Source organism: Triturus cristatus, chromosome 11 (assembly GCF_964204655.1).
Source record: "Triturus cristatus chromosome 11, aTriCri1.1, whole genome shotgun sequence".
Taxonomy (NCBI): domain Eukaryota; kingdom Metazoa; phylum Chordata; class Amphibia; order Caudata; family Salamandridae; genus Triturus; species Triturus cristatus.
The window spans coordinates 994,990,007-995,278,364 of NC_140594.1; the positions used below are offsets into that span (position 1 = coordinate 994,990,007).

The 288,358-nt window shown below is 45.7% G+C and overlaps 1 protein-coding gene and 1 pseudogene across 3 annotated transcripts; both read right to left on the reverse strand.

The window, feature by feature from the left end:
* Nucleotides 1-8,209: 8,209 nt before the first annotated feature.
* On the reverse strand, nucleotides 8,210-127,496 carry PFN2 (profilin 2). Of its 3 annotated transcripts, none has more exons than XM_085635102.1 (3): nucleotides 127,105-127,496; nucleotides 82,197-82,389; nucleotides 8,210-10,464 (listed from the first exon to the last, which is right to left on the reverse strand). In XM_085635102.1, exons 1-3 carry the CDS (start codon nucleotides 127,234-127,236, stop codon nucleotides 10,367-10,369), a joined length of 423 nt encoding a protein of 140 aa, XP_085491228.1. In that variant the 5' UTR covers nucleotides 127,237-127,496; the 3' UTR covers nucleotides 8,210-10,366. The 3 variants fall into 3 exon arrangements, with proteins under 3 accessions (XP_085491228.1, XP_085491226.1, XP_085491225.1); XM_085635100.1 differs by having other exon boundaries at nucleotides 8,210-10,769; XM_085635099.1 differs by having other exon boundaries at nucleotides 8,210-10,769; nucleotides 127,027-127,450.
* Nucleotides 127,497-241,094: 113,598 nt separating this feature from the next.
* Nucleotides 241,095-241,775, reverse strand: LOC146785809 (homeobox protein CDX-1 pseudogene; annotated as a pseudogene).
* Between the last annotated feature and the right edge of the window lie 46,583 nt (nucleotides 241,776-288,358).

The following is a 288,358-nucleotide window of genomic DNA, read 5'->3' on the forward strand; positions in this document are numbered from 1 at the left end:
TGGTAAGTAGCATATTCAGTTCGAGGCATGTGGGCTGCTGAATTCATATCTGTGCATAGAATACACAGCAGTACCTCCTATTAGCGGCGGCTACCCGTGCCAGCTGCAGCAGTCTGAAAAGGAGTTTTGAGAACAGCCTGTCCTACAGCTGCCTGCTGTTTTGAGTGTACATCTACACAGTAGTGTTTTGTAAATGTATGTATAGTGGACCATGTGGCTGCTCTACATATTTCTTGTAAAGGAATGTTTCCCAGGAAAGCCATGGAGGCCCCTAACTTCCGTGTTGAGTGGGCTCGTGGTGGAATCGTTAATGTGCGTTTAGCTTTTTGATTACAAATTTGGATACATTTAACGATCCATCTGGCTATACCTGCTTTGGAAATGGCGTTGCCTTTGTGTTGTGGAGAGAAGGCAACAAAGAGTTGTTTAGTCTTCCTAAAGTTTTTAGTTCCGTCAATATAGTACATGAGGGCCCTCTTTACATCTAGTGTGTGGAGCATCCTCTCAGCGACATTTTGTGGGTTTTGAAAGAAAACAGGCAGTTCGATGGTTTGGTTCACGTGGAACTGCGATATTACTTTAGGCATGAATTTGGGGTTGGTACGCAGTACGACCCAGTTTGCGTGAACCTGTATAAATGGTTCTTGAATGGTTAGTGCCTGGAGTTCACTAACTCTTCTTAAGGAAGTGATGGCAACCAGGAAAGCCACTTTCCAGGCAAGGAATTGAATCTCACAAGAATGGAGAGGTTCAAAGGGTGGACCCATTAGTCTGGTGAGGACCAAGTTGAGGTTCCACACCGGTGCTGGGGGGTGCCTTGGGGGAATCACCTGTTTAAGTCCTTCCAAGAAGGCTTTGATGGCAGGCACTCTGAATAAATAGAGGTGCTGCCTGTTTTGGAGATAGGCTGCTATTGCGGTTAAATGGAGAGGTGTATGCTTGATTGCATCGGTATAGGTGTAATAGATAGCAGATTATGTTCTGAATAGATGCGTCTAGCGGGTTAATGTCATTGTTGTTGCAATAAATGAAAAACCTCTTCCATTTGGCTGCATAGCAAGCTCTGGTAGTGGGTCTTCTAGCTTCCTTAATGATTTCCATACAGTCAGGTGGCAGGTTTAGGTAGCCAAACTCTAGGACTTCAGGAGCCAGATTGCCAGGTTCAGCTGTTGCGGATCTGGGTGTTTAATTTCTCCATGGTTCTGCGTCAAAAGCGCGGGATTGATCCGCAGCCTTTGATGCGGCACCACGGAAAGTTCCAGAAAGGTGGTGTACCATGGCTTGCGTGCCCATGTTGGAGCAACCAGGATGAGTGTCAGTGAGTGCTGTCGCAGTTTGCGTGCCACCAGCGGTATCAACGGCGCTGGGGGAAAAGCGTACGCAAATCTGCCAGACCAGTTCATCCATATCGCATTGCCCTGCGACTGTGGATGTGGGAACCTGGCGGCAAAGCTTTGGCATTTTGCGTTTTCCCTTGTGGCGAATAGGTCTATCTCTGGATGACCCCACTGCTGGAAGTACAGTTGGAGTACTGATGGGTGTAACTCCCACTCGTGCATCTGGTGGCTGTGTCTGCTGAGCAGATCCGCCATCTGGTTGTCCTTGCCGGGGAGGTGTTCCGCCATGAGGAATATGTTCCTCTGAATGGCCCACTTCCACATGCTCGGAGCCAGATGAGACAACTGTGGAGAGTGTGTTCCTCCCTGCTTCTGTATGTAGTACATGGCAGTCATGTTGTCCGTCCGGATCAACACGACCTTGTTGCACAGGTGTACTTTGAATGCTTTCATTGCCAGGAAGATTGCCATCAGTTCCAGAAGGTTGATGTGCATCTTCTTTTGTTGTGTAGTCCATAGTCCCTGCACTGTGTAATTGAGTACATGAGCTCCCCATCCCTGGAGAGACGCGTCCGCTGTCAGTATTATTTGTGGGACAGGCTCTTGGAACGGTCGGCCCTTGCAAAGGTTTTGTGGATTCCACCAATGCAGAGAGTTGTATGCCCGACCGCTCACCAACACTAGGTCTTTCAACTGTCCTTGAGCCTGATTCCACTGACGTGCTAAGCACTCCTGAAGCGGGCGCATATGTAGTCTCGCGTGTGGGACTATGAAGATGCAGGAGGCCATCATGCCTATCAACTGCATGACCACTCGCGCCGGAAGGGAGTGTTGAGGTTTGAATTTTGAGATCAGCAGTTGCATGCTGTTGATTCTCACTAAAGTTGGCTGAGCTGTGGCAGCCAGAGTGTTGATTGTCGCGCCTAAGTACTGTTGTACGTGCGCAGGTTGGAGACTTGATTTTGGGTAATTTAGTGAGAATCCCAGATCGTGAAGAAGGTGAATGGTGTGGGACATGTGGGTGGCACATTGTCGTGCTGATTTGGCCTGGACTAGCCAGTCGTCCAAAATAAGGGAAGACGTGAATATTTTGTCTTCGCAGATGCGCGGCCACTGTCGCCAGGCACTTGGTAAAGACCCTGGGCGCTGTTGTTACTCCGAAGGGGAGAACTTTGAACTGATAGTGATTCCCCTGAATGGTGAATCTGAGGTATTTCCTATGTGAAGGGTGTATTGGTATGTGGAAGTATGCATCCTTCAGGTCTAGTGTAGCTAGGAAATCCCCCTGAGTGAGTAGTGGGAGAACCTGTTGGAGGGTGAGCATATGGAAATGCTCCGACAGTATATATAGGTTTAGGGGTCGCAGGTCTAGGATAGGTCGGAGCGAGCCGTCCTTTTTTGGGATCAAGAAGTACAGAGAGTACACTCCTGTGCCCTGCTGGGCGGTGGGCACTACTTCTATGGCCCCTTTTGCGAGCATAGCAAGCACTTCTTGCTGGAGTAAATGTAAGTGTTCGGCTGACATAGGACGGTGCTTTGGTGGTATATTGGGTGGAGTGGAAGTTAGTTCCAGACAGTACCCAGGTTGAATGATGTCCCTGACCCACCTGTCCGTGGTGATGTTCTTCCATGCGGGCAGGAACAGCTGGAGTCGTCCCCCGACAGGTGTTAAGTGGTCGGGGTGTAGGGAGAGGGCGTCACTGTTTGTTTTTTGGGGAGGACCTGGTGTTGCCGTATCCACGTCCCCTGCCCTTGGTGCTGGATCCACGATATCCACCCCTGTTGTTTTTGTCGTAGGTGGTTTGTGTGCCACCTTTGGCATACTGTTGTTGTTGGCCTCTTGACGTTCCCCTATTTCCAGTGCGACGAAAGGAGCCACTAGGAAATTGTTGGGTTTGTAGCGCCCCCATAGATTTGGCAGTTTCTCTAGGGCAGTGTCAACGTCTGGGCCAAATAAAAATTCCGTGTTAACCGGTAAGTTGAGGATATTGTTTTGGATCTCGGGTTTGAAGCCTGAGATGCGTAACCAGGCATGGCGTCGTAACATGACACTAGTGTTTATTGCCCTGGCCGCTGTGTCAGCTGCGTCTAGGGCGCATTTTATGGCCGCATTAGTGAGGAGTTGTCCTTCTCTAATGAGGAGCTCCGCTGACTCTTTATACTCCTCTGGTAGGTGTTGGAGCAGTGACTCTAGCGTGTCATAATGTGACCTGTCATAACGTGCCAGGAGTGCTTGTGTATTGGCAATGCGCAGGATATTGGCTGCTTGCGCTGCCACACGTTTGCCAGATGTTTCAAGGACCTTTGACTCTTTGTCTGGGGGAGGAGCATCACCAGTTGTCTGAGTGGGCTCTTTTGCGAGCGTTGGCAACCACCATAGAATCTAATGGCAACTGACCCCTAATGTATTTAGGGTCACCAGGTGCAGGCTTATATTTCTTTTCAATCCTGGGGTTTAAGACACGGGCTCTTGTGGTGTCTTTGAAAATGTCTTTGGCAGGCTTCAGAACCCCTTTAAGCATGGGCAGAGTCTTGACAGTTCTTTCCGAAGATGCGAAAGTGTCAAGCAGGAAGTCCTCCTCAATGGCGTCAGAGTGCAGTTCCACCCCATGATGAGCAGCAGCCCGTTCGATAAGGGCATTAAATGCGGCCGTGTCCTCTGTAGGAGAAGTTTTAATATTGTAGAGTTGCGCGTCCTGAGCATGTGGCGTGAGACACTTGGGTCTGTGGGGTCATCCCATGCCTGATCAGGATCCTGTGTTTCATCGGGATCTGCGTCCCTGGGGTAGATGGTATCGTCCCCACCATATTCCTGCATTGGGTCCGATTCAGAAGGGGTAGGAGAAAAGGACTGCGGATCTAAGTGGAGGGGATGGAAGTGTTCTTGTAGCACTGGTTCCTGCTCCGCCGTCAGCTTGCGTTTAAGAGGAATTTTGTATGGCACCTCTTCCCTGACTGGAGTGATCTTGCGCTTGTGGAGCATGAGCCTGCCAGTGTCGGTGTCGATAAACTGTGGCCCTGAAGGGTCGTGTTCTGTTAGGCCAGAGGTGGTGGACTGTGTGTGGAGGACACGTGTCCGAATTTGAAAGAGTTTCGGTGCAGATGTCGGTGGCAGCCCAAAGGTAATGTTGGTGGGCTCCGAGTACACTGTACCGGGTGAGGTAGTGTGGGGACCCGAGGTAGAGTGGAGGGCTACCTGGTCCCAGATACGTTGGAGAGATGCAGAGACCTGCTGCACAGCAAACTGAGATGGTGGTTTGGTGGGCATCTTGGTAGTAGGTGTGGAGGCCGACCCCGACTTTTTTGTCGGAAGGGGGTCACTGGCCTGAAGGGATGCATCGATAGTCGACGTAGTCGAGGACTTCTTCGGCATCGGTGCTTTAGGCGTCGATGTAGCCGAGGCGGCCATTTTGACTGCGGAAGCGACGGGCTTCGGTGTCGGCGCCGAAGGTGTCGGTGCCTTGTGGTGCACGAGGGCGCGCTTCTTCTGTGCGTCGACCGCGTCTGCTGCGGTGAGCTCGGCGCCGAAGTCTTTTTGTACGCGTTTGGAGCCGACGACTTTCTTCGGCGTCGGCGCCGGGGCAGTGGACTGTTTCGACGCCTTTGATCCGACCACCACCAGTTTCGCTTTCGATCTGGAAGGGACTGGAGCGATGGATGTTTTAGGGTTTAACAACCCGGTCGTCTTGGGTAATATTGGCTCTTGCATAGTGTTCAGTGCCGGGCCGGAAGGCGGGGCCGAGGAACCATGGATTAGGTCTTGGGTAAGGCCCGAAGGCGATCCCTCGACCGGAGCCGGACGACTAATTTCGGCCTCCGTTTCGACGGATTGGCCTAACTCCTCGGGAGAGCTGTCTTCTTCAGCCCCATAGGCTTCGTCGATGTCCCCTACCTCATCGACGGCTTCTTCACGTCGAAAGAGCTCTTCGTCATCGTCGTCCGATCGGGAACCATGTTCCGAAGCGGGGCTAGATAGTATTTCTTCCACGCTCTCGGCGTCCTCGTCCTCGGTGCTGAATATGTTGGTGGGTGCGGGCGCTGCCTGCTGCGCCTCGAGCCTCGCTGCCCGTCGGTTCCGTAGAGTTTTCTTGGATCGGAACCGCGCGCAGGCCATGCATTTTGATTCGTCGTGATCCGGCGAGAGACATTTGTTACAGACCGGGTGGACGTCGATGTGAGGGTACTTGGCGTGGCACAACGGACACCTCTTGAACGGAGTTCTCGATTCAATCGTCGATGGAGCGTCGAAGTTTGGACCAATTCGATTCGAAATTTTGAAAAGGGTGTGGAGCACTAGAACTAGTAGTAGACACCGAACGGTAACTGTACCGACGAAAACTATAGGCCTTTTGGCCTAAAACTAAGTATTCCGAAGTTGAGCTAAGATAGTTGCATCCGAACCCAATGGCGGAAAAAAACAATCTGGGGATGGAGAGGATGCCCATGCGCACTGTGGTCCAGGGGAGGAGTCACCCATCTCAGGATACTTCGAAGACTCTTCCAGGACAACAATGTGCAATCATCCGGACCCAACACTAGGCGGCGATCTATGCACAGATATGAATTCAGCAGCCCACATGCCTCGAACATTAGCCATTTCAGCTTCAAGCCTCTTCCTTTTCTTCTCCATCCCGCCGCGTGTGTTTCGGCATGAAGACTTACGGCTTTCCGCTAGTTGACGCCGATCCGGCGGTTGATGCTTGCTTGGACCTTTTTTTCGACACCAAAGCATCCTTTTCCAGACTGTCTTTGCCGTTACGGAGTCCTTATCCGAGGATCCTACGGTGTGTTTTTGCTTGGATACCGCTGCGGTCCCGCCGAGTGCTTAAAAGGCCGAGGCCCCCTTTGAAAGTCTGGAGTCTGATTTTCGAGACTTCGTCTTTTCAAGGTCGACAACGCTTACCTCCTTCGAAGTCTTCTTCTCAACCAAAACATCTGTCCTAGTCGCCCTCTGGCCCTTCGGCGACGTTATCTTCCTCATCACTGGAGCGGCCCAGGTCTCGCAGCGATGGCGGTGGCCCTTGGCCTTGCATGTTGTATTTGGCTTGTCGTTGCCTTTCTCTCACCCTCAACGTCTTCGGGGCAAAGACGGAGCAAACATTATAGTCCTCGCTTCGATGATCCAGCAGTAGGCAAAGGTTGCAGACCGGATGCTGATCCTTCTGAGCGTACTTGTGGTGACAGTTCTTGCAAAACTTGAACCATGTCTTGTCCATTACCGCGTACAGGGAGCCCCCTGCATGCGCATTCTCACACCGCCGAAGATCTTGTTTTCAACCTTTCGTCGATCTCCGGTCGTTTTGGATTGAAAACGACTAAGTCGAAACGTTCTACCGGGTGTTTTTTCTGAGTTTTTTCCTTATTTTCGCCGATTCTTTTCTCTAATCTTGGGAGCTTCTTCCATATCGATCCAGATCCAACGGCCGGAAAAAAGAATCTGAATATGGCGACCAAAGGAGGAAGCCAGTCGACGTCACAGGAGGCCACCTAATGGAGTTATGTCGACGCCAACCAACAAAAAGACAAAAAAAGGAAAAGAAATACTACAATTCTGGACCCAACCAATAGATGGCAAAATAATGCACAGCATGTGAATTCTAATAAGATTCACGCTGCAAAACTGACGTTATGCATAATTTCTGCCTTATCCGATATACTATTACTACTGCAAGTGTGTGGACCCCTGGTTAATAACTAAAACAAAGAAGAGTTGCGCAGGTTGTAAACAAAGTTGTTCCATCTCCAGTGACTCGGACACTGACTCAGACAGTAGTCAAGAAGATTAAGTAGTACCTGAGCACATACCCTTGATTAGACCCTTAAAATCTATTAGTACGCAGTCTTTTGGAGCATGGACAAAGTCACATCAGAAGATTGCAGATTCTTCTGAATAAGAGGATGAGGACAATGAAAATACTAATAGCAGTGACGAAAATTAAACAAATGTATTGTGGGTCAACCGCAACCAAATACTGAACTGGTTTAAGAGGGTGGAACACAGCTTAGAAACTTGGGAGCAACAATATAATTAAATTCAAAATTATTTCTGGAGCTTCTGCTACCCAAACATGGAAGTCCACAGACAAAATGTATGCATTAAGAAATATATTCTCATCTGCCAGAGTCAACACACTGGAAGCTACTGACGACTAACATTAAACTGGGTTCCTCTATGAAATCTGGATTTCTTCAAATTGAGTAAGATGATCATGAATTAGTCCTCAAAAAATATTATATGTGCTGGTAAACTGAGCGAGTGAAAAGGTTTTGTTTTCCCAAGTAGCTGCAACTGAACTGTTACTACAACTGACTGCTAATGATGCTACCATGAACACGGTCACAGACCTAAAGGTATTCAGTCTGTAAATTAAGCTTTGTCACCCTTTTAAACAAAAACATGTATGCTTGTACCATAAAATATACATTATAGTAAGTAGACCATAAAACTTTGTTTTGCTTAAAATAAGCATTTTGTTGTGGGCAGTGGAATGACAGAGGCAGAACCATTAAACCATGTTGAGCATAGCATTGGGGGGCGATGGGTTGGGAGAATATCCGGTTATAGAGTGTCCAAGTATGATGTCTAGGTTTCAACAGTGCTCAATTTTGTATTCTTTTTACTGAAAATGTCAAAAAGATGTGTGGTGGGCGGGGGTAAGCATGTTGATCCTGGAAGAAGTTTACTAATAAAACTGTTGTGGAATTTTCCACTTAAACAGTTTTGCCAGCCTTTGTTTAGCTGAACTGCAGTAGTTTACTGTGCAATCCTCTATTCACTCTGAATAATCGTGCTTTCAACTTGTGGTTTATTGACGCCAGGAGAATATATCAAAACAATTCACACTCAATGCAAAGAAACACAACAGCCTAGGTTTTTTTTTATATTTGGTTGGAATAAATTTATTTCATCTGTCTGTAAACAAGGTGTTTTAATAGTTTATGGCATTTTTTGAAATGCATATTAAATCAGATGAGTCAGACTGTATCCCAGATGTAACAAAGTGCAGGGAAAGAGACAAATTAACAACAAGAATTTGCTTAAATCTGTACATAATCCACAAGGCCCAAACAATAAAGCAAATACTAGAATGTCCCTAAACGAGTGCCAATGGAAAAAAGACCATCTTTACCTATCAGTTAAAATCCATCTCAGAACAGTAACATAACAGTTCAAGTTCATTTTTATTACTATGGCACAGAATACATTTGAATTATCACAAGACAGCCAAGTCAGTTATTCCAACCAATACCATCTCCCATTTGTTCTTTTGTATAGAATTCTTTAATTTTTAAATGGGCAAGGTTAGTACCGCGATTTAACTGACAGTCTGGATACACATTTCAGATGGCCAGAAAACAGCTTGCTCAAGTTTCTGCAGCAGGGGTCTATCTTGTAGACCAAATGCAATATGGTATTTTGAAATAGACTGTATTTCAACAATTCTGAAAAACTATCAGCCTTCATCCAAACATTGGTATTAAAGCAGCATTTTTTTTACATGACCTACAAATAAGCATTTTAACAGTTTAGTGTCTCGACTACCAGTATACAGCTGAAGGTGGTAGTTACCCTTCTTAAAAGACACCAATGTCGTATAAAATATGAAGCTGCAAATAAAATTGGTCCTATGAAAAACTGAAATTGGACACACTCCAGATGGTTATATTGGGATAAGGAATTCCAGAATGGCAGCATTCATCAATTTATTAATGCAACAGGAGCTCACAAAAGTAACAATGCGCTGAGCTATGCATGATGGAATGTCCCTGGACAATAAAGTTCATAAATGCCAAAAAACGAGTTTAGGGAGGACCGTTTTACAACTGGATCACCCCAAGCTTTATTTTCAGAAAAGGCATCTAACAATTTGAATGTCATCCTTCAGTAATGCTTCAGTACTGCCCATTTTGAAGTGAAAATGAGCCTGTGAGAAATCTCAATTGCTACCCACTGTCAGATGTCTTTTACTCAATCTGACTTGTTCTTTACAATTTTCTCCCAAGTCATACTATATGATAGCTAAAAGCTTTCCACTTTGGAAGTCAACTGTAAACAAAAAGTACTGCGACAACAGTAAATGATTACGGGATTAGTATACTTAGTCACAGTGAGCCCAAGTGCTGAACGTAAAGTTATGTACAGATACATTCTCCTTTGAAACTAGAACAGAAAAGGTGCTTGGGAAAGGGGTAATTGTGCAGACATACATTTGGGATTAATTACAAAATGGAACACCTTTTCTGAAAATGCAATGTACGGGAAAGTAGGTAAATGAAGCATTTCTGCTGCAGTAATATTTTTAAATGAAAAGGTTGTTTGGCATTTGATACTCAAAGTGAAGATAGTTGGGGTACAATCGTAGGAGGAAATGCATTTGCACCTTTTGAAGCAGTTTTACACTTGTACTGACAATCAAGAAGCAGATTTTACAAGCTAAGAAGTTTGCAATACCATATTTAAGCTGAATACGAAAATGAATTTCAAGACATTGCACCTTGTTAAAAAGTAATTCAACATTGGTATTAAATGGTTTAATCAACCAGGCACTGAATGAAAATGTAATTAAAATATCATGGACGAAAACAGGGAGAAAACAAAACAGATATGCATGCATATTTCTCCCAACCATGCTCTGCAAAAGGAAGACTAAATGAGCCTTGTAATTGCTCAAGTGCGGAAAAGGCATGGATCAAATTATAGATTGTACAATCGGCACTTGTAGTGTTTCAAAACTGGTCTTCGTTGTCAGTATTTTATTGATTGCTAAAAGAAAGCATAATTCAGAATTGGCATATTTCCTCCTGAAAATATCATGCAGCTTATCTTTAGTGTTTACTGCAATAATGGTGCAAAACATGAGATTTTGATACATAGAGTGGTTAACGAACAAATGAACGAAAGGGTACTGTTGTGACATTAGAAAAATATGGGTAAATAAAAAAAATGTAACTACCATCTACAGTCTGATAGCATTGCGAACACAACTGGATGATGATGAACAGTTGCTAGGTAGATGGGGAAAGGCTGCTTAGCATCCAAGCTTGCCCAGGTATGTAGCCATTTCAAATGCTTTCTTGTTGAGCAGCCCTCCATGGACACCTTCTTTTGCCATGATAATAACCAATGCTGGAGTACACAAGGAAACAAAAGAACAAACATGAACAAACAAAAAAAAAAACACCTTTCCCCACCAACAAAGGGATACAAAGGAGACACAGGTTCATACCCCATCACCCAGCATTGCTAATAAAATTTCCATAACACTGCAAGTTAAGCCCACTAATAGGAAAGTTTAGTAGCAATTCTCCCCTAGTACATTTGTCTGCCTAACGACTAGAACCCAGAGTCTCTCAAGTATTTTGCCATCGAGTATGCCTTCTTATTCAATCCACCTCCATGGACCCCTTCTTTGCCCATTGCAAAGACCAAGACTGAAAGAAAAGAAAGAAGAGAAGAGAGGTTTTAAAAAAAGCAAGAAAAACAAAGAAAGCAGTGCAAGTTATAGACGACACTGCAACAGATGCTAGTAATTATAGCATATCAGCACATTCGCACGGTAAACTTGTTATGACAGAGGATAAAGCCATCAGGCAAGCATAGCAAACAAACTTGGGAGAATGGTAGGAGCGAACAGTAAAGACAAGAAGCTGAAATTATTCAGAAAGCAAACTCCCCGTTTGTCTCTCGTTTACAAATGATTTGGAAAATCCCTTCAATTGGCTATATTGACTACTTAGCTGTTAGAAATGTGTGACCAACAGTCAGCCAAGTGTAATTAGTAGGTTGGATTGCAAAATAATAAGAGCATCACTGAAGCAAAATATCTTTTTATTTTGAGACTGCTCCAGGAATGTTATTAATTGTCCATATTAATCAATCCTCTAGTTGAAGGACAGGTGAACAACAACGATGACACAAAATATTAAACAAGCATATGCAGTCTTTTGTAAATATTCTGCAAACATTTGTGTTAAGAGGTGAAAGCTCATCCCCGATCATTGGTGACAACCATATGATTGATTAGATGCAATAGTTTCTACATTAGGAACGATTAAGGAACAATATTGAGTTATTGTTGCAACTACACCCCCCCCCCCCCCAAAATAAAGGTAGTCCGGTATGTTCCTAAACTACACAGGTAAACTGGGCACTATGTATAACTCACATACCTGTGAAGGAGTAGTTTCTTTTCTGTAACTCCAGTTCTGTAGTAGGGGTATCTCTGTTATAGTCATAATATAGTGAATAGTCCCGCCCATGTGCGTGGACCCCGGAGCAATAAAAAATAATCTCTAAAGGTGACAAATCATGCAGACCTGCATACACCTTTAAGAGAGAATTTAATTTAAAGACAGATAATGCAGCCTATACCCACAGGCTACACTGTCCAGTACTTCAACTAGAATTCCACCAACATCCACAAACAGCACTGCCTGTCCAGCTTTTCTCCACATAGGAAAAAACCCTGCCTCTACCAGCAAAAGCCTCTGGAGTGATAGAGAGGAAGGAGTGTACAGACAAGCCCCATAGGCTGCCATTATGTGGCTTAAAACAGGATACTATGCCTTTAAGAAAACTTTCCAGGTTTCCAGAACTTTCCCCAGTATCCCAGAATGCTCAGCAGGTCCCATTTACTTTCAGTTCTTTTTGAAGGCGTAGCACAGCACGCCAGACCTGTAGCATTCTACATATGAAAAAATCTCTCTCCACCGGGAAGGAGGGCGGGCGCTTATGACTATAACAGAGATACCCCTACTACAGAACTGGAGTTACAGAAAAGAAACTCCTCCTCCTGTAGTAGGGGATCTCTGTGTATAGTCATAATCTAGTGAATAGAATGGCAAGCCCATCCCCACACAACAAAAGCGGTGGAGAACACACAAGACACTACCACTACTGTGCGAACAAATTTCGCAGCGAAGCCTGCCCAACCTGAGCATCTGCCCTGGCATCCGTGTCCAGACAGTAATGCGCAGCAAAGGTATGGACCGACTTCCAAGTGGCCGCCTTGCAGATTTCCGCAATCGGAACATTACGCAGCAAAGCCGTCGTGGCAGCTTTGCCCCTGGTGGAATGAGCCTTAGGTTTACCCCCTAAGGTCTTATTAGCCTTTTGATAACACAATTGTATGCAGGACACAATCCACCGAGAAATGGACTGCTTAGAGGTCGCAAGACCAGTCCTGACTGAGCCATAATTAACAAACAATTGGTCAGACCTACGAATATCCTTTCTTCAAGCCTTCCAAAAAATCCTTGACCACAGGGATCTGAAAGAAGGAAGTCTGTGAAGGGCATTTCCTGTAAGCAGTCAAAGCAGCCAGATGAACCTTAATGGAATGGAAATTAAGGCCAGACTGCGCCAGATGTAAAAGGTACGGAAGGATGACATCTTCCTTACATGTCGTCGGATCAAAGTTCTTGGACTTACACCAGATACAGAACCTCTTCCACTTGTAAGCATAGGATGTCCTAGTGGAAGGTCGTTTAGACTCCTTCAGTATGTCCATACAATTGTCTGGTAGATTCAGATGGCCATATTGCACTATTTCAGGAGCCATGCCGCCAAACTCAAAGACGAGAGGTTGGGGTGCACCATCCGCCCCCCGAACTTCGTGAGAAGGTCCGGCCTGCACGGCAACCGCATGTGAGGAAGGAGAGACCGGTGAAGTAGGTCCGTGAACCACCACTGCCTGGGCCACTCCGGGGCGATCAGGATCATCCGCGCCCTGGACTGGGACAGCTTGATGAGCACTGCCGGAATCAGGGGAATGGGTGGAAAAGCGTACAGAAAGCTGTTCGACCAATCGATCCATAGCGCATTCCCCAGCGTCCCCCGCTGGTAGTACCTGGATGCGAAGTCTCGGCATTTGCTGTTTTCGGAGGTGGCGAACAGATCTACGTCTGGAGTCCCCCACCTTGCGAAGACTTCTCCTAGTACTTCGTCATTTATGACCCATTCGTGGTTTTCCTGAATCAGCCTGCTCAAGGCGTCCGCCTGAGCATTCTGCACCCCTGGCAGATGCGTGGCCGTAATCGTCAGTCCTCGGGCCAGCAGCCAGCGCCAGATCGCCTGCGCCTCCAGCGACAGAGTGCGCGATCTCGACCCCCCCTGCTTGTTGAGGGAATACATCGTGGTTGTATTGTCCGTCTGTATCAGCAGCGAGTTGGTCTGGAAGGATGGAAGGAAGGCCTTCAGTGCCAGGAAGACCAATCTGAGTTCCAGGAAATTGATGTGGTACGTCGATTCCAAAGCAGACCACTTTCCTTGAATCTGCAAGTCCCCGGAATGCGCTCCCCAGCCCTGGAGAGACGCATCAGTCACGACACTCGTCGTGGGAATGTCCTTGTGGAAGGGAACCCCCTTGAGGAGGTTTTCCGCCGAACACCACCACTTCAGAGACTGAAGAGCATGTAGCGACAGTCGTATCTTGTCGTCCCCAGAGCCTGTCCTCTGATCCCACTGATCCTCCAAGCACTCCTGCAGTGGTCTCATGTGTAGCCGAGCGTGAGGCGTGAGGAAGATACAGGAGGCCATCGATCCCAGTAGAGAAGACACCTTCCTCACTGTCGTCGATGGAGCAGTCCTGAGGTCCTGAGCCTTCCGAAGGAGTGATAACCGTCTCTCCTCCGAAGGAGACACGCTTGCTGACCGCGTATCGATGGAGGCTCCCAGGTACTGTATGCACTGGACCGGGGTCGGGACCGATTTGGACATGTTGACGTGTAACCCCAGCTTGTGCAAGAGAGCGCACGTCCATCGGAAGTGATCTTGCGCTTCCGAGAAGGATGAAGCCTTGATCAGCCAATCGTCCAGATACGGGTAGACAAACGCCTTGTTCCTTCGCAGATGTGCCGCCACCACCGCCATGCACTTCGGGAAGGTCCTGGGCGCAGACTTTAGCCCGAATGGCAGTACTGTGTATTGATAGTGATTGGCGCCGACTTGGAATCGCAGGAACTTCCTGTGCTTCCTTGCTATGGGCACATGGAAGTACGCATCCTGTAGATCTATGGCACAGAGCCAGTCTCCCCGTTGCAGCTGAGGGTAAATCTGGTGCAACGATAGCATGCGAAACTTCTCTCTGCGAATCCATTTGTTTGCCTGTCGCAAATCCAGAATGGGCCTGAACTCGTTCTTGTCCTTCTTGCGAACAAGGAAGAACCGAAAGTACAGACCTCTTCCCCTTTGAGACAGAGGTACCTCTTCTACCGCCTTCTTTCTTAACAAGATGTCTGCCTCCACCTGGAGCTCTCTCAGCTGGAACCGAGAGCTGACCGGCAGAATTCGCTGGAGGCGGGCTGATGAACCGAAGACTGTATCCATTGCAAACAATATTCAGCACCCACTTGTCCTGAGTAATTTTTCTCCACTCTGCCGGAAAAAGTTGAATGCTTCCCCCCACTTGAGTGGGTAACGGTTGAGGGGGAAGTAGCCGCTCAGGGCCGAGACCCGGCAGGGCCCTTGGTAGTGGTAGTCGCCTGCTGGCCTCCTCTACCCCTCTGGCGTTTCTGGAAGGGCTTCCGGAACTGCTGCTGTTGGCGCTGCTGCTGTCCCGAACTCTGCCCACGCCCTCTGCCCGAAGACCCGAACCGCCTCTGGAACGGGCGTTTCTTCTTCTCGGCCTTCTCCAACCCGACGGCCGTCAGGGTTTCCGCCTCCGCCTTCATGCGGGCCATCTCATCCGCATGTTTTCCGAACAGGGTTTCCCCCGAGAAGGGCAGGTTGGCCACTCTGTGCAGCGCCTCTGGTTTGAGGGACGTCAGGCGCAGCCACGAATGCTGCCTCTGGTGGACGCCATGGCAGTAGGCGTGGGCGGCCAACAAGGAGACATCCGCCGCCGCGCCGATCACCTGATTAGAAACCAGCATGCCTTCACGCACTGTTTCCAAGAAGTCCTTCTTCCTGTCCCGGGGCAGCAGGTCCGCATACTGCTGCAGGGACTCCCACAGGGCCCGGTCGTAACGGCCCAACAAAGCCCCTGCACTCGCCGCCTTCATGGTGGTGGCGGCGGTCCCACACACCTTCCTGCCCGCAGAATCCAGCCAGCGGCTTTCTTTGTCAGGCGGGACCGTCGATGGAGCGGTCGCATGTTTCCTCGCCGCCGTCACGATAACCGAATCCGGCTTTGGGTCCACCCTCAAAAAGGTAGGGTCCGACTCCGGGCCCTATACTTTTTTAGGAGCCTGGAGGGGGCGGCTCTCGTCACCGCAGGAGTGAGGAACAGCTCCAACGCGGGCTCCACCAGTCCTGGTACAAGAGGCAGCAGAGGGCGAGACAGATGTTACTTATGAAGTGTCTCGAATATCACGGGCGTCGTGGGTGTTGGAACCGTCACCGTGATACCCAACTTCGCTGCTCCTCTCAACAGCACCTCCTGGAAGGTGACCAAATCGTCCACCGGAGACACTCTAGTCCCCGGCGAGTCCGACAGTCGGGGAAAAATCTCTGGTCGAGGACAGCGTGTGCGACCTAGACCTGTGCCTCCTACGGCGTCGTCCTGAGTCAGACGATGACTGTCCATGGCTCCGTGATCTTCTCCTCCTGAGAGAGCGGGAGCGCGACCTCTTCGGCTTCGGTCTGCCCGCTGGTCTAGCCGGTCCCGGCGACCGCGGACGTCGCGGCTTCGGAGTCCCCTGCGGCGGAGTCGGGTACCTTGGAAGGGAAACCGACCGCGGAGGGACCGCTGGCGGCCCCAACGGAGTGCGTGGCCACGACCGAGGTGGGGGCGGCGGAGGCAGCGGTGCTGGCTGTGGATGTGAAGGCGGTGGTGGTGTTAGCGGTGGAGGAGGCGGCGGCGTAGGCATCCGAGGAGGCGTATACACCACAGAGTACACCGATCCCGATGACTCTCTTCCTCGACGGCGATCCGTGCCTCGACGGCAGTCTGCGCCTCGACGGCGATCCGTGCCTCGACGGCGATCTTCTGGACCTCGAGCGTCTCGATGTTGATCTTCTCTTCGACGGCGACGTCGACCTTCTCCTCTTCACCGACGGCGAACGGCGATCTCCCCCCGATGGCGAGCGCGGACGCCGGGTCCGATCTCGACGCCGACTGCTGGAAGGCGCCGTAGACGGCGTCGTCGCCGAAGACGCCGATGTAGTCGGCGGCGGCCTATTCAGGTCCCTCGACGTCGACCGCTTCTCCCCAGAGCCCTGGGGAGACGGCGAACAGATGGTGGTCATCCTCCTCGACGTCGACGCCCTCGACGGGGAGTGGGAACGCTTACTGGTCTTCCTGCCCCTGGGGAGCCCCCCAGAGGCCTCAGTATGGGCTAAATCAGCCCCTCCAGACCCACCTGGTGCCTTCAGTCTTCTCTCCTTCAGGATTTGAAGCCTGATTTTCATTCTGTCCCTCAGGGTCCTGGCAGAGAACGAGTGGCAGATATCACAGCCTTCAGGCACGTGGGACTGGGGAAGGCAACCTATACACACCTCGTGTGGATCAGTTTTAGCCTTCTTTCTACCATATTCCGGGCACTTGTCGAACAAGCCAGGCATGTTGACAGTACCAGCCACTAGAAAAAGTGACAAAAAACTACAATAAACCCTTGAAAAGGGGAGAGCTCAATGCTCCAGGGTCCTGCTAGCAGGAGCCGGAAAAAAGAACTGAAAGTAAATGGGACCTGCTGGGCATTCTGGGATACTGGGGAAAGTTCTGGAAACCTGGAAAGTTTTCTTAAAGGCACAGTATCCTGTTTTAAGCCACATAATGGCAGCCTATGGGGCTTGTCTGTACACTCCTTCCTCTCTATCATTCCAGAGGCTTTTGCTGGTAGAGGCAGGGTTTTTTCCTATGTGGAGAAAAGCTGGACAGGCAGTGCTGTTTGTGGAATTCTAGTTGAAGTACTGGACAGTGTAGCCTGTGGGTATAGGCTGCATTATCTGTCTTTAAATTAAATTCTCTCTTAAAGGTGTATGCAGGTCTGCATGATTTGTCACCTTTAGAGATTATTTTTTATTGCTCCGGGGTCCACGCACATGGGCGGGACTATTCACTAGATTATGACTATACACAGAGATCCCCTACTACAGAATTACAGTAAAAAGTCATTGACCTATTGCTTCTAACAGTTTACTAATTTCTGTCTGATCCCCCTTTACCAGATGAGACATATTTGCACGAAGTGGGCCAAACATTTTGATAAAGTGGTTTTTGAGTACATTACAACTGACTTTTGGCACACTATTGGTAAACTTTCTCTGCATAACAAAATTGCTCCATCTTATTCATTCAAAATGTTTCACTATTAATCTTTTACACTGGACTCCTGATCGGTTATACAAACTGAAGCTAAGAGATGACAATTGCTGGAACTGCAAACAAACTTGACGCTGGCACAAAACACATTTTTTTTGGGATGCCACCTATTAGGCTCATACTGGACAGCAATACAAACGCAGGTATCCTCTTTTCTCAAGACTCCCATTTCTCTGACCTCCACTATGGTTACGCTAGGCCCTTGGGCTTCCCCGACTGCTCTGACCTTAGATTCTACAGATATGGCCTTGTTAGACTTGCTCTTACCCATTGCAGTTAAAGTCATACTTACAGAATCGAAGTCCTTTAACAATCTATCGTACCACACCTGGTAGGGTTGGGTTTCTCATCTCCGTGGGGTTTATATGTCACTCTTAGGTAAGCATTCCGTACCTCTCTAGTAGGGTTTGGTGGTCCCTTAACCAGGCTCTCAGGGTCCACTGTCCCTTTCCACTAATGATTCCTAGGGATCATGCTGGAATCATGCGACAGACATCCCAACCTATTCCTTGACCCCCTTCCTTACTTTTCCCCCCCGGCTTTCTATGTCGCATAGGCGATACACATACTGTTAATTCGCTTGGTACTGCTTTACATTACACTTAGTTTTCACTGGTTGTACAGCCATTTTAGTGTTCTTAGTGACTGTTTATATTGCAGACGCATCTCTGTTGGGTCCTTGCTCATGTGTTCCACTTCTTTGACTCTGCCTTACCAATTTGTTCTGTGTAATCAATTTTATTCTCATGTGCATTTTGTATTACATGGATTTTACCTGTCGCATGCATCTCTGAATGTATGCCTCTTTTTTATTTCTAACTAATAAAAACTACTCAAACACAAAAAAAACTATTCACAAAGTGGCCACCACATTTTTTGTTCAATATATAATTATAACTGAATCTTAGAGTCCATCTAATATGGGAATTCTAGCGCACATTTTTCAGCTGTTAAACTTTGAAATGATGTATTTTGGAGAAGACCGCGCTAGAAGCCAACTTGCAACTGTAGAAGAGAAGGACAAGTTACTTACCTTCACTAACGCCATATCTGGTAGATCCATGATCTAGCCGCAGATTCCTTTCTTTTGAACTTCCCAAGCATCCGACTGGATCCGAAAGATTTTTCTTGCAGTAACCCATGCGCGCCGGTGGGTAGCGTTAGTCGACTTCGCGTGACAACGTTGACGTCATGTTCATTAGGATGTCTGCATCTTCTATATAGGCACCACCTCGGTGGACTGACACTGGCATTTTTCATGACTTTCCACACCAGAAGCGGAGCCATGAAGGTGACAGACTGTTGGATTTAGACAATTAGGGCCCTGAAGATTAATAGCCCTGACAAAAATACTGATCCGCAGTTCGGAAAGGATGGGTGCGTCGGTAAGGAATCTGCAGCTAGATCATGTCCCTACCAGATAAGGAGTTACCAAAGGTAAGTAACGTGTCCATCTGATAGAGACATCTAGCTGCAGATTCCTTACCTGTGAACAGCTACCCAAGCAATACCATACCGGAGGAGGGACTGCAGAAAAGTTTAAACCAGACTGTCCTGTAGGATCGATCACCCTAAAGAGGCCCTCCATATGGACCAGATTGTCCAGGCAATAATGCTTGGCAAACGTGTGCAGGGAAGCACACGTAGCGGTCTGGCAGATGTCAGTACCAGAACACCACACAGATGAGCCATGGTAGCTGCTTTTGCCCTGGTGGCGAGCTCGGAGGCTTTCAGTAGGTTCCTTCTTTACAAGAGCATAACAGATTTTTATTCAGAGGAGCACCCATCAGGAGAGGATCCTCTTTTGCACAGAATGTCTTTTCTTTGCTCCAACATACCCCACAAAGAGTTTGTCATCAACCGCACTAAAGAGTTCGGGTGACGGTGGAACGAGAACACTTTTTGAGTCCAGACGGTGGAGACGGTCCTCCGTCTTAGTAGGATGCGGAGAAGCATAGAAGGCGGGCAAGGTGACTGATTGCCAAAAGGTGGAAAGGTGTCACAACTACGCAAAAAAGAACCCCTAGTGCAGAGAACTACCTTGTCTGGGAAGATGGTCGGGTTAGAAGGCGGAGAAGAGAGCCTGCAGCATGCTCACCCTCCTGGCATAAGTTATTGCCACTACACAGGCTATCTTGATCGTGCACAGCCAGAGAGGGCAATTGTGCAGTGGCTCGAATGAGGCACACATCAGATAAGGGAGGATCAAATTAAGGTCCCATTGGGGCATGATGAAAGGAAAGGGGTGAACAAATGCGTAAGCCCCTTCAGGAATCTATGTACAATGGGTGATTTGAATAGTGACGGATGATCTGGCAGCAGTAGAAAAGCAGAAAGGGACGAAAAGGTAACCCTTCAGAGTGCCCAGAGCAAAGCACTGCTGGGCAAGGAAGAGGATGAAAAGTAGACTGTCAGAAAGGGAGACAGATAAAGGGTTGGATAGACTTCTGTACAATATTTACGAAATATTTGCCATCGGCAGGCGTATGCCAACTTAATGGAGGGATGCCTGGCTGCCAGAGTAACTTTACATACCTCAAGAGGAAGGTCCAATTCTGTCAACTGTCACCACTCAATCTCCGCGAAGGGAGGCGGAGAGTGAACAGGTTTGGGTGGAGGACCCCCAATGCTGCTGCGACAGAAGATCCTCCCGAAGGAACAGTCTGATCAGAGGATCGGTACTTATTTGTAGAAGCTCAGGATACCAAGCTCTCCATGCCCAGTCTGGAGCCACATGAATGACTTGTGCCTGGTTGCTCCAGATCTTTCGGAGCCCTCTGGACAGGAGCGGTATGGGCAGAAAGTAGGCCTAAGTTCCAGTCGAGACAAAAAGCGTAGCCGAGCGAGAGCAGCGTTGGAAACTCCAACGTGCAAATCACCTGACAGGCATTCCCGATGGAGGCAAACACATCTAACCAAGGGTTTCCCCACTGCTGAAAGTTATTGGACCACCTATGGATGGAGATGCCACTCGTGATCCGCTAGGAACCGACAGTTGTGTTCGTCCGCCCTGGCTTTCAGAATATGCCCTGTTTCATTCAAGTCAAGAGGCGCAGGGCCTCCTGACCGTGTCCACGACCCCACTCTGCCCTGTTCATTGCAATACCACGTGATGGTGATGTCTGTGGACACTTGAACCAGCCTTCCCTTGATAGATGGGAAGAAGGCTTTCAGTTCCAGTCGAATCGCACAAAGCTCCAACAGGCTGTGATGGAGCCCGGCTTCCACCAGAGATCACAGCCCTCTGTTCTCCATCGCTCTCAGATGATGGCCCCATCCCAGGAGTAACATCTGTCACTACTGTGAGATCTGGTTGGGGAAAGGAGAGAGGTCTGCCAGTAACCCATTCACAGTTTGTCAGCCACCACTGCAGATCTCCCGCAGAGATCTGGGCTAGGTAGGTGAGATTTCCCCGATGCTGCGCCCACTGGAACTTCAGGTCCCACTGCAGAGCATGCACGTGCCATCTGGCATGAGTCCCTAGCAGACAGCAGGAGGCTATGAGGCACAGCAGCCTCACAGTCAGTCTCACTGAAATCCAGGACAGAGGCTGAAACATCAGTATCATAGCCTGAATGTCCTGGACTAGTTGTTCGGTGTCCAGAACATGAAAGGGAGCATCTGTGAAGGAGTCAGGTGTGACTGACACGTTGATAGTGAACCCCAGCAAATGCAGGGGCTTGCCGTAGTCTGGAGGTGGGAGACAACCTTCCGGGTCGAGCCCACCTTTAACAGCCAGTTTTCGAGATAGGGAAGACTGGAACCTCCGATGTCTGCAGATGAGCTGCGGCTATCACCTTGGTGAACACCAGAGGGGCGCTGGTGTAGCCAAAGGGGAGAACGGCAAAGTGAAAATGTTCTTAGGTCACCGTAAACCGCAGGTAGCGACGATGGACAGGCAGGATGGGAATATGAAGTACGCGTAATGCAAGTCCAGCTCTACCATCCAGACTCCTGGGTCCAGGGCAGACAGAATCTGAGCCAGAGTGAGCATCTTGAACTTCTCTTTTCTAAGGAAGTTATTGAGGGCTCTGAGGTCGAGGACCGGACCATCCTTTTTGGGGACAGAAAGTAGCGGGAGTAGCAACCACAGCCTACTTCTGGCACCAGAACCCTCTCAAAAGATCCCTTAGCCAAGAGAGTCTCGACTTTCTCTCGAAGTAAAGTAAGGTGATCCTCGGTCAGCCGACTGAATGTACGAGGCATGGAAGGAGAGGTAGTCTGGAAAGGGAGAGTGTAGCCCGTTCTACCTTGAGAACCCACCTGTCCAAGGTGATGTACCGCCAGTGGTGGAGGTGATGGCTTATCTTGCCACCAACGGGACGCCCATGATCCTGGAGGATCGGCCTAGGAGGGTTTGGAGACTGAGAAGGGAGGGGGTTTGTGGTTTGACCCGACTTCAAGCCACCCAACCCACGGGCTTGGGGTGAGCCACGCCCACGCAGAGGTTGCCTAACTTGCGCAGACCTCTGGCTAGGATAGGGCTAGCGTGGCTGGAAGTCCCTTCCGTAGCCACGAAAGGAGCGAAAGACTGACTCAGGCTGGGATGACAGAAAGCCCCAAGGACTTGGCCGTAGCCCCAGACTCCTTGAAGCACTAATGCTGCATCTGCCTTATCTCGAACGAGACGCGAGCCATCGAAAGGAATGTTTATCAGGTTGGCTTGACTTCCCCAGAGAAACCAGACGTTCTCTGTGAGGTTTGGTGACTAACGGCCACAGTCTAGTAAATCGCTCTGCCTAGCGAGTCTGTTGTGTCAAGGCCACAGCGAATAGTAAACTTTGCTGCATTTCTGTAAGCAGCAGCTTGGGAGAAGATAGCCTGGGCCTCCTCCAGGACTTGTGGTAGCACCTGCGTAACCGTCTCCCGTAGGGAATGGGAGTAATGGCCCAATAGACACGTGGGGTTTATTGACCGCAGTCCTAGACTGGTGGAAGAAAACATTTTCTTTCTACGCGATCCAGCCTCTTGGATTTCCCATCTGAGGGTGCTGAAGAGAACTTGACACAGGAGGTAGAGGGTTGGACCGCCAAGCTCTCTGGGGTTGGATGCGATGTAAGGAAGGCTGGGTCACCCAGAGCAGGGCGGCGGCGGCAGACGATAGTTTTATTCACAGGAGCCCCTGTGCTGGGTTTGGACCAAGTCCCCAGAATAACGTCTGTTAAGGCCTTATTGAAAGGCAGCAAGGGTTCCTAGATGGAGATACCAGGCTGCAAGAACTCAGTCAAGACATTGGTCATGACTGCCTCAGTAGGAGGCTGCAGGTCCAAGACCTCTGCAGCCCTATGCACCACAATGGCAAAGTAAGCCTCCTCCTCCGTAGCCAGGTTAGGAGGGGAAGCATGGCAGGCTCTGGAGAGGTATCCAAGCCACTGGCATGCCCAGTTCCTCATACCAGTCCATTTCCTCAGTATGAAGTGGGATTTCTAAGGGATCCTGCAGCCCCTCGCAATCTTTCTCCAATCCTAGGCCTTCAGAATAAGGCTGAGGAAACAACAGAGCCCAGAGGCTCGGTCGGCGCCTGGTCTCAGAGTCGGACGCCCAACTGGCTCTGTCATCGGGGATAAGAATGGTGCTGGTGCCATCGGCTTTGAGAGTCAATGTTGAGAGTCGGGGAGAGGAGTTGGCCTAACGGCTAGGGCGGCCGACCTCGAATCTGGGGAACTGGGTTCCCGTCTCAGCAATAACGCTGAACATCCTGGGATTCTGGGCAAATCACTTAATCGCCGCATGCCTAACAAAAATGATGGTGCATATGGCGTCAAAATGCCTTAATTTGGGCAGGGGTCGCTCCTGGCCCCGGAAAGGGAGTGAAAACAACCCCGGCACTCGTTTCGCAGAACAAAGCCTTGCAAGCCCGGACTCCTCCGTTATGTTAGGCGACGGACAGGGTGAAGTCAAAGCACGCTTTCACATCTTGTGCTTCTTACCCGACCCCTTGGAGTGGGAGAACAAAGACTTTGAGCCCCCGGAGTAGTGCTCAGACCTTTCTCTCACCCGGGAGAGAGACCTCCGAGGTACCCAACGCCGGGCCACAAGCAGCTTTAGGCACTGCTCCGTCAAAGCTTTCTGTGCCATATCAAGGCAGGCAGCGCACACTTCAGGTCATGGTCGTGCAACCAGGCCTCAAAGACACACAAGGTGGGGATCGTGACAGACATGGCGCGGTGACAGGCACCGCACTGTGTGAATCCAGAGGTCCTTTTAGACATACGGAAAACCTACACACCTTGAGAAAAGTTTGACAAAAAGTTCAAAAAAATCTGTCAAAAAATGACAAAGGTTATCTCTCTTCGACGGATCTGTGCAGGCTGGGGCAGAAAGAAAACAACAGACATCAGCGCACCGAGGTGGCGCCTATATAGAGGACGTGGACGTCATAACAGCAAACAGGATGTCACATGAGTCGCCCAACTCGAACTACCGGCGCATCGGTACTGCTCAGAAAAAAATCTTCTGGATCCAGTCTGACGTCTGGGAATTTCAAGGGTAAGGAATCTGCGGCTAGAGGTCTCTATCAGATGAAAATCTTACTTGTCCAGTGCTCATTGGTGTGTAGCTTTTACTGGTGTAGAATCATGTTTTATAGACTTTCACCCCTAGATGTTCCAAGACTAATTTCGCGCTATCTTGTTACTTATACCCAAATCCCACAACGCACCAGGAAAGAGACTACTTTAGACTGCATACCCCTTCCCCAGCCCCCAAATTCGCAATTGCAGCAAGTAAAGTTTACATGTTTATTGTGTACAAAAGCATCTTTCAATTGAAAATGAACACCTTAATGAGCTTGTATCTGGGGAGGTGAACAGCACATATGAATATACAGCACTACAAACTGACCGTTACAAGGTAATATTTTCCTTTAGTAGCATGTGCTGCTGAAAATGTCACTCTGCAAAGACTACAAAACATCGGATACCCCCTAAAGCGATCCTTAGCAAGTCAAGTAAGCCAATGTTTGAAATCAAGTTCTTAGTACCATTTGGCCAACTCTCCTTAAAAAAAAAAAAAAGAAAAAAAAGAAAAGGAAAACTGGATATCAATTGCCAAACCCGGCATCGATATTGGATTTCCCCAAGCGTGGATTTGCAAATACAACAAAAGACGCTTACAAATAAACTTGATTACGTCAACGTAACATGTTAATGCTCTGTTTAAATGTAATGTGTGCATTGCTTTTCTGCAGTTGTCTGAATTCAGAAAGAAAAGTGGTACGTCAGTGGTTCAGTTTACATGAATTTGAGAAATTGACTTAGGAAGATAACTGGGATTTGTTCAAGCCAACTATCCCTGTAAAACTAAATGAAAGGTTATTCTACTGCTGTTGGTACCTACATCTCACTCTTAAGAACAGGCTACTTTGCGTCTGGCTTGACAAATTTTGCAGCCACAAAACTATAAAATTGTATCAAAAAAAGCAAACTGCCATATTTTTGCGACAGGCTCACAATGTGCCTGCCCCCCAAATATTGTAGCCCAACCAGCACCACGCAGCTTGCCAGAGCTATAAAGAGGGATGTCAGACGCCACAGTGTGCAGATAAAAAAATAAAGCATGCACTCAGGCACCATTCTGACAGGTCTCTTCCCAGCGTAAAATACATTCTGCTGGAGGGTGCTGTTAATGTGGCTCTTCAACGCTCCCCCCATTTTAATGTAAGGTTTGAGGACGGGGATGATTACCACCTCCTTGCAGTGCAATGTGTTTCATGCTGCTCTGAGCAGGAGGCTGATGCGGAGGGGCGCAGTGGGCTAGAAAAAGGTGACCAGTGGCAGGGAAGAAAAATTGGGGGTTGGGGGTCATTTGAGATAGGAGGGCTGGCAAAATGTGAGGGGAATGATGACTGCAGGTTTGTTTTCTGCTTCTTGAAGGCTGGCTCTGACTTCAAGAAGTTTGTAGTGCGGTTGCCACACACAACAGGAGGGAGAATGAAAACTACTCTTTCCTTCTCACCCCTTTTTACTGACCCAGCAAAGCAGGGCAATGAAAGGAAGATTTAGTAAACTTTTACAGAATTTATGCAGACAATCACATTTTTTATTATATATATTATATATATATATATATATACACACACATACATATACACACACACACCAAGGAACAATACTAGGTGTTTTATTCAAAGTGAGGAAATATTAATCGATAGTATAGACTAAACCTCATCATTTATTGGTTTGCCTCTATTTACTCTTGGCCAAAAATGAGAATATTACCGTAAATGCATGCTAGTTTGAACCGTTCCTTAGTTGGGCACCATAATAAAAATATCGTTAAATATTGATTTAATCAGTGGAACGATGTTGGTTAGTTTCGCAACACAGGATTGTGTTAGTATGGAGATTACACACGTACTTACCATGATGTTATGTTGAGTTGTTTCATTTCAATTCATTTTAATTTGGTCGTTTGCGAACTACAACTCCCACAATGCTCTTATCTGCACATGACAGAAGTGCCAGGGATTCTAAATACACCGGTATATGTGTGAGCTTCAGTGGGTGAACAGTATCGTGATCAAGGTCTTGAGGCAAGACCGAAACGCATCGATTTATTTTGGATTTTCTTTGTGATCACTAATGGGCTAAATCGAAATAAAAGAATTTAAGTCAACTTGCGGAGTGCGACCCTGATTTTCTCCTTGGGAGAGTTTTGGATATATATATATATATACATTGGAGATTTTGACATAAATTGAGCCCACACTGGTAGTATTTTGTTACTTTCCATTATCACGTGGTGTAAATGCAAAACAAGAAGAAAAAAAGAGTATATATGTTTGAATTGTACCGCTGTTTCGCTATGTGATCAAGGGCACTGGATGCCCGAAACGCGTCGTGAGGAGTGATTTAATGAAGAAATAAAACTTACCTGTGATGGTGAACTTCCGTGTGGGACGTTGTCTTTCGTGTTCGCCGAAAGGAGGCACAGGAAGTGGTGTTGTGTTATATATATATATATATATATATATATATATATATATATATATATATATATATATATATATATATATATATATATATAATTTTTTTTCTTTTATTTATTTATTTATTATTATTTTTTTTTACACAAAAGTCCCAATTTTTGGTTTTTTTTGAGAATCGTGAAATTGTAAATCCTGGAGGATCTGTTTTCTATGACACGTATGTACTGCACACAAATGAACCAGCTAAAAAAAAAATATGGTCCCCATAACCCTTGTGAGTACAACACTGAAGTCCCATGTGGGTACTAGGTGTTCTCTGAGGAACAACTCTTTCATTCCTTCATGATGACTTTAATTTTGAATGGGTGTGTTTTACCTTTTTGGTGTTAAAAGCAGCCGCTGCTAAACGTAACTAAATGGATGTGCAAGTAAGTCCGGCCTTCTAAACAACAACAGGAGTAACAGGTAACAAATGAAGTCTTGCACCAATGCCATTAAAGGATTATGCAATAATGGACAAAACTCTTCAAATCTACCATATAACATGCATATGAATTAGGCTTAAGTGCTTCCCACAGGATTAGCATACACTTCTCAGAAGGTTTGCGCTACCCCCAACTCTTATCGCCCCAGGTGCCAAACAGACAGGTTTGTTTCCTGAAGTTTGTAGGTCTCAGCTTCCCGTGGTGGTGTGTTACAAGATCCTCTCTGGTGGGCAACTTCTTTGTGGCTGAGCCAACATTTCTAGAAGCACTAGGAACCACAGCGGTCTTGTCCTCATTGTTGCAATCAGTAGTCATCAATGCTTGTTTGAGCTTCCTCACTACACATGGAAGCAGAAGAGTGCAAAAAGATCCCTCGCCAGCTCATCTTTAGTGCATTGCCCATGAGCTGCGAGTGTAGGTACTTGGAGGCAACGTTTGGGCATTTTGCACCTGCAATGGCAAACCGATCGCTGGTGGAAGTTTCTGATTTTTAGAAGTATGCCAAAGTACTTAAGGATGGATTGCACCTTTGAGTACTTGCTAATGTGCCCTGCAAAGTCATTGAGCTTCCCGGCAAATGGGCCGCTAGAAGCTGAATCAGATTGCAAATAGCCCAGTGCCCCTGTGTTTTTTTTTTTTTTTTAATGTAATGCATGTTGTCAGGTATCACTAGGACTTTTGTTTTTTCACAGAGGTGTGTGTAAAACACTGTACGAGGCATCTGTGGTAATAGCCATCTATAACCAAAGGCCCAGTAAAGGCTTGGCCAGAGACCTATTTTTGTTGTTTCATTTGAGGCTGTGCTGACCCAGGGCAGTACCAACACTATATATTCGCAGTGACTCTATGCTTCTAACCTCTGCCTGGTCAGACACTCCTGTAGTGGGCGCACATGCTGGTTGCATTCACTAATATTACTATTCAGAAGGCCATCATCTTAAACAGTGTCATTACAGTTCTCACAAAGGTTATGTTTTCTGAAGAAAGAAAAAACGTTTGAAAAAGTGAAACTTCTGCTTCAGTGTGTGTGCTAGGAATTTCTGGCACCAGCTGCTTTTTTATCAACCAGTCATCCAGATACGGAAACACATGCATGGCACTCAGTCAAATATATGGTACACTCACCACTAGGTATTTTGTCATCACCCTTGAAGCGGTTGTGTCCCCCAAATTGTAGAACCTGCACTTGGTAGCTTTGTCCACATATCAACGGTAGTGATGATGTGCCCGATGAATGAAGATGTAGAAGCATGCTTCAAATCTAAGGTCGCCATGCAGTCTCTTATGCAGAGCAGAGGTTTTAGCTCTTTCACTCATCATAGTGAAATGCTGTATTGATTCATTCGCCTGAGGTATAGAATAGGCCAGAGGGTCCCATCCTTTTTGGGAATATCGCAGCGAGTACAATCCTTGGCGCCTCTGGTGTAGGGGTGCAGGCCCCATTGCTGAATGCTTGTACTTGAGCAGTTGTTGATGTTCCAGACTGATTGCGTGATGTTGTGGTGGTATACTTAGTGTGGCACTCCAAACAGTATCCTTGTTGAACCACCAATAAAGGCCCACTTGTCTGAGGTCATTTCCTCCCAGCGTGAAAGGAGTACCACAATCCTCCCTCCGACAGGTGTAATCGGTAAATCATTGTAATGTCACTGTTTTGAGGGGAAGGTCCCTTTTCAAGAGCAACCATTGGCTTTTCCACAACCACTGCCGCTAATTGTACCCTGTGGAAAGGACTTCACTCTCTTGGTAGGGATGGTGCTGTTGGAAGCCTGGCAGCTGTGGTGGTGTGGCAGGCCATGCACTCCCTTGTATCGGTTAATGCTGAAACCCAGACTTAACAAGATTCATCTAAATTGCTCTCACTGGGGCGTGGTCTGGCCACGCAGGAAGATGGCCGCCTGAGCAGTGAGCTCCGCCTCGGGACGGGGCCCCACCGGTCATATCTTACCGCCCATTGCACTTGAGGCTCTTTTCTCCTGTTCCGATATAGTCGGAGGGTATGGAGGTCACTCGGAGTGAGTTTCCTGATGTCGGTCGGCACAGGAGGTCCTGTGCCGGGCGCTGACGAGGTCTCCTCACGGTCCTGCTTTCGCCAGCGCGTCTCGTCTGACGCACCTCCTTGGAACGCGCCTCCTCAAGCCGTGCCTTTACTTCCTTGTGAGGCCGCGCCTTCTCGAATGACGGGAGCGCTGAGTTTATTCGAGACGCGCCTCTTCGTCTAATTGATGCAACGGCACCACCTCCAGGATATTGGTGAAAGAGGAGGGGAGACTTTCAGCGCTGTAAGGTATTCGTGAGACGGTGCCCTTCTCCCTGACAGGGTCGTCTTTATTTATATGACCGCACCAGCGCTTCTGGCCTTTTGCTCTGCTTTATTTTTATATACTAACTTACGATGCTCAGCTTTACATACGGAAATTTTCCCTGGCTGTATGCTGCTTCTTGGTCCTTCCTGTGGTTACGCCTTTGCGCTCCTCAACGTTGCAGGGGCTTGTGCTCCCTGTTTGCTTATGGGCTGCATCTCCTCAACTAATTGACACTGCACTTTCATGGTTGAATATATAATATATGGGAGGCCTCTTCTTCTCCTGACAGGAATGCTCCTCATTAATTTTCTGACAAACATTTTGTACTAATATTTGTTACAGGAACAGTATATTCACACATTATTAAGGCCTCCTCTTTTCTGACAACGCAGCAATTAATTTTTGCTACACTACCTGTATTACATACTAATGTATGAACATCGAATGTAGTTTTTTATTGGAGAAAACCAGGTTGCTGTTATTTCTTGTCTAAATACACTCTTAGTTATACTGCTTTTATGAATTTATTCTTCGCTTATTAGATTGTCTTCGATATTGCAATGTACTAATAATAAGTTTTATTCTATCAGCAGTTCACTACTTTGCACGTTTGTCCCATCACATTGACAGCAGTCTTGATTTTAACAACTTTATTTCACTGCCCTCTGTGTACCTACATACCCATATCCGACGCCAAAGAACGGCCTCCTCACGTTTCTTCAGAGTTTCTTTTAAAAGTCCTTTACAGATGTCTACCACTAAGTACGGCAACAAACATTCTAAACAACTGTTTGCAGAAGCTCTTAAACAATCCACTAATATGCCAACAAAAGGTAGTGCACCTTTACCGTCCAACTTACCGCCAAGCCCTCCTCCTGCCACTGGGCATGCATCTACAGAAGCTATGCAACGTATTCTCCAGGAAATCTCTGGGGTTAGTCGTCGGCTGGAAAGTATGGATATTACAATCACATCCTTGGCTGAAGAGACTAAATCAATTCGAACAGATATGGCGGGCTTTTATGCCAAAGTTGAGGGTCTCGATTCTAGAATTCTTGCAGTGGAGAAACGTCTGGATTCACTTCCTAACAAAGATCAAGATCTTCTCTTTCTTCATAGCAAAATCATCGATTTGGAAGATCGTAGTCGGAGAGATAATATCCGCTTTTTTGGTTTTCCGGAACAAATTGAAGGCCAAAACACAAAATCATTTCTTTATAGCATCCTTCCAAACCTGACTGGTATTTCCTTTGTTCCACCTTTGGAAATCCAAAGAGCTCACAGAATTGGCCCTCCACGTAAAGACCCTGCAGCGCGTCCAAGACCGATTATTGCCTGTTTCCTTCGCTATGAACAAACACGACAATTACTGGCTGCAGCTCGTTCACAAGGTTCCTTCTCTTTCAAGGGTCATACAATTCATTTGGCAGCTGACTTTTCCAAGGAAACAAATGAGCGCAGGAAAGCATTTCTCTCTATGAGGCCTCAATTGCGCCAACTAGATATCAAATATGGCTTATTTGAACCTGCGCGTTTTCGCATCACCAGAAATGGAGATTCCAGAGACTTTTATGATCCAATACATCTTCAAGAATTTTTAGATTCCATCAAACTTCAAGATATGGACGTTCAAGTTCAACCTTCAACAAAGGATTATCCTCAACCAGCTTCTGCTTCTTCTCTTACATTACCAGATCACAGGCGACAAAGTCTTAGTAACCCAAGAGATCGTGGTAGAGACTCTGAAAGACTCCATCGTCTCCAAGAAGATAAGAATTTAGCCCTTCATTCTGTTTCTACTGCTACTTTTACACAACATCCGCATAGGGACAAATCCAGATCTCCTCTTAAATCTCCCTCAGATGCGGATTGAATAATCTTTTGTCTTACAAGCTGTTCTTCCCATGTTTAAGCTGTAGTTGATTGAAGATCTTATATTCACTCATCTTTTTACCCTTTCTTATCATTATCAATACTAAGAATAATTAAGTTGTTCTTATATTCTATTATATCCACACAATGTTAGATGCGTTATAGTTAGATATGTGCTTTATTTTCCATATTTGCAATCTTTATCTTTAGTATGTTTCTCTCCATTATAGTGGTTACTTTCAATTTGTTACTCACTATCAATATTACAACTTATAACATGTTATCATCAGTCATGTAATTATTTAATCATCTCGACACTCACTTATTGGATTATTGTTTTAACATTTTATTCCTATTTTCTATTTTATGTTATTCACATTGTGCTTTATTGCCATTTCCTGTTTATTATAAATATAATGTATATTCTTTAACGTTATCATAAGTAACTTAATTGTTAGTTTTTTCTCCTTTACAATGGAATGTACTATAGCTTTTAGGGCCTACCTTTATTTCTCACTTGCTTTCTCGATTTTCCTTATCGTTTTCCTCACTCTTTATCAAACCACTATCAGGAAATTTATTCTATATTAATATTCACTCGCCTTAACTCCCTTTCTTTTCCGGGGGGGTCCTTTCCCGTGGTGGTGCTCTAGTGCACCCAGACCCGCAGTTGGCAGTTCAGGTCCCCAAATCTCTTTCTTTCTATATATACGTTTGCTTCCACTTATTTTCTTTCTGATTCCCCTTCCTTTTGTCATTTCTCTCCCTTTTCTCTTTGTCTGGTTCACCACGTTGTTTTGTGCTTTATATTATTTTCTTCCTCCTGATTTTTGCTCTATTCTACTATGACACAGGCACATTCTCTTAATGCGATCACTTGGAATGTACATGGCCTCACCCATTACATAAAACGGAAGAAAGTACTCTCCTATCTGCAGACCAAACATGTAGATGTGGCCTTGCTTCAGGAGACCCATTTGGATGCTCTAGAGTCAGATAAACTTTGCAGAGACTGGGTGGGCAAGGTTATCCATAGTAGTGTTCAACAAGACGATTCCTCAGACACAGGCCCTCTCTGCAAATGTGGAGTAGCAATCCTCCATCGCAAATCCCTCCCGGTCACTGTCTCCAAAACATGGTCAGATGTAAATGGCCGCTATGTATTTGCCAAACTTAAAATTGGAGAGTCTCACATCTGTGTAGGGTCTGTTTATGCCCCTACGGGTACCAAAAAAACACTCTCTTCAATTATCCCGTTTGCTGCTTGAAATTAATGCATCACAATATTTGATTGGCGGAGACTGGAATGTAACGCAAGATTCCATTCTAGACAAAACTGGCCCATTAGATAAGGGCAACGCGTCAGACAGAGCCTTGTTGGGGGACATCATATCAGATATTGGCCTGGTTGACCATTGGCGTTTTAGCCATCCAACGGATAAGGAATATACTTTCTTTTCATCGGCTCATGGTACATTTTCTCGTCTTGATTACTTCCTTATTTCTCATAGCACAGTTCAATTAGTTACAGACTCCTGCATCCTGGAAGCGGCTTTGTCTGATCATTCTCCGGTTCTCCTTTCCCTTGATCTGGGTCTCTCTCGGCCTGGACGTAAACCATGGCGAATGAACATCCAACGCCACAGGACTCCCGCTGGTAAGTCCCAACTGCAATCTCACCTTCAACATTATCTTTCAACTAATCAGGGGTCTGTCACCTCCAGCAGGATTCTTTGGGCTGCGGCGAAGGCTACTTTGAGGGGGCAATTAATGCGCGATGCAGCAATTGCTAATAAACAAAATGCAAGGAGACAAAGTGAGCTCGAATCTGACATACAAACTTATTCTCGTTTATACACCATATCTCCGTCTCTACAAAACCGTAAATTGCTTGAGCAAGCTCGAATGGCCTTAAATAGCCTTTTTACATCTAAAGCAGAATACGCTTTACAGAAAATGAAAGGCCGGCATTACGAGCAAGGGGAAAAGGCGGGAAGGTTACTAGCCGCGCAGCTGCGTCAGAGGGAGGCGTCCATGGCCATTCCGGCCATTAGATCTACGCAAGGTCACCTGTGCACGAAACCTCAAGACATTGTTAATGAGTTCGCCTCCTTTTACGAATCTCTTTATACCTCCGATAGTAGAATGGACTCGGATAAAATGACTGCATTTCTTGCAAAGGTGCATCTTCCTTCTCTTTCGGCGGAGGGCAGAGCCATCCTAGAGGGTGAAATAACCAGAGATGAGGTTTCTAGTGCGATTACTGCCCTGCCTTACCACAAGGCCCCTGGTGAAGATGGATTTCCCCCTGAGTTCTATCGCTGGGCAGGTCATAATATTATTGATACCCTGCATGCCGCATTCCAGGAGGCGGATAGTTCATCTTCACTAGGACCTCTTTCTAACAAGGCTATTATTGTTGTGCTTCCAAAGCCAGGTAAGGACCCCCAGCTCTGCAGTAGCTATCGCCCCATCTCTTTATTGAACACTGATATTAAAATCTTGGCCAGCATTCTTGCTTCGCGTTTGCGTAAAGTCTTGCCCTCCTTGATACACCATTCTCAAGTAGGCTTTGTACCGGGTCGATCCTCTCGGAACCATCTGCGTTCTTTGGCCCATGCATTATGGTCGGCTCAACATCTCAAGGATGATGCGTTAGCCCTTTCACTTGACGCAGAAAAGGCGTTCGATCGCATTGAATGGAACTATCTCTTCAAAGTCATGGATAGATTTGGTTTAGGCACGAAATTTATTGATAAGGTACGCTTATTATACGACCATCCTTCTGCTCAGGTAAATTGTGGTGGGTTTCTATCAGACACCTTTACCATTAAGAGAGGGACACGTCAAGGATGTCCACTATCCCCTCTTTTGTTTCTTCTGGCTATGGAGCCCTTGGCCGCCACCATTCGTCAATCGGATGAGGTCTCTGGTGTCCCCCTTCCAATTGGACATTCTAAAATATACCTGTATGCGGATGATATTCTACTCACCCTTACTCGTCTTCCCCGGTCGATTCCTTCTCTTCTTCACATTATTAATGATTTCTCCTCTTTTTCAGGTTATAAGATTAATTGGGACAAGAGTGAGGCTTTGCCCATCTCTAACGGTACCACCAAAGCAGCCATTTTTGGATTCCCTTTTCATTGGCAGCCTTCACGCCTTAAATACCTGGGTGTCCTCGTTAATAAAGGATTGCAAGACATGGTTGCAGATAATTTATCTCCTCTTATATCCCAAATGCAACGGGATTTTGACAAATGGAAGGCTTTGGGCCTCTCTCTTTGGGGCAGAACTCAGGCGGTTAAAATGGTTACCCTTCCGAGATTTATATACATCCTAGGTATGCTTCCTTTGCAGATCCCTCTATCCCTACTTCGATCAATAGATGCCCAGATTAAAACTTTCATCTGGGGTACTATGAAGCCGCGCCTTGCTATCACTAAGTTGAAGGCTCACCAGTTATCTGGCGGAATTGGTCTTCCTTCTATTGAACACTACTCTTTGGCGTTACATATTTCCCAAATCTCATATTTTTTACCTGGCATCAAAGACTTACCACAATGGGTTCAAATAGAAAGACATCTCTTATCCTCAGAATCAAACCTTTCTCCTCTGTATGGTACTGGCTCTAGTCGTTCTGACCCAAAAAAACCCGATACTATCTGCCATGCATAAATCCTGGCAGAGAAGTCATAGATTATTAGGCTCAAACTCCAGAATCCATGCTAAGGCTCCCTTGTGGAATAATTCGGGGATCCGTATTAATGGTCGTATGTTATCCTGGCCTGAATGGCGAGCTGCAGGTATTCTCCATCCGGATCAACTTCTACATGATGGGGATTTTAAGTCATTCTCTCAGCTCAGGGCAGAATTTGATCTTCCCCTTCATCATTCTTCCAAATATCTTCAACTCCAACAATGTTTAAAGACCCATATGGGAACATCACCATGGCTCCTGCAGGATTCCCCTATATTATCCTATTTGCACATTTGGGGGAAATTTAAGGGTGTTACTTCTGGTATATACAAAATTTTTTCATCTCATCTTTTTTCTAAATCTCTTTCACATGATCTCCAGCGTAAATGGCAATCTCGTCTCTCCATTTCCTTTTCCGATGCTGAGTGGGATTTGATTCTAGAGAATTTAAATAAGGGAGCCCGTGAATCAAGGCTTAAATTTTGTCTTTTTAAAATTCTGCATGATTGGCACTGGTCTCCTGTCAAATTACACCAAGCTGGTCTTCTCTCTCATTCTAACTGTTGGAGATGCTTCAATTCAGGTTGTGATATTACTCATATCATTTGTGAATGTCCTAGTATCCAACCCTATTGGACTTTTATCGGTGTTACCTTGAAATCCACCATGCCCCTAAAATTGCCACTTACATCTACTAACATTCTCCTACATGACTTACGTCATTCCCCAAAGCTCACGAAGCCACAACTCTGTCTTTTTCATACTTCAATTGCTACTGCCAAAATATGTATACTGCGTCATTGGAAATCAACTTTGCCTCCATCACAGGAGGACTGGTTGGTGGCAATGATGCAAACTGCTTCCCATGAACGTACAATCTATAATCTTCAAGATCAAAACGACACTTTTCTTCGAATATGGTCTCCATTTCTTAAATCAAATGCTGCTGATTCTCCGGCCTCCACTTCTACTCAAACACACTAATCAACTTTCACTTTTCTGTCCTTTGTTTTTTCTCTTCTCTCTATTCCCTCACAATCCTTTGCTCCCTCCGTTGTGATATTCTTCTGCTTTTATTTAATTATTTTCCCTTTGTTCTATTTCTTTATATTTCCAGCACTTTATATTCTACTATGTTTTTCTTCTCTCTCTTTTCCCTATTGTTCACTCTTATTACATGTCATTCTGGGTTTTGATCTCATCGTTGCATTAATTTGTATTTATCTATTTAAACGTATATTTATATCGTATTTATTTATTAATATCTTATTCCATGATTCCTTCTAACATGTAATTATTCTCTTTTACTTACTATTGCATATGCTCTAATGTATTTGTCTTATAAAATTCAATAAAAAAATTTCAACACAAAAAAAAAAAAAATTGCTCTCACTGCTTTGGAAGCATCTGGATCTTTTTTTTTTCTCCCCAGTACAGCCCTGCCAAGTACTATGCATCAGGCGTTAGACAGATGCATTTCAGTGTGGTGGTCCACATTACTGCACTGAAATGGAGTCACGCACTAAAATGCCTCCTCAGCTGTCAAGTATAGCCAGAGCCCTGTTAATTCACCACTCACTGACTAAGTAAAGCTGAAGTGGCAGCGCACAGTCCGTGCTGCTCTGGGCAGGCGTGGGGGCTGGGCTGCAGCTGCTCGCAGCTCTAGTTAAGCTACTACAAATTATTCTGCTACAATGTAACATAACAACCCTGATTGACAAGACACTGGTGTGGCACTACTGGATATATTCACTCACCTACCGGCGTGGCATTACTGGATACATTCACTGGCGTCATCACAAGGAGTCAGTACCCAGACAGGCAGGACACACTGAAGAGTGTGTCACACACTTCTAGGCGGGTGTGGCCGCACGCGCGGGCAGCAGACAGTTTATGTATGAAGTTTGAGTTGTGGGCCCGCTGCCGCAGTGGTGCCAGGCTCAACAGCCCAGAGCACTGCATTCTACTGTGCAGCCAGCCTTATGAATGCCATGCCCAGCAAAGAGTAGAGTTTGTGGCCCAGACCACAACTGCCCTGGGGGCTGGTGCGGCCAGGCCGGAACCAAATTGGCACTCGGTACACAGACGGAAGTAAATTCTTCCTTCCTACTACAATTTGCATTTTTATAGTCCTGACCATTTTGAGCTATCTGTGTAAGTTACACCTGACCTCTGGAGTCGAAGTCTATACTCACTAAGTTGAGTTCAGTGTAACTTATGGAGTGAGTCTCACCAACTCATTTGGGGGTGAGCCTGGTGCCGGTCAAACTACTATTACTTTCAGCGATGCTTTTCTAAGTTAGCAGAGCCTGAAACTGTGGATAGCGAGGCAGGCTCCGAAATGGGAATTAAAACCTACGATCGTCATTAGGTCGTTTCATAGACGATGACCCTGCCACGCACCAGAAAGTATATGCAAATAAGACCTTTCAACCAGAATGTACTTGAATAAACAAGGTGTAAATAATGAAATATGTCCGACTATTCCACACAAACAAAACAATGAACAGTTGCCACTTGCAGTATTACTAATCTGTGGAAACCACCTTCAACCAAACAATCATCACGAGAATCCCATTATAGTTCTACAGTGATGCAGCGTGAAACCAGAACGTTCATACCATTCAAACCTCTTGGCAGATTAAAGTATGTGCTGCGCAACATAAGCTTCAAGAGATGAAAAACATTGGCTCTACAGAAATGAGTTCAAACTCTACAGATTAAGTATTTGAGAGCCCAGTGTCTATTAATGAGATGTACGTTGTCGCAATGCCTTGTCTATTGAAGAAATGACCAACCTTTGGGTGATAAGGTCTAGAAGTCCCCTCATAAATGAATCTCACTGGTAAATATTAGATTGTCAAAAAAAAAAAAAAAAAAAAAAAAAGGAGCTTTGTACTCCAAGGAGTTGACATGCTTTAGGCTTTGATAAAAAAATGTACTCAGTTACTGGATACTAGGAGTTGGAGCCATTTGAACCTTTTTAGTGCGGCTGTCGGCCAAAGGTCACACTACCTGTACAGTGCAGTCGTTGGGAACGCATCGTCAGCCACACAAGAAAATGCTTCACTGGCCCTTAGCACTGATCTCTGCAGGAGGCCCCTTTGGAGAGCTCTTCCCCCTAGGGGACTACACTGAAAATCATCCCAAGCACGGACCCAAACCACCAGACACCAGGATGGAGTTTTTAGGGAGGGAGACGGCAGAGCTGCACCCCCCCACAACCAACTATGGGCAGTATAGTCCTTCTACCCTCCTATGGAATGGGTCTGAAAACCCACTAGACAAGGGGTGGGGGCAGCCCATCACTTAAGGGGTATATAGTGTCAGTCAGCCCCAAACCCCCCCTTTTTCCCCAACCCTTTTGTCACAGGATTTTGCAACATAGCTTCCTGTTGTGACAGGGATGCCTGCACGGAAGGCTGGATTCAAGCGCTGTGGACTCGGTCACAAACAAACATCAGTGACTGACCCGCTCCATGTCTGTCTCTGGTGTAATGAGCGCAATCACAATGTGAAGACCTCCGTAGATTGTCGCACCATTCACCTTATGGCCTTGAGGGAGCGATCCCACAAGCTCCTTGCCTGCTTGATGCGCCACTATCAATCCTGGTCATGAGGAAGGTCCCAGTCAATGTTGTCCCAATTCAGTAAAACCCACCAGAACAAGTCGAAATGGTCTTCCACTTTGCCTTGTCCTAAGTCATCAGACGAGACGCAACAGAGTAGACACTCGAAGCCTGGCTCCACGGTGGAGTCTGCTCTGCCTCTCCCCAGAGTTTTCAGGAGCAAAAGCAACCACCGACCAACTCCGCAAATTTTATGAGGTCATGCAACTAATATTTGGGCTGCCCATCCCTGCTTGTGAGCCTTCATGAATCTGGGTTCGTAAGGGGTCCCTCCTGTCTTCGGCCAGCACGCTCGCCTCCCCGGTGCAAGTTGGGCCCTGTGGACCAACAGGTGACTCTTGAGCCACCTTGACCTTTCCCAGCCCCACTGTCCACATACCAGCGCTGCCTCCATTCTCATCTTTAACTCAGACACACTGGCTTCGTCCTACTCAGATTCTGGTGCCGTCTGAGGCCTTTACTAGACTTGCACCCTCAATTTCTTCCTGAAAAAGGAAAAATTCAGAATGCTCCCGCTCGCTCAAGTTCGGTCAGCCCTCAACCCTGGAAACTGGATGGTAGCATTGGACTTGCATACTTCCAAATTCCCTTCCTGCCTGTCCACAGATGTTATCTGCGGTTCACGGTGGGCCATGAACTCTTTGTTTACCTGGCTCGGTCATGTGTCCCAGTCAGATCTAGTAGGAAACGTTGCAATTTTTACATAAACATTGCTTCTTCCTAAAATCGCCTTCACATTCTAAATCAACTTTTGACACACATTTGCATTCGTGACATATTGGGTTTGTTTCCTGGATGCACCGGCCTTGCTTACACAAACAATCTTCGCAGTAACACTAACATATTGCCTTGGCATTCGGTACTAGGCATGCACGTACGTTGTGCAAATGTGTTTGTTATGTACGTCCATATGGCGACAGCTATCTGAAGAATACAAACAATGGCAGCCTGATCACAATCTCAGCCCAAGGAAAGGATGCCTTTTTCCCATAAATAAACATATGTTTCCGGGTACAATCAGAGAAAGTACTTTTGCAGACTTAAAGGGGTCTCTACGCCCAACAGCTGACTAACATCCCTGTGAGGGGTGTTCAGTTTATGACAGAGACATGGTCCTACATACTTACCTACCAGGGAATGGGGCTAGGTCATCCAGTAGGTTTTTTTTTGGCATATCATACACCCTAGACATATTGGTTAGGGCCTGCCTGGTAGGAGTACGCTAGATCGTTGCTGGCATTTATACGTGGTTTCAGCACAATGATGGAACTATTTGTTCTGTTCACTGTCCTGGCGCTTATAACTTTCATCTGCTTCGGTCTATTGATCACTGCTGCACATATATTCTACAAAAGAATGCAGTTCCTACTGATTAGTGGAAACTATACGACTGCTCCCTTTTGACCTTAGCAGCGCCCCTCCGGTGTTGACAATGTTGATGGTTGCAGCTGCCGTATGGAGATCAGGGGTGCCAGTATTCCCCTATCTCAATGACTGGCCGTTGAAGGCGGGCTCATATGTCAGGCAGTCGTCTCCCACATCCAGACTACGGCGAACCTTCTGCACTGGCTGGGTTTCACCATCAACTTGCCAAAGTCACACATGAGTCTCTCAGACTACTGGTGCGGTTCTCGACACGGTGCAGTTTGGGGCTTATCCTCCTGACCGGCGAGTCCAGGATATTTAGGCTATGATATTGAAGATTTAGCTTCTATCCTGGGTTTAGGTGAAACTGACCGAGGCTGCTGAGGCTCACGCTTGTGACACATGCTTGTTGGCATATGCGGGGTCTGCAGTGGGACCTGAAATTCCAGTGACCGCAGCCATCGGGGGAATCTCTCGGGCATAATCCAGATCTCGGGGGGTACTGCAAAAGATCTGCAGTGGTGGCGAACGAACCGCGCTTGGGTCAGGGGCAGACCACTCTCCCCTCAACCAGATCTGACAGCAGTGATAGCTGCGTCACTCCTCTGATGTGGCAGTCATTTGGGAGAGGTGGACAGCAGAGGCCTCTGGCCTCCAGAGGAATCTGGACTCCACATCAACCTGCTGGAGCTCCGAAAGATCCAGCTGGCATTGAAAGCCATTCTACCCTCTATTGAGGGAAGTGTAGTGCAGGTATTTACAACCAACACCACCGCCATGTGGGGCTGCAATAAGGCGGGCAGGGTGGGGTCAAGAGGCACTCTGGACATGGCTAGAGCATCAGGGCAGATCCCTTGTGATTTCTCACCCGGCAGGCTTTCTGAACATCAAGATCTCAGCCGAAGATCCACATCCAGAGGTGGTGCAACATCGTTCAGCAAAGGGGTGAGCATTGGTTAGATCGGTTCACCACTGCCAAGAACATGCAATGTCAGAGGTTTTGGCACTAGTTTTTTTAAGGTGGCTCTCGGTCAGAGACTCTTTTCGTCTCGACTGGAGGTCAGGCCTGTACATCTTTCCACCTATACGACTCCTGCGCAGAGTGCTCAAGGAGATCATGAACAACCAGGCCCAAGTTATCCTTGTGGCTCCAGATCAGACTCAGTTTGGTATTCCAAGCTGTTGAGCATGGCCATCGGTCCTTCGATCAGGCTGCTCCTTCAGGAGGATGTTCTGTCGCAGAAACAAGTGAGAGTTTTACACCCAAACCAGTCAACGCTATGCCTTCTTGCATGGGGATTGAGCAGCAACAGTTGACAGCATTGAACCTTCTGCCTAAAGTCTATGATGTCATCTTGAGAGCCAGACATCCCTCCACCAAGAAGTTATTTGCTTGCCATGACATTTACTTTGTAGCATAGTGTGCAGAAAAATCCCCTTTCTGCTCCCCTCTCAGGTACTTCCGTTTATTTTTTCCTCTTCCCCAGCAACGCTGTCTTGGGCACCTCAAAAGGCTATCGTTCTGCCATTTCAGTGGCTGCCAGATCCACCGTCCCTGTTTAAATCCCTATTGCTCACAAGTTATTAAAAGGTCTCCAACACATGTTCCCTCATTTACCCTTTATCATGCTTCAGGGGAACTTAAATTTGGTATTCACTTTTCTCCTGTGCGCTCCCTTCAAGCCACTACACAACTGTTCTATTAGGCTCCTTACCATCAAAAGGTCCTTTCTGGTGGCCATAACATCTGCCCAGAAGGTTAGCGAGCTCCTGGCTTTGCCCTCTAATCCTTTTCACCTCAACATCTTCCTGGACATCCTGGTCCTTCACACTAGGGCTTTCTTTTTTGAGGATTGTCACTCCCTTTCGTGTAGGCCACCTATAACTCTGCCTACCTTTTTCGCTCGGCTGCATCCCTCTAAAGAAGGGGAGCTACCCCACTGACTGAACCCAAAAACAGAGCTGTCATTCTACAATGACCCCTCAAAAGAGATCAAGGGAATGTTCAGCTCTTCGTGGGGTATGTCGAAGCCAAGCAAGGGAAGGTTGTGCTGAAACGGACCATCTCCCGATGGATTGCACTTTAATTTACATCGGCTATGCTTTGGCAAAGAAGCAACCACTAGAAGGGTTGCCTGCTCATTTTACAAGAGCAAAGGATACGACCAGTGCGTTACCACACGGAGTCCCAGACCTGGACATGTGCCAGGTAGCTATGTGGGCTTCTCTGCACACCTACACAAAGCTCTACTGCTTGGACAGTCAGTTTATTCAGGACTGGCAGTTTGCCCGTTCGGTCCTGCAGGACTTTTTGGTGTGATCGTTTCGCACACCTACCTCTGGGGTGGTATTGCTTGGACAAGTAATCTGCGACTAGAAGACAATCAGATGGACAAGTTACTTACCTTCAGTAATGCCTGATCTGGTAGAGACTGTTGAGCCGCTGATTCTTAACGACCCGTCCATCCTCCCTACTCTGCACAGGGATTTTTAGGGACAGGGTTTTATCCCCCTTTTAGGGCTCTTGCTTTACACACCAGCTGTCAAGTGTTATTAGCTTCACACCTAGCTGTGAAAATTGTGCTGGGGTGGCGCCTATATGGGCACCAAGCATGTTGCTTCTGGTGCGGACCGCGCTGTGCGGAGCTGAACGACGCCACCAGCCAGCATGCAAAGGTTCTGCTCCTGAAAAACTTTCACATCCAGTTTGATGCCTGGGGATTATTCGAATGTAAGGAAACTGAGGTTAGATAGTCTCTACCAGATACGGTGTTAGCAACGGTAATTTACATCTTCATCACCCAGCTCCAAAAGAGATCATCATAGGACTTAAGAGTGGTGAGGTTAGTCTACTCTATACAAGAGCTTCAGCTCTGGAGGCAAGAAAAAAACAATGGTTCTCTACAATGCAGAGAACCTTTTCCTCCCCATCACCTTGACGTCGCTACACAGGGCTTGGGCAACTTCTTTTTCCACTCACGGTATGAGAAATGTACACTATTTGCTTTCGTGGAATTATGAAAAAGTTTGGGGAAATTATGCAAAATTCTAATCAGTTATTTAATGCAATACTTTAGCATGAAACTATTCCTTGCAACGGTTGACACAAGGATGCAATTCGCACTGAAAAAAGTGAGAAAACAATTGCAGCAAGCAAAAGCCACTTGTGTTCTGGTTATTCATGTTGCTGCTACTTTCTCATTTTGCTGCAAACTGACTTAAGTGTCATGGCGAAATTTTACATAACAAACGTAAAAAGTTACATTCCTTACTTACTTATGCTAGCGTAATTTCAATTTTGCCCATGCCTAGCATAGCTCTTGGGTAAGGCATCATCGACTCTGCTTTGTTTCCAGATACAGAGTACTGTTGACAAAGCACATTTGTGGCTCTAAAAGCTCCGACAGCACTTGGCCTCAGTTCCACTCACTGGCTCAGGATGCAGCTATGACATCATTTCTTATCTACAACAAAGGACATCAGTCTCCGCTTGCCGTGAGCCACACACTATCATACTGCATGCTACTATGTACCCTGCTGAGGACTGAAAAGGTTTGTATCACTTACATACGCCACAGTTATACACACTATGCCCAGAACAGAAATCTAGCACACAGTGAGGGCTAGTAGGGGCCGTGATATGGGGTTTGACTTAGAAGAGGACAGATGGTCATACTACTAAATGCAACGGATGTCTGCTAATGACAGGCCCAGATTGGTGCACTTTAAAAGCATTTACAGGAAATATCATACCCTGTTCAGTCTTGACAGGAGGGGGATTAGTGACAGAGGCAAGAGTCCGGAGCTAGAGACCCATGCGTTGTCGCATATTAACCTTTATTTGTGACCACTCGTTCAATCCTATCACTTATATCTACGTACCCGCCTGAACTAGGACTGCTGTACGGTTTTATTTCGGTAGGTCTTAAAAGCATAAACAAGCTCTTTAAAAAAAAAATCATGATTGTCTTCTGAAAACCTTTTGCTCACATTCTGGGTGCTCATGGAAAAGTGTTGCCTTCGACGTTTCAAACTGCAGAGAATAACCTCCTGTCCAATACAGTGAACTAGCTTGCCTGTACCATTATTTTCACCCCAGCCTCAAGGATTTCCATCTCTTCGTCTAAACCGTTCACAGGAATAATCAAAATAAATAAAGGCTTTGAATTTAAAATTTTAGCGACTCAATCCTAACGGAATGGCTTAACAAGAATCTAACTACCTTCCTACATTTATGTACAAAATTCCCTTTTTACGTTCATTTGCATAAAATTCTGAAGATGCACCACCACTTCCCTGTTACCTGTTTTGGGAATACAATATAAATTGTATAAATAGCATATTCCAATCCCCTCCTTTATTTCGAGCTTTTTAAAGGTTTTCCTGGTATTTTTCATAGATGTGATCTGAAGTGGAGACAGCGTAGGCATTCTGCTGAATGGAATACTGTACTTTTTAATCTTTATTATGATTTGCAGGATCCATGGGCAAGGACATGGTTACGGCCTTTATGAGCATAATTGAAACGACCGGGATTCAGCATCAGCACCCGTGTCAACTTCTGGAAGTCACTCTCCAAACACAAATAAAATACCAAGGTGAGAAAAATCTGTCATGTACTTGAGGCTCAGCCACTTTTGTATTTTTCATTTGCCAAATCCCCAGAGCGCATCTTATTTCAAGGTGGACTACTCAGGATATTAAGGCCAGAGATTTTTTGCTGCATGGCATCCAGATTAGCCTGCACATGAACGAGATGGACCAGACAGGGTATATGGGGACTTCATTTTCAGCACCTTAGAGCTGGGTTCCTGACTGGGTTATCAGAGGCCTGTTCAATTTTCAACCTGCTCTCTTTCGAGAGCTCAAAAAATGTGGGCGTTCCTCATCTTCAACATTCGAGCCTCATTGATCTGATAATGTCAGGCCCACTATTGCTCTGGAACAGATTTAGAGTCCTTGGCCGCTACCCCTTCAAGCTCTATCTCTTCGCACTAAATACACAATAAAATCTCAAATGACACATGGGAAGAGCTCACAAGGGCATTTATGAAACATGCACAACCTTTAACAAGCTACATTTATATGCACCTCTTTGGTGATTTAAAAGAAACGCGAGTCGAAGTAGAACTGGAGCCTGTTCTTGTACTTCATGCCATCTCCTCTAATGTCACAAAGAACAGAGAGTAGAGTACACTATTTCAAATACATGTGTATGCCCTAGCTTGCAATCAATCCTGGAGAACGCAATAATATTAAAGATGCGGGAACATCAGGTCACAAATAGCAACATATTAAATTGTCAGTCACCTTCCCTCTACCAAACAAATCTAAAGCAAAACAGACTGTTGGGCTTTCCACCACATTTCCTGATCTGAAAAAGTCTTAGACAACTTTTTTCATCGATTGCATTGCTTACATAAGCCTAAGCATTATGAATTTCAAAGATACTATCATCCATTAGGAAGTGTCAACAGGATCCGTGCCTCAATGCAGAATTGTAGCACAGAGGGCCCATTGTTAATTTCTTGAGAGAAACGAGCTTTGTAAGGCGACTAGTTGATATGCTCTCCAAAGATTTAACAAAAACAAAATATTGTTGCAATGGAAAATGCTAGGGCAAAAGCCTCGATTGGAAAAATTAGTGCTTCAGCATAGCTTTGACTATCTTCTCTTCTACAGTTCTCTGATCTACCAACATTTTTAAGGCACTGCAACGAAATCTGCAAAACAATATCCAATGGAAGAATGAGTTGGTGGCATTCTGTAACGTTAATTCTGATAGTGCACGCAGAATTTGTTACCTGCCACCCACTTCCCCTCAATCTTGAGGAGTGATTTTCACTAGGGTCAAAGCATCAGAGACTTTAAAGGGAAGCACAGTCACTAATGTAATTAGTGTTGTCAAATCTAATGTAGTGTGGCATCCTGGTACATTAAGTGCCACCCCAACGCACGGACTATGGAAAAAAAAGCTCTGGATTTGCCCAAGTTAAGGATTCATTGTTTCCACTAGAGAACAATCAACTACCAACTTTATACGCAAGTAATTTAAGCATGGGTAGGTCCTGGACTTTATTGCTTATTCACTAGATTAAGACAATTTACAATATCAATATCTACCGATGAGAGAAGGGGATTATGTAATGGAAGTGGCTGAGATGCTATTGTAGAAGCCCAATCAAACTAAGTATCTGTAGTCACTTGCGTGTTTTAAGCCTAAAACGTTCATTAAAAACAGCACTCCAATGAAATTATCAAAATATACCAGATACAGTTTATTCAACAAACCAATCTCCCTTTCTGGAGAGCTGGGTTGCACTAATCACTTGTAAATACTGCAAAGTACTTAAGTCACTGTTAATTCAAACCTACTTAGTACATGGTGCTTATTGATAAATATGAACTAATAGGACTATGTTGGTGATGAAGTGAAAAAAAACTCCATTAACCCCAAAGTTGAGCTGATTGGAGCAATCCATAGTACCCTAACCATCAGTCTAGATATAAAGGCACCATTTCTCGAAATGAAGTGGGATTTGAGTCTTGCGTGGCAACCATTACTGACCTCCCATTTTAAGATGCAGAAGAGTACCCCTGCCTATTGTGGATGTTTGAATTCAGGCCAGCAAACATTGATAACTGTCTTTTTAACAGTAAAAGACAAGCATTGGCAAAGCAAATAGGTCTCGTCGATGCAAGAGCTATTGCCTTTGGCAATGTGTTTTAGCCATTATGTACACCAGTGTGGCAGCAAATTCTGCAAGGCTAAAGGTTGGCAGAGCGGGGCAGACAACAGGCGACGAGTGGGGCAGGCGACGAGCGGGGCAACAGGCGGGTCAACAGGCAAGATTGATTGGGGTAGATTGGAGTGTAGTGGAGAGACTGGATGGATTACAGAAGGGTACAATGGAATGAGTGGGGTAGATTGGATGGGGTAGACCGAGATGGTGTAGAGTGGAGTGGGGTGGAGTGGACTGCAGTAGATTGGAGTGCATAGGAGTTCACTGGAAAGGAGTTAATTACGGTGGGAGGGGTCAATTGGGTGGATTTGGGGTAGGGAAGACTGGAGTGAACTTGGGTAGATTGATAGGAGTGAGGTAGTTTGGAATGGGGTAGATGGCAGTGGAGTGCGGTAGATTGGGGTAGAGTGGAATAGACTGGAGTCTGGTATTGTTGAGTGTTGTATTGTGGAATGAGTGGTGTAGACTGGAGTGCCGTGGAGTCGAATGGCTTGGCGTAGACTAGTGTCTCAGAGTGGAGGGACCTGGTGTTGCAAGTCACAGAGGAGTGTCTTAAAATGGGGTGGCGTGGCATACAGTGGAAGGGAGTGGAGTGGCGTAGTGTGGTAGCATACTGCCGTTACAGACAACACATTTTCAATTGGAATGACCATTACATTTGCACTAAAATACGGTTTTACTGCACACAAACGATGTGTGCTATGTCATTACCTAGTGTATTGTAGTATTTATTATATTCAAATGTTTCCACCAAACTTCTGAATTGCACAAAAAAAAGTGCTTCATTTGTACCAATTCTGATATATAATTAAATATTAGCTCAGTTAATTTTGTAGGTTTCGGCTAGACAGATTACGCGGTCTCTTCAAGACATTTGTATTTAGTTTGTGGGCTTACAGCCCCCCTAGGCTTCCCATTTGCTGGCTATATAGTCATGCTCATTTTTTCTCCCCATTTGTCCATGGAATGAATTTGCCAAGCCTCTTGGTGCGTTTAGCCCTCCTCGAGAGCAGGGACCAAGTATTATATAAATACATTGGTCATTTTAACACATTGGCTTTAAGAGACCTCCTCAGAAGCGCATGTGTTTTCACTAGCTCCAAAGGCTGTTTAAGTAAACATGGCTGTAAATCATGTACGTATCTCGTCACATTTTCAGGGGTCACAACAATAACTTCAAGTCTAAAATGGACTTGCCAGTCTTCCTCACAGCCATGGATAAAACTAAATGCAAAAAGGGGGAACCACTCAAGACAGTACACATACACCTACCAGCCCATTTCTCATCTGTCTCTTCAGCTAGGCAGCAGGACGAAACGTACCACAGAAGCCGGCACATGGTAGCCAGGGGTGTACATACTGCGACACATGTGGCTCTGGGGGCTCTCCTTCACAGGCCGCTAGCGCAGGTAACACAGACACCTTCAAGTAAAATACCTAACTGATTTTCCTCCTCTGGGGATTTTTCAGTGGCTGTTTTTTGTTTAATATTTATATTTGGCCCCTCCAGACTCCGCCAAAGCACTGACGCGCCTACTCACGAGGGAGCATGGAGCCCTGCTGGATAAGAGAATCACCAGTTTCCTCCTTTGCCACATGCCGTCCGTCCGCTCCGGAGTCAATAACAGAATATGCAATGAGGCCATCCTCCTTGCGTAAATGGCAGGGCTCTGCTGCCCTCGTTACTGCCGATTGGATGTGTGATGTCTGTCCCCACCTTCCTGTAAATAGATTTGTTACCTTGAGTGTTTCCTGCCAAGTAATATGCATTAGTGCTGCCTTCTCCCCAACTAAAGGACTTTCCTGCCAGTAGACTGTGCCAGGTGCAGAGTTGTTGGACTTTGGCGTCACTATGCTACGTACGAATCTGTCACCAGATCCACGTATCAAGCCTCGTTCTGGAACTGAACATTTTTCCTCAAAGCTGCAAGATATAGTTTGCACTATTTATAGAAGGCAGTTTTCATGTTTGTCTGGATTTGTTGCCTACTGGATGATTGAGGTGGCAACGCAAGCCTCAAAAGCACAATTGGTGCTATTGGGAAAAACGAGGGACCGGGAGATGTCCTCTGCAAGCTAATTGGTTAAGAGTGGCCACTATTCCTTTGTGTTGCTGAGCTGTTTGCTCTTCGCGTTTATAGTAATTCAGTGGCCCGCTTAGAAAAGAAATAACTCTTTTTTTATTCCTAAACTCCATATAAATTAGGACTTACTTTTAGCAACGGTGGTATTAATGTTCAGAGCATTTAAACTTCCTGTGACTGTATTTCACCAAGTCACTGCATTATTTAATTTCTGCTAAATTTTTTATATCACTGTAACGCTGCACATATCTAGGCATGCAAATCATATGCTCTACATGGTAAAAACAGACTTTTTTTAAGTTTTCAGAATTTTTTTTTATCTTTAGTGATGTGCGTTGTATGATTGACATAGCAATTATTTAAAGGGGTCAACTGGTGCACGGGTTCTAAGATCTCAACTGCCCTCCACACCCTCCTGTGATGTGTTGCTGGACTTGCCCCCACCACCATTTTATTGGATTTTCTTCTCCCCAACTGCCCTGCACCCCATATAATGTTGTATAGCTTGACTCACCACATGTGTCGCTTGACCCACCTCGCCACCCCCATTGGGATGCTTTGTTTTTTGGTTTTTTTTAACGATGGGCGTATAGATAGTCTTCACAGGACTAGTCTACCCGAAAGGTTTTATAGAGAAGAACTTCTGTACCATACCAAAAACATTCACACACTTAAATTGTGTACTTTTAGCTAAAAGACATTAATATGGACAAAGTTAATAGCTCTAGCATTGCAGACCTAGTAGTTTTGCCAATGCTTGTCTTGTGTGCTACAAAACCAAAATCCTACACCCTCTCCTCTTACAGGGATATTCAGCAGGACTGTCACAAATTCTCTCACTTTGAAGTCAGAGAAAGCAAAGTAAACACCAAGCTCCCTCGGGAAACAAGAGCCTGGCATTTGACCTCGGTCTTTGAACGTACAGCAAATGTGACTAGATAAGATCAATATAAGGTCTTTTTACAGAAGCGAGTTGGTGGAAGAATACAGTAAATAAGTTTTGGACAACAAGAGGAACAAACTCAAGCTGGATAGCCTAAGCAAATAAAGCCAGCGAATAGAAAGCCAGAAAATTAACATTTCGAACCATAAAGTCAATAGTAAGGAACGGGCGGAATACATTCCTAGGTCGGCTTTCTGAATGTCCCCAAAATTTCTTTAGCAAACCAGACAGCTGAGCTGTCTAGTAGGTTGAGACCTAAAAAAAGGTCACGTGACCGGGCCGGATTTCCCCACCTAAATCTGCAAGATACAGACTGGTTGCAGCATTCTATTGTTCTGGGGAAGGTAAACATCAGACATTAGAGGAGTTACTTGATTCCTAGTACTGTATCACAGGAATAAATGACTTAGACAAACAATGAATAGTCCCGCCTATTTGATGGATCCGGGACCACTTTTAGCATGAAAGTAATATAGGCTTTTATAGATCCATTTATATTGTGTAGGTTTTTAGGCTATTCTACCCAGATTTGACTGCTTTTTCTTTTTAAAAGGGGAAAACTGCAAAATAATATAACAAGTGAGATCACACTGGTAACCGATCAAATAGTAACCCTTGTTACAAGAAATACATATCAGGAAAAGTGGAAAAACAAATACTGCAGCTATATCAAGCTGAATATTGGATGCAGCAACTTTAAGGCTGGAAGCATCACCTATGTAACAAAATGCATGGGACCACAATGTCCAGCTATCTGCTTTCTCAGTATTATTTACTGTCCGTAGGCAGTCTGTGGTAAGTCTTGATAACACAACACACAACTGAATGTCTAATCTGCCCGACGTCTTCCGGGATTATTCAGTGCTTTTGAATCACAATTAAGATTTTAGTTGTGAAGGAAGTTACCATAGAAAACTTACAAGATTGCCTCAAAAAGTGAAAACAGCAAAATTGTGGTACATTAAATATTTAACGGGTGGCTACCCCCATTTGTGAAATACAACTGAATACACGCTTACAAAATAATGCAACATACACTGCAATACAAGAAAAAGGCAATGAAATATACGTACAGGAAATACTTTGCATTTGCCAGAATATTTTATTGCTTCAACTCTGGGGAAAGCTTGACAAGTAAGGAAAAAGTTTAAGGATCAGTTAAGGAAGAGCTAGATACCTATTGCTTTAGTCAGTAGGCAAGCCTTTGAATTAGTCTAACCATAAAAAAAAACACTTGCAGATCAAAGCTAGATTGGGTGTTCGTTCATAAATGTACAAGATTTAGTGCTAAACAACATGCTCATGTTTCAACAAGATATGCATGAAAACTCTATTACGGAACTAAGCTAACAACAGAATTAGATCTGTATTCATAATAACCTTAAGAAGCTCCAGGGTACTGCAGTGGAGAAATCAGACTCCCCCCAAAAAACCTTTAGGCCAGAATTGGGTTCAGATCTGCAGTTCACTGGTGCTGGAAACCTTTATTTTCTGGAGTCTCCTCTTAAATAATTTGGCTTCTTGGTCCATAGTGGTCCAAGAGCATCGGGCTTACACGTGCAGCGATGTGGCTTTTCAACAAAACAAAGCAGATAACAGATGTCAGCCAATCGATCATTGACTTATCAGTTAATGCCTTTACCCTTCCATGTATTGTTGTGGCTGTGTACCAATTAAGTCTATTAAAGTGTTCTTCTGGTCAATGTACATTCTCAAATCCTTCATCTGCGCTATGTGTAACAAGGAGGAAGACAATTTATCCTAAGAGGGGAAAAACATTTTGCCAGAAGGAAAGAGACCGATAATCTAGCCTGCAGCACTGATATCCCAGGTAGTCGCCACAGCTAGAGAACTACATGGTCCTCCTAAAATGTACATCCCTTTGATTATATTTACATCCAAATGACTGAAGAGAGACACATACAACCCATGTAGATACTTGCTCCGCTCCACCGGCCTTCCTTCCAAAAAAGGTGTCCTCAGAAAGAGGTGCAATGGGTTAGTAGGAGGTTCCTACTGAATTGCTTTGCAGAGACATTTCAGTTCTTCTGTAGTGCTGCTATTAAGTGCAAAACAGAAAATACCCTTAAGTGGGAAAACACCGGAGTTGATCAATCTTTGTAATTACTTGTCAAGGCCAGACTTGCATACAAGTGTACCTCATGTGTACTACAGACCTGTATTGAAAAGCAGTAATAAAGAGTTGCATTGTCTTCTTCCTAACACTAAAAAGATATCCTACTACCGGAAAGCTGGGCAAGTAATTCACTGAACCTGCCCTCCACATTACTTTATTTATAGGGCAAAGTGTGGTGATATGCAAACTTTATGAAATCCGTGAGCTATGTGCAGCAACAAGGTACTAATAAGGTCAGGTGCTTCCATACGTTATGTTATGTTATTCACTTTTATTAGGCGCACAGCTGCCCCAGCGAAGGGGCGTCCTGGCGCCTGATCAGGTACACAACACAACAGGTCAAGGCCAAGAAAAGAGAAATCAGATAGCAGGGGCAAACAGATGTGTTTTAATGGCGCGTCTAAAAAGAGTCAGGCTGTTTAGGGCGCGAATATGTAAAGGAAGGGAATTCCATTGATCAGCCGCCAGAACACGAAAAGAGCGTCCTCCCATCCTACTCAGCCTGAACCTAGGCTTAGTCGCCAGATGGTAAGATTCAGACCTGAGAGACCGCGTGGGGACGTAAGGAGAAATAAGGCCCGCCAAAGCAGGGGGAGAGGAAAGCTTCAGGATCTTAAATACTCCCCTCTATTCCAGTATCATACGAGAATCATACAACATTCTGGACCCCTTACCTCTCCACACCAGTTGTGTCAGCACAGCCTTATATTTTTAAAAGAAAGTAGGAGGAATGAAAGAATTAATAAGGCAATTGAGCCCAGAAAAGAGGTTATCTTCCTCACTGATTATCTTTGGATGAAGGATGTTAAGGAAAGCTCTGGGAACCTTAGAAGGACAAAATTCATGATCCTAAAATGGAACTATTGGACTCCTGCAAAACTGTTTAAACTTAAACCAATCCAGTCCACACAATGCTGGAACTGCAACTCTCAAACGGACTTACCACATATGCTCCTACTGTGTCCTAAGTTAGAAAACTTCTGGAATAAAGTTTTCAATTACATTACTCAGACACTCAACATTTCACCGGTTACAGAATTATCATACATACTGGCTGGTTTTCTTGACCCAGACCTGTCCGGGGGGGGGGGGGGGGGATGACCGCTTTACGCTCGAGTTACGAACACTGGCGTGTAAGATGCTGTGTAACTGGAAGAGTTTTGAGAAAATCTCATTCAAGAAATGGCAAGAATGGCTAACTTTTTTAAGAGGTGCAGATAATATCGCCTTAAATACTTCTCCTTGGAAACCTAGGCACAGGAAGATATGGGAAGCACTTGACTCTGCATCTAAGGTCTTTAAACCCCCATGATTTACCAACCTCAGAAATAGATATAGTCTCGCTTAACTGTGGTCCACTCACCACATACACTTGAACGACCAAGATTGTGTGATGACTCCTTACCAGAATAAGGTAAATTTGCTAAACCTCCCATCACAAGTCCATAAGTATGCGAACTCATAAGCAGGCCCTTTGACCCCGAGCGTAGTCTTACTCTTCCCCTATTCTTACTCTCTCCTACTTTCTCCTTTACTATCCTTATCTTTTCAGTTAGTAGTATTAGTATTGTTTCTTATCTCTTGACTTTCCCCAGGCTGATAAGAGGATAGGGATATTTAACAGAACTATCTATGTTAGGGTACACGTGTCGGTCTTTCTTCTTTAACGCGGTCTAGTTGGATAAATTGGTCTACTAATCATCGCTCACTACATAAACATATGTGACCTACTGTACACTAGTATGCAACTGTTAAGCCATTACGAGTTCTCATTCCAGGCTATGTACTCTGTAACTGGTGGTTCCAAGGTGACATTAACTATATGCTTGGCTCACCATGCAATATTTGTACCTCCGTCAGATCGATTACCCTATTTATTTAACAGACAGCACTGTAATACTTGTAAAACTACTCGTAGATCTTTATCCAAGGTGCATTGATGGAATCCTGTACTTCTACCCCTCTGTTCTAATTCTTTTATTTATTTTGTCTGAAAAAACAAAGCTTTTGAAATCTAAAAGGACAAGATGCATTTTTCATAGCTTTCAATGTATGCCTATCAAGCTACATTATTTCCTTTATGTTATATAAACTTTCAACCCCTTTTGCAACGAAGATACTGCACTGAAGATTTGAAATTAATAGAAGGTTACACTCTGGAAGCAAAATCAACTTGGATAGGCCCTAAAGGGTGATGTTCCACCTGTTAATCATTTGGATGCTGGCACCCTTTGTTTTATGTATGGAGGTGCACCAGGGTCCACACTCCGAGCTAAATTAGTCAAGCATTTACAACTACCAATGAGGATCCTGTGATACAGAAGAAGGATTACACACAAGTAACTTTTCCATTGTGGGATATTTTATGAGTCGCAACTACTAAGACAAGCCATTCCCTTAAAATTAGTCCATGTTCTAAGACTATTTATCAATTGTTAAATGGGGTGGAAGAAAGCCAACATTAATTTGCTACATCTTACTGATGTTTCAATGCAAATATTGAGGTTTAAGATACTCAAAGTATCCTATATAAAAAATAAAAAGAGACTGCACAATACAATGGCTCATCTCTATCAACCATAAGATGGTAGAGAATTAAAAAAACCCTACTGCCAGTCTACTCTTACATGTAAAGCCAGGAGCCCAAATCTCAACCCTGTCTTAAAGACCCTCCACTGGTAACCACTTTCAAGGTGCTCTGTGTAGACCACAAGGGAATGAATGGTAACAGTCCAATATTCCTCAGAAAGGAAATCACTAAACTCATGCAATCCAGGAAGCAACACCCCAAACTGGCGCCTCATCTCAATCTGCGTACAAGAAAAAAAATATTTACAGCACATCTGTCTATAAGATGCCAATCTTTGACACTTGCAACCAGCAAAAATAAGGTCTACTTAGACCCATCTGAACTTCATAAGGCTAGTTAAGAGCTGGCTCTTTCCTACCTGATCACAAGGTTCACAAACAACTTTCAGCAGTAGAAAGAATATACCATTTAAAAAAAAAACTACAAAAAAACCTTGCAGCATTCATGCCAGACGACTATCAAACCATGTAGTCCAGCAGAAAGGGGCATTTCAGTCACGGAACACCTGCTCTACGACTTCCCCTAAACCAGCTTCATGAAAAGACCACACTTAATTCCCTCTACAGGAATAGAGCTGTGCTTGTGAACCTTTCAGACTTCAATGGACTCTTCTAACTGCATTTTAAACCTTCCTCAATCCTCTACTCATCCAACTAACATGGTCACATTACCCATTCCCACCAACAATTCACATCTTCTCTATTAATCTACTTCTATTAACCTCGTTCTATCATAAAACCAGAGTGAGTATGTGCTCTTAATAGCTCAAACAGACCAACTAACCTACAAGGGAAAAGAAGCAAAACATTTTTATTTATCTATCAAACTACATCTACCTGGGGGTTCCAGAGCGAGCAGAGTGCTACTCACTGTAATGTACTTTTACACCTAGTCAGGGCTAGAATGCACTATAAAAATGCAAAGAGAGACAGACACACTAAATATGTTCAATTAACTGATTTGAGACCAAATGCAAGAACTGGTAACAATTGTCATCCACCACAAATCTGTGCAACGTTTAGGTTTTTGAGCTATTAGGCAATGAAGCACATATCCTGAAGATCTGTTGTGGACATTCGAACTTCCCGATGAGGTTACTGGAAAATCTGATGTAGAAACAGCAACCTGAATAATTCCTTCCTGATAAAAGTTATATTCTGTAATAGAGTATGGGCCTGAACTATTTTCGGTCCTGGTTTCTGAAATAGAAAAGAACAGAAAAAGAGTACTTTTTCCTGTTTTAATGGCCATAGTAGAGTGTTAATTTCTAGAAGATATTCCTCATGAATGTGGGATGACTTTTTGGGTCATATTTGGAGGTAGGGTCATGACTTCGTGCTTCAACATTTTGCACAATATTCAACATACTTTTGTTTTGATTTCTTGCCAAACTGACAGGGGATGTATATCAGACTTTTTCCAGAGTGTGTGCCATTGCCACAGCAGGAGGTCTTTGAGCTGCTGCCTATTGTAGTTGAACTACGCTCCTTCCCACTAGACATGAATGTTATGAAGGCTGCTTCGGTTTATTTTGTTTTGGCAGGCAAGGAGGGGGTTTGAGCCTTCTGTTTATACAAAGGCCAACAAGTGGCAAGTGTATACTTGTAGCGGATCAACAGTGCATCAGGCCCACCATCAAGCACCTTGTTTTTATGATCTTCTATGGTGTGGAGTTTTAGGGAAGCAGTTGTAAGAAGGAGACCTACTCTTCTAGCTAGAGGTGGCTTCTATCTAGCCCATGTCTGGCAAGATTTTACCCTATAAAAAAGGGGCAGTGCTACTGCCGCAGGAACCTTAGAACAGGAGCTTCAAAAGAGAACTTCATCTACACTGCAGGGCATGTTGGGATATTGGGGCTGTTGGCTTCTTTAACCCCTTGTGTGCCCATGACGAGCTGGACTCGTCATGGGCCGCGGTTGCGCTGTGCCCATGACGAGTCCAGCTCGTCATGAACCCCGCCCGCTAATGCAACTGCCGGCACAGGGCGTGGCACACAAGGGGTTAAAGGAGCAATGTCACTTTCAGCCTTAACTACCCCTCTGATCCCTTCCGAGCCAATCATCTAAATCTAAACTTTTAAGATAATTCCCGTCCACAACATTTGAAACCTGCACTTAACGCCTCCATAGAACAGAGCATGGACAATGGCTACTCGTATCCTCAGAAAATCGTATACAGATCACAAAGTTCTAAAAGGTTTCCAGTCCATAATCATGCTGCTAATTGCAGTTGAAGTATTGGACAATTATGCCGACCAATCATTTAAAGACACACATCAACTACTAATTTGAATACACAAATTGAAGCAGGTTTTTATTCTACATGTGGCACTGCATCTGTCCTTAAGACCACATTCAATGACCTCAGATTAGAATTAGACGTTGGCAATGTAAATGCACCAATGTTAGGCTTGTCTACGGCTTTCGGTACATTGGACCACAGCATTTCTATTAGTTTACTAAATATAGCAGTTGTAACAGGGATTGCTTGCGACCTGGCTCACATCTTTCTTGAAAAATCACCCCATTTTAAGCCACTTAAAGTACAGAGTTCTGCACGGCTCTGCACTGCCACTGCAGGTTTTGAAGATGCAAGTGTGCCTTTTAGCAAAATTACTCGACTCTAAAAGGCGGTATCCTATGCATGCCTATCACACATAGATACTTGTCCAGTTGGATGGTGTTCAACTATGCAGCCCTCCAACTTCTGCAACAGATAAGATCTATACAGGAGTGAATGGGCATTATTGACTGTCAAGTTAAGTGTAAATACGAGCATTGGAAAGCCAATAGACCAACAATGCAAGGGCTATTGGCTTTGCCAAGGTCTTTTAGCAATGTTGTAAAGCAGCATCTTAGCACCATTTACCCTGACTGTTAGCCTTGTTGAACAGCTGCCATGCTGCTATATAACATGGCTAAAAGACCAACAAAGCCAATAGCTCGCGCACTGCTGAAGCCTAATGGCTTTGCCAGTGGTTGTTTTTCTCATTGCGGGTGGGGGGCAGGGGAAACAACAGGAGGGGATGGGAGGGAAGAAGCAACACACAAGTGCGTGGGGCAGGGTACAGCCCAAGAGACACACGCTCACATTAACATTGCACAAAGCATGTGAAGTGCAAACTACTCCATGTTTAAAGTATACATGAGTAGGACACTTCCCTGACAGTAGGGTCAAGAAAGAAAAAAAGCCGAACACAAGTAAAAAACAAAAAAGGGGAGGGTTGTTAAAAGAAGAAACCGATGGGGCAGGAGGTAAGAGGGAAAAGAAGCAACAGGGATAAGGTGGGAGGTAAAAAATAAAAGCAACAGGGTTCAGGTGAAAGGAAAAGAGAAGCAACAGGGTTCAGGTGGGAGGAAAAGAGAAGCAACAGGGATCATGTGGGAGGAAAAGAGAAGCAACAGGGATCATGTGGGAGGAAAAAGGAAGCGACACGATGGGGGGGGGGGCAGGTGGGAAGTTAAAGGAACAAATGAAAACAGGAGCACTTATATGGAGTGCTTAAACAAAAACAATGTTGCTCCAAAAACAGGAGCAGTGGATGAACACAAGTATTTGGTCCATGCTCTATGGGGCAGCCAAACACAAAAAGAGGCAGCCAAACACAAAAAGAGGCAGCCAAACACAAAAAGAGGCATGCCACATACATGCCATGACACTGCAAAAAAGGATAAGAGAGTGACGTTTTCACGCTAACAAACTGTACGCCTGTGGGCATGCTGTAGCCCACTAACTATAAACACAATATCTAGAAGAGACCATCAAATAACGGCCAGACTACTGGCTCGATTATTGGTGAGACTCTGAGATGGGTAACCTTCCAGCATAGGTTAAAAATGTAAATAGCTTGGGAATTAGGATTGACAGCACTCGTGAGCTGCAACACTCAATAAGTCTTAAACAAAAGGAACTCCAGGATTTAGAGGAGGAGACGGCCCACCACCATGCATTGGCTACACAGAGGTGACTGTACGACCTAGGGGACAAGGCCAACAAACTCATTGCATGGCTTGAAGGGAGAGCTAGGGAGCGGAACTGGGTCTCTGAAATCCACACAGCAGATGGTACAAGGCGAGTATCGGGAGCAGACATAGCAGAGGCATTTGCGTCTTATTACGAGTTGTTCTATCAATCAGCGACAGTTAGGTCAGGGGACGAAAGCATAGAACTCCTCAGAGACATCTCCCTCCCAACCCTCACAGACTAAGATAGGGAGACGCTCGATAACAACTTAGCAAAAGAGGAGGAGGAAGGGGCCATATGAGACCTACAATCTGGCAAGGTGGCCGGACCAAACTGACTAACTACAGAACTCTTGCCGATGCTAGACAGGTTTCAGGCAGCGCTGAAAGAGGGGTGCCTACCCGAGGCCTTAAGGCTGGCTACGAGTCATTTTCAAAAAAGGCAAACCTGCAGATAAATGCAGTTCATACAGGCCCATATTCCTTCTCAACTACGAAACCAAAGTACTGGCTTACCGACTCATACCTATAATCTCCACCCCAATACATCTCGACCAGTCTGGGTTCATTTCCCAAAGAAGTACCAGACAATCTTAGACGACTATACGGTGTTATCCACACTACGGCGACACATGCACACATACCAGCTGCCCTTATGTTATTAGACGCCCGCATGGCGTTCAACAGCATCGAATGACCCTATCCCAATGCTGTATTGCTCAGGCTGGGCCTCAGACCACACTTCTGTGCCTGGGTTCGTCTTCTGTACCAATGCCCAAAAGCCTTGGTGCGTGTCAATGGGTCGGTCTCGAAAACGTTCACACTCCATCTGTTGGCTCTAGCATTGGAACCACTGGCAGCATGAATCCGAAGGGACCCCTTGATTTGGGGAATAGACATCGGCAGGAGCGTATATCGTTGTTCGCAGAGGACGTGCAGCTTTACGCATACAAACGTTCCATAGACTAATAAACATACTTCGGCTCTTTGGCACCTATTCTGGGTACCAGAAACTAGGATAAATCTCTTATTTTTACTCTTGCGGGCACTCTCCCAACACTCACGACTGACTGCACAGCCCTAAGGCAACACAAAAAATTTAAATACCTAGGCATATGGATCACGAGAACAGCCGAGGAATTCCTAAGCCTTAACATATATTCGCAATTGGCGAGGCTGCGTGGAGACATAAAACACTGGCAGAACCTGCCGATGTCCCTCATGGGCAGGGCGACATTATTCAAGATGATGGCTCTGCCGCGCTTGCTCTACACCCTGCAAAATACCTCATACAGAATCCCAGATTCCATTTTCAGAACTTTAGAGGGAGAACAACGCAATCTCCTGTGGGAGGGAGCCAGGCCTGGAATAGCTGTGCGCAAACTACAGTGTGGAGTGTATGAGGGCGGACTAGCAGTCCCAGACATACGGAGCTACTATCTAGGGTCTCAACTGATCAATACTAATGACTGGGTCTTTGAGCCACAGGCAGAACCGACATACAGGCATGCAATGGGATGCAGAAGGCACTTAGCGTCCCTCTACCGGAAACAGCAGGGGTACCTATTGCCACCACACACACTGTCATAAGAGCGTGGCGATCCACCACTAGGCTGCTGGTGTCATGATCGTGGACAAGACGGAGTGGTCCGCGAGCCGAAGGAGAAGCTCGCGGAAACTACAACTCCCGTCAAGCATAGCGGTTCCGAGTAGCCCCACGTGACCATGAGCGCGGCAGGATTAAAGCCGGAATTAGCAGGGAGGCGGCGCCAATGATTCGCTTCAGAAACCCGATGCAGACCAACGGCCCCTGACCCGCTTCATAGACCTCTGCCGCGCGTTCTGTTCTACGAACGACCCGACTCGCCAGAAGCACCGACCCTCGCCTCCTGAAGCCTAGAAACCTTGTCCCGCGTAGAACCGGCAACCGCTCTGGTGTACTCCGCCACATACGGAGGGGTAACGAGTGCCCTCCGTTCCCCGTCTGGAGCGTTTGCTGTCTCGCCTCACAACAGGAAGTACCCCTCCGGACCGCTACCACGGCGCTCCTCGACCCCACGGATTCCTGGGTCTTGAGTGGCAGCGCTGCCAGTGGTTAGAGGGGGCTCCTACCCGCTCCGTTGTTTCAAACTACTTTCCCAGCCAGTCTAGCACCCTATAGGCGCTCCTCGACCCCTCGGATTCCCGGGTCTGGAGTAGAAGCGCCTACAAAGGGACTTCAGCATCACCTTCTTGATCCTCACGGCCTGTTCGCCGGCACGAGGGCGGAAACACCCCCCGTCCCTCGAGAACAAGCACTCATCCGGACCTCTGATTCAAGCCACACCCAACCCGGGGAGAGTGACAACCAGGCAGGTACACAAGGGACACCGGTGGGGGGAACTAGCGCCTTTGGGAGAAAAGGAGTGGCAACTAAATCTTCTCTCCTTGTCTCCTTTCAGGTATCCATCCTTGCTTACTCCTCCCGTCCCTCGCCCACCTGTCTCCCGAGCCCGAGGGTCATTTTAGCATCCGGGCTGGGGACGGATGGGAGGGGGAACCCTTTAAACGTCAGCGTCATCCCGAGGAGAGGACCGAGTGAGCGCCACGACAGAATCATTGGCCCACGGATTTTCCTCCTCCTGATAACGCTGACATAGAGATGGCCTCGTTAGACGACGTGGTCGCCGCTCTGGCCTTAGTCCAGGTGGAGCTGGCTTCCTCTCGGGCGGAAACGGCAGCGTTACATGCCCGTTTTGACCGCCTCCAGAGAAACCCCTTTGATGCTGGAAACACGCACCCTTCACACCCGTCCCAAGTGGTGGTTGAGATGCCGGCACACGTCCCCTTGGCTCCCCCTGAGCGTTACCACGGGGAACTACAGAAGGTGCAGGTGTTCTTGACCCAGGTACTTCTGCATTTTCAATGCAAGCCTAAACTTTTCCTAACCAACCAAGCAAGGGTAGCCTTCCTCATCTCCTACCTAGCCGGGGACGCAGCACAATGGGCCGTTCCGATAGTCCGGAGAGATGATGCCCTCTTGTACGACTGGGACTCCTTTCGAATGGAGTTCGAAAAAACCTTTGATCGCCGAGCAGACACCTACTCCGCCGACGGCGATCTCCTTGAACTCCGGCAAGGCAACACCGGGTTCCTCTGCTACGTCAACGCCTTTCGACGCCTGGTGGCCGAAACCGACTGGCCCGAAGCCAAGCAAGCCGCGATCTTCTACCGAGGGCTCACGGACGAACTGAAGGATGTGATCGCCCAGATCGACCCCCAACCCCGCACCTGCGTGGCCATGATCGAATTGGCCTCCCGCTTGGAATATCGGATGAAGGTACGTAAAGGGGACCACGGGCGCAAGGACAAACCCCTTGCAGCATACAACACTCCTCGTACCTCCGAACCCGGTACGACTCACCCCGAGCCAATGGACGTAGGGACGGTGAGAGCCTCCCTAACCCTCAGCGAGCGAGACCATCGTCGCAAGCAGGGTCTTTGCCTCTATTGCGGCAAGAAAGGTCACTTCCTCCGAGAATGTCCCGTACGTCCCAAGACCGGTCGCCCACGCCCCAATCAAGCGGCCGCCCTTACCAACGACGAAACGCCGGAAAACCCCAAGGCTTGAAGGTTCAGGAGGGGACCACTTCAAGCCACCTGACGATCCCTTCTACAGAATCCGACGTTACCAACGAGCCTAACCACTTTTTTGTATCCTTATACGTGGAGGTGAACCACGTTCCCCGTCCAGTTCGCGCCATGGTCGACTCCGGAGCCACCGGTTGTTTCATCGACAGAACCGAAGCCGAAAGGCTGGAAATACCGCTGATACTTAAGGACCAACCTGAACTCGTTTATGCGGTGGACGGCAAAGAGTTAGACGCAGGTCCCATTACGCATCAAACCCCTTCTCTATGGGTTACCATAGGGGAAGACCACGGCGAGTGGCTCTCCTGCAACGTTATACACGCTCCACGCTGCAACCTCATCTTGGGGCTGCCCTGGTTGAGAATGCATGAACCCCTCATAAAGTGGGCCACCAACTCGATATGGTTCAACTCCGCCTTCTGTAGTCGACAGTGCAAGACGTCGAGAGGGCGCCTGGAAACCGACGCCACCCCCCCACAACGTGTGGCCACGGCCGCCGAAAAAGATACCACTCTTCCACACTGGTACTCCCCATTCTCGGACGTCTTCGACAAACAACGAGCCGAACAATTGCCTCCCCATCGGCAATATGATTGCCGCATCGACCTGATACCGGGGGCGACCATCCCTTGCAGCAGAATCTACGCCCTCACGGGCCCAGAAACCCAACACCTCCGTGACTACCTGGACGAATTCCTGAAGCTGGGCTTCATCCGACCATCCAGATCCCCAGCGGCGTCCCCCCTCTTCTTTATCCCGAAGACCAACGGCGAACTCCGCTTTTGCATAGACTATCGCGCCCTCAATGCGCTGACCGTGAAAAACCAATACCCACTTCCACTGATTCCGGTGCTCCTGGAACAGGTACAGGGAGCGAACATTTACACCAAATTGGACCTCCGAGGAGCATACCACCTAGTGCGCATAAGAAGTGGGGATGAATGGAAGACAGCCTTCAAAACCCGGTTCGGCCTATATGAATATCTGGTCATGCCCTTCGGGCTTTGTAACGCCCCGGCTGCCTTCCAGTTCTTCCTCAACGAGGTGCTGAGAGACTTCTTGGATAAGTACGTTGTGGTGTATATTGACGACATCCTTGTATTCTCGTCCAACCTCCAAGACCATATACACCACGTGACGTCGGTCCTGCAAGCCCTGAAAGACCATCGTCTATTCTGTAAACTCACGAAATGCGAGTTTCATGTAACATCGGTGGAATTCCTTGGCGTGATGTTGACCCCTGCAGGGCAGGTGATGACCCATCGCAAAGTCCAAGCAGTGGCGGAGTGGCCCCAGCCCAGGTCGGTGAAAGAGGTCCAAAGCTTTCTCGGCTTCTCGAACTTCTACCGCAGATTCATCCACCATTTCTCCCAGTTGGTAACCCCCCTCACCAGGTTGACGCGAAAAGGGGTTCCCTTTGTCTGGTCTCCTGAGGCCCAATCGGCGTTTGAACAGCTCAAGGAAGCCTTCACCTCCGCTCCCGTCCTACGCCATGCTCAACCCGACCTCCCGTTTATCGTGGAAGCAGATGCCTCCGACGTAGCGGTCGGCGCGATCCTATCCCAGCGACAACCCGACACGGGACGGCTGCACCCGGTCGCCTTCATGTCACGGAAGCTGTGCCCGGCCGAACTGAACTACACCATCCCCGAAAAGGAATTACTCGCAATACGAGAAGCGTTCCTTGAGTGGCGGCACTGGTTGCTGGGCGCGCAACACCAAGTGACGGTGTTCACGGATCACCGCAATCTTCAGTTCCTCCGTTCTGCACGTCATCTCACGCCCCGTCAAAAAAGATGGATGCTCTTTTTTGCGGAGTACCACTTTCTCGTTACCTTTCGGCCAGGCGCACAAAACCGGAAGGCGGACGCATTGTCTCGGCAGGACGTCCCTAACCCCACGGCCGAGACCCCCATCCAACCGATATTGTCGCCAGAACAAGTAGTGGGTAGTCTGAAGACCGAGTCATTTCTGCAGAACATCAGGAAAGGGATACAAACGTTTGCCTGGTCGGCATGGTTGAAGCGACACAAAGAATGGCGACTCTACGATGGCCTCCCCATGTGCGGCTCTCGAGTATTGCTCCCTACTCTTCGGCTACGCAAAATCATCTTTGAATGGTGCCATGACGCACCCTGTGCCGGGCACATGGGAGGGGCCAAAACACTGGAGTTAGTGTTAAGACAATGCTGGTGGCCGTCTGTTCGCCCCGATGTCCTGACCTGGGTACGGAAATGCGCTGTCTGCGCCCAAATGAAGGCCGACCATCGCAAACCGCAAGGCCTCCTGATGCCCCTTCCGACCCCGAAGTACCCGTGGGAGAACATCTCCATTGACTTCGTGGTAGGCCTGCCCACAGACCAAGGCTGTACGGCCATAGTCGTCGTCATCGACTACCTCACGAAAATGGGACATTTTATAGCATGCCAGCAAGTGCCCTCAGCCGGAGCTCTGGCTAAGCTCCTATTGGTCCACGTGGTCAGGCTACACGGCCTTCCCCTGGGAATAATATCAGACAGGGGATCGCAATTCACCGCCCGTTTTTGGAGAGTCTGGTGTGAGGAACTGGGCATACACTCCGCTTTGTCCACCAGTTTTCATCCCCAAACGGACGGCCAAACGGAGAGACTGAACCAAACCCTGAAGCAGTATCTACGCTGTTACGTGGATCAGGCTGAGGACTCCTGGGTGGACTGGCTCTGGGTGGCGGAGATAGCGTACAACAACTCTAGGCACTCCTCCACGCACCATTCCCCATTTTTTCTTGCTTCAGGGCACCATCCCCGTTTTCTCCCGTTCCTTCTCCCGAGGGCACGTAGCAACCTTCCCGAGGTACAGGACAGAATCAAAACCATCCACACATCCCTCAAACAAGCTAGGGACCACCTGCACTTAGCTAAAACACGGTACAAGGCTCAGGCTGATAAGCATCGTCGAGCCCCTCCGGAGTACAAAAAGGGGGATAGAGTGTGGTTGTCCACCAGACACATACGATTCAAGAAACCCAGCGCTTTCACACCAAAGTACATCGGTCCGTATCCAGTGGTGCGCCGGGTGAACCCCGTGGCCGTGCAACTGCGACTGCCCAACCACCTGCGCATACACCCCGTGTTTCACGTCTCCCTGCTGAAGCCTTCCTTTTGTCCGGTCCGCAAGGCCCCTGACCCTGTCTGGGTACACCACGAACAGGAATACGTGGTGAAGAAGATCCTCGATTCGAAACTGATCAGGGGCAAGTTGTGGTACCTCCTGTCATGGACTGGGTACGGTCCGGAGGAGAACTCTTGGGAACCCGCGACGGCGGTGCACGCGACTCGCCTTGTGGCGGCCTTCCACCGCCGCTGTCCCGACAAGCCCGGCCCCTCGCCAGTTGGTGGATGCGGTGGGAAGGGGGATGTGCTGTCATGATCGTGGACAAGACGGAGTGGTCCGCGAGCCGAAGGAGAAGCTCGCGGAAACTACAACTCCCGTCAAGCATAGCGGTTCCGAGTAGCCCCACGTGACCATGAGCGCGGCAGGATTAAAGCCGGAATTAGCAGGGAGGCGGCGCCAATGATTCGCTTCAGAAACCCGATGCAGACCAACGGCCCCTGACCCGCTTCATAGACCTCTGCCGCGCGTTCTGTTCTACGAACGACCCGACTCGCCAGAAGCACCGACCCTCGCCTCCTGAAGCCTAGAAACCTTGTCCCGCGTAGAACCGGCAACCGCTCTGGTGTACTCCGCCACATACGGAGGGGTAACGAGTGCCCTCCGTTCCCCGTCTGGAGCGTTTGCTGTCTCGCCTCACAACAGGAAGTACCCCTCCGGACCGCTACCACGGCGCTCCTCGACCCCACGGATTCCTGGGTCTTGAGTGGCAGCGCTGCCAGTGGTTAGAGGGGGCTCCTACCCGCTCCGTTGTTTCAAACTACTTTCCCAGCCAGTCTAGCACCCTATAGGCGCTCCTCGACCCCTCGGATTCCCGGGTCTGGAGTAGAAGCGCCTACAAAGGGACTTCAGCATCACCTTCTTGATCCTCACGGCCTGTTCGCCGGCACGAGGGCGGAAACACCCCCCGTCCCTCGAGAACAAGCACTCATCCGGACCTCTGATTCAAGCCACACCCAACCCGGGGAGAGTGACAACCAGGCAGGTACACAAGGGACACCGGTGGGGGGAACTAGCGCCTTTGGGAGAAAAGGAGTGGCAACTAAATCTTCTCTCCTTGTCTCCTTTCAGGTATCCATCCTTGCTTACTCCTCCCGTCCCTCGCCCACCTGTCTCCCGAGCCCGAGGGTCATTTTAGCATCCGGGCTGGGGACGGATGGGAGGGGGAACCCTTTAAACGTCAGCGTCATGCCGAGGAAAGGACCGAGTGAGCGCCACGACAGCTGGGGCGGGAGTCGAGGCTGACTCAGCAGACACCACTTTGGGAGAGTGATGGGCTGGGCGACGTAGGGCGCCTACAGGGTTTTCGTAAATGGAGCTTGATAGGCTTAGACACCATTGGGGATGTATGGCGGGGCCGGAAAATGCTAATTTTTGCGGAATTCAAGACCGAATATCAACTGGCTGACACAGAAGAACAAGTTACTTACCTTCGGTAACGATGTATCTGTAAGAAACATTAGTTAGTTAGATTCCTCACCTTAGAATATCTCCAGGCGTCAGGCTGGATCCGGAAAGATTTTTGTAGAAATACCCCTTGCGCGTCGGTAGGCGTCGTCTGCGGCTCCGCGTCAGTCGTCGGCGTCGTGCGCCGGAATGACGGAGTACTTAGACGCCGCCCTCGCGCGCTGACGTCCGTTCTTATACATAGCTTTCCAAGCCAGGGACGCTGAGCCATGCAAGAGACCGACACTGGTGCCAAAAAATCTAGGGCCCTGAAAGGGAGAACCTTAACCCTAGATGTCGGTTCACAGAACGGGGAGGCTGGGTGGGTCGGTGAGGAATCTAACTAATGTTTCTTACAGATACATCGTTACCGAAGGTAAGTAACTTGTTCATCTGAAAGAAACACGTTAGTTAGATTCCTCACCTTAGAATAGATACCCCAGCAATACCAACCCCGGAGGTGGGCCTGCGAACCAAGATCACACCAGAAAGTCCTGGAGAACTGAACGGCCAAAGTGGCTATCTCTCCGGACTTGGCTGTCCAGGCAATAGTGCTTGGCAAACGTGTGCAGTGAAGCCCACGTCGCCGCCCGACAGGTGTCCTGCAAGGGAACTCCCCGCCCCAGGGCAGTTGTCGCCGCTGTGGCCCGGGTGGAATGGGCTCTCAGCCCAACAGGACGGACCTTTTCGCCAAGGAATAGCAGATCTTAATACACAAGACCCATCGCGAGATGGTCCGCTTGTGCACAGCTTAACCCTTCCTAGCACCTACATATCCAACAAAAAGTTGGTTGTCCACCCGGAACGGTTTTGTGCGGTACAAATAAAAGGACAGCGCACGTTTTGGGTCCAGACGGTGGAGCCGCTCTTCATCTTTTGAAGGATGCGGAAAGAAGGTGGGCAGCGTGACAGATTGCCCGATGTGAAAGGGAGTCACGACTTTAGGAAGGCAAGAAGGACGTGTCCGGAGGACAACCTTATCCGGATGAACCGAAAGGAAGGGAGGCTTAGCTGACAGAGCCTGGAGCTCACTCACCCGCCTAGCAGAGGTGATAGCCACCAGGAAGGCAGTTTTCAGAGTCAGTAGACGAAGTGGACAGTTGTGAAGGAGCTCAAAGGGAGCGCACATCAGAAAAGTGAGAACAATGTTCAAGTCTCACTGAGGCATTACGAATGGAACAGGAGGGAACATATTAGTAATGCCCTTCAGAAAACGGGAGACAACAGGGGACTTGAAAAGAGAAGGCTGATCAGGAAGCCTTAAGAAAGCAGAGATTGCAGCAAGATAACCCTTCAAGGTGCACAGAGCAGAGCCCTACTGGGACAAAGAAAGAAGAAAGAGTAGAACCTCAGAAAGAGGGGCGGAAAGGGGATCCACAGCCTTTGCTGTGCACCATGCCACAAATTTGTTCCACCGGCAGGGGTATACCGTCTTTGTGGAGGGACACCTGGCTGCCAGAATGACATCACAGACTTCAGGAGGCAAGTCAAATGGCATCAACTGTCGCCGCTCAATCTCCACGCATGGAGGTGGAGGCTGGACAGGTTCGGGTGTAGGACCGTCCCCTGCTGCTGCGACAGAAGGTCCTCCTGAAGAGGTAGACGTATCGGGGGATCGATAGACATACTGAGTAGCTCGGGATACCAGTACCTTCGTGCCCAATCCGGAGCCACCAAGATGACTTGGGCCCGGTCGCGCCTGATCTGCCCAGAGTGCTGAAGAAGTGGTATAGGGGGAAAGGCGTACAACAGACCGCAACTCCACTCGCTACGAAAAGCGTCTCCGAGCGAGTGCCGCCTTGGAAATTCCAACGCGCAGAACTGCTGACATTGCGCGTTCTCTTCGGTGGCGAATAGATCTAACCAAGGCTCTCCCCACTGCAGAAAGAGACCTTGCGCCACGTCCGAGTTCAGACGCCATTCGTGATCCATCATGCACCGGCAGCTGAGTTTGTCTGCTCTGGCGTTCAGAGAGCCTGCCAGATGTTGAACCACCAGGGTGATGCCCTGATGTTCCAGCCATGTCCAGAGGCGCAGAGCCTCCTGACAAAGGGTCCAGGACCCCACCCCGCCCTGTTTGTTGCAATACCACATGGCGGTGGTGTTGTCCGTGAACACCTGCACGACACTTCCCCGGACAGAGGGAAGGAAGGCTTTTAGTGCAAGTCGGATCGCCCTCAGCTCCAAGAGGTTGATATGGAGCCGAGTCTCCGCCGGAGACCAGAGTGCTCTGATCGCCGCCTCTCCCATATGGCCCCCATCCCAGGAGGGACGCATCCGTCACTACGACATGCTCCGGTTGGGGTAGGGAGAGGGAGCTGCCGCTGACCCAATCGCGATTCGTGAGCCACCACTGCAGCTGGTTCGCAGTGCCCTCCGAGATCAAGACGTGGTCACACAGGTTGCCTCGAAGCTGGGCCCACTGAAACTTCAGGTCTCACTGCAGAGCCTGCATCCGCCACCTGGCGTGACGTACCAACAGGATGCAGAAGGCCATCAGCCCCAGAAGCCGCAGCACCAACCTGACCGAAACCCAGGACAGAGGCCGGAAGATGGGAATCAGGGCCTGAATGTCCCAGACCCGCTGTTCCGGCGGATAGACCCGGAACTGCGCCGAATCGAGAACCGCCCCAATGAAAAGGAGCTTTTGGGAGGGACTCCGGTGCGACTTCGGCACATTGATGGAGAACCCCAGCGAGTGCAGGAGGTCAGCCGTAGTCTGGAGGTGGGAGACGACTTGCTGGGGCGAGCCCGCCTTCAACAGCCAGTCGTCGAGATAGGGGAAGACTGGGACCCCTGATCTGCGACCACCGCCATCACTTTCGTGTACACCCGAGGGGCACTGGTGAGGCCGAAGGGGAGCACGATGAACTGAAAGTGCTCCTGACCCACCATGAACCGAAGGTAACGCCGGTGGGCCGGCAGGACAGGGATGTGGAAATAAGCGTCCTGCAAGTCCAACGCTACCATCCAGTCTCCAGGGTCTAGGGCAGCCAGAACCTGAGCTAAGGTGAGCATCTTGAAACGGTCCTTCCGGAGGAACGAGTTGACGCTCCTGAGATCCAAGATCGGGCGTAGGCCCCCTTTGCCCTTCTTTGGAACCAGAAAGTAGTGGGAATAGCAACCACAACCTACTTCCGGACCAGGAACGCGCTCGACGGTCTCTTTGGCCAAGAGGGCCGAAACTTCCTGTCGTAGAAGAAGCAAATGATCCCCCGACATACGGTGGTTCAGCGGTGGCATGGCTGGAGGGGTCGTCTCGAAGGGGAGGGAGTAGCCCCTTCCGACGATTTGCAGCACCCACCTGTCCGACGTGATGGAGCGCCAGTGGAGCAGGTGATGGCGAACCCTGCCGCCCACTGGCGTTGAATGGGCCTGAAAGCTCGGACTAGGAGGGCTTTGAGGCGGATGCTGCCGGGGTAGATGCGGACTGACCGGCACGTTGACCTCCAGTACCGCCTCGGCGGAATCCACGTCCGTGTGCAGGTTGGTTCTGCGGCCAGTGGCTGGGCGGACGTGAGGAGGCGCCCCTTCCTTGGCCACGAAAGGCGGAAGTTATCGGCCACGGGCCGAAAGGCCCAAGGACTTGGCTGTGGCCCGGGAGTCCTTGAACCGAGCCAGCGCACTGTCCGCCTTCTCACAAAAAAGGCGAGTGCCATCAAAAGGCATGTCCATGAGGGAACTCTGGACATCCCCCGAAAATGACGTGGACCTCAGCCAGGCATGGCGCCGAAGCACCGCCGTGGTGGAAATCGCCCGACCCAGCGAGTCCGTGGTGTCAAGTCCGCACCGAATGGCATGCCGTGCTGCATCTCGACCGTCAGCAAGTGCTTGAGCGAGCCGTGCTCGGGCCTCCACCGGGCACAAGGGCAGCACGTCCTCCACTGTATCCCACAGAGAGTGGGAATAACGGTCCAAAAGACAAGTGGTATTTAAAGACCGCAGCCCCAAACTCGGGGACGAGAACAGTTTCTTGCCAAACTGTTCCAACCTCTTGGATTCCCGATCCGGAGGAGCGGACGGGAAGGAGGATTGGGAGGTTGAGGCCTGGATAACTAGACTCTCGGGGGTGGGGTGTTGGGAGAGGAAACTGGGGTTGCCCAGAGCAGGGCGGGGGCACCGGGCAACGTTCCGGTCCACAGGAGGAACTGTGGAGGGCTTGGACCAAGTGCCCTGTAGAACGTCTATGAGGGCCTCATTAAACTGCAGCAGAGGCTCAGTGGAGCTTGCTGTCGGTTGAAGGACCTCTGTGAGGACGTTAGTCCCCACGGCCACAGCAGGCAACTCCAGCCCTAGGGCTTCGGCCGCCTTGCGCAGCACCACTGAAAAAGCTGCACCCTCCTCCGAGGCCACAGTCGGAGGAGAGATGAAGCCAGCGTCCGGCGAAGTGTCCAGACCACTGGCATCCCCCAGTTCGTCTGCCCAGTCCTGTGCAAGTTGACCCTAGAAAGCCATAGGGTCCTCAGACCCATCCCAGTCGCCCCCGTCTTCCGATTCCTGATAAACAGGAGGAACGATGGGAGCCGGACGGTAGATGAAATTGTCATCCATCGACGTCGGGAGCGGCGCCGCACCGGCGTCGGGTCCGGACCGGGGAACGGCATCGTCCGGAGACGGCGCAGGAGGTGGAACCAGTGTCGGAGGCGTCGTGAGGTCGACTGGCGCAGACTGAGATCCAGGCCTGGATCCCTCGGGGACCTGCGGCGTCGAGGCCAGAGCCGTCGACGGCGCCGGGGCTGGAGCCGCCGGCACGCGAGGTCGCCCAGTCGAGCCTGCGGGGCCCAAAGTCGCGCCTGCAGGCATCGACGGCGAAGTCAGGCTCCTCATGGCCGAGAGGAAGGCACTGACCTCCGCCAGAGTCGCGTCAGTCCCAGGGACCGGCGGGTATGGGGACGGACGCGACTCCTGCGGCTCCGACGGAGCTGCGGGGGTGGAACCACCCGGACCCTCAGCAGAGTTGCGCGACCGGCGAGGGGAGTCCGAAGAGCGATGTAGTCTCTTGGACTCCTTAGAGTGCTTCGACTTACCCAAAGACCCCGACGAGCGATGACTATGGCTGCGGCTCCGCGAGCGGTCCTTGGACCTCCTCCTGGACCAGGACCGAGAGCGACGCGGAGCCGAGTGGCGAAGCTCGAGAAGCTTACGGGACCGCTCCTGTCTAGCTTTAGACGTCAAGGCCTTGCAATCGAGGCACGACTCCGCGTCATGGTCGGGCCCCAGGCAATACAGGCACCGGCGATGGTGATCCGTCACCGACATCAGGCGATGACAGGCGTCACAGGCCTTGAAACCAGGCATTCTACCGGCACCAGAGTCGAGTCGATAGACCAAAAGGAGTCAAAATGTTAGTCAAAAAATTACCAGGGGTAAGCTCTTCCCGGATCGGCGCTTACTGGCGCGGAAAAAAGAACTGACGTCAGCGCACGAGGGCGGCGTCTAAGTACTCCGACGCCGTCATTCCGGCGCACAACGCCGACGACTGACGCGAAGCCGCAGACGACGCCTACCGACGCGCAAGGGGTATTGCTACAAAAATCTTTCCGGATCCAGCCTGACGCCTGGGGATATTCTAAGGTGAGGAATCTAACTAACGTGTTTCTTTCAGATCACTATCGTTATTTACAATTAAGACACGCCATACACCGCTACACATCAGAAGGAGAATCCATTCCTGAATACTCTCCTCTAGCGGACAGACTATTACTCAACCCCATGTTAGACAAAGCAACATCCCTAACCGATCGGAAAATAATGAACAATCCTCAAGTTCCCCTGAGAGCCAACTGGGAACCTGACCTGGGACTATTAGAAGAAGACGACTGGCAGGAAGCAATTCAAAGCCCCAGAGAAATTGCCATACGGGCAAGATTTAGACTGGTTCAGCTGAGAATCCTGCATGGATCCTACACCCCTCGGATGCTTCACCATAGACTGGGCTGGTCAGAATCTGACCACTGCATCAGGGAGTGCGGGGAGACGGGTACCTTTTTCCACATTATGGACTCGAATCACTCGAGTGATGTCTGAAGTACTGGTAACACACATACCCCTGGAAGCTCGCTGGCACCTATTGGGCATCACAGGGGAGACCAGATGGCCATCTGACAAGAAAACTTGGCTAGCATTAGCATCCAGGGTGGCAAAGCGCAACATAGCCAGACTGTGGGGGGCACGAGAACCAGAAAAGCTCTTCAACTGGAAACCAGACCTAAATTGGTGTTGCGGACATAAAAAGTTGTTTACCAAAGTAGGGGCTGCCCCCAAAAAAATGCGAGAAAATATGGCGTCCATGGGAGAAGTACAGATCCTAGACACATGTAGACACGATTGTTGGGGAGTGAGGGAGAAACCGTTTTAAAACAATTGGGGGAGCGGTGATCCCTGTCTATGGTGTGTAACACTGTATCCCTGACCCGAAACTGCTGATGGTGTAAAATGTGAACATTATGATCTATGATGATGGGATGTTTGTATGTTTATTTGTTGAATAAAAATACTATTAAAAAAAAAAAAAGATTGACAGCACTCTCACTGATACAATATCTTCTGTTGTATCCTTTTGTCTATACACTAGGACTAGTGACCTGCTTTCTTCCCGAGAATTGGAAAGAGGAACTATATCCACCATTATTACATCAAGACTTGACTATGCTAACTTTCTACATGTAGGGCTTCTGAACTATTTTCTCTAAAGAGATCAGGCCTTCCGGAATGGCGGCAGCTTGATTAGTCCCTAGATATTGCACATATGAGCTGTTCTTCAGAAAATCCACTGGCTCACTATGATAGGATCCATCAGTTTCAAAGTCTTAAGCATTGTCCACAAGGCTATGTATCATCAGGTGCCTCTCTCCTCACTTTGGCCCTCAAAAACGAAAAAACTACTTTGATGGCACATTACTTGCAAACAAAAGGATCTTCAATGGAAACTTCTTTTGCTCCCTATTTTACTATACTGTATGTCCGTGATTTTGAACATAAATTCATCTATATTAGACACTAATCCTCTTCATTAACAAACCAATTTATGGAAGAGTACATACAAGTTAGTTTTATCATTTGGAATGCCGACGAGCATACTCAAGCAATTTTTAGCTTCGATTAATTCAACTGATTTGCACTTCAGTTCCAACTACAGCAAGACCGCCATTGACCCTTGACAGCACGATAATGCCTTTTGAAGGCCAACACGATTCCAAAAACTGATGGAACAATACTTTAATATTGCAGCAACCACCCTAAAGCACAGAGGCAGCCCAGCCCTACCATATGGCCAATAGCTACATATTCACAGAAACTGTAGATGGAAACCGGTCTACTTCTGGGAAGCCCAGCCCCCTCCCCCCCAAAAAAAGTAATAAACTTGACTAGAGGTTATCCCAGAAAACTTAGAAGGCAGGGTACTCCTGGTGTAAATAAGTCATCACTTCTAGGAAAGTATAGAGACTGATTTAATTGTTTGTGTAACCACCGTTTGCTCAAACAGTAATACTGATTAAGTCTATTGGTCTGACTAATGAACTTTCCAAGTTCTCATTGCAAAAAAGCTAGAATTTGATGGACCACTTTCAAGTCAAATTCAAAAAAGTCTTTATTGCGAATATTTCATCATAAAAGACATACTAACATTTCATAATATGCAATTCATTAAAAATAGTAAGAATATAGTTGAGCACAATAAGCTTAATAAAACAAATAAATAAGTAACATACTAAAATCAGTAATAAGAAAATATTAAGTATACAATTTTGCAAACGACTTGACAGTTGATAAAATTGATAATAAAAGAAATAGTAGAAATCCTCCTGCCTGGACCTTAAAATCAAGTAAAGCCTATACCACGTTTGTCTCCGCATTATTTAAGGGCCAGATAATTAGGGACTAATCCTCCGGTACCGTAGGAGCCATGCCCAACTAATAAATTTAGCCACACCAATAACCACAAGTTTTGATGTATCAGACTTTAATATTCGGCTAGCTGCCTGCGCAGATCTAACGCCCAGTTCACGGCATACAGGGCGTAACTACAACCGTCTTGGTTGGAGATACTCTGGGCAGACAAAGAGAAAATGATCGACTGTTTCGATCTTATCCTCACATAGGGGGCATTTATCACTACTAGATGTATTCCAGCTTTTTGTAAAACAACGTAGCGGTAGGGAGCAGAGTCTAAACTGGTGGTAAAGTTTTCGATCCTGCAGCTTTGTTATTATGTCCCAAAACTCTTCAAGAAAGGAATCATCCTTGACAGCCAGATATGTTGTAGTCAAAGAACTACCAGTCAGGGATGCATGACGCTTAACTTTAATCCATTGCCAATAGGTGTCCCTAAAGATTTTTTTCGGGGGGAAAACAGCCATCTCGGGATTGGTCCATAACTCACCCATCCCCATATCAATCAAGATAGTTTTAATTTCAGACAGCCAGCTGATCCTATGAGAGCTCCCTAGAGCTTTAACTTCTAGTAATGCCTTGGCATATAGGGACAGTTCTGGGGTAATCCACAGGCGCCGCCAAAACGCCAGCTGCCTATACCGCACCTAGTCCTCAACAGGCTGACAACCTAGGTCATATAAGAGGTATGCGTGGGGATGATTGTGGTAACCCTACTGCAGACCTAAGAAATTTGTTTTGTGCCACCCTCAGGGAATCCAAATTGCTAAACCCCCATAGTTCAGCACCATTCATTACCGCTGGAAGAATTTTAGACCCATACATTTTAATCAGGGGGGCCATAGGTTTAGTTATGGAGTGCCTATGTTCTTTGAGCAAAGCTCCACCTAGTTGTATATGCTTTAGGGTGAAGAGGTCAATCTGGGACTTCCAGCTTAGATTGTCACTAAAAGTGACCCCCAGATAGGTGAAAGTAGATGTCTGTTCCAGAGTGGCTCCTCCCATTTCAACCCTTGCTTTTACTGGTCTAGCACCACGAAGGACCATAAACTTGGTCTTCCCCACATTTACCTCAAGCTCATGTTCGCGGCAAAACAACTCAAAACGGGACAGTGCTAACTGTAGCCCCTGACGCGTCTTAGAAATTAAAAGAGTGTCATCCGCGAACATGAGCAAGGGGACTTTCATACCAGCTATGGAGGGTGCATCTGTCGGGAAGTTTAAAAAATAATTTATAACCCCGTTAATGAACAAGGAAAAAAAGGTGGGGGCCAGTACACACCCTTGTCTTACCCCTTTGGACACCTCAAATCTTGTTGTCACCTCCAATGGTTTTCCCCAGCGAACCTCGGCGTATGTATGTTCATGCAGGTTAATCAACAGCCTCAACAGTTCTGGCGGCATAGCCATCTCCCGGCGGACTTCCCACAGTTTGGGCCTTGGCACAAAATCGAATGCAGACCTTAGGTCCACAAAGGCTGCAAAAAGCATGCCACCCCCAAGATATACTTCCTTCCAATATAAGAGAATGAACCTGAAAGCTTGGTCGAGGGTTCCGACATGCGTCCGAAAACCCGCCTGTAATGGCGTTAGTATATCAGTTTCGGACATCCAACTCTGAATACGACCCAATAGCAAACAAGCTATAATTTTTTGAACTGCATCTATAAGGCTAATCGGGCGATAGTTGGCCGGGGCAGAGCGATCACCTTTCTTATAGATCAGCAATATCTCTGCCCCGAACCAAGAATCCGGAACCAATGCTCCACTGGCCAGGGCATTAGCAAGGATGGTTAAATAGGGGACCCATAGGTCCTGCTCCTGCTTAAATAAATCTGCGGGAATACAATCGGGTCCCGGGGCTTTACCACTCGGAAGAGATTTCAAAATTGCCTTTACCTCACTGGGAGCAAACTGTAGAACTTCTTCACCACTAAATGACCAAGTTACTGCTTCTAACCTGTCCCTAGACTTAAACTGGTTTTCAAAAAAGCTAACCCAATGTTCAGGTTCAACATGAGTAGTCGAGGTCATATCCTGCGGGTACCTGCCCCATTTAAGGAGGTGCCAAAATTGGCACATATTTCTACCCTCACACGCCTCGTATAGCTCCCTCCAACGAGTTTCATCCCAGTTTTTCTTTGCTTTTGTTTGGGCAATTTTGTATGCAACTCTACAACTCCTAATGGTTTCTGGTAACCTAGATTTAATAGCTGTTAACAAAGCTTTATGGGTCTGTCTACAGCTTACATCGTACCAGGAATTTTCCCTCAGGAGTTTAGTTTTACCATTAACAGGAATGCTTTTAATGAAGAGAGATTTAAGCCCCACAAATAATTCACTATAGATACTCGGGATAATACACTTAATCCCCTCCTCGGACTCACATCTGGTCAGTTTATGCATGGCTATACTAACCAAATTCCCAATAGCAGCCCGTGTATTCACATTAGAAGCTATCTTTGGCCAACGAACCCTTCTCTGGTCATTAGTTAGCATAACTTGCGCAATACTAGCATCATCGATGGGGGAACCAATAAAACTACTATCAGATAAAGACAACGTCAGGGGGTTGTGGTCACTTTCTAACCTATCAGTCACCACCATATCTATGATAGCCGGCCACAACTCCCGATTAACCAGAATATAATCTATTCTACTCCCACTTCTGCCATTGTCGAAAGTCATCTTCCCAGACCTGTCCGATTTCGTTCTGCCATTAGCAGCCCTCAAACCCTTTTCAAGGCACAGTCCCTTCACATGTAAGGCTGCTTGGGTCCATTTCCTTATGGGTTTAAGTTCCAACTGAGGGATTCCCCACACGGAGTCCTCAACCTCAGACAGTTTCCAGTCATCATCGCCCAAAGGCTCAAAACAGGTGTTAAAATAAAATCACCTGCCACCACCCTGTGACCCTCTATGGGCTCAGTACTAAGTAATTGCTCCAGAAGAAAAACTGTTGTGGAACACTTACCTCCTGGAAGACCCCTCACATAGATATTTATGATAAGGATGTTAAGACCCTTTGTGGAGGTAACCCTGATGGCCAGGATATCAGGGTTATCAATCGGAACTTCCACTACTGTAATACCCTCACATTGGCGTACCCATGTAGTCAGGCCTCCCACCGGTCTACCTCTAGGGCCCTTAACGGCTGGTTTAAAGTAATTCAAAAACCCTACACGAAATATAGCATCTACCGCCCAGGTCTCCTGAAAGCACCATATATCCGCCTGGTCGACAAAAACCACCTAAACGGGTACAGCCAACCTGGGTTGTAACACGGCTATATTCCAAGAGGAGATCGTAACATTGTGGCAACCAATTTTTGTATTTACCTCCTGGTTAGCCAGGTTAGAAGGGGAAACAGGACAGACACTGGGTAAACATTCATATGTAGGGCATAAAATAAAAACACATTCCTCTCCTTGGGCCATTGGATTTACATGAACAAGTAACTCCCGTCATGATGGTACTAGACCCCCTATTACCACAGGCCGAGGGAGGACAATGCTATCCCTCAGTCAGTCGTTATCCTCCAAGGTAGATAAGGCGGAAAATCGATTATGTGTCATAATAGGCTGCAGACCCTGCTGGGGAGCACTATGCGGGGCCCAGTGCTGTCTGTTGAACATGGCCGGTGCTGGTCTATAAAAATAACCTAGGGGTAGAATCAATCTCATTGGGGGTGGGAGCATAGTGGGAGGCCATATCTAGAATATGTTCTACCAGTAGCGGGGACCTAAAGCTCAGTACCACACAATCCCCTGCCAATGACTTTTGGGAATGACCAACCAAATTCACCCGCCTAACCATTTTAAATTCCTCAAACAATGTTTTACTGGCCCCAAATGTATTCCCAAGACAGTACAGGGCTTTGTTTTTTAGATTAGACCAGTGCTCCCTAGACCCTTCTGGAAGTGTTGGAACGTTAGCTAGAATAACTGTGTAGGGTGTGGCTTCCGGGGGAAGATGTAAACTTGATATCGCATCAGGGCCCTCTATAACTTGGGCAACAGACCTTAACCTATTCCCTATTGACTGCTGTTCGGTCGACGGCCTACTACCAATATTGGGAGTGGCCATAGACCGATTTGGGAGTTCCCTAATCACTAAGGGATCATGAATGAGGGTTATCTGCTTGAGGTCTTGGGGCATAGTGTCTATTAATAGCCCCTTCACCAGTGTAACTAGCCACTATCTTGGGATTCGACTCGAGTAATGATGCGGCTAAAGATTGTTTACTTATCAAGCTTGCTTCGATGCAGTTGAGCCTTACCACCACAGAGTCTAACTTTTCCAGAACGGGTTGTATGAGGGATACTAACTGTTCCTTAAGTAGAGAACATAATAGCTCGAAGTTATGCTGGGCCATAGGTTGCGATGGTGAGGTGCCTACAGGGGCAATAGGGTTCCCATGGAATTGAGCCTCTATGTTACCGGAAACAGCCTTAGGAGCACTTTTCTTACTAGGACCTCGTCCTTTCCTTTTCTTACAGGGCTGTTCGCTAGCTTTGGCTCCAGTAACTTTTTGTTTCCCCCGTGTGGTTACCATAGCTGGGTTAGAGGGGCTACTTACAATTAAAGAGGGGTCTGTAATCCCAGACCTAGATGTTAAACATACAGGTCCCGTCGGGGAACAATTACCAGACCGATTATTCTTTATGTTATCCTGTACAACAAAAGGCTGTGCACAAGGTAATATTAGGGCTGGTTCCAGGGATAGCCTTCGCTCCATGGCTAATATCTTCTGATTAATTGCTGTTTCTGCCCTAGTTAAATAATCTTCAAGAGTCCCCACCATCCTGCCCTCAGCCTTCTCTTACTCATATCAATAGATTACTTGCCACCTAGGGAACCCGTATTTAAATAAACAAATACCCCACAAATTATACAGAATAGATTTGTAAATCCCTACAACGTCCAATCTAACCACGGGATACAAGGGCCAAGAGAGAGGGCCCAGCCCGGCCTCAACCGGTCACGGACGGACGGGCGCCGCCCGCGCTGCGGGGGGGCGGCGCTTCTGGGGGGGGGGGGTGAGGCGGCACTTCATAGCGCGTTGGTCTCGCCTCCCCCTCAGGTGGTACAGCAGCACCGGGGCTTATGGGATTTGTAGTCCCCTTACTGTACACAGGTGTGCAGGTGAGCGATTACAGGTCGCTGGAGAAGGAAGACAGTCTATCGGCCCCGGGACTCCTGTCCCACCGGGGTAGAAACGTGGCAAGAGGAAAGGGCAAGCCAAGGGTCTATGCTAGTGTCCAACCAAATCTGCTGGCCATGGGGGGACAAAACAATTTGGTGGGTCATTACTGCTTTGCCAGCTGTGCGAAATTAAAGTTAACTGAAAATAATAAAGAATATATGCGCGTCACCATTAGACAAACACTTGGGCACTCCTCAAGCTGCTATTCTAGTCATTTGGTGTACTTGCAACTTTATCTATATAGGACAAACAAACAAACAAACAATATGAGACTCCATATTTGAGCAGAATTAAGAGCAAAACCATATCTACTTTTTTGCTCACACACTTTACAGAACTAAGGGCCATATTTCTCAACATTGGTAATTGAGATTATTACCGAATCGAAATTTGGAAATCGCAATTACTAATGTATAAAACTTTTAATTTTAATTAGAGATTACCAGAGGGTCACAAATCAACCTAGCTCATGAATATTAATGAGGTAGGTCGTAATTTGCAACCCACTAGAGAATCAACACCATCATAGAGATGGTGGCCTGTTGAGGTTAGTAGACAACCATGACTGTGATTGCTTTTAGAGGTCTTTATTTTTATCACAACCCGCTTTCCTTTAAGGAAACAGGTTGCATTTGATTAAAAAAAAAAAAATGCTTTTATTTATTTTGTTGGTTTAAACACCACTGACTGCTCTTAACTTTTTTTTTTCTTTTACATTCACAAAGGGGAAGGGGTCATTTTTCAATTGCATTACCACTACATGTCCGTTAATTATTAATGTTTTGCTGTCAGAATTCAGTCACACAACATTAATACATACCATTCCGATTCGATATTTAGAAAGGATGCCCTTCCAAATATCAAATCTATATTTGTTCGCAAACCAAAATTGCAATTTCTTAACATGCTACACAATCGCAGTATGGGAATGATATATAGCAAAATGGTTGATTCGGAGAATTGGCCCGGTTGCAATAGCATTACAAGCTTGATAACATCTAGACCTAAATCATTCTGAAACTAATACTCACTGGCAGGTCAAACTTGTGGTCCAATCCCCTTGGTGCCCTACAGCTATTACTCAGCAAAGCAGAGTGTAATTGGATTCTGAAGTATGACAGTATCACCAATGGTTTAAATAGAATGGAGGAATACCATATGAAATAGTCTACACTTAAGTAAATGTAACTTTCTCCTGGGCCCTCAAATACACCTACATGGCTACAGCACATCGTTCATGTACACTGCTGTGCTCCCACTACACTAATGTCTCCTAATCATGTTCATGACAAATCTAATCCATTTTCTGTATCCTTTCATTGTCTAATCTACTGACCTATAGGTTTAACATTTACATTTTATGAATCGCTTGTATAACAGCCATTTTATAATTTGTAAAACGTACTACTGTAGTTTCTTCACTCATGTTATTTTATCTACACATCAAAATTTATATTTTATAAACAAGCCCATCAGTGACCCATGAGTTGTCATACACCGATGACACTGTGGTGAATCTCCTTTTCCAAAGGCCCAAATTCTAATCAACCGCCTTTCAAATTATTTTATTTTTCATTGCCCTTTCTCCCAGCATGAGCATAGGCATTTAAACAATCTCTCTCTATAAGGGCCACTCTGTATACAAGTGCAGTCAGCTTTTTGTATTTATGTGAGGTTCATCTGCCCGCGCTCTCTGTATTCATTCTTGAATGATGCACGGACCATGGCGGTGTTCTCATGCTTAATTAGCGTGATGTCAATTGTAGGTGCGGAATCGGATTCGAGATTCCTTTTTACTACACTCTTGAATATCAAGACTATGTTTCTTTTATATATGCTATCTGCAGACGGTTGCAAAGAAGCTCCATTTTTGATCATCAACCAGAACTGTTGTGGCGCAGGACATTTTATTTTTTTTAGGTAATAGAACCCCATTCTGGGCTTCTATATTTTAGTATTTGATCCATTTTGTTTTCTAAAGTGGACTTTGATCTCTGCTAGTTTCTTTATTAGACTAAATTGGAGTTTTTATATTAAAACAATTTAACAACCCTAGTTGAAGACAGGCTAGACAATTGTTGGTTTTCTACTATTCTTTTCGAAAGACTATAGTCCTTTATTTTGAAAAGTGATCAGAATTCCACCCTCACCGAACTATTCAGCCAGTGCTTATGACTGTCAATGTAGACACCGTGATGACATTTTACTATCAAGACACACAGGTTGCTTACCAAAAACACATTCTTTAACAAGATTCAAGTTATTTACCACCCGTTTTTGCTTCATGAAGAACCCAAAACATTTCAACATTTCATATAACAACCCTCTACGATTCCTTAATTCCGATACAGATGTTTCCCATATACGCTTTATCCAAGAACATAACCTATTAATATTTGTTTTCAATAGCAAAAACTACAGGTGAATAGTTGTCAAAATAGATTTCTCTCCCCTATGGGCGTTGAGCACTCAATCCTTGCAGACAGAAACAAAAACACATGCACATAGTTCACAAACTTAAGCTTACCTCTTCCAGCTCTGCCGACAGAAATATTGTATGTTGGTTCACCACCTTGACTCTTCGTCCTGATGTCCATTGTGCAGTCATTGTCAATAAACATACTATCTCTGATCACAGAGCACTTCTTTCCGCCAATAGTCAAACCGCCAGTGAAAAATCCCTCACGGTCTTTTCCTATCAGTACATCTATTTCAGCAGGCTGGCAAAGGGAAAAAAAAAAAAAAAAAAGTGTTTACTATTTAACAACCAGTCTCTTAATTTTTAAAAACATATCACGTTTCAGTATAGGTGTAAAATAGACATAGTGCCCTATATAATCGAAATACGTTAATATCACTGCCCTACTTCAAATGAAACTTTTGTAGCGCACCATGTTTTTAGTGGTACACAACTTATTAACCACTGGATCAAAGGACTAGAAGACCCCGACTGTCATAGCAGATGTTCGTAGCAAGCACTTGATTCTTAAAACATCAATTTGGTAGACCACAAGAAAAAAAGATTAACCCATCCCTTAGATTGATCACGTTTATTAAATATGCAATTAATTTTCCAGAAACAGTTTAAACAAGCATTGGCAAAATCAAAAGGTCTTGCCCTTAGAAAGGAGTGTTGACTTTTTGGCTCTGGTTGCTTCTACTACGGTTAGTAAAAAAAAAACGTTTAAAACCATCATCCACTGCACCAAACATGACACGCCCCAGCCTGAACACATATGCCTGTACATCTTTCACAAAGAATAGGCATGCTTCAGCATCCCAAGGGTAGCAAGCGCTAATAAATGCAAACCTTTTTCCTTCTTCTATCCCTTTACTATCCTTCTCAAGCCAAATAAATAACTTACTAACATATCCACCACTCAAATTACTTTTATATTTTCATTATACTAATTCACCACTAATCCTTTATGGGTTCCGGAATAGCGTGCTACACGCTGAACAAGCACTTTGACCCCTCATCAGGGGCAGTAAGCGCTATATAAATTTAATTACAATACAATCTAGATGCTGCAGTAACGTTTTTTTTGGGTCCAGCCTGCCCCCACCATGTTCACCTATACAGGAATATGTGTCACCAGTATGATGATGTAGCTGGCAGTTTAATTAAAAAATTTTAAGAAAAAGACATACTTTTTTTGGTTCAACAATGTGAACACCCATCTCGGAGTGGTAAATGATAAAGTAAAAAGTGGATTGTGAGAAAGTACATCATCAAGACAAAAGCTGCCCAGTAGCATATTGTAGTTCATCGTGCAGGACGACGTTCCGGTCTGTGAAGCAACTGAACACCATAGAGCGGCTAACAGTCTGCAGCAACGGGCAGTGGAGGAAAAGGAAGGAAGTACTGTGAAAGCCAATAGATCTCCCCTATGAAAGCTACTGGCTTTATCAATGTTTTGCAGCCATGTTCTACAGCAGTGCATCTACTGTGCAGTGTGGCTGAAAAAGCACTGTGACTCAGTCAGTCTGGTCGTTGTCAACTGCTTTTCTTTTATTTCTCAACAAGGAGAGAGGGAGAGCCAGGACGGTGGGTGGCAACACGGAGTGAGGGACGGTAGGAGACAAGGTAAAAAAAACTACTCACAGCCACGGCCTACTGCCACAGAGCTTTTTATTGCACCCCCTCCAAGGCAACTGGGAGGACAGTAGGTAACTATGCAGGTGGGGAAGCACACGGACATCAGAGGGTGCACGGAGGGGCTGGAGCAAGCAGACGAACAAAGGGCAGGAGAAAGAGGATGTGGGCAAGCAAACTAAGAATGGTGGATGGTAGGGGCTGTTGGAAAGCAGATGAGCAACAGAGGGTGGGGCAGGTATTCGGGCAATGGAGGGTCAGAGGGGGTGGGGACTGTGGGAGAAACATGGCGGGGGGAGAAGTACACAAGGAAGACTTGAAAAACACTGAAAAGAGCGGGAGAGCTGAGCGGGGTAAAGGTAGCAATAGACTGCTTGGGAGAGGGGGGAAGGAACAGAGTTGGAGGGGGTAAATGAGAGAGAGCATCATATTGAGGACTTAACAAGACACATGCACTCCCATTAAGTGTTGTAAGCAAAAGAAAAAATGTTTCCTGAACGTAAGCGCTAATGTCATCCAATCAAAAGGATGGTATAGAAGCATTGCTCCTGGGGATGAACAAACAAAAGAAGAGAAAGACCATCTATTGAACAAGCATGCGAGAAAAGACTGACATGAAAGCCAATCAATGATAAGCAGTAGGCTGACTAAAGCACACTAAGCATTGGTACCATCCACAATAGGCATTACAACAACAAACAGCAATATCACATCTAAGCAATGAATTAAACAGAGCTGTGAGAAAAAGAGCTAGTGCGGGTGCCACTGCTCTGGCAATCTTAACAGGGAAATATCTACAGGGTAGCCTAATGACATGAAGTGGAGTTCAACAATCACAGCGGCCTTGGTTGATTGAAGTGAAAGAACCACATAGGGAACTGGATATCAAGAATTGTTGGGGTCACTGCCAACAGTGAGGAGAAGTTTACTATCTTGTTTTGAAAATAATCTGAAAGCAGCTCTTTACTAGGTGTGATATCGAAAAATATGCTGTATGAGCTAGGCTGTTACAGAGAAAAGGAAACAGGATCTCTTTCACAAGGTTGACAGAGAATAGAATATGCTCGTGAGAATAGGTAGCTCTGGCCATTCTTAGTTTTTTTGCATTTGTGTATTATAGGCAGGCCTACTAGAATTATGTGACAGGGGAGCACCAAAGTGTGCGGCAAGTAAAGGCAAATTATGGCGCACATTTTTGGATAGCATTACTTCAATTTTTTACACATGGTAATACTGTCTGGGAAGATGTCAACTCATTAGACCCAATTTGACAATAAAATACATAAATGAGCCACTGAAAAATGGGCAGGTAACCCTTGCGAAGTGTCTTCCAATGCATGTGAACATCTCACCAGGCTTGTATAACTTTTGATCCATTTAAGCTGGAAACAATTTTTTTCCCGCTAATATTTACACATTACGCAGATGAGGATGGATTATGTGGCAAATCCTTAACTATGCGAAATAAAAGTGGCAACAGATCGCATAATTCCAGTGGCCATGAATATATATGGCTTTGTTACCTAGTTTGTATGATTGCCTCTCTAGATAGCGACGTTTGGCTACTGATTGATCTTTGGTACACCTGGGTTTGAAAGAAGAAGCCCAAAGGGATTTAGACGGTTTTGTGGTATTCAGGCTATTGATGAGCGAGTTGTTGAACAATCTGTACAGGTATAAGCAGAGATGCTGTAAATTCAAGGATGTATACAAACTGCTGAACTTTGCGTTTGGACCACAGGGGCGAAATGGGCAGACTGTGGGATTATTATTATTTTTTTTTTTTTAGACAGAGGTGCTTTAAAGATTTTAAATGAGATGGCTTTGTGATCAGACCAGACAACCTCTAAGGCGGTCTGAAATTGAGCTATCGACCAAATAAGAAACTGGTAGTTAATCCAGTTTGTTAAGTGCGCCCAATCACTGATTTTGCAAGATTAAGTACATGGCATGCTCAGACTAACTCGTGTACGGATGTCAGGGTAATCATTAACATGGAGATTAACATCTCCTACACCTAATAACCTCTTAACTTCTGAGGCTTCACAGGAGGGACAAACACATTAAGAGAAGTGAAGACTACTGCACATGCTGACCGAAGAAGAGCCAGCAAATGAGTGACAATATAGCTATGTAAAAATCAGGAAATGGAGGGAGGGAAACTGAGGTTGTGATTCACTTTCCTCTTATACAGTGTCACAATCAAGAGAGATTGGACCTCGAGTTATCTGGGAGGGGGTGGTGGGGGGGGGACTACTGGACAAAGAGGAAAGACATTTTCCTTAAAAAACTCCCACTAACTGAATGTTATCCAGTGCAAGCTTCATCAGAGTCCTTCCCAAAAAGCTGAGGGTCGAGGCATGCTGCAACCGCTTTTCTTGCAAGGTAGTAATTTTTAAGGGAAGAGGGTGTGGGATCTATATGAAGTAATCTCTAAAATTGCCTAGTTGGTGCTGAAATCAGTAGTTATTCATGGTTCCGTCTGGCAAGGTCAAAAACTGGGAGAAAACAGGCTAGTTGGAGTTACCATCACTCCTTGGCCCTCAAGTGGAATCAATTAGTTTTTGCCATGCACCTCAATTTAGTGGCTTTCGTCAGCATCAGTATGTCCCCATTAATACACTTTTTCGATAGGGGGGGATGGCTTTTTATGTAATCATTCATACACCTTACACTGCTGTAACAATCTTTCTTGGAGGTGGGTCAACTTATTTAATGGGTGCCTGGTGCCCCACACGGTCCAAGACCTATTCACTGCCTCCGGAGCCTGCAGGACAATGAAGCTAAGCAATGGTAAGCAGTGGGCAGGCTCAATGCCCCCAGTAAGTAATCCAAATGTCTTGCAAGTGACAGTGCATGTACCATCTAGGGCGTGGCTTAGAAACTACTACAACTGTACAACACCTTCAGGACAACACAAGCCCCAAAGGACAAACATGCGTACTGGCAGCATTTATCTCCCATTTTAAATATTATAAGCTGGCTGAGCTCTTCGCTGAGATCTGCACGACTTGCGTATAGTATCCAATCAGCAAGGTCTTCAAAACGTGAGCTATTCCTGTATGAAAAAAGCAATTAAAATAGTAATTTTTTTTTAAAAGTGCTTACAAAAAAAAAAAAAAGTGTGCGAAGACACTTGAGACGCCGTGAATGTATTAATGTACAAATTTAAGACTACCTTAGATAAAAGAACAAGCATTTGCACTGCAATAGGCCTCGCATTATTAAAGTTTGAGCTATTGGCATTGCTAAATAATGCAACACCAATAGCTCAAACTTTAATAATGCGAGACCTATTGCATTGCAAATGCTTGTTTGAGAATGCGTGTTATATAACTTTGATTCTCAAAGTATGGTCCGGGGGTCACTTTTAGCCCTACTGACGTTAATATGCGAGCCCACTTTGAACAGCAGCACTGGGTTGCTGTTTATTTGACAGAGCGCTAAAATTAAGTAGCAGCACTAAGATGTTCATCCTTCCGAGGTCGATAAAATGAGCACAATTCTTCATCTATAAAAAAAAAAACAGCTACTTTACGTGAAGGTGCGCTTTAAAACTACATGCAATTTACATGTGTGTAGAGAAACACGTATTCAGAGTCGCCCACGCGGGATCTGCAGTAGTTTCTTAAAAGCAGGACAGTTTTCAGTCGCAATAACTTCAAGAGTGCGTACTTATGCTTGCGTTTTTAGCCCTGGTCCGCGCTGTAATAAGTATAAAGACACACACACACTCGAGCGCACACACATGGATACACACTGACAAAGGCACGCAGGCAGGCACACACAGACATGTGCACACATGCACCAGTACCTGTTGGGGATCAGCTGCTTGTGTCCACACGCGGGTCCTGCACGTTCCTCACTGGTGCACACGAGGGTTTGCCCATAAATACCGTGCATCGTGTGCTGACACAGCCTTTTCTCTGCACAGTTTAGTACACAAATGGCCTTGTGCTGGAAGTGTGCTTTCTTCCTTTCAACAATGCGCCGGCCCCGTTCTCTCCAAGGAAACACAGCGTGAGCGCTCCTTTTATTAGCGCCTCGAGGCGTCGGGCCAGCTCTCCAGGGGTCTGTGTGCTGCATACAAATGACACCCCTGCTGCTTGTGCGCTCCCTGACAAAGGGTGAGGCTCACCTTACTGTTCACTGAAGCCTCGAGGCCCTGCGCAAGCTAGCAGCACTAGGATGTTTATCCTTCCGAGGTCGATAAAAGGAGCACAATTCTTTATCTATTAAAACAAGACTTCAGAGAGAAACACCCCATCTCTAAACATTACCCCGAGGAGTAACGTAGCACACCGAATCTTCGCAAGGCTGGTGGGTGTACTTTGGTGAATGGGTCTCGTTGCAACATTTAACAAGTCCACCCTTCCAAACAGCATCTAAAAAACACAGGCCTATTTAAGAAACCAGTTAAGGGATTTGGTCGAGCTAATCAACCAATCGCAGCAAGTATGGTGTGGAGTTATGGGAATTGTAGTGCCTCCATACTTTATAAACATGACTGAAATCCTGGGACTAATCAACCAATCGCAGCAACCATGGAAAGGAATTCTAGGGTATGTAATTCCTCAATACTTCGTATACGTAATTCAGACCAAAAAATAAATACATTGTGCGAAATACATGCACCTCCTCGGAAGTGGTAAACAATTTGCTAACGTACCGTTAAGAAAAGCCCTGAAACCAAATTAAATTATATAAAGCACGATTATTGTAGGCATCGTAAACTGCTTTTCAAGGCTAACAGGGAAAACTCGTAGCCCACGCAACGAGGTAGAAGCGCGTAACATACAGAAATCATTCGGAAGCATGTTATACTCATATAGACGGAAGAAATCAAGTTACGGGCAAGCATACCCAACCGTGTCAGCTTAATAAAAAATGCAAAGAGGGCTTAGCCGCAGCCAGGGACACTAACCAGTTCTTCGGAAAGCAGCAAGAACCTGCGAGCGCTGGAACCAGGAAGAACAAGCAAAAGAGAAAGCAGCTCCACATGCGGGCCGGGGAGAAGACCTGCGAGGGCTGCCCGTGCATGCGCGGTACATGTAACTTTTGCGTGTTCTGCAGCTCATGCCCAGTGGCGGCGTGTGCGGACTTCAACACCGCCGGACTTTTAATTAGTGCTGCGCGGCTCGTACGGCCCAGGGAGGGGGCCGCCAAACAGTACAGGAAGTCCGGCGGGAGCCCACCCCGCCTTCGTGAATAGTGCATGGTGTGGACAAAGCAGGATTTCAGGCGGGGCTCCTGTGAGCAAAACGGAGCCCCGCGTGTTGCTGCAGTGACCTGCAGGAAAAGCAGAGGAGCAGCGCCGAGTCCCAACAAGAGCCGGTTAGTGCTTGGAGCGCGCGTGCGCATTTAAAAAAAAAAAAAAAATGAAATGCACGAGGCGCCTAGGACGTGCGTGTTAACGAAAGTGAAACTGCATGCTGGCTTGCGAGGGAAGGAGGACAGGAGATGTGCACGCCGCGTGGCTGTAGGCGCGTACACCAACTCAAATCCGCCGAGACCATGCGCGTGCCCATCTCCTGTCCCACTTCCGAGGCAAGTCAGCAACAATAGAACTCGCTGGCGACAGCGCTTCGCGCTGCGTTCGCCAGGCGAGACCTAAAAAATGCACTCTCATACTAGCCTCTTTCTTCTGGAAAAACCGGTCTGGTTCATGAGAGTATACTTTCTGCAGAAAAACGTTACGTGCATATATAGATAGCTACTAGGAAAGTAGCCTTCCAAGACAAGTTGCAGGCACGTGGAACTCCTATCGCCTGACGTCACAGACATTTGAGGTGATATTCAAAACGTTTTCATGTAGAATTCTTCCAGTAGACAAGTCGGCCCAACCCCATGCAGCACAAACCTTTTAGCTGCCAGCCTACGGTAACAGTGTAACTTCTACTAAAACCAAGATTTGACTAGTACATAGAAACGGTTTAAACGTGTACATTCGATTAATTCTAAAACCTTTACTATTGGCGCAAGCACTAAGGACATGCAGAGAGTTGAGGGCTTGGCTTGTATTACTAACACTGGTTTGAGCATAAAGATAGTTTGAAACTATTTATAATTCTTCCAGAGCATGCCTTGATTATATTATATTACCTACTGGCGGTCGCCAGTAGGTAGTTATAGTTCGGACCACGTTTCCATAGGAAATCCGCAACATTCTATTTTGAATAACTTTTGCACCGGTTGACGAATCCTCGCGAATTTTTCAAAATAGGTGGGGCGCTACGCTCCGCTCCTACCCTGAAAGTCTCGGGGGGATTCGTCAAGCGGGGGCTGAGATAAAAGGGGGGTCCCAAAACGCGTTTTTCCCATGCATTTTTCCATAGGACGTTTAGACACAGCTACAGCCCGAACGGCTGAACAGAATTACTAGAAATTTGGCAGAGAGGTAGTCCTCAGGTCAAGGAAGTGCCTTTTGTAGGTTTGGTGTAAATCTGTTCAGTAGATTCTGAGAAAATAGCCTTTAAATCAATATATATATCTGAGCCAGCTTACGGTGCGCTTACCGTACGCGTACGGTGGCGTGCGCGAGCGCGATTCTGATTGGCTCTTAGATCTTAGTAAACATTCGAATCGGCCGAAACCAGGAAGCGGCGGCCGCCATTTTCTCTCTCGCACTGAGTGTGGATTAAAAAACCACGGACAAAAACATGTAAAGGGGCTGTTTGGACAGCTCCAAAGCACCTAGCCATGATGAGGGAGTCCTCAAAGATCCCCCAAGGCCAAAAACGGAATTTTTATTTTTTCACTAATTTCGCCGATTACGCTTACCGTACGCGTACGGTAAAAAAATATTAAAAAAAAAAAATTATCCACACTCTCCCCACCCCGTGTGCAAATGGTGCCCGAAGGGCTCCATTTGTGCATGGCTTATAACACGTGTTAAAAATTAAAATATTACCTTTCAAAACGAAGTGCATCATATGTCCTCCATGTGCGCACGGTGCGCGAAGCGCATCGTGCGTACATGGCCCATCTAGCGTAACGTGGGTGCACGGCACTAACTGCGTAAAGTGGGCGCGCACGGAACGAACTGCGTTAAGTGGGCGCGCACGCCACGAATGGCGTAAAGTAACTTAGCATTTAAAAAACCGTACTAATTCACTGAAAAAACCATAGGTTTCACACACGTTATAGTTAGGAATTAGGATTTAAAAAACCTTGCAAATTCACTGAAAAAACCATAGGTTTCACACATGTTATAGTTAGCGGAAATTTTACTGATAAAAAACCAATGAAATTCCCCCGTTATAGTTAGTGCAGGCAACTATAACTCACGCGACCGCAATCTTCTGCTGATGACATATGTGTCTTTATGAAAAAAAACATATTTGTAATATATGTATAGCTAAAAATTTATGGAAGAAGACATGGGCAAATAAGTGTCTAAATACAGTATTAGCATCAGCAGAGGATTGCGGTCGCGTGAGTTATAGTTGCCTCCACTAACTATAACGGGGGAATTTAATTGGTTTTTTATCAGTAAAATTTCCGCTAACTATAACATGTGTGAAACCTATGGTTTTTTCAGTGTATATATATATATACACATACACACACACACACACACACACACACACACACACACACACACGTGGATAAACATGAAAGCAAGATTGGTGGTTGTTGCCTTCAAAATATAATGTATACAAAAATTGCGCCATGAAAACTACTGTGCCACTTTAAATACATTTCTCATGAAGCTTCTAATAAAACGTTTGATGCGTGCCAATATAAAAGCAAAGGTGAATGGTTAATTCGTGTAAAACGATTAAAGGCAGCAAACATGGACAACAAGAAAATAAATCAGAAGCTTGACTCTTTTTATAAAGTCACAAAAGTGCACCCGTAGATGCATGTTGCGTTGGTGCAGATTTACATCTTTCAAAAAAACTAAATCGCAAGTTTGGGGGGGGGAGAGCTTAGAGAGGAGCTGCAGAACACCCGTAAACAGGTTAATGTGTGGCTACGCACAGACTATATACCATGTCCTGGAAAACCCGCTTGCCAGATGCATCCAAACCATCTATGTAAATTAGCGGAAAAAAGGCAAAACCAGATTCTAAATACAATAGAAACCCTGATATGAAATGAATATGAACAGACTATTACCAAAGCGCTGATGTAACAAGGATGACATTTTGTCACCTTAAGACAAGACACCAAAAGGTATTGTTTTTGTTTAACAAGACAAGTAGATTTCGGAAGCATCCTGTCCAGTATGTGGTGTACATATTTTATAAAATTTCACACCAAAGTGTTGCAAGAAAACTTTTGAATTGTCTCGAAACTGACGACCCACAAGCCTAGAAAAAACTACACTGAGCTCCTAAAGCGGAGATGAACGTCTTGGGGCGATGCTAAGAGGGGACGATTTAAGGCTTACTATAAAATACTTGTTCAGAGGCACAGTTAATAAAAATAAAAATGTTTGTAAATGACATATGTCGTAATATTGGTTAAGTGTACCTAAATCGTGGAGAAGATGCAGGCCTGATCTTGGTTGGTACAGCAAGAGCAGCTCTTCCTAAAATATATACAACAATGGTATTTTGTTCTAAAAAGCTGTAACTTGGTGCATGCATGTTACAACAAGCATTGGCATAGCCAATAGATCTCACCTTTGGGACCTCATAAGTGTTTAGCCACGCATCACATTTTTCTGGGTGTTGTGGAGCCAGAAATTGAAGAGCTATACAACTGCTACATACTAGTGCAAGTACTCTGATTTAGAAATATATGCGGACACATTGTAAGGCACTTTAAAGCACAAAGACAAGTGCCTCGATGCAAGTTAACAGAGATATAACATTCTTTATGCTGCTATCGTAAAGCGGTTTGAGAAATGCTATAGCATGCAGGCTGCCCTTTAGGTGTCCCCGCTTGGGGGGTTGCAGTCTTTAGCGCCGGGACACTCTGCCTGAGTAGCTGAGCGCTTAATAAAACCCCAGATAACATAACATAACAGTCTGAGAGATCCAGTCCGTCTTTCAGCGTACCCTAAAAATGCCTCCCAATTAGCCGGCCATTTGCTGCTTCTCTGAGTTCATAGGAAAGGAAGATTAACGGGACGGCTTCCAGCTGTATATTGTGTTTTCGGTACTCTCTGTCCTTGCATTAATTTTGGTAGTTGTTTACACTAAGGCCCTGGACCCAGGCAGTACTCGGACCCTAGCCTCGTTATCTGTGCGTATTGAAGAGGGGCGGGGCATGGACATTATTTGCATACGAGATGCCCGTCCTTGATAAAAAGGATGGAGCCTTACAGCCAGAGCTTGATGGTAAAGAAGTTGCCTCCCCAGAGTTGGGGCGGGAGAGAGGGTGAGCGGGAGTCCCTGCAGCCCCCGGCACAGAGAAGTGGCCCGAACACAGTGCCTTAGAGGCCATTGCGAAGTAAAGCTAGGCGCTTGTTAAAAATGGCAGGCTGCTGTTCTACTGCTGCTAGTGCTGGCCCCTAAATAAGAGAGGTTCCAGCCTGTGCACAAGTGTAAAAAAAGTAAATGCGAGACAGGGCTGTGCTTGGCTATCTGCAGGAAGTTCGAAATGGAGGGCAGTTGTTGAAGGAATCGTGCACATGTACTTGAGGGTAGCCCGCTGACAACACGGGGGCTGCGTTAGCACAAGAGGCCTGAAACGGCAACCTGGGTGTGTGTGGGTGTGTGTGTGTGCGCGTGTGTGTGTGTGGGGGGGGGGGGTTCGCTTGAAACTAGAGCGAGAGAAAGAGGGGGGATGACTAGGGGAGATAGGTGGAATGTAGGAGTTTTACACTAACAGAGCCACGAGTGAGAGGAAAGTCTCAGAAGTGACCTTTGATGGAACTATTTTTGTTTTGCTAAACTTCCATAAACATGTCAAGAAAAAGAAAACTAATTAACAAGCCCACACAAAACAGCAAGCGCGGCTGCTAAAGTGAAAGCGACCGCGCTCTGTTTTAGTAACCTGACCCACGAGGAGAGGAATGCAGCTGCCACCCTGCGCGCCGCTGCTTGCTCCCGAGACCAAAACGCCATGGGAGTGAACATTTTAAGAAGTGGGACATGCATCTGCCTTTGGCCATTTGCGTGCTTTCATTATTGAAAGACACACGCAAAGGCCAATCCAATGTGTGGGTGGAGTGAGACCCACAAGGAGAAGTTTTGAACGATCACAATAAGCCTTCCTTAGAGCAGCGCATTCGCACTGCACTAGGCTCGACCTAAAAACAGATACTGAGCCTTTTCCGAACGTACCACAGGGTCAGTCTAAATCTCTGGGATTAAATTCCTCTCTAACAGACTAAAAAAAATGGAGATATAGGACCCTGGATAGATAAATAAATAAATAAATAAATATTTTTTTAAACCGATCTCACGTAACTTTAACCCCTCCGTCTTCATCCTCCATGGAACTAAAGAAGCACTGGCAAAAAAAAAAAAAGAAAGATTGCTGAATCACAATACAACAGACCTTTCAAAAATCATATTCTCAGATTACTCACCAGCCTTGCTCGACTTAAACCCTGCGCAGACCCCATTGGGCCCGAACCGCCGTCCCTCCCAGTCCACACAACTAGATAACCTGTTTTCTCATGAACTAAAGCTAGACATCGCTGAATTTTACAAACATACTATAGGGTCCATTGACACTGTTTGGGAAGCCTTTAAAGTCCCTATTAGGGGGATATGTAAGGCCAAAGGTGGAGGGGTACTGCGCACCCTCAACCCACCCAACTAGATTGGAAAAGGCACTAAAGTGGCTAGAAAAGCAACAAGTTACTGGGCAGGACCCCAAACTGGCGTGCCGATTAAAACCACCCTGACTGAATACCACTGAATAAAACGAAGTGGCACTCTGGGGAAACTACATTTCATGGAAAATATGCAGTAGCAAGAGCCTATGGTGAGAGGTAAGAGACCTGGGAAGACACTTGCTACCATAGTTAAAAGACCATGGGCTGCAAATGATGTGCTTAGTCTCAGATACGCACATGGATCTGAACACGTAGACACCTGCGATTCTGCAGGAATTTACTGACCTTTATCAATTCCTTTACACCACTCAACGAAAAGAACCCATTGAGGTGAAAAGATATCTGGAAAATGCGACTGGGTTGGTTAGGAGATTCTCGTCACACCTTCCTCGTGTTCACCAAAGATGAAACCCTAGAAGTAATACAGCAGTTCCTATCCGGAAAAGCACCTGGACTACACGGCCTCCAGGAAGAATTTTGTAGACATGCTGTGATATTCCCTACAATACTTCTATCAGCATTTGAAGAGGCAGAGCAACTCCCAAAGACCATGAAGGAGGCTATGATCATTGCCCTGATCAAACCAAGGAAAAACACCAGATCGGTGTGATTAGTACAGTTCTCTTTAGTTAACTGGGATATAAAAATATTAGCGAAACTACTTGATAATAGACTTTTTCTAGGACACATCTGGTGCGACCTGATCAGTCTGGTTACATTCCAGGTAGGCCCACCTCCTATAACTTGAGAACCCTCTTTGCAGTTCTACAAGATATTGACCCAAATTTGAACACAGTGGTGGTCTTTTTAAACTACACCAAAGCATTAGATTCCCTAAAATAGGACTCTTTACGGGCAATGCTTGTCCGAATGGGCTTTCTTAGAATTTTTGACATCGGTTCAATGGCTGTACCTAAATGTCCTAGCTACAGTGCGCATTAATGGAGCGCTAGCAGACCCTTTTGATATAGAGGGGCACCAGGCAAAACTGCCCACTCTCACCCTTGCCATTTGCCTTGGCCATTGAACCCCTAGCTTTAAAACAAAGGCAGCATTTGCGCTGAGATACACTAATCGGCACCTATTAACAGCCCAATATGCTGATGATATCAAGCTTTTATCTCAGGGAGCCCCAACTGAGCATAAAAGGAATCTTGCAGGAATTCATCATATTTGGCGGTTTATGGGGCATTCAAATAAACTAGGAAAAGTCTTAACTATTTCCCCTAACCTCCGCTGTGACTCAGTTCACCCCAAACTTCCCTCAACAGTGGTACACTGATGACCTCAAATATCTAAGTGGAGATCCACTGAGACAAAGATGAGATACTGTGCGTTAATTACAGGGTATCATCACGGGTCAAATCACCCGCTAGATCTCACTCGCACCATCTCTTGCAGGGCGTATAGCCTTAATGAAGATGATGCTCCTCCCGAAACTGCTGTATCTCTTTTTGAACACCCCTATCTCACTTCCACAATCATTCTTTGGTGCATTGAAAGCTCAGTTAATACAACTCATTGGCTGGAGGGCAACCCCAAGTTAAATGGGAAACGCTCACTCATCCATTTCAGAAGGGAGGATTTGAGGCATCTGATATGGCGTTTATTATTTATGTGCTCAGGTGCACTATGCAATTCATTGGCATCATCCCACTACTTTCCTCCCTCATTTAGCTTTTTACCAGGGCTTTATGGTACCTTTTGCCCCTCCTCTTTCATAGGTATCTCCTCAGCAGAAACCACTGTAGGTCCATCCACAGTTGCCTGTACCAATAAAACTTGGAAGCGGCTCTGCCATAGAGTAGACAGGAAGGTATATATTCCCAACTCCTCCCACTTGAGTATCACTCAATATTGCCAGTAACATGAATCCTTGGGGAAGCTGCACCTTAGAAATAGAAAGCTCACTAATTGGGGTGATCGTAATCAGAATGATTCCTTCCTCATGCAGGCAGAGTACCTGGCCAGCATACTTGGAATCCAGTTAGATACGTTCACATACATTCGATTGAAATGTATATCTAGGGCTGCTGTACCGGGTTTCAAAACAGAACCTCCTACTTTTCTTACACTGCATAACCTGTTACTGGGCACAAGTACCAAACATGAGCTCCTCTTTTTATTGATCTGCACAGGCAGAACTACCAGGCCCTTGGGTTAAGGCCCGACAAAAATGGGAGGCAGAACTAGGTACTGACCTAATTGATGAACAGACAGGCAGATATCCTCTAGCAGCAGACTACGAATCATCCAGTGCAAATCCCTTCAGCAAGCTTATTATACCCCTGTCAGCCATTATAAATTTGAACTGAGACCAGACGATAAGTGCATTAGATGTGGGTACTGCGTGCAGATCATTTAGTCTTTGCATGGTCCTGTGGGGCAATACAATCCCATCGGCTCAAAATACAAGCAACAATGGCTATTACAGTGGACGAGACCCTGCAGTTGACACTACTAATGGCTATCATGGGTCGGGTCAAGCAACTGACAACCACATATAGGCGATATGTGGCACTGGCATTGCTGCTAGCGAACGGTGGCATTTCACTGGAGAAGAGGGCATGCGCACAGTTTAAGGACCGAATTGCAGATTTAATATACTGTAACGAGCAACCAACTTTGTATTATGAACTTCTTCCCCCCTCTACCAGACCTGGCAGCCCTTGCTCACTTATTTGCAGACACATTCACCAGACCCCATCTTACATATGCAGCATGATGATTCCCAACCCCAATACAGTAGCACGTAATGGCAACCCCCGCCATGGAAACACACAGCTGGACCTCGAGACAGGACATGAACTTTAACAACTGACACACGTATAGACATCTTCGGTGCATTACCAAGGAGGGTCGTTAGTCTTTACCCAATGTAAATTCTGTAGGGGTGTGGAGATTGGTGGGCCCAGAGAACAACATTGGGTCTACCGCTATCATGCACTGTATTTGTCACAACATTGTTGCACCTTTTGTAAAAAATAAAATCTAATTAAAACAATTATAAAACTAAATAAAGCCCAGTAATCCATCTTCCTTAACACATGAAATTTGAGCTCACTGCAATTGTGCTCATGCAAATTATACTCCACTGACAAAGATTATTCATGCAAATAATCCACCTTTGACCATTACAATTCCACTTCTTCCTTCCCATTCTCCTGGACCTTTACTGTCTTTTATACTGTTCATAACCCCACTGTATCCTTAACCCATACCTTCTTAGGTGTTAAAGGTAAGGAACTGGAATGGGTCCTACCTCTCTAAACCCTCTGTTCGGAGATCCTTTTAAGGTCTTCCTGAGCCAGCGCGCATGCGCTGCTCTGCAAGGCTTATTGTAAGAACTTCCAACTCAGAGCTTTTCCACGTTATTTTTTTTACTGCCACGCATTTGATTGGTCATTGCGTATGGCTTCCACAACAGAAAGCACGCAAATGGCCAAAGGCTCGGGTATGTCCCGCCTTATCTGTAAATGTCCCCTCCTACAGCCTATGTGCCTCGGGAGCAAGCAGCGGCACCATCCGTTTCCAATGATCGCGCCCGCGCTTGTTTACATTTGCCTGTCCGCGGTCACGTTAATTGGAAACAGATGGCGTTCACTTTTGCAGCCGCACGTTTCTTTTAACTTAGAAGCCTATCCCCCCCCCACCCGCTCCTCAGCAAAGTACTTGTTTTTAAAGAGCGCGATGTCGCGCTTTACCTTTAATTTTTTTTTTCTTCAACTGGTGCGCTAGTGCACTAAGTTACTCTGGGGTTCTGGACTGAGCCTAGAAGCCGTGCTGCCGTTCCCCACCACGGCGGTGCCGGCCCCGCTCCACTCAAACCCTGGATTGAGCCTCGAAGCCGCGCCCAGTTTCTCTTGCCTGCCCCCACCTCCCGCCTGTGTACACACTCTGTCCGACACGGTACTTGTTTTAGAAGCGTGTAGTGTAAGGCTGTTTCCTGTTAATAGTCTCCCTGGTTCAGGTCCTCCTCTCACTCCATTTTCAAGAAGTGAAGTATGCTTCTCACATTCAGTGGTATTTCAGTGCAGCGGACTTTTTGTCACCACTTGCAACCAAGTCACTACTGTTAGTCACGTACGTGAAAATGGATGTCCCACTGCAGGCTGCTGTACGTAACTTTATATTAAAAGCTGTCCACAGCCTCACCCTAATGACCTCAGGGGGTGGGCGTCCACATTGGCATCAGGTAATGCGTAATCATGTTGGAGGTAGTCATAGTAGATCATGTTGTACTGTAGACAATGACATCTAATTATTTTCCTAGTTTTGTACTTTATATAGGTCGTCTGGCATTGCTGCTTTTGGCGTTTCAACACTTCACGTTCCCATTGCGGCGAGATATGCTCGCTTTCGTAAAAAGTGCGATATTACCATGGGTGACAGTTTCCCAAACGGTGAGATGTAGCTGATGCGACAGAATTGCCTCCTAGTCCCCCCCCCCCCCCATAACCACTTAAGACACTTAACAGCCTCCAAAGCTGCCATCTATACCAATGCAGTTCTGTCTCACAAAACAATGAGGATCTTTTTGAAGTGTACAATCTATCCTTATCTGTCTTACAATGCATTCCTCTTTTGGCTCGCCTCTTCTACTCCCACTAAATTCTCACACCTCCTCACAGTCCCCGATTCGTCTTTTCTTTGCCATTTGCTGTCTCCTCCCATTTTCCGCCATTCCAGGTGTCTCCTTTTCACTTCACTGTCTAACGCACCCATCGTCGCACCGTCCTGCACCTAGCAATATGTCAATGCTTGTTCTAAATAGTTACACCATTAGTCGGTGTGATAAAAAGGTTCAACCCAAGGCCTTTCTGTTCACCCCAAAGATCACCCCGTTTGGAACAACCTCCTTACACTTTTGCCCATGCACAGTTTTTTAGGTCTTGCCTAGCGTTGTAGCGCATGCGCTGCTCGCTCGGCGAGATTTATTGTCAATGAGTTTGAGAAAAGGGCTTGAAGCCCCGCCCCTTATTTCCATTGGCTGGCGTCCCCGTTTATGGTAAACGGTGGCCTGCCATTGGAAATTAGCTGTTTGGGTTGCCTCCCTTTCGCTTTTTAGGCCGGTCCACCCGGACTGGCTCGTCTGCTTTGAGTCTGTCGCACAGCACTTTCTTATCTTTATGGGGCCATGTGTTTCTAATTAGGATCACATGGCCCCATAAAGACAAGAGATCGATGCTTGTTCTAATTAGCACTTCCTGTCGCTTTCGGACTGTCCTTGCAGATCAGCTCACGCCTTGCGATGCTCTCCCAACACCATAACCTCCTATTGCTGCTTGCTTTACGTATCCAGTCACTTCGCTACAGCCGCCTGCTAAGTAAAACAGGTAACCGGCTGCCGCACGTTCACTTTTCTCCCATTTCGGCCGCGTGTCTTGTTTTTTATAGCGCATACTCGACCCGAGGATATCAGAGCGCTTTACAGACACAATTTTTATTAGGCACGGGGAGATTGGCACAGAGTCACGGGATGTTGAGTTGAGCGTCCCTGCCGAGACTCAAACCAGTTTTCAGAGCTCGACCGCTCTAGCCGTTAGGCCGCATCCTCGCACGAATGTTTGCTTTATTTATGTATTCATTTATTTAGCCGCGGAGTTTGTATGTGCAATTTTTCGGCTGGGTGGTTACTTTTCATCCGATTATATAGCGCATACTCGACCAGAGGGTATCGGAGCGCTTTACAGACACAATCAATTTTTATTAGGCACGGGGAGATTTGCACAGAATTACGGGATGTTGAGTTGAGCGTTCCTGCAGAGACTCGAACCAGTTTCACGAGCTCGACTGCTCTAGCAGTTAGGCCGCATCCTCGCCCAAATGTTTGTTTTATTTATGTATTCATTTATTTAGCCATTTTCTAAACCATCCTCTTTCATTTACATAATAGTGTTTGAGGCACGCCTAAGATCGCGGAGTTTGTATGTGCAGTTTTTCTACTGGGTGGTTACTTTTCATCTGACACATGCCCTTTGGATGAGACACGTTAGCGGGCTGGGAATTACTTAGCTACGTTTCGTTGGGAGCTTGCATGTTTTGAACGTTGTTAAACTAACAAACTGAAATCTCTAAAAGGGGCCGGTGTTGTCCCTACTCTTAGAAGTCCGTTGGTGATCACTTACTGATTATTTGCATATCTCCCAACTCCTGTGGTCATCACATGGTCCATTGCCATTATTTTCCGGAGGACTCTTCTCTTTCCCAAAGAACTCAACAGCTTGTGCGCCTTGCGGTTTTCTACTAGTTTCTAGCGCTTAAATCAGACCGCCGTAAAAAAAAAAAAAAAGACTGGTCCAGGCAGTTAGTTGTTTGGTCTTGTCAGATAGGCACCTGTGACGTAGGTGTGAGGGAAGGGAGGTTGCCAATATCGTTAAATGGATATAAAAATAGCACTCCGTGATAAAGCTATTCTGAGTGTTATACCGCCATCTAGTGGTTGGGCTCAGAAAAGCGTGTTCAATAAACTATTTGAGTCCGCATATGGGCCTAACGAAGGTCTCGGTTGTGCAAGGGGGCCCCCAAATCTTCAGGGGTCCTGAATGTGGCTGAAGTGAGAATGTGCTTGTTTGGTGATTGAAGGAGGGAGTGAATTGAGATATGGGGAGTGTACAAAAACATATCGGCGTCGATCAAAAGAAGATAAACAATGTAAAAGTGTGTATATTAATGTACGATATGTGTTTTGTATATATGTGACTGAAAAATATTTTGAAAAACTCTTAAGAAATCTATATGTATATGGCTAATATGATCACAATTGATGTTGAGTTATGCGGTAGGAGTAACATTAAGATAAACAAACATTTGCAATGCAATAGGTCTCGCATTTACGAGAGTTTAAGCTATTGCCATTGTAAATGACAATGCCTTTTATTTAAGTTTTAAAAACAAAAATAAAAAGGCATTGATATTTGTAATGTGAATAGCTCAAACTCACGTAAATGCGAGACCTATTGCATTGCAAATGCTTGCTTTCTTTTCAACTATAATACCTCTGTATTTGCTAATGCAGACCAGTACAAAGACAAAAATCCACTAATTTTCAAACTGGGGCATCCATATTTCAATTCTTTCATCTCTTTCTCTCTAAGTATCACAACACATACTTTGTATGGAAAATAGATGCAAAAACATTGTTATAAGTGCCAAACAGAGGCACCCATCACATTATCTTCAACAATCATAGCTAAATAAAAATTTAAGGCCAGAAAACAGCTATATTACACAACTCTAGCCAACACGTGTTTCAGGCAGTAGAGCAATGAACTTCTTACAAGGCTTAATTGTTGAAGCAGATGTTTTTCTTGCTTCAGATGTACTTCGAATTATCAGAAGCAGAACCCTTTTGAGTTCTAAACCTAGGGTCAAGGACACGAGCCCAAATAGCTGCATTTTTAGTTTTTAAGTTCCAATGCCAATAACAAAGGGAATCATTCTGGCATTAAGTGCTCATTCATTGTTTAGGCTGAACTTGTAGGGGCAATGTGTGTTGGACAGTAAATTGTATTAGACACAATGCAGAGGAGACACAATGCAGAGGACAGCAAGCTTTAAGTGTTTCATCAGCGATCAATATCCAAGGTCGGAATGATATCCTCCCAATGCATGGGAATCTAAATGACTTAGCAGTCCCTTTTTTGTTTCAATAAAAAGCTGTGATATGCACTAATATCCGCTCCAACAGTGGTTTTGAATGTTTCTCAAACTATTTCTAATGATAAAGAACCATCAGTTTCTTTCATTAAAAAAAAAATAATAATAAATAAACCACACAAACAGCTGTTTAAAATTGTATATGCATTCCTTGTCTAATAAGGTTATGAAATCATATTGGAAGTAGCCTGTCTACTTTCAAACGAGTAGCAACATGACCAAAAAAGTAGTTTGGTAAAAAAAAAAAAAAAAAAAAAACATTTGAGAACTTACTCAAGCATTTTGAGACCAAGAAAAAGATCTATTCTTGAAGCAATTTGATGAATTAAGAAAAAGTAACATATTTGGCACCAGTATTTTGGGTGTTCCAGCTGTGCAAATCCAGCCCCTCTCAAGATCTGTTATTGCCATTGCTACATCGGTCTTTCTCTAAACGTGGGGAACTTCTGAGGAGTTAAAGTTAAATAATCATAATACAGTTAAAACAAAAACATTAAACCACCCGTGTAATAATATTTGTACTAGGAAATTATGCTAATGCAATTATTTGATCACATACTGAGCATGGATCTTACTCTACAGAGCTGTGGCAATATACTATGGAGAATAACTACTGCCTGTATTCAACCGCTAAGGCCACTGAATGTCATGTATCATTCTCAGATGTGTAAAGTTTCTAGTTCAAATAAATCATTAATCCTGGATATGCAGTTGATGCATAAGAGTACACTTGATTATATGGCTAAGTCATCTTATTAACTGATTTGGGATTTTTAGATTACGACTACAGAGAGTCTATGAATGACTAATGGGGGAGGGGAGAGGAGTTACCACTTTTTTCCCCCTGTTGCTCAAGTCAGTTAAAGCTGTAATCTGCTTTACTGTAGCCCATCTGTATCTTGCTCACATACTTTAAGAAATCAATGTTTGTTTTCTGCTGCCAACGCCTCCTTCCCTCACTCTGGCTACCCTTCCACCTTTTTCCAAACTTGAGTAACCCTCCCTTGTAGATCCTGTTGTACTGTGATTGCAACTGTTTAGGAGAAGTCAACACCCAGATTTGTGCTTTTTGCCCATGCCATAAATTACCCCGCTGATTTGATGTCAAAATGTTATGATAACTTTTTAGCTTGTAGATCATTAATACAATCCTGCTCGGAACCAAAAAGAACTGTCAAGGACACTTCAAATCAAATATTCAAACTAAGCTTCAACAGATTCACACTTTTAACTGCTGCGCAAGCAAAAAGGCTACGCAAAAACATACATTAGATTTTATCCAAAAAGATCCTTAATTTGGGCATAACAGTGCGGCTTATTTGATAGATGGATGGGTTGCAGAGAAAATATTAGCATGGCACACAGACTAACAAATACCATTACCCCAGAGACACAGAAACACGTCACCATTTGAACCATTTTCAAAATATATATCTACCAAGCTGAAAAAAATACCTTTTCATAGGAAGCTATAAATGTATTTTATCTGCACTTAAAACCCCTACCATATTATCTAAAGATGCAGCTATATTAATGCACGCTTTTGAAGACTGAATTGCTGAAGTTATACATGGTCAAGAGGATGGTTCTCCACCTCAGTGGTATAAAGTCTTGGTAGATACAGAAAAGGCTTTTGACCTTCAAAACGTGTTTTATCAGTAGAACAACCCGCAGAGATATGTGGGCATGTGTGTGTGCTGGAGAACTGCATGTTCTAAACGAGGGGTCTCCAACAGGCAGCTCGTCATTAAGTAGATCCCTGTAAGCGCATCCCAGCACAGTACATAATTCAGAGGGCATAGCCTACTGTAGCCGGTGCCCCAATATAATGGGCTCATTTCTGGCACAATTAGGTCTATATCTGACAGAATGTTGACAATGGCATAACAATGGAACAACTTGATCATGGTTTGCATGGACGTAGAGGAAGATGCAGGGTGCGGCCGAGGCGATGCGTTGGTTACGATCCCACAGAGCTATGTACCTGGTTTCCCCACGCAAAGGCGGGAATGCATCGATTCAGAGGGAAATGTGCCGGTTCTGCTCTTGTAACAGAGGACGTGTCGACTCCAAGGTTGATGCGCTAGTTTTGAATGCGATGCGCCGGGTCTGCTCCACGCAGCGGTATGCACCGGTACCAACCCACACAAAGGCAAAGATTTGCCAGTTCAGAGGAGGATGCGTGTCTGCTTGAAGAAGCACCTTAGGCCGCAATTCCAGGGGTCCAGGACTGGGGGGGGGGCACAACTTGGCAGGGCAAACTCACAGATGGCAGAGCCCACGTGCAGGTAAGCTGGAAGTATTATGACCCTCAAATTAGGAAGCAAGACCTTGGAGTCCGCTCTGGATTCAAATGATGCAGGTGCAGTCCTTCTCACCCAGGCAGAACAGCAGGGCAGCACAGAAAGGCAGGAGTCTAGCAGAGTGGCAGCCCATTCAGCAGCACAAGCAGTTGTTCTCCCAACAGTCTTTTCATAGGTTCAGAAGTGTACTAAAGTGGTGATGTCAGAGGTCTAGTACTTCTACGGAGTTGTGCCTTGTAAGTAAGGAAAACGTCAAAGTGGCTTCACACTCACTACAGGGGGGGGTATGCAGCCCTTTGTGGGGACAGGACGCAGCATATTCAGGTATAAATGTGAGACTATGTCCAGCTCCTCACTCCCATCCTGCGAAGATGGCCAATCAGGATGTAAATGGCCCATCAGTCACACCTAAGCTCCCTTTGTGTGTGACTGTCTAGAGGGAATGCACGAAGTCCAGCTGTCACCCACCCCAGACGTGTATTGCGAGACAGGCAGCAAGCACCGAATGGCTAAAGTAAGAAAATGTCAACTTTCTAAAAGTGATATTTTTAGACTTTCAATTCAAAACCAGACTTCTCTGTAAGTTAGGATTTTAAATTGGGATTCCAGAGACACCAGACTTGGAGATCCTATATCTTTCTAGTTGAAAATTACACTTATAAAATGCAATATCGTTATCCTGTGTGTGAGATAGGCCTTGCAGTAGTCAAAAACGAATTTAGGAGTTGTTCACTACCAGGATGTGTAGAACTTAAAAGTACAGGTCCTACTTTTAAAATACCCTGCCCATGGGCTGTTCAGGGCCTACCTTCGGGGTGACATGTATTAAAAAGTAAGGTTTAGGCCAGACATGAGGTTTCACTTGCCAGGTCGACATGGCAGTTTAAAACTGCACACAGGCTCTGCACTGCAGGCCCGAGACATGGTTAAGGGGGTACTTAAGTGGTTGGCACAACCAGTGCTGTAGACCCACTTGTAGCATTTAATTTACAGGCCCTGGGCAACTGTAGTGCACTTTGCTTGGGACTCACAAGCAAATTAAATATGCTGAATAGGAATGAGCCACTGTTGCCACGTTTAGAGGAGAGAGTGCATGTACTTTAGCACTAGTTAGCAGTGGGAAGGTGCTCAGAGTCCTGAAGCCAACAAAAACGAGGTTAAAAAAAATAAAAGAGGAGAAGGTAAGTAAACAGTTTGGGATGACTCTTCAGAAAGGGACATTTTACAATACTGATGTTTGAAAACAAAATGACTGAAAATCCAAAACATATTTAAGCTGCTCATTGAACAATAGTTTATACGGAGTTGTGGAGATTTATAGATTTTAGTAATTCCTTTGTACCGGTGGGCACGTGCTGCTGTGGCTGTATTTTCAGTAGTCCTGCGGAGACATTTTATTGTTTGGAAGCTTTTCCAGATGCTGTTAGTAACCCCTTTTTATGCGTTGAGGTGGTTATTGTTCTACTACAATGCCGATTTCTCGCTTAGATACGGCCTCAAAAATTTATGGTAAAACCATAATACTCTATCTTGACAGTTGGGCCTTTGAAGCAGGCATCATTCCTGGAGAGCAGAGAGGTTTGGGGAATATTACTCAACAGTGGACACCTCTCTGGCCCTTGGCTGCAGCAAGCCAGGCGTCCTTTTAGTTAGCAAAACTATGTTGCTGCTTTGTCGACTTTAGAGATGCTTTTGACCTGGTGACCAAGCTAGCCTGTGGCACAAATTAAAAGATAACAATATTCCTCGATATCTTTTGGAATTCAAACAGAGGCTTCATTTGCAAAGCTAGGTTCAAGTTGAGCTGGATGGGAACGGCATTCTATTCAATAGGATTCCTATTAATAATAAACTATGCCAGGATGTGTTCTTTTTATTTCGGACCTCCCTAGCAAATTATTTGCGATAAATGTATTTCCTCTAAAAACTGGATGTCAGGACGTCCCATGCCTAATACATGCAGATGATCTTATCCTTATGGACTATACACCAGTCGGCTTGCAACGAAAACTTAACAGCTAAAACAAAAGCTTTAGTTTTTCCCAAAAGGAACAAAGAAGTTTGTCTCTCCTGTCTGAATGGAGCATGTTAGGGTATACAAGTACTTGGGTCTTTATTTTTCTGATGACGGATGGAACAAGCACCTGAATAAGTTAAAACCTTTCTAATAGTGACAGTAAAGCCTCGACAATAGAGTACGGCGGAGTAATGTGGAAAGAGTGGGGTTGAAGACGTTTTTTATTCCCCAAAATTCTACGATTCAGGCCATACGGCCTGAATTTGGTATTAATCTCTTGAGACTTATTAGCAGAAACTCGTACTCTGAGATTTTTATCTTTTCTAATTAAGAACAATGTTACTCCCAAACAAATAGGGAGTGGCTCTCAATACCGTTGACATCTACTTCACACCTAATGGTTACATTTATTAGCAACTGTTTATTTCAATTTTATGTTTTTAATAATGATTCAATGGCTACGGTGAGAAGGTCAACCTTTGCTTATTGAAAATGCAAAAGCTCTCAGCCTACTGGCAGATAAGGCCTACTTGCTGATCAGAAGAAGTGTAGCATACTCTATTGACCGGCAGAAGAATGAGGCAAAAACTTTTACTCACTACTTGGGCCAGCCCGCTAAGGAGAATCCCTTTTCATTAGATTAGGATTCATCGAAGTCAAGGTCTTTGCTCATGTGCACTTGGTGTGAAATATTCTATAACCCCCACAGGCTCCTTGATTATTTACACTTTAAAGAGCTAAGAAAATGGACTCTTCGCCCCTTTTTAAAACGGTACAGTCTACTCTAGGACAGAGCACTATATTCAAAATGAATAAGTTTGATGTCACGGTTGCACTTTCAAGGTTTATTATTGCTATTCAAAAATACTAGAATTATAAGCAGAAAATATTGTGGTCTTTATTGTTCCCAGCTAGAATTAATACTTTCTGGACGTGGAGTGGATACTTAGTTATATGTTATTGGTCCATGGGGCTCCTGACCTCACGTTTTGAAAGGAATATGACCAACCGCCTAATTTTATGTTGTCATTTTTAGGTCTCGCCTGAGCCAGCACATGCGCTGCCCAGGCGAGACATTTAGTGAGTGGGCTTTAAAAAGCCTACCACAGCTTTTTGTGTGGCATACTGCGTGCGGTTACGCGCACAGGTACGAGCAGAGGCGCCATCTGGCTTTCCTCTTGCTCTCCAAAGCGCGCGCCTCGCTCCGCCTGTCTTGCTCGCTCCTCCCCAACCACAGAGCGCGTCTCACGGCCGCGCATCAGCGCGCACTCCTCCCACTTGTTTACTTCTTCAAGCCTCAAACATTCTTCTTTGAAAGGGTGTGCGTTTCCGGCAATTGAAGGCTTATTAATTTTCAAGCGTGACCCTCTGACCTTCTGTGTTCTTCACTCTGCGTGCGATTGTTATTGTGCACGTTATTGTCTCTGTGTGAATTTGTTTGCGTTTGCGTGTCCCTGTGCGCATTCCTCTATGCACTGGTGCTTTTGTATTTTCGTTACTCTGTGTGGATCTGTCCCTGGGTGTTACCGAGTGCATCCTGGTGTGCGACTGTGTGTGTTCTTGTCCCTGTGTGCAGTTTTTTCCCTGTTTGCATGTCTGTGCTTGCGTTTCTATATGTATTGATCCTTATGTATTTTCTTTCTGTGCATGAGCCTGTCCCTGTGTGTGCATCCCTCTGTGTCGCTCTTATTGTGTGTGTTCTTGTCTGTGTGCATTCATTGCGTGTCTCCTTCGATGCACCGGTCTGTGTTTGTAGGTATGTGCCATTGTCCGATTTCCTGTTTGCTGGTACCCTTATTTGTCCCTGTCCATCCTGTGTGTGGCTGTTTCTTTTTTTGTCCATCCCTATTTGCCTGCCGTGTGTTTGTATATGTACTGATGTCCCTATTATGGTCTCATTTGTTTGTGCTTGCGAGCGTCTCGGCAGTGTTTTTGCCCCTGTGTAAGTGTCCTTGCTTGTTTGTGTGTTTACATCTATGACTTTGTTCCCGATTGTGTGTGGATGTGTCCCTGTTTATGAAGGCAAGTTTATTTTCCTGTGTTCGTTCCCAGTTTGTATCTACATGTGTTCTTGTGTCCGTTCCTGTGTGTCTGTCATTGGGTGTGCTTATTTATACGTTCCACTACCCCCCTGCTTGCTACCTTGTTTCTGTGTGTGCCAGTTTTTGTGTGTGCATTCTTGTGCTTCTGTTTGTGTGACGACGTGAACTTTCTTTTGCTCTGCGTGTGTCCTATATGTGTTGCATTTTTCATCAGAAACTTGGTAAAATTCACAGGGTCCATTCCTTTAAACCTTTTCCACACAAATCTGGGTCGCTTGTGGGAGAATTGCACAATGTACTCTCAGGATCCCTAGCCACAAAGTCAGAATCTGCAGAGGTTTCGGTACAGAGATGTACTCTGCGGCTGCACAGTATCAACTACGTGTTTGAAATGCTGCCAGTAGTGGCACCGAGTGCACAAGAAGTGCCGGTTCCCAGCTGCACTTTTGCTGGTATTCACCAATATGTGCTATGTCTTTCCCACTCTCTCGTGCAGTACTGAGTTCACTCCAATCACAAGTAGGGCAGGAACAAAGCTCACACCTATTGTAAGTTGGTCTGAGAAAAAATAAGTTTTACCATGTAAATTGTGTTCTATTTAAGGAAAAAAGGGGATTTAACTTGAGGCTACACCATAGATTTTCATTGATGACGTTTCACGCTAGCAGTGTTGTGGACTATGTGTATCCAACAGGCAGTCTGTGACAATCACACATTTACTGGGCGTGTGCATGGGGATTCTGGATAGAGTGTAAGGAGGGGGACATCTGCATAAGTTGCAAATGTATGACTAGGTCTGCGGAGATAGTGCTGCGATGCTGAAGCTATCATGACTGGTACCCCTCCTATATGACTCCCGGTGGCTCACACCCGCAGAAAGGAAACCACCAGACTAGAGACGAACAAGTGTAACAAAAAAAAACCAAGATATAGCAAATATCGATAAAAATCACACAGACAGACACAAACCTCATGAAAAGCTAGAAAAAGCATTGGCATAGCCAATTGGTCTCCCCTTTGGGACCTTATAAGTGTTTAGTCATGCAACAGTTGATGTTGCACCAAGGATATTGTGCTGCATAACTAAATACTTATAAGGTCCCAAAAGTGAGACCTATTGGCTATGCCAATGCTTGTTCTAGCTTTTCATGAGGTTCTTGTCTGTCTATATGTGATTTTATCAATATTTGCTATATCTACAAGATGAATTATTGGAAATATATGTATTTGAATACTACTACAACCATGAATTTTAAATAGCTTTCTTCCAAAATATTGTATCTAAACTATAAACTACCACAATACCCTGAAGTTAAGTATACACAGGTAAGTATTTTTGTTTTATTTACATTCTTAACTCCACATCTCTTTAGGGTATGTAGTTGTGGAGTAAGGAATAGTGAATATACACACATACATTCACTAGATAAAAACAGGCTAAAGTAACGTTCTATTAGGTGAAACGTTCAGTAACAACGTAATGTTTTAAACTTTAAAAAAAATAAAAAAAATTCACCAGCTATGGTTATCTCGTGTAACTATAACTCATGCCCCAAGCTATCCAACTCACACCCCACCATGCAGTTCTCATCAATTTCATTGCAAATATTGCAGTGAAATTATCAATGTCAGATTTCATGAGTGATTTAATATGCAGGGTAAGTAGCAGAGCACTGCGATGGTGCGAGTTTATAGTTACGTGAGTTAACTATAACTAATGATTTTTCTTTTAGTTTAAAGTGTTACGCTGCGACTGAACATTTTACCTATGTCACTTTCATCTTTTGTTTCAGTAATATTCTAGTTCTTTTTGGGGTCAATATAAAGTATTATTCTATTGACATGCGTAAAGCGAACCCCCTGCTGCGCACGCCTGGGGGTTTGGCTGCAGCCAAACCCCCTTGGCCCTTCCCGCTCCCCACCTAACACCTTATATATAAAGCAGATCTATCATCTTTCTTCAAAAATTACCAATAATTTTAATCACATCTATATTTCAATAATGCACACAATGCAAGTTATTGAATACTTTTAGTTTAAAAACATTTGTTAAAAAATGTATTTATGGATTTCTTTTTACATTACTGCTACATTTTTGGGGGAAAAAGGGGAAAATAAATAGTACAAGATAAATTTGTTTTTTTTTAATAAAAATTAAATAAAACAAACTAGGTCTGAGTTGATCTTTTAATATTTTACACTCCAAAAAATCCAATCATAAAAATAACCCAAAAAATGCCTTCCATTTTGTGTCCTGAAGATGTATCACACAAAATACAACTATACCATCAGCTCCTAGGTGGAACTGCAGTCCTAGCTGTAGAGCAAAAGCACCAGACTGGGAAAAAATTAGGATCATTATGGGAAGCTCCTTGAGGGGGTAGTGAATAATAAATGGAGCGGCTACGGCTTCACTTTTTCCCCACTGAATGTAACTTTTTTCTGGGTGTCCATGACCCCCAGTTTTTTTTTTTTAAATATATTTTTGTTAATTTTTATATACTGGAGTGGGGGAGTCCCAGAGCCCCTTTGGCCCCATGCTCTTGCAGGAGCCGGCTTTATTTTTGTTTTAATAGGAGTGCGCATCCGAGGTACACCACTGCTGGCTCCTCATTGGGGGCTCCGGGGAAGGCCCAAAGCCCCCCACTAGCTCCCGTGCTTGCACCCATCGCGGGTGCAGGTAGCGGCACTGTCCACCCAGCAACAGCAGTTTACAGGGGTCCTGAAACTGGGGGGTAGGCCCCTTTAGTGGGGCGTCAAGTGAACCGTAGGAGGGAAGGGTTTATAAGCATTACACTGATAAGTGCTTTGTTTTAAGCGTGGAAGAAAAATGAGCGGCAATAAGCCGCTCTGTGATGAGCCATCACTAACATCTTTTGTCATTTATATCCTAGATGGTAGTATGTGTTAAAAGGGAAGAGACTACAAATGGTCTTCAAACCCCCACCCCAATTGCTAATAATCACACTGTGAATACTTCTATACGTTAGTAAGGCCTGTCTGACCAGAATAGTAGTTTGGCAATCATATTTGATTGCATTTGTAAAACTGTAAAAGAACTTAACTGCAATTGTTCTTACCCAAACCTTACCTCACAAAATCAGGGGCCCCTCAAGGCTATATCATCCCACCCATGCTTTTCAACATCTACATGAAGTCATTACCAGCAATGAATGAATTTCAGCTCACTTGCTATAGCTATGCAGATGTGACAAATACTCCTTAAACTGGAAAACCCCAAAGACATTGGAAATTCAAAAATCTTCCGTTGCGTCCGAGCCGTTGATCAGTGGATGACATGGAGCCATCTCAAATCGAATGCTTTCAAAACTGAAATACTCATGTGGCGATTGGAAAATTATGACACTGCACCTGGTTCGACGATCTAGGACCACCTCCTAAAGTATCTAAGGAAGTAAGAAACCCAGGAGTTACCATGGACTCCAAGTTATCAATGAATGCCCAAGTGGACAAATTAGCAAGATCAAGCTTCATTACCATGAAAACTTTGCGACGCATCTTCCCCCACTTGGGATTTCCAAACATGGTCCAGAGTACTATCTCTTGTACTGACTAAAATAGAGTACACCAATGGTCTCTACCACTGATCATCTTTATCAACTATAAAAAGACTACATCAGATTCAGAACTCTGCTGCCAGACTACTCCTATATGTAAAGCCACATGGGCACATCTCCCCCGTTTGGAGGTAACTGGTCTCCAGTTGCCAGAACATCCGCCTTCACGCTGCTTTGCATCACCCACAAAGCAATGCATGGAACAGGACCACTTTTCATCGGGAATAAATTCACCAAATATATTCAAAGGAACCTCCGCTCAAAATTGACACCTTGCCTCAAAACCCTACTATAGAAGAATAAAACCAAGTGATACATCTTTCTCTGTTCAAGCAGCTATGCTATGTATTTCAATTGTCTCCAAGCATAAGATGCACAGATAACTATCTTACCTTCAGAAGACTTCAAGAGTTGGCTCTTTCCTACATACTCAAACACTGATGTACAACATATCCCAGTGTTCACATTCATAATTTGAGTATGTATCTAGATATGTCTATTTCTTTGTACAATTGTGTTAGAAATGGGGGTCTCTAGTTGACAATGGTTTTGCACCTTTGTCCAAGTAGGGACCCTTCTTCCTAGTCAGGATAAGGGGGACACTACTAAAAATAACCCCTGCTCACCCCTTGGTAGCTTGGCACAAGCAGACAGGCTATCTCAGAGGCAGTGTATAAAGCATGTGTGAATACACAGTAAAAACACTACAAATGGACACCACACCAGTTTAGAAAAAAAGCAAAGCTTTATCTAAACCAACAAGACCAAATGCCAAAAAGCCAACATACAATCCTGTAAAAATAGTTCCTTTGCAAGGTAACCTTCAATTTGAAAGAATAGCTGAAAAACACAGTTGCTCCGTCCAGGGCTACTGTGACGCTGAAAACAACAGAGTCTAACAGTTCCAGACAACCACGTCGGTACGGGACAACTAAAGCATCAACAGACTCGTAGACAGTGCCTTTCTCGTTGCAGTCGATCCAAAAAGGTAAGAGTCAGTCAGGGCAACCATCGTGGTTACGATGTGAAGGGGAGGAGGTGCAGCGGCTTAGTGACGGTCGTCCAACAACGTCGGTGAGGCCAAGACTTACGATGCAGACTGAGGTGGTGTTTAATGCGGTGCTGACAGGTCGCGGTGCAGGAGACGGAGACAGTCGGTGTTCGGGTCAGGCAGCGACTGTGCCAGTGGCGTCCGGGCAGAGTGAAGCGTGGCAGTGCAGAGCCCACAGGACGTGGTGCAAGCAACAGCTCGGCGACAGTCGCCCAGCGGCGCTGGTGAGACCACGGATGCAGTGAGAAGTGCGGCGGTGCCTTTTGCACACGGAACCAGCAACTGACTCAGTGACAGATTGGCTGCTCTTTTCTTTTGCGGCGACTAAAACCAGCGGTTCTTGAACGAGGGGCAAGCTCTACCTTAAGCCCTTGGAGATACTTTGTCAAGCAGGATACACTCAAATGCACTACTCTGCCTCACCCTATCCCGCTCTCAATATTTGATCTACAACAACTCTAGGACTTATCCGAAACCTCATTCTACTATTATGATCTACAAAATAACCTTTTCTAGACTCTTCCCTCCTCTATCACCCCTTGGTTTACTACAAACTTCATTTTACTATGATCTTCCAAACAACTTTTTCTAAATTCTTCCCTCCTGTGACTCATTCCAAACCTCATTTCACTACTATGATCCCCCAACTTTTTACAAAATCTTCCCTCAGGTATCCCTCCTGTGACTCATTCCAAACCTCATTTCACTACTATGATCTCCCAGAAAACACTTCCTAGACTCTTACCTAATCGGTTTCTCCATTAGCCCATTCAATCTAACTAACAGACTTGCATGACCACTGCGCAAATGAACTCCTTTACATATACTAATCCACCAATAATTGTTTTTGTGTTCTGGAGTAGCGTGCTACTCACTGAAAAACACTGACGCCTCAACAGGGGTAAGTGCTATATAAAATTCAATTACAATGTTTAAATCCGTATCGACCAATTTGTAAGAATAATTGTGAAAAATACTGTGGGGGCCCAGATTTTTTTGTTCACGGGGCCAGGAGGACTAAAATGTTTGAAGACCACTGGCTTATTGTATACAGTCTTTGCAATTTTTATCGAATTTGTTAACCACCAGACGTCACTATTGCACTGCGAGTGAAAAGCTGAGGAGGTTATATTGGGAGCTACTCTTAAAAAGAATTAGACGTCTTTATAGTCGAAAATTTTGAAATAGAAATGTTTATTGCTTTTGAACCCTTATTTTAAGGAAACAAAGAAGAGGTCACCACAGATGAGGATGGTGCATTTATTTAACAGGAGGGAATGTTTAGAACTAGCGAAAATATCTCTAACTAGTACCCTCCCCTCCCCTCACCTACACGGTCCTTCAACCAATCCTTAGGCTTCGATTCTCACCCAACACTTAAATATCTTCCCCAGATCAAGCAGCGGAGTGCAAACACGGTCAACAGAATCTATAGCCTATCAATCCCAATGAAAATTTCCCAGCAGCTCAATATCCTGAATTTCTTCACAATTGCCTTACTCACCATTGTTGGCTGCTAAATCCACTCTTGCACCATCCAAATCTGTTCACTCTGCTTCTTAGCTCATTGTAGGAACCAAGAATTTCAACCATATCATGCCTGTTCTCATCTACACTAGCCACCGGCTAGAATAATCTTCAAGGATGCCAGCATATCCTAAAAGGCTCTTCGGGGCATCAGCTCGCACATCTTCACAATGAACTTTATCACTGAAGATGTTTGGGCTAAGACGAGCAAATTCGATTTAAAGATAGACATTCTGAAGAGTAAAGAAATCAAAAACATTACAACAGGCCCTTCATGCGCAGCACCGAAACTCAAAATTCATTGTTTACGTTTCTGGGCTATTGTCAGACACCCATGGACTAGTACTTTGATTTAAAGATAAATAAATAGAAAGGCTCTACATAGACAACACAGAGGACAGTACACAGGCACAGTAGCAATATAAACTGCATTGAGATGGAAAATAATGTCCATCCTATATACATATTGGGTGTGAGGGTGAGAATTCAGATTGCAATCACTTAAGAGCAAAGGACAGCAACCTGAAAGTGACATCAGGTATTTGAGGTAATGGAACAGTGCTGTGTTTTGGAGGCCAGAGTACAGTTAGAGGTGCTGGGAGAAATGATTTAGGCTAGGGATGTAGGTTTGAGTCTTAGATATGAATATTTAGAGATGCTAGATGTGTACAGAAACTTGAATACCAAGAGCAGGCCAAATAAATAATTGACGGGGAGGTGCGAGAAGGGGAAAAGGAGAAAAAAAATATTTTCTGTGAAGTTCAGTTATTTACTCCGAGTAGTGTAGGCAAAATCATAGGTTTTCACATTAGTGCAGCTTGACAAGGATAAAGTTGTCGATCAGTTTTATGATAGTTAAATGTAAGGTATGAGCAATGTTGGATTTTGAGGTGGAAAGCTATGCCTGTTAAGGTGACAAAAGACAAGCTGACATGCAACTGTAAAACTATATCTTCTGGGGCAAAATAATATACAAGAGGGCCTAACGCCTTATGTTGTGGATAAAATTATACTATGAATGGCACAACTTAGGGGAGAGGAGTTGGCCCAACGGCTAGGGCGCTCAACTTCGGACCTGAGGAACTGGGTTCGAGTCTCGGTAATGTCGCTAAACATCCTGTGATTCTGGGCACACCACTTAATCTCCCCGTGCCTAACAACGAATGAATGTGTGTCCTAATGTAACTTAACTGGTGCGTTGTGAAGCGCTCTGATACCTGATTGGATTCGGGTCAATTTCACGCTATATAAAAAACTCTGCAAAAAAAAAAAAAACTCAGAAGAATCAATTACAGTGCCATTCAATGCCAAACAGCAATCAAGCAGTTGGCCACATACTGTCGAACATGCATGCTATTGAATGGCAAGTTGACATTTTGGTATCGCCAGCAAATGTGAGGCTGGAATTGCAAAGAACAGGCAAAGACAAGAGGTCTGACTTTATAGTGGTAACGCATGCAAGCACAGCCACGCACAAGTGGCGTTTCCATGCAAAAGACGAATTAAAGCTAGACCGTTAGGCTTTGCCGAGGCAGTTCTGCTTTAAAAAATGAAAGCCAATGCAAACAGTACTGTAGTATAAATAGGTCCGTATTTGGAGACAGGAAATCGCACGCAAATGTCATGCACTTTGCTTTTGGCAGTATATTCTACGTCTTCAATCCTCCTGCATGTGTTTTGCCATGCACCATCAAGAGAACAGAGTTCATCTATTGGCACTAAAATAATGCAATCATTTTAAAGTTAGAAGTTCATATCATGGCAACGGAAACTCAACCTTTCATCCTTCAGTCAGTGAATTAAGTGCGATAAATTAAGAAATATAAATTTTAATTATTTACAGCTCTTACGAATGTCGCAAGTGTGGGATGAAGTGCCACATAAGAACAAGCTGATAGTAAAGAAAATGCCAGGAAAGGCAGCCTACGTAACAATGCATTAAAAATGCAATAGGTCTCGCCTTATATTAAGTTAAAGCCATTGTTTTGCTATACAACAACATTAGCAAAGCAATTGGCTTTAACTTAATCAAAGGCGAGACCTATTGCATTTCCAATGCTTGTTTAATGTATATTCAATCATGAAACACTCGTCCATGTACGCATCTGAAAAATAAACAAACAGCGCCACCATATGGTGGACTGTTATACGTGCCGGCATAGAGAATTAAGTGCCAATGCTGAATACTGGCAAACAAGGGCTCAAATTAAGCACTGTGGTCGAGCCCCAAAACTATGAAGTGTCTCAAATGCAGCGAAGGAAGCCAGGCTGGCAGGCGCGTGCTGTACGGGCTCTCAGAGGGATTAGAAGAGCAGTAACTGCTGCTTAGTTGGCAGATCTCCGTTGCAGTTGCCTGACACCAATCGGGGCTGCACATATAGAAAAATGTCAATTATATACTGCGTTGTGCTTTATTTATCTACTACATAGTTAACGCCCACCCTTGAAATTAGGGCTCAATAAATAGAAGCGGTTTTATGTACAGAGCTGAGTAGCCCTGCTTTGGACACCAAGTATAAGCACATACCCAATATACACAGACACAGCCTCATGGATACGCACACATACATTCCCAAAACACAGACATACCTATGCAGATACGTACGCATGCTCAAAACGCACAGATAAACATACAAACAACTCTGATATGCGCAAACGCACACACTTGCATGAATACACACCTACCAAAAAACAGAGGCAACAGACACGCAGACCGTCACAGATACACAAGCGCGCCCCATACACAGATCTCACTAGGTCAATGCTTTCAACAGCGATTGATTACAATATGTCGCGTCAGCGAGAGAGGGGACAAATGCGAGTGAGGATGACAGAAAGAGACGAGGTCTGGGTAAATGAGCGAATGTTGAGTCGAGGTGTTAAAGAGCATGTGAGAAAATCACTGTGAAGCTGGGTGAGTGAGTAAAGGCATTTGCCTAGTGCTCGTCAGGACACATAGGGTTTGAGCAGTCAGCGGTAGAACACCCATCTTCATATCAGATGATGCCAGGGCATTTTTCTAAGGTAATTTCCATTGCTTTATCGCCTCAAGCTTCAGTTGTCATCTGTAATTAACCCCATTTCTAAACTCACCTTTGTAGAGACGCTCAGGCCACCGTGCAAATCATGCTTTCACTAAACACAACACTCATGGTTTGTAAACCCATTTACTGCTTTGTTTATAGTATTTTAAAGCACGTGTAAAGAATCTTCACTATCTAAATTACTGCAAGCGGGCTCTGGCTCAGAAGGCACAGAGGGTTTTTCATAGTCATTCTGCATGCCAGACGGTGGGAGTGATACTATGGCACTATTTAGGAAGGCCTGGTTCATCTAGCAGAAGGTTGCACAGTTTCCAAGAGCATGAAATGCGCGTAAGATGGAAGTCTCGCTTGCCCCGCATGTGTCGTCGCTCCTCTGATCTGCAGTCTCCGACGCTCTCCCACTAGATGGGGCTTTTGTGTTTTCGATACCACTGACGCCTGATTACTGCTCGGCTGAAGTCGGATTTACAAACACGGCTTTTCAACTTTCGAAACGTTTTATTTTTCTTTCTCCAGAAATGCATAGAGTTAGTCAGTAGCAACCTACAGGATGCTTTTTATGCATTTCAAAGACAGCAGACACGCCAGGGGTCGGGTGCCCATTTCACACGTTTCCGCCATTTTAAATGGGCCACATTATAATGCACGGGATCTAACCTTGCCCGCTAGCGTAATGCTTTCATGTATCTGTTTGAGATCAAGATTCACGGACACCTTTCCGTCATGTGCGCCACAACAGGGAGCCCAAACAGAAAGCTCCATGCACAATTATATAGATGGCTGCCCACGCATCTCAAATAACAAGCACGGTCCGCTTTCACTTTCGCCGTTGTAAAAGCTTTCTTATCTTTATGGGGCCATGTGTTTAAACACATGGCCCCATAAAGATAAGAAAGCTTTCGCGACGCACGGAAGGCAGACGAGCTCGTCCAAATGGGATGGCTCAAAAAGCCGAAGGAAAACGTCATGAACAGCTCTTTTCCAATGGCTGGCCACCGTTTACCATAAACGGTGACGCGGGCCAATGGAAAAGAGGGGCGGGGCTTAAAGCCTTTACAGAAAATACCACAAAACATTAAATCTCGCCAGCGAGACTGCACATGTGCGCAGCCCACGCCAAGCGAGACCTAAAAACAACCCAAAATAGAAAATAAGTAGAACATTTGTTTTAAATTTACACAACTACCATGCAAATGTTTCTTTTTCCTCCTTATGACATTGCATATATTTTGGGAAGGAAAATTTAAAGTAATTGTAGGTAAGCAAAAGCAAACTAGAATATTTTTTTTTTTTTTTTCACATTACATTTCAAGAATCGACTAAAGATGCAATATTCAAAAATGCTCGCCTCTACTTCAAAGGCCGTCTCCTACCTCTGTTGGTAGAGTGTAAACAAATGGCCTCTGGCTTTTGAAAGCCTTATACTCTGTGTGGAAAACCAACTATCCAGAATGAATATATACAAATAAAAGGAATGGAAAGGCCATGCTATTTGTCCTCAGTAGGTAAATGCTGTCAACAAGCGTAATTTGAGCAACATAAAAAGGGAGCTTTCAGGAGTACTATAGAGGGGTTTGATGCCACACATGCTGCTAACCAGGAGCACAGGTTTTTATTGGACAGAAAATGTGTGCTTCCACAGAAAACAAGGATTGGCATAGCCAATAGGTTTCGTCTTTGGGATCTTATAAGTATTTAGCCATGCAGCAAATTATCATAATACCCATGAGAAGAAAAAAACTAAAATAATTAAATGAAAACGGTCTGATAATCATAAACTATCTTCCGGAGAAAGCCTGGAGCAATTAAAGTTTGTGATGCACTTAAAAACAATCGAAAGTGTGTTGCAAGTTATGCTCATGCAATGTGAAAGCAACACCTTGGTCCACAGCCAGTTACTCTGCACAAACACACCACTTACATTTTACTCTTCATGTCAAGCCACCAACAAGAAGCACAGTAAGCTGGACAACAGCACACCATGCAATACTCCGCTACCAAATAAACAGCCCAGAAACCAGCTACCTTTCATATCACTTATTGACTTTGACCATGTGGAGCACTCCGCAGCCCTTTGGCTAGGTATACAAGGTGAAAACGTTCAAATACTAGCGCATGGCCCTTCCAGAATCTCAGACCACGTACAAACGGGTAATACATTCCTCTAAAAAAGGTGACAACCTTCTGCTCCTCCGCCAGAAGTGGTACATTTCCTGACAAGCTCATCTTCCTGCCAGAGTTTGCTATAGCACTTCATATACGCCACACATTATTTACAGATGCTTTAATTTGCCACAATTGTACACTCTGAGCTGTAGTAGTAGGCACTGCATCCAATAGAAATATAGTACAAAGATATAGGAAGCAATACTTCGTTAATGGTAACCTCAAGAACGCTCAAAAGATATTTGAATAAACTAAGCCATCTAAAACTCGTACTTCCCATTCCCACCTATTGTTCTCATCGCCCTCAAAGACGGGACTTCAGGACTGGGAGGCTCGCTGCTCTCTCTGGGTCGGCTACAGCGCTGGGGGGGACAGCAGGCTCCATGCACTCAGAAGCTGGTAATTTAATGATCCTGCTCGTGAGACTCAGACGCTACACCATTAGCACCGGACCGAATTTAGAATGCAAGCGTAGAACGCTACATAGCAGCCATATTGAGTGTGTAAGTAAATAAGGCCTACCTATTATAGATAGAAAGCACAGCAACGGCTATTTCGGTTTTGAACACAACTAGATTCGCTCATTTGCTATTTGGCGGGAAAGTCTAAGACCACAAGATAAAACAATTTTCATAATTTGACAAGTACAAATAAAAGGAAACAAATCAGTATTTACATTATGCTGGCAAGTGTTCAGTTATTTTAATAGATTTCAATTAAACAAATTTTCTAACATTAAAGAACTTAGATTTAATATAGCCGCATTTTTTAAAAAACAAGTTAAATTAAAATGTAATGCAGCAAAATTAGAAGGCAGCATGAAAAGAAGATTGAGCAACTCCTGGCACCAAAAGTGGTTTTCTTTTCTGGCCTAAAGCAGCTTCCAGGGATCCCAGCTCCTGCCATGAACATAATGAGTGTACGCTGAGAGGGACGGGGGCTCAGGGAGAAGCCGATACGGCACTATGGTTTTTTTTTGGGTGATGGTTTTGTTTCAGCCGCCACAACCAGTTGTCCCCGCCCTTCCCATATAGCCACATTAAAATAAAACAAGTTCAAAATGTAACGCGGCTGAAAAAGAAAGGGGCATAAAAAAATTAAAAAAAAGAAGAAGAACAAGCAACACCTGGCACCAAACGTGGCTTGCTTTTCTGACCTACATCTGCTTTCAGTAATCCCGTCACCAGCCGCAAACGTAGGTGGAGGCTGAGAAAGGCCAGAGTTCCGAAGACTGATACGACACTCTTTTTTTTGTGTTTTTTTCTGCCGCCGCTGTGACCCATAGCCCCCGGCCTTGCCCATGCAGGCAATTATGGACAGATGGAATGAAAAGTAGGACGAGACAAATTTTTTATTTTTTTAAATGCACTAAGATGCGGAGCTCAGAAAACTCTAGCAGGCAACGAACAAAAAAAATATAAAAAATAAAAAACAGTGCCCCAAAATGAATATTTAAGCGCTATAATGGAACAATTCCACAAGTTAGGTGCTGCTCCATGGAAGGAAACAAATGAGCACAAGGCGGGACAAAGAGGAAGATTACCCACTAGCAACCAAGCCTTTTTAAAGGACAATTGAAGTAATGACCAAAAAGGCAATAGTTGGGCTATAAGCCCACAGAGTTAATACAGCATGTCTCGAAGAGACAGCGAATGCGCTGCCTCACCTTTTGGTTCCCTGAAACACAGGATTTAATTGGGCCGAAATGTATATGCTTCCACTAAAAAGAGTGATTATATTTTTGTATTGTACTTTGTGGCAAAGCTTCTACTCAATACAGAATGACTGAATTGGTTCTGGCAACAGGCCGATGATCATAGCTATAGGTCTGATCTCTTTATTTTGAAATGTTATGATTAAAGGCACTAGGTCAGATATATTTATTGTGAAAAACAAAGGTTAAAAGTGATAGACATTTAGGTGTGAATTAAACAGGTGGTTAAGTGTGGAGTTTTATTATTCTATGTTAAAGCTTACAGGTAGGTATTTTTCAGATGGTATCCCAGATTACCGTAGTTGGCAAGGGTTTTGGTGTTGATTACACAGTGTGACAAACATCGAATACAGAACATTTCCTCTGTAACAATATATTAAAGGCAATAGTCTTTCAAAGATAAAATATTACACTATGAAACCTGTAGGCAGGTATTTTGTTACATGGAATCTCACAGAATATCTAAACAGACATGGGTTTTGGTGACCCAGACAAAAAAAACAACTTAGAGTTAAACAATTTAAGCTATTAATCTTAATTATACTCCATTTGTTTGTTTTTTTATTGTTTTCACAAATTGTGTACACGTGAATTTATTACAGTACATCTGATTGGTGCCTTGTGAGAAGGCTTTTGATCAACACAGTATGCCTGTGTTGGTTATGGTGACAAGCCAATGATAAAGATTGGATGCCTGATTGCTATAATGAAAAGTTACACTAAAGGCAGTAGTAGGTCAGACATTCATTGTGAAAAGCATAAGTTAATTGTAATGGGCATTTAAGGGTAGATTGTTACTACTCTGCATTAAAGCCTACTACAAACCAAGGGTATAGAAGATGTGCACAGTCAGAATACTTTTAGGCCCTCTTTTGAGAAATAGTACTTTGCCAACTGCACTTTTGTATACTATGACTGTATAGCTGATGGTTGCCCTGTGGGAAAGCTTAACCTCAGTACAGGAGACCCAAGTTGGTTATGGTGGAAAGACAATGATCATGGATATAGACCTTGCTGGTTTATAATATGTTATGATAAAGGCATTAATTATATATATATATATATATATATATATATATATATATATATATATATATATATATATATATATATATATATTAAAGTCAATACTCATTCAAGAGAAGATTGTTATTTCTCTGTATTAAAGCCTAAAGATAGGTATTTTGTTACATGAAATGTCATTACCTTAACAGGTTCATGTTAAGAGTCTTCTTAGCTGTCTGCCAGTATCTTGTAATAAAAAAACATTAAGCACATAATCTATACATCCATCCATCCATCCAGATATATTAGGGGCCTTCAGGTCAGCTCTGTACTGCCATTGGTCTGTTGAGTGCCATTTACACTCACTTTTCATCAATTAAAGCATACTACATAGGGTAATGGTTCAGTTCACAATAGTCATTTGCTCTCTTTACAGCACTTTTTGATCACGTGCATCCACCTGAAAACGAGTGTGCAAGAGTGTCAATGCTGGTTGGCCAGGCCTTTTAATTTCAATTTTCTTGCTTTATATTCAATTTGCTAGCCGCTCCATCTTATTTTTTTGTTTCTTAAGAGAACACTATAGCTCTCCAGGCACAGACAACCGGTTCCTTGCATGCCACTCATTTCAACTGCAACGTGCAAAATCCCATATGGTCAGTTCCTCTAACCTGGGAAACCATTATGGAATCTGTCTGTCCAACGTGCATCGTTTTACCATTTCAATATGGACAACACATTAGTTCTAAATGTGTCAACCATGCTGGAAACAGAATAATATAGACTATTTACAATAACTTTGCAAGACAGACACCCACTGCTATGTTTGTTACTGCAAGCACATGCCTACCACGTTTAGGTGGCATTAGGTTTTCTTTTTTCTAATTGCAATTTTTTTACCTTGTATATGTTGTGTGTGTGTGTATTTTATTTTGGATAGGTCAAAAGGATGAATGCAAGAATGAGTCAGTGGATGGATAAAATGGTGCACGAGAGACCGTGTGCATGCGATGACATCGCGAGGGCTCAAACTCAGTGATATAAGAGGCAATTTTATTCATATTGGCAGTGACCATGCTTGTTTAGATCTATGCACATAATGCAGACATTGGGGAAACATCAGAAAAATAAGTAAGGCAGACTTACTGAAACTATAAAAAAAAAAAAGAAATATTTTATATTTGTCAGATGTGTGAATTTTTTTTTTGTAAACAAAAAATCTCTTCAAAAAGGACACCTGTAAACTATTATAGAGCATTTGCAAACATAAGTAAGCATTTTGTGATAATGCAAAACGTGCAGTGAAAGTTTTTTCTCTCGAATAGAATGGATTCTTAGTTTACCAAGCAGTCACTACCAAATTCTGAAGCCAATGCAGCGAAGGAGTCAGACCAATACAGCCAAGTAGGGTGATGGCGAGACAGAAATATCGGTCTGAGCTCATCCAAGATGACAAGATCTCTAAGCAATGGCAGGAGGAGGCTTTGCCAAACAAGTCAACTGCCGAACGGATCTAAACCAAAGCCGTTTTGTACACAGGAAATTGACTTTGAATGCCTCAAAAATATTATGCTGCGTCGCGGAATTATTGCTGTTATGCTTACGTTTCTCGTGCATCCCATTACTTAAGCGCACTGAGGCACTTTGTTGATGTGCTAGGGCACATTATGTCTGATGAGCGAAGAAGGCAAGGTGGATAGGTTGCAACATACTCCATTTATTGGCTCATTGACCCATTAATTAATCCAGGCCCCTATGCAAAAAGACCTATGAATCAGAATGATCTAATGGATTGCCAAGTCTGCAAAATGCATATGCAGGAAAAATGCGTATGGTAATCTAAGACTGAAATATCTTTCAGGGCATATGTGTGGGGAGGAGCTGGCTGTGATAAGCCATGCCGACAAACTACAAGCATGTGAAAAGCTGTGCCTGGACTGAACATCTGCTCAGCAGTGGGTACCCCTGTTAAAAAGTAGTGCTGGGTCTCTGAAATAATGTGTAACACAATGAAAAGGAAGAAATGTAGCAGCTGGAGAGGAGGGGGGACAGCCCAAGCCACTGGATTGATTGATGACAAAGTGACAGACAAGAAGAATGAAGGATGAGAGATCGCAATTTAGTAGCACTCACAGTTAAGGTAATTGGCAAAGATGTCTAGTTTTATTCAAGACTGATGTCCAAAGTAGGAGCTTGACACCATGTGCAGGTTTTCAAGAAAGCATACAGGTTCTTATGGAACAAATGGCAGGGGTTATCCAAGATTGGACCACATAAAGGTGCAGAGGGAATAAGTCGTATCAAACATAGCAAAGAAGGCCTGCACAAAAGAGGAAAAGTGTAGGTCAGGAAATAAAGTTGCTGTGACTTAGGATCCGATAGGCTTCGTTGATATTTATACTTTAATAGTGTGATGGTAAAGGTACAAAGGTACAGTAGATGTGAATGTTGACCATAGGGATGACAAAGGATCAACTGTTGTGGGGCTCGATGCTCAAGAAAATATTTACAGTTAAGTTTGTACCAGGCAGAACCGATGTGGAAACAGGTGTTAATGAGCGTGGAACTAAAGAATAATTCAGAGGCTTTCTAGTTCCTGGATCCTGCCTGCAACAGAGCCAGGGAACCAAAGCAGAAGTCTTTGTTCTCTTGCAGACACTACACAGGCGGATCTCGCTGACTGACTTGGACCACCTTCTGTGATGACAAGAGACGTGGCAATTGGAAACTGCACATCCCTCTAGTTATTCTGGCAACCGGTTGGTAAACGTTGGGCGAGGGGGGGGGGGGAAGAAATAATCAGCTTCCCTGCATCTGCCCTTTAAATCCTTTTCTGGGGTTTGCAAGACCGTTCATGGGGTAGAGTTAGAGCCCTCTAGCTCAGAGGGTGCAAACACTGCTAACAGATTCATAGCGGTCTACACGTGCACTGGGAGATAAGGAAGTTCATGTCTTGTTTCGATTGGCCTTGAGGTAAGGGTAGTATGAACTGTAGATTGGAGCTCATGTTAACTGCAGTCTTTGGATGAAGAACCCGATGCCACGCCAACAGAATGTTTAATCAGTGGTGCACTTTAATGCCCCTGGCACACCTCGTTTGTGGTATGCTGTCAATTGGTGCTAATAGCGGGACAAGTACCACGTTTACGTAGGCAAAGTAACGACTGTTAACACAATAAGGGGTTTACAGCAGACTTTGGGAAACGTGCATTAACAAGTCGGCCCTACTTTTGACTATATTTGTGTATAGAGTGGCACTGAAATTACAATGAATTAGATTCAATGTTAGGACTCCTTTAAGAAGATTCGCGCGCAATGTGGCGTAAGGCCACGATAGAAAGTAGTAAGGGAAACTAGAATCCAGTGTCATACGGTGTCACGGCACCAGTCAGACAAGTAGTGCGGTTTAATTCCGGCGGACAGTAGCAAGCCGCTTAAATGGTGCTGGCCGCCCAGCGCCGAGGTGGCCAATACGGAAGTGACATGGCTTGAAGGGCAGCAAGTAAAGAACAAAAGCTTGAAATGGCATCATCATGTGATCACGAATTGGAATTATGGGATGCGGCGTGTGGGAAGTCAAGACGAGCTAACAAGGTAGATCCACTAGCAAATATTTAAACGGAGCCATGAAGCCCCAATCCTGACTGCAGTCAGACTGTGGGGGTCGACAGTGTTAAACAGTGGACGACAGTGCGAGATCGACACTGAAAGGAAAATAAAGAATGATCTCCAGGGCTTTGGCAGATGCCCGTTAACGGGTTAAGTGCTGGGAAGGAGAACTGATTATCGTGTTTCATAAAAAATACAATGTTCCCTGCCTTCGGTGGCAATGACTAGGTATGAAAGCAGCAGAGAGCGGCGAGAAAGGGAGCCTGCGCTAAGGCAGGCCTCAGCTTCTGCTCTCTTTGCCTTGCAGCAGAAGGGACATGCCGTGCAGACAATGCAGAGAGTCAGAGGCTGCCGCGCCGTTAGTCACGGAGGCCGCACAGCCTGCAACCACCTTGGAGCAGTACAAGAAGGCTGCGACGGCCACCGCCGGCATTCACGAACCGCAGCTACGCCAGCCACGTAAATCTCTTCCTGGCACTGGAAAGGGGGAGGGGGGCAAAGACGCGTCTCGGGGGGTGTGGCGAGGGGACATCGGGCACCGGCCTCACAGGACACATCGGGATCAGCGCCCATTAGGGTAGAAACCAAACCTAGCCCCTAGGTACAGCCCAAGTTCCCTAAACCCTTCAACCCCCTCAAACGTAGAGGCCGCCGCTACATCAGACTGGAAATCCCCGCAAATCGCAGACTGTACCGCAGACACCTGTCACTGCACAGTCATGGCCTCCTTTTATAACGCCCCCTAACAAACATCCCCCACTCCCGATGTGCGCAGGATACCTGCCCCCTTCCTCCACCACAGTCAGACCTTCCAGAACGTTCTGCGCGCTGCCTGCCGCCGGCCCGTTATTCGGCGCATCGCTAGCCGCTCCCCTTCCCTTCTAACCGTGATGTCTTTGAAGAGGCCCCCGGGCGTTGATGCCCACACGTATTTGGCGTCCACATAACCGACAATGGCGGCCTCCTGGCAGCTGCCGTCCGCCATCAAGTTATCCACGTAGCCCTGCCAGCCTGACATCTTCCCACGGAGAGGGTGCTGCGGGCTGGCCTGTGATTCCCGGGGCGGACGGGCTCCTGCGGCGCTGACGTGGGGGCGGCGCGGGCTGCGGACACAGGAGGCGGTTGGGACAGCACGTCCGGCAGCAGTCTAAGCTCCGGCAGGAAGGATCGGGCAGTGCCCGGCGCAGCAGCCCCCGCCCTCCCCTTTCTCCCAGATCCCTCCGCCTGCCACCGCAACCTCCAACCAGGGCGGAGGGATACAGACCAATCACCGCCTCCACGTGCGCGCACAGCCTGCAGTTCCAAAGGGAAACCGTTAGGTAGACAATAAACGGCCATGATGATAGGCCATGAATAGTCCGCGTCGCGCTGCATGACGGTGGCGGCCGCGCTTAGGACGCAAGCCGGGCGGCTTTCAAGTGGCAAAGGCTGGTGCAAGCGACCTATATAGTCGGACTAAATCTCTTCTGCAAAATAGACCGAACAAAAGACCCGATAATTCTCAAAACCCCCCCTTTCCCGCGGCGCCACCCCCTCTCCAGACAGGTCGATAGCCCTGTTGATCCCGAGGAGTTAGTTCTTGAGCAGCTTTAGACATTCTTTCCAGCAAATCCAAGGCGCTACTGTAAGACGGAAAACTCATTTTTGTATTCCTTTTATTTAATTACTTAGATTGGGGGGCGCGCTCGACCCCTCAAAATCTGCATCACAATGGCGCGCTCAGATGTTGGGTGAATCAGGACGGACGGTATTGATCTCACATTCAAAAGACATTTTGTATCCGACATTATTAAAAAAAAAATACAGTCAATAAGAAAAGGGCTGATTTCAGAAGGGAGCTCAAGATCAGTAAATTAGAATAAACTACAAGGTTTATAAAATAATTTAAAAAGTGCAATGTAGAAATTTTGAAAAACAGCTGCAGTCTCATTTAAAAGCATAACATTATTTATTTATTTATTTATTTTTTGCATTTGTAATGCGCACAGATACCCACAAAGGGTTTCCCGGCGCCAGGGCTAAGAGGTCAAAACATAGAGGCAGTAACTGTCAAGGACCACAATTATTTATTAAAAAGCCAAGTTTTAAAGTTTTTCTTAAAACTGGCAAAATTCTCCTCCTTCCGTAAGGCTAAGGGGAGGGAATTCCAAAGAACTGGTCCCAGATGGGAGAAAGATTTCCCCCCCATTCGGGCCAGTTTGAACCTGGGAACCACGAAATTTGCTCCATTTAAAGAACGGAGATTGCGTGTAGGAACATGGGGCCTAACCAATTTTTGCAGGTATTTTGGTGCAGCTCCTGCCCTGATCTTGAACATGTATGTCAAGGCTTTGAACCGAACTCGGTTCTCTACCCTCAACCAATGCAGGTTCCTCAGATGCTTCGAGATCCTTGCTGTCCTAGGAATCTTGCACAGCAACCTGGCTGCGGAGTTCTGGACCAGCTGCAATCTCCTGATCACGGCTAGATTGGAACCCAGGTATAAGATGTTACCGTAGTCAAGCCTAGATGTAATTAATGCATTGACTACGGTCTTCTGGGTATCCACAGGCAGCATCCAGATAATCTTCCGCAGCCATTTAAGGATCGTGAAGCAGACACCAGCCACTTTGTTGGCCTGCTGTTTCATTGATAATGAATCATCAATGCACACCCCCAAATTTCTAGCTTGGGTAGCCGGGGTGGGGAAGGCGCCCAAAGATGGTGGCCAATGGGTATCCTGCCACAGATCTTTATTTTTCCCCAGGAGAAGAATCTCTGTCTTCTCCCCATTGAGCTTTAGCTGGTTCGTAGACATCCAGCTGAAAATTTCCTGAAGGCCTAGTTTCAGCACAGAGGGGGATGAAGATTCTGAGTTAGTAAGGGAAAAAATAATCTGCGAATCGTCCGCATAGGTCATAAGTTCTAGACCTACCCGCTCTGCCAAATCGGCGAGGGGGCGGAGATACAGATTGAAAAATAGCGGGCTCAAAATTGAGCCCTGAGGCACACCGTGGGGTGACAGAAAAATGTCCGACTGGGCCTGTGAGGACGAGATCTGAAACGTCCTGTTGCTCAAGTAAGATCTAATCCAGTCCAGCGCTGCCCCTCCGACACCATCCTCACTCAGCCTGACAAGCAGTCTGTTGTGTGAGATGGTGTCGAAGGCTGCGCTTAAATCAAGCAGAACAAGAGCAACCGTTTGCCCGTCGTCCAAAAGTCCCCTGATCTTCTCCGTGACTCCCAGGAGGGCAGATTCGGTGGAGTGGCCTGCCCTAAAACCCGATTGGGAAAAATGGAGTAGGTTGTTATTCTCTGTGTAAGTTGAAAGTACACCATGGATGTGCTTCTCCAGTATTTTTGAGAATGCTGGCAGCAGGGAAATCGGACGATAGTTGGCCAGTACCTCTGGATCAGCTGACGGCTTTTTCAGCAGAGGGCTGACCATGGCGCGCTTCCAGGACGCTGGGACGGTTGCCAGATGAATGGAGGCGTTTAATGTCTCGGCAATAATCCCCAAAGCACTGTCGTCCAGTTGGCTCAGAATATTAATTGGGAGAGGGTCACATGGAGAGCCCGACTTGATAGAGGTGGCTAAAGATTTCAAGGTGTCCAGGTATTGTTTACTGGCAATAAAGACTAAGGCACAGGAACAGTAAAACATAATAGATAAAATCAGAAATAGATTAACTGTCAAATATGCAGTAAAATCAGTGAAAAAGTGGGCAGCATTCCTAGAAGTCCAGTAAGGATCTATAACAAGCATTGGCATAGCCAATAGGTCTCGCATTAATTAAGTTTGAGCTATTGGCATTGCTAAATATTGCAACACCAATTGCAACCAAAGTCTATAAATTGTAGGCCCAAAACATTTGTATTTATTTTTGTAGCAATGGTGGTATGCTGCGCTTTAGATGAATATGTTTAAAAGTAAAGTGCACCATACTGCGATAACCACAATATTTGATTGTGGATGCGTTAACAATTGATGTGTGCACTGATGGCTGGTGGTGTGTGTGCCGGTAGAAATTGTGCACTGATAACTGGTGGTGTGTGTGCCTGGTGGAAGTGTGCACTGCCGGCTGGTGGTGTGTGTGCCTGGTGGAAGCAAGCACTGACGACTGGTGGTGTGTGTGTCTTGTGGAAGCGTGCACTGACGGCTGGTGGTGTGTGCCTGGTGAAAACGTGCACTGACGGCTAGTGGTGTGTGTGTGCCTGGTGAAAGCATGCATGCACGGACGGTTGGTGGTGGGTGTGCGGGCCTGGTGAAAGCGTGCACTGATGTCCGTGGTGTGTGCCTGGTGGAATCGAGCACTGATGGCTGGTGGTGTTTGTGCCTGTAGAAATTGTGCACTGATGGCTAGTGGGGTGTGTGCCTGGTGTAAGCGTGCACTGACGGCTGGTGGTGTTTGTGCCCGGTGAAAGCGTGCACTGACGACTGATGGTGTCTGTGCCTGGTGAAAGTGTGCACTGATGGTGTGGTTGTGTGTGTGCTTTTGTGTGTGTGGTTTTGTGTGTGTGGTAGTGTGTGTGTGGTAGTGTGTGTGTTGTGGTAGTGTGTGTGTGTGTGTTGTGGTAGTGTGTGTGTGTGTGTGTTGTGGTAGTGTGTGTGTTGTGGTAGTGTGTGTGTGTTGTGTTAGTGTGTGTGTTGTGGTTGTGTGTGTGGTTGTGTGTGTGGTTGTGTCACAGGGCAGCAAAGGGGACATAAGGAGAAAAAGGCACAGAATCACGGGGGCAGCGAAGGGGACAGGAGAAACAAAGGCACAGAATCACGTGGGCAGCTTAGGGGACAAAAGGAGCAAAAATGCACAGAATCACGGGGTCAGAGAAGGGGACAAAAGGAGAAAAAGGCACAGAATCACGGGGGCAGCGAAGGGGACAGGAGAAAAAAGGCACAGAATCACGGGGGGCAACTAAGGGGACAGAAGGAGAAAAAAGGCACAGAATCACGGGGGCAGCGAGGGGGACAGAAGGAGACAAGAAAAAGCAAGCTAATAAGCGTTACAGTAGCACCAACTAATAATAAGCAGAGGGCTGGCTGCAAGAAACAGTATGTTCTTATGAAGCCCACAACATTGATCACAACCAGGCAGTTTGCTCTGTTTGTTAAGATCGACCTAAATATGCATACCTTGATGTGGGCAACAGAACTACCTATTTGAGAATTGATTACTGCTACAATATCAGTCTGGTAAGGGCCAGATTGCTTGCACAAAACGTGCAGCGAGTGGCTGTTAGTCAGTGGGTGCTGGTAGAGTAAGTGCCTGATTGGGTCTACTCAGTTGCTCACAAACTAGCTAATTATGACATACACCCACAACTATTTGGTTGAAAAATGATTGTGAAGACAGTAACAACTACAGGAATCTGATAGGGTCCTGGTTACTCGCTCATGAATTATTTAATTAGGAATGACTCTCTATTGAGTTGAGGTTACTGGCACAATGAATGTCTGGCCTGTAGGGCAGAGGTATAGTAAGGGTGCGACAGGGATCTTTGTACAGAAGCAAATGTACCCTACTGGGAAGCCTGTTTGCAGTGCAATGGACAACTCACACACCCAAAGCCACTGCGGCCACTGCAATAAAGATAGCTTCATCCCAGCTGATGTGGTCTACTGACTGGCACACAAACTGATCAGTGCATGATTACCAGCACAATAAATAGCTAGTCTGAAGACTTGACACACTACACTGCATTATGACGTCTACTCAGTGCCCCGCAAACTAATTTATTAGGGTGTGGTTACTGGCACACTAACAGTTTAGTGGAGTCTCAATTAGTGCGTTGGAAACTGACTCATGAGCATGATTTTAGTTGTCACATGGCAACATTTCCTGGGCGCAAGATGACAATTCCAGTGGCTCTCTGCTGGGATTTAATTACCATAATGACTTGCGATTCGGGCATATTAATTATGTCATCGGGGTGGGGACTGGGGCATTGCAAAGAAAACTGAACGCTGGTGCACTAATAGTCTAGTGTGGGGCCACGAGGGCAAAGAAATCTGTGTCTGATGGGTCATGATTACTGGTCCAAAGTCTGTAACACATGGGCCCTTTTACGGGCGCAACAATAGCCTGAAATAACGATTTGTGAGGGGGAGTGGTTATTTATGTCGTGGCTGCTGGGTAATGCTATACACTGTTAATGGGACATCTATAAGGTGTGTGCACGTAAATGGAGGTGAACCATTATTCCGTCACTATTATACAGAGTGATTTTTGCAGCAGAAAAAAAACCCATTTAAATGGTTAGTTATAACAAAAATTGTTTTGAAAAAAGGCAGAAGCTCGTGTTGATGACTGCTCTCTTTGAATTAAGTATCCGCGAAGGAAGCTATTCTGTCATTAGGTATGTAAAACACAGACGGAGCAATTTATGACCTCCAATACAGCGACCGTGTCGAGCAAGGAGTCCGAGAAGGCAGAAGTACCGAAAACGAAAAGTGAACAACAGAAATGTAGCTGTGTACATGGTTGGAAGTTTAAGGCCCTTGAAAGGGGTGGGTGAAACTGAAACAGGGGCCAGGTGTGAAAGTAGAAAAAAAGAGAGATATGTTAGACTGTAAAGTGGCAGCAGATGACCAAACGATGAAAGGAAAACAGCAGCGGAGGTGTGTTGCGACAAGTGAAACCAGCAACAGAGGAGCCTGATCAAAGCTGAAGAAAAGGGAGGGGGAGAAGGGAGGAGGGAGTGCGAGCAGCAGCTGTGTTAAAAAAGCCGAGGTGACAAGAAGGGCTGGGCGAGAAGGGAGGGGGGAATGCCAGCAACAGAGGAGCCTGATCAAAGCTGACGAAAAGTGAAGGGGAGAAGGGAGGAGGGAGTGTGAGCAGCAGCTGTGCACGTGCACGCCAACGTGCACTCAAGGTTTAGGCCAGCCAAAACTGTGGGTAGCACTTTGAAAATCCCACATATAAAATGTCTCTTCGAGCCTTTGGCTCGCGAGACCTAAAAAGGGTTTCTTGCTCACCCACAAATCCGGGTGTTACTTGTACAGTTGTCTTGCATCGTTAAGTACAAAATCTGAAAAGTCAGCATGGTATCATAATTGCTCTTAACAAATCACATTCTAAAAGTCGCATAACCCTATCACTTCAGCTCTTGCCCACTACATGAATGTTGATTCAAGCCCATTCTGACTTAATATAGTCCAGAGGTGTCAGAACAAACTAGCTACTTTAATAACATAAACATTCGCGAATTAATGCAATACAATGTGGTAGGAGGAAAGCCTTGTTACAAAAGGTCTCAGCAAAATAAGGCAGTTCTTTGAGAATAATATTGTCAAACAAAATAAACATCTTGAATGCAGGTTGTGTCGATTAAGAAATATAAACAGAGAAGGAGCATTATGATATGGCATCCATCTTAGACAAGATAGCGTAGAGGTGTAAGCCAGGAAGACATATTAAAACTTCATAATAATTGTTTTTTAAAGTGTAATAGCTCCGTGTCGGTATACACATGAATTCAAGTATAGATTAGTTGTTCTGCACACTATTATTAATGCACGTTTTGATTGAAACTAAAACTTCTTGACTTTCCCCCCTCTGATGATTACACCATCACAAAAACCACCAAACTATTTACAATACAGGTTTCTTCACTTTCTGTCTCTTGTGTCCCGATTCTTTCAGCATCTTCAGTTGATCATATAGTTGATCTCTGGTATCTTCCTTCTCCAGCTCACTTGATTTCCTCTAAGATAATGTCATTGCATTCTTTTTGCACTCACAATTTGACCACAGTTTTGACATTTTTTCAGAGAAGTAATAGAAGAGGAACTGCACCTTTGCACAAATTATCACAATAATTATAGGGGTTAACATAATGTTGCGGTCTGACGTATTTCCTCTCTCTTACCTTGCTGTTGTCCAGTTTTCCTTTTCGGTGGCGGGTTGTCCTTTTCCTCTTGCCTGCTCTTTCGCTCCCGAGGGTGGGCTTCCTCTTCTTGTGCTCTGCGGGCTGCGCTATTACCTCTTTCCTGCGCAGTCGCGGTGGGTGAAGGAGGCGGGATGAGGCATAAATGAGTGCCGCCTCCCCGCACTTCCTTGCTTGGGTTTACCTCTGGTTCCTTGCCCTGGAAAGATTTTGGCCGTCGGCGTTCTTGCGCCCGGCTGAAGAAAGAAGACTACGATCCTTGGAGTGGATATCCTCGTTGTTTTGTTCGTACAGTCATTTGGTTTTGTTCCGGCTGGGACAAACGTGAACTCGCCATTGTTCTTGGACATTTTGGGACTTCTACTACTTTCAGGTTAGCAGAGAGCGAACTCCTCGTTATTGTGTATCTTATTTTTTGTGAGTGCACTGATTCTTATTGTTTCTTTTGTATATGAAATCCCTGCTATACTTTTTGCTCTTGGATACACTAAGGATTTAGGGCGTTTTTTTTTTTTACGCTATGCGTTTTTCCCCCGCATTTCATGCATTTTCACTAAGCACATCCTCTGCAGGGGTACTATTTTGGATTCTTTTGGACTGCACGTCCCTCCGTATTATAGTCTAAGGATTACCAGAAAGCCCAGTGACTTGCGGAGGCTCTTTATTAGCATAAAGGGGTGAGCAAGGGTTTTTCTATATTTCTTTTTGCATTCTATTGTCTTGTTCCTCTTTGGGTGCCTTTTCACTTATGTTTGTGTTTTCTTCAAACAGTGAGTCCCTGTTGATGTGTTGCTGGAGCGCCTGCAGTCCTGGCGAAGTCCTAAAGGGAAGCTGTCCAGTGTTATCTCAAACCTCTTTGTGTTTTACCCCATCCTATCTTCCCCCCGGTGCGTTGTCCGCTCATGCTTATTTGATTGGCACAAAGTGTTGAGGCACAGGGTAGGGGTGAATGGGACTCTCTTCGTTTCCGCAGTGCCTTTGATTCAGGTGAGTGGGGCTGGAACACATAACACACAGTATGTCCCAACCCCAAACCATTCCCCAACTTTTCTAAAACCTTTTCCAATCTCATCAAATCAAAACCGGCTTACTCTCATAAGCCATACTCTTCGAAAGCTTTGACTACACAATAAATATTAGTGATCTTATTGACTTGCACATTGATAAGCTTACTGTTATCTAGGATGAAGGTGCAGCAACTTCAAAACTGTGCCAACTCCGTGATCCTTCACAAGAAGGATATCTAGCTCACGGCAGTTTTGCATAATCATTGCATGCATTGCTATTAATTCATTATTCATCTGGGTTAATGCACCAGCAGTATTAGAAGCAAGGCGATCTACAAGCATTTATAACCATCTAATTTTTACATCATTCATAGACACTCCAATCGATGGAATCATAGCTCCCAATACATCTAATACTATTTGTCCAAATTCACATTTCCCTATTTTCAATTAACAGCAATACCCATCTCATTTACATAGTAAACTTTCAGGAATAGTAAATCCAGGTAGCAGCTCTCCACCCAAATACAGGGTTGGTTAAAATGAGCTGTTTTACCACACACCTAAGAAATTACTCTAAATATTGTCTCTTCACCAATCAGAAACTCGCCAATAACATCATAACTCCTTTCACACCCACTCTTTCCAACAAACTCAATTGATCTAATTCCTTTAGGTCAATGATGCACCATACATAATTCACCTTTTTTCTCATGCTCCATTCCTAATCTTGGATGTAAATTAGAATTTTCAAACTTCTCTTCAACTTCATTCTGTTCTCTGATTTCTCTCTCATCTTTGTAATTTCTCAAAATGTTTACCCTTCTCCCATTATATTTCCTAACAAATTTACGCCCCTCTTTACTCCACATACATGCTCCTTTTCAGTTTGGTTAATGTTTCAGTTAGGTTGTGCAATCCTCTTCAAATATTTAGAATAAGTCATACAATTCCCAGAGTCTTCATAAACAGGAAGTACTCATAGTGAAATGTTGAAATCCGAAAGATAGGGCAATACAACTCTTGCTTATGAAAAAATTACAGCATAAGCTATGGAACAATAAAAGTGCAAACAAAACAATTCACTAAACTCATAATCGTAACATGTTAATTTAACAAATTAGTATATATGTTTAGTCTGCACAAATACTCACTAATCTGCCTTCATGTGATAATGTCAGATGTTCTACTTTGTTATGTATTGTAGTTGATTCAATTTGTGAAAGTGAGATATATCCAGCAGGAGAAATTAGACACAGCATCAATCCAATTAAGACTATTAATAACATTTTCAAAGAAATTATACCAAAAAGTCTATTGCAACTGCTGTGTGCCATTGTATATTGAGAAAAAACAAGGGGAACCCAAAAAATGAGGAAACAAATTTAGGAATCAGGCTTCTTTTTTTATTTCTTAAGTGTACAGATTTCTGACACTCTTTTCTTCATCCGGATACTTAGATTTAGAACAAAAAAAGACCAATGATTTCTTGCAAAGTTCAAAATGTTAATGTCAATGACTTATCGGGATTAGCAAGAGTTCAAGGTGATATTTTCCCTTCTGGTATTTTTAAATGAGTCAGGGTGGACATTCACATTACCATCTATCCATGATCCATTCTGGTCTACTTGTAGGACTGCACTAAGCATGCAATTCTCCTCCTCCCCTTAGACACCGACATTGCAAATTTGTCACATTTGGTGGAAACGGAGGGAAATCATTGCTCAGAAATAGGGGATTCTACTGATACCCTGGGTTATATGGCATGTTATTTCACATGTTTTCATGTGACACTGTAGCCACAGGCATATTCATATGGAATTCCACCAGTACTGCATATTTCTTACAGACGTCTATACAATTTTCCTGAGCACCCTTAATTCAAAAATAATGTCCAGTATTTCTTTCAGTTGTTCCTTTATTCTGTTCCAAACATTTCTTCACATAGAAATCTGTTCTCAGATGTAGCCAACACGTGTTAAGTCGACGTGGCAATTTGCCACCGACTTCCTCAGGGCTACAATATAAAACAAACACCATATATCACACTCCTATACAGAGTCATGTAACCCCGTTATTCCACATACCATCATCACCCTATATTAAATGCCTAAAACTCGAGACAATTTCTAAATTTAGTAATACACACAAGAGCTACACTCCACAATATTATGCAATAAAATATCATAGGGTGTCCCATAGTGATGAGGAAGGCCCAAGCGAGTATGAGAGTGCATGTTAACCAATAAATCCAAAGCGCAGACTCCAGTTCCACAATGACATGTATGTGTATTCCAAACCGCATGCATCCTGTAATCCCATTACTCATTCATCCTATTCAGAATAGGTGTACACCTGTGGTTCCTAAGTGGTGTTTCCAAGCATATCAGTACTCAAAAAATATAAGAGGGATTGATTCACTTGTCTTACACTCAGTCAACAAATTAACGATTTAGTATTTCTCCCAGTAGTTGCGATGGAAGACACTGTAATGTCAAAGATTAACAGGTCACCCACTATTATCACATATATACCACATCCTTTCATTAATGTCTAGAAGTAAACCTGAGAACTAAGACCCTGCATCAGCATATCTCCTATTAAGGAATTTCACAATCCCATAGTAAATACCATATATATATATGCGCAAATTCCATCTATTGCAAGGGCCACCAAAGGCCAAACAAATCGAAGCACCAACCAATAAAATTCCTAGCCTCTCAGTTCTTACAGCTGGCGATGTTGGATTACTCAGGGATCTCCAACAATTGCAGCTTGAAAATGAAAGTGCTGAGCAAGTCTGCAGTCAAGACCCATCAGTATATGGGGGGGCTACCTTGACTCACTTCAAACCTAAATCTACTTTTTTTCCGATCATGCTTTGGGACAACATAGACGTTTTTAGTGAAAAGTGTCACAGGAATTGAAATCCCTATACCGGAAACAAGCGGGTATTTAAAAACAGTTTACAAGACAAGACAACGTATACTTTTAATTGATGAAGAAATTGCAAGCAAATGATGATATAATTATCCGCCAATCCGACAAGGGCGGTAATGAGGTGCTGTCGCCACGTGATTTGTACATGGACGAGGCGATGAAACAACTCAATGGTAGGGACTGTTACAGGCGCAGCACAATGTTAGCTGTCAAGGCATCGTGGAATACCTTCTACACCAGTCTCCTGGCATGGAAAAGTGCAGGGTTGCTAACAACAGAGGAATTCAGGTTTCTCAAGAATGACCACCCTGTTATGCCTGTGGTGTACTTTATCCCGAAGATTCACAAAAACATGGCTAAACTGCCTGGAAGGCCAATAATATCGGCCTGCAATAGTCTAATGGAGAATGCATGCAAATATGTGGATTTCTATTTACAGAAACATGTGAAGGGACTTCCTTCCTTCAACCAGGACACTGGTGACCTGCTGAGAAAATTATCTGACATCAAATGGGATCCAGAATATTTGCTCATTTCGTTAGCTGTCTCGTCCCTATATACGAGTATTCATCACAGGGACGGTTTGAAGGCAATTGAGCACTTTTTGAATCCAAGACCTATTTGTTTTTTCCAGCACAACAAAATGTTACTGGCTATGATTACAATGGGCCTTGAAAATAACTTTTTCCTTTTCCAGAACCAGGTGTTCCAGCAGGTCAGGGATGTGGCTATGGGGGCTTGTTTCTCCCCCAGTTATGCCTGTCTGCATATGGGACTGTGGGAGGAACAAGTCCTCAGGCCCACCTGTGGTGGAATAATGTCTACCCATGTGATAAGGTGGTACAGGTACATGGATGATTTGTTGATATTTTGGAGAGGCATGGAGGAAAGTGCTCTCCATTTTATTCAGCAAATCAATGAAAACAACCTCAACTTACACTTTACGGGCCAGGTTAGTAAGGATTCTATTTGTTTTCTTGATGTTGAAATTACAGCCACCAAAACAGGTTAAAAACAAGGTTGTTTAGAAAACCAACCGCGCGGGATAGCTTGTTACATGCCGCCAGCCACCATCCTGCACATCTGATCCGCAGCATCCCCTATGGGGAAATGCTGCGGATTCGGAGGATATGTAGCTCAGACTTTGACTGTCAAATTTCTCAGAAAGAGTGTCGAGAAAGGTTCCTGGCTAGGGGCTATTCTCCAGGTGAGCTTGACAAAGCCATTGACAAAGCTAATAAAACGGGTTGATCACAGGCTTTGGCTGTCAGATCTAACATTGACCAAGAATCACTCTCACAGTCAACACAACCGTCTAGATTGATTCTCACTTACAGTAATCAACATAAAGAACAAGTTACTTACCTTCGGTAACGCTTTTTCTGGTGGATACAGTATCTGCCTATGGATTCCTCACCTTATGAATATCCCCTGCGCCAGGATTCAGCGGAATTGTTTCCTAGCTCTCCATGCCGACGAGGACGTCGGCTCCGCTCGCGACTCCGCATATCATCACCGGAGCCATAAGAGAGCCTCGTTGGCGTGATGATGTCAGTTCCACCCATTTTTTCTGTGCCTCTGAGGCGAACAGATGGACCGACAACAGATTCAAAGTATACACAGTACACAACATTTGAACCAAAATACACAGTACAAAATCAAAAAGGAAAGCTAAATAACATCAGCATTTCCTATAGATGTACCAGATAGAAAGAAGATACAAAGTAAAACAACAAGCCAAATAAGGCATCCTTTAAGGTATACAAAGATGGACAACGGGGAGGAGGGTGGGTCAGTGAGGTATCCACAGGCAGATACTGTATGCACCAGAAAAAGCATTACAGAAGGTAAGTAACTTGTTCTTCTGATGGATACATCTGCCTGTGGATTCATCACCTTATGAATAGATTCCCACAGCAGTCCCACTCCCGGAGAAGGGTGTCCACCTTTCCTATACCAAAAAGTCCTGCAAGACAGAGCGCGCAAAATGGCCCTCCCTCCTCATTTCGGAATCCAAGCAATAATGCTTCGCGAAAGTGTGGAGGGAGGCCCAAGTCGCACCTTACAAATGTCCACTACAGGAACACCTCTGGCCAAAGCAGAGGTGGAAGACTTAGCCCTAGTAGAATGAGCCCTAATACCCTCAGGTGGTTCCTTACCAGCAAGGGCGTAGCAGATCTTGATGCACAAGATGATCCACCTGTATAGAGTGCGCTTGTGCACAGCTTTGCCTTTTGAGTGTCCAACGTAGCCCACAAAGAGCTGATCGTCCAAATGTAAGTCCTTTGTTCTGGCCAAATAAAAGCTCACCGCTCTTTTAGGGTCCAGGCGGTGAAGCCTCTCCTCCTCCTTGGAAGGGTGAGGGGGAGGATAAAACACAGGGAGAGTTATGGACTGCCCCACATGAAAAGGAGTAACTACCTTAGGCAGAAAAGCATCCCTGGTCCTGAGGACCATCCTTTCAGCATGCATGGTCAAAAACGGGGGTTTTGAACTAAGAGCTTGAAGCTCACTCACCCTCCTTGCTGAGGTAATGGCTACAAGAAAGACTGTTTTAAAGGTCAAAAGCCTCAAAGGACAGCTATGAAGGGGTTCAAAAGGGGAAACCATCAAAAAAGTCAAAACAAGATTAAGATCCCACTGGGGCATAATAAAGGGAGTAGTTGGAAACCTATTGGTAAGGCCTCTGATAAATCTCAAAACGATAGGAGACTTAAATAAAGATGGCTGATCAGGAAGACACAGGAAAGCCGATAAGGCCGACAAATAGCCCTTAACCATGGCCACAGCACAACCCTGCTGAACCAAGGAAAGAGCAAACTGAAGAACATTGGACAAGTGGGCCCTTAAAGGGTCAATGGATCTCTCTCCACACCATTTAACACATTTTGACCATCTGTAGGAGGAAATGGACTTGGTGGAGTGTCGCCTGGCCGATAACATTCACCACATCAAGCGGGAGAGAGTAGGAACTCAGGTTGCCCCGTTCAATCTCCAGGCATGAAGGTGCAGGCTCTGGAGGTGGGGGTGTAGAACCTGCCCCTGCGACTGCGAGAGGAGCGGAGGGTGCAATGAGAGGTGAAGTAGATCTGTGTACCACACCCTTCTTGGCCAATCTGGGGCGATCAATATTACTTGGGCCTGGTCTTGGCGAATCTTCCTCAGAACCCGAGGAATCAAGGGTATGGGAGGAAACGTGTAAAGGAGTTGAAAACTCCAACTCAACTGAAACGCGTCCCCCAACACCCCCTGCATCGGAAACTGGAGACTGCAGAATGACGGGCAGTGCGCATTCTCGAGAGTGGCAAACAGGTCCACCGAGGAGTCCCCCACATCCGGAAGACGTGTCGAACTACCTCCGGATGAAGCCTCCACTCGTGGTCGGCCGAGAACTGCCGACTGAGACTTTCTGCACGCACGTTCAACACCCCGGCCAAATGATTCGCCATCAAGCAAATCCGATGGTCCTGAACCCAGGACCAAAGCCGCAACGCCTCTCTGCAGAGGCGGTACGACCCTACTCCTCCCTGCTTGTTGGCATACCACATCGCTGTAGTGTTGTCCGTCAGGACTTGAACCGACTGACCGCAAAGGGAAGGGAGAAAGGCCTTGAGTGCCAAACGTATCGCCCGCAATTCCAGAAGATTGATATGAGACAATCTTTCCTCTGGAGACCAAAGACCCTTGATCTCCAGATCCCCCAGATGAGCACCCCACCCTAGGGTAGAGGCATCCGTTATCACTGTGGCCACCGATGGAGGAACATGAAAGGGCTTTCCTTGAGACAGATTGCCCTCCACGCTCCACTAAGACAGATCCACCGCAGCTTCTCTGGAGATCCTGAATGACTCCCTGAGATCTCCGTTGTGCTGATACCACTGCCTGCGGAGACACCACTGGAGTGCCCTCATGTGCCAGCGTGCATGGTTGACCAACAGAATGCAGGAGGCGAACAGACCGAGCAGGCGAAGGACCTTCAGAACTGGAACAACCACTCCATTGTGGAATAAAGGGATCATCGCCTGAATGTCGAGAATTCTTTGTGGAGGAGGAAATGCTCGACACACAGTAGTGTCCAGTACCGCCCCTATGAACAGGTTGCGCTGAGAGGGCACCAGGTGAGATTTGGGCACATTGATAGAAAAACCCAAGTTGAACAACAGTTGAGATGTTACCCACAGATGATGAAGCACCATCTCTGGCGACTCTGCTTTGAGCAGCCAGTCGTCCAGATAGGGGACAGCAGGAATCCCCTACCTTCTGAGATGAGCTGCCACCACTTCCATCACCTTTGTGAAGACTCGAGCTGCATTAGTAAGACCAAACGGGAGGACCGCAAACTGGTAGTGTTGCGACCCATCCGTAAAATGGAGATACTTCCTGTGCGACTTCAGAATGGAGATGTGAAAATACGCATCCTGCAAGTCGATCGACACCATCCAGTCCTCTTGTTGCAGCGCCAGAAGAACCTGAGCAAGGGTCAGCATCTTGAATTTCTCCTGCTTCAGGTAAAAATTCAAGACCCTGAGGTCCAGGATCGGACGTAACCTGCCGTTCTTTTTGGGAATCAGGAAATACCGGGAGTAGCATCCCTGACCCCTTTCCTGCTCTGGAACCACTTCTATCGCACCTTTCTGTAGAAATGCAAGAACCTCCTTCTGTAGAAGAAGCAAATGGTCCTCTGAGCAAAAACCTTGGCAAGGAGGGTAAGGAGGAGGAAATTCTCGAAAGGGAAGGGCGTACCCATTCTCCATAAGGTTTAAAACCCAAAGGTCTGTCGTGACCAATTTCCAACCTTGCAGAAAGTGAGACAACCGACCCCTTACAGGACCCACATGAACCAGGATGGGGGATCTAGGGCTGCTTTCCTGCGGTACCAGAGGGAGCAGGGGAGGCAGAAGAGGAGGAGGAGGGATTGCGGGCAGAACCACGTTGACGACCTTTGGCTCTTCCTCTATAAGATTTATAGAGCGTATTTTGCTGCTGCTGCGGAGGTTGACGGAAGTTGCGAAAGGAAGACCCTCCAAAACCTCGATATTTCTTGTAGCCGAAACCTCTCGACTGGGTCTGCGACCCCAAGGATTTTGCAGTGGCCCTGCTGTCTTTAAACCTTTGTAAGGCCGAATCTGCATTTTCCCCAAAGAGCTTCAACCCATCAAAGGGCAAATCAACAAGAGTGGCCTGGACATCGGGGGAAAATCCAGAAGAACGAAGCCAAGCCTGCCTTCTTGTAGCTATGGAGGAGCCCATAACTCTGGCTACTGAATCAGCCGTATCCAGGCCTGATTGAATAACCTGTCTAGCCGCAGCCTGAGCGTCTGACAGAACCTCCATAAAGTTTCCCCTCTCTTCATCAGGCAACTTTGGGGCCAATTGCTTTGCCGAGTCCATCAAAGCATGTATGTAGCGGCCCAACAGACAAGTGGCATTAGTTGATTTCAGTGCCATGCTAGAAGAGGAGAAAACCTTTTTAGCTGACTGTTCCATTTTCTTTGAGTCCCTGTCAGCTGGGGCCTGTGGAAAAGCACCTGATGATTGCTTGGAGCAGCATGCTTGTACCACCAAACTCTCTGGCGATGGGTGAGAAGGGAGAAAATCTGGATCCCCTGGAGCAGTCCTATACCTTCTAGCCACAGCCGTAGAAACAGCAGGTGAAGAAAGTGGTTTGCGCCACACTTCGATGATAGGATCCAAAAGGGCTTCATTAAAAGGTAACAGAGGCTCAACTAAGGAGGAAGGTGAATGCAACACCTCTGTCAACAAATTCGGTTTATATTCACCAGTAGGTAACTGCAAATCTAAATGCTCCGCAGCTTTCCTTATCACCAAATGATAGGGAGCTGCCTCTTGAGGAGGTGAAGCCTTTGTAGAAGAGAGCTCCAACTCAGGGGAGGTGTCCAATCCACTCGCCTCCTGAATTCCCTCGAATTCATCCAGAGACTCCTCCAACTCGCCCTCCTCTACATCCTCTCTATGATACTGCTCCTCTGCTAAGAGCCTCTGAGCCTCTCTCCGTGAACGAATCCGTGGACGCGGCATCGGTGGCGCCGTACGCATCGCCGACTGCTCCGGAGCCGGCATCGAGGGAGACTCCGATGGAGGCACAAGATCCACACGAGGCCGAGAGGAAGACTCTCCAGACGGCACCGAAGATTCTATCAACGGCGTCGAGACTCTCAGCGCCGGAAATTGCTATGACGGTGCCATCGGCATGAAGGGTGCCTGGGCATAGTGTTGTGGCACGTCCAAATTGAATGCCAGCGGACCCACGGGACCTGAAGGTGCTCCGGATGGGAAAGCCGCTCTTTGAAAAACTCCGTACATGGCATTTAAAAAATGCGATGGATCTGCCCCTGAGCCAGGAATTGTGGATATGGATTCGAACAAGTATCCAAACAGGGAGTGTTCGATGTCGGAACGATCGGATCCACTGCCGAATCCATCGGTTCAATCTCAGGCACAGGAGAAGATGGAACATCCTGAACCAGCTCGGCGTCAGAAGCTGGTGAATCCCTCAGCGCCGGAGTGCCTCTAAGTGAAGGAGACTTCTCCGGAGTCGCACGAGAAGAAGGAGAGCGTGAAGGAGAAGCAATGTCCTTACGGCGACGTCAAGGGGCAGGCAAAGGCGATCTCGAAGCCTTACCCTTCGTCGAGCGGCGCCGAGATCCATGTCTTCTCTTTTTCTTGTGTTTTCTCGACTTCAACGTATGCGAAGTCGAGGACTTTGACGTATGCGAAGTCGACGACTTCGACTTATCACACTTGCGCCCTCTACCTTCTTTCTTCGCCTTGGCCAGAAATAGCTTTGCTTCCCGTTCCTTAAGTGCTTTGGGGTTCATCTTCCTGCAACAGGAACAGTCCTCCACGTTGTGATCCGACGATAAGCACCACAAACAATCTTCATGGGGGTCAGTGATGGACATGTGACCCCCACATTCCCTAGAGGGCTTAAAACCAGACTCTCGAAGAAGACATCACTTCTAGCAACAGTTAATGCTGAAGAAACAACAAAGTAACTCTATAAATATGGAGAGTGCTAGAAAACCGTTACACGTTGATGGCGCGGAAAAAAGGGAACTGACGTCAACACGCCGACGAGGCTCTCTTATGGCTCCGGTGACATCATGCGGAGTTACGAGCAGAGCAGACATCCTCGTCGGCGTGGAGAGCTAGGATAAAATTCAGCGGAATGCTGGCGCAGGGGATATTCATAAGGTGAGGAATCCACAGGCAGATTTATCCATCAGAAACAATACGCAGGATTGTCAATAGGAATTGGGCGTTGGTGAAAAATGATCCAGTTTTGGGTGCCAACTTGACTAAATCACCTAACATCATGTTCAGAAAGGCTCGCACTATGAGTAATTCCTTAGTCAAAAGCAGTCCTGAAGTGAGAACCAATAGATCCTGGCTAGACTCCAGCAAAGGTTCATCAAATGTGCCACGTGTAAAGCCTGTAAACATGGTGTAAGTAAAACGGAGTACATCACACCATTCAAGACAAAGCCCACTCGCATTGATAAAAAATTGACCTGTAAAACTGAATATGCAGTATATGTGCTGGAGTTTCCCTGTGGCCTGCAGTACGTAGTCAGTACGAAGCTGCAGGTCCACAAGAGGATACTCCAGCAAATCAGGGCAATCAACAATGGTGATGCAAGACACTTTGAAGAGCTCCACGCAAAGAAATCACAAGAGCTCAAATATTTTGTTGTGGACTCGGTCCCCCCTCTGAGAAGGGGAGGTGCCCGTGAGGCTCTTCTAAGGAGGCTCGAGACCAGGTATATATTAGAGATGGATTGCAAAACTCCCCATGGTCTCATTTCTAGTGAGGATTTTTACACGTGTCTTTAACTTTCAGGTTTTAAGCACACATGATATTGTTTAACTTGCCACTGCCTCAGCATTGTTTTTAACTTCATTATATGTATTTTATATGCACATTTGCACATAGAACCTTTCTCGGTTCTTTAGGTGACACTTTAGTTTTGCACTGTCACTTTGTTACTATTAGGCATGGAATATCAGTCTAGGCCCACTTGAGCTCAATCACTCAACCATCTTATAAGAGACATTAGTGGTAAGAGACTAGTCATACTTTTTGCAAACTTATTTATGACTGGATCGCGTTGTTTTACATATGAAAAGTTTACATTTGTTTCACTTTTTAACATGCATTTTATCCAGCGCAATGGTTTTTACAGTCTCGCAGTTCATTCTGGAATTTTTAAAATGTGTTATATTTATTTATTTAAATATTCATTTATTTATTTACATATTTATTGATATTTATATCAAGTACTATTTCAATTGTATTTTACCAGTCTCTCTCGTATTTAAACAGCAATATATTAATGTTGACGTTGAGAATTAGACCAACTTTTCCATGTCTATGAATTTCATAGGTCACGTTAATGAGCACTATCACTTTAAAATGTTGAAGTCGGGGTGCGTGGCTAACTGCCGACGGGAATGGCCGCTCGGTAGTTTTACTCCATAGCACCACTCCCGCAATATCCGAAGAAATATCTCCCGCGCCGGCACACTCTCTGCCCCGATGCCGGAAACCTGCTGTCGGGAGGCCCGAGGATCCCCTGGCTGAGTTTGGTGCATGTAGGAGTTGGTGCGCGGACCGTGCTCCAGAGGCCCGGATGACGGAAAACTCCTGGCCGGCGGTGGTGCTGCGACGCACGGCGGGTGCCTTACGCGAGGTTGGGGCTGCGGCCTGGTCTGGATAAGACTGCGGCGAGGTGAGGGGAGCACGCACTGCGGGGGAATCCTCCTCTGGGGTGCTAGTGGCGACGGCGGAGGAGTGCCCCCATCGCTGGGGAGCAATAGAGGCCGGACTGAAAGTAGGAGGGCCATAATTTGAGAAGAGCCTGCAGGTAGTTGAACGCTCGGCCTGGGAGGTGGCAGTGAGTGGCGGCTGAAGTGGGGTGCAAGTGATGCGGGTACCTAAGACAGTGCAACAAATATAGAGACTAAGGACCCCACGGGGGGGAAAACACTAATGGCTGCCACCTAACCAGGGGTCATCTGACGCTCACCGTGGAGGGATGCGGAGCCGGGGTGATCTCCCCACCACAGGACTGCTACCACGGCGGCTCGGCTTAGGGGGGGGGCCTCGGACTGCAGCCTCCTGTAGAGTGCGGACGGCACGAGCCTGCAGGGGAACTCCTGGGGGTGGAGGCCCTCGGGCCCTGGCAAAGGCAGCCCCATTTGGGTTTTGACTCGAACTGACTGGAGGATGTGGCCCTACGGCTGGAGAGCTCCTGAAGACAAGAGGATGCCCGGCTGGGGAACCCGGGGGCTGCACTCTGCTGTTGCGAAGGGCTCTACATATTGCAGGCACCAGATACGGTGGAAAAGAGACAACAGGGCTCTAGTCGCCCGGACGAAGTGGTGAGATAGCCTGAGGCCCCTTGGGGTGCGGTCCTGCTGCCGTGCCTGCCCCCCAGTGGATGGGGCGATTCTTAATGGAGGAGTGGGAATGATGCACCTGTTGGGAGAGCTGGACCCGATCCCTTAAACAAAAGCCTGCGGTTGGGTCGCCTAGACGCACTCAGGGTCTGAGCAGGCCGGATCTCCCACCGAGTAGGGTGCCTCCTGCGAAAACCGGCAGGCCGAGTGGGGGCTCTCGCTGCTGGCAGCGGTGACTAGCGGGAGCGCCCAGGTCATCGGAAGGTGTATCGGTGACTGAAAAATATGGCGACCGGCAGGGCGAACCAGACTGCGACCCAGTCGAAATTGGATAAATTTACATGGCAGAAGCGACAGGCGGAGGACAAACCAGAGGCCGTAACACCAGGCGACACCTCGGAACCCTCGAACAGGGAGCTTCTGGAGGCGATTATGGGGGTAAGGACATCCCTAGAGGTGAGAATCGACACAGTGGCCACGGATGTGACGCTAATCCGCGAGAATATGAAGAAATTGACAGAGAGAATGGGGACGGTAGAGAGCACAACCAAGGAACTAGTCACCGACACAGCCCTGCTCAAGGAACAGGTCAAGGTGCTCAGCTCCTCCCACGAGGCGATGGCCCTGCAGCTGGACGACTATGAAGGACGAATGCACAGGAATAACATCAGCATTATTGGTGTACCGGAGCGGGTGGAGGGGCAGGCAGTGGACCTATTTGTAGAGGATCTGGTCCTTAAACATCTACAACCCAGGAGACTCTCCAAATGCTTCACAATTGAGAGAGCTCACCGAGTGCCCGGGGGCATTCCAAAGCCGGGGGCACCCCCGCGGCCGCTGCTGGCAAGGGTGTTTAATTTCCGTGATCGTGATGTTATACTGCAGACGGCAAGGGCGGCCCCGCCGCTCACCATGGAGAACAGTCGGATCATGTTCTTTCCGGACTTTACTCTGAGAGTACAGAAGCAACGTCGCGGTTTTCTGGAAGTAAAGCGGGCACTACGGGAGCAGGAAATCAAGTATGCTATGATGTTCCCTGCCAAGCTGCGTGTGGAAGCAAACGGAAAAACTTGGTTTTTCACCCGACCGGAGGAGGCCTGGGAATGGCTGGAGGGCTGGCGCAAAGTTGAGAACAAAAGTCAGAAGACATCCTCGGTAGCAGATGACGATGTGGACTGGCGCCAACACAGGCGCCCCCCGAGTGCACTCTGGCTCGGATTCGCAGGAGCCGGCAGCAGGGCGCTAACCGGGCGCTGGGTGAGACAATTTGGTTCGACTATCTAACCCTTGGGTGCCTGATGGATACTGGGAAATACGACACAGGTGTAAGAAAGCCCTATTAGCAGGGACCTGTATACATGGGGCTGAGCAGGGGTGGTCTAGAGCTGATACTTAGGGGATATCAACGTAATTGACTCATCGGAACTGTTTCATCGCTACCACTAGGTCAAATATGCCAAGGAGGGTAATGCCCACCTAAGGGGACTGAACTGCTCATGATTGGCCTTGGCCCGTAATGGGAGAAATAGACTCAGACATGTAGACCTGTGATGGCATCACATGATTTCGGGGAGGGGATTGTGCCGGGCCCAAATCGGCCTTACAAGATGTTGGGGCGGGGATCGGTGGGGGGGGGATGCTAGTAGTTGACTCATGACTGCACAGGGAGTGGGGTTACTTGCGTTCCCTAGAATTGTTCATGGGTGGGCGACAGGTACTCTGCAGGTTGGGGGTGGCGGGCAGTTTTGGTCCCGCTATGCAGGAAAGCAGGGAGGGGGGTTTGTTTTCAAGGCAAGTGTTCTAGGGGAGTTTCATTGGTTGGGCGGGTAGCGCGGGGAGTTGTTTGTTGGCGGGATCTAGTGACTGTGTATATCGGCACGGATTGAGTGGTTGTTATGTTCAGGTGACAGCAGAAGTGAATCGATGTTTAGGTGCTACCATGGGACGTCCAGTAGGTACGCAATTCTCTTTACGGAGGGGACCCAGCCATCGCGGGCCCCTGATGCAAGTCGATCAGTCACGACCAGGAATTTATGGTGATAAGGCAGGGGCTTAGACTTGTAACCTGGAACGTCAATGGGTTAGGAGACAAGATTAAGAGGGGGTGGTGTTGCAATATGTCCATCGCCAAGGGCTAGACATGGTGCTCTTACAGGAGACCCATCTACATGGAAACTCGTGTAGGGCCCTAGATAGGAAGGGGTACCGTATGTTGGCACACTCAGGTTTCACTACTGGATCTAGAGGGGTAGGCATACTCCTGCGGAAAAACTGTCCCTACGTGCATCACAAGACCTGGACTGATCAGCTGGGGCGGTACGTAGCTTGCACAGGTATGTGGGAAGGTAGAGTTCTTAATGTTGTTTCAATATATGCACCTCCAGGCCTACAACATACGATGCTGTCTGACATAGCGACTCTGCTTCTAAACCTTCCAATGGGCACACTAGTGATGGGGGGCGACTTTAACTTGACGATGGACGGATTAGTGGACAGATCCCCCCCCCAGACGTGACCCAGCACATGGTTCCCATTTGCGTGATTTCGTAGAGGCCCTGGGGATGGTAGACGTCTGGAGGTGGGCGCATTTCAGGGACACACATTTCACATTTCAGTCGGGGGTCCACGGGAGTCAATAAAGAATAGACTACCTATTTACACACGCACAACATATCTATGATTTTTCGGACTCACGGTGTCTGGCGCGGGGAATCTCAGACCATTCCCCTGTGTTTACGGTCCTGGGTATGCAGCACCCACCGCAGCCGGGCCCAATGCGGATTCCACCCTGGGCACTAAATGTCCCTCACATCAGGGACACTTTGAGGACGGAGACGGAGTACTATTTTGCAGAAAACACTGATTCGGTCATATCAGCGGTTACACTATGGGGCGCATACGGTGCGGTTATCAAGGGTAGGGCGTTGTCGGTGATTGCTGGCCATAGAGCCGAGCGCCGAAGAAGAGTTCAGGAGTTGGAGGCGGACATTCTTCGTCTTGAAGGTGGGAACTCCCTAGATCCGGAGGCAGACACTCAACATTTATTAAACACAAAAAAGCAAGACTATAAACAGCAACTACTAAAGGACGTAAATGGGAGAATATTGGCCAGCCGACATCATATATATGAACAAGGGGAACGTACCGGAAAGTTACTAGCCTGGCTGGAGCGGAAGGAGCAGGCAGCACGATGGTTGCGTGCACTCAAGGGGGCTGAGGACACCCAGATCACAGACCCACAGGAGATCGCTGAAACGTTCGCTCAGCACTATAAAACTGTCTATGAGGCCCCGGATGCCTCCCAGGCGGCATGGGCGGCAGACCTTCTTGCCACTATCGAGGTGAGGGGTCTATCTGAGCAGGACAGTATGGCACTAGAGGCTGAGCTGTCCACTGAAGAAGTACATAAGGCCATACAAGATGTCCGTTCCGTAAAAGCGGCGGGCCCCAACGGTCTTCCGATTGAGTTAATTAAGCCTATGGCCTCCAGGCTGGCACCTCACCTTCTTAACCTTTATAACGAAAGCTGCGAGCACGCCCTTCTACCAGATGATATCCGAGAAGCCGCTATAGTGGTAATCCATAAACCCGGCAAGCCTGTGGACAAGTGTCAGTCATATAGACCTATCTCTCTGATTGCGATAGAGGCAAAGACTACTGGCGAATCGGCTACTCCCCTATTTACCGGACTTGATCCATCCGGATCAATCTGGATTCATGCCGGGACGAAATACGGCTCGCAACCTGCGAAGGGTCAACGGGGTTATAGGGCGGGTGCATACCCTGGAGGAGAAGGCAATACTGCTGGCGCTCAATGCACAAATGGCGTTTGACACCGTGGCATGGGAATACCTGTTCGCAGTCCTAGACCGAATGGGTTTCGGCCCCAACTTCAAGAGATGGGTCCAGTTGTTATACTCGCAACCCAGGGCCCACGTCTTACTGAATAACCATCGCTCCACCTCCTTCCCCCTTTGCCGAGGCACTAGGCTGGGCTGCCCACTGTCGCCTCTGCTCTTCGCTCTGGTTCTCGAGCCATTGGCAGTTTGGATAAGGGGGGATCCCGGGATCAGAGGCATGAGATGGACGGAAGAACACTAGGACCGAATATCATTATATGCTGATGATATTTTGCTATACCTTGCCTCCCCAGCTCGTTTACTACGCCGGGTACTCCACATATTTCATATCTTTGGGGCACACTCTGGGTATCAAATAAACTGGTCTAAATCCCAGATGTATTCCCTTTGGGGAGAACCTCCTCGAAGTCCTCGAGGATACTCTATCCCGGTGGCCAGCCAGGGTTTCCTCTACTTGGAGATATTTATCACCACCAATACTACGTTGTTTTTCGAAACGAATCTCCAGGGGGTGTTGCAGCGGTTTCGTACAGATGTGGTATATTGGAAAACTCTCCCTCTGACATTGTTGGGCCGTGCGTCCCTTTACAAGATGCTAGCTCTGCCGCGTTTCCTATATGTGCTACAGAATACACCCAATCCGGTCCCCAACTCCTATTTGTCGCAGATAGAGGCAGTATTACGAGATTTACTGTGGGACAATAAACCGCCCGCATAGTGTTGCCGAATAGACCCACCTGTGTGAGCGAGTAGTCCCAATCCACAGGAGCGACGTGAATATCCCCACACTCCCAAGGCCTGTTCACGGAAGCGTGAGTACAGTACACTCTACCACTAGACAGCCCTTGAGAGATGTGGGGACCCAAAGCTTGGTAGAATATACTTTAGATCCCCCAGCGGATTTCCTCAGAATGTTCAAGGAAGAGGATAACCTATGGAAGGGATAATAAGGACAATATTAGGAAAAGGACTCTTCTCCCCAGAACCAGAAAAACATATCATACACAGTGGTACTTCGGTTAGCGATGACCCTCCACTTCCCTCTTACCCGCTGGACATCTCTGGAGTCAAGAAGGAATGTTGAATGACTCAGCAGGGTAGGCAATAGTCAGGAACGGTGTTGGCAGCGTAGTGAAGGGGGGACTGGCGTCCAGTAGGTGACAGGCAAAGGAGGAGTATCACTGGGACTCTGCAAATTGAGCTCAATGGGATTATCAAAGCGACCTATAGCAGACCTCTCAAGTCTGCTATGCTGTGGAGTATATGGGGCTCACTCCCTGATCAAGAACACCTGTCTCCAACAGCCTCTAGAAACCCTGCTCGTTAATACTGCACTATTTAATATCAAATGTCCCCAAAATGTGGCTTTAAAACGAACTTCACGTGCGAAAGAAATTCAGGTGAGGATCCTCAAATAATTTCAAAAGCGCATCGCGCGTACAACATAATTTTCTACACCAACACACTCCTAGCGTTAGTGAAATGCGTAAGCGCAGACAGGCTACAATGTATCCGCCTGCTGACGGCGTGTGTCAGGGGGAGAGAGAAAATGGGAAAACTAAATAGCTTTTCAGACGCAGCCGCGTCTCTCGTTGTTTTTAACCCGCGGCCGCGTATTAATCACTCGTAATGGGGCGGGATCAGGAGATTTCTCTCAGTGCCTCAGACTCGCTACTGTGGGAATGGGTACTCGGGGGCAGCGAGCGGGAGTCGGGTAAATAAGGGCGTCAAGGTTTACAGGACTCATGGAATAGGAAATCATCAGAAGGGGCGTGGCGTCTGGATACAGGAAACCGAAAGCCAAGCACCGGCTTCTCGGCTAGAAGGGCTATTTAAGGAGGGAATGGGAGTAAACTCCACCTACCGGCCTTCAGTAAGGGAGTGTCTAAAAAGTGTATGTCCTCTAACACTCGTATTCATTTCTCCCCTGCGCCCATGTGACCGTGCAGAGGGCTCGACTTGTAACAGTTCTCCCACCCAAAGGCCTATTCACTGGGCGGGGTTTGTTGGGATGTAGTGCATGAAATCTACGAACAAGAACAGGAGCATGCACGTTTTCAGCCGGTTCCCAAGACCGATCTTCTGGAGCAAACCCTAGCCAATCAATTAAATATTGCAGCTTACCCCGATGTCTACGGGAATCCAGTATTCTCTTGAGACATAAGACAGAATGTTCTTGTTCATCCCATTCCACCAGAACCATCTTTGGCACAACTGAATGGTTTTTTCCCCACCCGGATGACCCGTTAGAGACGTGTCGTGACACCATTTGATTATTTGTTGTTGAAGGTTTATATGGGGAACGTATATCTTATCCTCGTGAAGATATGCCCCATCCTTAATGGTTCGTTTAGGGTCCTTTGTCCACTCCAATGGAGATATCTCCCCATAGGCGTCTGTTAGCTGAGACAAGAAGGTTGCGGTGGGATGGCCCTTAGCAGTGATCCCAACAATCTTATGACACGGAATGAGAGGAGGAGGGTCACTTATTGTTATCTTGTTGTCAACACCCGAACGGGACAAGGCATCAGCTTTTCCCTGTTGCGTTCCAGGGCGATAGGTGATAACGAAATCGAATTCGCTAAAAACAATACCCATCTCATTTGTCTAGGGGTTAAGGCCTTGGCGGATTTAAAAAATTTCAGATTACGATGTTCTGTGTAGATTGTGATCGTATGTGGGGATCCCAGTAGATAATGTCTCCATTCTTAGAACGCAAGCTTTATCGCCAAGAGTTCCCTTTCTCCTATGGTGTAATTCTGTTCAGCGGGGAGCAACGTCTTTGAGAAGTATGCTACAGGATGTAAACACCCCGTGGTGGGATTGCGTTGCGATAACACACCACCCACCGCATATTGAAAGGCATCTGCTTCCACATAATATGGCTGTGTGTTATCCGCGTGACACATGATAGGTGCTGTAGTGAACCTGTGTTTGAGTTGAGAGAATGCGTTTTCTGCCTCGTCTGACCAGGCAAACTGACTTCCCTTTCGTAATAGTCTCGTAATGGGGGTGATAAGATCAGAAAAATGATCGATGAAGCGTCTGTAAAAATTTGCAAACCCGAGAAATGATTGTACCTCTTTCACGGAGGTAGGACTGGGCCATTGGATCTTCTTGGGATCCATAAGAATTCCATCAGGGGATATAACAAACCCTAGAAAGTCCACTCTGTCCGTGTGGAATGTGCTTTTATCTAGTTTAGCGAATAGATGATTATCCATTAGTCTCTTCAGGATCTTCTTTACATGTTCTACATGTTCACTTTCGGATTTGGAGAAGATCAAAATATCGTCGATGTATACGATTACGAAGAGGTCAAGATATTCACGTAAAATGTAGTTAATAAAATATTGAAAAGCGGCAGGGGCATTGCAAAGACCGAAGGGCATGACACAATATTCGAATAAGCCGAATTTCGTACGAAAGGCAGTCTTCCACTCATCGCCCTCTTTGACCCTTATCAAATGGTAGGCTCCTCTAAGATCTAATTTGGTGAATATCTTGGCCCCTCGCACTTGATCCAGAAGTACAGAAATGAGAGGCAATGGGTACTTATTCTTTCTGGTCACCTTGTTTAAGGCGCGGTAATCAAGACAGGCTCTTAGACCCCCCTCGCATTTGGGAATGAAGAAGAGAGGAGAGGACACTGGGGATGTAGAGTGTCGTATGAACCCCTTGTCCAACATCTCAGAGAGATATTGTTGGAGGTATTCAGTTTCAGGCTCCGTCAGAGCATTTACACGACTCACAGGCAATTCGGCCCCCAGGAATCAAATCGATTCTACAGTCGTAACTTCTGTGAGGGGGCAAGACAGAGGCCTTTTCTTCATCAAAGACTTCTGTGAACTCACTATACATAGGAGGGAGCGCCCTTTCCGGCTTCTCTACCATACAACATAATGGGGTCTCCCACTCATGAGCCTCATTGTAACAATGTAGCATACAAAAAGCAGATCTTAGAGTGACCGTACGAGAATTCCAGTCTATAAGGGGGTTATGTACCTGCAACCACGGAACTCCTAAGATAGCCCCAAAATTAGGTGTGTCTATGAGATCGAATACTATTTGCTCCGAATGCCCGTTGCTGCACACCATAGTCAAAGCGGGAGTATGATACGTGATCAACCCTGAAGACAATTCTGTTCCGTCGACTGCTCTAATAGGTTCAGGTTTAGCTTTGGGAACAAAAGGAATTTTTAGAGTTTGTGCCAAATGTATATCTAAAAGGTTACCGGGGGGGGCGTGGCCAAGATGGCGGGGTGAGCAGACGCTTCCTCCCGTAGCTCCTCCGGCCCGGCCAAGCTAGAGCCCTTTTCTTATGCTTTTCTCCCCCCGCTGAGGCTCAGCGCGGGAGAGGAGCGTGGCGGAGCATCAGGGGTGCACATTGGTGCTGTTTTGGTTTGGATCGCCTCGGGGGAACCCCCCAAAAAGTTCGATCGAGACCAAGGAACGACGACGGCGAGCCCGAGGGGCGGAGCGCATTGGAGAGCTGTCCGGGCGCCTCGGCTGGGCCTGGTGCTGAAAGTTGCGATCTGGAGGGGATCTGGCCCGCCGTTCGACGGTGACTGAAGGAGCCTTGCGGGAAGGGACCCGACGGTGTGGAAGGCTTGGGACGGGTGCCCCGGCACTCAGACTGGTGGCGGCGACACCTCGCACTGCGGAGGCCCTAACCCCTAGCCGAGGTACAGCGGACCCCCTGATGGGGATGGACCATCTGGGCCCCTGTGCGTGACAGACGGGGGCCGGTGGTGGAACTTATTTTACTGTGGGGTGCCTCGGGGGCTCCGGTGGTGTCGTTGGGCCTGGTCGTTTTGGCCTGCTCCGCCCGGCCGCCATTTTGTCCCCGAAGGAGCAGTGGTGGCAGCCTTCGCCGGAGTCCTGGCTGCTGGATGCAAGTGACCCCCGCTGCTGCTGGGCTGATTACCGGAGGGATGTGCTGATGAGACCCCTCTGCTGCGGCCCCCTTGGTTGTCTCACACAAGCTCTTGCGGCTGACGGTGACCGGACTGGGCCGCCATTTTGTCACCTGTGACGCAGCGACTTCGCTCGTGGGGGATACCCAGGTCGAGTGCTAGCCGGCGGCTGAGCATCCCTGGAGCGCCTGGATCGGTGCCCGACTGCGGAGCTAGCGATGTCTGGAAGAGGAGGCCCGAAGAAAGGGGACCGTACCCTGCCGGACATGCTTGGCAGGGCCCAGCACTTGCGGGACAGGACGCAGCCCTCACCGGGGCCCTCCCGGGCTCCGGCGGATGTGACTGGAGGGGAGCCACCCGTCACGAGGGCCTTTATGGAGGAACTGTTCAGCTCCCTCAGGGAGGACTTCCAGACACTGAAGCGGGAGGTGGCCAGCGAGGTCCGAGAAGTGCGCAGGGAGGTGGAGGGCCTTGGCGAGCGTGTGGAAGCGGTGGAGACGGAGGGCCAACAGCGAGCGGAGGAGATAGTCCACCTCCAGCAGGACGTTCTTCGCCTCCGGGAACAGTGTGTGGAGCTCCAGGCCCACTCCGAGGACCTTGAGAACAGATCTCGGAGGAACAACATCCGAGTGCGTGGCGTGCCGACTGCGGACGAGGGGTCCGATCTGGGGAGCTACCTGCGGGCCCTGTTCCGAGAGATCCTGGGGGAAGCTGCGGACTTTCCCATCAGCATTGACAGGGCGCATAGGGTTGGCCGGCAGCGCCAGTCATCGGCACCTCCACCGGACATTCTGGCCTTCCTGCCCGACTTTCCACTAAAGGAACGCATCATGGCTGAAGCCCGCAGGAAACAGCCCCTGACTTTCCGGGATCGGCCGGTGGCGCTTTACCAGGACCTCTCCGCCATCACTCTGCAGAAACGCAGGTCCTTTAGGATTGCCACTGACTTTTTGCGCGAGCATGAGACGCCGTACTCTTGGGGTCACCCCTTCCGCCTGATTTTTCGGTGGAACGGAGTGTTACACCAGCTACGCTCCTTGCAAGACATTTATGGTGTCCTGGGGCTCACGGCGGCGGAGGAGGAGGGAGCTACGCCGTCGTGGAGGTCCTCGGAGAGACGGAACCGGCGGAGGTCAACGAGGCGGCTCTCAGCGACCAGTGTGGGGCGCCCGGACTCCCCTACCATCAGAGCGGACATGGCCGACGCCCTGAGGGCGGCGGCCGGGGACTCGACCGGCTCCTCTAGCGTGGCCTTGACGGCCTAACACACACTCCGGGGGGAGATGTCTTTAGCTTCTTTACATGCTTGGTACGGGGCGGGGGGGTTGGGGGGAGCGGTTGGAGGTGAGTGGCTGGACGTCCACTTCGCTCTTTTCTACGGACTTGCCCGTTTTGGGGCTTGACTGAGACTATGGGGTGTTTGAGTTTGTGGGTGGCTAGTTGCCAGGGTTGTGTTTTGGGTGGGGGAGGGGGTTGTTTTGGGGTTGGGAAGGTCCCGTCCGATGTTGTCTATGCCCGCTTTGTTTTGGCTTGTCCTGCGCTGCGGCCCCGCGCGCCCCACCCGCTGATTCCCTGCCCATTGCATGGCGCTCCCGACCCCCGCGAGGAATGCCGGGCCTAAAGGTAGTGACCCTTAATGTTCAGGGTCTGAACAACCCGGTGAAGCGCAGAGCGATCCTGTCGTTGCTGGAGGGGACGCAGGCGGACATTTGCCTTTTGCAGGAGACACACTTATTGCCCCGAGATTGCCATAGGATGCGCTCTGCTAAGTTCCCTACCCAGTTCTTTTCCTCGGCAGCGAACAAGACGGCGGGGGTAGCCATTCTCCTAGCGAGCTCCTTTCGGGGGGAGGTGTTGCATAAGTGTGCTGAACAGAAGGGGAGGCTCCTTGCGTATCGCATGCGCCTGGGAGGCATAGCATTTACGGTCGGCTCCGTTTATAGCCCAAACGATCACCAAGAGCGCTTCCTAGATTCCGCGCTGGTGGATGTCACTGCTTCCCCCGACCGCCACATTATCTTGGGGGGAGATCTCAACATTGTCTTTGACTCTGTGATGGACAGATCGGCGCAGCGCTTCCCGCAGACGGGGGAACTGTCCCAGGCTGGGAGGGCCCGGATTGCGGAAATGGATCTGCACGACCTCTGGCGCTCCATGCACCCCACGGATAGGGACTACTCTTACTTCTCGCACGCACACCGAACCTACTCACGGCTGGACTACCTCCTGGTGAGTGGACCGATGCGTGCCGCTGCCACGGCGGCGGACATCGGGGTCCTGACCCTGTCTGACCACTCCCCGGTCACCGGCGTTTTCCAGTGGCCGGCGGCCTCCCCCTCTCGGGGGGTGTGGCGCCTCCGGGATACACTTCTACACAAAAAGTCGGTGGTGCAACGCATCGGGGAGGTCATACAGGACTATCTCACCCACAATGGCAACACTGACACCTCGCAGGCGACACAGTGGGCGGCATTGAAGGCCGTCCTACGGGGGGAATTCATCTCTATCTCTGCAGCTGAGAATAAGGAGCGGCAACTGAAGAGGGATGAGCTGACAGCTCAAGTCCGGGAGCTTGAGCAGGTCCACCGCCGTACGGGGGCGCCGAGGGTGTGGAGGCAGTTGAAGGCAGCGAGGAAGCTCCTGTCGGCTCTGGATCTTGACAGGGCGGAGTACGCCGCCCTACGCTTGAAACATGCCTACTACACTGGGGGGGACAGATGTGGCAAGCTCCTAGCACACCGGCTCCGGGTCGCGCAACAGCGCAGCGTTGTGAAAGAATTGGTGGGCGCGGACGGGGGGGCTGTCTCCGGGGACGCGGAGGTAGCGGAGTCTTTCCGCGGCTTCTACGAGGCGCTGTATGCTGAGGAGCCCTCCCCGCCACGGGATGCCGACGGCTATTTGGAGTCGGTGACCCTCCCGGTACTGGATCCGGCTCAGGCTGACCACCTGGAGCGGGACATCCATGTTGAGGAAGTGATTTCAGCTATCGCGCGGCTGAAACATGGCAAGGCCCCGGGCCCGGACGGGTACACGTCGCTATTTTACAAGACTTTTTGCACGGCCGTGGCCCCTGTCCTTACTCGGCTCTTTAACTCTTTCTTCGAACCGGGAGCCATCCCTCCGGATCTCCTGAGGGCGACGGTCGCGGTAATCCCGAAACCTGGGAAGGACCGGGCCCTCTGCGGCTCGTACCGACCCATCTCGCTTTTAAATGTCGACCTCAAGTTGTACACGGGGATTCTCGCGTCCAGGCTGAGTCCACACCTCCCCGACCTGGTGGAGGCGGACCAGGCTGGTTTTGTGCCCGGCAGACAGACGGTTGACAACACCAAGAGGGTGACGCATGTTCTGGAGAAGGCCTCAAGGATCTCGGGGGAGCGGATGTTGCTGTCCGTTGATGCGGAGAAGGCCTTCGACAGAGTTCACTGGCCGTATCTTGAGCTGGTCCTCAAGAAACTGGGAATCGGCGATAAGTTCCGCACCATGGTCTTTAACTGCTATAAACATCCTTCAGCGTCGGTGCGGGTCAACGGGTGTAGCTCCGGTGGCTTTGCCATCGAGCGCGGCACGCGGCAGGGCTGCCCTCTTTCGCCGCTCTTGTTTGCCCTCTACATGGAGCCGTTTGCTCAGAGGATTCGTAATAATCCGGATGCTGTCGGGGTCCGGATGGGCCAGTACGTCCACACCGTCAGTCTCTACGCGGACGATGTCCTGCTGACTTTGGACGACCCTAGGAGGTCGCTGCCTGCTTGCCTTCGAGAGCTGGACGCCTTTGCGGGGGTGGCCGGCTTCAAAATGAATATGAGCAAGTCGATGGCATTAGACGTGTCCCTGGCTGCGGAAACCAGGAGGGATCTTCAGCGGCTCTTCCCCATGCAGTGGTCCTCGTCCACGGTGCCGTATCTGGGGATTCTGCTGGCGCCTACATTACCGGAGATGGTTACGGCCAATTATGCCTCCCTCAGCAGGAAGATCAAGGACGAGCTTGGCCGCTGGAACAAAGGCCTGCTGTCCTGGCTGGGGCGAATCGCGGCGGTCAAGATGACGGTGTTGCCCCAGATACTATATCTTTTCCGGGCCCTTCCGCTCCAACCCCCGGTGGGCTGGATACGACAAATGCAGGCTGACATCTCCCGCTTTGTCTGGCAGGGCCGCAGGCCACGCATGAAGAGGGTCCTCTCCACGCTTGCTCCGGAAGCGGGGGGTCTCGGCATTCCGGACCTCCGTAAGTACTTTCAGGCGGCACAGCTCCGCTATCTGGTGGAGTGGAGCAGGTGGGAGTCCGACAAACATTGGCTCTTCCAAGACCAGGCAGTGGCGGGCCGCACCTTACAAGAGGTTCCATTCCTGCGCCGCGCGCATCGCCCCCCTAATCTTTACGCTTCCTTTGTAACGCGGGTCCCCCTGCGTGTGTGGGACGCGGTCTGTGAGGCCCGGGGCCTTACCACCTTCCCTTCGCCGCTCACGCCCATTGCGGGCAACCCGGACTTCTCCCCAGGGATGGAGCCGGGGGTTTTCTCCCACTGGGTGCAGGCGGGCTGCAGGGCACTCTTCCAGATCTATGGCCCGGAAGGAGTGGTTCCTTTTCAGCAACTCCGCCAGGAGTTCGGCCTGACGGAGCTGGACAGATTGCGCTACATGCAAGTTCGGCATTGGGCCCTCCAGCCCCAGGTGCGTGCCACCGCCGCCCGTCCAATTACACCGTATGAGAGGTGGTTGGCTACTCGGACCTCCGACGCTAAACTGATCACCGATCTGTACAAATACCTACAACCCCCGCCGTTTCACTATTACAACCCGGGGAGGGAGCGTTGGCACATGGAATTGGGTAGGACACTCAGCCACAAGGAATGGGACAAAATTGCGTATCGGGCGCGGCACTCTGCATATCACACGGGCCTTACGGAGACCTTTACTAAGGTGTCCACATACTGGTACTACACCCCGGAGAGACTGTATGAAATGCATAAACACACTGACAGGGGGTGCTGGCGGAGCTGCGGGCAGGAAGGTACCCTTACACACATTCTTTGGGATTGCCCAGTGCTGACCGCCTACTGGAAGGAAGTCTTGGACGAGGTGGATAAGCACTTTGGGATAGAGCTGCCGCGACTCCCGGCGTATGTCCTGTTGGGCCTCCCCAATGACCTAATGTACCCACTGAAGTCCCGTAGGGGTAGGCAGATCGCAATCGCGCTGGGGTCTGCGGTTCAGAACATTCTAATCCACTGGCGCACAACCACCGTCCCCTCCATCACCGGTTGGTTGCATAGGCTCTGGCATGTGCTGGGGATGGAGAAGCTGTCGCTTACGGTTGCGGGGGAGATAGACCAATTTGAAGAGCTATGGCAACCCTTTCTAGCGCTGCTGTCCACTGAATTCCGGGAGCTCACCTGCCCGAGGTATCTTAGACTTCTCAGGCTGACGCCGCCGGTGACCCCGGCGGACTAGCTTACATGTGAGACGGGGACCCCCCGGGGAGGGGGGGGGGGTGCGGGGCTTCCTGGTTAGGATTACTCTGATGCGGGACCATAGGACGGGGGGGGGGGGGAGTGTTGTTGTTTCGTTACTGGGAGGATGGGGGATGGGAGGTGGGGGTTTGTGTTCTATTGAGGTGTTGATGGGGGGGGGTTTTATTGCTTAGATTTGGGGTGTCGGATACGCGTGCGGGGATTTCACAGCTTGTATTTCTAGCTTTCATTTACTGTGTTTTTCCCCCTGACCCACCGCGCTACCTATTGCCAACCCTCTGGAGTTGCACCCTTTTTCTTTGACTGTATTCCATGTATCCTGCCCTCCTATCCCCCTCCCCCATGGTTTGTTTTGTCTCAATAAAAACGTTTTAAACATAAAAGGTTACCGGTTGCCCCTGAATCCAGAAGGGTGGATAAATTCTTACGTCCTTGCACGGATACAATGAGTGTAAGGTAAAATGACGGGCCACAGGTGTGTGAATACTAGCTACCTCTGCAGAGACCTTACACACTGCATCACTTGAAGAAACGGTCTCTTCCTTCTTCAAGTTCTTTAGTTTCCCGATGGGACACCATACTCCTGACACATAGCTGCTGTCTTAGGAATTGCGCCTGTTTTGGCAGGACAGCTTCTCGCATAATGTCCCCCCTTTCCGCAATAAAGACAAAGGTTTTGCTTTCTCCGTCTTTCTTTTTCTTCGACAGTTAAAGGATTTCTCATACCCCCTATTTGCATTGGTTCGCTGGTGTCTTTGGTTTCTTTGCTCTCTCTTTTGTCCCCTCGAACTATCAGCAGACGAGCTAGATTTCCACGGGATTTCTCCCCTTTTCGTTCCGTTAATCTGTGATTGAGTCTCACCACTAGATCAATAAAGGCGTGACAATCTTCGGGAGGGTCCACAATATGAGACAAAAGATCTTTCAAATCATCGCTTAATCCTCTATAAAAGAGCGAGGTTCTTTTCTCTTTCGGCCATTGCGTTTCTACTATCAACCTATTGAACTCCGTCACATAAGTCAAAAGGTCTTTGTTTCCTTGTTTCAAGCTTAATAACTCACTGTCACTCGCTTGTACATAGGTATGTTTTGAAAACAAACCTTTCAGTTTGTCCTTAAAGAGCGTAAAATAATATAAAAGGGGATCGTTGCTTTCAACTAAAGGGACCGCCCAACTGGCGGCGTTACCTCCTAAATACGAAATAACAAACGCAACTTTAGCTGCGTCATCAGGAAAGGCAGTAGCCTTACAAAGGAAATGTAATTGGCATTGATTGAGAAAAACACTGAACTTGGCGCTATCTCCATAAAACCTTTCTGGGACTGCTAGAGGAACGCGATTATGTGTATGCACGGACACCTGTATAGCTTGGGGATTGGGGGGGTTACCAGTCGTAGACTCGACCGACGGAGAAGGAACCGTGAAACGGGCAGGTTGTATGTATGTACGTTTGTGCTTATGCGGGGTTTCAGTGACTGTAGTGCTGTCTACATGGTGTTGTCTTTCCAATTCTACATGTAATTGGTGGTTTTCTACTCTGAGCCTCCCTACTTCTCTTTGAAGGTCTAACAGGGCCGCATCCAACTCTTCAACGGTAGGGCTGTGATGGGGGTTCTCATGTGAAGAACTAGCTTCTTCTAAATTCATCGTCGCTCGGGTGGACTTAATTCGTGGGCTTGGCTTTCTGTTGCCGAATAGACCCACCTGTGTGAGCGAGTAGTCCCAATCCACAGGAGCGGCGTGAATATCCCCACACTCCCAAGGCCTGTTCACGGAAGCGTGAGTACAATACACTCTACCACTAGACTGCCCTTGAGAGATGTGGGGACCCAAAGCTTGGTAGAATATACTTTAGATTCCCCAGCGGATTTCCTCAGAATGTTCAAGGAAGAGGATAACCTATGGAAGGGATAATAAGGACAATATTAGGAAAAGGACTCTTCTCCCCAGAACCAGAAAAACATATCATACACAGTGGTACTTCGGTTAGCGATGACCCTCCACTTCCCTCTTACCCGCTGGACATCTCCGGAGTCAAGAAGGAATGTTGAATGACTCAGCAGGGTAGGCAATAGTCAGGAACGGTGTTGGCAGCGTAGTGAAGGGGGGACTGGCGTCCAGTAGGTGACAGGCAAAGGAGGAGTATCACTGGGACTCTGCTTATTGAGCTCAATGGGATTATCAAAGCGACCTATAGCAGACCTCTCAAGTCTGCTATGCTGTGGAGTATATGGGGCTCACTCCCTGATCAAGAACACCTGTCTCCAACAGCCTCTAGAAACCCTGCTCGTTAATACTGCACTATTTAATATCAAATGTCAACAAAATGTGGCTTTAAAGCGCACTTCACGTGCGAAAGAAATTCAGGTGAGGATCCTCAAATAATTTCAAAAGCGCATCGCGCATACAACATATTTTTCTACACCAACACACTCCTAGCGTTAGTGAAATGCGTAAGCGGAGACAGGCTACAATGTATCCGCCTGCTGACGGCGTGTGTCAGGGGGAAAGAGAAAATGGGAAAACTAAATAGCTTTTCAGACGCAGCCGCGTCTCTCGTTGTTTTTAACCCGCGGCCGCGTATTAATCACTCGTAATGGGGCGGGATCGGGAGATTTCTCTCAGTGCCTCAGACTCGCTACTGTGGGAATGGGTACTCGGGGGCAGCGAGCGGGAGTCGGGTAAATAAGGGCGTCAAGGTTTACAGGACTCACGGAATAGGAAATCATCAGAAGGGGCGTGGCGTCTGGATACAGGAAACCGAAAGCCAAGCACCGGCTTCTCGGCTAGAAGGGCTATTTAAGGAGGGAATGGGAGTAAACTCCACCTACCGGCCTTCAGTAAGGGAGTGTCTAAAAAGTGTATGTCCTCTAACACTCGTATTCATTTCTCCCCTGCGCCCATGTGACCGTGCAGAGGGCTCGACGTGTAACACATAGCAATGGCTAAGCTAACAATGGGATGGTATGATGGGGGTATAGGTTTGCCAGACCTTCGCCTTGATTACCAGGCCTCGCAACAGACGGCCATCAACAATTGGGTGTTCGGGAGACATGACGATCCGAGCTTCCGCACGGACCATTGGCTAATGGGGAAAGGGGGCTATAACAGAGCCCTTTACACCAATCATAAGAAATTGGGACTGACCGGCCCGACGGCGCGCACAGTGGAGGTGTGGCATGGAGCGCAGAACCGGATGGGATGGCGGGGATGCCTAACGAAGGCTACCCCACTGTGGGAGCGGACATTTTAGGGAGATTAAGCACATATGCGGGGTTCGATAAGTGGGAACTGATCGGAATTTCCAAGGTGGGCGACCTTTGGGTTAAGAGAAAAAAGGCATCATTCCCGGAACTTCAGGCCAAATATCAGTTAACTCCATCGGAGGGATTTCGTTACCTGCAGATTAGCCATGCCATAGAATCGGCTCGACCTAAAAATGCACCCCTTCCGGACTCCTCTCTCCTGGAGGATAGGCTCCTGCTGGACCCTATGAACCGTAAGGCCATATCACTTACGTACAGGAAACTGATCAACAACCGGGTGGATCCGATGTCGAAGCTCAGGACGGCTTGGGAGGCAGAACTAGGGGATTTGACCGATGAGGGCTGGCATGAGGCATTGTCCTCGCCCAGACAGGTGGCTATTCCAATGCGTCTTCGCCTGGTGCAGCTTAAAATCCTACATCGGGTACACTTTGACGCCATTCTGCTGCACAGACTTAATAGGCAACCAGACTCACTATGCCTTCGGCGTTGCGCTCAGACGGGAACATTCCTACATATCTTATGGGGCTGCCCCCTCATACAGAGATACTGGGTTAATGTTACCAGACAACTGGCTAGGACATGTGGTAAGACAATACACCCGACACCCACGCTGTGTCTTCTCAATATCTGGGAAGCGACGGACCTCACGCAGATTGAGCAAGACTGGGCCACAGTGGGGTGGTGTGTAGCTAAGCGGAACATTGCCCAGCGGTGGGGAGTTGACACCATACCACTAATGACAGATTGGGCTAAGGACATGGATCATGCCATGCTAGCCGAGAAAACAGTATTCAAAGGGAGGGGGTGCCCGCGCAAATGGGATCACAAGTGGGGAAAATGGAATAATTATAGAGGAAACATATGTATCTCTCCAACGACAGAACTCAGGAAGGAGAGGCAACTGGTACATGTGGGGGAGCGCAGGAACAGTTGCACACAGGGTGAGGAGTCCTGAATGACCAGAGAGACACGACGACTCCTAACCCGGGGACACGCAAGTGCATATTGCAGGGAGCGACTGGTGGCGTTTGGATTTAGATACCCTGGACTTCAGTGTGGTGGAGGGGCGCTGAGGATGAGTTGTAATGGTATGGACTGGCATTTCTACATTGTCAAGTTAATTGTCATTTATGCTGTCTTTGTTTCTAATAAAAATTGTTTAAAAAAAAATGTTGAAGTCACTCCACCAGCGTGTCATGTGATCAAGGCCCCATGAGAGCTGAAACGCGTTATGGCGGTGGTGCAGGGCACTAAATAAATGATTTGCACCAAACTTTGGGTCCGCATCGTCTGTTCCTGATCGAAAGGAGTGTATGTGAGACGATACACGAGTTATATATATATATATATATATATATATATATATATATATATATATATATATATATATATATATATATATATATATATATATATATATCGCCGGTAGTGTTTAAGCCCAGTCCTTCCGTATAAATTACCAGCACCAAGGCTGTTCATTAACCCCATTAATTCTAACTGATTCCTAGGTTGGTTTAACTACAGAACATAATGTACATTTTGCATCGCGCAAAGATGTTCTCCAAGTGTACATGCATTCATACTAGTGAATCCGACCATGTAATATTCTTACCTGGTGCCTTCCTTCAGGCATAATGCTCAAATATCCAAGAGTGAGTGAAGTAAACAGAAGTTTACACTTACTCCACTTGCTTCCTATATGCAAGAGAATTACATTCTGTTGCATCATGCACAATTCACAGAACAGCAAAGGACCCAGATATCTGACAGAGAAATGTTTTCCGTACCAGACGAGCAGACCTTTGTGATCCAGGGTGAAATCTCTTCTCACTATGCGCCCATCAGAAAAACATGCTCCGTGGGAAAGCTTTCTCTTATCTGGCCACCTTATATTGGAATCAGCTACCCTCCCATTTACGGAAGTGCACGTACCACCTTCATTTTAGAAAGCTTCTCAAAACTGAGCTTTTCAGATACTAATGCTGCTTGCCTATGGTGCACTTCAGCAGTGAGATACCCCTTCTGGGTTGATTTATGTGCATTATAAATTATATTAACATGAATCTGAGGAAAACAAAGACCCCGCATCAACAAATCTCCTACTCAGTAATATCACAGTCCTGTATCGATTGCCCAATCCTTCGTTATAAATCACCAATATCACATTTTTGATTAACCTGTCATTTCTAACCAATCCCCACGTGGGTTTAACTAAAGCAAATAATCTGTTGGGCTTGGTTAGAAGACTGTGCCTGCATCTGAACTGCATTCTGAAGCATTTGAAAAACAAAATGATTTTGGATTCAATCTGGATTCTGTCTCCTCTCGCTCTTCTAGTGCCCAGTTTTTCTGTAGATGTGAAAAATAGTGCTTTTCTTTAGCAAATTGTTATTCAAATGAATTCCGGAATTGTTCACAAATCTTCAGCAATGACCTTGAGTTTGCATTTGCACCGTCACTGTCATTGTCACTCCTTGCATTCCATTCACATCAGAATTTTCAGGCAGCACAAAATCTGTATTAGAATTCATAATCTAATTGCTATTGTTTCTCTGAATCTGTTTCATCATACAGTCATCAACTTCTCTTTTACGTTGTTGTGTTTTGCTTCAAAGCAGTCGCTGCAGTTGTTGGCATACTTCAGTATCTCATCAGTACTCTTGGTCTGCCAGCACATTACAATCTGCTGACTGTGAGAACTAAGCTCAAGTAACAAACCCAAAACAAAAGCTGATACGAATACAGTAGCCCTTTCTCTATCTGGCTCTTTGACTTCAGTGTACTTAATTTAAATCTGCATGAGCCTCTCATAATAATCATGCACTGACTCTTTTGGCTCTGCGTAGCTCTCATAATCTTTGCCCAATTATGTCTTTCTCCAGCATGTTCTTTTCCAAATGCTCTAACACCACTCTATATTTTCCATAACCAAATAAGCTGCTTCATTATTTGGTGGAACTCTTGCTTGTTCTTGTGTGAGGCAAGTGACAGCCGCTTTGCATTCTGCTCACAAATCGCAATTTTAAACAATGTATCCAAATCAATTCAAAGTGCCTTCAAAATTGTCACCAGTCTGTGAACTTCTTTATACTATTTATCAGGTTACTCTCTCAGATTTGAAAAAATTTGTCTTAAAAACACCCGGACCAAGGAATATGCACATAACTCCTTCCATGTGCTTGTATTAATGGAAATTCTGTCACTGAGCCTGGTTCAGGATCACTCTGCTATGACTCGCAAAGCTTGCACATTCTGTAGCCCCAAGCGATTTCCTACTGCTGTCTCCAAAGACACCATTGACCCCCTGGGCCTGCATCCCATTTACTGTTGAATCTGCTTGGTTCCTTAAATGACCCCTGACCCTTGAAGGAAGTGAACCAATTAGGGCCACCCGGGTCACTCTCGACCTCCTCTAGCCTTCCAATAATGAAGAGTCGATGACGCAGTAGAGAATACAGGCAAACTAGTTTATTCACAAAGCACACTGCAGTGGAGTCCGATCTGACCAGCCTCCTATGTTGGCTGACGAGGGACTGACTCTAGTAAGCATAAAGCTACATTATGTATGTTGCGGAGCCCACAAAGACCCGCCTACTATGGAAAAACACTGGTAGCTGTTGTAATACCATGGGGTACAGAACAGAAGTCTCAATTCCACAGCCTGGTACGAGCTATCTGCTGCTCAAGGTCGTCTGGCTTGTACTCCCCACTAGACAGGTGGGAGAAGGCCTCTATGTAACAGAAAAGGCATGCGCTAATGAGCAAGTTTCAACATTAGAGAAACAAAACTTACCAAGGACCATTTCTCGTAAATGAGCAAGAAACAGTTTCAAATGTAATACAAAATGGCGTCTTTGAGAACTAAAATGGTGGCGCAGATGTCAACCTAACTTACATAACATCTGCATTTACTAGTTGCGTCTACATACAGTATGCAAATATAATGTATTAGCTATATAAATGCTAACATAATATTGGGTAGAATACGAGTAATATGAAAATGTCACTTTCAATTCTAACAGACCCTCCTTTTAGCATTAAATGCTAATACGGACACCTATATTCTTGCTATCAGGTAAGGGTCTTTAAAATTCTAACAGTAAAGAAAAATACAGTCATACAGAGAATAATATGTCAGGTACAAATATGTATATGGCATAGCCAATGTAAAGAAAAGAATGACACGAAACATTAGCAGTACAAGTAACATCAGGAGTAGAACCTGTGAGAGAAGTAGTTGAGCCAAAAACCCCTTCATCCAACTGCATGATAGTATCAGGCTCTTTTTGAAGCATTATAGTTGCATTTGTATCATGAATTGAAATCCTCTTGGGAGTGAGATAAGTAGCACAGTATGAGCAGCATAAGGGAAGACACTGAATCAAAACACAGCAACAAATTAAAAGGACAATGACATATATCACCTTTTCTAGAATCCAACCCCAACCACCAAACAAAGACCCGCTCTAATTCCCGCTCTCCGTCCCTCTAACATTTTCCAAAATATCTAAAATATGCTGTGTAATATTCTTTTCCATATTTGTGATACCGACCACACACTGCTCTCCTATTATTGCACATGCACCACCGTTCTTGGCTAAAATAAAGTCGACTGCATATCTCGTTTGTTCAGAGTATATGCGCATACTTTCCAACTGAGTGGTGATGCCCCTTAAAGCCTGTTACTGAATCGCAAAATGGGTTTGCGATTCGGTATTAGAAAGGGGAGTGTTTAGGGCGTCCCTTCCTAATACCAAATCGCATCTGTATGTATGAATGTTCTGTGACCACAATTGCGGTCGCAAAACATTTGCATTTTACCATTTAGCTCAAGTAGGTGGACCCCTTCCCCTTTGTGAATGTTTGTAAAAGTTTTTCAAGAGGAGGCAGTGGTCCCACAGACCACTGCCTGCTCTTAAAAAATGAAAAGAAAGCTTTTAATTTTTCTTTTTGTAAAGCATCTCGTTTTCCTTCAAGGAAAACGGGCTGCTCTACAAAAAAAAAAAATTGCTTTATAGAAAAACAATCACGGACATGGTGGTCTGCTGATCTCAGCAGGCCACCATCCCCATTATTTTTGCGATTCCTAGGGGGTTGCAAATTGCGACCTACTTCATTAATATTCATGAGGTAGGTCATTTGCGACCCCTTAGGAATCGCAGAAGGTGTACTATATACCTACATACTTTGCATTTTGCGATTTCTTATTTGCGAATCCTTGTGATTAGCAATTAGAGAATCGCAAATTGCTAGCTACATACATCTGGCCCATGATGAGATAACTCCAGAATACTCCAATGCCCAGAAAACCCCTCCTCCTAAAAGGAAAAACAATAATATGACTACCGCCCAAAACATTTTCTTCCTGAACAACCATTCAAAACTGATCTGCCCCGGTCGCATGGCAACAAAAAACTGTTCATCTTCTACAAGGGGACGACCAAAAAGATGCATTTTTACCATGAATTTACAAATGAAATCACCAGAGAAAGAGACGTCTTGTAATGGAACCAACGATGGAAAGGACACAAAAAAAGAAAAAATATAAAAACGTTGAAAAGATCAGGATCTGTCACAAGCCTCCCTGGCAGACTTCTATTGTTCACTCCTCGGTGGTGCTATTGAGCACTTTCGCGTTGGAGCCACACTATAGCAGCCCATCATTAAATGTTCACTGTTCTCAGGCTAGGGCTCTCGCCCTCCTTGGAAGATACCCTCAACTTATCTTATCTTGTGTCACAGACTGTGCACCAATCTTCTGATCCCTAGTCTAATGAGGAAAAGCAGAAACAAGGGGCGTTTTCACTAATCTTATCCACAAAGTCCATCCCTGCTACACTCACTTCTCTTTTAGTGCACTATCCTTCCATCGAGGACACAAATTATACCATTTTACTCCAAGCACTGTCTCATCTTTGAGAAGAATCTGAAATTCAGGGGGTGTTGGAGACCGAGACTGAGGCTCCTGCGTATCAGATGATGAAGAAGCTTGGGCAACCCTAATTTCTAGTGGAACTGCCGCTTTCAAAACTGCCTCGCTTTCTTCCTCCGTCTGCGCCAAGTCAGCTGGGCATCGGAAAATGGACCAAAATGTGGAACCTTCTCCGTTTCATGGCCCCCTATTCCTTCTTTAACCCATCGATCATAGGGGAGGGGGAGCAGCACTCACCGGCAGTGAGAGGTGTGGATCCAATGCTTCCGCCCGTGCACTCTTACAGCCGTCCTTGTCGTGATGAGGACCAGATATGGTAATTTCCACCTGGGTTCCAAGCCGTCTCGTCTCTGGAAGTTTTTCACAAGAATGTAGTCTCCAGGCTGTATAGTATGCCCGGCCCCCTTTGAAGCTGGAGGCAAAGCTTCATGTATCTGTTGATCAATAGAACGTAAACTTTTAGTGAGATCATTTAAATATTCGACTAACAGAGGATAATCAATTTCAGAAAACTTTTTCAGTTTAGGGATGCCCCACACATTTGCTGGTCGGCCAAAGACCACCTCATACGGCGATAATCCAGTTCTAGAATGAGCTGTCATTCTGGTGGACAATAGAGCAAGGGTTAATGCATCTGGCCATTGCAATCCAATTTCCTTAATCTTAGCCAATTTCAGCTTGAGAGTACCATTGTACTTCCCAACTAAACCTGCTGACTGAGGATGATTTGCTGCATGGAATTTTTACTTGATTTGCAGACCATCGCACACCATTTGGATCACTTTTGCATTAAAGTGACTTCCATTGTCACTCCAAATTAAACGGGTCAAACCGTAGCGCGGGAAGAACTCCTTAAGAAGAGCCGTCACCATTGCTGTGTTTTCTTTCGTTGGGTAAGCCTCAATCCATTTGCTAAATGCACAGACCACCACTAACACATATTTCAAATTATTAACTCGTTGCATCTCGATGTAATCCATCTGGAGTACCTCGAAAGGGAGAGAAGGTGGTGCAAATTTACCCGAAGGTGTAGGGGTACCTTTTCCAGGATTGTGCTTCATACAAATCATAGAGTTTTTTACTAATTGCTCAGCAACCATTGGAATATTATCATTTTGCCACACAGGATCCCTTAACTTACCTATTACCCTAGCGCTAATATGAGCTGGACCATGTGCCATGGTAACTACAGGAAATACATATGCATCAGGCAACATCCATCTCTGCTTCTTGGATTTATCAGTCCAACACCCTTCATCGTCTAAACGCCCTGTACTTTCCTGCCACACTGCCAACTCCTCGATTGTTGCCTCACTCTGTATTTCCCTAACACTCTCTAACAAATTTTCAAACATGGTAACATCTGGAACCCATCTAGCAGGTCCTGCCACAAACATTTTTGTCGTTTTTGACCTGGCTGTCTCCTTTGCTACCTGATCTGCAAAGGCATTTCCCCTCCCCGTATAATCAGTAATTGCTTTATGAGCACTACATTTTACTATTGCCAGTCGTTTAGGAAAAGTCAAAGTTGTCAGACGTCTGTCTATCAACCGACCATGCTGTATTTTGGTCCCATATGAAGTCAAGAATCCTCTCTCTGCCCAGAGGCTTCCAAAATTATGGGCCACCCCGAAGGCATACTGGCTGTCAGTATAAATATTGACAATCAGTCCTTCACTTAATTCACATGTTTGCAAAAGAGCTATTAGCTCCACAGCTTGCGCTGATTGGTGAGGGACACACAATGTCTCAACTACGGTGAGCAGCGTGGTAATAGCATACACTGCTGTAGTGGTGCCAACCTGACAATTTGAAACAAGAGCCATCGACATATAGTTCCCCTTGAGGGTCAGGTAAGGGAACATCAGTCAAGTCTACTCGTCCCTTCGTCTCCTCCTCAGTAGGAAATAAACAATCATGGACATCTTTGTCCTCTTCTTCCGAAGGGAGGGGTAGTAATGTGGCTGGATTTAGTGCGGCACATCTTTTGATAGTAATAAGAGGTGCGAATAATGTTAATTCATACCCAGTCAGATGTGCACTGGTAAGGCGCTGCGTCTTGTTTTGTTCAAAAGTACATCCACAGCATGCAGTACCATTACTGTGAGATCGTGATTAAGGACGTGCCCTGCCGATTGTCGAATAGAAACCGCCGCAGCGGCTCCTAAACAACTCAGAGGGGCACTGGTGACAGGGTCAAGCGTAGCAGAAAAATAAGCACACGGCCTCTGCTTGCCTCCAAAGGCTTGTGTTAACACCAAAAGTGCACACCCAGCCGTTTTGTGTACGTACAACACGAAAGCCTTCTAATAATCAGGCGTACCAAGCACAGGTGCAGAGCAAAGCGCAACTTTTAATTGCTCAAAAGCATGCTCACATTCATGTGTCCAGGGCAAGGGTTCATGAACATCTTTAGTTGTTAAGCGAAGCAGAGGCTTTGTTAACCTCTTCAATGCCCATGACGAGCTGGTCTCGTCATGGGCCGCGGTTGCGCTGTGCCCATGACGAGACCAGCTCGTCATAAACCCCGCCCGCTAATGCAACGGCCGGCACAGGGCGGGGAAAGGGGCGGGCACTGAAGGGGTTAATAGAGAATAAACAGGTATCCAGTGCCGACAATATGAGGTGATGCCTATGAAAGCACGCACGTCCCTCTGAGTCACAGGGACAGGCTTCCTACCAATGGCATCAACTCGTTCAGGTGTTAGCCTCCGACCCTCCTTTGACAGCAGGTGACCTAAATAGGTGACCTGCTGTTGACAATATTGGAACTTAGAAAGGGACGCTTTCTGTCCGCTTTTCGCCAAATGCATTAATAATTGTACCGTAGCATCCCAACAACCCTCTTCGGTATCGGAGGCTATCAAAAAATCATCTACGTATTGCAATAATACATTACTTGCGGAAAGAGAGAGAGAATCCAATTGACTTTTCAAAGCTTGGCTATAAATTCTAGGACTTTCAGTATACCCCTGAGGAACTCTACAGAATTAAAAACTCCTGCCGGCCAAAACGAAGCCAAATAAATACCAGCTGTCTGGATGAACAGGAATACTAAAAAAAGCATTTTTCAAATCAATGACAGAAAAGAATTTAGCTGTGGCAGAAATTATTGTTAAAAGGACGGTTATATCAGGGACTACCGGAAACTGAGGGACAACTATTTTGTTTATTTCCCGCAGATCAATCACAAAACATTAGACATCAGGATGTGCATCAGGGGAATCCACAGGTGTCTTTTTAGGAATAGGGAGAATGGAGCTATTGTACACGTTCTCTACTGTCTCCTCAACCACCCCCGATTTGATATGGTCCTGTATAATCTGCATCAAAGTCTGTTCCCCAGCCTGTGATATTTTGTATTGGGGAATATGAGGGCGCACAACATTATCTTTGACCTTTATAGAAACTGGTGGTATCTGCAACAACCCCACATCCGTATCCCCTGCGGCCCACAATGAGAACAGCACATCCTTACATTCAACAGGAAGGGGTGCATCCTTCGCCAAACACTGTTTTGCACTAACCACATTAGGTCAGAAAGCCATATAAACACCATCCGGGAAACAATGAATGGTAGCATGTAACTTCTTCAACAAAAATCCAATCCTAATAAATTTTCCCCACAATGTGGTGTCAACACAAACGGGGCGTCCACAGTAAAAGGACCAAAAGTAAAAGCAAGAGGTCAGGAAACAAGGCACACAACCGGTACGCCTGAAAAACCTACCTAAATATTATTACGGCCAGACAGGGCTGCCCCGGGGACCAGCGAACGAAAAACATTACACCTGTATCCACCAAAAATGTCTGTGCCGAACCATGCTAATCTGCCGTGACATAAGGACCACGCTGATCTACAGGAATTTGGACTGGTCCCTCACCCTGTCCCTTGCTGTCCTAGCTATCGGACATCCCTGTAACTTCATCCTTATCATAATCGTCATGATAGTACTGCCTACCCATCGAAATAATTCTGATCTGAACGACCCCCTGAAGGTGTACCAGCTTGAGCCTCATCCCGACCAACCTTATAACGACCCCTTCCACCTGAACCCCGCCCCCTGGGTACTGCAAGTTTCTGCAACAGATCCGGACACTCGCTTCGCCAATGTTCCTCCTTTTTACAATACGCGCACTGATTCGGCCCCCGGGGCGCACTACCTCTACCAGCACCGTGTGAACTTTGAGCCGGACCAGTGCCTCGGCCCCTTCCAGACCCCCTTGCAACCTGCTGTAGCAACACCCTAGTCTTCAAATCCTTACTCTTTTTGTCCACCTTGTCCTTTTCCTCATTTTCTCAATGCTCATAATACTGAGCCATACTTAATATCACTGAAGGGGAGGAAGTAGTCCAAGTACTCTCAGAAGATTGCAGTCGAGCCGCGATTTCAGGAAGCAAATTTGTAACAAACCTATTAACAAACAAACAAACACCGCCTTCGACTGACAAATCCTGCCACTGAAATCCAAGAACACCCCTTCAAAACGAGTGAAAAAATCAGACACACTCTCCTCTTTCTTCTGACGACATGCCGTTAACTTGTCCCAATCCACTCGTCTAGGTGGGATAAGAGAATGCATATAGGTAATAATGCGGCTTGGCAAAGCCAACATTTCAGCTTTAGGCTTTTCACCAGCCTTTCTCTCCTTATCCTATGTTCTAATCTCATTCCAAGTGCCACCCAGCTCCGCTACCTGATCCTGCGTATGCACCTTCCGCCAAATTTCCACTGGGACAAAAAGCCTAAAAAACATCTCAATGTCTGCTAAAGTCATAACTGACGAGTAGGCAGCCTCTGGTAATTCTTTATAGTATGCCGTAGGATTTTTCCTAGGGTCCGGTAACTGACTCTTAAGAGAAAGCACCTCACTTCTCTTCAATGGGGTTTAGACCCACTGTTCCTAAAACTGAGCCTGTATCCGCTGCTGAACAACATCTCCTCTCTGATTACGCTGCTCTAGGATCTCGGGGTGAAAAACTGGATGCACCTCTCTCATCGGAAATTGGGACACAGTAGTCGGAGTTTGGTGACATGATCTTTTCCGATAACCAAGAAGTATCCCAACATTATTCAAAACTTCTGTAGGGGCCATATCAGCTGAATAAGCACTGTCTCGAATGTCATAAATAATTTGAGGAGCATGATCACCAATACATTGTTCCCACAAACCAATCAGTGTAGCCGACATATGCTGAAGGGCATGCTGCTGCACAAATGGATCGAAATCTTTAATCACACTCCATATATCCTCCACAGTATAAATCTGACTCAGAGCCCATTGCACTGCCTGATTTGCCACCATCTTTTTCGCCTCCTTACCCACACCAGATCTAATCAATACTCGCTCCAGTAGCTCCCGTGCTGCCGCCCAATTCCCTGTGTCCGATCCATGTACCGGTGTCCCAACACTACACAACACTGGAGATTAAATACTCGGGGAAGACACAAGAGGCAGAGACATAGGTGACAAGGTTAACAATGGCTGAGTTGTAGGTGTAAGAGAAAGGGAAGAAACATAAACAGGAACAGCAGACACTACAGGGGTGCCTGCAGTCCCCACACTCGCAGCTTGCGAAACCGGAAAGGAGGCAGACAAAACTGGAGCAGAAGCAGTTGAGTCTGTAGAAAGACCAGAAGAAGGCAGGGAAGCAACAGGGGACTGAGACGACGGAACAACAGGATAGATTTTCTGCGGGGCATAGGGAGGTGGGGGATGGGATTCCAGCAGATTCTTCACAAAAGGACCCTCTTCCTCTCGAACCACATAGGACTTATTACATTGTAATCGAAACTTCCTATCTGCACATTCAATACCTGTCTCTCTTTGTTCTCTGTCATAAGCTGAACCACTGTCTGCATTGCTTTTTTCCTAGACTCCTTCTCAGCCTGTATATGCCTCTGTTTAGCTTCCTTCTTCCATACTTGCAAAGTATCAAACATCGACTGTCTACTTATTCTAGCGAATAATTTGTCCTGTAAATATTATGTATATGTGTGTTTGTCAAAGGTGCCATCCAATGGCCACTGAAGCTCAGTATTGTTCCTCGTATTCTTGTGCCATAAGGTACGAAACATAATAGGGCCAATACCGTGCTTCACATACATCTCAAAACTCGGAGTGCCTTCCAGAGGCGCATGCTGCCTTTCCTTCAGCCGATGCTCAGCAGAACAGCAACAGCACCCCAAGCAGTACACTTTACTTCAACAAGGCATTCTAGCATCAGACACATTCACTGTTCACTCAAACAACAAACACACACATACACACACGCAATAAAAACGCACACAAACAAAGGAGCTCTCAAAAGCAGTCCTCAGACTGAGCTAGACAAGTCAGTCCTCAGACTGCCCCAAGACAAGATAGGCTCTAGCCTCAGGCCTTTTCAAGAATAAACCAAATTCAACAAGTGGCCTGGCAGAACGTTCAAAAACACTCCATATCACAAGGGTCCACAGACCCACCAAGTTAATAAACACGGCACCGCTTTTTACCAAATATCAAGACAAACTCACCTGGTGCACACAGGTCAAACAAGATTATTTCCACTGCTGACTCTTCAGACCAAATGGTCAGATCCAAGGGTTTTGCCTTTTCAGGACCCCAGCCAAGATGACCACTAGACGAGGAGCTGCCCGATCAGACAGGCGGGGCAGCCTCGAGATCCAGGCTCTATCTAGAGGATCAGGTTTTCCACGAGGCAATGGGCACGGCTATCAACCAATGCTTCCAAGATAATGTTAACACAGCAACAAATTCGCTAGTAGAATGGGATGCTTTTAATGCGATTATTTGGTGACGATGCAGCTCAGGAAATGGTGGGAGTGCGAAAGGTGCTATTGCAGGATATACAAGGAGCTGACCAGCGCCTGTGTGAGTTAGAAAGGGAGAGGCTAGAGAGAGCAGACAAACAGGGGGAATTACTGGAGGCCAGAGAGGCAGTAGCAGTGCAGGTTGAACGTCTTCGATGTTTTGACTACAAAAAATATATAACTCGAGCCCACTCTGGGAGAGACAAATCTGGAGCCCTATTGGCTGGGCTGGCCAACTCGGCCAGAAGAGGGTCTGCGATTCTGGAGCTCAGATGGCAGGAAGGAGAGGTGTGCTATGACCAACAAGGTAGCAAAAACGTGTTTTCTGATTATTACACAGACCTGTATAAGAGTAGATTGGACCCAGAAGAAGGAGCTCCGGATACTTTTTTAAGGGATGTAAAACTACCAGCACTGGATGAGAAAATGGCTGACATCTTGGGCAGGGATGTAGCAGTGGATGAGGTGAGAAGGGCTATCAAACACATGGCCAGAAATAAAACACCGGGAACGGATGGTTTACCGACAGAATTTTATCTGACGTATATTGAACTATTAGCACCCAGGCTCGTAAAATTATACAACGAAGCAAAACAGATGGGGCAACCGCCTGAGTCGACATGGGAAGCGGTTATTATCCTGCTGCTTAAACCAGGGAAATCAGCCTGGGACAAGCCGGTGTACCGGCCGCTTTCCATGCTTTATCTGGACTATAAGATCCTGAGTCGTATCCTAGCCAACCGCCTCCTCCCTTTTATGACAACAATAATATTTAAAGATCAAGCAGGGTTTATCCTCACCAGAAACACAGCTCTTAATGTCTGGCGACTCCTGGGGTTTCTGGAGGTGGAATCCTACCAGCGGGGGGAAGCGACTCTTTTTGCAGTGGACATTGAGAAGGCATTTGATAGCCTGGAATGGCCTTATCTATTCCAAGTGATGCACAAATTTGGGCTAGGGGAAGAATTTGTGAGATGGACAGCTCTTCTTTATAAGGATTTCACTGCCAGAGTCAAAACGTGAGGGCTAATATCTGATGCCTAAAGAGTCGGCCGAGACACAAGGCTGGGGTGCCCGCATTCCCCCCTCTTATTTGCCTTGGTCATGGAGCCACTTGCAGCTCAAGCTGGAACGGGTCAACACTATCAGGGCCTTAATGTGGCTGGACAAGAACATCACATTTTATTATATGTAGATGATTTACTTACGTTTCTGGCAGACACAGGGGCAGCGCTCTGTGGTGCCAAGGACTTGCTGCAAGATCTTGGAAGGGAAACGGGGCTCAAGGTAAATTGGGCAAAATCTTGCCTCTTCCCTACGAAGGCGAATAGGGTAGGCCCACAAGCAACTGAAGGAGTGAGGTGGAAAGACCGGTCGGTGACGTACCTAGACACGCAAATTTACCACACTCAGCAAGACCTATTGGAGGGCAACATAGGGAGGACTATAAGGGGAGCAAAAAGTAATTTTGACTTTTCGGGGACTCTCCCGCTATCGGTGGCCGGTCAAGTAGCCCTTCTTAAAATGGTTACATTCCTGAGGCTTTTATATTATTTTGGGACATTACCAGTCTGGATACCAGCAAAATATTTTACCCAGCTTAAAACAATGATCTCGGGATTTCTGTGGGGGTCTAACAGGCAGAGAGTGGCCCTCGGAGTACTTATGAGGCCCAGATTGGAAGGAGGTCTGGCTATGCCTGACTTTGAGGCCTACTATCTGGCGGTCCAGTTACAATGGCTCACACAGTGGGTGGCAGGTCGACTTAGGGGGACAGACAAACTAAGGGGTGACTCCCCGACCCTGAGATTGCTCTCCCAAATTGTATTGAGGCTTCCCATACATGCTTGTACCATTTCTTTGGAGCTGAGAACAGCGCGCCAGTGCTGGAATAGGAGCTTGAGAAGAGCGCGGATTAAACGCCCTTATGCCCCTGAAATTTCATTGCTTATCTGCGAGGCCTTACCTCATGTAGGAAGCTGGCGGGGACTAAAGGTTTGGAGGGAGCGAGGGTTATCCACCATAGGAGATTTGTATGAGGCAGACACTATAATCCCATGCAGCAACCTCCAAGAAAGATACGACTTACCCACCGGAGATTTCTTATTATACTCTGCACTCACCGCAGCCATAAGAAAGAAAGCACTGGGGTGGGGGGGTGGGGGGGCGGTGGAACTTACCGAACCGCAGACTTCAATAGGATGTCAATATGTGGTGACAGCAGCGGGCACCTTTAAAGCAGTCACATGCCTATACAGACGTATGACACAGGAAGCACTAATACCACTGACTGGGCTACAACATAAATTGGAGGAGGATCTAGAGGAGGCTATCCCAGAAAAGCTTGGGGAGAATTAGTGGAGAGGGCTTGAAAGAGCACCAGGAATGCTAGATTCCAACTAGTACGGTACTATGTCTTACATAGAGCATATCTTACCCTGGCTAAGATTAACAAATATTTTTGGATTTAAACAGCAGCCTGCCCACGCTGCAATAAAGGAGCAGCAGATTTTCACCGTATGTTCTGGGAATGCCCACACCTGGGAAGTTTTTGGGAAGATGTAGTGGCATTATTGGCCAGCATAACTGACAGGGAAATAGAAGCTTCTGCTGGAGTATGTCTCTTGCATTGGTTCCCCCAAACAGCCAAGAACAAAGTAATGAGCAAGTTTCTAGACTTGGGCCTACTATTAGCTAAAAGAGACATCACTATGCATTGGAAAGCTAAAAGAGGTCCAAGGGTGATCAGATGGAAGAAAGATTGTGTTAAATGGGCTGAATGTGAGGGGACAATCTGAATGCAAATAGTGAAAAGAACAAGGAGTGAGAGGGCATTGGAAAAAGCAAGGGCGTGGGAAGCGCTGGTCGCACTGTTGCGGGACCCTGAGGATGTGAGGGATGATGATCAAATAGAGGAGGCCCCTGAAGAAGTAGTATAGCCTGTGCACCCCAGAGTGAGGTACAGGACTGCGTAAATAGACCAATGCAGTAATGCATACAACCATCTACTGTGGAGCTGAGATTAGAGCGCTAGCTCTCAGAAGTATGGAAAGCGAGGGGGGGGCAGACCGTCTTCAGCAGATTGGCAATCTGAATAAAAATGGCACGCCTGGAGGGAGGGGGATAGTTGGGGGAGGGTAGAATAGGGTACTGGTTATAAGATTTAACTATTGTGAATGGCATAAAACCAGAATTGTATTACAGTAGCAATTGTAAGAAAAGATGAGTGGGAGGAGACCCATTGTTAAGACATCACTCCTGCATGTAATATGTAAAAGAAATTATGAAGTGAAACCCCGGACTTAGTGTTATTACATTGAATTGATTACAATTGATGGTTCATGTAAAACTCAATAAAGTCTCTTTTAAATTATTGTTTTAAAAAAATCAGTGCTGTAAAGTTGGGTGGATCGCATCAGATCCAGGTTCCAGCTGCTATTTCTGTTCCAGGGAAACATGATACATTTGTCCTGGTGTCATCTGCCTACACTGGGGCATAATTCAGCAGCACCCTCACATCGTCTGCATTCCGTTCGGAGCAGCAGCCTGCAGGCAGAGAGGGGGCTTTATTATATTTTTAATCTCCAAACCGTCCCAAAACAAAGGCCTGAATTAAAGGGCCATCAGCTCTTTTTTTTGTTCAAGTATCATCTTGGCTGAGAGCCACCCAGAACCTAATACCTAGGTGCCAATGCAATGGAAGGAAAAACATGCACACAGCTTGTCACTTGACAAGTACTTTAGAGAAACTATGACTTGGAGGCAGGATTTCGACTTTGTTCATGTAAGAAATGTGCCTCCACTATAAGAATGCCAGACGTATTTCTGTGTATGAGTAATTACACAAATAATGATTTAAATGGCACCTACATTTTTTTTTGTTTCATTTTGTTATAGTCAGTATAGTAAGTATAGGATGTCAGATTGCTTTACATTACACACAGAGGCACAATAAGCCATACAAGTCAGTTATTCAATGTCCAGAATATGTTACATTAGACAGAGAGGGGTATAAGGGGCAGGTTTCACATGTTGTATATAGCTTGTAGACATATGTTAAGAGAGAATGGGCTGGAGAAACACAATGTCAGGATATAAAATGTAATGCAGTTATCTGTTCTAACAAGTCTTTATTAATTCGCAAAATAATTCTTCTTTGCAATCCTAAAATAACACCAGATTGAGAAAAAAACCCAATAAGGATCTAAATCCATGTCTCTTCATGAAGCTCCTTGATGCTGGTAAATAGATCACTGTCCTATATTAGAAGGATTGCAACTTATGAACTGGAAGTAGCAAAATGATCTCAGTATCAAAAGCAGTAGCCCACTTACCTATCCACATAAAATACAAATCTGTGTTCCTCATGTTACATGATGTGCTTTGCAGCAGGCTCATTAACCCTCTGTGCTTCTTTGTGACTTCTGTGTTTTATTTAGACAAAACTGTGACTGGACAAAACACAGAACTGTCCTAGAACTGCTATCATGATCCCCTCAACATTGACGGTCACGCAAAGATATTCGCAGCAAGTGTATTAACCCTGTAAGATTTTTAAAATGCAGCATCTTTGTGAACAATCAAGTATGCTAGAACTGATTTACTGTCACATATGTCTTCGTTTCCAATGTTATTTTTACAGAAATGTATGAGTTGACTGTCAGACACTGTTTTTCAAGCTCCGCTTCTCATGACTCCACTCCCTTTCCTCTGCCACACCTTGACCCCCATTTATGGATTCCTGGAGATAATGTTTTTCAATAATTTCAGCACTGGTAAATATTTAATTGCAACGGAATCCCTCGGTAGACCTTGCGGACCTAGGTTAAGAACTGCTGGCCTAAGGCTAATCTTGCATCCCGGTCCTGGCCTTTACTTAGTTTCCATTTGTTTAGGCTGGCACGTGGTGCAAAGTAAGTGTGAAGTGGCAGGCATTTCAGAGAAAGATGTGGATGCTTGGTAAACAGTCAGTTGAATGTAAGCAGGATATATTTTATATGCTGAAATTGGTAAAATCACTACAGATATTAAAAAAGGAAACAGGAAAAAGGACGTGAAAAGGTACTGATTCAGTGTTATATGTAAGGAGGCATAAAATAATGGAAAATCTGTCATCCCACTGAATAGGTAGGAAGTTCAGGTGTGAGCATTTTTAGATAGATAAATACTGTGTTGAATACATTTACATAAATCATTCACAATGATTGATCATACAAGGAAAAAATAAAACCGCAACTGGAAGATAAAGTTATCTCGAAAATAATGAGGTCACAGAAATAAAAAAAGATGGGCTTTCTTATAGTATTAATTACTAATGGTAAATATATTCTCAATCATATATTCCATAAAATACCTCTATTCAGTTGTTTCCTCAAAAGTAGAATTTGATAACTACATTACTAAGAGCATTTCCTAGCAAGCTTAAAACAGTGAATATAAAAGCAATTGGTTACTCTCATGATGTAGAGAGATTATTATAGATATTTTTTTAATATTTCATTAAACATGAGAAAACGATTTGGTTGTTCTGTAAAAGAACAAAATCTCTATCTCTGACAGTTCTTATGTTAATAGCTTTAAAAAAATGTTGGAACATTTTATTTTGAATTTGGAGTCGTGTGAAAAAATGCTGTGTTCAAGAGTTTAATTTTCCAAAATACAGAGACGAAAACTCGTATGACTTTCCGTTTATCGATCCAGCGGCCATCTATTTGTAAGACTGGGATGTAAAGCAGCCTGAATCTCAAATATAATTTCTTATTCAAGAATTAATATTGGAATCCTTATATAACTGTCTGTGGAGATTGTGAGTGTCTTGAACTAAGTATATATTTTTGTATGCAGTAGAAAATGTTAAATCATTATTAAACATTCTGTCCCTTTTTTTCTTGCGGATTAATTGCTTGCAGCTTCATTTGTTGAGATCTGACAAAGAAGGTAATGAAGGCAGATTATATTTATCAATAACTGAATCAATTGTTTTCTCAATTGGATTTCTGGTAAATTGATCATTAGCTTTAATTTCAGAGAAAATGAGTTTCTTAAGGCTGCCTTCAGTTGCCATATTGCAGTCACAGAAGTAATTCAAGACAGCCATACTGTGTAAAGCATTCAAGGAAGTTAGTCCAAATTCTAATGTGATGCGCTAATGTGAAGTTGATTGTCTTAATTAAAGAGGTGTGACTTTCTAAGGGCTTATGTGTTTAGGCCATATAAGTGATTAATTTTAGGAGGCAAATGGTTAGCCCAGGATCTTTCGCATTGTTTAATGGACGACCCACTTGAAGCTCGTGCAATGCCTGTTGAATGCATTCAGAAAGAAAAAGTATGAATTGGAGACATCAACATATCTAATGAGGGTAGTGAGTCATGAGTACAGGCATAATATGGTAATAGTTATACATGTCTCACTTGTCAGACACTTAGCACCCAAGCACTTTTCAAAGCAAAAGATTGGGGTTTCTTCTTGAAAAACTTTAAAGGCACCAAGCTTACCTCCCCTTTGTTTTATAATATAATTTGTAATCCTTTAGGTCAACTGACCCTTAGTACTTGGAAAATGTGGATGTGATTAACAATAGGTTACATTAATTTTAAATGCTCTTTTTTCACATTTCCATTTATGATAAAATCTACTTTCTTCTTGTTTTAGTCAAGTTCTCACACAGTCAGGAGCCCTCTATAGGGCACTAATAAAACTAAGGCTGGGCGTAGTGAGGCTACGCGGAGCATTACGGAGTGGGTGCAAATCTACGCCCACCCGCACACTCCGCGTAGCCCCACTACGCGCCACCCGCCTCCCTCCCGCCCGCTTTTAAAATACATTACGTCTAATGTTAAACTTTAAAAAAACAATGTTTAAGTAAATAAAATAACTTACCTGAGCTGCGGCGTCCCGGGGCTCCCTCTTCCTTCTCTCGTGACGACTTCCTCACAAATGCGCATGCACGACTGCCCACGCATGCGCATTTGTCGCAAATGCGCATGCGCGGGCAGCCGCGCATGCGCATTTGTGAGGAAGTCGTCGCAAGAGAAGGAAGAGGGAGCCCCGGGACGCAGCAGCTCAGGTAAGTTATTTTATTTACTTAAACATTGTTTTTTTAAAGTTTAACATTAGACTTAATATATTTTAAAAGCGGGCGGGAGGGAGGCGGGTGGCTGGCAACTCGCTCCGCCGTGGGTGTGCGTAGCTTGCATGCCCTACGCCTACTTCGCGGATCGCAAAGTAGGCAAAGCTACGCACACTCCGCGGCCGGAGCCTAGCACTGCGCCCAGGGTTAAATAAAACACAAAATTATCACAAACCTCTCAGATCCCTGTATGTGATTATTATATGAAAAATAAACATTGTAAATCCTATTCACATGCATGTGTAAAATACATTGGGTGTGACTGATCTTCCTATGATGAAAGGGCATGAATGCACATTATTTTTGTTAATTAATCCATCATCTATTTTCTTGTAGGAATTGTTCCATACTTTCACGGTTGAAGAGAGGGCGGCTTGGGTTGCACTGTCAAAAAGTGGGCACTATCTAAAAAAAAAGTTACTGAGTCCCTTAATTATGATTCTGCAGTGGTCGGGTGCGGATTCATTAATTAACCGGGTGTTTTCCATGGAGGGTTGGGAAGGTTAGTCAGTGCATCCTGGAGAATAATTCTTGGCATTTTGCCTTCATGGAGCTGTTCACAAGGGATGGTCCCCACCAATAATTTAGTGATGCTGGCTTCCATGGTAGTTAGAGTCTTTCTTTCAATTTTTATTTATTTATTTTGTATTTAAGGATAAAAAACAAGTATGTATACGACCATTAAGTATCATCCATACTACACCTCCATTATGGATCACTAAAGTCCTTTATAAAGACTAATCATCTTCTCATAATTTATATGTGCAATTGATCTTTTTTCTATTGTTCCAGATTAAATGGAATTTTTCACAGACCTTTTTACCCTTCTGGTCGTTGATGGCACTCTCCGGTTGGAAAATAATCCCACAATCTATCCCACCAATGAATTTGCTAATTTTTTTATTAGAAGAAACTCACTTTAAAAATAAGGTGCAGATGGAACATTGTTAAAATGACCATACTTCCAACATTTCTTTCAGTTTCTATGTATGCAAAGTCCATGGTTTCAGGTGGAAATTCTTGATGTATGAGGATTGTGACGAAGAAGACGGATAAAAGGATCATATGAGGATGAAAACAATAAAAAAACATTTACATGGATTTAATTTCACAATATGGATAGATATCCAGTCTTCAGGTGCACTGAGACAGCCAGGTAGGCGGTGGACATGTGCCAAAAAACAACACCTAAAGTTAGAGCTCTGTATTCTATAATCGCTGCAAGAATGTATGTTGCCTTTTCTTCTAATAAATATGTATTGTTCATCAGGTGAATACGTGCACCCCCCCCCCCCCCCCGCTTCTTGCAAATTAGAAAAAATGTGGAGTGTGCAGATTTCACATTCGCGTTAGAAAGGTTTGAAATTTTAATGTAGTAACATATGGAGGGTTTGAATTTCTGGCACGAGGACAGATACTGTGAGGAGTTTAAATTCTAGCAGGGAACAAATCATAGCCATAACCACCGGAAGGGGACGGGTAGGGCTGTAAATGAGGCGGGGGCTTCTGGGTCTCAGATCCGGCAGTAATTAGAAGCTGGCATTGAAACTGGCCCCTTCTGGAGCCCTATATTCATGTCTCAACTTTATGGACAAAAAACAGAGATTGACTTCACAACAATGACTGGTTTGCTAATCCACATCAGTTTCTGTTTATATGTTACATTTTACTTAATCTTGATTACCCAAGAGTTTTTTTCTTTTTCCAGGATGATTTGTTTCTGTCGTTTTTGTGTGCAGATTATTACTCCTGTTATTGTTGTCTGTGTGGGTTGTGGGCGTTTATGGGCCATGCTTGAGGGCTCTCGAGTTCAGGCTGAAGGCAGTGCAAGCTTCTCACTGGGCTGTAGGTGGGCCATAAATGTGCTCTGAATAAACTCTCATCCAATCATTGGCCTCTCTGAAGGTTGCACAGAATGATGCTCAAGTGAGCCAATTTTATGTATGAGTCCATGCAAAAGTATTTGAAGGAGGTACACAGCTGTCCGTATACTGACAGGGAGAACATTAAAGATAATACAGTGCTTACAGGTGAGTGAGTGTGTTGTGTGCAGGAGGATAGTGAAGTGAAGGATATACAAGGAAATACACCCAGATGAGAGCGAAGAGAGGGTCCTGAAGAGGCAACAGTCCAATTATGTTGTTCCACTTTCACTTTAACTGCATATGAAATACCACACACCTAAAATGAAAATAAATATGCAAGTTAAACTAAACAGTGGGAAATGCACTATTTCACGTTAAGAAGCCTCTACTAGTTAATTCAATAACTGCAAATGCCTGTGTGTGTGTGTGTGTGTGTGTGTAACCAGAGGGCCACAGAATTGAATAGTGACTTTTTACTGCTATGAAGTCTCAGCTTGTGCACTGCGAATATGTAAGATTGTATTATAGATTTTTATAACAAGCAGTCAGACTGTACCTAGTGCAAACATTTTTTTACAGAATTCGGCAGATAACACCCTTACATCACCTGTCAAAAAGAATAAATCTGAGTCATCAAGACGCTTCAAGTGACTCCATCAATTAAAGCCAGTACTGACTCCGAAGCAGATTTTACATTTGCTGATTAACTAAGTACACACATTTAACATTTCTTTTAGGGAGCAGGTATCCTTGTAAGAACACATGGTTCTTCTTACCTCCCTGTTCTTTCCTCGAATCCACAGCACAGGAGACTCCCTCCCTCCTTTTACTTTTCAGCCAAGGCATCTCGACTGATGGCATTAACTGTGCTAGGACCGTTGTTTTTTTTTTTAAAAAGTAAGGGAACTGTTTTTTGTTAATTTTGTTAAATTTAAGTACGGGCATGTCGTTCCCCACCGATCTCGCTCACCTTGACCTCTGAAGAGGAAAGAGAGGACTTGTGAAATATGCAGCTGGAGGATTTCAGATAGATGGGAGAAAAGGGTCATAGGTGTCTAACAGACTGCATAGAGATGTGAGGGGTGGAGTGGCCGTTACTCATTGATGTGGTACTGATATTGAGCATTGGCCAAGCCAGTTGGTTGGGCTTTTTTTTTAGGTGCGTGCTCATTACTGCAATATGTTTGAATGCAATAATATAAAGTTCACAGAGAGGCAATAAAATGCTGGTTAGGTGGTACCTATGGGAAGTACAGGATTGTTGTTTACATGTTTTAAGCCATTCCCTTAAATATATAGGCCATGGCTCTTGGAAAGGATTCCTAGTTACGCTTCTTAGGTCACACCTCTTTTTAGAGTCCTTACTTTTTTTCCTCCCACTTAAAGGTCTGGGGACAGGAGAATTTTGGAAGGTCAGGTTTAATGAACTTTTGAAGGGCTCTCAATAGTTCCCCCTCCAGTCTTGATCTCTTGCGTCAACAATCATTGAATATTACAGCAGTATTTTTATTTATTGGTGGTTTTATATAGCACAAACATATGGTAACAATATAAGATATATATAAATAACCACAAGAAGGTAAAGGTATAAAGAATATCTGATGTAAAACCTTTCCCGTCCATGAAGTGCTACTGCGTAGTAACCTTTACAAGAATGCTCTCTTTGTCCATTTGCAAGGATGTATTAGTCTGACCAGCAGTGCAGGAAATGAGGAGGATTGATTCGGATCCTAGATCCAGCAGCTTTTAGTTAGCTGGGTTCGGGATCTGGCTGGACCCAGTGAAATATGCTCAATTTGTACAGGTGTCATTTGCCAACATGCATGTGTTTGCAGGCTGTCTCTCCCCCACAACCTTCTCCTGATTCCTTGTACCCGCCCACCTCTTGCTGTCTGTTGTACTGCTGCTCCCTCCCTCTGCCCAAAGTGTTTCTAGCCCCTCCTCCCCCTCTTCCGCTGCCACGAACTGTTGCTTGCCACCTCCTGCCTTCTACTGTTGTCCATGTTCACCCGCCCTCACCCGTTTTACCCCAAACTTTATGTAAAAAAAAAGTGCTACTACAAGGCTAGAGTTGACCGCGTCATAGCACTTTTTTTTTTTGCTTTCAGCTACGATGCATGGCATCTGCACTGCAGTATGACATGGCTAAAAAACATTGATTAAGCCAATAGTTCTTGCATAGGTGAGACCTATGGCTTTGCCAATGTTGTTATTCAATTTTAGGCTAGCTGGGAGTATCTGGAGCCTAGGTGCCAATCTGATGGAGGGAAACAAAGATACACAGCTTTTTTTTATCACTTTGCATGCATTTAAGAAAAGCTATGATTTGGAGGCAGGTTTTTGGTTTTGTTCAGTGCCTGTATCTAAGAGATATGCATGCACGGTAAGAATCTCAGATGAATCTGTTGTCAAAGCCCAGCTCACCTGAGTTTCTGTTCAGTTCTGATGGAGGTTGAAGACAGTCCGACCCCACCCTGAAACCGCTTGTTCCAGCACACTAGTGTAAACAGTGCACTAAGAACCAGAAGCTCAAGGGAAGGGGGAAGTGGATAAAATAAAAAAAGAGAGAGACAACACCGTTCTTGCGTTTCCACTGTTGAAGTGCCATTACAAGCTGCGGCCCTCTCTGATTTCTGTAGAAACGGGTGCCTATTGGAATATAAACAAAGAACAGATAAGTGCAACCTATCCCTACATGTGTTCCTGACTAACCCTTAATCTTTTAGAAATTCCCTTCTACAAGTACCTCTTGGATCCTGGTCTTTAGCTTCCAGGTTTGGTATGTGTTACTGTTCTGGGATGTGTTTTCGATTACTGTAAAATTCCTATATTCCTATAAAAATCAAACGAATATCATTATCAGAGTTATCAACATCTAACATTCACCTTAATATAACTAAAGCCGAAGTTCTTAATTGTAAAATCACTTTTCACACATTTCCAGACTTTTATAAAACAAATACTGTACTTTTACATCAAGATAACGCAGGTAATTAGTTCAAGTCCTTGCTTTACTGTTGGCCTTGCTGCCAATGATTTCCTCTGTTCGATTTTCAAAAGTTCCAAGTAAAACAATGTTTATTTCACTAAGTTCCACAAAGTATTCTTCCACAAGTTCGTGGGAGCTATCTTGTTCCAAATTGTCTATACATGAATCCAGAAATCGCCGTCAAAGTTCTTTCAGGTAATAAAAGGTTCTGCACTTACTTGTTGCTGGAAAGGGATACTGATCAGTCTAACCTTGTCCTCTTTCTCTTTTGCAGGTTGATTGCAGTGGGCAGAAGAGGGACTGAGGCAGGAAGGAGCCGGAAACCGGAAGAAGGAAGAGCCAGCAGTCACGCCCGTTGAAGCCAATGAAGGTCAGGAGAGAGCAGGAATGCCAGCGCCGAAGGATATGTCCTCAGGTAAGCAGGAGGTAGATGAGCACAAGCACTGGATGAGGCTCAGGGGCTGTCTTTTATAGACAGGACTGGGTGTGGTTCGAAGAGCTGGGTGTGGTTCAAAGAACTGGGTGTGGTTCTCACATGCCGGTGTGCAGAGCTTCTGTTATTATGCTAATGAGTAGAATTAACACCTGCTGCCCATGTTCTAGAAAGGGGTGCAGAGCTTCAGTTATTAAGCAAATGAGTTGAAGTAACACATGGCCTAGGGAGGGGTTTTCTAAATAAGCCTTGGTAAATGCAAGGTCCAATGTGCAATCAAACAGAAAAATCCAAACTTGTGAATACATTAAGCAACATACACAGAAGCCTAGGGAGGGGGCTGAGATAACAAGAAAGGCTTTCAGTAGTATGTTTAAAAGAGAGCTATTACTAGGACCACTAGTGCAATGAGAGGGGACATGCTCTTTGCTGTGCACAAACCCTAACATCTGTCTTCATGAGTAATTATGCAAATAATGATTTAAATAGCACTTACTAATTAATTTTTTATTTCATTCTTTTATAGCCTTATTCATCCTAATGTAGGTTGTCATGGTGCTTTACAACACTCACGGACAATAAATGATACATGTGCGTAAACCAATGTTCAATTAATGTTAGATAAGATACTGAGCATTATAAGGTGTAGGAGTTACATATTGCTTAAACTGATAAGCATTATATGTTAAGAGTGTATGGTCAGGAGAAACACAAAGTCCGGATTTATAACGTAATGCCATGGTTGGGGTTGTAAGTACTAGTACAAGGAGCTCTGTGTCAAAAGCAGTAACCCGCTTACCTATCCATGTAAAATACAAATCTTTGATCTGCATTTTGCTCTATGTGCTTTGCCACAGGCACATTAATCCTTTGTGCTACTACAGGAGTCAAAACTAAGACTAGACTAGACTGTGACTAGACAAAACACATCCCTCCTGAAAGTGCATTAACCACTCAAGTTATTTGATAGTGAATATTATCCACTAAATATATCTAGACACACAAATACTTCTGCAGCTGTTGTTTTAACCCAGTAAGATATTTTAAAATGCGGCCTCTTTGTGACCAATGAAGTAATTTGTCACATTTACCCTTGTGACAATTTCTTTGCTGGAGAGTTTCTTAAAAAGAAAAAGTGTAAATCTATTGTCAAACTCCTCTTTTCATTCATCTGTCAAATTGTGACTGCACCCCTTTTCCTATGCCATACCTTGATCCCCAATTCACAGGTTCCTGGATTTTATATTTTCCATTTCCATCAATGCTGACCAGAAACGTGTTTCATCAACTTTGCTGTAATAGGAGCCAGATGCGCAACTAGAGCCAAATTTCGGGGGGGACTAAGAAAAAATTCGGGAGGGGGCTGAATCTTTAAGCAATAGGCAGAGTGGAGCTGATTTCGGGGGGGTGGGGGCTGAATCTTTAAGCAATAGGCAGAGTGGAGCTGCAGGGGCTGTTAGAAGGGGTGAAACAACAGCAAGGTCTTATTAACATGCAAATCGTCTTTTAAAGACCTGTGAAGTGCTTGGGTGCGGCTGTGTGTGTGCCCGGGAAGCTGTCTCATCCCGGGCTGCCACACACGACGGGGGGGGGCTGAAGCCCTTTGAGTCCAATGAGTGTTGTGCGCCTGATAGGAGCCATAGTCGCTGAAATGGGGGCTGCTTGGGGTGCTGCAGTACCCCCAAAATAACCATGTTGAAGTTCAGTAGGTAAATGAGCAATACAATTGCCTTTTAATTTTATTTTTATCTTGCCATATTTGCATACAGACACAAGGGCCAAATGTCAGACAGTCTTCTGACAAATTGCTGTTTATTCTTTTAACCTGGAGATTGATTTTTACTTTTCTTGTTCTCACTGCAAAATGACAGGATTTTGTAAAGCGAACTATGTGGCAATCTTGCTGGTGTGAAGTGAAAGGCTGTAGGATGTCACTTGTTTACAAACACACAACAATATTTAATTTACTATAAATGAACTGCACAAGTATTTCAAAATATTATTAGTTGAAAGCACGAGATAAGATCTTTTTGTTGTAATTCCAAAGTGTGATGGAAATAAATATTTCAAAATCAAAACAAGTCAAGACACCTTACTTGGTGATGTGCTGAAATCCGATTTTCACACATTATCATGTACGCGCAATAAAGTTTTAATCAAAAAGATATGTCTGTACAAATTAAGTGTCCATTTCAATGGACAGTGTGCTTGCTCTCTGTACATGACAGGGCGCTACCACACCATGATTTGGTAATATATTTGTAACGGTGTGCTCCAAAACGTACCACCAGCTACAGACTACACCCTTACCACTTTCCTGCTGAATAGGCATCAGTTATTTTCTATATTTTGAGTAACGCTTGGATTTTTCACAGTCCCTATGAGTTCAGTGATGTAGCCATGATTGCAGGACCCGTCACTCTGAAAATTGACCCAGTACCACTGCACTGATAGGAGTGGGGAAGAAAGGTCATGAGGAGGCCAGGAGTCACCGCATTCCGTTCTTTTGGTCGCCGAAGTCGGAAAGAGGAGTTTCCACGCCGTACATTTTACGTTTCTTCAGAGGGAGAGCGTTACGCAACCGGATGTGACGCGAATGCCCCTTAACGGTTTCTTTCTTTAGAGCGGCTAAACGTGGGGGGAGAGCAGCCAGAGGCAGCTCGCCCTGCCCGGTCGTCGGAGGGCGGGGACGGGACGAGGCTGCGGTTCCTTGCAGCAGCCGGGCCGCATCAAGTTACCATAACAACCACGGCCGCTTCCAGCAGCAGGCCTCGGGGCAGAGAGGCCTGTGCGAGCCCGTGCGTCTGAGGTGAAACCATCTCCTTACAAGTGCATGAGCTCCCACAAGGCGCGCTTCTGCCAAACTCCCTTCACTAATGACGAACGCTGCATTCCTTTTCTTTCCAAATTTGGAATCGTCTTAAACTCTTTTGGGAATTCCAAATTACAACATAAATAAGAGGCAACGGAATCCGCTCATCTCAGCGCAGCAAGTTCCAGCCGTCACGGTCATACGCTAGGCCACTGGAATTATGCTGCACGGTTGCAGAAAAGCCCAACGTATGCGGCATAATGCAGCACATGTTTTTGATATTATTGCTTTATTTTGTGATTTTTACGCATGGTAATGTCTGGGCAAAGATTTTTCCTCAGTAGTACTAATTTAAGAACCAAATACAGAAATAACAAGTTGAAAGAGGACCACGTAACCATTGCGAAGGGCCTTCGGCTGCGCGCAAACACACTGGGAGAATCTGGTATCAAGGGTGTAGCCAGAAAAATACATTACCGCTTTGAACCGTTCCCCAAATAGCTCTGAGCAAGAAGGGGAGGCATGCGAACAGGTAGTTGTTCAGGAGCTTGCTACTCCTGAGAGAGATTTGAGATTCTTCAAATTTCCTTTTTTTTCGCAATCCTTTTATTTGTTTTGTGCTTCCTTCTCTCGATAATTCCTGTCATTTTCCGTCCTTCCATCCATCCTTTCTTTCTCCATCCTTCTTTGTCTTTTTCCTTCCTTTCCATTTCAGCCATCTCCCTTCCTACCATTCCACCATCCATTCTGCTTTTCTTCCTTGCTTCTCCAGCCATCCATCCACCCATCTTACCGTCCTTCTTTCCTTCCATACATCACTCTTTTTTCTCTCCATCCAGTCATCCATCTGTCATCCATCATTCTCCCCATCCACCATTCATCCCCTTCTTCATCCATCCATCTTCATCCATCCATCCATCTCTACACCCATCTCTGCTCTCATCCTTCTCCCCATTGATCCCTCTATTCTCCTCTCCATCCATCTCTACATTCATCCGTCCACACTCTCCTGATGACCCACTTGTTCCTTTTTCAAATTCTCTTTCACCAAGGATAAGTGTGTGTTCTGCAGAGTACCCAGAGGGGCAACCAGCTCGCAACCAGCTACCCAGAGGTGAGTTCACATCACTTGTGGTCTGACCTGTTAAAAGGACATGTCTCCCTGTTCTGAAGGTCCTGGAGGTTGATCTGCCTGAGAAGAAGAGTACCAACCCTGCAGGAGATGTTGACTACCAGGTTTATCAGAAGCCAGCTGACCTTCGAGCTGAGGGTCTGTCCTACCAGAGAGACTCAGGAGAGAGTAACTGGTGTGCTCCTGGATTGTAGTGTCAACACTTCTGTCTGAAGCTGCTACACTGGGGCAGTGCCAAAGTGTGCCCAAGCAAACTGTGCTTCTGTGACCCTTAAGTGGCTTGCACAATGGGACTGTCCTTAAGTCTGCCCAAAGCAGACTGCACCATGTAACCAAGAAGAAGTTGTTCCACGGCACTGCAAAAGTGTGAGCAAAGCAGACTGCACTTCCGTAAAGACTGCCCAGAACTCTGCTGACCAAACCACTGTCCTAGCTCCGTGAGTAGTGTGGGAACTGTACTGCCACCCTGACAAGTCCCTTCAATGGGCCCCTGACCTCTGACCCTGTCCAACACATCTTGCGTCCTGAAGAAGGCTAACGAACAACCAGAGACCACCAGGAACGCTAGGATCTGCCAGCCAGCCAGACTTTGGGTAGCTACCTCGGTACTGGCTGCTTTCATGGACAGGACTAGAGTACTCATGCTATTGCAGCAGGCAAATCGTCTTTCAGGAGGAGAGGCCAAACTTGTGCTGTGGGCCCGACCACAACCTCAGAAGAAAAGGACTCGCATTGTTGAGATATGCAAACTTGGGCTAAGATAGCAACAGTGAACTCACAGACTGAATGAAAGGGGTAACACTGCACCTGTGCCTGCAGCTTGCTGTTATAAAAGACAAGCACTGCGTTGGACAGTTATTGCATTGATGAGTGATTATTGAGTTCTGAGCTTGATGCACCGCCACACTCCCTGAGAAGCCTGTTACTGCTAACCATTGCTATCAATGAGAGTCAAGTGCAGAAGGAGTTGTACTTGGCCCAGTTTGCAAAGTCATAACAGGATGGGCCCGGAACATCAGAGGCAAATGACCACAGCCCCCATGGCTGAGGCCCAATAGGCCACGTTTTTTCCAATGGCCCCCTGAATGGGGTCAGACAAGGACCATTCAAATTTCTCCACATAGATAAATTTTTAGGAATTCGACATACAATGGTGAATTTCTGTGCCATTTAAGCTTTAATTAACAGTCAAAACTACTGTGCAAGTGGCATTCCTTTAGAGCAGGGTTCTCCAAAGTCGGTCCTGGAGGACCGGATCCATGTCAGATTTTTGAGATAACTACATATGTCTTAATTGGGATATGCTAAAAATCTGGAATAGATCCGGCCCTCCACGACCGACATCAGAGAACTCTCCTTTAGAGTGGCAACATACAACTAGGATCTTAAAACACTTACTTTTCTTGAAATGTGAAGCCCATACACTAATAGAAAATGTTGTAGCCAGTGTATTTCAAGGAACACCAGAGCATGCTCATTGGGAGCAGAATGTTGTGTCTGCAATTCCTGGATGAGGCTTCTACACAGTGCTCAATTTGAGCTGGTGGTTTCTGGTGTTTGGCACCGAGGCAGCTATTTGTCGGCACTGCCACATAGTGGCGCTGTTTGTATAATTTAGAGATGAGCGTACAGCAATTCTTTATTCTTCATTTAGTATGCATTAAAACTAACACCTGCGGCCCAAGCTATTTTTATAGCTTGGGGGCCTGGAATAGGCTGAATTGTCACACTTGTAGCAGTGTGCTGGTTAGTAGCTGTGAAGGTACTGTCATTGGCAACGATGGCAGTGGCAATAGGTGGTGCAAGCTGCAGAGGCCTCCTGACTAGAGCCCTGGCACTTATTTTTTTTACAATTTAAGCACTGCTTCTACTGCACAGAGCCATGATAATTGCCTTTCATCATTGAAAATTGTGCACATAGCACAAAAAAATTGACCCCTACACTTTCTTAAAACTGAGTTCATGTAATCGCAGTTCATGTACCTCACAGACAGCTTGAAGTATTGTACCTTTATTTCAGGTAGCAGATGCAACTGCCAAGATGACAAGTAAGTTATAAAAGAGATGAGGGCCTTTTCATCTTTACGATCAGGAACTTCTTGTTGTTGCTTCTTTTCTGCTGCTCCTTCCTTTCTCCCACCTGTACATTCTTCTGGAGTGCAAGGGTGGTTCCTGCTTGCACCAGGAAGTGACGTTCGGGCAGTGGCGTAAGTAGCCACTTTGCCGCCCGTGGCGGTCCCTGCCTCTGCCGCCTGTAAGAGCGGGGGTGGCTGGTGATTATCCCACGATTGCTGCCCCTTGGCAAACGCATGGAAGAGCGGGGGGCGCCTCCCCCAAAACTCGTGCAGCCCGGACTGCCCCCCCTTCCTCTCATGCCTCCTAAAAACCGGGACACTACAGTTCAGGTCATGAAACAAAATTACACTAATGAGACCCAAGAAACTGTATTAACATGAATCATGAAAGTGCCCTTGTATGAAACCTTTAATTACACAACACGAGCCATGAAATTGTTTGTCTTGTAATGAACACACATTTTAGCCTTGGCATTGCCCCATACGAACAACAAACTTGCCATGGAATGAGCCATAAAATCCCCACTTTGGTAAAAAGGCTGCCACCAAAAGAGTTGTGAAATTTGATTGAAGTTTTGCATTTGTCATTACACAGGCAATACAATTGACCTGTTATTTTTAATATGTAGCACAATGTATATCATAATATCTTATGTTAGAAATAAAGTTGGTATGTATAAGAAATTAAATGCCTATATTAGAGTCAGGACATTATGTCAGTGTTTGACATGAAATCATCTAGTAACACAAAAAAGTGCTGTACTAGATGAATACAATTTCCTCGTTTTAAAAATGAAATTTTCCCAAGCAATTAAAATGTCACAGGCACTGTATTAACAGATGTGTAGGATGTATACATTTGCTTCAAATTATAAATTACATTGTCCCAAGAGCACATAACACACCCTCATTCATATCATGAAATTTCTACAGACTTATGACAAAAGCTGTTTTTCTGAATTACGGCTTAACTGTCATAGAAACTCCTACCTGAGCTAACTTTAGACAACGAGGCCATGGAGGCCTTCTTTTTCTGTGACGTTTTATTGTACCATGGAAATATGCTCTTATTTTCTTGTCCCACTAGAATAAAAATCCAATGCACCTTGCTGAGACAAACAATATTTACGGTTGTATGATAGAGGAATGCATGGCTAAACCACGCATGCCACTACAATGCTGCCCTAACCACGAATGCGTCTGAGCAATGCATTCCTTTACAACGCATGCCTTTACCACACAATTTCATGGTAAAGGCATGAATGGTAAAGAGACAGGTGTGGTAAAGTTCACACCCTCCCCCTGAGCCCTAAAAACTACCCCTCCCCCTGAGACCTAAAAACTAACCTAAACCCTCCGAGTCCTAAAAACTTCTCTGACTCCCCAGAGACCTAAAAAACAACCTGACCCTCTGAGCCCTAAAATTTACCCGGCCACCGAGCCCTAAATTGTACCTGGACTCCCCCATGCCTTAAATAATACCCAAACCCCCCCCTTAGCCCTGAAAACTACCCAACCCCACCAAGCCCTAATAACTTACCCGATCTCCCCAAGCCCTGAAAACAACCCCGACCCCAGCCCTAAAAACTACCCCAACTCTTAAAAACTACCCCCCACACCCCAATACCCAGCCACACTCACCTGACTGTGTCCTCTCCCAATCCTTCCTGTTCCTTGGCCCGCCCATTCTAGCATCAAGGCTGCTTATATTCCTTAACAACCACGCATAAGCATGGTTAAGGCATATGTGTGGTTAAGCAGCATGGTTACGCTTGCGGGGAAATGGCATGCATGGCTTAGCCCATGTTTAAAGGCCGTTTTCTAATTTTCACAAACTGCTATGAATGAAGTGTACTTATTCAAGGCCAAACCTTGCTGTCCCAGAGAAACCACATACTATATATCCATTTTAGCTCCATGTGTAGACCTATGATTGTGAAAAACTCCAAGTAGTATAATTATGAGAAATTTAATGAATATACTAAGTTACATTTTTCTCTTTTGCCTTCTAATTGGTTTATAGATTAGGAAACATTTATTATTATACTGAATCTATGAAATCCTTGGTTCATAACCCTATAAAATAGTGTGATTTCTTGCTGTAAGTGCGATCCCATTGCCCTTACCTTAGAAGGATAATCTATACCAGATTTCTCATTCGTTTAGACTTTGCATTTTCCTGATCCAAACTTTACTAAGTTCTTGATTGATGCTGTATATAATTTAGCTTGTATTTTGATTTATTCACTTAATGGATTTTGACTAGATTGAACTAACTTCTGTATGCCTAAAAATCTCTATAATAAAACCTTTAAGGTAGAGACTATAGTGCCTGTCATTCTTGTAGGACCTAGTGCGTTCTATATATTTGCTACTTGAAATTTAAATGCTTGATTCCTTAAAATTGAGACAAGTCCAGAGGGGAGATCAAACGCCTGTCTAGGGACTACACTGCTCCTGATCCATCTTGGGAAGCGCACAGTGGAGATTTACAAAGGTTGAACACATTCTCACTTATAGCCCTTAATCTTTAATACAGTTTTAAAGGGGGTCCAAATGAGTGGAAAGTCTGAATCACACAACATATTCTAGGTCGATTTCTCAGATCAAGTAATAAAGGATTGCTGAATATCGTACAAATAGGTAACTGCAGATTAAAAGCGAGACTTCTTCGAATTAAGGATGCCAAGCTATGGAGTGAATTTCCTGAGGCCACAATGAAATGTGAGTCTGTATATTTCGAAAAGTAATTTAAAAATGCTTTAATTACTTTACCAGTAATTGCATTACTCCTAGACCTACTCCCTCGCTTTAATTCAATACATATGTGGCTTATAACCTCCACCATGCATCAATTACAAGTGCTCCTTTTGAATAAAAACCCCTCCCTTCGCCACCTCCTCCTGTATGCAAACAAGTTCAGTTCTACGAAACAACCCAGTTGCACCATTCTGGGTGGCCAGGAGCGTCTCTGTATTAAAGCGAGTTAATAGGAGTGATGCAATTACCGGTCATTTATTGAAGCATTACCTCCACGTTCCTGCTTCGCTACCATTCAGGACAAATGAAATATAGCAAGCAAGAGAAGTAGGACAACTTAGTTGCATGCTCAAAGAAACAGAATTTATTTTCAATAATGAAATTTCCCCTATTACTTCATAGAGGAGAGAACTTTATAACAAAGGACATTATCAAACACCTCTCTCGCTGCGTTCCTATAATGCCTCACAAAGGCTGCTCTACATATATCCAAGATTGAGGCACCCTGTAGTTCTGCCATTGTAGAAGACTTGCTACGTATGATTCTTTTCTGTATTCCAGGAAGTGGCCTCACCCATTACTCCATGAGCCATGGTAATCAAATACCTTATCCATCTACTCAGGGTAGAAGTAGGTGGCTTCTCCCCTTTTCTTGGTGGCACAGAATTAATAGAGCTTCTACTTTCCTCAAGAAAGCCATTGTATGTAAGCAAATAAGGAGAGCCCTTCTTACATCTATACAGTACAACCTACTATCATCATAGGAGGGAGAACATTGTGTAACAATGATTTCTTGTTGTGTGTGAAAGGCAGAATTTATTTTAGGTGTTAAAGAAGAGACTGGACTCAAAACAACTCTATCTTGATAGACCTTACAAAAGGAGTGCCTACAATGTAATGCTCCTAACTGCAAATCTTCTAGCTGATGTCATAGCTACAAGAAAGGACATTTTGAGAGTAAGAATCCTGAAGTCCACCTGTCCCAGAGGTTTAGATGGATGCTTTGTCAATGCAACACCAAAAGTAGATTCAGACCCAGAAATGGCCTATAGCACCAAGGGCATACATTTGACAACCCTTAAGGAATCTAAATATTAAGCCATCATTGTCTCTTAAGTTCCTCCAAGAGGTTATGGAGGCTCCTATTGCTGCCCATTGGACCTTAAGAGCTGCTACTGTCAAGATCAACCTTGAACCCTCCTGTAAAAATTCCATAATCAGAATTAAACTGGCTGAAGTAGGATCTGGCTCCCTATTTTCATACCAACGTGAGAACAACCTCCAATGCCTACTATATGACAAAAGGCAAGAACTTTTTCTCAAAGCTTGGACCTTAATGGCAAGGTTTTCCTGAACCCCTTGTTCCCATAACCCTTACCGCTTAACCTCCAACCCATCAGCTTTATTTTTGCAAGCGTCTCCAGAGACAGTACAGGGAAATCAAGAGGAGCGGGAACTATGGGCAGCCTCCGCTCCTGATACTTCTTTATGCCTTACAACAGAGGAAATGTGGCGCAATCATCAGATTCTACGCCCCCTTCTCTCCTCATCCTTATGAGAAATTATCTTATACATGGAAAAGGATTAAAGGTATATAGTAGATTCCAAAGCCAAGCACGCATCAGACCATCTGTTGCCCATGTATAGTCAATCTTTTCCCCCAAACATACCCTCTGAAGCTTGCCATTTTCCGGAGAAGTGAACAGCTCTAAGACTGGCTGCCAACACTGAAGAGTGTGGAGATCGAACAGAGCAGGATGAAAGCACAAGTCTACAGATGAAGAAATGTCCCTGCATTCCTTCTCACTTTGGACACCCCTTTGTTGTGAATGGCCATCAAATAGATTTGTGCCGGCTAAAAATATAGTGAGCAATCTTGTTCAATGTATGGGATTTGGGTCCTCCATGCTTATTGATGAAACTTTGCTTGCCATATTGTCTGTGCGAATCAGGACCGCCTTTCCAATGATTTGATGTTCGAATGTGATGCAGGAGAGTTTACCAGCTCTACACATTCATACACACAACACTCATTTGGGCCCATATACATTCATACGCGCAATGAGCTGGCAAATATCCACTGGTCTTCAATTTTATTTTACCCTAGGAAACCTTTACACCGGTATTCTTACCATTCCTGTCTCCTGAGTAAATGCACTTTAGAAAGATCTAGTAGTAGATTAGAATAGGGCGGAAAGACAATAATGCATTTAACTTTATTTAAAGAACCACAGACTCAGAAGGAGTTTTCAAGGTTTATCTGAATTAATAATTCTGTGAGTCAAATCAACATACACATGAATATACCAGAAGTCTCCATCAGGAAAAATAGTACAGTTAGCTTATAATCAGTTTGCATTAATAAATTCTTGCAATGACAGCACCTGAGAAGAGAAAGAACAGAGAGCTAGTATGGAGCATTAACCCTACAGATATATTTATCTAGAATGGTGTGAGGACCCCGACATCAGAGAGTCAAGGATTCAGGACAGATTCAGGACAGGGAAAGGTGACCTCTTCTAGTGTAACGCCACCGTTACACCCCTCTCTGGTGCTACTCTCTCCGGCTCGGACTCGTCTGGAACCCTTCCTAGATGTGCCTCCTCGGTTGTTCCGCAAATTTTCCCTAGTGTTGGATTCTTCAGTCAGATTGCAGAAAAATCGGGCAGCATCTCAGCATCAAGTGTGTCTAACTATCTAGAACTTACCTCTGTTATACCAATTCAAATGTATGATCCACTCCCAAATGTTTCAATTCCATGTTCACCCAAAAATGTGATTGGGCCAAGCAGTGGGGTGAGGACATCACACCATACTAAGTGCAATATATTTCTTTAGTCTATTGTCTAGTTCTCCACCCCTTAGTTTTAATGCCCACAAGCTTTATTCCCACAGATATTTCATATGTGGATCGATAAGTCTATTTCACAATGTTGCTTCTCTTTCCTCTCATAGGGACAAAAGTTGGTTTCCCATGTCCTTGCTGGGCTTGGGTTTGGCAGCCAGTCAATTTACTTCACTTGTTCAGAATAAGCAGACGTTTGCGCATGCGTAGAAGCCACAAGGAAACAGACGCAGTCACCCTCCAAGGCCCAAATGTGAACTATTAATAAAGTCAAAGAAAAACATGTTAGAATACAAACTTAAATTAATTCACTGTATACCACTTACTTCTACTCTAACCCCATTTACTTAATAAATCTTTTGCATTAATAGCTTAGTAAAACTTGCATAAGTTAGTTTCAGCACGGCATGTGCGTTAATGCATTACTTTAAAGCGGCCTTTTAGAAGCTATTGCGCAGCTGCAAAGTTTTCCCCCCAAGCGACAGAAAACGTCATACTACGTAGATGTAGTAGACGCATGCGCATAAGAGTTCCCGCGTTTTTCGGCGGCCATTTTAGAACACTCAGGTTATTCATTAGTAAGGCACATAGGAAAGCGTCCCCTAGATACAATTTGTTGAATATGGTGCACTGTTAGTACTCATGGACAGATTGATTATAGTATTACAGGTTATTTGAGAGGATTGCATACAAGCATGTTTCTTTTTATGGGAAACCTTGCTCCATCAATCCCCTCTCTGATGGCATTTTATGCCATCACTAAATTCTATTAAATCAGATGCCAACTTTAGCATTCTACTATTTCGATGTCTTCAAATCTTTTATTCTTCCCTTTATCTTTCTTAAATTGTGATCCTTTCATTATTTTGTAGATATTTCCTTTCAATTCTTCAAGTCGTATTTCTTCTAATTTTCTTTTTCTACGTTTCTCATTCACTTCGTACCTTTTTCTTTTCCCACTGCATTTGCAACAACACATTATCATCAAAACTAGCAAAGTTATGCCCATGATTGGCAATAATATTTGACCTAAGATACTTTTACCTATATTAGAAAACCAACTACCGATGGTGGAAAAACTATTTGTTATTTTCTTCCATACACTGTCAACCTCCAGTGGTTTCAGTTCTTCTTCCAAATGTGTAATATTTTTAATATATTTTCCAATCTCTACACTTTTGTCAGGTATGTACGTGCTACAATGTTGCGCTTTCAGCATTTTCCAGACTCCACCCTCTTTTGCCAATAAGATGTCAAGGGCAAGTCGATTTTGCAAAACCATAGATCTGACAGCAACTAACTCTGTATAGATCAGTAGAAATCCTCCAGCAGTGTCAATAGATAACCAATCAACTACTGTTGACAATTGACAGATTTTTCCAGAATTTAGTAGAACCCCCACTGAAGGTATCAATGCACCGAATATATCACCTTCTATTTCCGAAAAACTAGCTCTTTTATATCTTGTTAGTCCACTACTGTCGTTATTGTTTCCAGTGATTCTTTTAACATGATAGACTTTAGGGAATACTATTCCAAAATAGCAACTCTCATACCAGTGATCAGGCAACCTAAAATAGGCTTTGTTTCCACAAATATAATAAATTCCAGGAAATACTGGATCAGTTCCTCCTTTTAGTCCCCAACCTCCAATTATTAAGAAGTTATGTTCACATTCACTGGAACCAATAAATACATTGTTATATTCTGTTTTAAGTCTATGGAGACAGATTTTCCCTTTCTTTTCAAAGTCCAGAGACATAGCAGCATGAGACTTGCCAGTTACTAAAAGGTCTTCCCTTTCAGCCCATTTAGGTATCTGAGGTTTCGGTTCAGAGGCTCTTCTTTGGAAATCCTGTCTCCTGTTTTCTACTAAATTCAAAAATATCTTTTCTTCTTCGTGCAATTTACAGGTTAAGTTGCGTTTATGTGCATCAGCTATATCTTTTGTCTTCATTGTTAGGAAATATTCACCCATGAATTGTGAGTCTCTAGTACTAAGGACAGGGTTCATGCTCTTTCGCATGGGAACTTCTGAAAATGTTACATCTACATTTGAATAATAATACTGTAGTTTTCCAGTTCTATAGAATAAACTAGCTAGTGCCCTACATGAAATTACATATGTTAATGGTAAATGATGATAAGCTACCCCTTCAGCTACTGAACTTGACAATTTCATGCAAACGTAAAAATCACTAACTTCCATAGTTTCTACATAATGTACTATGAGATTTGCAAATACATTTAAATCAGTTTCATTCTTATCTACAGCGTGGTGTAAATCTAGCCCATCTGGTGTTTCTAAGTCTACTCTATCTCCTTTAATGTTTGCAACTTCTGTATGTGTGTTTGTACTATTTTCTTTGTGAGTAACCATCAGATAGGGAATAGCTATTGCTAATATCACCCATATTATGAGGACTAATATTAAACTACATATACAGATCCTACAACACTTATTTATCCAGCTTTGTTTTGGTTTTCCATCAACATTATTATCAGACATCTTGGGCAAGAAGATTATATCTTCTTAACTTCAGAACCTTGTATGAGATAACACCTTAGGTGCCTTTTCTCTTTCAGGTCGGTATCACTTCTTCTTTGATTGGTTCAATATTCAGTTCTTCATCACTTTCTTCATTTAAGTCAAGATTTTCAAAGTCTTCAAGAATAACATATGTCCATTCAGGACCCTTGAACTTGTTATTCAATGTCTTCAATCTTTGACTCCTTCGTTTTGGTATTACTTTGGAAGGTCCAGATTGCATAGTTACTTCATTCACTTGATCAGGTTCTTCATTAATTGCCTTAAGTCAATATCTCAGTCTCTTGATAATTCTTGGCCAATTATCACCTTTTCAACTTTTCTTAAACTTCACTGCACTGCCAGGTTCTTCAAGACTCCTTTTAATTTCTTTAGACTTTGGCACAATTTGATCAGCTTCGTCTTCAGATTTCCTCTCTATCTGACCTTGTCCAGGGCTTATTATTTCTGCTTGTTCTGCCTGGATGGGTTCATCTACCTTAATCTGACCCTGTTCAGGATTGGTGATGTCTGGGTTTTCTTCTGTATCCTGAACTTGCGTTTCTGTGCCTAGCTGGTCCTGTTGAGGTCTTTTTACCTTTTTACCTTCTTCTGCCTGAACGTTTTCTCTAAGTCCTAACTGTCCCTCCTCAGACTCCGGAACAGTGCTTTGAATTTCTTCTGTCTGAGTATATTGTTCTCTCCTTAGCTGTTCCTTCTCAGGCTCCCTAACAGTCGTTTCCCTACTTTCCTCAGTGAGTTCTTCTATTCCTGTCTGGTCCTCACTCTCTTCCTGTCTATCTAACTGTGTTTGGCTTCTAGTTCTTATAAGTACTTCAGGTATGTCCACCACTGGGATCCAGTTGTCCTGATAAGTGCTCGGTTGATCTTGGGCAGCTACTTCAGGATCTTCTATAGGAAGTTCTTCAGCTGCACAACCTTCAGCACCACCGATTTCTGGTTTCAATTGTAACTCTTCTTCTTCAGGAGCTGGTACCCTTTTGGTATGGCTTGCATGAATACAATTAGGCAGCCCTGCACATTTTACAGCTGTTGAGGTAGTCAGAATAACTTGATATGGTTTATCCCACCTTGGTGCTAGGCACGATTCTGAAGTGTGATTCTTCACAACTACCCAATCAACAGGATTCAGATCATGCGAGTGGCTCAGCTGTCTGTTGAAAGCGTCTTCCCCAACCTGATGAGAGATAGAACGCACTCTGTCAGCCAACCCTTTGCAATACTCCAAAACCAAGTCATCAGTTATATTCAATAGCTTGTTTCCTGGTACACATGCTTGTCTCATTGCTCTTCCCATGAGTATTTCATGGGGACTCAATCCAGTATTTCGGTCTGGAATACTTCTGAGTCCCATCAGAACAAGAGGCAAAGCATCAGGCCATTCCAGTGGGGTAGATGCACACACCTTTCCGAATCTTGACTTGATTGTGCCTTTCAATTGTTCTACCACTCCAGAGCCTCTGGACAGTAAGTGCAGTGCAATTTCTGTTTGACTTTGAACGCTTCACAGATTAGTCAAATTATTTCATTATTAAAATGAGACCCTCTATCTGATTCAATTGTTACTGGAAAACCAAATCTAGGAATGAGTTCTCTTAACCCGTTCCGTGCTCATGACGGAGCCACTCCGTCATGAGTCACGGTTGAGCTGTGCTCATGACGGAGTGGTTCCGTCATGCTGCGGCCGTTGGCGGCCGCTCCACCCACGCGGCGCTAATTCCCCGCCTGTGCGGGCGATTAGCGCAGTGGGCGGAGTCGTGACGGAACCACTCCGTCATGAGCACAGCTCAACCGTGACTCATGACGGAGTGGCTCCGTCATGAGCACAGCGCCACCGCACTGCCCCCAAACCCCCCCCAGTGCTGCGGCGGAATTCCTGCCGCAGCCAAGGGGTTAATAAAAGTTTGGCCACTGTCAAGCTGCCATTTCTTTGGATCGGGTATGCCTCCACCCACTTTGAAAATAAACAAACTATAACAAGTATATATTTCAACCCTCGACAAGCAGGCAGTTGAATGAAATCTAACTGAAGTCTCACAAAAGGTCCTTCTGCCTTTCTAATCTTTCCCATGCAGACCATAGTTTTCCTGCCAGGGTTCATTAGTTGATATATTAAATATCTCTGGCAAAGGCTCTCTGCTACATTCCTGAACTTTGCGTTAAACCAATCTTGTCTGAAGAGTCGAATCATTGCATCCCTGCCCACATGTGTGTCTCCATGGTACATCCTAGCCATTGGTGCAAGCATACTGTCTGGTATGACTGGTCTGCCATCATAACAAACCCACACACCATCTTCTGTCCTTCCTTGACATCCTGTTTTCACCCACTCTTCCTTTTCTCGCATGTCTACTGCATCCTGCAGATCTTTTACCTCTTCCCAGGTTCCCACTCCTGCAAGTAGCATAAGTTGACAGCTGATTCCACAAGTTTCGATTTTCTGGTTTAGGGCAATCTTATGCATTGCACAATGTTGGGCAACCTGGTCAGCATATCGGTTACCGGCTGTCACATAGTCATTTCCTGATTGGTGAGCAGCACACTTGACCACGGCCACCTCTTTTGGTAATTGAATTGCCTCCAGCAATTCTTTCACAAAAATTCAATTTTTAATAGGAATCCCTGAAGAAGTCAGGAAATCCCTCTGCATCCACAGTTGGCCAAAATCATGCACAACCCCATAACCATATTGACTGTCAGTAAATATGTTTACTCTCCATTTCCCCCCAATTTTGCATGCTTTAATTAAAGCGATCAGTTCAGCAACTTGTGCAGATCTGACCTCTGGTAAATAGGATGCTTTGACTATTCCAATTAGTGTACATACAGCGTAAGCAGCAATCAATCTTCCCTCCTCATGTTTCATGCATGAGCCGTCTACAAACAGCTCATGTTCTGTGTTTTTCAAAGTTTCCTCTTGTATGTCAGGACGTGGTTTGGTGCTAAGTTCAGTCACGTCAAGACATTCATGCTCAACCTCATCTCTCACTTCTTCTTCATAAGGATCAGGTAGTAAGGTAGCTGGATTAAGAACAGTACATCTCACTATAGTCACATTTTCAGCTCCCAGTATTATTCTTTCATATTTTGTCAGCCTACTGGGAGTTAGGTTCCGTGTTCGGGTTCTGGTCAGTAAAATTACCACTGCATGAGGAATGTACACCTTGACAGGGTGTCCCATCACAATTGACTCACTCTGTTCTATGCTTACACAGGTTGCAGCAACAGCTTTCAGGCAACCTGGTAATGTGCAGGCCACAGGATCCAAGGTAGCAGAAAAGTATGCCACAGGCCTTCTCATTAATCCGTATCTCTGTGTCAGAACTGAAAGCGCACAATTACCCCGCTCATAGCAGAATAATGCAAATTCTTTTGAATAGTCAGGCATGCCTAAAGCAAGTGCTTCACACAAATACTTGCGCAATTTTCTAAAAGATCCTATACTTTCCTCGTCCCACTCTATAGGATCCTTTGCTCTCTTTCTGGTCATTTGTATCAGAGGTTTGGCTAGTAAAGCAAATCCTACAATCCACTGTCTACAATACCCTACAACTCCAAGGAACATTCTTATTTCTTTTTGGGTTCGTGCCAGCTGCATTTGTCTTATTATCCTGATTATTCCAGAGGTCACCCTTCTGAATCTTATTTCTATTTGATGTCCCAGGTATTTAACAGAAATTTTACAAAACTGAAGTTTCTCAGAGGACACTTTATGTCCACCCTTTGCCAAATGATTTAACAATGCAATTGAATCAGTAACACAGTCCTCTCGTGTGTTTGACACCACCAATAGGTCGTCAATATACTGCACCAGGACTGACTCTCTGGGCAATACAAGAGATTCAAGGCTTCTTTTGAGAATCTGATTAAAGATTGAAGGTCTTTCTGTGTACCCTTGAGGCACACGATTCAAAACATAAATATGCTCATCAAATTTGAACGAAAATAAAAACTTGCTATCTGGATGCAATGGAATAGAAAAGAATGCATGACATAAATCGATTACTGTGAACCATCCTGCTTTCCATGGTATCTGATAAAGAATCACAGCTGGATTAGGCACTACTGGCAGCATGGTACAACAATCTTGTTAATTTTCCTGAGGTCTTGAACCATCCTATATTTCCCGTTAGGTTTCTTAATGCCAATTATCGGTGAATTACAAGGGATACTCATTATTTCTTCCAGGATACCTTGTTCGACCAATCGCTCTATCTCTGCTGCGACACCTGCCTTTACTTCTGGACTCATTTTGTATTGATTAGTATTTGGGTAAACAGCACCTTCTTTCACGGTCACTCTTACGGGATCTACATTTGCCATTAATCCTATTTCTTTTCCAGTAAAGTCCCATATCTCTGCATGTACAGTCAGTTTGACTTCAGCAGGTAATTCATTCTGTGTCATCATCAAATATAATTCATTTACTTCTGTTCCCTGTTTAGCTAACATGAACTTGTAAACTCCCTCTCCATCTGGGGTTTGTATTGCAACACCATCCTGTGTGCAAAATATAGTGCATTTCATTTTGCATAACAGGTCTCTTCCAAGCAAGTTTACAGGGCTTGAGTCACAGACCACGAATTTATGCAATTCTTTAAAATTACCAATTCACACCTCCATGGGTTCTGTGATTGGAGTGCTAATCCGTTTGTTTGAAACACCTACAACTTGTATATTCTCTCCCGAGAGGGGCAGATTAGGAATGTCTGCTGTTCTCACAGTAGACCTGGTAGCACCAGTATCCAACAAGGAGGTAATATAATTTCCCTTTAGTTTACCCTCTATGTAAGGACCTGACTGATCTACCTGTAGGGATGCGCCAAGTACGCACTCCCCTTCCTCCCCCCTCGGGCACAGTCATTCCTGATCATAATCAATCAGTGGGTCCTGCAAGAGAAACTGTGATGTTACAACATTTTTCTTACCACTTCCTTCTGGAAATCCGGCGTCCACACTGTACTTGGCTTGACTCACAAAATTTGATTTAGGGGCAGGTGGCAATTGACTCTGTGGATTTAAATTTTGATTCGGGGCATTATTAATTTGTATAGCTTTACACTCGTTCTTACAATGCCCCAACTTTCCGCACCCGTGACAGGGACATTTTTTCTTTGCCTCTTCCCGATTTAACCTTCCCCATGGCTTTTCCCCATTATTGTCACCTTGAGTTTGTGCTCTTCCTTGATTTTCTGACTGTTTATTTAGTTGGAGCTCTTGCTGTTCAGCAAATTTTACTTGAGCCCACATTACTTTTTCTTCTAAAGCCTTTCGCTTGTTATCAATTGCGTCCCCACAATATTTAGCATATTTGAAAATTTCGTCAATGGGCTTTGACTGCCAGCACAGCATTTGAGCTATATCCAATCTCAGCCCACACACAAATCGATACACAAAATGAGTCATGTCTTTATTTTCTTAACTTTCAAACCCACTATACTGTTTGAACACCTGTAAAAGACGTTCATAATAGGCATGTTCTGTCTATTTTTACCCAATCGGTTTCTTTCGGGGGAATTTTACTCTAGGTGATTACCTGATGATACTTTTTCATTACATCCTCTGACGGGGCACCTCTGTTTTTGAGTTTCTCGGATATTCCTCACTAGGCCAATCCACAGTAATCATACATTCTGTCCACAAATCTGCAGGTACTACTATGTCAAACAGACCATCCAGATCCTTCAATAAAACTTTTGAAACTTTCACAAACCTCTCAACCTGTCTGTACCATTCCACTGGTCTCTCTCTTAGTTTTGGGAAATCATTCGTAAAAGACAAAATATCCTGTCTATTCCATGGCACATGTACGTACCCCCCTCCGGGTACTTCTCTTTTCGGATACATCCTTTCAGCTTTTTCTGTTTCCCTCACGACATAGTCAGATGTCGTTCGATTTACCTGTGCTTCTTCCTTTTTCTTTGCCCATCTAACTTTCCATCTTTTAAGATCTCCCAACTTTTGTAACAGAAATAACAATTCCCCGATCTGCAACTTTCTTCCAGACACATTCATGTTTTCCAAATGCTTATCAGAGAATTCTGCTCTATATGGTTTCTGCAACACCTTTAGTTTCCCTATGTCAATTCCCATTTCCGATGCCAAATTAGTCAGTTTTTCATGGAATACCTTGGTGTTTCATGTAATGCTTCAACAGATAAACAGTAATTCTTCTTCACTCTATGTGTTTAACCTGTCTAGACCCACATTTCCAGCAACCATTTCTTCCAATTCTACTCTCAATTTAAAAATGTCTAATAGTTTGGGCTGAGACTTTTGCTTTTCTATTACTTGAGACCATCTCGCTATATCTTCTGGGGTTACTATTGTGGCACTTCTAGTCCCTGATGATGTTTTTAATCTAACTTCCTTTGAACAACTGGGCAAATTTCTTTTCAGGGTTTCCATCATTGGCTCCCGTATGGGCAAATCCATCAATGATATTACTGATTCGCATTCACTTGCTTCATCATCTATTATTACCTTTTCTTTTCTAGGTTCTATACTTGGAGTAGGCATCACAGGATTTTTGGGACAGTTTGATTTTTCTCCATACAATGGAACCACTGGACCTATTGTAACTGGTATCGTCAATGCTTCAGGATGTGCGTTTCTCTGAGCTATTCTGTGAATCAATTTGTCTCTGTTTTTATTTATTGCTTCCCTTTCTTTTTCTTGAAGTACCCTATCTGTGGTGTTGTGTACTATCTGTGGAACCAAGGGTGTTCCTATCATCGGGGCACTAGGTGTCATTCTATTGAATCCATCATTATAAGGCGGAGGACTTTTCATCAATACATCCTCTAAATACCCTTCTTTTGTTTCTCCGCTATCTATCATGGTTAAGTGCTTGGTTTTCTCTGTACATTTACTTCCAATCTGCTCTTCTGATGTTAACACAGGATATAAACCTTCTGCCACCATGGCCTGTATCCATTGTTTCATTTGACTATCTCTAGTCTCTCTGGGAAATTTTGGGTAATATTTGCTTAAAGTCCTGTTACTTCATGGTCTGTCACGTTCAAAGGCTTTCATTTCCCATTCTTCTAAGGCTTCATAAGGAGTCAATCTAGGTCTGGGTTCTAGTTCATTCATTTGTGTTCTTACATTGTACAATATTCTTCCATTAAAACTTCCGTACTCAGGAAATGCTAATATACCATCATCCTTTGTGTATTCTACCCAATTTCCTAACCATACAAAGGTATGATAGCCTCTCTCATCATGCATGATGCAGGCGTATTAGGAGGAGGAATGAGAATCTCTTCTCTACTCTTAATGGGTTTGTCCTTTTTGAAATAATTCTTAACCTTTTGCATAAATGTAATTTTTCTTTTTTCTCCGTACATTGCGTGCTTGTGCCTATTAAGGTACTGTTCGTAAGCAAACCCTACAAATCTTCTATCTGGTCGAGTCCCTGTTAAAGTTGGATCGTACATGCAAATTCCACTATCTATTATTATTCTCTGGATCTCTATTTTGTCAACCAATCAGATGTTTTTTTAATTCTAAAATTCTCCAATACCAGCGCGTTTTCTAGTCTGAAGTCCACTCAACTTCTGCTCTGCTCGCTCACTCAGCCAATGCTGGCGTGGCTTTTCTGTGACGTCAGTATCACTCCTTACCATTGACCCCTCCTTTACAATTTTCGCATCAACAATACGCCCGCTGTTTCAACCAATCCCAGCGCGGCTCTCAGTGACGTCAGTGCAGCACCCGCAACTGACCCCTCCTTCACAAGGTAATGCGAAAACTTATTTTCTCACAAACTTTCCACACAATTTCATTAATTGACAACGTATAAACATTCACTATTGTGTCTGACCCACTAATTCAAAGAATAGTAAGATTTCTTTCACTGCGAGTAAAACCCTTCCGCTTACTCTTCACACACTACAAGTAAAACCTTTCCGCTTACTCTTCACACAAGCATCAGAGAACCTGCTACTCCTTCAGTATTACCCTTTCTAGGTGATATAATACCAAAATTTCACCAGTGAACTCCTCCTTACCAATTATTCTCACTAACATACAAGAAATTTTCCCTAACTTAGTGCTTCCAGTCCTGCGTAACTTTCAGCACTTTCTCGATCCAGCCCAATAACCTCACTGCAGTATGGCTTCCATTTGCCCCCCGCTATTCAATATTCCCGGGAATTTCCAGACAACATAAAACAATACATAACGGGTTTTGGTTAAAACATAAATCAATAATTCAAATTTCAAAAACACTCCTCACCTAACTAACTATACTAACCATGCCCTTGCTACCTAGTAAAACTGATGCAGCTGAGTTTACCAGCTCCACACATTCATGTACACAACACTCATTTGGGCCCATATACATTCATACACACAATGAGCTGGCAACTATCCACTCGTCATCAATTTTATTTTACCCTAGGAAACCTTTACATCAGTATTTTTACCATTCCTGTCTCCTGAGTAAATGCACTTTAGAAAGATCTAGTAGTAGATTAGAATAGGGAGGAAAGACAATAATGCATTTAACTTTATTTAAAGAACCACAGACTCAGAAGGAGTTATAAAGGTTTATCTGAATTAATAATTATGTGAGTCAAATCAAGATACACTTGAATATACCAGAAGTCTCCATCAGGAAAAATAGTACAGTTAGCTTATAATCAGTTTGCATTAATAAATTCTTGTAATGACAGCACCTGAGGAGAGAAAGAACAGAGAGCAAGTACGGAGCATTAACCCTACAGATATATTTACCTAGAATGGTGTGAGGACCCCGACATCAGAGAGTGAAGGATTCAGGACAGATTCAGGACAGGGAAAGGTGACCTCTTCTAGTGTAACGCAGGCGTTACACCCCTCTCTGGTGCTACTCTCTCAGTCTTGGGCTCGTCCGGTCCCCTTCCTAGATGTGCCTCCTCGGTTGTTCCGCAAATTTTCCCTATGTTGGATTCTTCAGTCAGATTGCAGCAAAATCAGGCAGCATCTCAGCATATCATCAGCATCTCAGCATCAAGTGTGTCTAACTATCTAGAACTTACCTCTGTTATACCAATTCAAATGTATGATCCACCCCAAATGTTTCAATTCAATGTTCACCCACAATTTTGATTGGGCCAAGCATTGGGGTGAGGACATCACACCATACTAAGTGCAATATTTTTCTTTAGTCTATTGTCTAGTTCTCCGCCCCTTAATTTTAATACCAACAAACTTTATTCCCACAGATATTTCATATGTGGATCGATAAGTCTATTTTACAATGTTGCTTCTCTTTCCTCTTGTAGGGTCAAAAGTTGGTTTCCCATGTCCTTGCTGAGCTTGGGTTTGGCAGCCAGTCAATTTACTTCACTTGTTCAGAATAAGGAGATGTTTGCGCATGCGTAGAAGCCACAAGGAAACAGAGACGCAGTCACCCTCCAAGGCCCAAATGTGAACTATTAATAAAGTCAAAGAAAAACATGTTAGAATACAAACTTAAATTAATTCACTGTATACCACTTACTTCTACTCTAACCCCATTTACTTAATACATCTTTTGCATTAATAGCTTAGTAGAACTTGCATAAGTTAGTTTCAGCACGGCATGTGCGTTAATGCATTACTTTAAAGCGGCCATTTTAGAAGCTATTGCGCAGCTGCAAAATTTTCCCCCCAAGCGACAGAAAACATCATACTACGTAGATGTAGTAGACGCATGCGCATAAGAATGCCCGTGATTTTTGGCGGACATTTTCGAACACTTGAGTTATTCATTAGTAAGGCACATGGGAAAGCGACCCCTAGATACAGTATGTTGAATGTGGTGCACTGTTAGTTCTCACAGACAGATTGATTATAGTATTACAGGTTATTCGAGAGGATTGCATACGAGCAAGTTTCTTTTCATGTGAAACCTTGCTCCATCAAATGTCAAAAGAGCTTTTGGCTCTCTCCTAGAGGAGATCTGTGGTGTGAGCCTGTTGACTTTCTAGCCAGGAGCCCCATCCTGAGAGGCTGGCTTCTGTGGTAATGACCCCTGGAGCCAGGAGAGCGAAAGAAATTCCCCTCAGAAGGTGATCCCGAACCAACCACCAGCTGAAGTCTCTTCTTGACATTTTAACCTGATTCTGAGAGACAAATTCTGGGAACTCAGAGACCAATTTCCCAAGATCCACATCAAATTCCTGTGTAGATGAAATGTAGCCTATGGAACAAGGGAATAGTTGAGGCTAAATTGCCCTGAACCTGTAGCCAATACAAGGCCTTTGACTGTCTGTATTTCAGGAGTTCCTAAATGTGAGACTGAAGCTTGCAAAGTCTCTTTTCAGGTATCAAAACCAACCCCAGTTCTTTTTTAAATCGAACCCTTTTAAAAACCAAATCTTGCGAAGGAAAAAGAGAAGACTTTTCCCAATTAATAAGGCACCTATGCACCTGGAGTACTGTCAAAACCCTTTCCAAGTGAGACAATTGCAGGTCTTGACTTGAAGACTAAAGAAGTCGATTGTCAAGGTAAGGGTGAAGAAAATCCCATTGAAGGGAGCTTCGCCACTAGAGATGTGAATATATTTGTAAAAATCCTTGGTGAGAATTTTAACCCATAGGTAAGGATGCAAATTTGGGAGTAGCATCTCCCACTGCAAACCGAAGAAATCTTTGATGCAAAGGCCTGATGGGCACATGCAGGTAGATGTCCTGCAGAACTACTGACAACAACAAAATCTCCTGGTCAAATTATAGGAATTATCTTATAGGATATATTGGGATTTAAATATCGGCGGACGGGATAGCCATCACCTTTGTGATGTAGTAACTTGTACGCCAAGATCTAAATCAGGCCCTATGTTTAATACCCATTGATCTGTGGCATTTTTCAACCAGGCCTGACAAAAGTGTTGAGTTCTTCCACCCATAGGAAGTAAATCTAGTGATCCCTAATTGTCAGGATCTCTTCTTACTTGACTCTTTCTGCTTGGCAACATCCTTTTTTGGAGAGAAAGATCTTGGTTGAAATCCCCTTCCCCATAAAGGTGAGTAATGAGATTCTTGCTTTGAGGGTGCCTTTGATGATCTCTCCCAAAACCTTTTGCCACTGTATTTCCCTTTGAAAGGCGGGGCATGTTTGCAGTCCTTAAATGCTTTTGAAATCATAGTGTTCAACTAATCTCTTAAAAGCATTTGTCCCTCAAACAGGATCTTAAGTTGGGTCGCTTTCTCAGCTGGATCTGCTTTCCACTCTCATCCAAAGGCTTCTCCTGACTGGTATCAAAGCACCAGATGACATAGCTGAGGCTCTAATAATATCTGAGGAAATGTCAGCTAAAAATCTAGGCTGTTGCTCCATTGCAGGCTATACATCCAAACACTCCAGTCCCTCCTGATTAGCAACTCCAAGTTTATTAAAGTCTTGTAACATAGACTGGGTGCAATAGACTGCATAGACACTTGCTTTCAAGGCCAGATTCTCTGTTACAAAAGATTTTTTCAAGCTTGGCTCCAACTTTTTAATGGTAGAATCAGAAGGTGTGAAGTCCTCAGAATTAGTTGAAGTTTTTCCAATTAAATTGGCAAAATAAAGTTTTTACAAGAAGCATGGGAACTTTATCAAGATCCTTCCATTCACCCATCACCATGTCTTTAATCAACCCACGGAAAGACATTGACAATATTGACGGTTTCACATACTGTGGAAAAAAGGGATTTGGCCCCCTATTTGGCCTGGAATGGAGGAAATCCCAAATTACTCCTGACATGAGAGAGGATCTCACACATCTCTTCTCTTGTCACATATTTGCTAGAAGAAGTTGATGGAGTGTTTACATCAAACGTTGAAGAATCATAGTCATGCACTGAGACTGGATCCTTAGAGCCCTTTAAGTCATGACCAGACTGCTTCTCCATAACCTTGGAAACAGCTGCCTCAGTCATGGCCTGAATTTCATCCTTAGTCATGAGAGGTTGGAGCTCCAGTGGCGGACCTTCAACCTCTTCCAATATAGGTTGTATGGCCGAAATAGAGCCTTCCTTATCCGAGGAAGACGTGGAGCTATTAACATGTCACCTTTTAACTGACCTCTTCTCCTCCATCGTGACCAAAGAATAGAGCCTCTACCCTAAAGGCCACTTAAATTAAAATGATATGCGATCTGTGTGCACCAACCACAGAGCGCTAGTGGCCAGATCATCAATGGGGGTATTAGAAGATGCACCAATCAAAACGTAGGCAATTGATGCTCAAAGAAGTAATAAACCTGTGCGCAAAGAGGGCAACTTAACACCTGGGAACCATAAAGAACAATCACAGATGTCCACGTAGCTGACAGCTCTGCAAGTAACCCTTGGCCTGGAAGCACAACCCCATCTCCCAAGGAAAAATCTGTCACAGCGTACTCTGTTGCTCTGAGTTTCGCCTCTTCGCTGCCCAAAGGAGAGAAGCAACGCTGCTTTAAGTCTCTAACAAATGTGCTCCCTCCTCCCGGACACTTCAGAACACATTAGTGCAAGCAATGCATCAGTCCTCACGGCTCCGCCAGCAAGGACAATCAATTATCTTGTTGAGATAAATGAAAATAGGAGGCGGTGGACATGGGAGGGGCTTTTATTCAAAAGGATGGCTTGCGATCGGTTTGTGATGGAATCAGAGAAGCCTAATTTCTACTGAATTCAAGCGAGGAAGGGACATGAAGGTCTCTTTCACTGGTCGTCTGCAGTGACACTAGTGGCTAGATACTATGTGGCTTCTGTCGCTATAGAGCTACTACTGGACTGGAACTCTGAGACATCAAATTGCTATACGTGGCAGGGAGCTTTTTCAATGAGACATGTTATTTCCCACTTCATTAGCCATGTACTTTATATCTACAGTAGTCAATCAATTCCTCCATGAGTAATTTATCACCCCACCCACATATATTCTATTAGGCCAGTTCTCTGGGGTCTGTGGAATGTGGAGGCATTTGCATAGCATTACTTTCCCTGCAATTACCTTGACAGCACCTTTACTTTTTTATATTTACTGAGTTACATACCACTCGAAGGAGATCTGTGAAAACTATTAAAGATTATTATAACTAAGTATTAGGGTTAAATCTGTGTGGACCGATTACTGGTGAGTTGGGATTTGTGCAAACCACAGTTACTGCCTTGTGCAACTTAGGGTTTCACCTTTAAACAAACGTTCTGCCGTTACCTTTCAAATGAAAAACTGGCATGAGCTTGTTTTGTTCATCCTACACCATTGCACAAGATCTTATTTTACCTGTGTCTTGCTTCAAATTATCATTTAGGCCATAAACCTTTGTAATCTGGACCTTGGACATTCCCTTTCTTTAGGGACTCCAAAATCATTGCTGTTGAATCTTCAAATTGTCCAGAATGCAGAAGCCCTGGTCCTGCACTGCAGGGCACTCGCCTCTGGTTCTTTCCTGTCTACACTGGCTTCTATGCACCAGAAGATTCTTATTTATGAGTCTTTCACTTGGCTGTCTATATCAAGGACATAGGGCTTGATTTAGATCTTGGTGGACAGGTTGCTCTGTCACAACAGTGACAGATATCCCATCCGCCAAAATATAAATCCCATTATATCCTATGGGATTTATTTTTCAGCAGACGGGATATCCGTCACTGTTGTGGCTGATTAAGCCGTCCGCCAAGATCTAAATCAGGCCCTTAGTCTTTCTTCATGTCAAATTTAGATTCTAATTGCCAACTTGAGGCCAGATGTATCATTATACTGGTCGCAATTTGCAAACAATATTTTATTTTGCAAACAGATCTTTGCAGTAATAGGTCAGTTCATAAAATTCCAAATTGGAGTGGGTCTCAATCCTACCTGCCTAATTATTATTCGTTAAGTAGGTCGCCAAATTGTGACTCACTACAACTAATATAGTCACAGGGCTGGAGGCCTGCTTAGATCAGCAGAACACATTGTCTGTGATTGCATTTAAATAAAGAAACATTTTGTTTGAAAGCAGTCTGTTTTCCATAAAGGACATAGGACTGCTTTAATTTTGTTTTTAAAGTTTCTGTGTGAGTTGGCAGTTGTGTCTGGACCACTGCTTACTCCCCCAGAAACTTTCAACACAAATTCACAATGGGGGCTCCTTCCCTTTTGCAAATGAGTCACCACTCCAAATTAGGTTTTAGGAACTTTTCAATGGTTTGCCACCGCAATTACTGTTGCAAACCATTGTACATAGGGTACAGCTTCTGTATTTGGAAGGATCACCTGAAATACTCCCCTATCCAGTCGCCATCCCATTTTAGGAGTTGGTAAAATCTTACTGACTGCTCAAATAGGATTGATAGATACAAATCCCCTTTTTTTGCAACCTCAAGCTCTGATTCTAAATGATTTCCACTCTTAAAACGGTTAGCACATCTATCAATATTTTTCTTGATTAGAAGACTTCTCTACAGCCTGTTCATCCAAGAATCGTGAAGTATAGGAGGTGTACCTTCTCTTTTTTGACCAGAACACTCTTCGCTTTAACTTTCATCTGCAATAAAACCATTTCTTGTTCAGAAAAGCACAAAAAATTCTATTAAGTAGAAATTCTTACTAAATGTAACCATGTAGCTTATGTTGCAGATACTATGTAACACTGCTGTTTGTGTTATTACCACCTACATTAGTGTTATTACCACCTACGTTAGGTTTTCAGGATTTACTCTGGAATTACCGTACAAGGCAAAGCACAGAAAAGTATTCAGGTCCAGTATCTGGGTTTTTAAATTGACACATGTTCACAACTTTTCTGTTTTCAAACGACTGTGCATAAATGGCCGATGAGGCTGCATCAACTCTTGCTTTGTTGCTGGTGGTGAAGGAATGCAAAAGTTGATTGCTGTTATGTCTTCTTCTCAGAGAAGGGAGAGAGTGGTTGCAGCAACAGTTATGAAATTTGCAGTTTGTGGTCTTTCATAGCTTAGAAGGTAACCTGTCAGAGTGAGAGCGGAAGGTTGTGATCATCTGTGACCTTTGTGAGTGCCTTCATGAGGACATGGATCAATTACATTTGAGAGCAGCACCCTACAGTATTTGGAGGACAGTTAGTTGCAAGTAGTATGACTGGGCAGTAATAATGAAAGTCCCTTTGACTTCCTCCAGGCTTTACCACTTGCAACTTTCAGTGCATTTCTTTTCCAACGTTGTCCCCTCCAATCAGGGTAGAGTACTACTCTCAAATGGCATCGTCCTCCCCCCCTGCACAGCCCCCTCCCACAAGGTCCATTTGGGGTTGAAATGTTACCAACTTATTGACTGTTTTGGACTGTGCCTATTTGATGGTCTCACAAAAACCCTGGATATATTTTGACTGCTCTACGAACTCTAAGTATCAATTTCCAGGAATAAAACTGTATTTTGTGTTGTACTGCCATTCTGCCTTTGCATATTTTTAACATAAGAGCACTGCACCGTTACCACACCTTTATTATTTTATCACCTTTGTTTACTACAAATAATATGTTTGTATGAGGAAATGAACTGATAGGCACTGTCTTCATCGTATAGCTAACAACTCCACTCAATTAATTTGTAATTATATTAATTTTGTATAGCTATATTTATTTTATTTTATTGAGTTTTAAATAGGGCAAACTCCACCCGAAGGTATCAGAGCACTTTACGTAGGTGTCTAAATAGCAGTTACACAAGCTACAAATGTTTTAAGTACAATTACATGGAATAAGCACAAATATATAGCAACAGTATATACAAGAAGTGTACGATAGACAGTAGCAGTTACACGAATTACATGTGGAGCAAATACAATTGCATGGAGTAAGCACAAATACATAGCAACAGTAATGCTTAGTTTCAAAATACATTCTGTAAGTGTTATGAATAAATTCATTTATAGGTAATTGGTAGCTTTGCATGAAATAAACTCTACATTATAATTAAACTTAATGAAAGAAATTAAACATTTCGTATAAAGAAACAATAGTGATTATTATTCAATAATGACAATGACTAAATAGGACCTACTACCACAAATGTTTCTCAACATACATGCATGAAAATTATTCGTTAAATTACTTTTTGCTCAAATTTATTTTGGATTTTTTATGATCTTTATAATGTCTGAGCAAATAAAAAAGTCTAGGTAAGATAGCCTCGACCGAACATTCCAAAATCATGGGTGTGGCCGGATTATCTGGTGAACCCGATTTCACCTTAGGCAGCAGAGCGCTTAGCTCTTCTGAAATTAGAGTGTTTAATCTGAGGAGTCCTATATTAGAATCCAATAGTTTAAACTGTGTTTCAAGGCATGGAGCATTTCTGACTGCCTCTGGAAAAGTTGCATATATATTAGTAACTTTAACAGAAAAAAATTCAGCAATCAGATTACAACCCTCCACTGATGGAGCCATGGACGTGGAAACGCAATCCAGAGAGGATAGTGATTTCGCTATAGAGAAATTCACTCTGGATCTATAGTTGTACTAACAAATGTATTGACACTAAGGAAAATGCTATGGTACTATGTTGTCCACAGTTGTTCAAGCTAAGTGGGATATAAAACATATACTAACTGAGCTCCAATATGAGGGAGTGATTGTGCACTGTCATTCGTCTATGAACACTTCAATTCTTCCGGTAGTTAAACCCAACAATGACAGATTAGTCCTGAATAATAGAAATCTTAATAGGGACATCCAATGCCATTCTGTGAAGAATATGCATACCACAAATAAAGTTTGGCTCCAATCTACCAGATGAAGGACCATAAATGATCTCACTTCTCTGTGGCTTGCTTACTTTTCCAAAGTTGAACAAAGGTATAGAGTATGAGCTACAGTGGATTCCTTCTGGTGGTACCAGGTACTTGGTAATACATATCTACACCATCACAATCTTATTGTTTTTGTGTAGACAAATTTTAAGTTATTTCTAATGCTTGTGAAAATTCAATGGTCCATACTTTGATTTCTGGTCAGATTACTGTTCATTCTCTATCTGTATTTGCCAAAACAGGATGCAATGTATATTGAGAGCTACGGCCCATGATTTCATATAATGATTTCCTTTGCGTCTTGACAGTGGATTATTCATTGTTTGTATTAATGAAATAGGCACTCCATATGTTGTGATTGTCTCATCTCCTGAACCTTGGTGTGGGATACACTTTTTCCCACTACCTTTTGAAACAGTTATAGATCTATGCTGGTTTGATATTTACTTAAATGCCACCATGATAAACAACTCTTAAATGTGCAAAAGTCCTAGATCTGGTACCCAAGAGTGATATTATTCTCATGTCTCCTGTAGCTTTTCATCCTTGGATGGTGGCATCCTAAACCAGTCAGAATCTCAGCACTTCTTAATACTACACACTTGAAAACAATTAGCAGATTTGGTCTTGAATATGTTTGGTACCTCTTGTATGACAGGGGTCTCCCTGTTATTTTAAGAACATTGGCACTGGAATAACTCACCTTTTCAAGGCTGCACTTGGAGGTGTCAGTCATTATTTGGGGTTATCCCATTCAGCCTTTTCATTGCATCTACACTGTTCCTACTGAACGCTGCTGATGTGCCATTGCTGCTTCTGTTTATTGAAAATGACGCCTTCCTTTCTGGCATCACATCATTTCAAGATATTGATTGTGACATAGACTGATATTGACATCTTGAAAGAAATATTTCAGTTCAAAGTTTCTGAATCTATAGGTACTGATGTCATGATCCGGCGCGCGACGAAGCACTGCCACGAAGATACGAACTTCAAGTCCCAGGAGCCAACGCGCTAACCCGCAGCACGGGACCTCCTGTAATCCCCGGAAGCAGATAAAACGCGTGACGACCTGGGAGGCGGGGCCAATGATTCCCGTCGTCTTGCATCCGATCAACGGCTCTGTAGCGATCTCCGTATCGCTTCGTTCTTCTTGGCTCCTACTTGTGCGTCCCTGTTCAGTATCCCCGAAGGGAGACCCGAGGTGTCGTTTGGAGAACCGGGACGCCATCACCGGCAGCGGGAAGGAGGTGAGCGCTCGATCCCAGACCGCCTACGCTTCACCCTCGACCCGTGGTACCGGGTTCCCTCCCCCTTTCACTCCACCCTTGCAACACTCGACCAGGCGGGCCTCCCCGTTCATCACTACACCCCCCCAGACGGGGGACCGCACCTGCTATCCCGGCGCTCCACCGCCCAAGGATTCTGGGCGTGACGTCGCAGCGCCGGCTGCACCAGATTCGTGGGCATCCGGTCTCTCCGTGCTTGGAACGGTAAGAGACCTCTTCTGACTTCAGGCGCTCCTCCGCCCCAGGATTTCGCGTCGAGTAGTAGCGCCACCTCGAATTGTCCCTGGCTCTTCAGGAGTACAATAGCTCTCTGTCCTTACCTACCCGTGACACAACGGGATAGTACAGGAGGAGGGCGTCCTGAAAACCAACCACTTTCTCCCCACCTAAGACATTGCCCAGTGACTCTAACTGGGTCTAGGCTTTCCCCAAGAACCAGACGGAGGGAGGAGGGAACCGCAGGTACTGGAAAAGTCAGGCCAGGGGTGGTGGCTGGGACAAGAGGGTGCGCCTTGGGTTAATCCATCTCCTTCTTTCTTGCAGGTCTCTTCCCCCCCCGCTGTTCCTACCCTTCCTTCCCTCGCCCACCTGTCTTCTGAGTCCGTGGGTGTTACACATACGCCGGACTGGGGACGGATGGGTGGTGGACCCATACATAGCATCGGCGTCATCACGAGGAGAGGATCACAGGGGACCGTGACAGAATCATTGGCCCACGAATTTTCCTCCTCCGGTTCACGTCGGTGCGGAAACATGGCCACATTGGACGACGTGTTAGCCGCGTTGGCCCAAGTACAGCTGGAATTGGCGGCTTCCAGGGCGGATTCCGCCGCGTTGCATACTCGCCTAGACTGTATGCAGCAAAATCCCTTTGACGCAGGGGCTGTCTCCCCTTTACCTATCCCTCAGGTCGTTGTGGAGATGTCGACACAGGTACCCTTGGCCCCCCCGGAGAGGTTTCACGGGGACATTCAAAAGGTGCAAGTCTTCCTGACTCAAGTGCAGCTGCACTTCCACTGCAAACCTAAACTCTTCCTCACCAACCAGGCCAGAGTGGCCTTCCTCATCTCCTACTTGACCGGAGAAGCAGCACAGTGGGCTGTCCCTATCGTAAGGAGAGACGACGCCCTCTTGTACGATTGGGATACCTTCCGGCAGGAATTCGAAAAGACCTGCGACCGCCGGGCCGACACCTTCTCCGCCGATCGTGATCTCCTTGACCTTCGCCAAACCAGCTCCGATTTCCTGGGATATGTCAACAGCTTTCGCAGGTTGGTGGCCGAAACCAACTGGCCCGAGTCGAAGCAAGCCGCGATCTTTTACAGAGGGCTGACGGACGAGCTGAAGGACGTCATTGCTCAGATAGACCCGCAACCTGTCACCTGTGCAGCCATGGTTGAGCTTGCATCCAGAATAGAATACCGGCTCCGAGAGAGGAAAGGGGACCATAAAAGAAAGGACAAAACCCCTTCTCTGTTTGAGTCCCCCCGTCTGCCTGAGCAGACATCAACTCGAGCTGACCCCATGGAGATAGGGACGGTGAGAGCGTCCTTGACCCTTACCGAACGAGACCACCGACGGCGACAGGGCCTCTGTCTTTATTGCAGCAAGAAAGGCCATTTCTTGCGCGAATGCCCGGTGCGCCCGAAGACCAGTCGGCTCCGGACCAGTCAGACTGCTGCCGGCCTCGGCGAAGGGCCGTCGGGAAACCCACGCGCTTGAAGGAACAGGAAGGGAAGCCTTCAAGCTGCCATTTCATCCCTTCCCTGGAGGCTAACGTCACCAAAGAACCCGACCATCTGTTTATCACCGTGCAGGTGACACTCGACAGGGGCCCCATAGACGTTAGGGCCATGATCGATTCCGGAGCCACGGGCTGCTTTATGGACGTCGAGGAAGCGGAACTGTTGAGAATTCCCCTCCGCCTCAAAGCCACTCCCGAGCTGGTTTACGCCGTCGACGGCAAGGAATTGGAATCCGGTCCCATTCGTCATGTCACCCCATCCCTGTGGATCACCATAGGGAGAAACCACGGCGAATGGCTCTCCCTGAACATCATACAAGCCCCACGATGTAGACTCATCCTTGGATTGCCATGGTTAAGGCGACATGAGCCCTCCATCCACTGGACAACTAACTCGATCTCGTTCAACTCCCCCTTTTGTCAAACCCAGTGCCGTCTCAAGGGGACCCCTCCGGATAAGGACGAGGCGGTCTCGCATCACTTGGCCACAGCCGCTGAGAAGGAGGTGACTCTCCCCGACTGCTATGCCCCGTATGCGGAGGTCTTCGATAAACAGAAAGCCGAAGAGCTGCCGCCACATCGCGACTACGATTGCCGCATCGAGCTGATCCCAGGAGCCTCCGTCCCGTGTAGCAGGGTGTATGCCCTTACGGGCCCCGAAACCTGCCACTTAAGGGAGTACCTGGACAAGTACCTGAAACTGGGGTTCATTCGCCCCTCCAGTTCCCCGGCGGCGTCCCCCCTGTTCTTTATACCAAAGGCAAACGGCGAACTACGCTGCTGCATCGACTACCGCTCCCTCAATGCACTGACAATCAAGAACCAATACCCTTTGCCGCTCATTCCCGTTCTACTAGAGCAAGTCCAAGGAGCACGAATCTATACGAAATTAGACCTCCGAGGGGCGTACCACCTGGTACGAATACGCGCGGGCGACGACTGGAAGACCGCGTTCAAGACGAGATTCGGCTTGTACGAATACTTGGTGGTGCCCTTCGGGCTTTGCAACGCCCCAGCCGCGTTTCAATACTTCCTCAACGAAGTGCTGAGCGACTTCCTGGACCGATACGTCGTAGTGTATATCGACGACATTTTGATCTTTTCATCGGATCCCGCGGGACATGTCAGCCACGTTCGGAATGTGTTGGCGGCCCTTGAAAGAAAACGATTGTTCTGCAAACTCTCAAAATGTGAGTTCCACGTTACCACGGTGGAATTCCTTGGTGTCCTGCTCACCCCCGAGGGACAGATCATGACTGACCGTAAGGTGCAAGCTGTCGCCAAGTGGCCTCAACCGACAACTGTGAAGGAAATCCAGCTCTTCCTGGGCTTCTCCAACTTTTACCGGAGGTTCATCCGTCAGTTCTCGCACATGGTAACACCGCTCACTAAGCTAACGTGAAAAGGGACCCCCTTCCTATGGTCTGATGAAGCCCAGACCGCCTTCGAACAACTCAAGAGAGCCTTCACATGTGCCCCCATCTTACGACATGCCAATCCCGATCTACCCTTCTTGGTCGAAGCAGACGCTTCCAACGAGGCTGTGGGCGCGATCCTATCTCAGCGCCAGCCGGACACCGGATTGCTCCACCCGGTAGCTTATATGTCCAAGAAGTTAAGCCCGGCCGAACTGAACTATACCATTTCTGAGAAGGAGTTGCTCGCCATCCGCGAGGCATTCCTGGAATGGCGGCATTGGTTGATGGGGGCTCGACATCAAGTGACCGTGTACACGGACCATCGGAACCTCCAATTCCTGCGGTCAGCTCGCCATCTCTCACCCAGACAGAAGAGGTGGATGCTCTTCTTTGCGGAGTACCATTTTATGGTTACTTATCGACCCGGAACGCTAAACAAAAAGGCCGATGCCCTGTCACGCCAGAATCCCCCGTGCCTTCCAGCAGGGACCCCCGAGCAGTCCATCGTCTCACCAGGGCAAGTCATAGGCAGTTTGAAGACTGACTCGTTTTTGCAGAAAGTGAAACAAGGACTCCGAACCTTCGCCTGGACTTCCTGGCTGAGGAGCCACAAAGAATGGCGCCTACACCACGGTCTTCCCCTGTGTGGCTCCAAGATGTTAGTACCCACGCTCAAGCTCCAGAAACTCGTTTTCTCCTGGTGTCATGATCTGCCCTGTGCGGGGCACATGGGAGGGACCAAAACCTTGGAAAAGGTGCTAAGGCAATTCTGGTGGCCCTCCGTACGGCCAGACGTTTTACTATGGGTAAAGCAGTGTGCGATATGTGCACAAATGAAATCGGACCATCAACGAAAACAAGGTCTCCTGATGCCGCTTCCTACCCCTATGAACCCCTGGGAAAGGATATCGATAGACTTCGTGGTGGGGCTGCCAAAGGACCAGGGATGCACTGCCATAATCCTCGTAGTGGATTACCTCACCAAGATGGGGCACTTCATCGCCTGTAAACAAGTCCCCACTGCAGGGGTGTTGGCAACGCTCCTGTTGAGACACGTCGTGCGGCTTCATGGACTTCCTTTGGGGATTGTGTCTGACAGGGGGTCGCAGTTTACAGCCCGATTTTGGAAGGTGTGGTGTGAACAGCTCGGTATCCGCTCCTCCCTCTCCACGAGCTTCCACCCTCAGACCGATGGACAGACGGAGCGGCTCAACCAGACCCTTAAGCAATACCTGTGCTGTTACACGGATCAGGCTGCAGACTCTTGGGTTGACTTGCTCTGGGTGGCGGAAGTGGCATATAACAACGCACAACACTCCCCCACGCACCACACCCCCTTCTTTCTCGCCTCAGGGTTCCACCCGCGCTTTGTCCCCTTTATTCTTCCACGGGAGAACGTGTCTCTTCCCAATCTACAGACGAGGCTCCGCACCATACACTCCGCGTTGAGGCAAACCCGGGCTAACCTTCAGGTAGCTAAACGTAAATACAAAGACCAGGCAGACAGACATCGCAGGCCCGCACCAGTCTATCACAAAGGGGACAGGGTGTGGTTGTCCACTAGGAATATCCGATTCCGTAAACCCAGTGCCTTCCATCCAAAATATATAGGGCCCTACCCTGTCGTCCGACACGTGAACCCCGTGGCGGTGCAACTGCGTTTGCCCCCTCACCTATGCATTCACCCGGTGTTTCACGTGTCACTGCTCAAACCGTCGTTGTGCCCTATAAAAAAGGCCCCGGCCCCCGTATGGGTACACCATGAACAGGAGTATGTCGTTCGGCGAGTCCTGGATTCCAAACTGGTGAAGGGCAAACTTTGGTACCTCTTGGCTTGGAAGGGTTACGGTCCGGAGGAGAACTCCTGGGAACCTGCTTCGGCGGTGCACGCGGCCCGTCTGGTGGCGGCCTTCCACCGCCGCTCTCCCTCCAAGCCCGGGGGCCCCGGCGGCCGGGGCACCGGAGTGAAGGGGGGTATGCTGTCATGATCCGGCGCGCGACGAAGCGCTGCCACGAAGATACGAACTTCAAGTCCCAGGAGCCAACGCGCTAACCCGCAGCACGGGACCTCCTGTAATCCCCGGAAGCAGATAAAACGCGTGACGACCTGGGAGGCGGGGGCCAATGATTCCCGTCGTCTTGCATCCAATCAACGGCTCTGTAGCGATCTCCGTATCGCTTCGTTCTTCTTGGCTCCAACTTGTGCGTCCCTGTTCAGTATCCCCGAAGGGAGACCCGAGGTGTCGTTTGGAGAACCGGGACGCCATCACTGGCAGCGCGAAGGAGGTGAGCGCTCGATCCCAGACCGCCTACGCTTCGCCCTCGACCCGTGGTACCGGGTTGCCTCCCCCTCTCACTCCAACCTTGCAACACTCGACCAGGCGGGCCTCCCCGTTCATCACTACACCCCCCCAGACGGGGGACCGCACCTGCTATCCCGGCGCTCCTCCGCCCAAGGATTCCGGGCGTGACGTCGCAGCGCCGGCTGCACCAGCTTCGTGGGCATCCGGTCTCTCCGTGCTTGGAATGGTAAGAGACCCCTTCTGACTTCGGGCGCTCCTCCGCCCCAGGATTTCCAGGGCATCGAGTAGTAGCGCCACCTCGACTTGTCCCTGGCTCTTCAGGAGTACAATAGCTCTCTGTCCTTACCTACCCGTGACGCAACGGGATAGTACAGGAGGAGGGCGTCCTGAAAACCAACCACTTTCTCCCAACCTAAGACATTGCCCAGTGACTCTAACTGGGTCTAGGTCTTCCCCAGGAACCAGACGGAGGGAGGAGGGAACTGCAGGTACTGGAAAAGTCAGGCCAGGGGTGGTGGCTGGGACAAGAGGGTGCGCCTTGGGTTAATCCATCTCCTTCTTTCTTGCAGGTCTCTTCCCCCCCGCTGTTCCTACCCTTCCTTCCCTCGCCCACCTGTCTTCTGAGTCCGTGGGTGTTACACATACGCCGGACTGGGGACGGATGGGTGGTGGACCCATACATAGCATCGGCGTCATCCCGAGGAGAGGATCACAGGGGACCGTGACAACTGAATAAGCACCCTATCTTTAATTGCTGCACTTGAAATACAAGGATCGTATTCCATTTTCCTTCAAGTGACTATGAGGCTTTGGCTGGTACATTCTCTTGTCATGCATCGCAACAAATGTGAAGTCTTACACATTTTGGACTTCACAGCGATCAGGTTTGAGACTGTTGCTCAAGCACCTGTATCTCTGCCTATGTCAATAGACAGATGTGACAAAACATGATCTCTAATTCCTTCCGTTGTGTCAGTGACACCACTGGCTGATCAAGGCATGCACCTTGTCTGACACCGTCTGTTATTAAAGTTGTGAAAGCATCATTACCAAGATCATCAGCAGGCTCATCATCAACCAGTGATATTGCTGATTACTGCCTTCTTGGTGAGAAGGATTCATCCCCTTCCAACCCATGAACATCCATATTGTCATAACACTTTGTTTTGCTCCTAATGAATGCTCTCTTTTGGTCAGTGTTTCAATTAAGCAGTAGTGGCCGGCATAGCTCATGGGTGGGGGAGCGAGCGTGAGGGGTCAAGGGTGGGGATTCGGAATGGTGCGGGAGGGGATTTGTGGGGGGTGTCGTAGGGGGGAGTCGCAGGGAAATTTTAAAAAATAAAACTTACCTTTCCGCCGGGTCCCGCGTCTTCTTGGCTCCTGATCTCCTGCCTCCGACAGGAACAGGAAGCAGGCAGCCAGACTCCTTCCAATTAAGCCAATCACAACACAAAAAGGAGCGTTGTGATTGGTCGGGACGCCGCCCAGCCAGGGTGGCCATTTTCTCCATGCAGGCTGCAATGCAGCCTGCATGGAGAATGGCAGAGTGGTTGGGCCGACAAAAAAGTCTTTGCGCACTCAGGAGTGGGCAAAGCACTCCTCTCCTGCCCTGCTCAAAGAGCAGAGCATCCCCGCCGCAATAGAAAAATATGGCACTTGCTGACGCTATGGTGGCAGCCGCGTTGTAATCCCACCTGTGGGACCGCCACCTTGTAGGTGGGCGGTCCACATCCCCGGGACGATGGCGAACGGACAAAAGTCCATCCGCCATCGTAATCAGCCCTTAGGTACGGTGCACTTTTGAGTTGCCTTTCTGTTAATGGGCACTTGGTTCACCTCACTCCCTTGCTGTCCTTGCAATTGAATTTCTCAACAATCCACAACGCACGTTATGCTTTTTTGCACAGTGTATAGCATTCTGAGATTACGATTCTTACATCCATTAATATATCCCCTGAAATTCAATTCACACAAAGATGACTGTACTCTTTACAGCACATAAAATCTCAGTCGGTTTGCTATTCAGTTATCAGTTACATATGCTGTGCGCTAAAGATTAGGAAAAAAGTACGCCTATTGAAAAGGTCAAAACTATGATATCCTTTCTCTATCCATCTGCCTGGTATCCTTCAGTACATAAACTGACATCCTCTATGATATGTTTTTTTATTCCATTACGTGAATTCTTTTACGATATTATCCTCCCCTTGGACCTGATTAAACCTATTGATTTATTGTCTGGGACTTCAACTTTCAACTTTTAACCTTTTTGATTTACTATTTCGTTTTTAAATAAGTCACTTTTAAGTATGTGTGGTTTTTTCAAATTATATCCTAAGTTATATCCTTTTAAGGATTTATATGATATTCCAAGTTGTGTTCTTTTAATGTTTGTTTTTCATTAGCACGGCCTTTTAGTGGCGAGGAAGCCCAAACCTTTTTCCATTAACATAGCGGAGCCTTATTTGAGGTTTTTGTTGAATGGATTAAGTTTAGGCAGCTTGCCACATCTGATATCACTACTATTAACTGTGTTTTTTAAAACTGTTTTCATCTTATTTTATAACATGAAATGCCTCTTTTGTAGTCCCGATTTTATTCTTGTATTATGTTGAAGCTTTTTTACGTGTGCTTTTATTGTCATTACTGACCGCATAAAGAAGTAATTGACTGACTGACTAACTGAGGTACGCTTCTATAGGCTAGCAATAAATAAAAACAATGTAGGCTGCTTTCTACTCTTATTAAAATGCAAACCAAAAATTGTACCCTAAATGCTTTGCTCATGAGCTCACCCATGATGTGACAGATGACATTACAAATGACATTGATGCTATCATTGATAACGTTACAAATCACCTAGGGCCAGATGTACGACCCTTTTTTGCGTCCGCAAATTGGAGATCCTCCCGTTTGCGACCGCAAAAAAGGATAATGGCATGTACAAATGCTATTTTGCTAGTCACTGACTCGCAAAATAGCATTTGCGACTCCCGCTATTAGGAAGGGGCGTCCCTTCCTAATAGCGAGTCACCATGCCATGTACAATTGTTTTGCAACCGCATTTGCGGCCGCAAAACACTTGCAGTTTACCACCTACTTCAAGTAGGTGGTAAACCACTCGCAAACATGAAGGGGTCCCCAGGGGACCACTTCCCCTTTGTGAGAATGTGAGAAAATATTCTCAAGTAAATACTTGTTTGTGCTCCCAAACACCATTGGTTGCATCCCCTAGGCACTCCTGAGACCCTGTGACAAGGATCGATCAGATCGTGTCGATTTGTAGTTTATGTTGCAATAAACATTTACTCTTGTGTCGTTTTTTCAATTGAATTATTTTAATTTTCATGGCGAAATTAATTTTATTTCAACTTGCTAGTGATTCAAGACTATCCGTCCAACAGCAAGCGGCACACCCACACAAAATCCTGAATCATGGCATATGAAGAGATTTCTAAGACAACGGATTTACGAGCGGAAACCTTTGTATTTTCATACATGAGGAAACTACACAATCAACAACGAATCGTACCAAGGAACAGAACATCAAACAACTATTATATCTATCTAAGAGTGAAATAAATCAGAGACTACATGCAAGCACTTTAATAAAATACCACCGCGCGCAAACCATACCCCGTGGATTAAGGATAGCGCTCAAACCATCATTATGTAAAAATGCACAAAAATTCCAAGAACGCTGGTATGCGATTTTAAACAAGTGCTCCCTCGACCTAATCCTTTTGATAATAGAGGAACTGTCTAGCATTCTGGAAGATTTATCAAAAGAGATCGTAGAAGTAACCAATGAACTCACTAACATAATGTCAGCCGATGACTGGACAAAAACACTCGAAGATATCAATGAACAGTTAACAAAACACTCACAAGAAATAAACGAAAGAAAGATAAGAAAATTCCGTAGGGACACATTGGATTATAAGTTAGGAGAAGTATATACGTGGGCAGGAGTTTACACCCAGGGCCGCCGAAACCGGCCCTATACTCAACAAACGGATACATCCTCATCAGGAAGCGATACAACGGACAGAACACAACATCAAACTACATATAAAAAAATCACAAATGTCAGCCCCCAATGGATAACAACCAACAACAGTGGGTGCTTTTTTAGAACAAAGCCACCAAGACAAAGACGACCCAGGAGGGGAAAAAGAAAAGGAACATCCAAACACAAGGAGTACCACCATGACAAAAAAAGACAAAAAGAAGACAACACCCAAGGAAACCTAGTTATTAACATTTCTGATCATAAATTGGGACCACATGAACTCAGATTATTACAGAAAGGTACATAATTTGTTCCAACTACACAAACGGATCAACTAGAATTGGAAGTGAGTCTTTTTAAACTGATGAGAAAACTACGTTTGAGACATTTTTTTTAAAACAGACTGCAAGATCAAACACCAAAAGAGACAGATCAACTACGGGGACTAATGGTCCAAAGCACGTATCAAGCACCAGTCAGTCACAAAACCTTAGATCTTTTTGAAAACCTCATCAAACAAGATTTATCCAAACTAAATTACAATAAAAAAACTACCAAGAACATAACACAGAAAGACATGGATACACTAAGAAAAATAGCCAACAACAAAAAGATCATATGTCAAAAAGCTGACAAGGGAGGAGCCCTTGTAATCATGAATACATCATTCTATGAGACACGAGTAATAGAACATATCTCAGATAACACAGCATACATGAAGTTGGATGAGAACCTTACTGTACAGTTCGCTAATCTATTGAAAGACATAGTCAAAAAAGCATATGACACTGGAGTGATCAAAGAAAAAACCAAGACTTTTTAAATTAAACAGAACCCAAAAAGCCCTGTATTGTACATGGTACCAAAAATTCATAAGGATCTGAGAGACCCACCATTTAGACCGATCGTGTCCACACGAGGAAGTTTACACGAGTCCATAGGTCAATTCTTGGATAAATATCTACAACCGAGCGTGAGGAATATGAAGACTTATGTAAAAGACACAACTAATTTCTTATTGAAATTACAAAACGTATCAGTAACCACAGAAGAAAAGATTCTACTATGCACAGCTGACATTAAATCCTTATATACCTCGATTCCGCACCCACTGGGCATCGAAGACATAGAACAAGCACTGTTACTGACGGATTTAGAACAAGCAATGCAAGTATTCCTCATGGAAATAATTCATTTCACCCTGTATCAAAGCTACTTTCAATGGCAAAACAACTGGTACCTCCAACTAACAGGTACATCCATGGGCAATTGTACTGCGCCGGCATACACTAATCTCTTCATGCAGAAATTTGAGGAAGACCACATTTTGTCACAACCGCAATGGTATACCAAAATCAAACTTTTCTTGCGATATATAGACAATATTTTCATCTTGTGGAAAGGCACCCAACTCGAACTCACAACGGCACTATCCATTTTGAATAATGTTGATGAACGGATACAATTCACTTTTGAAATATCAGAAACAAGGATAACATTCCTGGAGGTAGAAATTACCAAGACTAAACATGGATTTGAAACTGATATATTTCGGAAAAAAAACGACAGATACAACACATTACATTACAGTAGTTTTCATCAAGCATCACTAAAGGAACATCTACCGATATCCCAAATGCTTAGGGTAAAAAGGATTACATCTAACCCGGTGAAAATGATTGAAAGAGTAGAAGAAATGGCAGAAAGATTCGCACAGTGAGGATATCCAGCATCAACTTTAGAGCTGGCAAAACAGCGGAGCAACTCAACCTCCAGGATAGACCTTCTGAAGAATACAGTCAAACCAAAAAACACCAGGATGTTGGTAGTATCCAGATTCTCAATACTGAGCAGCACATAAAAAAATAAATTACTCGACATTGGCCAATGTTAACACTAGAACCGGACTTCAAACCCCTGTTCTCACAACCATCACTTTTTGCCCACACTAGAAGCAAAAAATTGGGAGAAATCTTGAAACAACAGACTGCAACACAAAAATCAAAAGGAACGAGACCTTGCTTGAATTGCAACAACGGCAATAATGTAATACAAGGAACCAATATACCTCATCCCATGAAAGGATACAACATTAAATTATACACCACAGCTACATGTGACACATCAAATGTCATATACATGTTAAAATGCCCATGTGGAAAAGTATATGTGGGCATAACAGAACGTAAGATTAAAACACGGATTAATGAACATAAATCGAACATAAGAACCAGGAACGAAAAATCCACAATAGCAACATATTTCATGGAAGAACAACATAATATATCGCAATTGAAATTCCAAGTTCTTGAAGTGATCCAAAAAACTGAAGGAAGAGACAACAATAAATATCTGCTGAGATGAGAGAACTTTTGGATAATGAAACTCCAATCTTTGAAGCCGCATGTTATCTATAATTTAACTTTGATTATTTTCAGAATTTTGCGTTTTTTCTGTTCACTGGTACATATATTCTAATTATTGCTATACCCGTTTACAAATTCGCAACTGTACACATTAAGGCAACAGCTTGAAGTATTTTGTAATATAGTCTTCACTGTTAATATAATTTTAACTGACACTTCCGAACACTCTATATGGCCGCCATAAAAATAGACCGACTAGTCCTACTATTATGCCTACGTAGTCCTATATCAATATCTTCCACCTGATCCGTGCATTCTGAAAGCACAGAAACGCCGACTGTGCCGAAAACGAGACGCCGACACTGCTGAAAATAGCGCACAGAACTTTTACAAGTAAGCTGACATCAGCGATACAACGTATTGCGCCCGAACAAGCCGCGCTATGATTAAAATCTGAACGCAGGTTTAATTACCAGTCCCCTTTCATTTTAGCATAAGGGGAAAAGCTGAAAACAAGACGCCGTCATTACTGAAAACACCACACGGAACTTTTACAAGTAAGCTGAAAGCAACGACACAATGTATTGCACCCGAACGAGTAGCGCTATGACTAATATCTGAACGCTTGTTTAATTGAACCGTCCCCTTTTATTCTAGAATAAGGGGAGAATGAATGAATGAAAACATATTTAATAAAGCGCACTGCGGCCAAGCGGCTTCCTGGCGCTGGGGACCTGGTCAGAGCTCACAGAAGGGATCCGAGGGACCTATGAGGAAAAAGCCTGAATGAAAAGAAAAGTTTTAAGGGCTTTTCGAAAGTGGGTGTAAATAGGGATGGAGCGGATATGAAGTGGAAGGCTGTTCCAGAACTGGGGGGCCAAAACGGAGAGGCGAGTGCCACCAGTTCTGAGTTTGCGGAAACGGGGGATGTGCAGAAGAGAAAGAGAAGAAGAACGGAGGGTTCGACTAGTGACGTGGGATGAAATAAGGGAGGTGATGTAGGGAGGGGCAGAGCGGGAGTGAGCTCGAAAAGCGAAGCAGGCTAGTTTGAAAAGAGATCTGAAACGAATAGGGAGCCAGTGTAGAGATTTAAGAACAGGAGTAATGTGAGAGAATTTAGGAAGGGAAAAAATAAGGCGGGCAGCTTGATTTTGAATGGCCTGTAAACGTCGAGACTCGTAGGCAGGAATGCCCACGTACAGGCCATTCCCATAGTCGAGGCGAGAGATGACTAAAGCCAGGACTATGGTTTTGAGTGCATCAGTGGTAAAAAAGCGTGAGATTTTCCGGATGAGACGGAGGGAAAGAAAGCAGGAAGACACAACAGAGCTAATCTGACTATGCATTGTTAAGTCAGAACTAACTTTGATGCCGAGGGTGCGAACAGAGGGAGAGGGCGTAGGAGGGGGACCAAAAGAAAGGGGCCAGTGTGCTGGGGACCAGGGGTTAGATGAACCACCCGTGAGGACAAGTTCCGTCTTATCGGTGTTGAGCTTAAGATGGTTAGCGCTCATCCACTCGGAAATGAAGATTAAGGTGGAACTGAACTTGGGAAGAGAGTCAGGAGAGGAGGAAAGATCAAAGACGAGCTGGAGGTCATCTGCGTAGTTATACACAGAGACCCCCAGCTCAAGAAGAGAGGTAACAAGGGGACAGATGTAAAGATTAAAGAGAAGAGGGGAAAGAGAAGAACCCTGGGGAACACCACAGGTGACCGGACGGGGGGGGGCAGAGAAGCCGGAGAGATGAACCGCCTGGTACCTATCCCGAAGGAAGGATGCCAGCCAGGAGAGTGCCGCACCCCGAATGCCCGCTGCACTGACACGGGCGAGAAGAATGGAATGGTCAACCGTGTCAAACGCAGCAGACAGATCGAGAAGGACCAGGGCTTGGGGGAGGTTGGAATCGGCCTTCTCCTTGAGTTCATCCAGAACCGCGAGAACCACTGCCTCCGTTGAGTGACCTGAGCGAAAGCCCGCCTGATGGGAAGCGAGAAGGCCATTATCCTCGATATACGAGGAGAGGCAAGAGGTGACATGGGTCTCGAGGATCTTAGCTAAATAGGGAAGAAGGGAGATGGGTCGGAAATGAGCAGGGAGGGAGGGATCCAGACCAGGTTTTTTTAGAATGGGGAGAACAACGGCGGATTTAAATGATAAAGGAACAGAACCAGAGGCCAAAGAAGAATTAAGTAGAGTAAGCGGAGGGACAGGAGAGTCAGTAAAAAGAGTTTTAAGGATGCGCGCCGGGGCACAGTCTGCCGGGGAACCAGATTTAACCTTGAGCAGGTAATTGTAGAATAGCTCAAGAGAAATAGGGGGGAAAGTGGCGAGGGAAGAAGGCGGGGAAGTAGCAAAGCACATAGGGGTAGGTTGGGGTACAGTCGGAATGTTAGCTTTAATCTTCACAATCTTGTCTATAAAAAAGTAATTGAGAGACAAACAGAGGGACTGAGAAGGGACCAAACCGAGGGAAGAACGATCAGAGGTGGCAAGATTGTGAACCAGGGAAAAGATTTCACGGGATTTGTTTGCAGAGAGAGCTACTCTCTCAGTGAAATAGGAGGTTTTGGCCACAAGAATGGCTTGTTTGTAATCAGTGAGGAGTGATTTATATTTAGCGCGCAAAGAGGGAGAGTACTGCCGTCTCCAGAGACGTTCCGACCGCCTAAGGTCGAGTTTTAAAGCTTTGAGCTCTGGAGAAAACCATTTGTGCGCATCGTGAGGGCGAACCGCCTTGATCTTTTTTAGCGGGGCCACTCGATCGCACGAAGAGGAAAGCCATGTACTGATGGCGTTGGCCTGGGACTCAAGGGGGAGGTTAGTAAGGTCAGGAGCGGAGGAAACCAAAGAAAGTGAAAGAGAATCAAGGTCGGTCTGATTCCAGTTACGGGCAAGGAGATTTTTGGGAAGAGAGGGCTTATCAACCACACCCAAGTGAATAGAAAAGGAAATAATATGGTGATCCGACCAAACACAAGGAGAAATAGAGGGAGGTGAAGCAAGGGGACGAGAAGACCAGATTTGGTCAAGGATATGACCTTGTACATGGGTAGAGGCTGTGACATGGGAAGTGAGATTCAAGCAGTGGAGAGTGGCAGAAAAGTCTTTGGAAGGGAAATCTTCATTTGGATCTCCTGGCCAGAAGTTGAAGTCTCCGAGAAATAGAACGGAGGAGTTGTTAACCACCAAGGTGGCTAGAAGATCCTGAATAGAGGCTACGAAGGAAAGCATTGATTGGGGGGGACGGTAAACAAGAACAACAGTGAGAGGAGAGGGGAGATTAAGGGAACGGGCCACAAGGTAGTCCACGTTGGATATGAGGGAGTGAGGGAGGAGTTGAAATTTAAGTGTCGACTGGACGATCATCGCCACCCCGCCACCGGCCCTACCATCCGAGCGATCAGCTCGGAGGGCATAGTAGGTGTTGGGGAGGATGGCTAAAAGATCAGGGAGAGAATCGGCAGTGAACCAAGTTTCAGTCAGAAATAAAAAGTCAGGAGAGTCAGTAGTCAAAAGATTAAAGAGTGCTGTCTGGTGTTTGACTGCAGACCGGGTATTAAGTAAGTAGGCAGAGGCCACAGTGGGAACTGGGGGGGGACGAGAAACCGGAGATAATGTAGTGGGACAAAAGGAAGAGTTGAAAGAGGTTGGTATCGAGTAAGGCAAAGGGGAGGAAAGAATACCAAGTGAGTGTAGATGATGTAAGGGAAAAAGGGGGGGAGAAGGAAAGGCAGATAGTGCTATAAGTTGAGCGGAGGAATAGACCAAGTGAGGAGCAGGGTGTGTGGCCCCTGGTCCCGGCCCGTCGCGGACGGGCGCAGACGGGCTTAACTTAGGCGCAACTTCGGCGCGCCTCCGACGCGCCCGCTGTGCCCGCCCGCTGCGCCGCCGGAAGATAGGAGCCGTTATATAGGGGTGACACATGAGGAAGGAAGGTCAAAGGGGCGTGGCGGGGGGGAGGAGCCAATGAGCTGCAGCGCCGAGGCCAGACCCGCCCAAGATGGAGGAGCCGCCCGTCCCTCTCCGAGAGTCAGGCGAGGAGGGGGCGATCAGCGGAGGCGGTCTGGTCGCGTGCAGGAGAGAGGGCAGCGAGGGAGGATCAGGGCGCCGGATCCGAGGCGCTTTGAGGCAGTGCAGGTAGGCGGCAAGTGAGAAAGTCAAGAGCTTTTAATAAAAATCACGTTGCTCCCGGAGAAGCCTCGGGAGATCTGGCGACAGGTCAAGTGGTGTGAGCAGGTGTGCGCCTTAAATGTCAGCCAGGGGGGGAGGAGCCAATGAGCTGCAGCGCCGAGGCCAGACCCGCCCAAGATGGAGGAGCCGGCCGTCCCTCTCCGAGAGTCAGGCGAGGAGGGGGCGATCAGCGGAGGCGGTCTGGTCGCGTGCAGGAGAGAGGGCAGCGAGGGAGGATCAGGGCGCCGGATCCGAGGCGCTTTGAGGCAGTGCAGGTAGGCGGCAAGTAAGAAAGTCAAGAGCTTTTAATAAAAATCACATTGCTCCCGGAGAAGCCTCGGGAGATCTGGCGACAGGTCAAGTGGTGTGAGCAGGTGTGCGCCTTAAATGTCAGCCAGGGGGGGAGGAGCCAATGAGCTGCAGCGCCGAGGCCAGACCCGCCCAAGATGGAGGAGCCGCCCGTCCCTCTCCGAGAGTCAGGCGAGGAGGGGGCGATCAGCGGAGGCGGTCTGGTCGCGTGCAGGAGAGAGGGCAGCGAGGGAGGATCAGGGCACCGGATCCGAGGCGCTTTGAGGCAGTGCAGGTAGGCGGCAAGTAAGAAAGTCAAGAGCTTTTAATAAAAATCACGTTGCTCCCGGAGAAGCCTCGGGAGATCTGGCGATCAGGAGAAGCCGGAAGCGAAGCAGCGTGAGTAAACTGCATGTTTATCCACAAGTGTTTTTCACTTTTCAATCACAAAAGGTCATAACAACGGTGATTGCGCGCACACACTTCGAGTTCACTTAACGTTCACACGAAACTGTGAATCTGCACTGATTTATATATAAAGAAATATAGGTGAAGACAAATATTTAAAAATGCATGATAAATATCACGAGCATTGAAGTCAGTATGTAACGCTCATCTAATCATTATGACATGAAAACACAGGGGAAAGGGTAACCAATTTAACTGAAAAAATTCTCTGAACTGTATGTGTGCTATGATTTTGTTACAGTAATGCTCCCTGAAGAAGGGCGGGTAGCCCGAAATACATTGGAGCCCAAAGAAAGTATGTTGTAATTAAGATGCCGTAAATAGCAAGTTGAAATGAAATTAATTTCGAAGTGAAAAAAAATTCAAATGAAAAAACGACACAAGAGTAAATGTTTATTGCAACATAAACTACAATTCGACACGATCTGATCAATCCTTGTCACAGGATCTCAGGAGTGCCTAGGGGGATGCAACCAATGATGTTTGGGAGCATAAACAAGTATTTACGACAGTGACGTTCTCCAGAACGGAAGACGCCGTCCCGGGATCACCCGCAAAATGGTTTAAAAACCTGAAAAAACTGTTACAAATATCTATATTTACAAGTGGTTGTGCGCAGACCAAATAAAGTTTAGTGATTCAAAAATATTTTCAAGAGCAGGCAGCTGTCCCAGGGACAACAGTATGCACTTGAAAAAATAAAACTGAAAAGTTTAATTTTTCTTTTTTAAATGCATCCCGTTTTCCTTTAAGGGAAATGGGCTGCATTTAAAAAAAAAAAAAAAAGACTGCTTTATTTAAAAGCAGTCCCAGGCATGGTGGTCTGCTGACCCAAGCAGGCCACCATTCCTTGGAGTGCTAGCCATTCCTAATTTATCTTTTTGGAGTTTTATATAGCACTAGCTAGACCCGGAGATATCAGAGCGCTTTACATAAGGAAACAGCATGTTACCAGTTACAGAAATTTCACATTAATTACAGAAAAATTACAAATTCACTACAGGAGTTATTGGCAAGACGAGTGTCAGGATTCAAAAAGAACAGGGGGAGCTGGGAGTCCATTGGAAGGAGATAGCGGCGGAGAATAAGGTGAGACATATGTCCGAAGTCCGGCTGGGTAGGTGACGGCCAAAGCGGTGTGTCAGGGCCAATCTCCCCTATAGCTGTCGGTGCAGCTCCACCGGGAATCGGCCATGCGGTTCGGGCTCCGCCGGACGAGAATCAAGATTAAAAGAGAACAGGGGGAGCTGGGAGACCAATTGGAAGGAGACAGCAGCGGAGAAAAGATGAGACATATGTCCGAGGTCCGGCTGGGTAGGTGACGGTCAAAGCGGTGCGCCAGAACCAGTGTCATTTGCGAGACACTTCCCTCTCGTGCTTGACAACCATTTTTACTTTGTGTGTTGAAATGTATGCTTGACAATCATTTTCACTTTGTGTTTTGAAATACGTGCTTGAAAATCATATTTACTTGGGGTTTACAATGTATTTTGTCTGTCTTTGGAAGTAGTTAGATGCTAAAACTGCTCGGCCCCATCTAGTTGGGCTTTTACCTGGTTGTTCACTTGCTACCTCTTCTTCCCCTAGCACCCACAGTTACTTTTATCTTTCAGGTTTCTCTTATGTTGCTTTATTGTATTATACTTATACTGGTTCTTCACATCAACGTTAGTTTTCCTCTTTGTACAGCGGTCTGATACCCGTCTGGGTCTTGTTTGCGCTTTATAAAACTCTTCAAATAAATAAATAAATAAAGAGTGTCGATTGTGTGGCCTAGTGTTTGTTTTGAGGCTTTCGGAATTGGAGATTAATGTTTACTCGACCTGCTGCTGTTGCTCCATGGTTGCAACTGGGCTGCCGGTGCTTGCTGAACCGAGGTTCTATGCCCCTGTCAGCAGTGAACATATACTCGGCGCACAAAATCTGCTATCCAATGGCTTTTTATTTATCTTGCCCAATTCTTCGCCCTCTGACCCTCATTCCTACACAGATTGAGCAAATGAGCCCGCCCAGTCACCCGTGTGTTACTTCCACTTGGGTTGCAGTAGCACCAAGCTGCGGCCTGCCTTCCCGCCTGCTTCCCACGTCTGAAGCCTGGGAAGCGCCGAGGCTCGGCCGTCAGTATTCCCATGTATACCGACCTTTTGGTCCGAGAGCCCCATACGTGCGGCCAGCTCCAACTTCCTCCTGATGGTGATGTATCTGTTCGAAAGGAACTTCTTCTCGAGCTCCAGCCGCTGGTGATCTGTGTAGACAACGCAGTATTTTTCTCTGGTCCTCGTTTTGCCTGATGCAGGGGGCTCTGCAGTTTTCCGCATCCACATGAAGGGGTGCGGCCTAGGGGTGCTGGCCGAGGTGGGCACCGCATTCCCTGTGTCCACCAAGGGCAGGAGATTGGTGCCAGCAGGGCATATGGGGCTGTACTCGTGCGAGCCGTAGGGGATGTGCCCGGTCATCGACGCAGACACCAGGTTAGGCATTCCTGTCTCGTAGGCGCTCCAGTCCTCTCTTGGGAGTCCGTAGTTTGGGCCCCAATCCCCGAAGAGTGGCTGTGCTCCTCCACCTGCGTCGCAGGGTGGTGGTATCCTGCATATTCGGGGTGGGGTTGGGTGGGCTCAAAGTTCTGGGTGGGCAGACTGATGTTGGTAAAGCTGACAGCCTGGGAACATGTCGCTCTCCTTGTCCCCAAAGTAGCTCACGTACATGATGCGTGTGTAAGGGACTTCCTCGGAAGTCCTGCTGCTCCTAGGACATCCTGGGTGGTGGCTGGTGCGTGCCCTCTGGTCACTTTATCTGCTGCTTCTGCCCGTGGCAGAGAAATAGTGCCCTCCCTGGGCTGCCTAGAACTTGCAGGAGCCTCTGTTTGCGATTCCTAATGGGGTCACACCTCGCGCCTGCCTCATTAATATTCATGAGGCATGATATTTGCGACCCCATTAGGAATCACAAACAGTGTCTGAGACCCTGTTATACATCCAAATTTGCGAGTCACAAATTGCGAGTCACAAATTGCAAGTCGCAAATTGCGAGTCGCAAATGCGATGCAATTTGCGGGTCGCAAATTGATGGGTCATATATCTGGCCCCTTATCATTGAAATTTTCAATAACAATACCATGGACACAATAGCCTTTTCTTCTTTTAATATGTTTTGTTATTTAATGCTGCTGTGTTGTAAAGTTCTATTATTTATTTTTAGAAACATTGTTATGCCATGAGCTTTTGGGGTGTAAGTTATGCTTTGTATGATGGGTCACTGGTCAGTGAAATGAAACCTCTCAGTCCTGCTGATGCCTTATCTTGTGAACAGTAATCTCCCCCGCCACACTACCCTACACAGTCTCAAGTGGTTATCTTTCCTCCACGGGGTGCCCCTGAATATCAAAGACAGAATATTGTGATATGGAAATATCAATGACAAAATATCAAAACTGAAATACCAAAGGGTAAGTAAGTACAGATTTCCTCTACCTAACTCATCATATATGCACCTTGATGATATATATATATATATATATATATATATCTTTAAAGTACGTACATGTGGAGTTAGCAATAGTAAAACTATACTTCCTCAATATTTTGCACATGGTATTCTTATATGAAGATATTTCTGTGTTCAAAATTCAGTAGTACAATCTTCCTCCACATAGTTTTCTTGTCCAACATACTACTTGTAAAGTGATCTGTTGCTCCCTAGTTCGGTTTCTGCTGTATAAATACTCATACATTGAAACATACATACTCGAGCCCCATTATATAACAGGAATTAATATACTGACAAGGGTAAAACTGGTTACCTTTGTTGGTAATAGGCCAGTCATAGAGGCAGAAGTGCCAATTATCTGTGCTCCAAAATGCCCAAACTTGCATAGTCTATGCACCGTGTATAGTCGGATATTACCTACTCTTGGGTTGTAAATGTAAGTTGTGACCTCTCTTGTTATGGTGTGCTATTTGTCTAAAGGCAGCTTTAAGTCTGAACAGGTTTGTCATTTTAGACTGTATGAAATTGGACAACATGTGTAATATTCCCTGGATGGAATTCATTAGAGAGAATTTCAGGGGCCTAAGGAGACCTGAGTTATATTTTAATTGTTTAAGAAACACCCAAAAAGATGTGGTGTGGTTAAAAGAGTGCTATCTTCATAGAACGACAGCGGAAAAGGAATCTTTAGCACTATCTAAGCCTCTTTACCGAAAGAAAATTATGGTCAAAACAGTACCCGGGATAGAGCCTTATCTTTTTGAAATGCCTACTTATCAGCAAGAAAATTATGGTCAAAACAGTTCCCGGGATAGAGCCTTATCTTTTTGAAATGCCTACTTATCAGCATCGTCTTTTGACTTTTTTTAGATTGGGTTTGTTCCACCCGCTGCTCTATCCCGAGGGAACTTGGTACAAGTATTCTGATCCACCCATATGTACTTGTGGTCTTCTTTCTAAATGCGACAATTAGCACATTGTTTTGATATGTCCTTTTTAGAAATCTCTCCGGCACAATTTCCTTAACGCCTCGCTTTTTAATGTTGGGATTTTATCAAGCTAGGCCTGCTTTTTTATATTTACAACTTTTAGCTTCTTGGGAATTTGTTATAATGTGTCAATGTTTCTTATGGGAGTTTAGAGATCATCTCGATAGGGGTAATTCTAACGATCCGGTTCTTAATGTTTTAATGTTATTTCATGTCAATATTTTTATTCTTTGTATGCTTTATTGTATAATTGCGATGATGTTCTTTTTCTTGTTGTGACTTGTATGATTTTGTTTTAAAATCGAATAAAAGTATATTAATTGATTGACCTACTCTTGGGTGGTAAATGTAAGTCTTGCCTGATAATGTAAACCCCCAAGGTATGCTGTGACTACTTGCGACCACGACAGGAGAATGATGTAGTCTAACTGAACATCAGATGTGAAGAAGTCTCCACAAGTTTGCACTCTTACTCCTGCAATTGTGAAAGGTCGAAGGGAATAATGCCCCAAACTGTTGTTGTAGTGCTACAAAGGTGAACCAATGCTCACCGCTGGTTAAAGGTTGTAACGTGTGATAGGTTTAAGAGACAGGTATTAGCCAGTTGCACTTTCTGAGAAGACATACTTACAGTCGTAACAGGTTAATTGTTATAAACTTAATGAGGCATGGGTGTAAATACACTGTTTCTATGGGGCACTGCTCCACTGGGCTGGTTTATATGACTTTACACTCTTTGTCAGGACTCCTCCTGCCTGTGTCTAGCTCCCTGGGGTTTACAGCAGCAGGCACAGTAGGCCAAAACAGAGCGTGAGAGAGAAAAGAGGAGAGAAAGAGAGAGAGGGAGAGAGAGAGAGACGAAAAAGAAAGATACAGGAAGAGAGCTGTGGCTCGTTTAAATATTTATGGCACGGCTGCTTTTGGTTCCCCTCGGCCCTAATTCTTGCTGTATGAGTGAGAAGCAGAAGTCAATCAATCAATCATTGTACTTGTAAAGCGCGCTATATAACCGTGAGGGTGTCAAGGTGCTGAGGTGGGGGTGGAGGGGTGCTGCTACTTCTCGAAGAGCCAGGTCTTGAGGAGTCTTCTGAAGGTGAGCAGGTCTTGGGTCTGTCGTAGGTGGGTAGGGAGGGATGTTCCAAGTTTTGGCGGCGATGAAGGAGAAGGATCTGCCACCGGAGGTCGTTCGTTGGATGCGGGGGACGGCGGCGAGGGCGAGGCTGGCGGAGTGGAGCTGACGGGTGGGGGTGTGGAAGCTGAGGCTGCTGTTGAGGCAGGCCAGTCCGGTGTTGTGGAGTGCTTTGTGAGCGTGGGCGAGCATCTTGAAGGTGATCCTCTTGTCGACGGGGAGCCAGTGTAGGTCTCTCAGGTGGGGGGTGATATGGCTGCGGTGGGGGACGTTGAGGATCAGTCGGGCTGAGACATTTTGGATGCGTTGCAGTCGTCGCAGGTGTTTGGCCGGGATTCCTGCATAGAGTCCGTTGCCGTAGTCCAACCTGCTGCTGACGAGGGCCTGTGACACCGTTCTTCTTGTCTCGGTGGGGATCCACTTGTAGATCCTGCAGAGCATGCGTAGGGTGTTGTATCAGGAGGAGGAGACAGCGCTGACCTGTTTTGACATGGAGAGGGAGGAGTCGAGTATGATTCCTAGGTTGTGCGCGTGGTCGGTGGGTGTCGCTGCTGTTCCCAGCGTGGTCGGCCACCAGGAGTCGTCCCAGGCTGAGGGGGTGGATCCGAGGATGAGGACCTCCGTCTTGTCCGAGTTCAGCTTCAGTCGGCTGCCTCTCATCCATTCGGCGACGGCCTTCATTCCCTCGTGGAGGTTGGTTTTTCCGGTGTGCGGGTCCTTGGTGAGGGAGAGGATGAGCTGGGTGTCGTCGGTGTAGGAGATGATGTTGAGGTCGTGCTGGCGGGCGACGTGAGCTAGGGGGGCCATGTAGACGTTGAACAGCGTCAGGCTGAGGGATGAGCCCTGGGGTATGCCGTAGATGATGTCGGTGGCTTTGGAGCGGAAGGGGGGGAGGCCGACGCTCTGGGTTCTGCCGGAGAGGAAGGATGTGGTCCAGTCCAGGGCCTTCTCTTGGATTACGGCTTCTTGGAGGCGTGTCTTTAGTGTGCGGTGGCAGACCGTGTCGAAGGCGGCTGACAGGTCCAGGAGGATGAGGGCTGATGTCTCGCCGTTGTCTAGTTGGATCCTGATGTCGTCTGTGGCGGCGATGAGGGCTGTCTCGGTGCTGTGGTTTTTTCGGAATCCGGACTGTGATGGGTCTAGGATGTCGTTGTCCTCGAGGTAGCGGGTCAGTTGCGTGTTGACGATTTTCTCGATGACCTTCGCCGGGAACGGGAGCAGGGAGATGGGCCGGAAATTCTTGAGGTCCTTGAGGTCCGCCTTGGGCTTCTTGAGAAGGGCGTTGATTTCGGCGTGCTTCCAGCTTTCCGGGAATGTAGCTGTCTCGAAGGAGTTGTTGATTACTTTCCGTAGTTGGGGTGCGATGGCTGTGTCTGCTTTGTTGAATATGTGGTGTGGGCAGGGGTCTGATGGTTATCCCGAATGGATGGAGTTCATTGTCTGACGTGTTTCGTCGTTGTTGACGTTGGTCCAGGAGGTCAGGCGGTTGATGCGGGTGGTGTTCATAGGGGGGGTGGAGTCTGACAATGTCGGGGTGGTCGTGGTGGTGTTGAAGCTCTCGTGGATGTCAGCGATCTTGCGGTGGAAGAAGGTGGCGAGCGAGTCGCACAGTTCTTCTGAGGGCGGGATGTCGTTGGCGCTGGGGTTGGAGAGTTCATTCACGATACTGAAGAGCTTTTTGCTGTCGTGTGCGTTGTTGTCCAGGCGGGCTTTGATGGAGGATCTCTTGGCTGATCTGATGAGATGGTGATGTCTGCGGGTGGCGTCCTTGTGGGCTGCATGGCTGTCCGGTGTTCGTTCGTGGAGCCATTTCTTCTCCATTTTCCGGCATGCTCGTTTGGGGTGTTTGGAGTTCTTCGGTGAACCAAGTGGCTTTCTTGCTGGTGCTGGCTGTTCGAGGGTTTCTTGAGCGGGGTGAGGGTGTTGGTGCAGTCGTTGATCCACTGTCTGAGGTTGCGGGTGGCGGCGGCCGAGTTGGTGGGGTTGGTGAGTGGGTTCTGGGCGAGGGTGGTGGCTAACTGGTCTTCGGTGATTTTGTTCCAGCAGCGGCGGGGCAGCTGTTGGGTGTGGTGGTGCGTGGTGGGCTTCTTGTAGGTGATATGGATCCAGCGGTGAACTGTCCAGTGGAGTTCAGTGGTGTGGTCGAAGGAGACATGGGTGCTTGTGGAGCAGATGGGGTCAAGCGTGTGGCCGGCGGCGTGGGTGGGAGTAGTGACGAGTTGTCTGAGGCCGAGGTTGGCGAGGTTGTCGATCAGGGTGGCGGAGTTGGCGTCGTTGTTGTTCTCGAGGTGGAAGTTCAGGTCCCTGAGGAGGATGTAGTCCGTGGAGGTGAGTGCGTGGGTGCTGACGAGGTCAGCGATGGAGTCGCTGAACTGTGGTCGGGGTCCTGGAGGTCTGTAGACTAGTGTTCCTCTGAGGGTGGTGTTGGGGTCAGTGTGGATCCGGAAGTGCAGGTGTTCGGCGGTGTTGAGGGAGTCGTCTGAGTCGGTGGAGACCTTGAGGCTGGACTTGTGGACGATGGCTATTCCTCCTCCAGTTCCGTTGGTGCGGTCTCTGCGGGCGATCTTGTAGCTGTCCAGGACGGATATGGCGATGTCAGGGGCCGAGGAGTCATTCCACCAGGTCTCGGTCAGGAAGGCAACGTCTGGGGTGGAGGTGTCGAGCAGGTCCCAGAGCTCGATGGCGTGTTTGCGTGCGGAGCGGGTGTTGAGGAGTATGCAGCGGAGGTGGTTGGGTCCAGTCCTTGGTGGTTTTGTGGCTCTGTCGCAGATGAAGCTGCAGGTGCGGCTGGAGAAAGGTCCGTGGGTGCGTTTCGGGGTGGCCTGGAAGCAGCTGCGGTCTCGGCCGGTGTTGAGTGCGTGGAGGGTGCTGGCGTCGTATCGGAGTCTGGTGTTGTGGCATTCGTGGGGGCCAGGGGTTCTGGCGCTGGGCGCGGTTTAGGCGCGGACGGGCGCAGACGGGCTTGCCTTAGGCGCGCCCTTGGCGCGCAAGCGGCGCGGCCGCGCAGCATCCGGCATATAAGGGGAGGTGGGAGGGAGGAGCAGCTGGGAGGCGGGAGGCGGGAGCAGCGAGTGGGCAGGGGGCAGGGCCGCAGGGGGCACAGCGGCGGGAACACGGGTGATACAGAAGGCAAAAATTGGGCACAGAGAGGGGAAAAGGGGCACAGAGCAAAAAATGGGGCAATAAGGAGGGGGGAGAGCGAGTGGCACAGGAAGCAGAGAGAGAAGGGTCAAAATGGAGGGGGAAGAAAACGAGTGGAACAGAAGCGCTGGAACGGAGGAAAACGGAAGAAGGGCGCACTTACCAGCAGGAATTAGCAGCGGTAGCCGGGGCACACAGGCGGAGCTGCGTGGAGGGGGAGCGACCTATCAGGAGGGTCAGGGGTCGCTCTCCTCATTGCGCAGCGTCCGGCATATAAGGGAAGGTGGGAGGGAGGAGCAGCTGGGAGGCGGGAGGCGGAAGCAGCGAGTGGGCAGGGGGTGGGGCCTTAGGGGGCACAGCGGCGGGAACACGGGTGATACAGAAGGCAAAAATTGGGCACAGAGAGGGGAAAAGGAGGCACAGAGCAAAAAACGGGGCAATAAGGAGGGGGGAGAGCGAGTGGCGCAGGAAGCAGATAGAGAAGGGTCAAAATGGAGGGTCAGGGAGAAATGCACAAGAGGAGTTCAGGAATCCAACTTGAGACACTGATCTTTAGGTACCCAGTAGCATAACCTTATATATAAATTGTTCCATTAGTCGTACTAGTCAACAATCTGATTTTTCTAGGCAAAAATTATTTAGCTTTCCCTCTTTTAAAATTGCGTCGAGTGCAAAGTCCCATAAAAGCCCACGAGGGATTTCCTCTAAATTTCCATCTTAACTGTTCCATATGTGGGCAAGTGTATTCAATACTAAAGTCATTTATAGAACCAAACACTTCATCAAAAGGCACTGAAGGGAAACTGGTTTTGAATGGGCCTGTAGCCAAAGTAGGATTCGGATAAACGTGAGATAAGCCCCATATGCTTATATTTTCGTCAGTTCCTGTATCATTAATATAAATTTGAGAACCCGCTTTACGCCACCTTTTTTCCACCGGAAGTGATGTTCATTGATTGTTTCTCCCGAGGCCAGACAGTCTGCCCCTCTCTTGGTTGCTTAACTTTGAGTAAAAAGGTTGGAAGCGTACATTACTTTATTTTTACTTCTTTGCCATAACTTGCTTTTTAACTACTTAACCCTTCAGGTAGTTCATGTGAGATTAAATCATCGCCCCAGATTTATGGAAATTAAGTAAAACTGCCCTGTACAGCTTTTATTGGATTAATGATATTATGAATCGAAACCTCGGTTAAAATTGAACACTACATGTAGGGAGTCCTACATGTCTAGCATGTGGCGAATGCAAAAATAGGAAAAGGCACAGCACTTAATATGGTGACAATTGTCGTTTCAATCGCCCCGAGCTCTTGCTGAAAAAGTCAGTTGGAGCATCTATTGCGAAACAGTACGTAACTTTGAACGGTTCTTATGCATTTTAATTTCAGTACAAATACGTGGAGCATAAACACGTGACAGAGACTTTCAAATAAGCAGGAGGCAAGATCTTCCCACGCAAAGAATATGAGAAGTACATAAACACAATGCAAAAATATTTTTTTCCCCTAAAATCCCGCTTCTGTTTGCCAATGTTGAAAGTGAGGTTAGGCTTTACTGTGAGATGCAGGAAGTGAGCAGATGTACTATAAGATGGCTTTAGACCTAGGAGAGTCATGACACTTGGCATGCACGTTAAGTCTGAGGGCCACTTCAGGTTAATATAATAAAAACGATAATAAAATTTGAATTTGTATTACATCAGTGCACGGTATTATATACATGTGGAAGGAAGCTTTAATGTGTAAGGTAATAGGAATACAAGGTTATGTTTTTTACCGCTAACACGATTTCACGAATACAAAAATTGATTAGGTAGTAGTGTTCCTCAAAAAGGAAAAACGGCACACCAAACTAAATTCAGATAATAAGTGAAATACATAAAGTTAAGGCGTAGTAGTATAAAGAGATCAACAATTGCAAAAGGGTGCTCAAAGCTAATGTTGATGTCTACTACCTGGAGACATCATCCGTATGTACAAGACATACACACATAAATATTCACAAAAAAAGAGTTAAATGGCACACCTAAACGATATAGAGGTTCAGTTCCCCACTAATGTAGATTGCCAGCTGTACTCAAGTCACATACACTTGTCAAAGGAGAAGATAAGAGGATCATACCCATTAGTTGGTCATCTTGTTTGATAACAAATCCGAGACCCCTTAGAGGTTCAGTTGCTTGTCATCTTTATTTTTAGGATTCAAATAATTTCACGAATATAAAGGACCTACAGAAAACAATTATATTTATAAAAAAAAAATAAGGCAAGCTCAGGATAAAAGGTGTTGCATAGTATTTTTTGGTATTTTGTCTAACTTTCAAATCCCTTTCCAGGCCCAAAGCTCTTTAGGGATGGTTGGGTAGGTGGCTACATTGTTTGTTCTGCATACCCAGTAGAGTGTTGTCTATAGATTGGTCTGTATGGGAAGGATTTCATTGTTGTGTGTGAGATTTGATGTGTCCCAGAGTTGTTGCGGAAAAACTTGTAACTGCACTTAAGCAAGGCGTGAAGTGGAAAGACGTGTCAGTGCTCAGTTTGTAAAACAAAGTAAGTGCCAGGGCCCTTTTCGGAAGGCCACTGAACCCCACACCACCCATTGCCCCTGTCAGTGCTGCCAATGGCTGTACAAACACAACTGCCAATCATCAAACTCCTACAAGTGTGCCAATTCAGACTATTCCAGGCCACCAAACCTATAATGATGGCATGAGCGGCAGGTATTATTCTTTTTTAATGGATATTCACTTATCAAACACTGTTGTTGTGCTCATCTCAAAATTGGACAAATAGCGCCACCATCTGGTCAACTATCGCTAGTGCCGGTGCTGACAATTAAGTGCCGGTGCCGAGCACCGGAAACCACCAGCTCAAATTTAGCACTGTGTGAGGTACGTTTGCATATATGTGACTGGGTAAAATGGATTGAGCACTGTGCTGGGTTCTTCCAAGATCAGTGAGGTGGAGCCCAAGGATAACCATGGTAACCACAGTGGTGGGTCTGAAGGATTCACCAGAAACAGAGATGGGAAAGCTCAAGGATAATCCACAGATATCACTGCAGTAGGTCTGTTAGAAAATCCCAGAAGTGGAAATGTTGCAACCATATGATAATTAAAAACAATACAGTAGTGGGTCTGTGGTGTTTAATGGGCCCACCCAGACGTGGGCAGGCACAGCTCTAAGGAATGGGTGACAATAGGGGAATTGACAAGGAAAGAAATAATGCTAGTTCTTTGGAAAAAAATAAAATAATTTAATGTAAGAAGGTCGGTGGTAAGGCAGGAGGAAAAATAGTTGATTGGATAGAAATGGCAGGGGAGGGGTTCTGGCTTTAGGTCCAACTGGGAGACGACACATTTAGATGGTCTTAACCTCTCTGTCATTTACCTGACCTTTCAGGCTTTATTTCCAAAGGGGAGAGGTTAAATAGATGTAAAGTGAAAATATTGTAGGAAAGTCCTCACAGGTCAGGTGAACTTGGCCAACAGCCTTTTGATTGATCAAAAGATAATATTCATAACACGTTTCATACCCCTATGTGCCCGCCGAAACGCTTTCTCTGACCACTAGAAGGCCACTTGTGTGAGAATGTGTGGTTGTATTTTGGTGTTGCATATGAGTGATCAGGGAGGTATTCTTATCTTGTCTTTGCACACGGCACTTAGTGGTGTGATGAATGATGGGAGAGATAGAAGGGCAGTCAGACTTAAAGTTGTGTTGGCTTCTGACACTAATTATCTCAGCAGCTCCCTAGAGGCTTCATGTTTTTTGGGTCCCTACAATCCTTTTTACAGAGGAGGGTGTCCTCATGATGTGACGTGGCTTTGTATGGTGTGTCAATGTGTGAGGGGAGAAGTTGGGGATCCAGCTACATGATTTGTGTTACTGTATCCTACGTGTAATGGGGTAGAGAAAGGTAGTGTTTAGTATTGGTCAAGATCTGCAGGGCGGAGCTATGTTTATAGTCTTCCATTTCACCAGTTGGGGCAGCAGATCTTAGCTACTATGAATAATAGCTCACCAAGCATTGAATGATAATAATGTGGAATGTTGGCAGGTTTGAATGGAAAATGCATCTTTTAGAGGAAGTACATTTGTTATATCCCACTTTTTGGTGGCTGAATTTCCATTCCATAAAACCATGGTAGATTAATGTGGTTGCTTGCTGGTCAAAGGAGCACAGATGCCGCTGGCCCAGATGAGAAGCCTGTATCCATCTTCTCAGTGTGTTCAGCTGGCCAGTGGAGCACTCAAAAACTATTGGCCATATGGGCATACCCATTTTGTATCACCTCTACTGGCTCTTGGTGGGCCGGTATATTAAGGTGATTGTGCTATGTTCTATTCATAAGGCATTAGCAGATGCATTTTTTATATGAACACATTTTATTGGTTTTAATGATAGAGAGTAAAAAAAACAACCAAAAATACAATTATTGCTCCCCTATCACGCCCCCCTCCTCTCCCACCCGCAGTCGAACTTTCAACATTTCAAGGTACAGATCCCAGTGTGGAATTTGAAAGTCCGTAATAGTCTCACCCTTTCCTTCCTCCTTACCCCCCCCCCCCCAGATCTTAGTGAATTGCTGCAGACACCCCGGGCCACATAGAATGGTTCCTTCTGTTTGGCACACCAATCCATGCCAGCACGCCATATCTTCAGACTCTGTAATTTGGTCAGTTCAAGGCAATAGCAGATATTGTTCCTCTGTTCATGGTGGACAGCCTCTAACTATGTACCCTAGCTCGGGACCTTTGTTCATCTAATATGAAGTCTCTTCTTTTATGAAATCCGACACAGTAAACTGTGTGTTTGGCATCCTTGCAGCAACATTATGGGCCTTCTTGAACCATAATTTCTGCCACTAAAACAATCATCTCATTTCACAAATATTTGAAAACCTGGTGGGTGTTTGCTGTTGAACCATTTGTTAATTTTAAAATCTAGTTTTGACGATCATCAAAGTGTACACAAAAGCCTCTGTGAATTTACACAATTTATAAAATAAATATAACTATATGAATAAATAACATATGTTGCATAGAATGTTTCTGGTTATGGATACAGGGGGACAAGCTGAGCTGGGGCCAACAGAACATATCCCAAGGACCTAGAGTGGAAGATACACTTTCTTCATCTCTCTTTGACTCATTGAAGCTTAAAACAGGCCCCCACAGAGTCAGGATAGCCTGGTATGGTACAGGGTCACCACCAGGGACAGTACTTTGATGATCCCACTTGTCCTCAAGCCTCATGTGTCACAGATTGTGATACATGCTTTTATGGCTGTAAGTTTCATGGTCGAATAAAGCTTAATTGATTGATTGATTGATCACAGTCAGCTGGATTTTGGGTCTTGTGATTCTTAGGCGGGCTTCAGTCCGTGTTTCATCCTTCTTGCATATTCCAGTCAGCTGAATCTTGTGGTCATTTCTCAATGAAGGGCTCCTACACTCTATTATTCAGAAGTGCAGAAGGCCTTCTTCCAGGCACCGTACGGCTACAGGAATCATCTAGTATTCTAGATGTGCTCCAGCCTTTTTGGAAGGCCAACTTCCAAAGTTATGGTCCTCATCAGATACCTTTCCCAGTTGGTCATAAAGAACCCCTTCAGAAGTCTGAATTAATACAAGAAAGTGGCTCTGGAGGGCAATTTTCATCTAGTTCTGGGAAGTTCTGGTGATAAGCATTAGCTGTGCAGAGGGAAGGGAAGGGGCCGTACTAAAAGCCCAAAAGAGATATGAATCAGAAAAACACAGTGCAAACTTCTCTAGTGGGTCTCACTTGTTTCCAGATAGTTTCACAGAATACCACAGCGAGGTGAATCAAAGGAGAGACATTGTAGAAAGCTCTGAGCAGAGTTTAATTGTCACTAGGCCAGTTTGCGGATGAAGCTGTCCAGGCAGCTAAAGTGGTGGGTCAATTATGTTTAGGTCTCGGCGCGCGCTGTCTCGAAGAGAGACATGCTGTATCTACTTCTGGGCTGACAGCCCGCCCATAGGCTTCCCATATACTGGCACCATCATTGCTCCATTTTTCGTTCTCCTCATTTGTCAAGGGCATGCATGCGTCATGCCTCTCCCAGTGTTTAGCCTTCCCCAAAAGCACCGCCCAACTACTTTTAAACATTTGCAGCAGCCATTGTAGCGCATTGTTTTGGGACTACTTTGTTATTTTTTTAAGAGCGCGCTCCTTCTCTAGAAACAGATTTAGACGCAGAAGAAATCTCCAGCCTGACCGCAAAATGGAAAAACAACTCCCCCCCCTTGCCCCGGCCTCGTGCTTTGTAACTGCCATTATTTTAGTTGTGTGTTGACTTAAAATACATACGCAGCTTACGAATAAACAACATCACCTAACAAGTTTTTTTGGAATACTACAGTCTGCTTCTGCGGCCTTATAGCATTTCTGTGTCAGAGGAGCAGCAGCAGTTAGAAGTCAGGCTTCTGGGCAGCACCTCCTTGGAATACGGGAATCCCTTGAACTCCATCCACAGCTTCATGGAAGGGGTCGACATGCACGCCCTGTAATATTTTCACCATTCCATCATGGCACCCATGCTTATGGCTCTGGGACCTAAAAAAAAAAAGCCAAATGTAAGGTGCACGCCCATTCACACTGATGTGTACTATCACAAGATATGACACACTTGGCGCTCAACGCAGTCTCTATAAGCAAGGAAGGGAACTATATATGTCCGGTATCTGTGTAACATGGTGAGAGAGCAGGCTGGATGCCAGAGGACTTTTTGAGTCTCCGACGTACGTACAACTGCGGTAAGTTTAGGACGGGGTCCCCCCCATTCTCCAGCTTCTGCCTCCCGCTAGGCATTGTAAGTATTGTCAGAATTTTTTTATCTTTTCTTGCAATACAGGCAGCACTTCCGGCTATGTACTTATTGATTAGATGGCCATGACGATTACGTGATCGGATTGGGATATTTTAAGTAGGCTGCAGCAGAGTGCAAGTAGTCATGGTCAGACCAAAAAGTGCAATTGGAGACCATTGTGACTTAGATGTTCTAATTGTAGCGATAATATTATACATAAACAAAGCGGGCGTACCATAAGTATAAGATACATATATTAAGTTTTTTTTTTTACCTGCTCTTTCAGGTACAGATATTTTCATAAATAAGACATCAAAAAAAGAGATACAAAACACATATATAAGTTTTCAGCCACAGCCCTGAACTGGAACGTACTTAGGGTAAGAATCTGCCGGATATGATTAGAAGTAGTGTTCACACTGAGATAGGCTCCTGACAGTGTGATGACTGCTCTCTTACAGAAATCCCAGTAGACCGGTGGATGGTAATACCATCAGTGTGTCCTCAAGGCCTCGTTCATCTCGTAATCATAAGGAGCTGTCTGAATTCACAGCATAAATCTTGCAGTGATTACAATTAGGTATAATATCATTTTGGATACAAAGCAATTTTGCATTTCTATACCTCTCTGTCTTCCTTATTAGAGGTTACACATCTCTCTCCAATGACTAGCACACTTTAAGGCTCTGAAGGTTGATGTTGAAAGCAGCTTTCTTACCATAAACTTCAGCTTTACTATCTCACCTTAACTACGATCTCTATGGCGTTTTTTGCACTAAACTTTTTCACTCTTATTGGGATGTAACGTAACAGTGGCTATTGGCCCTATGGGCTTGCATGTATGGTGCTCTCATCACAGCATGTTTGTTTAACATGTTAAGAGACACTAAAGGCAGGTAATTTATTTGGGTCATATGAGAACTGGAGATTTGATCTAACACAGATGTGTAAAATAATAGCCTTATCAGTCCCCATGGCCTTATGGCCAGTGTTACCAAATTTAAATTGTTATTTTACAGATAACCCCGCGCCCACCCCATGTGAGATTTACATGACTCTACTTTTAGTCCTGATGAAGGTGGCACAGTAGATGGTCCGCCAAAACGTGCGTAGACCAGCAACATACGAATGGGGATCCCTCTCAGAGACACTCATAAAGGAATAATCTGTTTGGATGCGAATGTATAATTGAAAATAATTTGATTAATCTTGGACAACAGGTTCTACAGAAAAGCTCTTTGAGGATCTCCTACAGGACGGTTTTGTCTTGAGTATGAATGTGATGGTATGATAGGAGAGAATGTAGGTATGCAGTTTGAGTGTGGGGTTACCTTTGTATTTGATGTTTGTTATCTGAACTTAAAAATTGAAACTTATCATATTGTGGACAAGGTCACTGATAAATTGACAATCTTCCTTGTGCAATAATGATATGCAATTGTAAATAATGTGTTTTATTAATACGTTATTGCAGTGAATTTTGATATATATTTTTTATGTTGATAAAATGTCTTAAAAAACAAGTATGTATATATATAAAAAAAGAATAATAATAAAATGTAAATTTTTTTTAAATGAATTTTTGCATGTCACATTGTAGGTGGGGACTGTTCTAGGCAACAAGCCATAGGAGGCCACAGCTAAAGTAATATATGTCGGATAAGAGGTTTTGTTTCAGTATTGAGTATTTCTCCCTCCTCTTGGACCTAAAACTATACAGGGGGTACCTTGTATTCTATTGCGCCCTGCCCAGCGTTTCCATCGCATGCAACCTGAGCAGGAGTTTGTTCCTGGACAGTCTGTGCAGAGTGAGCACTGCAGGGCTTCCCTGTTCCTTTGTTTAAGGGATGGAACCGGCGAGCCGTTGTGTTCTGGCGAAGGTAATTGCATTTTGGTTGCTGTGTTGAGTTGGCATTTCAGCAGTTTATACTATTGTACTATTGTTGACATTCCAAATCTCACCCACTTTGCTCACCCCCGCTGTCCCCTTGAAACACAAACCTATTTGGCAGGTAGACTTGCTACAATATACCTAAAACTCTATCTTCTTATAACAGGCCTGCTTGCATAAAACAAAACCATGTCAGTTTGGAAAATCCTATGATTATCTAATCAATACGTAATGTCTATTTTTCCCATTTTGGGACAGTGTTCTCACTTCAAACTATGCCCTTTATGGTGTTACATGCTACCCATGTAGGCAAGCGCTTGAGAGACACCCACATGGGTAGTAAGCGCTATATAAATGTTGCAATGTAATTGACATCCTGGTCTGCAGGTTGGTGCTTTCTGGACGGTTATAATGACGCACAACTGCGTCTTTGTGCTCCATTCTGCAGTGTGGTGATGCACAGAGCAGAATGACACTGCAGTAACATTGGCAAAGCCAATAGGTCTCGACAATCTGAGAGCCATAGGCTTTGGCAATGTTTATGTATTTGTGTTTATCAATTAAAAAAAGCCCCCTAACCGTACACAAATGCATTTATATTGCCAACACCTATAGCTCTGGATTGCAGAGACCTATTGGCTTTGCCAATGCTTGTTTCTCAGAGGCCCGGCTTGGTAGGATCTAATTTTGAACTCTACATTCCTCCCAGAATGGCTACTTGTATTACAGGGGTCAACAAAAGTACAAGGACACACGCACAAAATGCATTCTGAAAGGTGATCACCACCTTGTCTTGCAATCATCATGTATTCACAGAGGACAGAGACCTCCTAACATGTAACACATAATATAAACACACCACCCACCACATCTTGTTGGAGTTCACGAAAACTAGGGTACTTGAACGAGATGCACTGCAGCACCATCTCAGCCATCATGGGCATGGATCAGTATTGACAATGAAACCTTCTGGGGCCTTGCACTTTGCTTCATGGACTCCCAGAGGTGATAGACCTGTGTTGAGTTCTGGTTCTGATTCTTTTATACCCACTTGCTCAGCCTGTAGACTTTCACTTGCTTCCCTTCATGATGTTTTATTTGAGTTACACTGTTCTTCAGTGTGTGCAGATCCATTTAGTAATTGACTCTTAAAGCTGAGAAAAAGAGACCGTAACACATATCGATGAGGGTATAGTCAGTGGATAAGAAAATATTATAATCTGAAGAAAGTTGGATGTAAGTGAAAGGATGACAGTGGAAAATGGTGAGGGAGAATAAGAAGGAGATAAAAACATGAGATCCATAAATAGATATCCTACTACCAAAACAAACATCATCTCTGAAACATTATAAAACAATGTAACCATAAGGTTTGGAATACGGGACAGATGTGAGCATGTGACCTTCATAAGTAAACGAGGGCTCAATAAATAGGGAGTTTGGGGTCATGGTGTGTTCTCTTGAAATAAAAAAGCAATGGTGAAAAAACATAATTGCAATGGGTTTTTTATTTTCACATAGATCCGAGAGGCACAAGGACATTCAGAAAATGATAAGAGATGGGGTGAGAAGGTGTGGGGGAGAGGCTGTGAAACAAAAAGACATATGATTGTCAATTAATGAAGGCCAAGGAGTATAACTTCTATCCCCAGATTATCCTTTAGTACCACTTGAACGGCATTTGCCACACTTAGTCGCAGAGGTTAAGAAGGCAGCAACAGGAAGAGAAAGAGACATGTTTACTTTGATAGGCAATCTGAAGAGTAAACTTCTGATGAACACAGGAGCACAGATCACATTTGTGTCTCAGGAGAAATGTAGTCAATTCTGGAAAAAATTCTGTGTCCTCCTGATGTTTCAATAGTAGCTTTAGAAGGAAGTAGAATAGATCTTACTGAATGTTTTTGGGTATCCATTGAAGTTTTAGGTGAGATTATTCAAGGGAAGATTTATGTAGCAAAAAAGGGCATCAGTGTTTTTTGATGGCTACATCAAGCTGAACTTAATTTAATTATAAAACTAGGTTCAGATACCCCTATTTCCATTGGAAGAAGAAAATGTAAATTCTGTACAAAACATTAGTGGTGTCATAGGGATTGGGAGAGTAAGTATCAAAATGTGTTTCAAGACAATTTAGATAAGATAACAGCTTTCAGTCATGCTACCAAAGTGAAGCAAAATGCCACACCAGTCAAACATAAATGTGCAACGTTCCACTGAGCATAAGAAAACATTTGTCTATATTATTGAAAGATTTATGTAAATAAGGGGTTATTGAAAAAGTTGAAGCAAGTCAGTGGCTTTCTCCCATTGTTTTGGTGAAAAAGAAAACAGGGGAATTCAGAATGTGTGTAGATCTGAGGAGTGTGAATAATGTGATTTGGGTGGGCAATTTTCCTCTACCAAGGATAGAGGATTTAATAAGAAAAGTGGGGGGAGCAAGTTGGTTTACTAAACTAGATTTAAAGGCGGCATACAACCAAGTGGAGTTGAATCTACAGTCCAGACACTTGACAGCGTTTGTAACTCCAGATGGAGTGTTTCAGTTTTGTAGATTGCCTTTTGGGATGGCATTGATGTCAGTAAAGTTTCAGGAAAATCACATAGTGGTGGTTTTCCAGGATGATCTTCTGATTTTGACAATATTGAAATGCAACATAAGGATGGACTTGATTCTGTGTTAAGTATTTTGGAAAAGTGAGGTGTGACTTTAAGGAAGGAGAAATGCATTTTTAAAACAAGAGAAATAGAATACTTAGGACATGTACTCTCTGAAGAAGTTATTAGACCCAGACCCAGTTTAGTAAAGTGAATTTGGAAAGCTCCAGCATCAAGAAACAGGGAACAATTATTGTCCCTTCTAGGCATGTGTGAGTTTTATGCAAAAATGTTCAAAGATTTTGCAAAGCATACTGAGTGTTTTAGGGTATTGTTAAAACATTTGCCGTGTTTGTGGTACACTCCAATGAGTATGTAGCAATATTTCTGAAGATAAAAAAAAAGATTTTTAGTGCACCAGCATTACAACCATTTGTTAAGGGTAGAAGAACCATAGTAATAATAGATGCATGCGACTATCGATTGGAAGCTGTATCGTCACAATCTGAAGGTTTATGTGAGAACACCATAGGGTTCACTTCAAGGACCTTGCATCAAGTGAAGCGCAAGTATTTTGTGATGGAGAAAGATCTTCTGGCGTGTGGAAAAATTTAAACAATATGTGTGAGGTAGACCTTTAGTGTTAAAAACTGGTCATCATCCTTTCGTGGATATTTTATCTGGAAAAAAGGTGAAGCTGTCTACCGCCCACATTGCAAGGTTGTCTGCCATACTTTTCGAATTCCCTTTTGCTGTGGAATACATTCCAGGGGGAAAAGTTGTAGGGCGGACTGCTTGTCCAGATTACCAATTGTGGATATGGAAGAACAGGAGTGGGATTAATGATAAAAAATATGTGTTTGGAAGAGAAGGGTGAGGTGAATGCAGTAAGTAAAGATTCAATTTTAAAAGAAGCATTGACATTGATCAAATCTGGATGGCCCAGAGGAACAAATCTTTCTTTTGAGTTACAAGTGTTTTGGAAGATAGCTGATGAGTTGAGAGTGAGAAGGTAGTAGGATGCAATAGATTAGTTCCATTTGAGTGTTTCAGGCAAATGATAATTGTAATAGCTCATACAGGTCACTTGAGGTCAACTATCACAAAAAGGCAAATACAAAATGGTTTTGAATTTGATGAGCGTGTCACAAGCTGTGTAAGTTGTAGTAGTTGTATCTTTAAAAACTGCATTAAGTATATTATACTGGGCACTGAAAGCTTACCTGTTCACCTCGGACACCTTTTTGCACCGCATACTCCCCGGTCCACCACAGGTTTTCCCGATTGTTGTGGAGGGAGGAGCGGCTTCAGTAACTTCCGGGCTAGAGGTGAGGGGAGGCGGGTTGTCGCTAGTTGCTGATCACCTGATTAGGAGTATAAATTACTATGGCACACACTTCGCGCAGCGGAAGCGCGCTGTAAGCGAAAGAGTGCTGATAGAGGCAGAGACAGAAGTTTTACTTTTGTATCCTTCTCTTGTTTTCAATTATCATTTGCGACGCATTTTAAACTTTTAACTTGTATCTTTAAAAACTGCATTAAGTATATAATACTGGGCACTGAAAGCTTTCCTGTTCACCTCGGACACCCATTTGCACCGCATACACCCCGGTCCACCACGGGTTTTCCCGATTGTTGTGGAGGGAGTAGCGGCTTCAGTAACTCCCGGGCTAGAGGTGAGGGGAGGCGGGGTGTCGCTAGTTGCCGATCACCTGATTACGAGTATAAATTACTATGGCACACACTTCACGCAGCGGACGCGCGCAGCGGGCGCGCCGGCGGCGCGCTGCAGGTGCGCCAAAGGCAAGCATGTCTGCGCCCGTCCGTGCCCAGCCGGGACCAGGGGCCACGACCCCTGCCTCTCTTCCTATAAACATTAAGAGTTATACTCGGAAATCACTACTAGAACTTCGCCCCAGGCCCAAAGTGAAATGTAGACTCTTAACCCCAGATAATCAGGCCTCTAAATGTCTTTCATGTTGCTTCAACTTTGCTACTCAACCACGGAGGGCACATAGTGATATTACTGTTCACCCCTTCAAACCCAATCCACGGCGGCCTTCTTCTGAGAAATCTAAAACGACTCTCTCAGAAGAATTCACCTTTCTCAGCCTAAACTGCAGATCCCTCCCCAAACATAAGGAAGATATACATGACCTGCTAATAAACACACAGCCCGATGCCGTTTTCCTAACTGAAACATGGCTAAAGGAGAGCTCAGGACCGGATGTGGCAATTGCCCTACCTCCCAATTACTCAATCCTTAGGAAAGACCTTATCAATAAAACCGGAGGAGGAATTGCACTTATTTTTAAAAACAATTACACATGTAAATGGGAGGACTTACCCTGCATAGGCTGCGAAGCCAGCTCATTTAAACTGTCGCTCACTACCCAATCTAGTTTTTCGGGGATCCTAATTTATCGACCTCAGGGTCCTGCGGGACCTTGGGCATCTTTACTCCCAGAGTTCATTGCTCCCCTGCTAATGGAAGCTACGAACTTCACCATTTTAGGAGATTTAAATATCCATTTTAATGACCCCATGTGCACTATCAGCTCCACCCTGACCTCTGATTTAGCAGCAATGAATATATTACTTCACAATTCCGGGCCCACTCACCAGGCAGGACATTTACTCGACCCCCTTTTTTTCTAATTTATCTAACATCACATGCCAGACAGCCCTCCCTATCACTTGGTCCTATCATTTCCTGGTCGACTTTAGGGTAAAACTGGAAACGCAGGGCAAACACTCCTCTTCCTTTCATGTCAAAGCGGGTTTCAGAAATTGGCAAAAATTTGATTTTAGATCAATTCAATCGACATCTTCTAAACACTATCCCTGCTTCCCCCCCAACAAAGATTGTGGAGGCGGAAAATATTCATACATGGTTAATGGCCTCAGTTGATACATGTCTACCAATGTCCAACAAAAAGATGAGCAATCATCGCCCACCTGCCCCATGGTTCTCTGACAAATTAAAAATAGTTAAAACCTCATGTAAAGCTCTCAAAAGACTTTGGAGAAAGGACTATGCACCAGAGTCAAAACTCACATATAGACGGGCAAAAAAGAATTACCAGAATCTCTGTAAAGCTGCGCGTGCGGAGCATGCTAATCGCACCATCACTCTAGCTCACAATAATCCTAAAGCCCTATTTAAAGTTGTAAAAGAGTTGTCAGGAGGATCCTACCAACCCACGCCTCCTGAACTTAATACAGCACAATGCGAAAACTTAGCGGAGTATTTTGTTGAAAAAATTGAAAAAATCTATACAGAATTTCATAATTTTCTCACAAATATAGAACCGCTTGTACCACCCATTGAACCCTCATTTAGCAGTTCCTTTTCTTCTATGACACAGTCCACCACCGTCACCCCTGGTGTGACGCTGGACAGCTGGCAGCCCTTAGATATTGCATCCTTTAATCGCATTCTTACCGGTCTTAGATTTGGCTCCCCCAAAGACCCTCTTCCCATCCCCATTCTTCAAAAATTAGAACTCCCGTTACTTAATGTTATCATGGAACTGCTTAATTCATCACTACGAGAAGCAACAGTACCAGCGGCGTGGAAACACGCCATGGTACTACCCCTACGGAAAAAAGTGAATGCGGATTCAGCGGAACCTTCTAGTTTTCGCCCCATTTCCCTACTCCCAGCCTTCTCTAAAATTCTGGAGAAACATGTCAACCAGCAGTTGTCTCAGTTTGCTGACTCACAAAAAATCCTCCATGCTTCACAATCAGGCTTTAGAGCCGGCTTTTCCACAGAAACCACACTCCTGGGCGTCACAGAAACCCTACGTAAGCGCCTGGACATAGGAGAAACGATGGCACTCATACTGCTGGACTTGAGTGCCGCTTTCAACACTGTATCCCATACTACCCTCTTACAAACTTTACATTCCTGGGGCATTGTCGGAACGGCATTCGAATGGCTTTTCTGTCGGGTAGGACTTTCCAGGTCTTTTCTCCTTCTGCTAGCTCTAAGGTCCATGACTCCCCGTATGGAGTACCGCAGGGATCCATACTTAGCAGCTGCGGTTTTCCGTAACGGGCGGGCGGCGCCCTCCCTTTTGTGATTGCCGCCCGCCCGTCACCTCGCTCGGCAGCCGCGCACCATTTAGATTTAAAATGATAAGTAACAGCAATGTTACTTATCATTTTAAATCAAAAGCGGAATGGTGCGCGCACGCCGCGCGGGACTACAATGCCCAGCCTACCTGCCAGCAGTGTTCTTCAGCCGTGGGGCTGAGCCAGACTGGAGAGAGACAGCGTTGAAGTCCTGCTGCTGCTGCCTGCCTGCGATGCTCTGAGTCAGACTCCAGCGTCATTGCATCACGCAGGCCAGGCAGCAGGGCAGGCTCTGAATTAATGCAGGTGTGTGGGGCAACTTTGTGACACATGCGCTCTGCGCATGTGTCACAAAAGGAAACTTTAGATCTACCGGGCGGACATAGTGTCAGCCCGATAGTTATGTTGACAGCCCAGTTAGGGCCCGCGGCCCCGCCCACTGATGACGCCAGTAAGGTGTCAATTCCAGAGCAGCCTCGGGCGGGTACTGTATTAGCCCGAGGCTGCATTACTCACCACATTGCCCTGCCTCACCCCTCCCTTTCACCAGTCGTCACTGGATGGGGTGGGGTCAAGCATAACTGATCCCACCCATCTCTATGACGAGTTGGGAAAGGTAGGGTTTTTTTTATTTTTTGTTATTACAATAATATTTCCAGCATTATTGTAATAACTTTACATACAGTGATTAAAAAAAAATTAAACACACACACATTTCCTTGTTTCACAGAGTCATGAGACCTAACTCATGACCCTGTGAGGTGGAGTCACATGATACATGCTGCACAGAGTCGAGCTTTCACTTTCAGCTCATCTGAACCAGCAGCAGCTCTGAATTGAAGGTGGCAGGAGCAGGTCCAGAGAAGCACAAAGCACACAGCAACCAGCATTGAGGCCATCAACTAGCTGCTAAGACAGAAGCAGCTGCCTAATAAGGTAAGTGTGAAATACTAATTTGTACTTTTAATTTTTTGTGCAATGTTTGCATTGTTTAAATATGCTGCTTTATATATGTTAGACGGCGACCTCAGAGGAGCCTGGAAGAGGTCCTGACTACCCTGAGACCCACCCTCAAGGTATCGTAGCCGGGCACTGGCGGGAGACTCCCCAGGGGGAGGAATCTCGTATCTAGGATCGTACTTCTGGCACCACACGACACAGAGTGACCACCCCGGGTATTCTGAGAAAACAATCTTTATCAAGAAGGGTATCACTGCAAATATGTACAAGGTGAGCACGGGCTCAAGAGTCTCGGAAGGGGTAGGGGGTAGCGGGACAGTCTCTGGTAAAGGTTCAAGCAGGGACGTATCCGGCGCACAGCTCACAATCCTCGAGCTGGGGGATACGATGTTGTAGTCGGGGTCCGGCGGGACCGTGAGAGTCGGTTGGAGCCGCGAGTCACTCAGCGGGCTCAGGTACAGGTTCGGAGGTCTTACGATCTTCAGGGAGCCGCGAGTCACTCAGCAGGGCTCAGGTACAAGTTCGGAGGTCTTACGATCTTCAGGGAGCCGCGAGTCACTCAGCAGGGCTCAGGTGGGTCCAAGTTCCAGGAGCCGCGACCACGTCAGCAGGCTCTCGTTGTTCCAGCGTCGAATCTGCCGGACAGACCCAGAGCACCCCTTGTTATAGGTCGACCCCTCTTTGATGTCCGGAGTCTGTGCAGGCAGGGGTCTTGTCACCTGGGGGTCGCTTGTCGGGATTTCCTGCTATAGTCTTTTGATCCTTTCAGGGCCGGGTCGGGAGGAGTCCCAGACACCCAGCAGGCACGGAGCCAGCCCTCAGGGAGGCCGGAGGGCCGATCGAAACCCATCGTCCCAGGGGAGTTCAGAGGTGCGATAGAAACTGCTCCTCCCTCTCTCAACCCCTGGAAGCGTGATGTCCTCCAGCCGGAGTGGCGCCTCTAGGCCCGGGTCGCGCCGGGGCCGGGCGGCCATCTTGGTGCATGAAGTGGGCACGCGGGCCCGGGGTGGCCGAAAGGAGAGAGGCCATGGACGGGGACGTCCGGGTCGGTGCGTGTGTCTTGGTGGGGAGGGTCGGCTGGGCCGTGTGCTTGGGCTGCAGGTACCAGGTTTTGGTGGTGCGGGGGCACGGAGGGCCATTCTACGAGGCCGGGTCCAACACGCGTCCCCCCCAGCTGAAAGCCGGAGAGAACTGCCCATCAGCTTGGGGGGTTCTCTTCGCTGAGGCGGAAGAACCGGGAGAGGCCGTCAGCATTGGCGTGGTCCGTACCAGGGCGGTGTTCTACGGTGAAATCCATCCCCTGGAGGGAGATTGACCACCGCAGTAGCTTGGGGTTTTCTCCTCGCATCTGCATGAGCCATCGCAAGGGCCGATGGTCAGTTTGGACTCTGAAATGGGTGCCGAACAGGTAGGGTCGTAGCTTTTTGAGTGCCCAGACCACGGCAAAGGCTTCGCGCTCTATGGTGCTCCATCTCTGTTCTCGGGGCAACAGCCGCCGACTGAGGAAGGCGACGGGCTGGTCTAGGCCTTGGTCATTCACTTGTGATAGGACGGCCCCAATGCCATGCTCGGAGGCATCGGTCTGGACTATGAACTCCTTGGCGTAGTCGGGAGCCTGGAGGACGGGGGCAGTACACATGGCCTTTTTTAGGGCATCGAAAGCTTCCTGGCAGGCAGCCGTCCACTGTACTTTCTTTGGTTCTGTGAGAGGGCCGACAAGGCTGCCATACCCCTGAATGAATCTCCGGTAGTAGCCCGTGAGTCCCAGAAAGGCTCGGACCTCCGTTTGGGTGATGGGTGGTTCCCAGGCCAGGATGGCGTCGATCTTTGACTGTAGAGGGGCGACCTGGCCGCTCCCGACCTGGTGCCCCAGGTAGACCACGGATCCTTGCCCGATCTGGCACTTGCTGGCTTTTACTGTGAGGCCTGCCTGGTGCAGGGCGGTTAGCACCCTCCGGAGGTGCTGGAGGTGCTCACTCCACTCTGAACTGAAGACAGCGATGTCGTCCAGATATGCAGCGCTGAACTGTTCTAGCCCGGCCAGGACCCTATTCACCAGTCGCTGGAAAGTGGCCGGGGCATTTTTCATCCCGAAGGGCATTACGCGGAAGCGGTAGTGCCCATCGGGGGTGGAGAAAGCGGACCGCTCCTTGGCCCCTTCGGTGAGCGCAATCTGCCAGTATCCGCAGGTGAGGTCGAATGTGCTGAGGAACCGGGCTGCCCCTAGTCGGTCAATGAGTTCGTCGGCTCGTGGAATGGGGTGGGCATCGGCTCGGGTAACGTCATTGAGCCCCCGGTAGTCCACGCAGAATCGGAGCTCGGGGGCGACACCGGGGGCCGCTGCCTTCGGGACCAGGACCACGGGGCTGGCCCAGGGACTGTCAGAGGGCTCGATCACCCCCAGGGTCAACATCTTCGAGACCTCCGCTTGAATGCAGGACCGGACCCGGTCAGGAACCCGGTAGGCTCGGTGTCTCACCGGCGGGCTGTCCCCGGTGTCCACGTCATGAACACACCAGTTGGTGACCCGGGGGGTCAGGGAGAAGAGGTCGGAAAATTGTCTTAGGAGCTGGCGGCAGTCCGCCTGTTGCTGGGCAGTGAGGGCTGGGGAGAGGTTCACTCCTTCTACGGAGCCATCCTGCTCCTTGACACACAGGAGGTCCGGGAGGGGATCCGACTCATCTTCGGCCCCGTCATCGGTGGCCAGCAGGAGGCTCAGTTCTGTCCGCTGGAAGTGAGGCTTAAGGCGGTTCACGTGCAGGACCCGGAGGGGATCCCGAGGCGACTGGACGTCCACCAAGTATGTGACTTCACTCTTCCGCTCAACCACTTTGTAGGGCCCAGTCCATGGGTCCTGGAGGGCGCCAGGCTTCACGGGGGCCATGACCCACACCTGCTGGCCCGGCTGGAACTCGACCAGAGTGGCATTCTGGTCGTACCAGCGCTTCATCTCTTCTTGACTTGCCTCCAGGTTGGCCTCGGCCAGTTCTCGGAACTTCCTGGTCTGGTTCCGGAGGGCCAGGACGTATTGGAACACATCTCGGGGGGTGGTCTGGGGTGCTGCCTCCCACCCTTCCTTAACCAAACTGAGGGGACCTCGGACGGGGTGTCCATAGAGTAATTCAAATGGGCTGAACCCTAAGGACTTCTGGGGGACCTCCCGGTAAGCGAACAAGAGGCAGGGGAGCAGGACGTCCCACTTACGCCGGAGGGGCTCTTCTAGGCCAGCGATCATCCCTTTCAAAGTCCTATTAAACCTTTCTACCAGGCCGTTCCCTTGGGGATGGTACGGGGTGGTGAACTTATAGGACACCCCACATTGTTGCCACAGGGACGTCATATACTTCGAGATAAAATTAGTGCCGCGATCGCTCACGACCTCGCGGGGAAAACCCACCCTGGAAAAGATCCCCATCAGGGCCCGGCCCACCACGGGGGCCGTAATGATGCGTAGGGGAATAGCCTCAGGATAGCGGGTGGCGTGGTCCACGAGGACCAAGATGAAACGGTGGCCTTGGGAGGTGGGGGGGTCCAGGGGTCCCACGATGTCGATTCCGACTCGTTCAAAAGGGGTACTGACGACCGGGAAGGGTTGGAGGGGAGCCTTGCACTTCCCCCCACTCTTCCCACTAGCCTGGCACGTGGGGCAGGACTTGTAGTGGGCTTCTACCGCTGCTCTCATTCTAGGCCAGTAAAAATGGGTCACGAGACGGCTGTAGGTCTTGTCCTGACCCAGGTGGCCGGCGAGGGGGACGTCGTGGGCTAAGCCCAGGAGGAAATCTCGGAAGCGGAGGGGTACCACCAGTACCCGTCCGGATCCCAGCTCCACCGACTTCTGCTCACTGTACAGGATGTTATTTTCCCAATAGATTCGGTGTGTCCCGGTCTGGTCACCTACGGCTTGGCCCTCGGCCTGGCGCCGCAGCCCGACCAGGGAAGGACAAGTGGCTTGCTCCCGGCAAAACTCTTCCCGAGTGGGCCCGCCCTCGTGGCGCCAATGGGCCAACTCGGGTAGATCTCCCAACTCGGGGACCGGGGCGGGGTCGGATGGTGCGGGTTCGTCGCGGGCGACGGGCCCTTCTGATGGGGGGATGGGAGGACCCTCGGCGGGGACTATACTGGTCTCTTCGATCGGGGTGTTCTCGACTTCTCTCCGGGGAGTGAGTCGGGCTGACATAGATCGGGTGGTGGCGCACACCCACTCGGGGAGTCCCATCATTCCTAGGTGGGCCTTGCGCTCGACGTGCTTCCAGGGAGAACTCTCCAGGCCGTTCCCTAAGAGGCAGTCGACCGGCTGGGAGGTTCTTACGGCCACCTTGAGTTTACCTATCACCCCTCCCCACTCAAACGGCACCAGGGCTACCTGACACATACTTTCTCTATTGTCTGCGGATATTACGGGGCAAAAGACGTTGGGGAGGATCTGCTCCTCGGGGACTAGGTGCCTGAGGACACCGGTGATACTGGCCCCGGTGTCCCGCAGGGCCTCTACCTGGTGGCCATTGATCTTGACGAGCTGCCCGTATTTCTGTGTGTTGGAGGGTAGGAGGCTACCAGGGATCATCTCTCTATCTCCCAGGGATACTAGGGCCATCGCTGCGGGTTCCCACTCCTCGGCTTCCTCAACCTCCTCCCCCAGAGCTACGTTGGCTATCTGTCTCGCAGGGGTGGTAGGGGAGACTTGGGTGGCCATGGGGCACTCTGGGTCATTGGCGTAGTGCCCGGGTTTCTGGCAACGAAAACATGTGACGGTCACCCGGTGTCCCCGTCTCCCAGGGGGCCCTGTCACCGGTGGGGGGGGCGCCGGGAAAGGTGGAGGCTGTGTCTTCGGGGGGCTAGGCTGGGACTCTCTCGGCCCTCCCTGGTTCCCTCCCCCTCTCTGGCGGGGTGGTCCCTGACCGGCTCGGGGGTACTCTCCTACCATGCCCCGGGAGACCCGGGTGTTGGTCCAGCGGTCGGCCTCCACAGCCAGCTTCCGGGGATCTGTGAGCTTGCTGTCAAGCAGATGCTGACGTAGTTCTATGAAGCAGTTCGCAGCCAGATGTTCCCACAACATGAGGTCAGTGAGTTCGGCAAGGGTGGTGACTTTGCTGCCCTTGATCCACCCATCGAAGGCCCGACTGAAAAAGTTTACATACTCCACCCAGGTGGTGCCCGGGATCTTCCTGCAGTCCCGGAATCGCTGACGGTACATTTCTGGGGTGAGGCCGTATCTTGTGAGTAGAGCCTCTTTCATGTGGCTGTAGGAGGTCTGCAGGGAGAGGGGTAGGTCGAGCAGGGTGTCCCTTCCTTCGCTCAGAAACCGCCCCCACAACCCCGCCCCCCAGTCCTTCTGCGGGATCCGATGGGAGGTCATGGCGACCTCGTAGGCCCTGAACCATTGCTGAATGTCATAGTTTTTATAATATTCCTTGACCACATCCTTGGGGATGTGGACCTTCTGTTCCGCTGGGGAGGCCGTCTCTCGGTTTCCCGGGGGCCTTCCTTCCTTGCTTCTGGCCTTGAGCTCGATTTCTTTAAAGCTACGTTCGTGCTCTAGTTGGAGCTTCCTTCCTTCGTGCTCCCGTTGGAGCTTCTTTTCTTCTAGTTCGCCTTGTACACGCATTTGCTCTACTGCTAGCTTTTTTTCCGCTAACTTCAATTCGCCCTCGATTTTGAGTTTGGCTAACTCGAGTTCATGATTGCGGCTTCTCTCTCTGTCCGCGAGCTCTTCCGGGGATAGGCCCCCGTCTGGTACGATGCCTCGCACCTGATTGCTACTGCTTCCACTTTGGGGGGGTTTGGCTTCGTCGGGGCGCTCCCCCGTGCCTTCCGGGCGGGAGGCCCCGGTCTCCACCCAGGTTTTCAGTGCTTTCTGCAAATCCTCTTTAGTGTTGAGACCAGTGGTAGCGATTTTAAGTTCTTTGCAAAATTGCTTTAGCTCTTTGTGTGTGTATTCTTCTAGCTGCTCCACCTGGAACACCCTGTTGGCGCTGGTTTCTGCGGGGCTCACGGCGCTTCCTTCTGCCATCTTTGTCGGTAGTGCTTCCGTTGTTCACGGTACGATCTCTAGGTGATGGGCCCGAATCCCGTCGCTTGCCACCAATGTTAGACGGCGACCTCAGAGGAGCCTGGAAGAGGTCCTGACTACCCTGAGACCCACCCTCAAGGTATCGTAGCCGGGCACTGGCGGGAGACTCCCCAGGGGGAGGAATCTCGTATCTAGGATCGTACTTCTGGCACCACACGACACAGAGTGACCACCCCGGGTATTCTGAGAAAACAATCTTTATCAAGAAGGGTATCACTGCAAATATGTACAAGGTGAGCACGGGCTCAAGAGTCTCGGAAGGGGTAGGGGGTAGCGGGACAGTCTCTGGTAAAGGTTCAAGCAGGGACGTATCCGGCGCACAGCTCACAATCCTCGAGCTGGGGGATACGATGTTGTAGTCGGGGTCCGGCGGGACCGTGAGAGTCGGTTGGAGCCGCGAGTCACTCAGCGGGCTCAGGTACAGGTTCGGAGGTCTTACGATCTTCAGGGAGCCGCGAGTCACTCAGCAGGGCTCAGGTACAAGTTCGGAGGTCTTACGATCTTCAGGGAGCCGCGAGTCACTCAGCAGGGCTCAGGTACAAGTTCGGAGGTCTTACGATCTTCAGGGAGCCGCGAGTCACTCAGCAGGGCTCAGGTACAAGTTCGGAGGTCTTACGATCTTCAGGGAGCCGCGAGTCACTCAGCAGGGCTCAGGTGGGTCCAAGTTCCAGGAGCCGCGACCACGTCAGCAGGCTCTCGTTGTTCCAGCGTCGAATCTGCCGGACAGACCCAGAGCACCCCTTGTTATAGGTCGACCCCTCTTTGATGTCCGGAGTCTGTGCAGGCAGGGGTCTTGTCACCTGGGGGTCGCTTGTCGGGATTTCCTGCTATAGTCTTTTGATCCTTTCAGGGCCGGGTCGGGAGGAGTCCCAGACACCCAGCAGGCACGGAGCCAGCCCTCAGGGAGGCCGGAGGGCCGATCGAAACCCATCGTCCCAGGGGAGTTCAGAGGTGCGATAGAAACTGCTCCTCCCTCTCTCAACCCCTGGAAGCGTGATGTCCTCCAGCCGGAGTGGCGCCTCTAGGCCCGGGTCACGCCGGGGCCGGGCGGCCATCTTGGTGCATGAAGTGGGCACGCGGGCCCGGGGTGGCCGAAAGGAGAGAGGCCATGGACGGGGACGTCCGGGTCGGTGCGTGTGTCTTGGTGGGGAGGGTCGGCTGGGCCGTGTGCTTGGGCTGCAGGTACCAGGTTTCGGTGGTGCGGGGGCACGGAGGGCCATTCTACGAGGCCGGGTCCAACAATATAATTATTTTAGCATATTGCCCAGTTGGTTGACCAGGTCTAGTATAATGCCTCATGAGTGCATTTAAAAACAAATAGCAAGGGTTAATATGATATTAACCCTTGCAAGTTTTTTTAACTGCACTCTATGTCTGATGCAAAGCGGATCATGTAATATGCAGATGACAATAGTTTTACTTTATGTTGCCAGATAAGTGGGTCACTGCTTTTAACACAGAGATAGTTGTTATCGACAGTTCATAAATTGTAATCCTTCTAATATAGCACAGTGAGCTATAAACAACATGCAACTCTTACACCTTGTGTCCCTCACTCACTTATGTAACACAACCTGTACATTCATTTACACACTCATTTTCATAAAGCGCAACTCCTTACCGATAAGGGTTTCAAGCAGTTTGGGGTGAGGGGAGCGGGTGAGGGGATCTGCGGTTCAGTCGAAGAGCCAGGTCTTGAGGTCCTTCCTGAATTGGTCCTTCCTGAATTGCGGACGTAATGGTGATTGCCTGAGGTGGACAGACAGGGAGTTCCAGGAGTTAGGAGAAGGATCTTTCTCCAGCAGTGGTCTTGCTGATACGTGGTATGGTGGCCTGGGCCAGTTGGATGGAGTGGAGATGTCTGGTGTATGTGTAGAAGGAGAAGTGGTGGTTGAGGTATCAATCCATCATGTGTTTGTTAAACGTGACTACTCACCAGTAAGGGTCTCAAGGAGGAGGGGAGGTGCAGGTTCCAGTCCATCAAGGAGGGGGTCTGTTGAAAAGCCAAGATTTGTGGTGATGGTGTCTAAGGTGGAGCGGTAAGGCATTCCAGGCTCTGGCCGTGAGGAAGGAGAAGGAGCGGCTTCCCGATCTGGTTTTTCTGGCACGGGGGACAATGGCGTAGGAGAGCTGGGCTGATCGTAGGGCACTTTTGGGTGAGTGGAATTTGAGTCGGCTGTTCAGGTATGCTGGTCCGGTGTTGTGGCGGGCTTTATGTGCATAGGTGAGAATCTTGAAGGTGATTCTAGCCTTGATGGGGAGACAGTGGAGTGTGAGCAGGTGCTGGGAGATATGGCAGTGTCTTGGCAGGTTAAGGACCAATCTTGCGGTGGCATTCTGGATGTTTTATAGCTTGCGGGAAAGGTTTTTGTTTATTCCGGCGTAGAGTGCGTTGCCGTAGTAGAGTCTGCTGGTGATGAGGGCGTGAGTGACGGTCTTTCTGTGCTTGAGGGTGATTCGTTTGAAGGTCTTAGGTAGGAGGCAGAGGGTGTGAAAGCAGGAGGATGCGACGGAGTTGATCTGGCGGTCCATTTTGAGCTCGGAGTCCAGGATGATACCAAGGTTGCGTGCGTGGTCCATGGGTGGGTGGGCTTCCGAGGGCGGGAGCCACCAGGTGTCGTTCCAGTCGTCGGGGTGTGCGCCCATGATGAGTACTTCTGATTTGTCAGTGTTGAGTTGTAGGCAGCTGCTTTTCATCCATTTTGCGACAGCTTTCATGCCTTCTTGAAAGTTGTGTTTGGCTGCATTGGGTTCGCTGGATAGGGAGAGAATGAGTTGGGTGTCGTCTGTGTATGAAACAATGTTAAGTCCATGGGTTCTGACGATGGGACGAGCGGAGCTTTGTAAACGTTGAAGAGCCTTGGGCTGAGGGAGGACCCCTGGGGGACTCCGCAGGTGGTTGGTGTAGGGTCCGAGAGGAAAGGTGGGAGTCTGACCCGCTGTGTTCTGCCGGAGAGGAAAGAGTGGATCCAGTCGAGGGCCTTGTCCCGGATCTCTAAGTCATGGTGGGGATGCACTGCAAGATCTTATGAAGTAGATGGAGCGTGTGGAAATAGGAGGATGAAACGGCATTGATTTGGGGGTTTATTGAGAGCGAGGAGTCCAGGAAGATGCCAGGGTTTTGCGCGTGGTCAGTGGGTAGTGGTCATTGTGGGCCCCCTCTGTGTGTGTGTGTGTGTAGGGGGGTGCACTGGGGGGTACCATGAGTTCCATGCACCAAATGGCAGGCACTGCGCGGTGCCTGCCACGTGGTGCAGGGAAATGCTGGGCATGCTCTTTTGACATTGCAGACGGTGCTGCAGCCAGCAGCACCGTCTTCAATGTTAAAACGCCAGGATGCGCCCGCAGTATGGCTGGCACATCCTAATTGCACTGGTGGTACTGCCGCACATCTGGCGGGTGGTCAAAACCATCATAATGAGCCCCTTAGGTCTTGTTTGAGCTAAGCTTGAGGCAGCTGTCCTTCATCCAGGTGGAGACTGCTTTATCTCCTTGTGGAAGTTGCTCTTGGTAGCTGTGGGTTCTTCTGTGAGGGAGAGAATCAGCGAAGTATTGTCGATATAGGAGACAATGTTGAGACTGCGGTTTCTGACGATGGCTGCAAGTGGAGCCCTGTAGATGCTGAAGAGGGTGAGGCTCAGGGAGGATCCCTGAGGCCCTTTGCAGCTGATCTCAGTGGGTTTTGAGTTGAATGGTGGAAGTCTGACTCTCTATGTTCGGTCGGTGAGAAAGGAGTTAATCCATCCAGGGCTTTGTCGCGGATGCCAGCGACGTGGAGTCTTGCTCAGAGGGTTTGGTGGGAAACGGTGTTGAAGGAGGCTGAGAGGTCCAGGAGGATAAGGGCAGCTGCTTCGCCTCGGTCGAGGCATTTGCATCTAGGTGTGAAGCTCTAGATAGCTCCCTGGAACAAAAGGATGCCAATGGCCCTTTAAATTTGGCCTGATAGAATCTGATAAGCCCCCCCACCCCCTTTGCACGTTGCTGCTTGGAATGAAAGCAGACAACCTGCAGACGCTGCTGAATGTGTACCTCTTACAAATGGGGATTTTGGTTGGCTAGGGTATACACCTAATCCAGCAATAACCCACCATTATAGTCATGTTAATTCAGATACACATGTAAAATTACCTCTGGTCATCGTCTGGTAGCTTGGCGCAGAGCAGGCAGGCTTATCAAAGAGGCAATGTGTAAAGTATTAGTGCAACACATAGTAAAGTAACACAGTAAAAGACACCACAAAAAAACTTCACACCAGTTGTAGAAAAAGAGGCCATCTTTATCTAATTAAAGCTAAGCCTAAAGGACAACAGTCTAATCAGTTTATTAAGAGTTATGCCAGTAGTAAAGTTAGTTGCTCATTCTTCAGGGGCATCACAAAGCAAAGATGCAGGTGCTCCCTTTGAGGGAGTCATAGTAACATAGTATCCTCAAATGAGTCCACTGGTCGCCTCCGCCTCGGAAAGGTCTTCAATGCAATGGGGGTTGAAGTCAGTCCGTGGGCCCTCGAGAGAGTACCTGGGGCTTGGAGTCGCTGCTCTGGCTGTCTGCGGTCTCGCACACGGAGTCCACGGGCGGGAACTTGAGTTGGGTACCAGCATGGCCGAAGGAGCACAGTCAGGTCTATGGTCCCATACTGATGTGTTGGCAGGTCTCACACATGGAGCCAATGTTGGTAAGAGGCACAGAGGCAGGCAGGGCTAGGGTTCAGCCACAGTAGAGTCACATGAGGTGTTCCCATAACTCTGCTCACTAATCCAACAGGATTCTAGAGTTCATGCACAGTGCCACAGGCACTCACTGCAATGCACACATACTAAAACATACACACACATTGGTTCACATATATTCGTTTAAACGTGTATGCACTTCTTTGCAGAAACCAGCAACTTTACACAAAATTACACAAATCACAATGCTTGCAGAGACCCAGGATCTCACTTGCACTCATGCACATTCCATTAAAACCACCTGAATTTATTATCCTATATGTTTGTGTTTATTTGTTTTGTGTAAAACAGTATTGTACAGGTAGCACATTTGCTAGAAACATTACATGAATACAGTGCAGTCATTGTTGGTATTAATTCTTGTTTTAATTCTTTTAGCACATGAGAAATTGGAGTTAAGACTGATCGTAATATAATCACATTCAAGATCGGTACTGCGAGATATCGAAAGAAGACACGTGGTGGCTCCGGCCCTGCGGTGACAGAAACTTTATCGAAACTCAGCTTCCTGGTCCTAGACCTCAGGCCAGAAGGTAGGACATGCTTTTCTATTTCCCGCAAAGGTCCACATTCAGCTGTGTATGGGTGCTAACTGTGTGGTCTTTAGGTGTGGAGGCCTGTTGGTTTATCCTAGCAGAACAGTGCAGAGAGTATGAGGTTGTGGCGAGTAAAAATGTTAAGGGGATAATTTTGTGTTTTTTCATGATTAACTATGAGAAGTCCAAAAATGTTGATTTTTAAATCTTTTATTATTGTATGCTCTCTTTCATTTATCTAACTAGCCTAATAATCCCTTACTATCCCTTAATGCTTACCGTCCCTAAAGATATTAAACCCCAAACTGCCCATACATTCTGTCGTTTCTTGATGCTTAAAAAATGGACTACTCTTTAATGCTACCCTGATTCATAATAGCCCTGTACTACTCCTTAGTGCTACCCTAAAATCCCGTAATTATCCATTAACGCTAACTTGACCTGAATCATTACAATTCATTGCTAGTCTCCTGACCCTTATTTTAAATGCTCCTGTCTACTTTGGGAGGATGGCCCTTAGCCCTGCTACGAGTACACTTATGTTTCTTGTATAATGCATGAAAGCCACTACTTATTTCCATTCTATTTTTTCAGTCAACAATGTTTTTCACACCAATGTTTTTCAGTCTACTTTTTCCGTACCATATTTTTAATGCACACAGAGTATGTACAGTGAGTAGGATATATAAAATCTATCTAATGTGTTGTGACAGTGTGACTCCTGTCCATTTAGTAATAGGATCACTGATATGACTAGCACTGTCTGAAGGATGTAATTATAGTCTGTCTTGTGTGTAGAATACCTCCATCCATATGTTTTTTGAATTTGGAAATAGTCTAACTGCAATGGTAAACTCTTAATTGGAAAAATATACATTTATTTTGCTGTGCTTGGTACAGACGGCTGCTGGACATATCAGAGATCTGCCTAGAACTCTTTTAAAGGGTATTGCTCAATGCAAGTCGTATGCTTTTTACAGAAAATTTCAACATGTTTTGTATTATTTGCCATCTAAAGTCAAGTCCAAATGTATAAGTACTTTGTTTTAGGTTTACTCCTAACATATACTGATTTTATCCTTCTAATAGTAATTCAAGGACCCCATAATTGGAATATACCCTTTAAATTCTAGGCAGATCACTGAATTGACATGCTTAAGCTTTTCAATCGCCACTGGTGTTGTGCATGCAATGGCACCTAGCCTCAAAGCTTACATCATATTTTAATTATTAACAGGATCCCAGGAGGAATTCTGAACTAGTTACAAGGCTATACCGCTTGGGGGACAGCTGTACGTGCTGCTGCAGTTGCATTCCTGTCAGAATGAGGATGGATGACTAATTGCTGTTACTATTGTGTGCATGACAATTCATATTAGTGTATTCATTATTTTGCGTGATATAGTTTTTGTGTCTTCAACCTAGGGAATATTTAAAAACAGGTTAGGTTTTCTATTTCCAGTCTGATCTATTGCTAGATACAATGAACACAGTTGACAGTTTACTCGTAAACCCCTATTTGGGCTTGACAAATGCTGATAAACTGCAAGTGAAAACATTAGGAGCTGATAAACCTGAAATTAAAATTGAGCAGTCTGCAAAAGATAGGGGACAGGGTTATACACGTCGGTTTACCAGAACATGGTATGATAGGATAGAGTGGCTTACTGGTAGCGCTTCTAAAAATGCTTTATTCTGTTTCCTTTGCTTACTTTTTGGAGGTGAAGTTGCCTGGACAAAAACAGGAGTTACTGACCTAAAGCATCTGGCTGATAAAATAAAAAAACATGATTCCTGTAAATCCCATTTGACAAATATGTTGAAATTATCTCTTTTCGGAAAATCGGACATTGTACAGCAATTGAACGAAGCATACCGTGTGGAAGTAAGAAAACATAATGCAGAAGTGGATAAAAACCGATACATTTTATCAAAATTGATTGACTGTATTCGTTTTTGTGGTGCCTTTGAATTGGCATTACGGGGCCATGATGAAACTGAAGAGTCTCTAAATCCTGGCGTGTTCAGGGGCCTTGTTGATTTTGTCTCCAGCATTGACAGTGCTATGGAAACACATTTAAGAACAGCCACAGTGTTTAAAGGCACGTCTAAAACTATTCAGAATGAATTGCTGGACTGTATGCTGGAAGTGATAAGAGAATATATTACACAGCAGTTGAGAAGCACTGATTATGTAGCTATCCAAGCTGACGATACAACTGATGTCTGTACTAAGACACAGTCAGTTCTAGTCTTCCGCTACATTGATGGAAATTGCAAGGTAGCTGAAAGATTTTATTGTTTCACACATCTAAAAGACTCATCTGCAGAAACAATTGCCAATTAATAATTAATTAAACATTGTTTTCCCTGAGCAATGTGCTAAAGGAAAACTAATTGCTCAAAGCTACGATGGTGCCAGCGTCATGCGTGGTGCAACAGGTGGGGTGCAAAAGAAAATCAGGGATGTTTACCCAAATGCACATTATATTCATTGCTATGCCCACCAACTTAACCTAATTATGGAACAGGCTTCCTCCAAAATATCTAGAGTTAAAATTTTCTTTACAGTGATTGGTGGTATAACAGCATTTTTTGCACGTTCCCCGAAAAGGACTGATATTCTTGAACAAATAGTTTCAAGAAGACTTCCAAGAGGGTCTGCAACTCGCTGGAACTTCAATATTCGAACAATATTGATAATTTATGAATACAGAGATGATCTTCTTGAATGCATGTCAACCATTGCAAACAGTGGTGATTTTGAGTCAAATACTATATGTGAAGCTAAGGGATTTAGTAGAACATTAGATGATAGAGAGTTTATATTCTTTCTGTTTCTTTTTTACCGTATAATGCCCCAGGTAGACATTTTATATAATCAATTGCAAAAGCGAGACATTGACACTGTATATGTCCAGAGAGCTACTACAGACTTTGTGACAAGCATCACCAAAGTACGGGAATCCATTGACAGTTTGGATTCTACACTGCCACAAGAATGTACATTTGTAAACCGAAGACTGCAAATAAATACTTTACCCAAGAAGCAAAAGAAGTCTGTGCCATTATTGTGGTCCATGCCAGAGAGCGCTTTGCATTCACAAAGCATCTTGTAAGTGCAAGACTATTGCGAAGTGACCTTTTTGAAAGACATGACAAATCTTTCCCAGCTGAGGCACTCGCAGAAACGATAGAAGCCTATCCTATGTTAGACAAGGCTAGATTGCGTACAGAACTTTCGGTCCTGTATGGAAGACGTGACTTCCGTCAAACTACTGGTGGTGCCTTGGCTTTATTTAGCTTTTTGTGTGAAAACAACTTAGAGAAATCTTTTTCTGAGACCATAAAGCTTTTAAGAGTTGTCATTACTACACCCATGACAACAGCAGAGTCTGAGAGATGTTTTTCCACACTAAAGAGGGTAAAAACGTTTTTGCGAAACACTATGACTCAAGCTAGACTTAATGCATTGGCTATGCTGTCAATGGAAAAAGAGCTAATAAAGGAAATACCAGAATTCAACAAAAGAACAATTGAAAAGTTTGTTCATATTAAAGATCGACGAGCAAACTTTCTATATAAATAGAAAATATTAATCTGATGTGTAATCATAATTTCAGGTGTTTATAGCTCGATTTGTTTTGTTTGATAACATTAGGAAGTACTGTTGGACATGTACTCATTCCATTTAATATTCATACAACTCCTGTACAGTTGATATGTATTTATATATGTGTGTTTATGTATCTGTGAATTTATAGATATTTGTTTTCATATTTTATAATTTTTTAAAATATTTTTGTTGTTAGCGTTTAAAAATATGTTGGTTTTGAGGGTATATGTCTTTATATGTACAACATTTAGTTATTTTCCTAATTTATTTTTATTTAACCGTTTTCTACCTGTGATTGACATGCAAAGTATTTCAATATTATTTTATTTTTTTAAATTGTTTAAAAATATCATATTGGTTTTGAAAGTTCTTAATGTACATTTATTTATTTTCATAATTTTTTTTAATTAAATATTTTCTGCTGTGCTGGCTCAAGGGCACAAGGACCTGAGAGTGGCATGCAAAGCACTTATATAGTATTATTTAAAATAATTGTGTTTGTGTATACAAATATCATATTGGTTTTGAAGGGATATTTCTTAAAATATACATTTATTTATTTTCATATTTTATTTTTATGTAGCTATTTTCTACTGTACTGACAGGCACAAGGGACTGAGAGTGGCATGCAAAGTATTTAAAAATAAAGTAAAACGTTTTTACCTAGCCTGCTTATACATATAAAGTTTGTGTTGTTTCTTTCTAAAATAAATGAAAGATTTTTGATGGATATTTCTTATATTTTAAGCAATGCATATTACACTCATTTCATAAAATATTTTTATTTAGTGGTTTTCTAAAATACTGATGGACCCAAGGGCCTCAGAGCGCTATATGAACTATTTTAAGTACAATATTTACTTTATTTTGCAAAATTGCCTTGCTCAAAAAGGCAAAGCTTTTGCTGACTTCCTAAAAATGAAATGTTTGTTTTGAATGGATATTTCTTATACTTGTAGCTATTTAATGTCATGAAGATTACTGGGCAATCAACATTGAATAGCTGATGCAGAAAAGGATTTGGCCAGCCTTCATTTCCGGTAGGAACAAAATTACAAGTGTGTTTCTTTGTGGATGTTTATGCACCTAAGTTAGGTGTTTTCTATTGGAATGGGTAGAGACAAAGCAGTTTTGCTTAGTACCCCTAGCCCTCTTCAGAAGTCAGACTTGCTTGGCAACACAGAAATTCTCTGAAATAATGTATGAGTTTTCTTTTATGATTGCCTAGAAGAACTGACTTTTCAGTCCATTTATCACAGAAATAGTGCTGAAAATTGCACCAAAAAATGCTAATTTTTTTAAAATTTCTTCACGAGGGGAGAATCCTCCCAAACCCCCCTTATTGCCGTCGGGCTCGCTCGCTACGCTCGCTCGCTCGCTCACGTACGTTGATTCCTTTTGAAATACGCCTCACCAGTTTCAAATTCCACCAGCCGCCACTGATACTTAGCCCGCTGCTGTTTAACATATATGTTAGCCCTCTGGCCACAATTGCTGAGGAAGCTGGGTTGACCATCTTCTCATATGCAGATGATACCCAGCTGATCTTCTCCTTGTCCACCAAGGAGACCTCTAGTGTGTCATCGCTCCAGATAGGTTTACAAAAGATAGCTGGCTGGATGCTCTGCAATCGATTAAAACTTAACGGCAGGAAAACTGAGGTTCTTATCCTCGGCAGAAACAAAGACCTTTGGGGCCCCCAACATTGGCCGCCTCAAATTGGTGACCTCCCTAAACCATCCCAATCAGTCCGTAATCTTGGTATAGTCATTGACGACCAACTCTCTATGGAGCAGCAAGCAGTCAAGGTTGCTTCGTTCTGCTTCACCATATTAAGATGGCTGAAGAAAATACTGTGGATGTTGCCAAAACCCTCACAAAGAACTGTCATACAGGCCTTAATTGTATCCAGATTGGATTATGGCAATGTACTTTACTTAGGTGCCAACAAGGAAGTGATATGTAAGCTGCAAGTAATCCAAAATTCTGCTGCTAGGTTATTGTGCCAATTACCCAGATTTGCATCCGTTTCAGGTACCCTGCGCGAACTCCACTGGCTCAGGGTGGAAAATCGTACACAATTTAAAGCCCTTTGCTATATGCATAGGATAAAATCTGGGAAGGTGCCACAGTACCTTAAGTCCCTAGTTCACCCTTACCTTTCTACGCGCCTTCTTCGATCCTCGTCCCACGTAAGTTCCAAGTCCCCCGGATCAAACAAGTACGCATGGGTAGTAAATCCTTTGCCTGCCTAGCTCCTGCACTGTGGAACTCTTTTCCCTCACAACTCCGGCATGTAACTATCTTCCACAAATTCCATAAAGATCTGAAAACTTGGCTATTCAATCAATAGAGCTGCTTCTCCTCCTTGGTGTGTCCGTTGGCGCCGGGAAACCTCCGTGTAGCTGTGCGCCCTATAAATTCAAATTAATAATAATAATAGTATCAGCAATAAAGATGCTGATCACAGAGGGGAAGGTGGTACCATTTGTTACTGCACCTCAGTGAGCATGGCAAAGGTTAGGAATGGATGCTTTGGGACTATTTCACATTTTAGCACACAACATGAAGTACTTCATTGTCATAATTGATCATTTGTCGAGATGGGTGGAGGTTCAATCTGTAAGTATTCTCACTACTAGAAGTGTAATTAATTGTTTAAAGATAATATTTTTAAGAGAAGGATTGCCAAGAGAAATTTTAATGGACAATGGGGTATAGTTTGTGTCTGCACACAGAAATGCAACAGTTCTTATGTAATAGTGTAATCAAACGCATTAGAACACCAGTGGAAAGATTTCATAGAGTCTTGATAGAGAGTGTTCAGGTGGCATACAGGAACAGTTCAAGTGTTGAGCAAGCTGTCAAGGATGTGGTATGGTCTTACCGCTGCACACCACATATGGCTACGGAAGAAAGTCCTTTTCAGTTATTGAGAGGAAGGAAGGCATCAACAGTAATGTGTCCATTTTGGATGGGAAAGTTATTTCCTGAAGGTTGTAATGTGAAAGATATATGGACAACAGCTGAACAAGTTTCAAATGAAACCAATAAAAAAAGAATGATCACTTTGACAAAGGTGTATGCAAACTGAAAGATAGGGACTGGGTACAAGTAAAAAAAATTCAAATTTATTGAGAAAAGTGTTATCTAAATTTAAAGGTCCTCAGCAGATTTGTAAGATACGCAAAAATGCGTGAAATTGACAGATGGGTTTTGGTGGAGCACTGGCTGTGTAGCGTTGGATCCTCGTAAAAAGTATGGTAATGTCACTAATACCAGACCAGTTAAGTCTTAGAAAAAACAAGTGGAAGTTGAAATTGATAGAGAATTACACAGAAAGAGTTTGCGAACTCACAACATACCAAAGAGGCTACCGGACTATATATTTTCAAAGTAAATTGGATTTAAAAAAAAAAGAAAATAAAGGGGGTATGCTATCACACTTGTAGGGTTTGATGTTAAAACTTATTGGTTTCAAGTTAAAGTGTATAGTTACGCTCTATGACATATATTCCAACGTAGTAGTTTGAATGTATTCAAAATGGTTTTAGAATTGGACAAAGCACTTTGTTTTGGATTGTATATTTTGTTATTATATGTATTAGGTTGACTGTATTTAAAAAAGGGGAGATGTGTGGTGATATCACATGGAATGCATGGAACACGATGACATCAGTAGCTCTTATGATGTAAGTGTGTTCCATGCCTCCCAGGTGACAATTGCTCTCTGTGCCCCTTAAAATGTAGACGCTGTTATATCTACTGTTAATAAAAACCCATACTTACTCAACGTGGGGTCCGGAATCCATTCTTACACTTTGTTTAGTTTCCAATCTCTGGCCTTCTTTTGCACCTCAGTAGCAAACAACAGTTTAACCCTGTCATTGGGTGACAAAGGATGCGCGATGCCAGTACTGCCACCATTGGAATTTTCCTGAATAGATGTCAATGAAAATGTGAGAGCTGGCATATCATGGAGACAGTGGAGGAAGACAGACTAGTAAACAGATTATAGATTGGTCAGCCTATCTCTCATTTTTGATCATCTTTGACTTATTTTCTGGAACAAATGTGAGTTTCTTGTTGAGAACAACCCAAACTGTCATTTAGATTACTTCTTAGCAAGTCAAAATGTTGGCAATTTGGGCATTTTCATACCAAAATGCTACCCACCTGTTACTGTTTTGAACTACTGAGGACTAAGCAATGACTAAAATCAGCAATAAATACAAAAACATTTTTCTGGCCAACATTTTCATGCTTTCTAAACAGGACGGATGCAGCTGCTGCATCACCGATCGCGCTTTTCACATTTGTGGTGCAAACCTATCTGTCTTGTGAAAACAGGTTTAACCAAGCACTGGCAAAGCCAATAAGTCTGGTCTTATCATTCTGGTGCTGTTGTTTCTCTTTTCTTTTTGTTGCAATTATATGCTGTAGAAATAAGAAAAAATGCTGAAACTTGGAGGCCATTTGTTTGCAATTAAAAAAAAAAAAATAATAATCTTGTGCATTTCATTTTAATTTAATAAAACAGTACAGGTGCTTCTTAGCAGGAACATCTAGTTATGTAAACTCTTTTAAGATGTAATGCAATTTGCAGGAAAATATGATTCTTCCTGGTGCAAAGAAAAGTTGCCATTGTCTTTGAATTACTGTAACTTGAAACGTAGCTTAAACACACAAAGATGGTTACAATATTTAAGAAGGCATTAAGAGTAATAAGCCAAAAACGGTGATGAAAAAAACATATTGGGCCACCAGCCTGTCTGTTTTAGACATATGCGCACATGTGACCAGGAATTAATCCCATCACTCACACTGCAAGAGAGCTACCGCTTGAAGTGGGATGACCCATTGTCCATGCTGTGGTGGACAGAAGCAAAATGTAAACAACGGCTGGATAGACCAATGGATGAACAGTGCCTTACAAATCCCCTCTATAGATGCATATATGTATGTATTTTTATTCATGCTTTTTTTATTACATGAGGCTGCCTAATTGATAATGGGATCTCTAGGCCAGACCTAAACATGTCTATTGCTGAAACACCACAGAAGCTTCCCTGTCAATTGAATGTTTATTTCCGAGGACACTGGAATGTCTCCTCCCACGCAGCAATGTGACTCTATTTATTCCTCCTTGGATTCGATTCAAGATAGCCTCACACTAAACCAGGAGCTTAAATAAGCTATGTTGTCATGCCCTTGTGTGTCAGGCAGAGCATTCAGCCCTGGGAGGCTGTTGCTTCTGATATCTGTTAGTTAAGTCGTCTTTCTGCTTGTAAAAAGTGAGATACATTAAAAACGCCCTGATTTACAGAAAGGTATTTATGTCCATGTTGGTTCAGTCAATCCATAACCCACAGCCGGCCTGCATTTAGCACTCTACCCTCACTTTGGCTTCGTTCCCTGCCACGAAATGACCAGTTTCATCTGCGATCTCTCCAAAACATTATCTTAAGGCTATTCGGTGAAAAGTTCACGCTGGATCAGCATTTTCTGGTCGAACGATGCTGGCTGCAGTTTTGACAGGTTGAGAGCTATCCCACCCCGACGTCCACCGTGTGATTCTCTTTTTTCACTGAAGTTTATTAGTTATTAGTTTTCATAAGCATAAGAAGCAAAAAGACAAATGTAAGTTACGTTGCAGTCTATGTTTAACAGCAGTACAATGATATCACTCGTCCTCAGCAGATGGCATGACCACAACACTATGAGATCCTTACTGTTCTAGATGGCTTGAGGAATCCATTGTTTCTGTCTGCAGGACCCAGTACCCGGAAGGGAAGGTTCCTAGAGGTGCCATTTACATTATACATGTGTCAGTAGCACACTATGGCTTCAGTGTGGTGGATAGCATTGACCATCTGGTGGTGTAATTTCCTGTTTGCATAAAAGGCCTCAGATGGCAAAAAAGCTGTGCCATGCTTCCCCTATTTGACTTTTTTGACCTGCACTGTATTTTTCCTGCATTCTCAGAGAGCACTCGAGGAAGTCTATGATTTTGTTGACATTCACCTAGGGACTCATTCTCTATGGCCATGGGGCCCACCCAAAGTGTACGGTGGCCCAGGGCTGTCACCTGGGAGTTAGGGGCTATTTGCTCCATTTCCACTCTTTTCAGGCCCTGCTCAACCACTCCTCCATCAAGTTATTATATAAAAAAATCAGGTTTAGCCTGTTTATGTGAAATATTCTCAATCCAGCAGGGGACCTTAGCCACAACTACGCGTCGCTCTAAACCCAGAGAATTGCCCGCATCACTTTTGTGACCTAAGCCCCACAAATGCTTCTGTCAAGCACACCCTGGACCCAAGAGAAGGGCACTGTCAACCCCTTAAGTCAGTTAGTGGCAAGTGATTCTAGTGCAGGGGCACGGGGCTGTTCACATGTGTGTCACTGGTACGGTGCAATCTCCCTGGCCTCCCTTATAAAATGCTTGCAGTCCTCAATATAACCTGTTCAATCTACCATAGCTGGTGACTTTACTTTTTGCCCACGCTTTGTGCTGTGTGTGAACTGTGTTACCGATTTTGTTTGAATCCTGTACATCACTGTTCCCTATTTGGTGGTGTCTTCATTTCCACAAAATTTCTAAAGAGTGGTCTGTTTATTTTTTTTCGGATTCACCAACAGAATATCGACGCCACTAACATTGACCTACAAAATTATCGACACACAAATATCAACCACAAAAATATCGACATTCTATACTTATAAATGACAAAAATATTGAAACAAAAATATCGATGTCCTAAAATTGTTGTCAAAAATATAGTTTTTTTAATATATATAAAACATAAATAAAAAACATTAAATATCTTTAAAAGTAACAGTAATATAATAAAAACAGCATGTATTTCATTAATTTAAGAAATATTTAAAAAATGTAACACACATATATATTAATATATACATTAATATTATGAAACTAATAATTTTAATGATAATTTAATGTTTTTGTAATATGACAATGTAGCTATATATATATATATATATATATCCAATCACATAAAACATTTTAAAAACAAACCAATCTAATTAATATAAAAAATAAACAATATAATAATGTACATTTTGTAACCATACATTAAAAATTAAATACATTACTAATTAAAAATATTATAATATTAACTGGACAAAAACATTATAATATAAATTGTATTAATGAAAACTAAACTATAAAACTCCATAAATAAAACATATAGTATAGCCACTCCAATTTATAAAACAGTACAAAAAAATGTAAGTCAGTAAAACTACAAGTTAACGGTAAGATTTCCTATTCTCACTCCACTCAGTGCAACTGTAGCTATAGTATTGGATTGTGAAGGGGTAACATTTACTATTCCCACTCCACTAAGAGCAACAGTAGGGATAGTGTTGGATTGCAGAGAGGTAACATTTGCTATTCCCACTCCATTCAGTGCAACAGTAGTGAAAGTGTTGGATTGCGGAAGGGTTACATTTCCTATTCCCACTCAAGTCAGTGCAGCAGAAGAGAAAATGTTTGATTGCAGAGGGGTAAAATTTACTATTCCCACTCCCGGCAGTACAACAGTAGGGAAAGTGTTGGATTGCTGCGGGGTAAAATTGACTATTCCCACTCCAGACACTCTTTACAACATTACATACACAATAGTCCACTTTAAAAAAAGCAGGGGTGAATAAGAACATGTGAGAGAGAGATAAAAAGGCAGAGTATGTTTGATGGTGGCTTAAAGAGGCTTGAGGCGGAATCAAGACTATACATGCTTGTTATTCAGCAATCCTGACATTCAGAAGCACCAGTCGCAAGCTTCTAAGCAAAAGTTTGGGTCCGGCACTTACTGTTTTACAAATAAAGCACTGGAGACTACTAGTCTACACGAAGAATGCTCACACCAGAAGTTCGATCCACCAGCAAGACTCTTCACTGTGTATGAGATTTGGCAAGTCCTTTCAGCAAAACCACATTATTTGCTCATCATTACACATAAAGAACTACTTCTCTTAAATTGGCAAAATGGAGTCCTTGCCCACTTCTAATTTAATAAAGTATACATTCTAGCTCTAAAAGAAAGCTCACCAGGTCCAAGCAAGTGCAGACACATGCAAGTGCAAATGAAAATAAACTACATGGAAACATATAGTGCCCCATAAATTATAAACAACCATTGGCAATGCAGTAGGTCTGGCTTATGAATGAAAGTGCCTTTCTGTCACTGATGGCTGTAGACACTCTAGAAGCCATCATACATGCAGTCTGTCACTCATCTTTGCACTCATGCTTCAATTCATCAATCTACTGACTCATTCATCCTCTGATACAACCACAATAACACACACACAAACTCAAAAACATATGCAAGTCAAATAAAAAAAAGATTACAAGTAGAAAAAAGACACCATGCTGCCTTCAAAATACAATGTCCATATGTTTTTAGGTAAATTGTCTTTTGCTTCACAGTTCACACATTACTTGAACATTTAAAACCAGCCAGCTGGACACCTTGGAATGTTAAAACAATGATACACTATAGAAAGCATTCCATAATAATCTCCTGGTTTAGAGTAAGTAGCCACGTGGAATACGGCACACTGCAGATTAAATGAGCAACAAGTAAGCAACCTTTTAGCACTGCCTGGAGAGCCGTAGTAACCTTTCAAGAAATATTAAAAGAAAAAAGAAAACAAGCAAAGAAATTAAAGGGGACCCATAAAAGAAAAAAAGTCAAAGATATAGGACTGGTCAACCACCCTTGATACTGTAGTTCACTCATTTGCAAGTGAATGTACACACATGCTCATACTCTTCCATCATTCATAGGGCAAATAAGTCAATGACTGATGTAGGCTGAACCATTACCCCATGCAATTCACTGTCATGGATGGAAGCAGAGTGTAAATGACAGACAGACCAGTGGCACAAAAGAGTGGCCCCAAAGGCCCTATATGGATATATATTTATATATATAGATGTATTATTTAATAATTGTTTTATTACAACATCCTGGCAGATATCTGAATAGATTCTAGCAAGACATTTTACAGTGCAAATCTGCTCCCCCTAGGGTTTGCAAGAATCAGTAAACAACACCAAAATCATTCCTTACAGGGAAAATCTGACATTTTGTGTAACAGAATACCCATCTGTAGGCTTCAATACAGCACAATAATAATCCACCCTTAAATGCCTGCTGGTTTTAACATATGCTTTTCGCAATCAAAATGTCATGCCTAATCTG

Excerpts from the sequence above, each read along its gene's own strand:
- PFN2 (XM_085635099.1), bottom strand. The coding sequence starts at position 127,236 with ATGTCAGGCTGGCAGGGCTACGTGGATAACTTGATGGCGGACGGCAGC. Across the intron at positions 82,390-127,026 it reads CGCGCAGAACGTTCTGGAAG|CCTGCTGAAATAGATGTACT; the intron begins GTCTGACTGTGG and ends TCCCTTTGCCAG. Across the intron at positions 10,770-82,196 it reads TGTCGGCAGAGCTGGAAGAG|TCTTGGTCTTTGCAATGGGC; the intron begins GTAAGCTTAAGT and ends CTTTTCTTTCAG.